General features: G+C 43.0%; 12 protein-coding genes across 17 annotated transcripts; 6 read left to right on the plus strand and 6 right to left on the minus strand.

The window, feature by feature from the left end:
• The first annotated feature begins 4,068 nt into the window (after positions 1-4,068).
• On the plus strand, positions 4,069-42,070 carry grk6 (G protein-coupled receptor kinase 6). The gene is made up of 16 exons (XM_084565184.1): positions 4,069-4,264; positions 8,939-9,034; positions 20,136-20,248; positions 21,919-21,996; positions 22,853-22,953; positions 25,931-26,023; positions 28,982-29,045; positions 31,728-31,868; positions 32,990-33,180; positions 33,278-33,315; positions 36,737-36,826; positions 36,952-37,160; positions 37,399-37,536; positions 38,810-38,947; positions 40,415-40,549; positions 41,562-42,070. The coding sequence occupies exons 1-16, from the start codon at positions 4,213-4,215 to the stop codon at positions 41,610-41,612; spliced, it is 1,728 nt and encodes a 575-aa protein (XP_084421310.1). The 5' UTR covers positions 4,069-4,212; the 3' UTR covers positions 41,613-42,070.
• Positions 42,071-57,800: 15,730 nt separating this feature from the next.
• Positions 57,801-67,752, plus strand: prr7 (proline rich 7 (synaptic); the record flags this gene model as incomplete). The annotated part of the gene is made up of 2 exons (XM_084564932.1): positions 57,801-58,140; positions 66,410-67,752. The coding sequence occupies 2 exons, from the start codon at positions 57,801-57,803 to the stop codon at positions 66,976-66,978; spliced, it is 909 nt and encodes a 302-aa protein (XP_084421058.1). The 3' UTR covers positions 66,979-67,752.
• A 12,212-nt stretch (positions 67,753-79,964) lies between these two features.
• dbn1 (drebrin 1) lies at positions 79,965-152,763 on the minus strand. Its single transcript, XM_084564918.1, has 14 exons — positions 152,644-152,763; positions 96,566-96,621; positions 95,511-95,623; positions 94,128-94,202; positions 92,553-92,696; positions 92,393-92,470; positions 91,341-91,492; positions 91,190-91,247; positions 90,760-90,816; positions 88,720-88,834; positions 83,515-83,646; positions 82,485-82,975; positions 82,312-82,411; positions 79,965-81,770 (listed from the first exon to the last, which is right to left on the minus strand). The coding sequence occupies exons 1-14, from the start codon at positions 152,724-152,726 to the stop codon at positions 81,715-81,717; spliced, it is 1,710 nt and encodes a 569-aa protein (XP_084421044.1). The 5' UTR covers positions 152,727-152,763; the 3' UTR covers positions 79,965-81,714.
• Positions 152,764-161,192: 8,429 nt separating this feature from the next.
• On the minus strand, positions 161,193-185,197 carry LOC311502711 (uncharacterized protein). The gene is made up of 12 exons (XM_084565052.1): positions 184,895-185,197; positions 176,003-176,155; positions 175,184-175,291; positions 172,736-172,931; positions 171,549-171,779; positions 171,013-171,119; positions 169,888-170,035; positions 168,944-168,996; positions 167,527-167,624; positions 167,263-167,449; positions 166,654-166,857; positions 161,193-165,384 (listed from the first exon to the last, which is right to left on the minus strand). Exons 1-12 carry the CDS (start codon positions 184,913-184,915, stop codon positions 164,242-164,244), a joined length of 2,649 nt encoding a protein of 882 aa, XP_084421178.1. The 5' UTR covers positions 184,916-185,197; the 3' UTR covers positions 161,193-164,241.
• Positions 185,198-188,545: 3,348 nt separating this feature from the next.
• On the minus strand, positions 188,546-201,906 carry LOC311502966 (hexokinase-2-like). The gene is made up of 11 exons (XM_084565442.1): positions 201,695-201,906; positions 197,931-198,047; positions 193,109-193,271; positions 192,764-192,912; positions 192,544-192,663; positions 192,301-192,396; positions 192,027-192,126; positions 191,267-191,450; positions 190,904-191,059; positions 190,586-190,819; positions 188,546-189,538 (listed from the first exon to the last, which is right to left on the minus strand). The coding sequence occupies exons 2-11, from the start codon at positions 198,045-198,047 to the stop codon at positions 189,331-189,333; spliced, it is 1,527 nt and encodes a 508-aa protein (XP_084421568.1). The 5' UTR covers positions 201,695-201,906; the 3' UTR covers positions 188,546-189,330.
• A 315-nt stretch (positions 201,907-202,221) lies between these two features.
• Positions 202,222-219,889, minus strand: uimc1 (ubiquitin interaction motif containing 1). 5 transcript variants are annotated; one of them, XM_084565440.1, is made up of 22 exons: positions 219,778-219,889; positions 219,479-219,547; positions 215,983-216,101; positions 215,822-215,900; positions 210,450-210,568; positions 209,439-209,568; positions 208,932-209,086; positions 208,183-208,821; positions 207,783-207,831; positions 207,578-207,672; positions 207,214-207,335; positions 206,446-206,704; positions 206,263-206,318; positions 205,680-205,861; positions 205,530-205,591; positions 205,344-205,446; positions 204,973-205,269; positions 204,555-204,627; positions 204,380-204,482; positions 204,247-204,295; positions 203,733-203,766; positions 202,222-203,457 (listed from the first exon to the last, which is right to left on the minus strand). In XM_084565440.1, the coding sequence occupies exons 2-22, from the start codon at positions 219,510-219,512 to the stop codon at positions 203,286-203,288; spliced, it is 2,931 nt and encodes a 976-aa protein (XP_084421566.1). In that variant the 5' UTR covers positions 219,513-219,547; positions 219,778-219,889; the 3' UTR covers positions 202,222-203,285. The 5 variants fall into 5 exon arrangements, with proteins under 5 accessions (XP_084421566.1, XP_084421564.1, XP_084421567.1 ...); XM_084565438.1 differs by having other exon boundaries at positions 219,470-219,547; XM_084565441.1 differs by having other exon boundaries at positions 219,848-219,886.
• A 1,770-nt stretch (positions 219,890-221,659) lies between these two features.
• LOC311502983 (histone H4) lies at positions 221,660-222,132 on the plus strand. The gene has a single exon (XM_084565465.1). The coding sequence runs from the start codon at positions 221,779-221,781 to the stop codon at positions 222,088-222,090; it is 312 nt and encodes a 103-aa protein (XP_084421591.1). The 5' UTR covers positions 221,660-221,778; the 3' UTR covers positions 222,091-222,132.
• A 2,579-nt stretch (positions 222,133-224,711) lies between these two features.
• Positions 224,712-227,570, plus strand: LOC311502428 (histone H1-like). Its single transcript, XM_084564643.1, has one exon. It carries the CDS (start codon positions 226,892-226,894, stop codon positions 227,498-227,500), a length of 609 nt encoding a protein of 202 aa, XP_084420769.1. The 5' UTR covers positions 224,712-226,891; the 3' UTR covers positions 227,501-227,570.
• Positions 227,571-229,273: 1,703 nt separating this feature from the next.
• Positions 229,274-229,811, plus strand: LOC311502048 (histone H3.2). The gene has a single exon (XM_084564161.1). It carries the CDS (start codon positions 229,353-229,355, stop codon positions 229,761-229,763), a length of 411 nt encoding a protein of 136 aa, XP_084420287.1. The 5' UTR covers positions 229,274-229,352; the 3' UTR covers positions 229,764-229,811.
• Positions 229,812-230,747: 936 nt separating this feature from the next.
• On the plus strand, positions 230,748-231,200 carry LOC311502798 (histone H2B-like; the record flags this gene model as incomplete). Its single annotated transcript, XM_084565185.1, has 1 exon — positions 230,748-231,200. One exon carries the CDS (start codon positions 230,748-230,750, stop codon positions 231,117-231,119), a length of 372 nt encoding a protein of 123 aa, XP_084421311.1. The 3' UTR covers positions 231,120-231,200.
• Positions 231,201-245,199: 13,999 nt separating this feature from the next.
• LOC311502234 (GTPase IMAP family member 8-like) lies at positions 245,200-260,069 on the minus strand. Its single transcript, XM_084564362.1, has 3 exons — positions 260,030-260,069; positions 247,697-248,267; positions 245,200-247,268 (listed from the first exon to the last, which is right to left on the minus strand). Exons 2-3 carry the CDS (start codon positions 248,247-248,249, stop codon positions 246,352-246,354), a joined length of 1,470 nt encoding a protein of 489 aa, XP_084420488.1. The 5' UTR covers positions 248,250-248,267; positions 260,030-260,069; the 3' UTR covers positions 245,200-246,351.
• Positions 260,070-264,562: 4,493 nt separating this feature from the next.
• Positions 264,563-269,501, minus strand: LOC311503015 (GTPase IMAP family member 7-like). 2 transcript variants are annotated; one of them, XM_084565499.1, is made up of 4 exons: positions 269,379-269,501; positions 268,293-268,340; positions 267,293-267,403; positions 264,563-266,929 (listed from the first exon to the last, which is right to left on the minus strand). In XM_084565499.1, the coding sequence occupies exons 1-4, from the start codon at positions 269,398-269,400 to the stop codon at positions 266,163-266,165; spliced, it is 948 nt and encodes a 315-aa protein (XP_084421625.1). In that variant the 5' UTR covers positions 269,401-269,501; the 3' UTR covers positions 264,563-266,162. The 2 variants fall into 2 exon arrangements, with proteins under 2 accessions (XP_084421625.1, XP_084421626.1); XM_084565500.1 differs by lacking the exons at positions 268,293-268,340; positions 269,379-269,501 and having other exon boundaries at positions 264,563-267,069; positions 267,293-267,383.
• Positions 269,502-283,551: the final 14,050 nt, after the last annotated feature.

Below are 283,551 nucleotides of genomic sequence, written 5' to 3' on the forward strand. Positions count from 1 at the left end.
TTAATCAGTTATTGATCGAGGTTAAAAATACACAATTAAATCTAGAGTATAGATAGATAGATACTTTATTGATCCCAAAGGAAATCAAGCATCCAGTAGCAGTAACATACATTGAACATACAATACAAAAACTATAGAAAAAATAGAAAGTGACTAGAAATAAAATGTTTTATACAACTATAAACTATGTTAAAAATATAAAGTGACCTGTTAAAAATATACAGTGACCAGTAGAGGTAGAAGTTTTTTTTATATATATATAAATATGAGAACTACAAATGGGCAGGACTGTGTGCAATTAAATTAGGATTAATAAACAGATTCTTGTCTTTAATAATTCACTGAGTATCCCAGTACATGGTCAGTGATGACATTCATTCATCTTCTGTTACCACATGTCCTGTGAAGGCCAATTTAGAATCACCAATGAACCTAACCAGCATGTCTTTGGACGGTGGGAGGAAGCTGGAGAACCTGGAGAGAACCCACGCAGACACAGGGAGAACATGCAAACTACACACAGAAAGAACCAGTCGGACTGGATTAGAACCCAGAACCTTCTGGTTGGGAGGTATCAGTGATGACCACCACACCACTGTACTGCCCTTGGTGATGACATTTAGTGATGAAATCAGACTTTTAAAATACCTAAACTACACAGTTTTCTCTCATTTTACACTATTTTACATTTAATTACAGGTTAATAAATTGACATTTAAGTAAATCTAGACCTGTATGATGTTGTGCCTGTACCTGAGGAGGTGCTACAGTTGCTGATTTTATCCTCTAGATGTCAGTATGAGTCAAAAAGTACTGCAGACGCACTTTGATCCAATTTCAGTTTGAGCCAGTTCAGAGACATATTTTCCAACTGATAAGTCAAAAAATTCAATAAAAGTTCAGAATTAGAATCCTGTGATTATAATTATACAGATTCAGAAGCAGTCACACAGTCCTGATCATCCACGGGCATCTGAGGAGGTTAAATGTGGTGGAGAACTGCTTCAGAGAAGCTTTGCCCAGGAGGCACATTCACTGGTGTTAATCAATAACTCTCTTCCTCCTATAGAAGCTGCTGTCATCAGTCTACAGGACAAAACAGTGAAAGTATTTCTTAATGCAACTTTAATGCACTGTGGTGCTGATTTCATTGATCTGTGCAGGGAAGTCCACTTTCCTCAGAGCAGGAGATGAAGCACATACAGCAGCAGCTCCAAAGTTAGAAAACAGTGAAGGTTTAAATGTTGAGCTTAAAGTAATAAACAGTTATATCTAAGACTGATAAACAGGCAAAAGGAAATGTTTAAATGGTAAATTAAACGTGATAAAAGGCTGGCTAAATGTAATTGTTTAAGTGATTAGATAGATGGATAGATAGCTAGCTAGATAGATAGATAGATAGCTAGATAGCTAGATAGATAGATAGATGCTTTATTAATCCCAAACAGCTAGCTAAAAGTAATAATTTAGATGGTCGGCTAAAATGAATAAACAGCTCGTAAAAGACAATAAACAGCTTAGCTGAATGTATACGGACAGATGAGATTGAGTGGTTTGATAAAAGTATTAAAACACTATCTGAAGGTAACTTCATGGTTAGCTAGAAGCACTATACAGCTAGCTAAAACTGAACAAACCAACAAACTGAAACTCAGCTGAAGCACAAGGACTTCCTTGGAACAGTGGCACAAGGCAGAGCCGGATTTGGGAGCCTGACAGCAACCTGATACGACCTGGCCAGCGGGAGGGAGGTGCAGGAAGAGGTGCAGGCTTCACTTGAGGAGGAGAAAACCATGAAGTGGGATGAAGTGGGAGCAGGCGATGGAGCTGAATGTCACCTGTAAGAACATCTGGACATGGAACCCCCAGAGAATCAGGTTCTTTATTCAAGGGGTCTACGACATCCTACCTAGCCCATCTAACCTGTGCACATGGGACAAAACAGAGACACCTGCATGTCCCCTGTGTTCCAAACCAGGGACACTAGAACACATCTAGACTCTAGGCGAGGGGGCGTATCGATGGAGGCATGATCAAGTCCTTAAATCCACTGCAATCAGCAAGAGGATGAAGGACAGCCGATACCGCCAAGCCACAGCCAAGGCCACTGACTTTGTCAAGGAAGGACAAAGGCCAGAGAGAACACTGAAAAGACTGTTGACCTAGAGAGGCAACATCACCCAGTCCACACTGAGACCTGACATCATCTTGGTCTCTGAGGCCACAAGACAACTGATCTTGATGGAGCTAACAGTGCCCTGGGAGGAGAGGATGGAGGAGGCTCAATAGAGAAAGAGGGACAAATACCAGGAGCTGGTGGAGCAGTGTCGGACCAATGGGTGGAGGACCAGGTGTCTGCGAGTGGAAGGGCAGCCACACCCTGAGCAAGGCCTACGGCACACTGGGCATAAGAGGTGCCAACCCAAGACGAGCCTTAAGCAACGTTGTGGAGGCAGCAGAGAAAGTATCTGGTTGGCTCTGGTTGAAGAGGGGACAGCACTCGGACACAGGCCGGGGTCTGATCAGCCTCGGTCAGGTCGCCTCCAGGAGGGTTTCTGTTGCAAGACCCGAAACACCCCATGAGTCCAGGAAAGAACAGTGATGATGTGTTCAAGGTCGTACATCAGAAGATGTTTCTGTAACCGTTAGTTTAGAGTAACTAAACGTAATACTTAAAATAGTTAGCTACAAGTTATAAACAGTTAACTAAACGTGATAAACAGTTAGCTAAAAGTTATAAACAGTTAGCTACAAGTTATAAACAGTTAGCTAGAAATTATAAACAGTTAACTTAACGTGATAAACAGTTAGCTAAAAGTTATAAACAGTTAGCCAAACGTTATAAACAGTTAGCTACAAGTTATAAACAGTCAGCTACAAGTTATAAACAGTTAGCTACAAGTTATAAACAGTTAGCTACAAGTGATAAACAGTTAGCTACAAGTGATAAACAGTTAGCTAAATATTATAAACAGTTAGCTAAATATTATAAAGTTAGCTAAAAGTGATAAACAGTTAGCTACAAGTGATAAACAGTTAGCTACAAGTGATAAACAGTTAGCTAAATATTATAAACAGTTAGCTACAAGTGATAAACAGTTAGCTAAATATTATAAACAGTTAGCTAAATATTATAAACAGTTAGCTAAAAGTGATAAACAGTTAGCTACAAGTGATAAACAGTTAGCTACAAGTTATAAACAGTTAGCTACAAGTTATAAGCAGTTAGCTACAAGTTATAAACAGTTAGCTAAATATTATAAACAGTTAGCTAAAATTATAAACAGTTAGCTAAAATTATAAACAGTTAGCTAAAAGTGATAAACAGTTAGCTACAAGTTATAAACAGCTAGCTTAAAGTAATAAACAGTTAGCTAAAAGTTATAAACAGCTAAAAATTATGATTTGAATAGTTAGTGTAAAGTGACAGTTTGCTAAAAGTAATAAAATGCTAGGTGAAAGATAGCTATCGAGCTAAACGTTGGTTTAAATAGTGATAAGTAGTAAAAAGCTTTTTATTACCTTTAACAAAACACTTAAATTGAACTGGTTTGCTAAATTACAGCTAAAAGTAATAACCAGCTAACATAGTTGGTCCTGGAGCGCTAGCTAACTATTCAGTTTTGATTTGAAACAAAGACAAACTAAAGTTGATTTAAATAGTTAGTAATACATAATACAAAGGTAGCTAAAAGTTTCAGTGGTTAGCTTAAAGTAAAATTTGAAATTAACTTTTACTCAGAGTCCTCGCAATTTCATTTTTTTTATGCTATGCTATGCTTATATGCTAGCTGCCATCGTTAGCATCCTTGGAGCTCATGGAAGGCTAGCCCTCGAGTGCTAACAACGACTGTTAAAATTATGAATTTGTTATGTTTATATCATTGTTTATTGGTTTAACTTTGTAGATTTTACATTGAGGCTATAGATGCTTTAGCTAGGCTACAGCTAGCTTAAAGAGGAGCAGCTTCAGGGCGGAGAGATGGAGGGAGAAGGTGGGGGAGGAGAAAGAGGAGGAGAAAGAGGAGAGGAGGGGTGCGGACTGTCACCGGGACAGGGCTGCACGAATTCACAAACGGAGGCTTGAATTTTGACTCCTTGGCCGGGCGGGTGGAAGAAGAGGTGGCGGACGGGTTTTAGAAGAAGGATAGCCCGGGGAGGGAACCAGGAGCTCGGTGTGCCGCTGCTGTCTCAACCCGACACGGCATCGACATGGAGTTGGAGAACATCGTGGCCAACACGGTGCTGCTCAAAGCACGGGAAGGTAAGGATGGAGATGGCGGTTTGACAGCTCCTGTCTCACGGTGTCTTACCCTCACAGCACCGGATAAAACGGCACAAAGAAGCCCGGGACCCGCGTGCAGCGGAGAGCTGCTCTACTTCCTCTTTAGTCGAATCTTTTCACGATTGCGAGCAGGATATTACCGTAAATGCCCGTTTGATAGTGACGCGCAGAACTCCATTCACAACTTGCGCAATTTAAAGTTTTCTGGCACATCTCCGACTTCACGTTGTTTGTGCAACCAGCCTGAGGACATTACTCAACTCTTTTGCAAACTATGAGCAATTCGGCATCAAAATTGTTCAAGTGAATTTCATTTAAACCAATTAAAATATGCACCTTCCCTGTTTAGGCTGCTCAGTGTACAAGCTGTCAGTAACTGTTAGAGCACGCTACCCGCCTTCACCTTAAGTCAAACTAGACATGAAGAAGCTTCACTGGAATAACTAATTATATTAGTGTAAACAACAACGAAGTAATTGCTGAACTGTGCACAAAATTGCATATTTTTAAAAGCGAGTCTGGTGTGGCGGTGAGGATTTACATAAAAAGAAGTATGAGGTCCGGAAGGGGTTGTGACTGCAGAGACACATCGGGTTTCCCATGCTGATGTTGCAGCATCGTCCTGTAGTTTGCGAAACAGGATGTTGAGGCAGAGCATCTGCGCTGCAGCGAGGCTTGTGCACCACAAAACTGATTCGGGTGTTTCTATTAAATTGGCCACAGCTATAAGGCAGTCAAACCCAGGAAGTTAACAGGCATCACAAAGTGAGCAGTACAGTGGAAAGCATCATCTGAGCTCTTTGTTATTCTCGGCGAAGGTTGTGGTGAGTCACCAGCAGCATTAATCCTGATGCCGTCTGCAGAGGGACACGAGAGAAGAGTCGTGATCCCGAGCTTATCTGGACGACTCCAGCCCTCTGTGCCAGCGCACCGCTACCCCCCAGCTGAAGTGCCCTTGAGAAAGGCAGCTCCAGTCAGGCCGTGACCTCCGACCTGTCTGCAGCCCAAACACAGAACGCATCAACATCCTTGAGTAAAGATTTAAGATTGGTGCACATAAGTAAACAAAGTAAAGGAGGAGCATTTGTCGTGATGAGCTCTACTCGTCTTTCAGTTCATCGTCATCGTTGACCAGTTTTCTCTCATTTATCTTCCAAGAAATAACTTTAAAGCTGCAGCACACAGAAGAAAATTCATAGTTTTAACATCTGTTGCTTCAGTTTTCCCATTTTCCAAAGCATGCCGTTAGATTTAAGCCCAAATTCTGCAGGTCATGGAAGCAATTAGACCCACGAGACTGGATTTCTCTTCTAAAACGAAGTCCCTTGTTTGGATTGTGTTTGGAGATGGTGTTAAAGTTTAAGAGAAACAGGCTTACAGCAACCGGGCAACACTGTAAACAACCAGGTTGATAGTGATGTTTACCTTTCTGTTACCTTTAATTAGATTTTAGTGATTTAGTAGAGCGCTGGTGAACAGGTCTAGTGCTGATACACCATGTTTTATTACCAAATTTAGCCGAATGTCCTGATTAATAGTTTGATAAGAACCAGAACCAGTTAAATAAGTCAAATAATTTCTAGCCTGATGTAATAAATAGTAAAACGTTGTTTAGATTTTTTGGGGCCGTGTTTCAGCTCATACACTCTGCATCGATTGGATAGTCGTCCAACCAGTCAGAGACATTTAGTTGGCCCAGCAGCTGGAGCATAGTCAGTTCCCAGCAGAGACGCTCCAGAACAACTTTATGGAACTTCCTTAGAAAGATCTGATCACATTTAATAAAATCCTCTGATCATGTAAGTACATGTCCTGTATTCTCACAAAACAACGAGATTAGTCAAAGTGTGACGGAGATCCAGAACATGACAGAAGTCTGAGAGCGCCGTCAGGCCTGAAAGATGATTGGATTTAAAACATATGACGACAAAGAAGAAATACCAAAAATCTCTGGAGCCAGTGACGACATGATGGATGCCTTCACACTACGAGAGACAAAAGCTACAACTCCGTCAATGTTGCCAGCAACTCAGAGTCTCTGTCAGAGTGTTGGTGACGGCAACGTGAAGTCTGTTGGGCGTTTTTTAAACGGGCAGTGACTCTAAATGTCTTTCAATGACTCTAAATGTCTTTCAGTGACTCTAAATGTCTTTCAGTGACTCTAAATATAAACATAGAATGTAGAAAGAAATGGACGCAGTTGTCAGTGGCAACTGTCAATCATCATGATGTCACACACCGTTTTTATAGCGTCAAATAACAAAAAGAAAACTTGGACATTGAACTAACATCAGCTTTATATTAACTACATCAAATGACAGAAACCAAACGTGAGTATTTGAGGTTTGACGCTGGTGTCATGTCGCGGCCTTCCTCTCTTTGAGAGTAAGTGTAAGCTTTGACCTACATTACCACTCTTGTCAGCGTGGGACGACGTTTCCACACTAGAAACCGATTAGACCCTAATGTTGGTCATTTTCTGTCTCACTCCTGTAGTCCCTTCGCTGTTTGTCTTGATTTACAATTTCACTAATGTGCTCAGCAGACATCGAGCATCTATCAGCTTATCTGCATCTCCGATATTATCGCCTCGTTTCCCGGACACAAGCACAAGCGTCTTGTTTGCAGTGTATCTATGACGATAATCGATTTTTTTGCTCGGATGCCTTGTATTATTTGAATTGCAAATCCTGAAGCGTGGCATGTGTCGAAGGCTGGACGCCTCAAGGCTGCTGCTGCTTCTGCTGCTATATTCACAACAACGCTGTGTTATCAGTAAATACCTCAGATTGGTCCTGCAGCGCTGGTCGTCCTCCTGAAGTCTCATAGCAGCTGATGTATTCTTGAAATCTAAAGGACTAATCTGACTATTGTCACCACTTTAATACTAATCCTTAATCTGTTGCCCCAGATGTTAGATTAGCCATTAAAACAACAAATCAACAATATTTCAGACGCTAATTGTCAAATAATTACTTTGTCTTCTGTAGATTTTTTTGTCTGTTGGACAAAACAAGACATCATCTTTGATGGCATGAAGCTTTCTGACATTTTTAGGACTAATCAAGACATTAATAATCAAAACTAACTCATTTATATCAGTTCATAACATCCATGGGTGGATGTTTTAAATGAAGTTGATGCCATTTCCTGTTGCAAATGTGTGACTTTATGGGAGCAAATAAAACACAAAACTGGAGACAATAAAAAGCCGATGTAAATCCCCAGTCCATTCTAAAGAAGGCTGTAATTAGCCTAGCTTAGCATAGTGCATGGGGAAAGTCATATTTAATGAATGGGTTTCTTAAAAAGACGAGCTGGTGATCCGATGGATACGGAGCCGTTCATTTCCTTCATCAGGTGACGGAGACAAAACAAAGCTAAGGGAAACAAGACGCAGAGGACTTGAAACTTGTTGATTTTAGATGATTTTCAGTATGAAGTGATCCTCGAGAGCGTCTCGCTGCCTCTCGTTGTAGTGAATGGACTTGCTCTGAATCGATTCACAGACGGCTGGAGCTTCTGAAAGAACAGGAACTTGCTCTGATTTCTCGTTTTTGCTTTGTTCTTTGTGCCGTTTGTTTGCAGCCTCTCATTCACCGCCGGCAGGTTTGACACCATTCAAACTCAGAAACACGTCAGAAATAAAAGATTCATCTTGTGACCAAATACATTTATTAACGTGGCCAAACAAACAGTCAGCCTACATTATAAACCACTGAATATATTTCACAGGATTATTGTCAACAGCTTTAAAGGAACATCTTCTGCCACTGGTTTCTGACAAGTTTGAGATTTTCCAACCAGGAATAAATGCATCAGGATCTGTTTGTCATCATGTCGGATCATTTGAAAGTTGTAAGGCTTGTGTTTGTTGTTGAAGGATCTTAATGTGGCGCCCTCCTTGCAGTTATCTGTTTTCATCAGGTGTGTTTCAACCAATACAAAATAAATAACTCAGCATGCAAGTCTGAACAAATCAGAACAAAGTCTGAGACGTTAGGTGATTAAGCCATTCTCCTTTAAAGGTCTTTTCTCGTCAATATCTTTCACAACAAATTTGATAGCAGACTCCAAACAGGTTGTTTCTCCGTCAGCAGCCATTTTGTTGTAAAGACGGCGCTCACAGTCTTCACACGTTGCTAGTCGAGATAGTGGCGGCCAGAGACATCACACCGAGCTTCAAAAGTTCAGGAAACATATGGAGGGGTTCCTCCATCTTCATCTACCCCCAAATGATTTGTTTGGTCCAACAGATCTTCACTGGGCCAGAATCATGTCCCACAAAATATATATTTTTGTCTTAAAAGTCAGCTTTTGCACAATGTGAACAGAAACCACTCGAGGAAGTAGTGGTGTGTGTTTATCACCCCACAATTTCTACCAGTTTCTCTTTATCTCCGTCCTTACTTTCTACTCCCTGCTGGTCGTATGCACAATTGCATCAAGCCACAACAAGCTGTGCAGTGAGGTGTACTTCCTGGCTTTCTGGAGGCCTCTCACACATGTTTTGTCTTGTTTCACACTTCAGACACCAAATGTGTTGCACGTGTGCTGTGGTTGTTCCAGTCGTAGTCTTTCCACCAGCAGAAATAAATCAAATCTAGTGATAACCACCGTCCTTAAACCAAACCCTTTCTTTGTCTCACACAGGAGGCGGAGGGAACAGAAAAGGAAAAAGCAAGAAATGGAAGCAGATGCTGCAGTTTCCACACATAAGTTTGTGTGAGGAGCTACGACAAAACACAGGTAAGATAACAGCGTCTGCCCACCGTCTCACAGAGCAGCTTCTGTTAACTCTTTCTGTTTGGTCAGTAAAGTTCTAGAGGAAAGTTTTACCCCTGAAACAGGTTGTAGGTTGTAATTTCCAGTTTAGTTTATTGGCATACCTGGCTGTACCAGGGGCATTCATCAGTATGTGTTCCTGTGAAACGTCATCATACTGTTCCAGTTCAAAGAACCATTTGACCAATAACAGTCCAGATACCTGGATGTGTTCTTGTCCAGCCTGTTTTAGCGACGACACATCGGCACAATGCATTTCAAGCACGCTGCTTTTCAGATTCCAGAATGACCATCCTCCTGTTCTCTAGTCCATACTTTAGAATAAAACCACAGTATCTCTTGCACGAACATCTGACTTTCATGCTTGGTAGTTTGGAATCGATAAAACCCCTTCCAGTACAAATATAGTCAAAAAACCATCTGACCAATAATGGTCCACAAGACAGGATGTCTTCTTCCCCTGGCCATTTCATCCAGGACCCATCAGAAGGTAACTTGTACAGACTGACTTGGTACAGCCAAGGACGAACAAATAATAACAACAAGAAGCCCGTTGACACAGCTTCCCTTCTAAAGTCAAAACTTTAAGTTTTTGTCTCAATGTTAATCCGTATAGATTGATTAAAGAGTTGGAACAAGCAGATGTTTGATAGAATAAGAGGATTTAAACAATCAAAGCTCTGTACAATACTTCCTAGCCTCCAAGCTAATGGTAGCGCCTCTTAGCTTCTTAGCCTCCCAGCTAACAGTAGCTCTTCCTAGCTTCCCATTTGACTGCTGAACACAGAGTACAGTTATTTCCTCTGTGGTGCAGATCGTATGTACCAGCTGGTTGTTGGCTTGACGTTTTAGTCATTCCTGGTCGTTCTGTTTGTTTGGTGTGTCTGAACTTTTAAAGAACAAAAAGCACAAACTGTTGTTTTTCCCTCAACCATATTTCATTTGAACATTTTTGATTATCAGCCGCTTTGGGTGAATACGTGACACTTATATTACCAAAATGTTTTTTCTTCTTGTCTTGTTGTTGTGTGACGAGGACAAGATCCAACACATATAACTTTTCTATTTTGATATTCTTTCCAATGCCTGCCACGAAGCAATTTCCCTTGTGGATGAATGAAGTTCATCTAAGTCTAACTCTAAGTTTACAACAACTCATCTCTCAAGTTCATACAAAAAAAAGAAAAGTAAATATTGCTTGCACCAGTTGTCTCTAGTTTACACACAAGTTTCTGTATCAGAGCATATTTTTATAACCTGCAGAAAACCAAATGTACAACACGTGAGTTTTATTTTAAAATCTCCTCGTTAAATAGCAGCAGATGACTCTTCTTCTTCTTCTTTAGAGGGAAAAATCCCCCGAAGACCGTGACATTAATGTATGAGTTACTAAGCATGACAGCTAAACGTACAGTGTGGCGCTGTGTTGTAGGTTTTTATTCAATCTCCTCATTGTTTCACACAGCGACAATGTTTTTATTGGGTGTCAGCAGCAGCAGCAGCAGCTCTAACTTTACAACCACTAAATGTCATGATGTGCTAACTTTCATGACCCTTGGCTGCTGGTACGGTGACCTGGAGGTTCAAAAGACTTAAGAAAACAAACCAAACGCAGAATGTACTGAAACATGATATGATATGACAGTACTTAATATTAAGTTTCACTCTGGGAAGTATGACTAATGTTGATTTTTCATTTCCTTTGTATACAGTAGAGGAGGTGGCCCACTAATAGCATACAGAAACTGACACCCGTTCATGCAGATCTCAGGCTATGTACACAAAAAAGGACAAACTGTATTCAGGACATCCCTGCAAAGAACATCCTATGCACGGTGAAGCATGGTGGTAACAGCATCATATTCAGCTGAAGAAAAACAGCCGCAAAACATGATGTGCACTACTTCAGGTTAATGTCAAAACACCTTTAAGAAACTCTACAAGTCCAGGGGCCTTTGTGACAGCTTTGTTTGTTTTTGGGGTTAATGATAGGAGAATAAATACTTTAGAGACGTGGACGGTACCAGGTTGAACTAATGTCAGCTTCTAAGGGATGACCAGCGGCATGATGCTGTCACCTCCATGCTTCACCACATCCATGGTGCTGCTGCTGCTCCATCTGGCATCACCTAACACTCCAAGTCAGGCTATCATCATGGTGAATATAGTGGAAGGAGTCAAAGTGGTGGACAGTGTTTCCTTCAGGTCAGCGTTTGGGGAACTATTTGTTTGTGTCACAAGTCAGTCTGCTGTTTTAGTCGCACCCATTGGTCGTCAAAGTAGAGATTAGTTCAACTTGGTATGTGGGAGTACTAGAAATGTAGTTTGGTCAGCCGTCATCACGTTGACTTACGGTGGTGGTATTTGGTAAAATTATTTGCACCTTGTCTCTTTTCAGAAACAGTTCTGGGTTATCTACATTTAATTCAAGGGTAACTAAACAAAGGCATCCTTCGTTGTGTGAACGTGGCAAACCCCATCTGCACAGGAAGTTGAGTTTCTGTTGGTGAACTACACTTTCCAAGATCAACAATGACCTTTCACACTCCACACATTAATTATCCATCCGCTTTGGATGTAATCCATTTGCAGCTAAAAATAAATGTAGTGCTGCTTGAATTCTGATACTCATCAACACTACAGGGAAATTTTTGTTGGGTTTCATCAATGTCTCGATAACATCTAAGAAAATACCCACTCATACGTGAATAAGCTTTGCTACGTTAGGCAGCTATGACCTGGCTAAGATTAGGTGCCAAATTTGTGGTTAAATACTAAAAAGGTCAAAAATGACTTGCAGCAGTAGACGTTTTTACATTTAAATAGAAACTGCAGTCTTTTTTCATAACCTCAAACACCTTCCTTTTGTTTCCTTATGCCAACAACAGGCTTCAAGATGTAAACTCTGCTCTGTGTTCTGTGCTTTGTTGGCCCACCGTCCACCCAGACCTCCTCCATATGAGATTAGTGGCACCAAATCCTGCACAGGAAGCAGTGCATATAAAGTTATTTCAAGTAAATAAGTTTTTCATTTTTCAACAAATTGAACGGCTCTAGAAATCCAGAAAACCAACTATTGTCCTTAAACTAATACCTGAAGCAATCATTCTTGTCTTTAATAATTGCTTTTGTGTTGGTGTTACTTTGGTTTTTACTTTTCCTCTTCACTTATCTCTCTATCTCTCTAGTTTGATATTAAAGATATTCTCAAGGGAAAACAAACGATGCACTCACAATATTCCACACTATCTTAGACTAAAAGCAAGACCTCGTCTGTCCTTAATCCTCCTGGTACCAAACTGATCATTTATCCGGTTCAGAAAACGCATGATGAGTCTGACTGCAAAAAGTTGCTCAAGTCGTATAGCACACAGGAAGCTGTGGCCTCTGCAGAAAGAGGAAGCTGATCGGTGTTTTTGCTGTTTCAAGCAGCACTATGGTTACTTTCACTTTAACAGGCTAGTTTACGACACAAGACAGAAGATCTCAGTGTTATATATTATCTGCACAGTAAATGGACGACAGATATAAATTTCTTTTTACTTGTTAAGGTTTAACCCTTTAACACTTAAGCCTCAAAATGTCCGCCTGGATTATTTTTTGATTATTTTGACTATAAAAAGGTCAGAATATGTCCTGTGAGTAACTGCTTCTGCCCGTTTTTCCTGAATACCTGTCAATTTACAATTTACTTCACGTTAGAAAAGGGGAATAACATACCGGGAGAGGTGCACGTGAAATGACCGTAATGACACCACATTGGTTGTAAAGAGCAATGTCTGAGCTTTCAGAAACCGTTGGAGTTTTTCAATAGCGCAAACCGTGACTTAACTACGGCCCCTAAAAGGCTAAAGTCATTTAAATACTGTCAACTTTAGAGATTGAGCAAGAGATAAGGATCAGTGTCTTACTTCAGTCTTGTGTTTTGGAGGTTTGATCTTGGGAATCACTTCTTGTTTGATAAGATTGGACGTAAACGTTTAAAATAAAAAATAAAAGTCCTGAACAGCAGTAGATTTCTGTAAATGAACAAAACATACTCCCAATCACACCATCTGGATTTCATTACGTGGCGCATTTCAAACGTGACAGAGAAAAAAAATACGTCTGGACAAAGTTTGAAAGTCCTACAACCAATCAGAGCAATAAAATATGTGACATTAAGCAAATAAGTATTTTGATTGTTGTTCGTCCTTAGTTATGTTCTTGTCAGTTTCTTTTACAACTGACTAAACAGTAGTGGGATCTAAACCTCTTTTTGTTGTTGACACGTTCAGCTCCACAGCGATCAGATAAAGTGTTTGTCTATGTCTCTGTTACTCCATCACCACATTAAGCCCGGCCCAAACAATTTCATTCTTTTAAATTGACATAAAATGTGTAAGTTGAGTGAATAAGGGCGTTGGTAGCAATGACAATGAGATAATCTTGTTTTTTTATTGTTGGGAAAGATATGAGAGCTCTTCCTTCAACAGGCCTCTGAATGTTTATCTAGGACCTTGCACATCAAAGAAGATTTTGTTAAATGCAGGAGTTTTCAGTAAAATAAAAGTGAGTTCCAGGATGTCCCTGGAGGTGGCTTTAATGCATTTTCTGTCTCAATAAGTCACTAGTATGAAAGACAGTAGCCACAGTATTTGGTATTTAATTGTGGGAATTCCCCGTGCAGAGACAAAGAGATGATTCTGTTTGCTCTGCCGAAGCATTCCAGTTGACAGAGATGGATTCGACCCGTCTCTGCTCCTCAGGCTGTTTTTTAAGCATTAAACATAACTAGGGTCATTTGTTTGTCTATTTGCGACTCATACTTACTCAAAACAGCTCTGGTGACCTTGTGAACTATGCACAGCTACTCTTTTGTGGATCCATCTTGACTAGCGCCGTTTCGTTTCCTGTGTTCGTGTGAAGAGAATTATTTATATCAAGCCAAGATATCTAAGAAAGATGGAAAGATTTCTATTACAACAGTTTTGTGGGCATAAAAAAGCCTCTGTCCACCACAGTTAGGGCCTGATGTTTCTATCGAGAGGTGGTGGAGACCAAAACTGGAGTTAAAACCAACTGAATATTAACTCAGTTTAATCAAACGCCTCTGTGCCTGTGTTCTTTTGACCACCATCGAACGGTTTGGCTTCCCCAGAAGGTTATCTATAGCAACATGTGACATCAGTGTGATGTGAAATATCATCATACACGTCATGTTATGTATTGGGGCTGATTATAGTATACGCTCATACATGACACGGAGGCCCAACAAAAACACAGGCAACATTATTAGGAGGAAATTATGACGTTCACAAGTTCAGAAATAAATCTGGGACTCATGGCTGCAGCATCTTATCCAGAGACCTCTTACTGTACGTTAAATGTTTAATTGTGATTGAGTAATTTCCATTGCACATTGAGAGATGAGATGGACAGGTTGGATTTTATTTTTATTTATTCATTTAGTTTTGCACAAAGACATTAAAACTTGAACATTTGTATGAGAGAGATGGAGTAGGCTACAAGAAGTAGGCATGTTATGGATGTAACCAAGGTTCTGTGAGTACTCTGGCCGTCAGGAAGCATCTACAAAAGGTTTATTATGTTCCAGATGAAAAATAAATTCTGCCTTTAAGCCTTTGACAAACAAGTTCATTAAGCTTAATTAGCACCAGGTACATCACTCTCTAGTTCTAAATCTGTGTTGGCAGTTTTGTTTGCCAGAAACAAAGAGTTGAGCAACTGTATGATGGAGACAGAGTAGGCTACACGAACTAGGAATGTTATGAATGTAACCATGGTTCTATGAATACCTCGGAGGTCATAAGAGTTTATTATGCTCTGGATAAAAGGATTTTAGTTGTTGAACGAAGACTGAAGAAGAAAAGATTTAAATGTCGACTGTTTTTATGTAAATGCTCTTCCTGCCAGTAGGGGGAGACAATCGTTCTGCACTGTAGCTTTAAGTTTACGCGACATTTATAGTTTGTGGTTGCTCTTGAGATTAACATTTGACAAACAAACTTACAATCTGTCAATAAAATATAAAATGTTAGCAACACAATATAAGTTTGTAAAATGAACTCCAAGCTCATGATACTGTGAGACATTCTGGATAAAGACTATAAACAGACATCGAAGCGTTAAATAAGTAAATGGGGAAAAAATGCCGTCGTAGCTGAGGTTTACTCTCATTTGACAGCCGGTCAACTCGCTGTCACCAGATGTTTTTGTAACTTTATTACGCTTTAATCAAAGTTATGTAGTGGTCTTATAAAATGGTCTAAAATAAGACAGAAATGAGTCCAGTGAGGTCAACAACAAGCACGAGGAACAGAATGTTTGATGATGTGTATTAGCTGTTATTCTCTGAAGTCAAATAACACTCACAGAAACATTGTGAAGTTTTTTAAGTAATCATATGAATCAACAGTTCATGTTGCAGGCTTCTCACATGATGAAATACGGTTCACATCTGTCGCTTCATTTTCCTAATTCCAACAGTTCCAGCAGAGCTGTTTTTTTCTTTCCATCATGCAAATGAGCTTTGATTTGAATGATTTCTGACAAACATATGAACAAAAACAAAAGAAGGAAGTTCAGACAACATACTGTATGTTTTGGAAAGCTGATCAGAAATATCACAAATGTAAAAAAACAAAAAAGTTTGAGGTCGAAAAAATAGTAAAAAGATTATAGGTGAGCTGTACAAAAGTAACCGTTTGCCATTTCTGATGAGCTTCAACTTTCAGTTACTGTCAGTTTACAGTAGTTTTTGTGGTAGAAAAAGATGAGTGGGAGGAAAGCTAGAGAAAGACAGTCAGGAAACAGTCCACTTCCTGGTTTGTGTCATACAGATTGTTGTCTCTTATCTAATTTCTTTTCATTTAACAGAGACAATACTAAACACAATATATGCATTATTTAATTGTTAAACCCGAAGAAGGAGACTAGCAGAGATGTGACAGCAACAAACCATGTCATGAGTTGGATTAACATTTAACACAAACAAAGAATTCTCTAAATGTTTACCTGAAGGAAACGCCGTCCACCATTTTGGTTCCTACCCCCATATCAACCATGCTGATGGTGGTGATTTGGGCATCAAGTGAACCCAGATGGAGCATCGGCCATTAGTGAAGAATAAAGTCCATACACTAGAAATATGATTCACTCCACCTGTGCTAAAGCCCCAGTTCCAGCTGAAGAAGCCCTGAAACAGGATGCTGCTGCCACCATGGATGTGGTGTTCTCTGTGCACCAAACACACTTTTAAACATTTGGGGTGGGAAATATACAAAAGAGATTCCTAGGAAACTGGAGCCTGGAACGTTCACTAGAAACCAACTATCAGCTGCCAAGAGACTAACACATACTCACATCTCATGTTTCATTTTCTGCCCATCATCTGTAATGACGTGCAAACTAAGTTTTTATAGTAACGGCCGTAAAAATATCTCTGTCTCTGCTCCTCATATCTGTTATCTCTAACTCAACAAGTTCTTTGTTGTTGTTAAAGAAGTTGCAGTAAGTTGCCAACGCGCTGCCGCCTGAAATGCACTTCAGAGAAAATACCCTCATGGCTTCGCTGTTGTTTTTTCTATTAACTGTCCTACTTAGTGCACCTCAGAGACACATGCAGGAAATCCCCCGCACATGTGCTTGTCCTCATTACAAATTACAAAATTAAAGCATCTGGAGTTTGGATGGGGCAACCATAACAGGCCATTAGAGAAACATGATCGTACAGTGTGAAGCGTTTTCGTGACTAGTTTCAGGGTTTGGCTGTTGTGGCTGCAGGAAACCTTTGTTGACAGAAGAGGAAAGAGGTGTATACAGTATGTTCTCCAGACCTGAGCCGCCAGTAGACTGAGGGAACCTAGTAACTACAGAGTATGGTGATATAAAGGGTGATGGTGTCGGTGCTCATACCCAGATGGACGCTAGAGGCACTAGTTGTAATAACTTAGTCCTGAATTGCTTCATGTTCAAACTTAAAGCTTTGTTAATCATTTTTAGCCACTAGCATTATCAACTTTATAAATGTAGAGTTGACAATAATTCATTGTAGGTTTGTCATTAAGAGCATTTGAATCAATATAAATGTCAAAATACCAACTTGTGCACTTTAATTACTTAATGATGCTGCTACCACCATGCTTCACCATGTTCTTTTTGCTCCAGATATACTACACCAGTATTTATATGGCACCGTTGTTGGTGGTACTTTTAAGTATTTTGAAGAAGAATATTTAGATAAGATTTTATTTGTCACATGCACAGTTATACACAGTACAATGCACAGTAAGGTGTATTTTTGAGAAAACCTGTATTAGTCCCGCAATGGGGAATTTGCAGTTTTGTACCTGCAGGCAGTAATAAATAAGGAATACAGTAAATTTATTCTTCTACTAATAATGTTTTAGTGTTCTGCTCGTTTCATGCATGATGATCAAATCACTTTATATGTGGACAAGGGTTCAGAGTCTCCTTCCGGGAGTTGTGGCAAAAAAAGAAGAGGAAAACTCTTAACATGCACCACAGCATCACTAAACGGACTTACAAGTGGAAACGAACCACTTCATTCTGCTTTATACTCTATAAATAAACGGACACAGTCAGACGTACGGAGGCCTTCATCTTCAAACCCGTGGCATCACCGGAGGCCTTCAGAGCAGGCAGGACGCCCAACAGTGACCTCTTTGTTTAGGTTCTTTGTGAAATAATGTACAGCATGTTCTGTACAGTCCTGGTGTCCCTTCATGTACACCACACCTCCAGAGATCTATTGAGAGAGTCCGCTGAGCCTCAACCAGATGATGATGATAAACTTGGGGATTTGGTATTTCATGCATGAGGAGTGGGTGTGGGACCAGTCAAGCAGCTTTATAACATGTAATGAAGCTAATTTTGGGGGAGGTCTCTGAATCTGTATAAAGCAGAAATGTTAATTAGAGTCATGGCCTTGAGTTTTGTTGCCGTCCACAGATTTCTCCATTGTTCTCCTTGGTTCTGCTTCTGATGACTCTGAGGGAGAACGTCAAAAGAAAACGAGATCGTTAGTAGAAGTAGAAGAACAAAAGAGAACGTAGCAGTGGAAGGATTAGTAGAGCAGAACGACTCGGAGATAAAACAGAGAGGCTCCAGCAGACTGATGAAACACGTCAATGCAACACTCATGTGAACACTGATCCTGAATAATGAACAATTACCGTAAATAAAAGATTAATATCACTGCAAAGATTCAACCGTCTGATTAAACAAGTAATAGGACCAGGTATCTCTACTGATGGTTGAGTCGTTTCAGCTTAGCATCAGTTTGTTTAGAGATATTTCTGTTTTGAACAGTTTTACTTAGTTATGACAGAGATTATCACCAACTATGATATTGACCAAATAATATTGTTGTTAGTTCCAGACGTTTGTGGTATCTCCTCGTTGTGATTCCTCTAGTTTCTCATATTTCACGTGTCTTTGCTTTGGTTCAGCTCTTCCTCGTCGTCATATGTTGTAGCGTGAAACCTGTCTAGCAACATTTCTAATGAGAGGATGCAGGAAACGATCGATCCGATAATTTTCTGATTTGATATCGGATCTTTCAAATCCAAAAAACACCCGTCCTGGACAGTCCAGTCTCACCTGTCCATCTCTAAGTCCCTGTGTCTCCACCTGGTCTTAATGTAAATGTGTCTCCACATGCGTCCCCAGCCAGCACTTGAGATCTGATCTCAGTTTGTGTGTCTGTAAATCAGCAGCGCCATCATGTGGTCAGTAGAATATTGTAGCAGCTGCTGTCTCTAATGGATCTCTACCTACCGCTGGATCAGAACCATCAACAGCTGCTGGTTGACTTGGAGACATGATCCAGATGTTGGAACCAGATGAAAAGACTCTCACATGTTAAGATCTGATTTATTTTAGAGACAAAGACTCAGATTAGACCTGAAACCTGGAAGCTTCTGTTCAGGTAATGATGTCACTGCTGAGACAGAAATAACGTCAGGTAATAAATGTAAATAAAGAAAAAACATTATTGAGAAAATATGAAGCTCCTCTTCCAAAGATCAGCCCTGTAGAGTAGGTGGTCTTTAATGTGACCCAGGACCCATTGTGTGTTCATACGTGTCCCAGACCACCTCCCCATGTGTTAACGTTCTCAGTCTTCTGTTGTTGAATGCAAATGAAAACATGAAATCTACCATCTTTGAGTCTGTGTCATTTAAAATTTGTTAAACAAATCAGTGACATTTTCTCTTAATGCTTCATTTAAACATCTCTTAGTGATGGATACATCAGTCAGATTAATGATCTGTTAACAGGTAGAGGTGACTCACCAAGGTTTACTTTCAGTAGAAACATATATCATCAGATTTAAAGTCAACTAGATCTGCAGATGTTAGTGTCACAGATTGTTTTACTATTTTAGACTTTCATGACGTTTCATTTTTACTGATTTATTTATAGATCTCCATAGTTCTGTCCTAACTAATGGTCCATGTTTACTGTTTCTACACGTGCTGTAAAGAAATAGTGTGCAGTGAAAAGTCGGCCAAGAGGAAGAAGATTGGTATCTCACAAAGGTTGATAGAGTTTGCAGACATGTTTGCCCTTCTCTGTCTTTCCCTTCTCACAACAATCGCTCCGTCCTCTGTGATCTCCATGAATCATATTTGTTTGTGCGTCAAGCCTCCTGAATCGCTTTGCATCCCCATGAGTCATGGATGCAAATCCATGTTTCCTTGGTGCTGTTGTTTTTCTTTTTTTTGTCCCAAAGCTCAGTTGGACAGGTGAACTCAAACAACCCCAACAGCAAATCTTCTCCTGTGTTTTACTTCTTCTTTTTATGTTGCCTAAATGAACAGTGCAGTATTTCCTGTGAATGATTTATTGAGATTTTTTAACGTCACATTTCTGAAGATCTTTGTGTTTCCAACATTAAACCAGCTCATTGTCCTCATAGCTCAGCGTAGTCACCATCAACAGACCTGTCGGACCTTTAAACAAACTAATTAATGAACCCATAGAGGAGTTACCTGTACCTTTTCTAACATCTGTTGTCTTTCTTTGTGTCTCTGTTCAGAGAAGGACTACTGCAGCCTCTGTGAGCGCCAGCCGATCGGACGGTTACTGTTCAGACAGTTCTGTGAGACCCGACCCGAGCTCAGACGCTGTGTCAAGTTCCTGGACGCGGTGGTAAGACGAAGCTTTCTCCTTGTTGTTGGAAGGTTCAGACTTGGTAGTAGAGGGTAAGGATGATATGAGCCCCCCCCCCCCCCCATGTGAAGGGCCCCTCACCACCTGTGAAACAGCTGTTTGAAGCTTTTTCGCGTCTCTTTGTGGCCGTCACTTTAAACAGAGATTCAACCATCGTCTGTGTATTTGTAGCTGACACTTGGTCTCTAGTGGATGTTTCATGTCCCATCTCAAAGGTTTTGTGAGTGAAACAGAACCTAAATATTATTGTTATGTGTAGCATGGTGGTAGCAGCATCATGTTTCAGAGCTTCTTCAGTTGAAACTGGGCATTTAGTGAAAGGTGGAGGGAGTTTATGGACGGAGCTAGCTCTTCTTCTGTTAGAAAATAAAATGCTGTCAGCAACAGCCGACCTTAGTAATCACAATCCAAAAAACAAAGTTGAAGGTTTTATGTTTGTAAAGATTATCACGGTGTATCCAAAAAACAACCAAAGGAAGCAAAGTAGTGGACGCTGTTTCTTTCAGGTAAATGTTTGGTGAACTACTTATTTGCATCATACGTCAATCAACTCGCTACCGTAACTAGCCTAGCTTAGCATAAAGCAGCAGGAACGTCAGGGCAGAATCATCTCTTAGCTACTAGCTCTGATTGTGGACATTGTAGTTTGTCCAGCTGAATGTCCAGGCTCCTGTATCTGAATGACAGGACGTCCCCATGTCGACTGAACTCTGTCCGATCAGACGAGGTTGGAGGTTCGTGAAGTTCACGTCCTTCTGCTCCGACACGACGCTCGACCGAACTTCTTTCAGTCCTCAAGCAAATACAACTCAAAGCAATTATGCTGTCTTTCACCCCACGACTGCTTCCCGTCTCCTCTCTCTAAGAACTCCAGCGAGAGGACGAGATGGAGAGCGAAAATGAGATTTGAACCGTCTGTGCTGTCACTTAGCATTACAGCGTAGAGGAAGCACTTTAGAGTTTTCCAGTCAGGCTCAGTTTACTGCAGCTCATTGAGAGGGAGGAGTGGATGCACAATCAGCTGATGTGCTACAGGGTGTGGATGAGGCCTCCAGAAACTCTTTCCTGGTTTCCTGGTTCTCTGAATGTGTTCTCCGTGAACAGATCAGCTGTAAATACTTCCTCCTGACAGTTTTAAATGCATCTCCACATCTGACCAGAAGTTATGGCTCTGTATGTTAATAATCATGTGGTCAGTAGAATATTGTAGCAGCTGCTGTCTCTAATGGATCTCTACCTACCGCTGGATCAGAACCATCAACAGCTGCTTGTCGTGTGTGTGTCATGGTACGAGGAGATGATCTAGATTTTGGAACAAGCTGTAACGTCACTCGTTCTCACTGAAAGCACAGCCAATAAATTATTATTTATTTCTTAATCTCTGGCCTCATGTTAGTTATTTTAGAGACAAAAACTGAACCCCAGTAGCTCTTCCTAGCTTCTCAGCTAACAGTAGCTCTTTGTGGTGTGTTCAATAGCAACTTTTTGGTCCAGATCAAGGAGACATGAGGCCGTAATCCCCTTTGTTTGGTCATGTCTCCATGTCTCTGTATTTCATATGTGTGAGATGTTTTATTTCATTTATTTGCACTAAAATCCGAAGCTGTTTCTGAAACTGACAGAAGTTGTTTTGTGTTATTCCCGTGCAGGCAGAGTACGAGGTGACGCCCGATGAGAAGAGGAGGGAATGTGGTCAGGAGCTCATTGACAAGTACTTCAACTCAAAGGTGCGTTCAAGGCTCAAAATTACATCAAAATGGGGCGGGGCCAGTGTGTAATAGGTTTACTGCACCAGGTATAGAGAAAAAAGCTAGTTTAGATCCTATGTGAAAGATGACAGCTGCACTTTAGGAAATGAACATGAAGGAGCATGTCAGCCTGTGAATATACACTAGTAAATCAGTGGTTAAATTAAAAAAAAAATAAAAACCAGTAAGAAGTATGTGAAAAGTGTATACGTAATGAATTTTACAGAAAACCGACTGGAATTCAACATTGATCACAACTAAACTTTTCCTAACGGTGCATTACGGGACATTAGGGGATTTGTATCCTGGACTTTTTTATTTAATAAAAGAGAAAAGCATACATGAAATAATTTAATATGCTTAACTTTTGTTTAAATGATAGATGGGTCCCTGATTAGGCTGTGTGTTAAAACCTAAATACCTCAGTAAGTTACTAAGTAAATAAAAAAAGAGAAACTAAGATAAAGTAAGATGAGATAATCTTTTATTTTATCCCACAATGGGAAAGAATAACGGACTTAAAAGCAAAAATGAAGAAAATAAACTATAATGCAAAACTTTACAGCATGTCCCTGAATGCACCACCCAGGACCACTTGTTAAAAAGCAGATAAGAAGTCAGAAATCTAAACCACTGATCACTGACATTGACATTCATGATCACATATATGTAATCCTTTGTAGAATTTCTGGTCAGGTTGAAGTTTCTCTCAGCGTTTGTTTCTTCACCTTCAAACACGTCTGAACAGGCGTCTCAAACTCCATTCGTCCACCTTTCCTCAGAAGTCACTGTCAGAGTTGAGTCACTGTGTTTATCGTTTTTATTTTGGGTGCAGTCAGAGGACCATGTGTCTGAGGTGGAAGAGGCCATGATGGCTCAGTGCACTGAGAGGCTGCAGCAGGAGGCCTGCAAGGAGCTTTTCAAGGACTGTACCAAGTAAGATCACGGGGGTGTTGACTGGATTTATATTGCTCTGTTGTTTTTAATAGCTCTTTTTTCTTTTTTTTCACAAAGGAGAACCTGTAACTGTGGAGGATCATAAATGTTTATATAAACATGTTCCCTTGTTCTTAGATTATATTAGATGAGCATGATCCATTTGGTTTCTACCGCAAATGCTGCCACATGTGACCAAGACTCTTCAAATTCATCTACAAATTCCAAATCACAAAATAAAAATATACTCTTGTTCAACTTTATCCAGATTTAAAGTGACAGCTGGGTTCTAGTGTACGTTCCAAGCTCTGGTTGCCCAGGTAACCCTGCCCAGGTTAGCTGTTGTCACTTGAGCTAGCACGCTAACACTAACTAACATGGTAACCAACTATGCATTGTTACCATGTTAGCATATGCTACTATAGTAGCTAGCATAGCTGTTAGTATCTGTAGGTTTCTTAACCAGCACCATATGATGTATATATGAGACAAAAACAATACAACACATCACCAGAGAACAACATCTCATGATGAAGCATGGTGGTAGCAGCATCATGCTTCATTGCTTCTTCAGTGAACGTGGAGCTAGTCATTGGTGGAGCTGCTCCCATTGGTTGTCAACGATGAGATTAGTTCCGCTTGGTACTGCACATAATCCAAAACACAAAGCTGAAACAAAGGCAAATGGATTTGTAGGATTTCTTGAAGATACTTCTCCACTCGTCCAAGTTCAAATCAAGTGTGTTGGCATTTTGTTTTTGAAGGTTCACGGTTACTCAGGTCATGAAATATCTCACTTCTGAGGAAGCTACTCCTCCAAGAAGCTCAACAAGTTGAGTTACCCTGGTTTCAGCTTTGTTGTTTGGGCTATCCCATGACCTGGGTGACTGAGAACCTTCACGTCATTACTACAACTCTCTGTAGCTCCAACACCAGCAGTTAAAATAGTTTACTAACTGAAATGAAAGCAGAACAACTGATGAAAGGCCGTCACGTTTGGAAACGTTTTGTTTTTATCAACCAGTGAACTTAGAAACCACTCACCAACCAACGCTCACATGATAATCCTCTAACACACGATGCACGTGAGGTGTAGTCAAACCAAAGCCACCGTAACAGATCTAATCAGAGGACATACCAGATGCTATCTTATTTTTTCCATACAGTCAAACATCCCTTTAAATAAAGGGTGTCAGTGTTCATAAATAACCATGCCCTCATTTCTGTTCTGTGATCACTTAAAAAGAAATCCAACAACCAACAATGCATCAAACTGGCCCATTGTTGACCTCAACGTCTCCCGTGTCTCTGGTTTGAGTTGAGTCACTGCAGCCAGTCGTTTGGTGATGAAGTCAGCATGTCTGCTTTCCTTTTCTTGTTGTTTGTTGTTGAAGGAAGTCAAATGTGTTGTTTGAGTCCAAGTCATGTGACTCAAGTCATGAGTCTCAAGTCTGTGCTGGGATTTGATTGGATGCGTCAAGAAGAGTCTGAATGCCTGAAGAGCTCGTCCTTCGAAGGTTTCATTGAGGATGTGTCTGGTGCTGACTTATGTCCCAGGATGCATTTCTCCATCAAACGTAGGCGTCAGTCGGTGGATAAGGGATTAATTTTAATCCGGATGATAGCAAATGTTTACCTGAAGTAAACACCGTCCACCACTTTGGTTCAGGATTAGTCGTCACCACATTCAGGGTCTCTGGTCAACACATTGATGGAGGAGGGTGAGATTTGCCCTTGGTTTGTCCTAACAGGCTGACCTTTGACTTTAGTTAAGTTAGCATGCAACCTGAGAGGACAGTTGTACCTGCAGACACTACTCAGGGTTGAAATAAACATTTGTCGTTGTCATTTTTGTCTTCAGGTTACATTTAAATGTCGTTAAATTAAGTTTAGCTGTACCTCATCTCATATCATTTTGAATTCAGCCATTCATATTGTTTTATTTTTATATTGGTGTGGATTTATTTAGAAACACAGTAAACCTGTTGGTTTAATTTTAACCCTTTCATCTGACGATTAAAATGAAGAGTCCTCGTGGTCTTACTGTTGTCTCTCTGCAGTCATTGTTAAAAGACTGTTAATCACAGATGTTTTAAACTTTTAAACCTCGTTCTTCTTTAATGACGATAACTGCAGAATAATGTGTTCAGTCAAGTTTTAACATTTTACTTTGACACTACACTACATTTGCTCTCCATTGTTTCCCACATGAGAAAGTTCAGATCGTGACGGCTGTTAATTACATTTGAAAATGACAGAACTAAATCATAATTAAAGCGAGACAACAAGGGATCCAGGCGAGATAAAAGGAAAGAAAGGCTTCAACAGGAAGGAAAGACAGTTGTTCTGATTAACTTCACGTTTCTCTGATAAGGAAGAGTGATTGGACAGAAACGCTCACAGATTGAGTAACATCCTCTAACAGCTCTGTTCGTTCTTGTTGCGAAGGCTGGAGGCTGCTCTGAGGTCAGGTTGTTCTTCAGCTCGTCCTGATCAATGGCCGTTTCCATGGAGACTGAATCAAATGATGTGATCAGATACATGTGTGTTGTAGGAGTTCATTCACTGTAGAAGATTATTGATGAAGAGGTTCTGATGAGGAGGAGCATCACGTCTGCTGGAAATAGAACAGGAGGAGGAGAATTAGGAGGAATAGGAGGAGAAGTAGAAGAAGAAAGAGGAGGAGGAAGCAGTAGGAGGTGAATAAAAATGAGGAGGAGCAGGAAGAGAAGAAGAACAAGAGTATAAGAATAAGAAGAAGGAGTAAAAGAAGGAGTATGTCCTCCTCCATGTTAGTGTCCATCCTGAATTGATTAGAAGACAACTGAGACGTCTCCAGCGTCCCCAGACGTCTCCATCTGATCCATCCGTCTGAGCTGATTGATCATCTGATGAACAACTAGAGTCGCTGTTTGTTCCGTTGGCGTCGTGTTGATTAGTGCGTCTGACTGACTGTTTTCTGTTGTGTCTCCTCCAGACTGATTCACGACTACCTGAGCGTGGCGCCCTTCGCTGACTACCTCGACAGCATGTACTACAACAGGTTCCTCCAGTGGAAGTGGTTGGAGAGGTAAAGTTTTAATCTCTTTCTGAACAGAACCTGTAACAACACGCTCCCTCTGAGCAGTTGCCTCATCACATCCTGTCCTCCCTGCCTTCAATCTCCTCAGGCTTCAAAACAATCTCCAGAAACAACGTCACGCTTTAACGGGACCTTGAAATTGTCCAACAAGAAGTTTTTCCTTTCCAGTTTCTGTAGAGTGTTTCTGAGCAGGATGTAGGCTAAAGGTTACAGCAGATAGGAACACCACTGATATAAACAACCAAAATAGACTAAACAGCATCTGGAGCAGCTGATTAAACTTTTTTACCTGGTTGCTCGCCAACTTTAAGAAGTACAACAGAATAGAGACTCCTTTATTGAACTGATCTAATACTGAAAATATTGTGCATTACATGTTTTGCAGTAAACTAAAACACTGAGGACTGAGAGGAGGACGTTTTCCATCGACTGATTATCTTTAATAAAAATGAAACACCAGTTGGAGTTTGTTAGAGGCACCTCAGCTCTCGTTTTATTTTCCCAAAGCCAAACTACTGAAGTATGTTCCACAGTTTCAGGTGCATCTCCACCTCCATCTGGACCAGAATATAATATAATATGAACCTTGGTTTTCATCTGACATCTGCTCCGGAGATTCTTCTTTGTGTCTGAACCAGAACGATGAGTCAACCTCTCACTGGGACGGTCCAGATACTGACACTGCTGTCTGGTTGTTTGGAGGTTGGAGAGCCGGTGGATCTTCTTTGTTGAGATGCTCGTGTTTAGCGGTTGTTTCTATCATAGACTGTCTCATTTTTACTGATGTGTACATCTGATTAGAGCTCTGCTTTAAGAATTAAACTGCCCCTCAATGCCTCAGCAGAGTCGACTCTTGTTTAGAAGTTGTCCTCCATGGCAGGACGTCCATCTTGTTAAGTTTCTGTTTTCTGTTGAGGTGCTGGTACACAGCGGTTGTGCTGCTGTTGGGAGCTCTTTCATTTTTACTAAAGCGTACTTCTTCTCTGGTCTCTTTTTAAAGAGTTCCCACAGTCCACAGGCTGTTAATTAAACCATTTTCCTTTATCTTTATTAATTATTTATTCTTAATACCTCTCGTAAAAAAGTGGGTGTTAAGATAACGTGACAGTACTTAAAACATATCCGGTCACACAGCTGGGCCGCCACGTTAGCATGCAAAGTCAAATCTGAAAAGACTGGTGCAGTTATATCAACTACTTTGCAAACACAACCACAAACAAATTTTCTAAAAGACAAAAAACGTCCCAAAGTTAGTTTCCTCGAAAATCCCAGCATCCTGATTCCTGGTGTGCAGCAGAGCCACGGTGTGGTGTGATGTGTTCCTGTCGTTGTTAATGCGTCCGTAGTACGTTGATGTGGGATAATTTATGGTTCCCTGGCTCCACTTTGAGAAGTCTGTGATAAACAATCTGTTTCTAGAAGAGCGTTTAAGATTCATGATTACACAGCTCATCAGCAATGAGCAGAACAGTCCATGTTTAGTGAGTAAAGAACATCAGCTGTGAATGAATGGAGTTGATGGTCATGATGGAGTCGACTGACAGCACAAGGAAAAGTTGTTCTCTGCTTACCAGATAAAAAATAGAGCTGCCATTGTTGGATTTCCAGGAACTGTGGAAGGTTGATGACCTTGAGTCTGTCCAGCGGGCTTAAGAAATGTTTTCTGTAATTAGTAATCCTTCAACAATACGAATAAAAGGTTTCCTTGACAGGAAAGGTTCAACACGAGCTTCCTAGCCTCCCAGCTAATAGTAGTTCCCACTAGCTTCCTAGCCTCCCAGCTAATAGTAGCTCCCTCTAGCTTCCTAGCCTCCCAGCTAATAGTAGTTCCCACTAGCTTCCTAGCCTCCCAGCTAATTGTAGCTCCCACTAGCTTCCTAGCCTCCCAGCTAGTAGTAGCTCCCACTAGTTTCCTAGCCTCCCAGCTAATAGTAGCTCCCTCTAGCGTCCTAGCCTCCCAGCTAATATTTTTTAGGCGACCTTTTTGGTCCAGACACACGAGAAGTGAGGAGGCGGTTGTTGTTAAGGCTGGTTTTGGTGTGTCTGGGACTTAAAGCTCACAGCTCAGTACAGTAGGTCATGTTTGTTTAGCTAATGTTGGTGTAGACGACAATAAAGGAGCCAAAATGTCTTCAACAAAGCCTCTGTGATGACAGGTTTTAGTTCCTGAATACGTCATATTCAAAGATATAAGATGAAGAAGATCCCTTTATTCATGTGATGCAGAAGAGCGTTAAGTTATTTCACCACGTCAGGTCTTTTCTTAAAAGCGTCTCACAGACAGGAACTAAAGCATTACTCAGGTTGGAAACTACAGACATGCAGTATTAGCCTGCAGACTAATGGGCTGATGCAGTAATGGCCGGTAGAAAGCAGCAGAGTACAGCCTGTCCAACTTCACTGGTCCTTATCTGATCAATCACTTTCACTGAGTGTCTCCTGCAGAATCAAACATGTCAATACAGAAGCAAACTATACGGCCTCATAAAGCTGAAACCTGAAGTCAGCTCTGCACTCTCACCGTTTCCATCTATGCATATGCACACAAAACAATGCTAATTATTGACCATTGTTAAAAACAAGCTCCTCGTTAGGCAGTAAGTGACTGGTTTAATGACTCAACACCCCAAGAGTCCATTTAATTCACCTGCTTGACTGAGCTGGGAGTGCTGATCCCAGGAGAGACCACAGTCAGGGCTCATAAATCCCTCCACGCACAGGAAGACGCTCTTCTAAACCAGTGTGCTGTTAAAACTGGACTTTATTGACTTTTGGTAGATGTGATTATTTTATTTCTGCACTGTTTCTTGTAGAAGACATACTGTAAAAAATAAAGATCAACCTTGTTTCACATGTAAACACACTGTAGATGTTGCTGTTATCTCAGAAATGACTTTAAATGTTGTTGCAGTTGGTTATTAACGAGTTTCTCTCTATATTCAACAGGCAACCGGTGACGAAAAACACATTCAGACAATACAGAGTCTTAGGAAAAGGTGGTTTTGGAGAGGTGAGTACTGATCGGCTGATTTAGATTATTTACATCAGATTTTTTGACTCGTTGTTCGTTATTGCTTTATTGTTTTTATGTGTTACGCTACATTCATGTGTTTTTACAGGATTTAAATTACGCAAGCCTTAATTTGCCCCGCCCACTGTCTTTGATAAAACGGCAGAGAAAGAGTACAGCCAGGCGTTCTTGATCTGATTGGTTGTAGGACTATCCAGTTACTTACTGTATCGGCTGAAACATGCCCAGTAATGAAATGTGAGATGTTGTGCTGTCAGACATGCATGTTAGAGTCCTGGGTCAATAATTCAGACTCCTTTCAGACTAACAGTTCTCAGCATCTTGGCTCAGTGTTGTCCAGAATCAGAGATCATCTAGGGTAGGATCCTGAGATGACATGGTGTGGCTGTGGTTTATAGCTTCACCCTCTGAGCAAACAATTTATAAAATAGCTTCTATTTATTTTTCTTCAAAGAAAAAGACGTGTTACTGAGGTCAGATGAGAACAAGCTCTTTTCTGAGGAACAAGCCTTAAAGACTTACGAGCAGCACAGAGGTGCAGTGTTTCTAACGGAGTCTTTGTTTTCTGAAGAGACGGTGGTGTCTAAATTCCATTACACGCCCCTGAATGGCGTCTCTGTGTTACATATTTGTCTAATAACAAGGGTCTTTTGATTCCATACTGATCTCATGGTGATAATTAATTAAATGTACCATCGTCAGGTCACGAGATAATGAGCGCCATGAAAATAAGTTAAGGTCAGCGTAAGCTTGGTTGGATGGATTTCATGCTAAAGACCAACGAGAAAACAAAACAGGTGAACTAAGACCTGATTATTAGAAAGAAGACGTTTACGTTCCTGATAAAAGCTGTGATACAAACTTTAATAACATTAAAGCTAAAGTCATAGAAACATGAGGAAGCTCTGTCGTTAGCTTATTGTGACTTTAGCTGGGTCATTAACTTATGTCTGTAATTGGCTATATAGTTAGCTTCCTATGGCTGTAGCTGTGCAGTTAGCTTCCTATGGCTGTAGCTATATAGTTAGCTTCCTATGGCTGTAGCTATACAGTTAGCTTCCTATGGCTGTAGCTGTGGCTGTAGCTGTGTAGTTAGCTTCCTATGGCTGTAGCTGTGTAGTTAGCTTCCTATGGCTGTAGCTGTGTAGTTAGCTTCCTATGGCTGTAGCTATACAGTTAGCTTCCTATGGCTGTAGCTGTATAGTTAGCTTCTTATGACTTTAGCTGTGTAGTTAGCTTCCTATGGCTGTAGCTGTATAGTTAGCTTCCTATGGCTGTAGCTATACAGTTAGCTTCCTATGGCTGTAGCTGTATTGATAGCTTCCTATGGCTGTAGCTATATAGTTAGCTTCCTATGGCTGTAGCTATATAGTTAGCTTCCTATGGCTGTAGCTATATAGTTAGCTTCCTATGGCTGTAGCTGTATAGTTAGCTTCTTATGACTTTAGCTGTGTAGTTAGCTTCCTATGGCTGTAGCTATACAGTTAGCTTCCTATGGCTGTAGCTGTATTGATAGCTTCCTATGGCTGTAGCTGTATAGTTAGCTTCCTATGGATGTAGCTATATAGTTAGCTTCCTATGGCTGTAGCTGTATTGATAGCTTCCTATGGATGTAGCTATATAGTTAGCTTCCTATGGCTGTAGCTATATAGTTAGCTTCCTATGGCTGTAGCTGTATTGATAGCTTCCTATGGCTGTAGCTGTATTGATAGCTTCCTATGGATGTAGCTATATAGTTAGCTTCCTATGGCTGTAGCTATATAGTTAGCTTCCTATGGCTGTAGCTATATAGTTAGCTTCCTATGGCTGTAGCTATATAGTTAGCTTCCTATGGCTGTAGCTGTGTAGTTAGCTTCCTATGGCTGTAGCTGTGTAGTTAGCATCTCTCTGTTGTTAGTGTCCTGTGACTGTAGTTTTCTGGTTTGGATTTGCTGTTAGCTTTCTTGGCTCTGTCTTTTTAAGTTATTGTGACGTTAGCTCTGTCGTTAGCATCTTTCAGTGACCACATTCCTAGTTAGTTTTCTATGACTTTAGCTGTAATCATTCCTTCTGTTCATTGTATTAACATCACAGCACCAATATAATTTAAACCTTATAATATATATAAAGTCCAGAGTTACAAACTACAGCTGAGACTTTCATGCAGGATCCATTATTTTCAGTGTTTTAACTTGACTTTTAGTCTCTCAACCAACTTTACAGGGGTGATAAAATATCAGCGTCCCTTTAATTCTCAGAGGACAGGGTGTTCTGTATATACTAGTATTACAGGAACTATTTAGCCCTCGGGGGGTTGGTTACAGTCTTCAGAGCTGTCACACAAATAAATGTTTTAATTTAGCATCATAACAAACAGCTGATATATTTCTTTCAGTAAATTGTTGTAAACATCACACTTGTCTGGTGGTTAATAAAAAAATAGTTTGGCCTGGAAAACACACGCACCATTTGGTTTTCTTTAAATATTTGAAGGAATGTAGTTTGTTATATTTTCCCTGATTTAGTCCTAAAAGTTTGATTATAACACAGAAGGAAACCAACGTGAACGGATCCTTTAATCGTAGCTTTCTGTGTTGTTTGCTGTTGTGATGCGATTTCACTTGCATCTTGTATTAAATATATGAATAAAAGTTTTCTTATTTCCTCCACCTGTGCTGCCAGGTGTGTGCATGTCAGGTACGGGCCACGGGGAAGATGTACGCCTGTAAGAAGCTGGAGAAGAAGAGGATAAAGAAGAGGAAAGGAGAGTCCATGGCCCTCAATGAGAAACAGATCCTGGAAAAAGTCAACAGCAGATTTGTGGTAAGATATTTAATGATACACGTATCAACCACAACATTATGACCACTGACAGGAGAAGTGAATAACATTTAAACCATCTTGTGACAGTTCAGTGTTCTGCTGGGAAACTTCTGGACCTGGCATTCATTGGTGTGGATGTTACTTAGACATGTAGCACCCACCTAGACCAGACCAGGCCCCCCCACCCCATAGCAATGACCCTCCTTGATGGCAGCAGCCATCCCCAGCAGGATGCAGCCTGACACAGACACACACACAAAAACACTTTAGGAACAACTAAAAAAAAAAACATGAAGAACAGCACAAGGTGTTGACCTGGCCTCCAGATTCACTAGATGTGTAGATTTCAGTGACTTTAGCTTCATGGTTAACTGTATTTGTTACTGTGGCAGTGAATTTAGCTTCCTTCCTGACAGTTAGCATGCAGCTAACCTGATGCTAATGAGCTCTACAGTTCCATAGCCAGACTGCTGCAGTGTCACTACACAGTCCTGTAGTTACTGCTGCTGTTTTACAGATAATACAGTAGATATAATATAATATTGTGCATGTTGGAGGTTAATATTATTGGATGTTCACAGTGTGAATGTTGTGATGGCGGCTGGCAGAGAGGAAATGTTCTGCCATCCATTCCTAGATAAAGATATTTTTAGATGAACGATGAGCTTCAGACAGCGTAACCACACAACCAGCAGCTGACTCCAGCCTTAAATTAATAAAAATAAATATACAAATAGACAAACAGACAAAATAAACACGGATTTATTCAGACCATTTTCAGCGGCGGATTAATTAAACAGTTCCTCTTCTTTCCTTAAAAAGGAAGTATTCCCTCCTGAGTTTTCTGCCCGTCTGCACCAGAGGGACTTGATGAGGGCAACAATTACAACTTGCAGTAATTAAAAGACAACACGGAGGTTTGTTCTGTCTCTGGTGTGGTTTGACTCTCTGCCAGATGGCCTTCCTTCGGCTTATTTGATTTGGACAGGCTCCCACGCCGGCAGAGTCCCTCAGGGTTCAGCTTCATCATCTTCTTACGTATCTCACTGGATCACTGTTAACGTCTTTTATTAATCAAAACAGATCATTGAAGTGAATGCGTGATGTGTGTGTGTGTCCAGGTGAGCTTAGCGTACGCCTACGAGACAAAGGACGCCCTGTGCCTCGTGTTGACCCTCATGAACGGTGGAGACCTGAAGTTTCACATCTACCACATGGGCGAGGCGGGCTTCAACGAGAGGAGGGCCATCTTCTACTCTGCAGAGATCTGCTGTGGTCTGGAGGACCTGCACCGGGAACGGATCGTCTACAGGTGAGTCGTCGTCTTCCAGGGACATCAAAGACAGACTGGTCAGCTCTTCATTTACGTTCTCTCTTCCTCCTCTTCCTCTTCCTCTTCTGTCACACAGGGACCTAAAGCCAGAAAACATCCTGCTGGACGACCACGGTGAGTCTGACCTTTGATTCCTTTAGACACAGACAGACATCATTACATTCTAGTTTAACAGTATCACACTACGTATTTAAATTTAAATTCAACGTGAGTAAATGCAAATAACACAGAGAGAACTTTTTATTGTGGAGACTGTGGTTTGTTTTCCTGTTCCTGGTTTCTAAACACCAGAAACTCTTTATTTCATGTCAGCGTTGGTCCTGTTATTAAATTAATGTTTCACAAAACACAATTGGTTTAAATGATAAACTTTCTCCTGATAGTTCTTAGTTTATTCCTAATAAACATGTCTTCAGATGTTTGAAGTTTCAAAGTAAAAGATCAATTCTCACAATAATAGTGGTATACACTCTCTGGCCACTTCATTAGGTACACCAGTGACCCTTAATTGTCTCTGAAGACTGCGCCCAGGGAGCAATATGGGGGTTAGATGCTCACTCAGGTTCACCTCAGCCATGGAGGCGAACCTGGGACCCCTCAGTCCCAAGCTGCACCTCTAACCTCTAACCACTGCTCCACAGCTCCCCTATACATTTCCCATACCAGGAGTTGAACCGGGGCCACCTGGGTGAAAACCAGGAATCCTCACCGCTAGACTTCCAAAAGTGTTCCTGCTCTAAATCTTCAGTATTTGTTTAAATAACGGTTCCACAGCTGTAAAGGAGTTGAGAGTGTTGTAGTCAACAGCTGTTTCAAGGATCAATAATAAACTAAGACACGTTTAAAGACCCTCAACCTCCCAGTTCTTCTTCTGGAAACTCTAGGAACCACAAGTCAGGCGGTTAATTGGCAGTTTAATTACAAAAACCATAAACTTCTTCATTTAAATTTTTAAAATGAATTATTCTTTTTTAAAAAACAATATTCTAACCATTTGTTTTGATGAGTGGGACGTTAAAACTACAAAACTGCTTAACATGTCTCTGCACAAAAGAACTTACACAAGTGTTTATGCACATTTACACAGATAATGTCTCATAATGGATTATAAATAAATAAATACTTCAGTCAGCAGACGAGGAACTGAAATGATTTATAAAAGACAGAATTGCCTTTTAATGAGCCACAGAGTTTAATAAAAGACTTTCTGAATATAATCCATTACTGTACGGCTGTGGTCACCAGATGGCGCTGTGACTCCAGCAGTGATCTGATCTGAGCTCAGTCACCAGTTAAACCTCATTTATATGAAGACGTTTAAATCCCTGATGAGAGAATAAAGTCCAGATGAGTCAGAGGTGTACCATCCAGTTAATCTGGATCAAACATAGACCTGCTATGTTTGATTCATGGAAACACATGATGGACTCTTTATCTATAAATCACAAGATAGAAAAACCTCCAGGCTTTTTATTTTCAGATGTTTGAGGCACATGACTCTTCTGTATGTATTTCATTACGTTTAATGTAATATAGATGATATGTTTCTTCCTTGTGAGACATCATCTGGAGGACATTAAGACAACTTAATTAGTAAATAATGCTAATGGAAAGGTTGCAAGCTAAGAGGACAGTCTTTTGCCTAAAAGTAGCTAGCTAGCAGTTAGCACATAGCATGTACGTCTGCTACACTCTCTCTGGTTGTAAATGTGACCAGAACAAGATGGCGGCTCACATTCTCTGCCATGTTTTAGCTAGTACCGTAGAGAAACTCTGTCCCGGGACCATGCGCCTACATGGAAAGACAAAACGTTGGTCAGTGGTCACGCCGGCGTTAGCATTTATGCAAGAGGCTAAAACGTTGTAATCGGTGTCTCTGAGCGTTGCTCTGTTTTGTTCTGGAGATGTTTGTTGACACCGTTGATGCCTGACGTTGACGCTAGTGGTGAGAGATCAACGAGCTACAACACATCTTCATTCACTGGACGTCCAACACCGGCAACTAGGTGGCATGCAACATGAAAGTTGAGCTTTTACAGTGTTGCATCAACCAGTTGTGTGTGGTTGATGCCTGAACCATGTTGATGACGTCACTGAGCGTTACACTCCAACAGCAACTCTGACCTTAACTTTTGTTGTTCAAACTGTCAACGCAACATTTGAGCTGGCCTCCGTCCCTGCATTGATCAATCAGCCAGTCATATGTTGCTCCACTCATCCCTGTGTTATATAAGAACTCAGTCAACGCCCGTTCCAAACAACCTCGTTGACATCACCAAGCGCTTCAGTAACAGTCAATCATTGACAATGTTGCTTGCAACGCTAACTCAGTTGGGGCTTTTGTTGCTCATACTGTGAATGTACTATAAGATGTACCTATGGTGACAATATTGCTAGCAATGCTGACTGAGTTGTAGCTTCTGTCTCTTGTATCATTAACGGTAAATAGAAAGCAGAGTAGTGCGCTGTAACCCGACTCATGGTGAGGTCACACTACGAGCAACAAAAGCTACAACTTGGTTGCAAGCAACATTGTCGCCAGTTTGCCAAACAGAGTGTAACTCAAGCTCTCAGCGACGTCATCGTCATGTTTATACAGTAACAGGTGAAGCGACACACGTACAACTGGTTTGAAACAAGCTCAGCCTTCATGTTCACGTCTCGTCCGTCGCCTAGCAACAAGTGTTGGACGTCTGCTTTTCACTGTGGCGTCCAATGAGAGCGTGTTGTAGTGTGTTGATGTGATACTGTAGACGTAGATAAACTTTATTGATCCACGAGGAAATGACTCGGTCACAGCAGCTTAGTCGCTCATAAAGAAACACTCTTAAGAACCACAAGAAAGATTAAATAAATAAAGATAGTACGATCAAAAAATGTTCAGAATTAACATGTGAACAAATGTATAAGACATAGAGACAGAAGAATATATATTATATCCATGTATACACGTCCTGTAGCGTTCAGTGTGGGAGTGGAGCTGGATCAATCTGTTGGAGAATGAGCTCCACTGTCCCTCTGTAGTCTGAGATGGATTGTCCATGATGGAGAGACGTTTGTCCACTGTCCTCCTGTCCCTCACTGAGACAAACGTCTCCAACTCACTGATCCATCTGCTGGTGCTGCTCCCCCAACAAACCACAGCAAAGTACAGTCTGGTAGAAAGTCTCCAGCAACTTGCTGCACACATTGAAAGACCCGATCTTCCTCAGGAACTAGAGTCTACTCAGGACCTTCTTGTCCACAGCATCACTGTTGTCCCTCCAGTCCAGTCAGCTGTTCATGTGGACTCTCAGGTACTTGTAGTGGTACTCATCGACAGCGTCAGCAAACACCCCAGAACAAAGCAGGAGGAGCTGGGGTGGAGGTGGGCTGGAAAGAGAGCAATAAAGTAAACCGGTTAAAGTTGAGTTGGGCTGTCTTGTTGATTAATTATCAGCTGATTACGCTCAGTTTCTTGTTTTTTCTTAGAGTCTGATCTGCTAATCACCTGGTCTCTGCTTCTCTGGTTTATTCTGTGTTTGTGTTTGTTCAGGTCACATCAGGATCTCAGACCTGGGTCTAGCGGTCCACATACCAGAGGGACAGACCATCAAGGGACGGGTGGGAACCGTGGGATACATGGGTAAGTATCTGAGCTGACCTCGAGTACTGCTTAAGGACTTATAGTTTGATCAAGGTGAAACGTGAAGTCAGCCATTAATCAGACGTCGTATAAGTTCTTAAACTGAACTGCTTCCCCTCCTGCAGCTCCAGAGGTGGTGAAGAATGAGCGCTACACCTTCACCCCCGACTGGTGGGCGCTGGGCTGCCTGCTGTACGAGATGATCGAGGGCCAGTCTCCTTTCCAGCAGAGGAAGAAAAAGATTAAGAGGGAGGAAGTGGAGCGGCTGGTGAGGGATGTGGAGGAGGAGTATTCCAGCAAGTTCTCTGAGGACGCCAAGGCCCTCTGCAAAATGGTGGGTTTATGTGCAGACGAGCAGCCAGATCCATTTGTCTCTGCTTTTATCCATCTGCTCATATTCTGTCTAATGGTACATTCCTCAGACCAAACCAGAATCTAAGTCCCTCATTTTCATCCAGTATACAACGTCCAGTGGAGTTTGAGTCTTTAAAAGAAGAAGAAATATGTCAGATGCTGCATTAGTTCTAGGTCACCGGTCAGATCTGATCAGGTCACTTGTTTTAACCCCTCAGCTGCTGGCCAAAGATCCCACGGAGAGGCTGGGCTGCCAGGGAGGTGGAGCCGCCGAGGTCAAAGCTCACCCCATCTTCTGCTCCATCAACTTCAAGCGTCTGGAGGCCGGCATGCTGCAGGCGCCCTTCATCCCCGATGTGAGTCCACGCTGAACGGGCACAGAGGGTTAAGCTGCAGATGCTGCAGACTAAGGAAAAGTTTTCAGTCAGCTTTATGGATGAAGTACTGTACACTACTGCTTAAAAGTATTTATACCTTTTAGAATTTACTACATTTCTGGATAAAAACGACTCAGATCATCAGTGGCTCTTGACTCTAGTCCTGGAAGTAGACGACACCATGAGACATGAAACAGAAATATTATATTATGTATTTGTTTATCTGAGATATCTGAGAGGTCCAGACCTACGTGGACCCTCGTTTCACACAACAGGTGATCCGTCGTCATTTGTTTTAAACAGAAATAAAGAACATTTTGAAGCACGCAGAAACGTTTAAGCAGCGCTGTAGAGTGTTGTTTACAATCACAGTTAAAAGAGTTTTACTCAGTTAATGTCAGTGTAGTTAGCAGCGTTAGTGATGCTACAGGTGTAACTACCACCTCCTACAGCCGCCTGAAACTCTACGTTCCTGCAGCCTCCTTCCAGTTTTGATAAAAACATCTAATAATTAATTTTCTATAACAGTAACCTGATGGTTTTTAAGTAAACTGTGTCCAAACATGAGGTCTATGAACTTAATGCTGCCTTCAAACAAGACGGTGTTTACTGGACCCACAGCGTCGTAAGTCGACATTATCAGCGACATGTGTTTGCTAACATTTGTAGAGATGGTGTTGGAGGATGATGAGTTAATATATTATAATATTGTTGATAATCCAAACACCTTCATCCTTACGTCTTTACGTTTCCCAGTCGTTAGCTTGCTCTGCCAAGCAGCGTTGTCCTTGAATGCTGATAGCAGGTGTGTTGAGATAGCCAGGTGTGTTGAGATAGCCAGGTGTAGCTAATGGAGCTAATAGCATCACTGTTAATGAACAGGTAGATGTGATGAATGACTTCCAGCTTTAAATACAGAGCTGCAGGTTCATCGCTCCTTCCTCCAGCACTTAGTTAATTAATCTGATTAATAGGGATGTCACTGAGGCTCAGACTGAGTAATGTGAGGAAATGAACCTGCACAGCTTCATATCTACACAGTGAGCTCTGTTATGCAGCAGATTACATCTAAACACAGATGTTGGTTTGGTTTGAGCCCTTTCTCCACTCATGAACTGAAGCTGACTTCAGGAAACTTGAGACTTACTTTGGAGGTATTTACTATCCTGTTGCTGCGGAACAGCCTCAGTTGTGATTTCTTGTCTTGTGAACATTTTGAAGTAGTGTTTTGTGTGTTTTTTATGTCTTTCAGCCCCAGGCCATCTACTGTAAAGATGTGCTGGACATCGAGCAGTTCTCCACGGTGAAAGGCGTCGAGCTGGAGCCGAAAGACGAGTCCTTCTACAGCAAAGTGTCCACAGGAAGCGTCTCTATTCCATGGCAGAATGAGGTCAGACACATGCAGCCGTGAACAAGACAGAGTTCAGACCTGTTAACATCCTGATCTGGTCTCTAGTGTCCAGGTTAAACAGGTCCAGGTGTGAACACTGATCTGGTCTCTAGTGTCCAGGTTAAACAGGTCCAGGTGTGAACACTGATCTGGTCTCTGGAGTCCAGGTTAAACAGGTCCAGGTGTGAACACTGATCTGGTCTCTAGAGTCCAGGTTAAACAGGTCCAGGTGTGAACACTGATCTGGTCTCTAGAGTCCAGGTTAAACAGGTCCAGGTGTGAACGCTGATCTGGTCTCTAGAGTCCAGGTTTAAAAGGTCCAGGTGTGAACACTGATCTGGTCTCTGGAGTCCAGGTTAAACAGGTCCAGGTGTGAACACTGATCTGGTCTCTAGAGTCCAGGTTAAACAGGTCCAGGTGTGAACACTGATCTGGTCTCTAGAGTCCAGGTTAAACAGGTCCAGGTGTGAACGCTGATCTGGTCTCTAGAGTCCAGGTTTAAAAGGTCCAGGTGTGAACACTGATCTGGTCTCTGGAGTCCAGGTTAAACAGGTCCAGGTGTGAACACTGATCTGGTCTCTAGTGTCCAGGTTAAACAGGTCCAGGCGTGAACACTGATCTGGTCTCTAGTGTCCAGGTTAATCAGGTCCAGGTGTGAACACTGATCTGGTCTCTAGTGTCCAGGTTAAACAGGTCCAGGTGTGAACGCTGATCTGGTCTCTAGAGTCCAGGTTTAAAAGGTCCAGGTGTGAACACTGATCTGGTCTCTGGAGTCCAGGTTAAACAGGTCCAGGTGTGAACACTGATCTGGTCTCTAGAGTCCAGGTTAAACAGGTCCAGGTGTGAACACTGATCTGGTCTCTAGTGTCCAGGTTAAACAGGTCCAGGTGTGAACACTGATCTGGTCTCTAGAGTCCAGGTTAAACAGGTCCAGGTGTGAACACTGATCTGGTCTCTGGAGTCCAGGTTTAAAAGGTCCAGGTGTGAACACTGATCTGGTCTCTGGAGTCCAGGTTAAACAGGTCCAGGTGTGAACACTGATCTGGTCTCTAGAGTCCAGGTTAAACAGGTCCAGGTGTGAACACTGATCTGGTCTCTAGTTAAACAGGTCCAGGTGTGAACACTGATCTGGTCTCTAGAGTCCAGGTTAAACAGGTCCAGGTGTGAACACTGATCTGGTCTCTAGCGTCACATGTGACCTCCTTCCTTTGGTAGTGTGAACACACAATGAGTCCTGGGTCACATTAAAGACCACCTACTCATTAGGGGCTGATATGAGACACAGAGACAGGTGGACAAGTGAGACCGGACTGTCCATGCTGGATGTTAATGTTAAAGGTCTGAACGAGACCACAGATTAGTTTTCAGTTCCATTAGCGTCATTTAACATTTCATAAGGATAAAACAATGTTTCTGTAAAGTTCTGGTGTTGACAGACGTCCTCGGTCTTGTCTTCATGTCCTGCAGATGATCGAGACAGAGTGTTTCGCAGAGCTGAATGTTTTCTACCAGGACGGGACGGTCCCTCCTGACCTGGACTGGAGAGGACAGCCGTCTCCTCCACCCAAACAGGGACTCCTGTACCGACTGTTCGGCAGACAGGTCAGTGGACTCCATCGCCAGACAAACATCGTCCCCCTGAAACCGGTGGAGCAGCCGTATCATTATGACCACTGACTAGGCAGCAAGTGGACATTATGTCCCCAAAGCAGGAAAAATAGGACAAGTGTAGGGATTTGAGATTTGACTTTTCTGTTCCAGCGATTTTTGTCACAGTGACAACACCTGGACACCAGGTACAGGGCAGAACAGCTGATTCCTTGATAATCCAGGGTTAGAAGGACGATAGCTGACGAAGATGAACTTCAAACTGATGATAAACCATCTGTAAAAGCTCAAGAGATCTCAGCTTATAAGATCTCTCCTGGAAAACCTTCAGCTGTAGAAAAGAAAGAGATGGACATGGAGCCATGACTTTCAGAAGGTGATGGAGGCAGAAGATCTCTGTCTGTTGTCACAGTTACACCACGGTGCAGCACCTTGGCATCAGGTTTTAGTGCAGAAGAGCATTTTCTTTGATGTTAGATGGTTTTGGTGCCGTTCCTGAACCAGAACCAGAGGAAGATCAGTCCAAGAGAGTTATCAAACTGGTGATGAACCTCGTTTAGTTCCTCAGCTGCCTCCACTCTGCTGCTACAAACACAGCAGTAGTTTTCCAGGACGGATGTGCAGCTCTTGGAGTCACAAGATCTCACAAACCTTCCTGGAAAACCTTCAGCTGTGGCTTATTATCTCAGTTACACGACGGTGCAGCATCAGGTTTAGTGCAGAACAATATGTTCTTTGATACTGGAGGGTTTTTATGACAACAGCTCTGCAGAAGAAGAGTTCTGATGACGTTCCTGAGTAAGAACATCTCCTGGAAGACGTTGGTCTTTAGAACCTGTTTTTCTGGCTTATTGCCCCAGTAACACGACGGTGCAGGGCGTCAGGTTTTAGCGTAGAACAACAATAACTGTGTTGATGAACAGTTCTGCTGTTCTTGAATGTGACGTTGATCTAACATAAACAAAGCGTTTCTCAGTGCCTCTCTACTCTGTGTCTCCCCCTACAGGACTGCTGTGGTAACTGCAGTGACAGTGACGAGGAGCCCACCAGGCTGTGACACACAAACCCACAAACACACATTTGTTTACAACTTTTGCACATTTGTATTTTTAAAGGTAGTACTATCTCTAAATGTCAGAATGTATATTTTCAGCATAGCCATGATGTTTAATGTTATTTAAAGGTGTGAAGTATCCGCCGTGGACGGGCGAGGGACACAAGACGGACTCTGGACTTTAACGTTGTTATTTGTTGTCACTGAACTGAAGCTGCAGCTGAAATGAGCAGCTTCAGTGGAATAAGCGCCTGCTGTAAGAAAAAAGAAAAGTGCCTTGCTCCGGGGCACTGTGGCGGTGGTTACTACGATTCGCTTTAAGCAGGAAGGTCAGAGACTTCCTGACCCATGAACTGTGACCACGTCCTCCGCCCTCCGATCTGCTGTGACCAACCTCACTGATCGTCTTTTTTAACTCTTTGATTCATTTGTTTGCTCGAACAAAACCACAAAGTCTGAAAGCTTGTCTTGTTTTTATTTTTAGATCAAGATTATTTTTAGGTTTTCTGATGGATTACTAGAGACAATCATTACATCTGTCAGGGTTTAAAACTAAACCAATCAGTCTTGATTTGAAAGGTCCGTTATAACCACTTCCTATTGAGCATGAACAGTCTCACATCCAGATTAGTCCACCAACCAGAGAGCACCGTCAGGATGTAAAAACTGTGACGACAGAGAAGAGCTGCAGGTAAAACACTGTGCTGCCATTAATCTCTGGAACCAGTGACTTCATTAGTTTGTTTATGAGTAAAATAGTTTTAAAACGTTTAAATGAATGAATCAGATGGAATCAGGACGTCGGTGCTCAGCCCTGACGTCTGTGGAGACGCCTTCAGTTACACCTGGCGGTCAAACTTTAAATTTACAGAAACTCTGAGAGCCTCATGTGGCCACATTTCCTTCTTGTACGTCCATAGAATGGGCCCTTGATTAAATGTTTTTAGTTATTTATTTATTTAAGCTATAACCATAGAAATTAAAATCAATCAGAAAGAATAAAACACCTTGAAACAAAAGACAAAAGTAGAAAATAATACAGCACTGCCTAATTAATACCTCAGGTTGTGGTTAAACATTTAAAGCTCTTAATGTGAATAGTTTTAATTTCAGCAGCTGTTTAATCAAGTTTAAAATAGATTTGATGTAAATATTTAAATTAACAAGCAGAATGAATATTTTAGTTGAGTTTAATAGAGTTGAATCAATCAGCCAATAGAAATATAGATTTGAATCTGATTTCAGAAAGAGACTTGGACCTGAACAAGACGGTGGATGTGTTTTCTCTCAGGGTTTCTGTCAACATGATCTTTTCTGTCCTGTGGTGGTCGGATGATTTCCAGACCGTCCAGGTTGGACCACTTCTCCTTCTGCCTGGTAGATTACTCACAGATCATCACATGATTAAACTCAGTCTGAAACTGAAAGGACGGGAGTCACCGAAGCCTCCGGGTCAAAACCACGGCCTCTGAGCTGATCAAGTGAAATACCTCTGAATGTACAAATATCTGTTGTTTATGTCGACTGATATTTGAGAAACAAACAGGAACCAAAGTCTGTAAAGAAATCTGAAAGAAATATGTTTGATCCATCAGAAACACTTTAAAGGGTTGTTTCATCCAGTTTATCTGACCCATCGGTGGCATTTATAAAAAAAACTAAGGCTACGCTAATATGCTAAGGCATGCTGGTAGCTAGGAAGCTAGCAGGAGCTACTGTTAGCTGGGAGGCTAGGAAGCTATCAGGAGCTACTGTTAGCTGGGAGGCTAGGAAGCTAGCAGGAGCTACAGACCATCGTACAGAGCAGAAGCTGTTCTGAGGGGATGAAGACGTCTAAATCTTCTGTGTGACCTTAAAGTTGATCATTTCCTTTTCTTCGTGTTTCTTCTCGTGCTCTGGTTCACAGTGACCTCTGTCTGGGATGAAGGTCACAAACACTCGGCACTGACCCAGGACCAGCAGTGTCCTAGCACTACAAGATAAAGTTTTTGTGTTAAGCTAAGCTAACCTGTCGCTAGCTTTAGCCTTTTCCCGTCTAGCTTTAAGACATTGCTATCAGAGGAAATGAAAGTGACCGGATGACTCCATGGTTTTGGTCAGTTTGCATGAATCAACCCTTTAATGTAGTTTCCAGCTGCAGGTAGATGCTGATCTGGTTCATATGAGTCTGATCTTTGGACCACGTTAACGTTCTCCATCTCTGCTGTAGCTGCACAACCTTCATGAATGAGTCACAAACAACTAAAATGATCCTTTAACTGATCAATAACTTTGTCAGAAAATATCAGAAAACTGTAAAGTAACGTCTAAATTGTCCTCTGGCACCGTGTAAAACCTGAATGTATGGATGAACCAGCTGTGACTGAACCTGAACCTGATTGACCCTTTCAGACTCGTTGGTTTCTGACTCTTGTTCATTGTTGAGGTTTCTTTGTGTAAAACTTAGTTTTTTTAAATCAAATCATTGAAACCAAACCATTTATCTACAGAAGATCAAAGATGCTACCCACGGTGCCTTTACGTGTTGAAGGTACTCCTCCGGCCTGTACTCGCCTCTTTTTATACATATACTGTGTGTACTGTGTGTAAAAGCCTGCTGCTGTACCAGCTTCACTTCCTGTCCGTGCTACTTTGTGTGTTTGTTGTCCATGAAGACGTGAAGACGACGGCTCTGACTGTCTCCGACCTCTGGACTCTGATTTAATAAAAGACTGAACGGTCAAAGGGGGTCAAAGATCAGCGGAGCTCGCCATGGACTCGGCGCTCGTCCTTTATGTTTCCTTGGCGATGAGGAACATTTCAGGGTATTTTTGTTCATTGTCCATCGTTATTTTCAGAAATATTAACTTTGTCCAGGCTGATTGCTAAAATAAAAATAAAAAAAGAACAGTTTTACCTTTTCTGTGTCTGATGCTAACCTCAGTTGTTTTCATGTTCTCTGTCAGACGACTAAACACCATCGTCCTCTTGTAGACGAGGTCTGAGATGATGTTTTCAGAAATGCTGCAGGTGGATGGAAGTGGTTTTCTTAGTCTGTTGCAGGAACAGTAAAACACTAACAGACTATGTCTCTTTAACATGGAGGTCTGTTCACTTCTGGAGCTAGCCTCTAGTGGACATTTTAGCACGTCCATGCTAGCTTCATTTTTCAGCCACTTGGTTTGGATTTTCCATTAAACTCTATAAACTGGTCCATATGTGATAGTTCAGCTGTATCTGTTTATGTCAAAGGATTCATAGCCTCCTAGCTAATGTTAGCTCCTCCTAGCCTCCTAGCCTCCCAGCTAATAGTTATTCATCCTAGCTTCTTAGCCTCCCAGCTAATGGTGAATAACCATTAGCTGGGAGGCTAAGGAGCTAGGATCCTAGCTTCTTAGCCTCCCAGCTAATGGTAGCTCCTCCTAGCCTCCTAGCCTCCCAGCTAATAGTTATTCATCCTAGCTTCTTAGCCTCCCAGCTAATGGTCGGTCTTCCTCGGTCGGTACCTCCAAAGAACCAAAAATGCCTCACTTAGACTCACTCAGTTCAAATATGAACAGTTTGTTCTCGGTCATAATGACTGCAGATTATTTCTGCAGCAGGTTTCCAGTCAGGGTTTCATTCTGTTGTCTAATCTGTTTCTAACCGGACGAATGTAATTACCTGTAATAATAAGTTGGGACTCCTGCAGTGACCGTGAATAATTAATCTTTTTATTTAAAGGTAAAGGGACAGACAACACATTAGCCATGTTAGCTTTTATTGCTAAATAATTTACATTCCCCATTCAGAGTTGATCTCGGGCAGAAACTAAGTTGAACATCAACTAATGTGTTCGGCTAACGCAGCGTTCATAGACAGAGATGCTAACGTTAGCCTCTGACAAGCAGCATCCTGAACATTAGTATAAACTTTTCTAGTCTGCCACAACGTTGTTTAGCATTTAGCCAATAGCATGTAAGCATAAGACCTTCAAATGAATGTCAGGACATCAGACAGAGATGCTAATGTTAGCCTAACTCTGACAAGCAGCAGCATCTTAAACATTAGTCCTTAATGTTTCTAATCTAAGACAACGTTGTTTAGCATGAAGCTATCATTAAACCTTCACTGATTAATAATAAAAACTGATCTGGATAGAAATGAAACACTAAAGCGTTCTGCTCAGTGTTATAGCTTCAGTTAATCACACAGGGAGACGTTAAAGCTCATAAAGAGAAATAAAAAAGAAGCAGCGTGCTCCGTCCTCTGGTTTTACCCTGTTGCCATGCCAACGCAAAGGAAGGATTTCAATGAAATGAAAATACCCTGGCGCCCACACAGAGCTGCTCACAGTATTCACTTCTTGTTTTAGCTGAGTTCTGAGGACGCCGTGAAGCTGGAGACGACCGCTCGCTGCTTTCATGATTGCAGCCACTTCCCTCCTTAAGTGGAGGATGAAGAGACGCCCCGTCCTCTCAGCCATCAGGTCGTGAGCCTCATATTAGAAGAACATCGGCCCCGAGGCTCAGTGGCGGCTTCGACAAGAGACTTCAGGGATTTTCCACAAATTAGTAACCGAAACACAAACTTGAAGCATTAAACCATCGTCAGTCTGTTCAGATTAAACCTTTCAGAGCAGCAGAGCTCATTATCTGATGTTGCTCTAACTGGAAGGTTGCAGCTGATTTATCAAAGAACAGTTTCTGCAACAAACCACCAGAGAAAAAGACCAAGAATCCCAAACCGTTATTCTAGATCCTGGAACCAGTGTGTGATGTCAGAGGTCAACACACCTGGGTCCTCTCCAGCTCTGGATTAAAGAGCTGCTGCTCCCCCCATAAGGGCCCAGATGAGGTGGTTGGTCCATGTGGTGAAGACGCCTCCTGGTCACCTCCTTTAACCCAGACCCTGTTCACACGTCACATTAATATCTGACCATCTGTTCTAACCAGAACTCTCTGACATGATCTTTGACCAGTGTTGACAAGGATCATTTGAAAATGTATTCCAGAAAACACAATACATGCCCTAAAGTGTAATTTGTGATGTGTTCTGAATACTTGGATTATTATTCATAGTATTCATAGGATATCTACTACTGTATCTACTATGATGCTATCTCAACTATTAAAAACTATTACTATACAGTATAAGAAAACGTATTTATAGTCAACAGCTGAATGAAGCTAGCTATCTTTGCTAGCTAGCTCTCATAAAGGTAATCTAGTTCATGTTACGTCTGGAGTCGTAAAAAACTAAAAACTAAACCTTCAAATAAAGTGAAGCATCAGCTAAATGTTGAGGGGAGGAACTGAGACGTCCTGACGCTAACAGAACCATCAGTCACGTCCCGTTAATCAGTGAATGAAACTGTGTCCCAGACGATAAAAGACAAGAAGCCATTCAGCGTCTCTGAACACAAACCCTCCTCTGTGAGTCTCTGTCACTTCTGGATCAGACGTCACACTATCACACTTCCTCCCACGCTAACATTTGTCAGAGTCGCTTTCAACTCGCCGTGGTCATTCACACGTGACCGGGTGACTCGATCCAACGCAAGAAGACCAGGGCCCGTAAAGATTCCTAGAGTCCTCTCAGAGAGCTCCTAGCTTAGCATAAACGTTCATGGCTAGGAGTCTTAGCTTAGCAGTGATTCCAGAACATTCTCAGAGAACTCTGAGCAAGGAATGGACAGAAACTCTGATCTTAGTGAGGAGGTGGTTGACTCCGTTGTGATTGGTTGATCCTAAAAGATAGATAAAAATACACTGTTGGTGATAATGGACCTAGAATGGAGCGTCACATCAATAGACTGTGGAATTATAAATAATATTATACATAAAAAGAAATAAATAGTAAACTATACTTTAAAATGATCCTACAAAATGTTTTATTCCTTCACCACCATGAACATATTTCAGCAGCTGAAGTCTTTTAATTTCATCTCATCTCAGCCTTAAAGACGTTGATCATGACGACTGTAGTGAGTTTATAGTTTTATTCCCAGTCTCTCATATAATCCAGCAGCTCACTGTGCAGCTCAGCGTGGGCGACTCCACCCGTCCGTAGAAACCACGTCAGCTGTAAAACCAGTTGAGGAGTTTCCATTACGAGCATCCGTCCACCTGCTGGGAGCCAGAAACAGCTCGGTCCATTTATAGCTCCTCCATCGCTCTGAAACAGTCTGTTACTACTGGGGCTCTGCTCTCAGCTGGAGGCCAGCGCCCCCCCATGTGTCTGCTGGGATGCTCCCATCATCAACACATTAATGTAGAGAGATGGTGTGTCATGTCACCAGACCTGAATAAAGAGATGTCTCTCCGTCAGAGGTCTGTATTTATGTTTATTAACTGAAGGTTGAATCATTACATTAATTATTGAGATATTATATAATAGACGTCAGATAAATAAGATAAAGATGAGAAATGATGCTGTATAAAGTCCCCAGTCTTTGTAAGGTAATTAGAATACTGAAAACATAACAAAAAAGAAAAAAGTTTTCATTTTAAGAAGAGTTATACATAAAGTTGCTGCGTTAGTATTTCCACCGTTCATAATGATATGGCACCCTGCTCCTCCTCCTCCTCCTCTGAATGAACAAGCATTTCAGTTGTGATCACTGAGCTTTGAGACGTGATTAAAAGTGTTTTACTTTCATACTGACTGAGACTTTTAACTTGTTTGTCTCTAATAACTGTGGACGTACCATGAACCCAGAGTGAAGAGCCAGGAAGCTGGTCTCTGGAACACGCTTGTCTTTTCTGAAGCTTTGATACGCCCACGACATTTCACCAAAAGGAAGAGAAGACCGAGAAAAAAACAGGCTTTTGTTTGAGAGTTCAAAAAGGAACTTGAAGGAGACTCGTGATTCTGAGACACTTGAACGCTGAGCAGCGAGGTCTCCCTGCCGAGGCAGGAACCAGGAACCAGGCCAACTGAAATGTCAACGTTAAAGGACGCCGGTCTGGAGGAGCTCCTCAGTCTGAATGAAAGGGATGAAAAGAAGGAAGCTTTATATAAAAATATGTTTGTGTCTGAAAGATTCAGGTCATGATATATGAACCTAAAAGTCACATGACTAGAGTCTGTTAACTCACCTGTAGTTAGAGGACGGTGTTTGTTAACAGGTGGACGTCACCTGATCATTTAAACGCCGTGAATCCAAACAGGACCAGTCCACATAAGTTGCAGGAAACTTTGTGCCAGCAACTTCCTGTAAACATAGCAGCAACATGTTTTACAGTGTCAGAGGATGCATCACATCAATGGAAGGTCCTGACAAACATAGAAACTCTGATCAGTGTGTGTCCTCAGACAAACACACTGAGACACGATGAAGACAACGGACTCAGTGTTCGCCTCAACAGCCTCCAGGAATGAACAGCTGGAGGACAGTCAGTCACAAGACAGTTCATCATCATCATCATCATCATCATCGTCATCATCATCGTCATCATCATCATCATCGTCATCATCATGACTTCAGGTTTCGTCACAACTGCTGCTCTGACTGAAGGAAAAACAGGACTGGAGCATTTCCCTCTACAACACTGAGAGATGCACTTCCTCTAACGGCCACAAGAGACGCTAAAAGAGTCACAGTAGCTCCGCTTAGCTTACTAGCATCCCAGCTAACAGTAGCTCTTACTAGCCTCTCAGCTAACAGTAGCTCTTCCTAGCCTCTCAGCTAACAGTAGCTCTTCCTAGCCTCCCAGCTAACAGTAGCTCTTACTAGCCTCTCAGCTAACAGTAGCTCTTACTAGCCTCCCAGCTAACAGTAGCTCTTACTAGCCTCCAAGCTAACAGTAGCTCTTACTAGCCTCCCAGCTAACAGTAGCTCTTTCTATCCTCCAAGCTAATCGTAGCTCTTCCTAGCCTCCCAGCTAACAGTAGCTCTTACTAGCCTCCCAGCTAACAGTAGCTCTTTCTATCCTCCAAGCTAATCGTAGCTCTTACTAGCCTCTCAGCTAACAGTAGCTCTTACTAGCCTCCCAGCTAACAGTAGCTCTCCCTGTTTGCTCTCAGAGTAACAACTGAAAGATATAAAATGAGGATGATACACAAAACACCTGCTCCAGAAAGATGGTAAGAGACTTAATTGAGACACAAAATGGCCTCAGAAATGACAAAAGGAGACAAATGACTAAAGGCAGGTGTTAAACAAACACCACGAAGACGAAACGACCCAAAAAGAGACAAAAGGCTGAGTACAGGACTGCTGCAGAGGCCTGCAAAGAGACTAAATGAAACTACAAACTGTAATTTGATTAATCAAACAAAGCAGCAGGAGGGGGACCGTGCAGACTCAGTCGGCTCCAACTGATTTGAATTCAGTCTAATGAAGATGTTTGAAAGTCAAATCAGTGTCAACATGACCAGAGCTTCTCGTTCAGTGAGGATCACGACTCATCTGTGTTCACATCTGGACTCAATGAATGAACGGAAGGTTTAACTCTAATTAAAGATGATTAATAAACAGAAGGTGGAAATATTTGTTGTAGTTTTTAAGTTGGTTTGACTGAACAAGGTAAACATGACACCTGCTGTACCTGGATAAACAATCCTCTGCTTTAGATGTTGGGAATCGATCAGTGCTGTCGAGTTGGACACGATTCAGTTTGGTCCAGATGTCAACCAGAGACTTTCTGGAGACACTTTAATCTCTGTAGAGAACAACTCACACAAGTGGAACCCAAAAACAATCAACAGGGGCCTGAGGAAGTTCAAATCAATGACTGATTTTTATTTACAGTATTTGTCTTATTTTGTTTCTACAGTTTGAATTGTGACACACTGTTAGCCATGTTAGCAATTAAGGCTAATTAGCATTTATTAAAACACCTTTTGTTCCTCATCTAACTTCTGCAAAGCTGGCTGCTCTCTGATTGGCTGCTGGCTCTAGCTGTGCTTTGCCACTCCCACTGTTTGTCAGTTGTATATTCTTATTGTTTGTTTCATTAGCTTTGTTTACTGAAAATTAGCATGTGATAGCAAGCTAACATGCTAAGCTAAGATGGTGAACTTGGTAAATGTTTTGCTGCCAAATCAAATCAAACTCGTGAGTTTGTGGTTACGGGAAGCTACAGGGAAGTGACGTACATAAAACGTATTCAACATTTAGCAAGCTAACGTATTTAGCATTTAACAAGCTAACGTATTTAGCATTTAACAAGCTAATGTATTTAGCATTTAACAAGCTAACAGTTTTATGAAGGAAATGTAAAAGTGTATCAAAGACAGACAGAGACTGTAAAATTAAAACAAAAAACGCTATTGACGCTATATAAATATAATTGAATTGAATTGAATGGTAGCTTCTCCTAGTCTTAGCTCCTAGCCTCACAGCTAACACTCTCCTAGCTTGTTAGCCTCACAGCTAACAGTAGCTCCTCCTAGCTTCCTAGCCTCCCAGCTAACAGTAGCTCCTCCTAGCTTCCTAGCCTCCCAGCTAACAGTAGCTCCTCCTAGCTTCCTAGCCTCACAGCTAACACTCTCCTAGCTTCTTAGCCTCCCAGCTAACAGTAGCTCCTCCTAGCTTCCTAGCCTCACAGCCAACACTCTCCTAGCTTCCTAGCCTCCCAGCTAACAGTAGTTTCCCTTTCAGATGATGGACACACTGCCACCTGCTGGTCTGGAGAGTTATTTCCTCTCTCACTGTAGTTGTCTCTTTAGTCTTTGTGACTTTTTAATCCAGACACAGGTGAGACCACGTCTTGGCTTCATTAAACATCAAAACACAAAAATAGATAACTGCAGATAAAACAAGAAAAACAATCATTCAGAAGTTCGTTTTTTTTCACATCTCCAAATAAAAAGGTGGAGCTACTGACTGACTGGTTACTGGAAGGTGTGTAGAGAATATGCACGATTCTCAGAGTCACGCACGTGTGTCCTTGGAAAACACGAACCAGACAGACAGAGGGACAGACAGAGAGACAGACAGAGGGACAGACAGAGAGACAGACAGGGGGACAGACAGACAGAGGGACAGACAGAGGGACAGAGGGACAGACAGAGAGACAGACAGAGGGACAGACAGACAGAGGGACAGACAGGGGGACAGACAGACAGAGGTTCAGAGAGACAGACAGAGGGACAGGCAGAGAGACAGACAGAGGGACAGAGAGACAGACAGAGGGACAGGCAGACAGACAGAGGTTCAGACAGACAGAGGGACAGACAAAGGGACAGAGAGACAGACAGAGGGACAGGCAGCGAGACAGGGGGACAGGCAGACAGACAGGGGGACAGACAGAGGTTCAGAGAGACAGGCAGAGAGAGGGACAGAGGGAGGACTGGGGGGGGGGCGGAGAGTCACGAAACGCTCGTTCTGCTGCTACACTGATGAGACAGGAGAGGAGGGACTGAATGAAGGAGAGGACAGAGAGGGAGGGAGGACAGAGAGAGAGAGAGGACAGAGAGAGAGAGAGAGGGAGGGAGGACAGAGAGAGAGGGAGGACAGAGAGAGAGAGAGAGGGAGGGAGGGAGGACAGAGAGAGAGAGAGGACAGAGAGAGAGAGAGAGGGAGGGAGGACAGAGAGAGAGGGAGGACAGAGAGAGAGAGAGGGAGGGAGGAGCCAGGCTGTCAAGGTGAACTGATAAAGCTCATTTTATTCTCCGAGACATCTGAAACACGACGCACGGAGGGAGAGAGAGAGAGAGAGGAGGATCATCTGTCTCCACGGACTCAGTCTCAGTCTCAGTCTCTCAGAGTCTCAGTCTCTCAGAGTCTCAGAGTCTCAGTCTCAGACTCATCTTCTAGGTTTCGTGTTTTATTTCCTCACATCACGAACAGAAACTTAAATGAGACGGAGTCACGAGACGGCTCAGGAACCAGAGGTGAGTTTATACCAACATCTGACTTATTATTGGTTTATTATTAGTATTATCATTATTATTATTATTATTAGTATTATTATTATTATTATTATTATTATCATTATTATTATTAGTATTATTATTATAGCTCGTGTGGTCCTGCTCACTCTCTTCATATTCTAGACCAACCCTCTTCTACTCTGTTGCATAATGTGGGAATCGATCAGTGCTGTCGAGTTGGACACGATTCAGTTTGGTCCAGATGTCAACCAGAGACTTTCTGGAGACACTTTAATGTCTGTAGAGAACAACTCACACAAGTGGAACCCAAAAACAATCAACAGGGGCCTGAGGAAGTTCAATGAGTAGTGATGAGCTTTACTTTAAATATTTATTTATTTAATCATGAGTTGACTCAGGTTTATCATTTTTATTTACAGTATTTGTCTTATTTTGTCTCTACAGTTTGAATCGTGACACACCGTTAGCCATGTTAGCAATTAGGGCTAATTAGCATTTATTTAAAACGCGTTTGTTCCTCATCTAACTTCTGGAAAGCATGTGACCTGAGGCGGCTCTCTGATTGGCTGCTGGCTCCAGCTGTGCTTTGCCACGCCCACTGTTTGTCAGGTTAGTGATAGCAAGCTAACATGCTAAGCTAAGATGGTGAACTTGGCACTTGGCCTTCAAATCAAACTCGGGAGTTCGTGGTTACAGGAAGTAACAGGGAAGTGACGTACATAAAACTTATTTAGCATTTAACAAGCTAACATGTTCATCCTCATCTGAGGAGAATTTAAATGTCTTTATCTGTTTGTTTCGTCCCTTATATCCTTAAAAATAAACGTAGGTTATAAATAAACTCCAGTGATAAACCATGGCTGCTGTTTTTATTACGTCATATTCGTTGGACCGCACTGTCACACAGTGAGTGACGTAGCGGGCCGCCGACAGGTATGATGGGAATGATTGACAGCTGCTACTCATCATCACCGTTAGCGATAATATTAAACTAAACAAACACAGGAACGGATCGAAAAGTTAAATCAGTGGAAAAAGAAAACGAAGGAAGAAAAAACGGTGAAAGGATAAAAGTAAGATATGTGTTGGTGATGTGGACTGGATAGGTGGAGGTGAGACGCTGCTAGCCAGCTAGCTAGCCCTGGATAAATGTTAGCTGGCTGGCTAGCTAGCCCTGGACAGATGTTAGCTAGCCCTGGACAGATGTTAGCTAGCCCTGGACAGATGTTAGCTAGCCCTGGATAAATGTTAGCTGGCTGGCTAGCTAGCCCTGGATAAATGTTAGCTAGCTGGCTAACTAGCCCTAGATAAATGTTAGCTAGCTGGCTAACTAGCCCTAGATAAATGTTAGCTAGCTGGCTAACTAGCCCTAGATAAATGTTAGCTGGCTGGCTAGCTAGCCCTGGATAAATGTTAGCTAACTAGCCCTGGATAAATGTTAGCTAGCTTTCTAGCATTTGTTCGTTATAAACTTTTAGTGTTTGCTTCATGAAAGTTAGCTAAAATAAAATGTCTCATGTGAGTGGACAGTCTGTCCTGACGTGGTCCTGACTGACTCCAGACCCTTTATTATTATTATCATTATTATTATTACAGGGAGGGGGTCATATATGCTGATCAGTGTGAGACTGATGTTAAATGAGCATTTTATTTTTAGTGTTGTAACGTTTTCATAGTTGCTCTTTAAAACAAATGTTGGTTTGTTGTATTTTCTTATTTAAAGTATAAACTCAAAATCTGTTTTATTTCTTGACGTATAGATGATTGTTGTTTCCCTTGTCTGATAGTTTAATAGTAGTAGATGTTTCATTTTACCTGTAGTGTGTTTTGCTCATGAGGTGTAGTAGATTGTGGCGTCTTAGTGGACCCTCTAAGGGTCAACAGTCTCTTCATTGTAGTTTAACACACTAGGGGCCCCAGACAGGATCTTGCTTAGGGCCCCTAGGAAGCTAGAAACGGCCCTGATAGACAGAGACTGTAAATATAAAACACAAAACAAAACTCTATACAGTTACAATAAATCCACCATTTCTGATAATGTTCTACTGACCAGATCGTGAACACCACAAGAGGGCGCTGTTCATGTGGCCTGATCTCACAAACAGTGATCGTAGTCGTTAGCTTTGCTGACGTTAGCATTTCAGCCTCTTTGGTCGTTCCTGCCGCTCCACTAGAGAAACGTCTGAGACCTTTAGATTTTATCTGACACCAACAAACTCAGTGGATCTGCTGATCATGAGGGATTGTGCTTTGAGTGGAAGGTGGCGACAGATCAGCTGCTCTCAGAGGAGACTGTGCTGTGACCTTGAACCAAACACTGGATCAGATCAACTGAACCTGGAAAACTTCACATTCTTTATCTGTGCTGAGGAAATACTAACACGCTCTCTGTCCATCAACAGCATCTTTTTGTTCATGTTATTGCTTTTTAATCACACTAACTAAAAGTCAGCCCCTACATGGTTAGGGTTAGGAGTCTTTCTGCATTTCTGTATATTTCTCTACAACTTTCAGTTGTCGCCTGCAACACTTTTAAAACCGAGCAGAGACACTAGAGTCACACAGAAGTACGATGACGGTGCAGCAGCTGTGCTTCAGGTTTGGTGCAGAACAGCCATTTATTTATGATTTATTTTTATTTTGAAGGCAGCTCTAGAGATGAACCTGAGACTGATGATGAGGATGTGAAGGAATGGTTCACAATCAATAATTCCTTGTTACTGCTACCAACACAGCAGGAGTCCTCGTGTTCTAGGACGTAGCTGCAGCTCGTAAAACCTTCACAAACTCTCCTGGAAAAGCTCTGCAGCAGAACCTGATGGTGCGGCAGCACCTGATGGTGCAGCAGAACCTGATGGTGCAGCACCTGGGTGTTAAGTTTAATGCAGAACTGCGTTACCAGGAGTTGATGAAGGCTCTAAAAGTCTTTAGTTGGTCCAGAACCAAAAGCGTCAGCTGGAGAACTCCTCATCTGATTCATCTTGCTGCAACATCGTTCTAACTTTCTCTAACTTTAATCTGAGAACACGTCTACTCCTCCTCCGCTGCCTCAGGTCTTGGAGCTCAAACCTCCCTCTGATGTTTAATGTGTAATTTCAGGTTGTACTTCAGATGAGAGCGATTAAAACATAAAAGAGCGTGAGTAGAGTTGTGAGTTGTGTTGTGCAGCTGTGTTGTTGAAGATGTGGGTGTGCAGCAGCGTACGTCTCCATGAAGCTCCTCGTTGATGGCTGCCTCCAGCGGGCTAGGTAGCGTGGGGGTAAACAAAAGCTCTGCTTCGTATCAGGACGGAAATATCAGCGGTTGTGCGACCTCACGCTGATGAATCACTTCTGCTGAACAGTTTTAAATTACAGGAGACACGGGGGGTGATTTGGAGGTGGGAGATAAAAAACTCCTCAGCTCTCCACTTGTGCTGTAAATGTAATTAGACTAAAGTACAGTTGTATGGTTGGTTTATTGGCAGCACAGAGGATGGATGTGTTGTTTCTGAAACTATACGTAGGTGAGAGTGATTCCTCAGGAGTGGACGGACAGACGGACCTCCTTTCTTTTTGTTCTTAGTCTTTCCTGATAGCAGCGTTAACAGCAGCAGCATTCAAGCCTCACAGCTCAGTGACAGTCAGCTGTCCTTGGTCTTCTTTGATCTTCAGAGCTTTGAGGTCAGTTTGGACGTTTGACTGAATGTAAAGACGGACTAACCCTCTGTGGAGTCACACATATCTACTGAGGTGAGCTCACTGTGGCGTCTCCATCTCACTGTCCTGCTGCAGGACCAATCCTGATCCACAAAGATGCAAACCAATAATCTCTAACTAGGATTTAAACTATAATAACCTCCCCACCGTCAGACAGACAGACAGATAACTCGTTCTCTATGAATTCATCTGTCAGCGTTGACTCCCCAGTCAGGAGCTCTGGGGGTCAGATCTGACCAGATGGAGGTCTGCAGACTAATTATTGTCTGTTTGGGGTCGCTGACATGAAACGATGCTCGGTCGTCTGTTCTCCACATTTAGAATCTGTCCTGGGGAATGACGTGTTGACATGTCCTTGTCATTGCTGCAGAAATATATGAAGTAAGTGATGAATATCCAGACTGTGTCCATGAAGACACTCTACAGGTGGGTGTTGGGTCCAGTCTGGGTTCAGGAGGCAGACACCGTCTCTACTTTCCTTTTTGATGAAGCTGATAGTTAGAGCTGGACTGAACCATCTCTTAGTGATGCTGGGAGGAGATCAGGGTGGATGGACGACTCAACAAACATTTCATCTCTGTGACTTTTCACCAGAAGACGATCTGATTAGATGAGATGCTTTAATAGTTTAGAGGTTTTAATTGGACCTTTCTGTCTCTTTCTCTTCCATCTCCTCTGTGGATGTTTTCTCCGTGAGCTGCTCTGTGAAGTGTGAAACCGATACTCACCCCCCCCCCCCTCCTCGAGGTCTCACTGTGTTGAAAACATTGTCTGAATTTGTCCTGACGACGGTCTTGTGTGTCTTTGTAGGTCAGCGTGAGGCTGAGGAGTCCCACCAGGATCTGAGGGGGAAGAATTCGTTGTCCCGGCGCTGTAGACGGACCCCCGACTCCCCCGGTCCTCCGTGGCCCCTGAAGGGACCAGCTGTTTGACTTCACGTGGACTGATGTGGGTTTTTTTTGGCGCTTCTGATTGGATGTCATCTCAGTTCATCCTCTTTATATTCTTACCCTCATCTCTTGAGCTTCAAATATCAGACGGTGATTAATTCTTCATCAGAAATGAGAAGAATGTTTTCATTCAGGGAGTTTGGAGGATTTAAACGGATGCTGACGGCGAACACGGTGGATGTTCATCTGGAGTCCTGAGGGATACGGTCCGTCCTGCAAACAGAAACCAGATCCAGATCTGTGAACATTCAGGAGATAACGAGACGAGCACCAATGTTTCTAGTCAGGATCTCAGTGAAGAACAAGGATTTAATAATAAAACTACCACGGCTACAGAACACAACAATCCTTCGGTCAAACCTCACAGAGGATCACTTTATTAATTAAGCAGACACACATTTTAATTGAAGATGATAAGACTGGAGCTGCACAATGTGACTGTTAAAAGCTTTGTCTGAATCTCTCTGGATTCAATGTTTTTTAATTTCCTCCAGCAGTTACAAGAATCCTTTGAACATTTTTATGTCCCAATCAAAGAGCTGCCATCTTCAATGAAATCAGTCTTGAAGGACGGTTTATTTCTTTAGATGTTTTTTTTTTCTCTCAGCTTTAATTGACAGAAGCTGAATCTGCTTTTATATATTTTCTAGTCCCAGTTCATCAGTTTGTCCTCAGATGTGTCACAGTTTTGGAGACGAATCCTAAACTTCGTTGACGTGACGTGACGCGGACCCCTTCCTGCCATGGTGATGTCCCAGGGCACCTACACCTTCCTGGCCTGTTTCGCCGGCTTCTGGTTGGTCTGGGCCGTCATCGTGATGCTCTGCTGTTTCTGTAGCTTCCTGCAGCGCCGGCTGAAGCGTCGCCGCGAGGAGAGGCTCAGGGAGCAATGCTTACGGGCCGTGGAGATGGAGCCGCTCAGCTGCCACCCGGCCGGATACCCGCCGCCTCCTCCACAACCTCCTCCACCTTCACAGCTGCCCCGGGAGCCGCCACAGTTCTGCCCAGCTCAGCCTCTGTCACCGCCCCTTCCTCTGCCGGTACCTCACCCCCTGCCCCAGGCTAACTGGGTCAGCATGCCAGGTGAGGGTCTTAGTACGGTTCATATTCTGTTGATTTCACTTCAGGTAGATTTTGGTCCATTTTGCTGATGGTGCTGAGGTGCTGCAGAAACTGTGCTGAACAAGAAGCAGAGGGTATGCAACTGTGTTAGATTTATTTTAGACTTCCAGCTTCCACCTCCCTCCCTCCGTACCTGCTGAGGCGTAGGCAACGACTGTGGAGGTCAAGCAGCGACGGGACGGAGGGTACGAATAAAGAAAGAGCAGAGGAAGGAGACGGTCAGAGGCTGAGAGCAGAGTCTGTTTGATCTGACGTAACTTTACTGATTAGATGATGTGAGAGTCGCTGGTATTTAGTCATAAATTAGAGCTGAGGATCATCATCAAGTGTTTTAGTAATAAATACTGTTGAATGAATGAGTTAAACTCCTCTTCCTCAGATCAGCCCTGTTGAGTAGGTGGTCTTTAATGTGACCCAGGACTCATTGTGTGTTCACACTACCAAAGGAAGGAGGTCACATGTGTCCCAGACCACCTCCACATGTGGACTGACACCAGATCAGTGTTCACACGTGGACCTGTTTAACCTGGACTCTAGACACCAGATCAGAGTTCACACCTGGACCTGTTCAACCTGGACTCTAGAGACCAGATCAGTGTTCACACCTGGTCCTGTTCAACCTGGACTCTAGAGACCAGATCAGCGTTCACACCTGGGCCTGTTTAACCTGGACTCTAGAGACCAGATCAGTGTTCACACCTGGACCTGTTTAACCTGGACTCTAGAGACCAGATCAGTGTTCACACCTGGACCTGTTTAACCTGGACTCTAGAGACCAGATCAGCGTTCACACCTGGACCTGTTTAACCTGGACTCTAGAGACCAGATCAGCGTTCACACCTGGACCTGTTTAACCTGGACTCTAGAGACCAGATCAGCGTTCACACCTGGACCTGTTTAACCTGGACTCTAGAGACCAGATCAGTGCTCAGTGTTTAAAGTAGATTATACTTTCTTCTCTTGTTGAAATAACTAAATTAATATGGTTAATGATTTATTTAGATGCAGACAGACGTTGCAGGTCACTGTGATTCACCTTAACCCTAGAAACCCACAGAGGAACGTTGTCCTGTCGTCCTCAGCTCCATTAAACTGTGCAGACATTGTGCTTTACGTCCCTGCAGACGTAGCTGTCACTCCACAAAATCACTTCCACCATCTGCAGCGTGAAGAGTAAAACTGAGCAGCATTAGCATAAACTAGAAGTTTTTGTCTTTTTAACAAAGTTTAGTTTGGTTGAAAACGGAGCCTAAAGTTTACTGAGCCACTTAAAAGTTTTGAGCTCTTTGTGAAAACGTCAGCGTTTTCTACACAAGTCCTGAAAGTAGACCGTTCCCCAGAACAGAACCACTTCCGTTCAGAGATGCTGGTTTGATTGGGTTCTCTTTGTCTACGTTCAGGAACTGTGTGAAAATCTGCTGAGAATGAAACAACGTTAGTGTAATCAGCAGCAACTGAAGGAAGAATAAGAAGGTCTGCACAGAGGAGAGGAGGGAAGAGGTTTCCTGAGAGAATCAGTAAAAGAGCAACAGCTGCTGTCAGAGATGGTTAACAAGCAGAGACAGACAAGCAACGGATGAAACAAAAGCTTCCTGGAGTCTTGGTGACAAAGCAGACTGATGAAGAGGTTTAGTATCCAAGCAGCAGCAGAGCTTAAAGACAAGCAGGTGCCGACCAGCTGAGCTCAACGGAGGACGGAGAACCGAGCCAGGAGACAGAAATAAACATGTTTACCGCCGGCTACTAAAACGCTTTAGCTCCTACAGCTCATTTATAAACTTCAGCTACATTAGAATTAGCTGGGAGCTAGGTGGAGCTAGCCAAGATGGAGACGACCAGAGACGCCACACTGAGCTTCAAAACGTCAGGAAACACGTGGGCGTCGTTCATCTTTAAACTTTACACCATAAAAAATCTAATCTTTACAAACTTATGGGACACGTCAGTAACTCCAGCCTTAGTTTGTCTTCAGAGACAGATTTGATTCATCAGCTGCTGTCGCTGACACCATGTGCTGCTCTGACAGACTTCTGGACCAAAGTCCTGACACCAACATGTTCACAGCTCTGATGAGTCTCTGGGTTCAGACGCCGACCTCCTCCGTCTGCAGCCACAGATGTCTGAACCAGAAGAGGATGTTAGTGTCGCCTCTCTGTCACCTTTCAGGACGTCAGCTGGGACGTCCTGGTCGGCTCAGAGGGAAGTGATTGTTCATGTGAGATAACCTTCATATAATCTAGAGTTCTAATCCTCTCTGAGTAAATGAAGATGCTGCTGGATGCTGAGGCAAACCTGAGAAAGAGATGTCTGATCAAACGCTGCGATAAGAACAAATTAAATTAGATGAAACGTACGACGAGGAGACACAGAACAGGATGAGCATTAGAGAGGAGGAGAGATAATGAAAGAGATAATGAGACAGGAGATGAAAAGAAGATGAGAACGAATGAGATCTGAAATTAGAAAAAAGAAAATGAAAGACTCCTCCTTGAACCATCATCTTATCGTGGTGGAGGAGTTTGAGTGTCCTAATGACCCTAGGAGCTATGCTGTCCGGGGCAATTTGCCCCTGGTAGGGTCTCCCAAGGCAGACTGGTCTTAGGCGAAGGGCCAGACAAAGAAAGGTTCAGATGACCTTTCAGGAAGAAGACCAAGAGGAGAACGTGTACCCGGCCCGGAGGGTTACCGGGGCCCCACCCTGGAGCCAGGCCTGGGGCTGGGGCTCGTGGGCGAGCGCCTGGTGTCCGGGCTTTCGCCCATGGGGTCCGGCCGGGCCCAGCCCGAACGGGAGACATGGGCTCACCTCCCTGTAGGCCCACCACCCGCAGGAGGAATATGAAGGGTCCGGTGCAATAGGGATCGGGCAGCAGACCAAGGCGGGGGCCTTGGCGGTCTGATCCTCGGTTATGGAAGCTGGCTTTCGGAACATGGAACGTCACCTCTCTGGCGGGGAAGGAACCGGAGCTTGTGGAAGAGGTTGAGCGCTATCGACTAGATATAGTCGGCCTCACCTCGACACATAGCATCGGCTCTGGAACCCAAGTCCTCGAGAGGGGTTGGACCCTCTTCTTTGCTGGAGTTGCTCCGGGTGAGAGGCGGAAGGCCGGGGTGGGCTTTTTGCTTGCCCCTGGACTATCGGCCTGTACGTTGGGGTTCTCCCGGGTGGACGAAAGGGTTGCTTCCCTGCGCCTTCGGGTCGGGGAACGGGTCCTGACTGCTGTCTGCGCATATGCGCCAAACAGCAGTTCAGAGTACCCGCCCTTTTTGGAGTCCCTAGGACGGACGTTGGATGGCGCCCCGACTGGGGACTCCATTGTCGTGCTGGGAGACTTCAACGCTCATGTGGGCAATGACAGCGTGACCTGGAGGGCCGTGATTGGGAGGAACGGCCTGCCTGATCTGAACCCGAGTGGTGTTCAGTTATTGGACTTCTGTGCGAGTCGCAGTTTGTCCATAACTAACACCATGTTCGAACATAAGGTTGTTCATCGGTGCTCTTGGCACCATGACGGCCTAGGTCGTAGGTCGATGATTGACTTTGTAGTCGTATCATCTGACCTGCGACCGTATGTTCTGGACACTCGGGTAAAGAGAGGAGCAGAGCTGTCAACTGATCACCACCTGGTGGTGAGTTGGACCAGATGGCAGGGGAAGACGCCTCGCAGACCTGGTAGGCCCAAACGAGTAGTGAGGGTCTGCTGGGAACGCCTGGTGGAGGAACCTGTCAACATGGTCTTCAACTCCCACCTCCGGCAGAGCTTCAACCGCGTCCCGGGGGTGGTGGGGGACATTGAGTCCGAATGGGCCATGTTCCGCTCCGCCATTGTGGAGGCGGCTGTTGCAAGATGCGGCTGCAAGGTCACTGGTGCTGGTCGCGGCGGTAACCCCCGAACCTGCTGGTGGACACCGGAGGTGAGGGGAGCCGTCAGGCTGAAGAAGGAGGCCTACAGGGCATGGTTGGTCTGTGGGTCTCCTGAAGCAGCTGACCGGTACCGGATGGCCAGGCGGTCTGCGGCGAGGGCAGTCGCTGAGGCAAAAACTCGGGCGTGGGAGGAGTTCGGTGAGGCTATGGAAGAAGACTATCGATCGGCTCCGAAGAGATTCTGGCAAACCGTCCGGCGCCTCAGGGGTGGTAGGCGGCAACACGTCCACACTGTTCTCAGTGGGGGTGGTGAGCTGCTGACATCAACTGGGGATATAGTCGGGCGGTGGAAGGAATACTTTGAGGAGCTCCTCAATCCCACCAACACGTATTCCATAGAGGAAACAGAGCCGGAGGGCCTGGGGTTGGACCATCCAATCTCTGGGGCAGAAGTCGCCGAGGTAGTAAAACAACTCCGCGGCGGTGGAGCTCCGGGAGCGGATGAGATCCGCCCTGGGTATCTCAAGGCTCTGGATGTTGTAGGGCTGTCTTGGTTGACACGCCTCTGCAACATTGCGTGGACATCGGGGGCAGTACCTCTGGAGTGGCAGACCGGGGTGGTGGTCCCCATTTTTAAAAAGGGGGACCAGAGGGTGTGTTCCAACTATAGGGGGATCACACTCCTCAGCCTCCCTGGCAAGGTCTATGCCAGGGTGCTGGAAAAGAGGGTCCGGTCGATGGTTGAACCTCAGATCGAGGAGGAACAATGCGGTTTTCGTCCCGGACGTGGAACCATGGACCAGCTCTTTACCCTCACTAGGGTGCTGGAGGGGAAATGGGAGTTTGCCCAACCAGTCCACATGTGTTTTGTGGATCTGGAGAAGGCTTACGACCGTGTCCCCAGGAGCATCCTGTGGGGGGTGCTCCGGGAGTATGGGGTGGATGGCTCCTTACTAAGGGCCATTCAGTCCCTGTACCAAAGGAGTGCGAGTTTGGTCCGTGTAGCCGGTAGTAAGTCGGACCTGTTCCCAGTGAGGGTTGGACTCCGCCAGGGCTGCCCTTTGTCACCGGTTCTGTTCATAACTTTTATGGACAGAATTTCTAGGCGCAGCCGGGTGGGGGAGGGTGTTGTGTTTGGTGATCGGAGGATCCCGTCCCTGCTTTTTGCGGATGACGTGGTCCTCTTAGCTTCATCGAACAACGACCTTCAGCTCCTGCTGGGGTGGTTCGCAGCCGAGTGTGAAGCGGCTGGGATGAGGATCAGCACCTCCAAGTCTGAGGCCATGGTCCTCAGTCGGAAAAGGGTGGATTGCCCACTCCGGGTCGGGGAGGAGGTCCTGCTTCAAGTGGAGGAGTTCAAGTATCTCGGGGTCTTGTTCACGAGTGAGGGTAAAAGGGAGCGAGAGATCGACAGGCGGATCGGAGCGGCATCTGCAGTGATGCGGATGCTTAACCGGTCGGTCGTGGTGAAGAGAGAGCTAAGCCGAAAGGTGAAGCTCTCAATTTACCGGTCGATCTACGTTCCAATCCTCACCTATGGTCATGAACTTTGGGTAATGACCGAAAGAACAAGATCACGAATACAAGCGGCCGAAATGAGTTTCCTTCGTAGGGTGGCCGGGCTCAGCCTTAGAGATAGGGTAAGGAGCTCGGACATACGGGAGGAGCTCAGAGTAGAACCGCTGCTCCTCCACGTCGAGAGGAGTCAGTTGAGGTGGCTAGGGCATCTGGTAAGGATGCCTCCCGGATGCCTCCCGGGAGAGGTGTTTCGGGCATGTCCCACCGGTAGGAGACCTCGAGGCCGACCCAGGACACGATGGAGGGATTATATCTCTCGTCTGGCCTGGGAACGCCTGGGGGTTCCTCCGGAGGAGCTGGCGGAAGTGGCTGGGGAGAGGGCTGTCTGGGCTTCCCTGCTGAAGCTGCTGCCCCCGCGACGCGGACCCGGATAAGCGGAAGACGACGAACGAACGAACGAAAATGAAAGAAAGCGAGATAAGAAAAGAGAATAGATCAGTACAGTGGAGAGGAAATACAAGGTGAGATAACTGAGATAAGAAGCAAGGATGAGCCATGATGACATGAAGATAGAGATGATAGAGATGTGGCCAAAAGAAAAAGAAAGAGATGATGAAAAGTTGACAGAGGATGTAGAAGAGACAGAAGATGTGAAATGAGAAGTAGATATGTGAGATCAGCGAAGGATGATGTGATGAGAGAGAAGTTGAAAGAAATGAAAAGGAAAGAAGAGTAATGATGTGAAATGAGACTGAGATGTTAGAGATGTGTCAACAAGAAGAACAGAGATGATGTTAGATGAGAAAAGAGATGAAGAGATGAAATCAGAGGAAGATATCTGAGACGTGGCTAAAAGACAAAGAGATAAAATGAGATGAGAGGAAAGAAGAGCGACGGGGTGATGTGATGAAGAGATAAAGAGATAAAGAGATAAAGAGATGATGAGAGATGAAGATGAAATGAGATGAAGATGATAAAAGGGACAGAGATGAGAGGAAAGAAGAGCGACGGGGTGACGGGGTGACGGGGTGACGTGATGAAGAGATGATGAGATGAAGAGATGAAGAGATAAAGAGATGAAGATGAAATGAGATGAAGATGATAAAAGGGACAGAGAAGAGAGGAGAGAAGAGGAGGTGAAATGAGATGATGATGTTAAACATTAAAGTCCTTTGTGTTCTATTCAGAATATTTTCAGTAAAGTCTTTGTCTTTCTCTCTCTCTGATGTCGATGTTGATGTTGATCAGCTGATGATGATACCATCCATAAATACATCCATCTCCATGGCAACGCTTCAACAAACAGCTTCTTTATATTCATTTATTATATAGTTTTATTTTCTTCTACTTGACTTTACTGTGGACGGTTACCGTCGGTTACCGTCCTGATGACAACGTCTGAAATATTTAGACTCAGAAAATACTGGAAATGTTTCCTGGACCATCTGGAGAAGAGAACTATCTCCTCCTCCTCCTCTTCCTCCTCCTCCTCCTCCTCCTCCTCCTACGAGGGGGGATGAGAGGAGGAGTGTTTACCTCCAACGCTGAATTGATTCAGTAGAAGAAGAAGTGTTTATGAAAGCCAAGTAGGTGGTGGAGTATTGCGTCATCCTGTACTCAGTGAAATGCATTCTGGGATACGTGACTGAGTCCATGGCTGTGTCTGAAATCACTCACTCATTCCCTGCTCCCTAAACAGGGAAATAAATGTAGTGGACTATATAGTGAGCTCAACACTTTCGGACACTTCTCTTGGCGCCGGTAATTACGTCATCGCTGTCGCACAATTAAAACGTACCACATTAACGTCTTCTCACATAATACTTGTCCATTTACTACTGCATTTTTATTAAATTAGAGTCTTTTGATTACTGTCCTGTACTTTTTATTTATTATTATTATTATTATTATTATTATTATTATTATTTATTTTTATCGCTAGCCACGATCGGTGCCGTAATGGCTGTGTACCCTCCAGTAAGTTTTTAAATAGTATTGCATATTAACAACCTGTTTTAAAACTCGGAATCAAACGTCAAACAGAAAAATACTTACATTTGTACACAGTTTCCCGTCCGTCTGCCATATTTAATTTACTTTCTGCGCCAAGAGAACTTCTGGCAATGCATGATGGGACATCTTGCTCCGGTTAGTGACCATCGGATGTTCACTACATTTCGCGGTGAATTGTGGGATACATGCAGTGCACTATATAGTGGACACTAAACATTCGGACACCACTACAAAATGGCGTGGTCACTATATAGTGGTTAGGGAGTGATTTCGGACACAGTCCACATGTACGTCCTCTGTCAAACATCAGCCTGTGACGACTGGACGCTGAGACGCTGAGTGTTGGTTTAGATCAGTCTTAGAGTTTAGACATGATACTGATAGAGTCAGAGCTGTCGGTCATTCATTCATTGATTCATTGATTGATTGATTCATTCATTCATTCATTCATTCATTCCTGCTCCACATAATAAACTCAGTGAATCATCACTGACACATTCAGTCTCTCTGTAATTGGATGAACTAGAATGAATGAGTGTAGACACAAACCAAGACACCTGCTCTGTACGACAGTCTGTAGCTCCTCCCATCCTCCTGACCTTCCAGCTGGTAGGAGGAGTTATCTACCTGCTCATTGTCTGTAGCTCCTCCCATCCTCCTGACCTTCCAGCTGGTAGGAGGAGTTATATCTACCTGGTCTTTGTCTTAGTCTTTGTCCTCACAGAGTTCCTCTCTCTTCCTATCCTGTTAGATTTCTTCATTTCTTCACCAGGTGATATTTTGGTGCCGTAGCAGGTAAAGTAGTTTTATTTTAACCCAAACCTGTTTTTCTTCCAGACACTGACATATTTGGGAAGCCGCCATGTTACGAGGAGGCCGTCCTGATGGAGGATCCTCCTCCTCCCTACAGCGAGGTCTTGTCAGACCCACGAGGAGGTACGTACCAGAAGTCCGGCCCGCCCCGAGCAGTACCACCACCACCAGCAGCAGCCCTGAGGGAAAGCTACGCTCCTCCTCCTCCTCCTCTTCCTCCGTCAGCGTTCACATTCGACATCAGCAAGCCTCCCGCTGCCACCGTCTTCCCTGATCGAGGGTACTCCTCCCTGATTCGTCTGCCCTCGTCTCAGCGCTGGGACTCGTTGGGACACCTCCTGTCCAACATGGATCTGAACCACAACAACATCACCCCGCCACAGGGGCGCTCGCTGCAGGCCGCCGCCGCCATGGCTACCATGCCCCGCAGAGAACCCAGGACTCATCACGACAGACTCGGACTTCATGGAGGGATACAGGGTTTCCAAGGAGGGTTGCAGGGGCTCCAGGGCGTCCATGGCCTGAGGGGTCTGGAGTCCGGCTGTGGGATGCCGACAGCCTTCCCCCTGCTGGGACGCAGCACTGCAGTCTAGACCTTGATCTTAGCGTCCAGCCAACGGAAACGTTGTTGAGCTGAAGAGTTTCTGATGAGGAGACAGACTTCCTGTCTCTAGGCCGTCTCTGTGGTTACCACGGTAACGCTGTAACGCTGTAACGCTGCTAGCAGCAGAGATTTCATTCCCTCCAGGCTGAACGAGGCTGGATTGATTCCTGGAGCAGATCTGTGGGCGACGGCGCCACTTCCCCCGCCGGGACGGTGGCGCTCAGCTCTGTGTGGGTGAAGGAGGACGTTACACTCTGTTTGAGACTAGTGTTGAGTCACTGAGGTGCTGGTGTCATGATGTCAGAGCTAAGTAGAGTCAGATCTCTTCTGAGGAGAGAGGAAGAGTCGTAACGAGGAAGAGGACGAGCAGCTGTCTCTCCAACCTTTCATCCTGACTCTTTGTTTCATTCATCCCTCAGCTCCTCTCCTCAGCAGCCCATTGGACCAGACTGCCGTTGCCATGGCTTCCAGGAACTGTCTGTTGCCCACGACGACCTCTCCTCTTTTATCTGCTTTGAGTTTTTGAACATTGTGTTCGAGGCTCGTCGTCGTCTCAAGGACTGGTGAGAGTTTACAGGAGGACAGACGTGACGCCATGTTGGAGCTTTGACTGAGTGAACTGTTCCTCTGGGACGTCCTGCTGTGTCGTCTCCTCTATTTTACATGTTCAAACTTCATATGATTCTTTAAAGATTTGTGACTAATTCCTTTTCTCATGTTAAATAAAAAACGTCTTCATCAGTAAAAAGAGGCGACGTCTCCGTTTGTTTATATCTGAGAAGAAACAAGGACAACTGGACTAGTTGTTGTCCATCTAGTAGGGACGTCCTGAGATGGAATGTCTTCAAGAAACAAAGGTCTCGGTTGATTCAACATTTTTTTTTGGGGGGGGGGGGGGTTCAGCCACATATCATTTGAATTATTCCTGCTTAGCATGTTATTATCTATGTGTTGTGTCTGGACGTTTGTCTCCTTCCTCCTGTCCTCTCTTCTCTTCTCTGTCTCTACCTGGTCGGCCTCAGGCAGATGGGTCCTCCATATGAGCTGGTCCTGGTTCTGGTTCTGGTCCTGGTTCTGGTCCTGGTCCTGGTTCTGTTCAAGGTTTTTCCTGCCACCGTCCTCTTCATGCTGCTCTGGGGTTCAGGCTGCTGGTTTAGTAAAAGCTTCTTGAGACGATTTATATTGTTATTGACGCTATAGAAATAAAACTGAATTAAACTGAACAGCCTTAACTTTGTTGGAAACATCTGAATAAAATAACATCACATTGTTTCAGTTGTTCCTTCAGATAAATGTTTAGGGAGTTCCCATTAGTCGCCTTCACAAAACTGAGTTTAGTTCATTTGGTTAGCGTCCACTAAGGACGAGTGATATGGACTAAAAAATGATCCCGATCATTTCTGGTATTTATCAGAGTAACGATATAAATGACGATAAATAAACACCAGGTCATTCTAATCTTTTTGACTATAAAGCATCGACATGTTTTATCTGAGTTGTTTTTTACCAGACTCTCTGGATGAAGTCGACGCTGCTTCTGCATCGTTGCTCATTTTCTGTCTTTCTTCATCTTCTGGTTTGTTCTTGTGTTTGAGGTGGAGGAACACATTAGTGGTGTTACTGTCCTTTTTATTTGTTAGCAAACCTTACATGTTGTAATTTGCTGCTCCACGCCAGACTTTTTAACTCCTTCATGCCTAGTGTTGTGAATTCGCGACACACTGTTTCTGTTCAGACTGCAGCCGAAATAACGCGTTATACTCTAATGTTGGTTTGTGCAGATTCAAAACATTCCCAGGAACCTTTTGCAGCACTAGTTTCTCGTAGGACCGGCTGGAGTGGTAAGAAAAAATACTAATATTTCATTTCTTTATATAATTGAAAAATCAATTCAGGCTTTAAGGGGTTAAAACCAGAGCAGATAATGGAGGCGGAGCCTCGTTCAGGAACGAGCTCCTCGCTGCCCGGAGTATCTGCTCCTCCTTCCGCTATGGTCACCTAACATCACGATTTCTTGAACATTTCACGTCTCTTTCTGTGTGGACAGACAGAGACAGAGACAAAGACAGAGACAAAGGCAGAGACAAAGACAGAGACAGAGACAAGAGGGACTCCCCAACTATATTTATCAGGAGGAAACATTTAAACTGTTTCCTCTCATTTGTACAAACAAACCCAACCTCTAATATAATGCAGCACTGCTACTGGTTTATTTTATATTTTCTTATAATAATAATAATTAATTATTCTTATTCAGATAAATGATCAGTGGACGTGACCTTTGCTTCTCTGAAGGAATCAACAGGTTGTGATCGTGTCCATCAGGAAGGTTTCTAATGAATCCTCTCCTCCATCTTTTATTTCCTCTCTTGCTGACTCTGTCTACTTTCTACCTTCTCATTGGTTCTTTTATTATTATTCTATTTTTTTTTTTATTTTTTTTTTGAACATTCTTTTTATTGAACATTTTCAAACATAAAGGCAGTCCAGTACAGTATACACAATTTATAATATGCAGCAGATCCAAAATACATTTACAGCAGCAATGACAGTCTAGGTTTCCAGGTACTCCAACACTTCATCAAACCTTGCTGTAAACACGTCATTCTGACCTTTTATCCAAAATCTTAGTCTTTCCAAAGAGATATAGTCGGAAATCAAAGACTTCCACATATGTATTGATGGAGATTCATCTCCTACCCATTTGTTCATAACGGCCTTTCGGCCCAACATAAGCAGGAAGTGTATAGTGTTCTTATGTGATCTTAGGGATTCAGGGACATAACCCAACAGACACAGCATTGGATTAGGCTGTAGTTGCCGCTTAATTATCACATTAATCTCATCACATACAGATTGCCAGAACCGTTGAATTTTCTCACATTCCCAGAGGCAGTGAAATCTTGTCCCTAACATAGTCTTGCATTTTGGGCAGTTTGGGGAGGCCCCTGCTGTATATTTACTATACATGTATGGAGATATAAACACATTGTGTAGAACATTATATTGCATTTCTCTGAATCTGTTGCATATGGATATTTTTGAGGGTAAAAGTAGAATTTCCTCCCATATTTCAATGTTTATTGTTGTTTCCAACTGGGTCTCCCATAATTTCCGTAGGAATGATAGTCTGTCTGTTTGCAACCCTTGCAATCTAGAATAAAATTTGGAGACAAAGTGACCTTTTTTCTGACAATCTAACAGAGTTGTCTCTAATAAATTAAAGTCATCTGGAGGATTAAGAGTATCCATTTTAGTGTGCACGTAATGTCTGACCTGGAGGTATTTGTAAAATTCTTTTGTTTGTAGTTTGTATGTAGTCTGTAACGATTCAAATGTTTTAAATTTTCCCCTATCCCAAAGGTCATGAATATGGTAAATTCCTGCTTCATTCCAGTTCTGAAAGTTGGATCCAGCACCCCCACTGGTCAATTCAGGATTGCCAGTCAATGTTGTTAAGCAACTCAATTTATTTTTAGTCCCAAATAATTTCCGTAACAGATTCCACGTACTACACACATTAGTGATTAAAAAATTGTCTTTCGCCATAATTGGTAATTCACTCCTGCGTTTATCAAGTAAGTTGACAGGAGAGTACGGTTTGGAGAAGGTTGCTTCAATTTCAAACCATGGCGGCTTCGGATTAGCAGTCGCCCATATTGAGATAATTCTGGCTTGCATTGAGGTTGTATACTTTGTAATGTTGGGGAGTCCCCATCCACCTTGCTCTTTTGGCAACTGTAAAATATCCAACTTAATTTTAGGCTTTCTGCCAGCCCATATAAAGTCAGAGAGAGCTTTATTTATATCTTTAATGTTGTTTCTCTTCAAAGATATGAAGAGCATTGATAACGGGTAAACAATTTTGGGGAGAATTACCATCTTGATAAGATTGACTCTGCCAAGGAAGGTCACAGGAAGCCTTTTCCAGCTCGACATCTTGTCTTTAATGTGTTTTACCATAGGGTTAACATTTTCAGCATAAAGTTGACTAATTTTAGGTGTTATCTTAACCCCCAGGTATATGAATCCATCTGGTGCCCAGCGGAAAGGTTTTACGAAATCAGGTTCACACTCATATGAAAAACCGATAGGCATTATTTCAGATTTTGTAAAATTAACCTTGTATCCAGAAATTTGACCAAACTCTATGACACAATTGATTAGCGCAGGTATTGAATTTTGTGGGTCTGTTAATGTCAGGAGGATATCATCTGCATACAGCAAAATTTTGTGTTGTGTTGTTCCTATCACAGTTCCTTTAATATTGGAGGTTTGTCGGACAGCAATTGCTAATGGCTCTATAGCTAAAGAAAACAACAGAGGTGATAATGGTGACCCCTGAGCTGTGCCTCTGTTAAGCTGGAACTGGGTAGAAATTAGACCATTTGTTAAAACTGAGGCATAGGGATTTTTATATAAAAGCTGTACCCATCGAACAAAATCTGATTTAAAGCCAAATCTTCCCAACACTTCAAACATGTATTTTCGCTCAATACGATCAAAGGCTTTTTCTGCATCCATCGTTACTATAGCACTTGGAGTTTGATGAAAGTTAAGATAATGAATAATGTTAATTAAGCGTCTTGTGTTGTTTGATGAAGTACGTCCTCCCATAAACCCTGTTTGGTCTGCATTGACTATATCAGTCACCACTTTTCCTAGTCGATTAGCCACAATTTTTGAAAGTATTTTAACATCCACGCCAAGTAGGCTAATGGGGCGATAAGAGGTACATAGTTCTGGATCCTTCCCTTTTTTGGGGATAACTATAATATGAGCTAAATACATAGTTTTTGGGAGTTCACCCTCTTCAAAGGATTTGTTGAACACACGTTGTAGTAGTTTGTTAATTTTGTTTTTCATCTTTTTATAAAACTGAGCACAGAATCCATCAGCCCCTGGACTTTTATCCGACTGTAGTGTGGAGATTGCTTTGTCAATTTCTGTTATTGTAACAGGTCCTTCCAGTAGTTTAGCTCGTTCATCTGTTAGCTGAGGCATCTGTAAGCCATCTAAAAAATTACTATTGGTAAGTGTATCATTGTCCAGTTCTGAGGTATACAACGTTTCATAAAATTTTTGAAAACATTCATTAATCTTTTTATTATTTGTTTGACGAATTTGGTCCTCATCAGATATTGCAGTAATAAATGCTTTTTGGGGAGAGTTTCTTGCAAGACGGGCTAAAAACTTATTGGGCTTATTTCCAAATTCAAACATTCTTTGTCTAGCAAACAGAATATCAGACTCAGCCTTCTTTGTTAATAAATTAGTCAGCCGTAGTCTCGTTTCTTTTAACTCTTTAAGTACCCCATCCGATTTGGATCTGCGAAAATCTTCCTCTAATTTTTTTATTTTATTTTCAATTCGTGATTGTTCCTGAGTGCGTTCTTTTTTCTTCTTGCTAGAGTATAATATAATCATGCCTCGCATGTAGGCTTTATACGCTTCCCACACCAGTCTTGGATCAGAGTCATTGCAATCATTTACTTCTAAATAGAGGTCTGTCTGTGTTTCCAAAAACTTGATAAAGTTATCGTCATGAAACAGTGATGCATTAATTTTCCAAGAGAACGATCGCTCTGCGGGCCTAAGAGGTTGCATTTCCAGAGTGACAGGAGCATGATCTGAGAGGGCAATGGATCCAATGTTAGACTGTTCTACTAAATGGGCTAGGTGTTCAGATATAAATATATAATCAATTCGGGAGAATGACAAGTGAGGTGGAGAATAAAATGTGTAATTTTTGTTATTAGGGTTCATGTATCTCCAACCATCTAACAAGTTCAGTATCTCAAGGAAATTTTGTAGTGCTCTGCCAGATTTTGACTGATCTTTATGAGGGGGGTCTTTATCTAAGGAGGGAGAGAGATAACAGTTAAAGTCACCTCCAATTATCATATTTGTACAGTCCATTTCAGCAATTTTGCTGAGTAGGAAGCCAAAGAACTCCTCGTCATAGACATTAGGGGCATAAACATTTCCTAACAATACTGATTCTCCATATAGCTCTCCTTTTACTAGAACTATCCTTCCATCTGTATCTTTGTAACTATCTTTAGCTATAAATGGCAACAATCGATGGACTAATATAATTGCACCCCTCTTGTTTGTAGAATAAGATGTAAAATATACCTGTCCGACCCACTCCCTGAGATATTTTTTGTGCTCCTCCTCATTCAAATGAGTTTCTTGGAGAAACGCAACCTGGACATTTTCCTTTTTAAGATGGTTTAAAACAGCTTTCCTTTTAACCACATTATTGGAGCCCTTGATGTTCCAGGTACAAAACTTAATATTCATAATAAAGTAACCTTATATGATGCTGCATAGTTACGCGTACTTTGTAAGATACTTTGGATATGCCTTTAATCTGAAATCCTGTCTGGGCCTGAAACAAAAAACACCAGAACGATCCAAGCAAAAACAAACTGAAGCTTGGATAATATCTACCTACCATGGCTAAAACAGAGCCAAGGAAAACAAAAAACATAAACCTTGTCATACTCTAGCTATACTAGTACAGCTCAGCTGAGGGAGCAAATGACACGCGTGTGAGAAGAATAAAAAAAAAGAAAAGAAGAGTATGTCCGGTCTCTCAATCTGGATTATGCGTTAACCATACTACCAGCATGTCAACGACTGTGTAATTAACAGTGATACATAGCAACTCAAGTAAACTGAGAAATACACATGTACATGTGTGTTAAATTAAGATGAACAGAAATTATCTTAGTATCATATAGTACTCACTGCCCATCATACGAGTCGTTCTCTATTCATTTGTAAAGAAGAGGCAGGTGATATACTTCCCTGATTACAGGTGGATTGATAGAGTCACTGGGCCGGGAGTGTCTTCACGTAGTCGTTGATTTCTTTCATTGTGGGAAGGGAGATCGGTTTTCCATTTGGAGGGAGAATCTTAATTACAGCTGGATACGCAAACGCGTATTTGATCCCCGCTTCCCGGAGCCTTCTGCGCGCGTCTGCAGACTGTTGTCTCCGCTTTACAATCTCCGCAGAAAAGTCCTGGTAAAAAGACACTACTTGACCATCCGTGGAAACTCTGCCCTTGCTTCTTGCCGCTCGTAAGATCCGCTGTCTGTCCGTGTAGTCGTGAAGCCTCACCAGGACAGCGCGAGGGCCCGGTCTGCCGGCGGATCCCGCCGGAGGTCCAACCCGGTGAGCCCGCTCTATTTTCAGCCGCTTCCCTTCCATGTCCATGTTCAAGACCTCTGGAATCCATTTCTCAAAAAACACGGGTGGATCCTTACCTTCAGTGCCTTCTTTCAGTCCTATAATTCTGACATTTTGTCGTCGACTCTGGTTTTCATAATTCTCAAGTTTTCCCATCGCTTTTTTCAACGCTGACTCCACCGCTTCGAGACGTGGTGTATTAGCCGCTGCATTATCCTCCAAGTCGGAGACTCGTTGTTCCACCGCCGCCAGTCTGTCTACTATTTTGTCTAGCTTTTCTGACATCTCTGTGACTGGTTTCAGGATATTAACGAGTGTAGAGTCCAACATCTCCTTAATATTACGCGTCACCTGCCCATACCTGTCAAGTTTTGGATTTAAAAATAAGGGAAATTTTCCGGAGCCCGCCGCAAGCAGTCCCACCACCCCAACCAAGCTCCAGTATCCCTTATATCAGGGGTGCCCACATTTTTCTGGCTTGCGAGCTACTTTTACAATGACCAAGTCAAAGTGATCTACCCGTATATACATATATATATATATATATTTTTTAATTGTCATATTAATAGTTGTTACAGTGTTAAAAGCTCTATCCATCTTTGTTTTTATTTTTATCAAGAAAAATTGGTGCACTGCACCTTTACAAAAATAGCGCTGTCTCTTTAAGAAAGACGGTAGTCTGGAGTTGTTGCGTGGCTGTGGATGTGTGCCTCTGAACTGAGGGCATGTTGCAACTATAAAGTAAAAATAAAGATGAAGCTTTGTCTTGCTGTTTGTTTTGGAGTTGCAATGGATGCATGTTTTAGACTAACATCAAAAAAATAAAATAAATAAATAATAATAATTCAATGGCACGCGATCTACCCGCACTACCATCGCGATCTACAGTACCTGTAGTATGCTACTGCAGGTGGCAGTTATCGCGAGGCTAGTGACAGAGCTCAGATTGGGAATATTTTTATTTTATTTTTTTTACTCGGCCCGGGGTATTATTATTTTTTAATAACGGATGTTAAAATACGGGAGATTTACGGGAAAATACTAATACGGGAGGACGGCGGGAAAGAAGGGTAAAATACGGGACTTTCCCGGCCAAAACGGGATACTTGACAGGTATGCACCTGCCGTACCACCACGTCATCGTTAGCGGGGTTGGAGAGCTCCTTTCTTGGCTCGGCACAGTCTAGCTCCTCGTCGTTAGCTAGCTCTGGCTCTGTGTCGTCGTCTGGGTTAGCTAGCGGTTCGTTAGCAGCCGACTTGTTCTTTTTCCGAGTCTCTCTCTTTTTGGGCATGGTAAAAAAGTTGTCTAGTGACATATTCACTGTCTCTGTATTGATTTAGTGATAATTCACCACAATTTAGCAACGGGTAACCTGAGAAATATTGTTTAAATTAAATCCAGTGAGGAGACCGACAACGAAGCGTCTATCCTCCTCGGTGCATCACGTGACCCCCATTATTATTCTATTTTTAATTCTCTTTATTCTCTGTTCTTCGTCACTGACGGTAGATTTCACGTCTCAGTCATTTCTCTCACAATACTCATTTCTTTTAATGTCAGACTGGATGACTTTAGCAGCAGTGAGATGATGATAATAATGAGTGTGTCTCTGAGTGTGTCCCCTGTCTCTGTGTGTCTTCTGTCTCTGAGTGTGTCCCCTGTCTCTGAGTGTGTCTCTGAGTGTCTCCTGTCTCTGAGTGTGTCTCTGAGTGTCTCCTGTCTCTGAGTGTCTCCTGTCTCTGAGTGTGTCTCTGAGTGTCTCCTGTCTCTGAGTGTCTCCTGTCTCTGAGTGTGTCTCTGAGTGTCTCCTGTCTCTGTGTGTGTCTCTGAGTGTCTCCTGTCTCTGAGTGTGTCTCTGAGTGTCTCCTGTCTCTGAGTGTGTCTCTGAGTGTCTCTTGTCTCTGAGTGTCTCCTGTCTCTGAGTGTCTCCTGTCTCTGAGTGTGTCTCTGAGTGTGTCTCTGAGTGTCTCCTGTCTCTGTGTGTCTCTGAGTGTGTCTCTGAGTGTGTCTCCTGTCTCTGAGTGTCTCCTGTCTCAGAGTGTGTCTCCTGTCTCTGTGTGTCTCTGAGTGTCTCCTGTCTCTGAGTGTGTCTCTGAGTGTGTCTCCTGTCTCTGAGTGTCTCCTGTCTCAGAGTGTGTCTCCTGGTAGTATCTGTGAGAGTATGCGTTGCCAGGCAACCCGTTCGTCCTTGTTTACACGTAGTAAGAACATCAGCCCGCCACTCAGCCCGTTGCCATGGTAACCTCTTTTCTTTCTTCCCCCATCGCTGCCTTCTGATTGGACGATCTTTTCCTGCAGCGTCAGGTTTCTCTGTTCACCTGAGGAGCTGCTGCTGCAGCCGGTCTGACCTCTGACCTCTGACCTTTGACCTCTGACCTCAGGCATCAAGGCGTGTGAGGCGGTGGGGGAGGAGCCAGATGTGATGACGTCTGACGTTCTTCTCAAACCTCTTTACTCCTGAAGGAACAAGAACCTCAGACCTCAGAGATTATGGCTCCGCCCCTTTCTGCCCCGTCAGGTGTGCAGAGTTTCCTGTTCTGTCCCTCGTCTGCCACGCCCCTTCTAAGCTCTGATTGGTCAGTGACTGATCGTTATTAATGACCTCATTAATTCAGTGAGAACTTTGTTTTGTTGAACGTTTAAACATTTAAACATTTAAACATTTCAACTCTTCTGGTTCTAGATTTAGTCTGAACAGACACGTTTATTGTTGAGGTGTTTGATGTGTTTTGATTTTATGATAAAGAGTTAGAAGGTTTTCTTTAAGGTTTCATTTTTAGAAAGAACTCAGTCTGTGTTTAGTTTAGTCTCCGTCCATCCTTAGAGCTGAGCTTTAAACCTGAACTAGAACTGATTCCATCTGGAGTACACAGAGTACACTGAGTACACAGAGTACACTGAGTACACTGAGTACCACAGAGTACACTTCACCCAAAACATATGATACAAAATGGGAATGGTAGAAACTAACATCTGTTTACACTGTACAACAAACACTATAGATGATTCCTTTCACGCCATCTGGCTCCGCCCACCAGTTCAGAAACTTTGGACAAACGTAATTAAAACACTTTCAATAACTACAGGTGGCAGTGTTCCAGCCTCCCCAGCTATCTGTCTGCTAGGAGACCTCTCTGCAGTTGAACCACCACTGAAGTATGAACAACCAACACTGATCGCTTTAACAGTCGCTAAAAAGACGATCCTCCTGAACTGGAAGGACAGAACAAAAACCACAGCATCTCAGTGGCTCCTCCTGTTATCTGACCACATCGAAACAGAAAAACAAATTAAACACAATCAGACTGACTCATTCTATACACACTGCTCACAACTCCAAAACATGTGCTTAGGGGTCTATAGTGTCCCGGATGTTCCCCCAAACCCCGCCAGCACCCCACATATGAATGACTGAGCCGTTTGTTGTTACTTCTGTTGGGTGGTTTTTTTTTTTTGTGTGTGTTTTTTTCCTAAACTGTTATTTATTAATTAATTTATTTATTAATTAATTTATTCCCCCTTTTTTTTTCTTTCTATTTAATAGATAAAGGTTCTGTATAATTCTTATCATGGAAGATATTATTCATCTTAATATAATTAAGCAAAACATAATGTAACAGATAGCACTGAATTCTTGTCACTCTCTCCACTCTTTGTTTAATAGTATTGCAATTTATTTATTTATTTATTTTATTTTTTATTTTTTCTCTTTCTTTCTTTTTCTTTTTAATTTTTTTTTATTTTTTTCTTTTATTTTTCTCTTCACCCACCCACACAACACAACACAACACGTACAACTAGCACAGTTTATTTTGTTCAATGTTCTACGTTGTTTTTGTCCTTGTCTTGTCAGCACCTTGCTTGTTTTTCTAAATTAAAAATAAATAAAAAATAAAAAATAATAAAAAAGCTGCTCCCTGGACTCTGACAGAACTGGACTCTGACAGAACTGGACTCTGACAGAACTGGACTCTGACAGAACTGGGTCCAGGTCCAGGATGTTTAAAGGTTGTGGAGGCTTGTTAGCAGCTCCACCATCACGGCTCAGTTTCTCTCTAGATCAACATGATCTGGAGACAAGGACCAGATTGTTCTGGTCTCCCTCCATTTATTCATCTGGAGACGTCTTGTTCTTCTCATAGAACTCAGTCTGATAGATTTATATTTATATTTATATTTATATTATTTATATTTATATTCCTGCTTGGTTTCTGATCTGGACGTTTCACTCGTATAGAAATAAACTGAGACTAAACTGAACTATTTCATCTTGTTTTTCATTCAACTAAAAATATAACAACCTTCTTTATTTTTACTGACAAACTAAATGTTCCTCAGTTTATTTAACACTGAGTTCATTTACATTAACAGACGTTAGTGAGTGGTTTCTAGATGTAGTCTGGTTTAGAGGCTTTAGAGGCTGATGGAGGTGGTGGGGGTGGTGGAGCTGATGGAGCTGGTGGAGGTGATGGAGCTGATGGAGCTGATTTAAGATCTGTTCTCGTCATCGTGTCGTTCTAATGATTCCAGAGAGGAGACGTTCTTGTTTGGATGAAATGACGTTGATGTTGTTGTTGGTTCTGATTCCAGGGACGGTTTAATAAATGACAGGAGGGTGGAGGTCATTAGAGGGTGGAGGGTCATTAGAGGGTGGAGGTCGTTAGAGGGAGGAGGGTCGTTAGAGGGTGGAGGGTCATTAGAGGGTGGAGGTCGTTAGAGGGAGGAGGTCATCAGAGGGTGGAGGGTCATTAAAGGGTGGAGGATCATTAGAGGGTGGAGGTCGTTAGAGGGAGGAGGTCATCAGAGGGTGGAGGGTCATTAAAGGGTGGAGGATCATTAGAGGGTGGAGGTCGTTAAAGGGTGGAGGATCATTAGAGGGTGGAGTAAAGAATTAGTCTTTTATTTGAGGATGATGAGAAAAGGTTTGTGTTTGTTAATTAGTGAACTGATGCAGCTCCGTCTGAGACCAATCAGGACTCATTAGACTGATTAGAGGAGGAGTCAACAACTCTTCAGGTGATTCCATCTGTCGGACTAACGAGCCTAACGAGCCTCTGACCTGGAGCCTCCAGCTTCTCTCTCTCTCTCTCAGCTTCTTGTTTAATATCAGAGACGACGTTAGAACCTAAATCTGCTCCAGTGTTTCAAGAAACAAAGCTGAGGTTTTTATTTTAAAGTTCAAAAACTAAAAGATTCAGAAAAGCAGTTCATTTATTTGATTTTATTCTCCTTCAGCTGCTGCGTCTTCACTCTGATGATTTATTTTGTTCTGTTTTAAAGGTGAGATGAGTTTGTTGTGATAAAGTTTAAACTAGAACTCAAGATAAAACAGTAAGTTACATTAGAAAACCTCTTTCTGTTTCAATGATTTAATTTAATTTGCTGCAGTGATGTTATTATCAGATAATTATCAGTGCTGCAGCAGCGCCATCTAGTGGTGGAGTAATGAACTTCACTCTGACTGGTAATAATAAATAATAAATAAAATAAATATAATAATAATACTGATAATAATAATAATAATAATAATAATAAATATAATAACAATAAATATAATAATAATAATAATACTACTACTACTACTAATAATAATAATAATACGTTTCTAAATTCATATGCAGCAATCAATCGTCAAATTAAATCAGGAAACAAATATAGAATTAATTAAAAAGTTAAGTTTGTTTAATGTAACAGATCTTATTTATTGATCTGATCGTCGTGTAAAGTCATTTTCTTTTGTCACAAACAAACACAGGATCAGCTGATCTTATTGCCTAGGTTTTATTTTCTACAGGGATGAACAGCAAAAAGACCAAAACACAGCTCGATGCTAAAAAACAACCAAAGAAGGTTCTGATAAATGAACTGGATTAAAAACAGAACGAAGAGGAGGAAATAAAGACAGAGGTCGGTTTTAAATTGGCACAAAACAGAAGCAGACGGAGAGGAAGCTGCTCAGAGACCCAGACGTCACCGTCACTCCTTCATTAACCTTCACTCGTTCATCCTTAGATTAACGGGATTAATACGGGAGGAGAGGTTACGTTTACACCTCCTCACCCACATGGAGAAGGAGGTGCAAAGGAAATGGATAGAGACAGGAGGAGGAGGAGGAGGAGATAAAAGGAGGATGAAGAAGAAGAAATATGATGATGGATGATGAGGAGAGGAGGAGGAGGAGGAGAAGAGGAAGGACAAAGAGGAGCAAGTAGGAAGAGAGAGGAGGAGAATTTATTCCTCAGGGAAATTTCTCCCTCAGCTTTTGGAGAAGTGTCTCCTCCTCCATGTCCTCCTCCAGTCCTGAATGTGTAAAGACGACCAAGATGTCCCCACGTCTCCACGTCTCCGTCCACACTGTTTCCATCTTGGTCCATCTAGTCTTTCTACCTCCATGCTTCTGTTCCTCACCTGATGATGTTTACTCCACCTGGAGCAGACGTATTTATTCCAGACCTCTACACCTGACTGCCTACATTTCCCATCATGCACCGTCTGTCCCTGTCCTTTAAACGTCTGCATGCTTCTAGTTTTCTGTGACTGATCCTGAACGTCTGGTTCTCCGTGCAGATTAAAACAAAGGCAAAGATAAAAACTAAAAGAATCAACAATAAAATGACTCGTAACCACCTCCTCTTCCTCTCCGACTCTGAAAACATTTTCTTATATTTTTAAATCCTCTACAGAAGAATAAGAATCGTACAAATTCACCGTTGGTCAGCTGAGAGTCAAACTCTCCTAGAAAACCTGGAAAAATATCTACAGCAGTATTCATCAGGGAGGAGGGAGGGGTGAGGGGTGAGGGGGTGAGGGAGGTCATCATCGCTGGGAGGAAGAAGAAGAAGAAGAAGAACTAAAAGTGCACTCAGATTGACAAGCTGTTTAATCTTGAATTCATTCTTAAAATCATACAAAAGGAGAGAAGGAGGTCAGAGAGGAGCCCCAGTTTGTCTGGATTCAGTTCAGATACGCCAGAATAAATTATCAGTGACGGTTAAATATGAGATTAAGTGACCTGCAGAGGTGAGTGTGTGTCGGGAGGAGGGAGGAGGGAGGAGGGAGGAGGAGGTAAAGGACAAACATGGCGGCTGTTATTAGTTGAACACGGTGTTATTGAAGCACTACGGACTAGGCTGCACACGCTGATGTGCAGGGTGAGCGCTACGCAATCAATCATGTACACAACAGAATCAAATAAAAAAATCAAATGGCCCGCTCCCCGCCCGTACATCTGCATAGCAAAATAAAACAAAATAAAAAAGAAAAGAAGAAACAAATAAATAAAAATAACAGAGACATAAATGAGAAGAGCCTTCAAACCGTGGTTACGTGGTCTGTTAGTCTGTGGCTACTGATTCTCTAAAAGATAAGACAGAAGTAGTTTTGATGCAAGACTTGTTGTTATTATTACTTTTTTTGTTTGTTTAGTTTTTTTTTTGTTTTTTTTTAGAAAAGGAATCGTTTTTCTTCATGAAGCGCACTTCCTACTTCCTCCTGGTCCTGGGACCTGATTGGCCGCTGGGTCGGTTAGTCGTCGTCCTCGTCGACCACGGGGTCCGTGTCCCAGCACGTGATGTCAATCTCTGAACAAACACACAAAACATTCATTCATTTAATTATTGAAAACCAGACGTCAGCATCCAAGATGGCCGCTCCACGTACGTCTGATGCTACGACCACGAATGAATCAAGAGATAACTGTCCATCAATAGAGCAAAGAGCTAACGGGATTAGCTTCATCTGAAGAAACATTATCAAGATGTTTCACAATAAAAGCACAGAAGGAAAAGGAGAGACACTCATGAGCTTTTAATTTGTAGCATCTGTACAGGAAGGAGAATTAGGGACCAAAAACAAAGGAGGAGAAAAAGAAGGAGGAGAAGGAGGAGAAGATGAATAAGGAGGACGTGCAAAAGGACACAAGGAAGGAGAAGGATACGATAGGATGAGGAAGAGGAGGAGAAGAAGAAGAGGGAGGAGGAGAAGGAAGGAGAAGGAGGTAGAACTAGATCTTTCCACTCGTTCAGATGAAATCATTAACAACGATCATTTAGTCCGACATTAAAACATCTGGACCAGAGTTCAACATGTGAACTAATCTGGGTTTGATTCTCAGTAACTCACCTGGTGGCTTGTTATAAAAGACCGGTGCAGGTTTAGCTGAGGACTCCTCTGATTGGCCAAATTCCTCCTCCTGTGATTGGCTGAAATAACCTTCACTGGCCTGAAACAGGAAGGAAACGTTGACGACAACGATCAGAGGAATCTGTGAACAACGTCAGCGTCACTGATCTCACCTGAGTCCCTTCTTTCAGCAGCGTCTCCCCGTTGGTCATCAGCAGCTGTCCGTCATCCAGCTCCGCCCCCTTCTCAGACGCATGCTGCAGTGCATGCTGGTAGCTGAGGGTCATCTGGTCGGAGCCGGTCACGTCCACCAGGCTGGTGGGGTCGTCCTCGGCGCCGGGGCCCGAGCAGAACGTCCCGTCTATCATCTCGTCGAAGCTGAGGAGAGGCTGGGGCCGGCTGGCGGCGGCGGTGGGCGGGGCGTCAGCACAGGGGGCGTCTCCCATCAGGTCCACCAGACTGGAGGACTGGGAGGTCTGGGCGGGGTTGGCGGGAGGGGCGGAGCTGCTGTCCCACAGGTCCACCAGGCTGTCTGACCCGGGCTGCCACGGCGAGAAGCCAGAGGAGTCACGGGTCTGAGGGGCCACGCTCTGCACCGGCTTGGAGGGCGCCGACTCCTGGACCGGAGGCTTCTGCTCCGAGTTTGGAACCGAGACGTCTGCTCCTGAAGGTCAGAGAGACGGGACAGAGGATTATCAGGTGTAACTGAGTCCACCTGAGAGTCTGACGGAGCCTCCTGATTGGTTATTACGACCCCTCCAGCTCCTCAGTCTCTACTTCCTGATCAGCTGCTGCTTTGACTCGTTGCTGACTCTATTTATTATCCAGACGTGTCGACCTTTAACTTATTGTGGTTCAAGGTGTGGACTGATAGACTGGTGGCCCCTACACACCTCATCACACAGGTAACCCTCAGGTTAGACAGACCAGGGTCAATGGTTGGTGCTACCTGTAGTTTTAGACACTTAGACCTTTTTGTTTGTTGTTTTCAGTTTGGAGACGTTTGTTTTATTATTTATGTGTCACACATGGTCCAGTCCGTCTCCTGTTTCTGCTTCAAGCTGATTTCTCAGTTTCCTTTTATACTTAAATAAATTCTGTTAACAGTTTTCTCTACTTCATCAGTTGTCCCGTGTTCGTCCCTAATGTCCCCTGGACCTCCTGAGGACACTTGTCCCTGCTGTGTTGTCTTTAAAGTCTCACCCCACTCGTCTCTGTCGTCCTCCTCCTCTCTGCTCAGGTCCTCTTTGATGGGCGTGGTCACTATTTTAGGGATGGGCGTCACGGCGGCCATGTTGCGCTCTGTGCTCGCTTCGTCGTCGTCATCGTCCGTTCCTACGGCGACAGAGTTCAGATGTGTTGGAGCAGATTATTAATGATTACTGACGTTTAACGTTTATCACAGCAGCTTCAGGCGCTGGAGCTTCAGATACGACGGCTACGACACCACAGGAGAATAAACTGGTCTCAGATGTTTGACGACTTCATGCTCGTCAGTCGGACCAAGAGTTCATCAACACGATGAGCCACAGATGAATTCAACCAATCAACGACTTCACTTAGAAGAGAAACACATCTCAACTTCATTTGTCATGTGACTGAAAAACAAACCGTTTTAAAGGAAGACTTGGAGCTGTCTTTCTCCTCCGTCCAACAAGACATGCACTAAGACACAGAGAAGATCATAAAGGTGGTCCTCTGCTTTTAAATCAGGTTCTCAGGTTTCTGCCTCAGCCCTGCCATGAAAACATTCAAAGAAACAGAAATATTCTACTGGTGTATTAGTTTATTCACTAAAATGAGCCAATATTACATATCAGAGAGGTGCTCCTCTACGATTAAACCAGAGTCCATGTGTTCAGAAGTGTCTTCATCAATGTAATGAGACTCAGGTGTGGTTCAGTTCCTGGTTTAGTTTCAATAAATCAGGGATTTGTCTCAGTCTGATCTTCACAACACATGTTTGTGGACAAAGGAGCTTTCTGAGGAGCTCAGAGAAAGAGTTGTTGTTGCTTATCAGGCTGGAAAAGGTTCCAGAACCATCTCTAAAGAGTTTGGAACCCACAAATAATCCACAGTCAGACAGATTGAAGACGACTGTTCCCCTCCACAGGAGTGGTCCACCAACAAAGATCACTCCATAATAGTCTGAGAGGTCCCAGAGGAGCCCAGGGGAACTTCTAAGCAGCTAAAGGCCTCTCTCTCATTGGCTGATGTTAATGTTGATGAATCCACTGAACAACCATGGTGTGATGGACAAAGACACTGCTCTCCAAGAAGAACATTTCTAAACATCATGTGGACAAGACAGAAGACTATTGGGACAATGTTTAGTGGACAGATGAGACCAAAGTAGAATAGTTTGGTTTAAATGAGATGAACCAACACTGCATCATTCCAGCATCAGAACCTCATCCCTCCATCAAACATGGGGGTGCTAATGTCCTGGTTTGGGCCTGTTCTGCTGCATCTGGACCAGGACGGCTTGTCCTCATTGATGGACCAATGAATTCTGAATTCTACCAGTGAACTCTAAAAGAAAATGTCAGGACATCTGTCCATGAGCTGAATGTGAAGAGAAACTGGGTCATGCAGCAAGACAACAAGAACCAAGAACACAAGTGGTTCTACAAAAGAACGGTTAAAGAAGAACAAGATGAATGTTTAGGAACGGCCAAGTCAAAGTCCTGACCTTAATCCAATAGAAATGTTGTGGAAGGACCTGAAGCAAGCAGTTGATGTGAGGAAACCCACCAACATCTCAGAACTGAAGTGGTTCTGTTCTGAGGAATGGGCTAAAATTCCTCCAAGCTGCTGTAGACCACTGATCAGCAGTTACCAGAAACATTTAGTGACAAGGAGGTCACAGCAGATACTGGACACAAGGAGGACATGATATGTAATATTGGCTCACTTTACTGTGTTTGGGTTCTAGTTTGATCTGCTGATGTTTTGACTCATTTGTGTAGAAACCTCATCAGTCCTGTATCTTCCTGATCATCTGAATATTTTCCTTCTAAATCTGTAGAAGGCAGAAACCTCCCAGCCGTCACTGAGGATCCGTGTGCTTCTATATTTATGAGACTTGATGAGATAAAAACCTCGTTGCTGGGTTTGACTGTGAACATGTAACAGACAGTTGGTTGTCGTTGAACTAAACCACCTTTATGTCCTTTAACCTGAACGTCCACAGACGTCAGAGGAAAAGATCAACGTTCAGTCCAACAAACGGCGGCCGACGGACGGCTCGACAACATCACACTCACACGTTGGTCAGTCGGTCGGATTAAAGGCAGCGGGAGTTTGTTATAGGAGAGAGTGATTCAGTCCAGGATCAGAGACATGAAATCAAGAGGAAGAGGAAGAAGAAGAAGCAGTGAGACTCTGTAGTTAAGGATCTTTATCCCTGAGAGGAGTGAAATAAGTTTACTGTTAAAACAAAAAGAACATCGTCATCATCATCATCATCATCATCATCATCATCATCATCAGACTGGACAACATCAACATCTAGAAGATGAAGACTGGACGGAGACTGGACATCTATCACACACTGACACAGCTTCAAGGTTTAAAGTGTTTGATGAGGCTGAGCTCAGTCCACTAAGATGTTCTTTCATTTAATCATCTAATCATTGTTCAATAATCACATTAATGTTTGTTTTAGTTTGTTTTTCTCTCTTCCTAATATCCTTGACTTAGTTCTGAGCGTCTGCTGCTGAGTCTTATAACTGTACTGATGAAACTACACTGAGACCAAGCGTCAGCTTTCAGGACCAGGACAACTGCCTTCAAGTCCCAGCATGCATTTCTACATCAAGGATGAACAGCAGCAGATGTGGCGTGATGAGCAACTCCTCCAGCAACTGGTTGTTGTTGATTATGGAATCAATCTATTGGTTGTCAGCATTTACATCAAGGTAGGAGGAAATCAGAGATAAAATAAAATAAGATGAGATAAGACGTTAGAGTAAGATAAGAAAAGTGTCTTATTTCTGTAGAAAAATATAAAACTGTTCTACCATGAGATGATAAATATGATACGATGTTAGGCTGAGATTAGAAACTGTGTTTAGAATCATTCCAGAGATATAATAATAATAATATAATAGTGAAATAAGAACGCTGCAGCAGATGTTTCTGAGACTGGAGGATTATTTTCTGGGACTATTTTCATTCTTGGTTGTAGAAGGTGTTAATATTGTTAACGAACTAAAACTAAGATCTGATGAAGAACTGAGACGAGAATAAGATGTTATTTGAGCATCAGTTTTTATAAAACGTGTGTCTCTGTCATGTTGACTTTAGCCTACAAAGCTAGCTAGCTAGCTAGCTGCTACAAGGCCTGTAGCTACAGATCAGATCATCTATAGAAACCTCACACCGTTATTGGTGCAGCCTCCATCACAGTAACTAAGCTAAATATGAAATTAAATAAGTCTCATCTAAGAACTTAGCACCTTGTGCAGACTTTTTATTTAAACAGTAGAGTTTAACAAACTAAAATAATCCATAATTATACATTTCTGAGACTGAATCCTTCTTGTGTCTGTTTCCTCTTTTATCTGTAACGTCTGATCAAACCAGGACATCAGCTGATACCTGCTGAGACCAGTGTTGATCCAGACTGTTTCCTGTGTTGGAGCCGTTCTATATTTTAATGTTATCTTTAGTTTAATCACTGTGTTCATGTATTTACATGGAGTTCCAGGGTTTTACCCAGAGGGAGCACCAGCGTGGAGGAGGAGGAGGAGGAGGAGGAGGAGGAGGAGGAGGATACAGCTACAGGAGTCAACCAGGATCTGAACGGCTGCAGTGTGAATTCATGGGTTTGTGACGGAGCTGTAACATGTTCATCTGTGACTGAACATAAATGTGTCTTATTTTAGTTGGTTTAGTTTTCTTTAAGTCACTCCAACCTGCTGCATCTATGAGCTTCATTAAATCTAAACACAGAAACATTCTGGTTTGTATTTTGTCTAAAGACGACGTATAAAACTGTTCCCAGAATAAATGTTGTTAGTTATAGTTTGACTGAATGTAATAGTTAAAGTTAACTCAATGAACACAAGAACCTTTCATCTATTCTAAAGAATAAAATGACTGAATGTGACTGAGAGCAGATCACAGATGGTTCAAACTGAACACTGATGAGAAGAAGAGGAGTCAGACTCTGATCATGACCAGGTCGTAGAGACGCTCGGTGTCTAACTGATGACGTATGGTTGATTCTGGAGGACGGACTGACGGAGCTTCTTCTTCTTCTGCTCTTTATTCTGTGCTGTACCTACCGGCTGCAGCGGGGGGCTGCGTCCGTGCATGAGGTGGGGGAGTCGGACTGCTGGGACTGTGCTGCTGCCTCAAGAAAGGGCTGTCCAAACGGCCTGGGGGGGCGGGGAGGGGGTCGACACACAACCAAACACCAAGGACACACAAAGAACAAGAAGCGACGCAACCACCACAGAGATGACACAGAGAAACAGAGAGGGGGGAGGACGGAGACAGGGTGGGAAACCCATGAAGAAGAGGAGGAGACAGAAAACAAATCACACCATGTGGAGAAAGAGGAGAGATGAAGTAAAGGTGAACAAACAAAGAGCAGAGATGAAAGGAGAAAAGAGGAAAAATAAAGACAGAGAGAGAGAAGGAGAGATAGTTAGTGAGGTTTAAAACTCTGCAGACAGCCAGACAGCATGCAGTTAGACAGAGATGAGGAGCAGACGGTGACTCTGTCTGAAACAGGAACTGATCAAACCAAGTTCACTGTCTACATCTGTATGTTGTTCCTCTAATGATCAGATCAGATCAGACTGAAGCTGGAGAACCTGGAGAGAACCCACGCAGACACAGGGAGAACATGCAGACTACACACAGAAAGGAACCAGTCGGCCACTTACACATTTGATCTCTTAATATTAATTAGTCTCCATGGAAACAGGCTGTAGAGAAGCTAATGCAGGTTTCAACCCTGTACTGATCTCCTTCTCTCCAAAAACAACAGCGTCATTGTTCGTTCAGGTTCAGATGAGACGATGGAATTAGATCCAGGAAATAAAGTTTGAGTCGATCTAAGTCTGTTTTTAACGAGGACCGTGATAAAAACATCACCTCTTCATGACAAACTGACCAACAACCAACAACATCCAACAATGAGAAGAACAATAATAAGAGGATTCAGTAGATCTGATCCTCGTGACTAAAAACCTCTGAAATATTTAAAGTCTCCAGAAGCAGCAGCTCAGGAGGAAGAAGTGATGAATGTTAGATCTGACAGATTAGAACTCAGACGTCTTCACGTTACTGATGAATTCAGACCAAAACTATGAAACCTCAAGAAGAAAAGAAAAGACTCTAAGTGTTGATGAAACAAAGAGTCTGAAGACAGTAGTTCAGTTTTAAGGTGTTTACCGCTGCGGTGGATGGAGACAGGTGAAGTGTCCACACTGATGGTCATGGCTCTCTCCTTCTGCTTGAAGAACTCTCGAGGGTTTCCTGATCGCTGGGCGATGATGGCCTTGGCCTCCTGCAAACACCAACAAGCTCATCATATAGAAGACATAGAACAGATATAGAACAGACATAGAACAGATATAGAACAGGTGTAGAACAGGTGTAGAACAGGTGTAGAACAGACATAGAACAGATATAGAACAGGTATAGAACAGGTGTAGAACAGACATAGAACAGATATAGAACAGATATAGAACAGGTATAGAACAGGTGTAGAACAGACATAGAACAGATATAGAACAGATATAGAACAGACATAGAACAGATATAGAACAGGCTGGAGACTGGTCATATGGAGCAGGTTTGTCTGATTCTAATCACAACAATCAACAAATAAAACTTTATTTTTTAACTTTATCCTACATGATAATACAGGATCAGCACTGTTCATGGTTCTGAAACAGAACGTTAGTATCAGGTCTGAACAGGGTTCAGAATGGGTTTTATTTTTATGTCGAGTTACTTCAAAGATGACATCAGACTATTAGTGTTAGTTCAAAACTTTCCCCAGGACGAGTTACAGTCCAGAAACTGAAAGCTTCAGACTACGAGAGATCAGACAACCAATCACTGTAGACGCATTAACTGGGTTACGTGTGTGATCCCTCAGACCACATTAGAGGTTAAGTTTTGTATTTTCTTAATAATGAACCTTCATTGTGTCATGACATGTTGGGGTGCAACAGACAGCACTGTTCATGGTTCTGAAACATCAGTGGATAGTCATCCATTGTTTTGATACAACAGCTGTTTGAACAGTAGGACACATGTTAGTACCAGGTCTACACAGAGTCTAAAACGTGTTAAATATCAGTGGATCTATTGGTTTTATCCTTTAGCTGATTAGATAAAGTTCTCATGTCTGATGTGTCAGATAAATGTTCCTTAGGAATTCATATAAAAAATATTATGATCAGACTGATCTACCTGAATCACAGGTGTACCAATAAATAAACAATACATGTGCTATCAGCTAGAGACAGTTATAAAGAGAGACTATAGTTAATTAAGTTCTCCATGTTGGGACACACACATAACAAACAGCACCGTTCATGGTTCTGAAACACCAGCAGACAGCTGTTGTATCAAAACAGTAGATCAGTATTCGCACATTATTTTACTGCGACTCAACTTAAGATGCTTTTTAATGTCACGTCTGAAACGTTTCTTTAGAATCAAAATCTGTTTTATAGTTTTATAATTTAGTGTGTAGCATATAGCATATAGCATATAGTATATAGTGTATAGTATATAGTATATAGCATATAGTATATAGTTTATAGTATATAGTATATAGCATATAGCATATAGTATATAGTATATAGTGTATAGTGTATAGTCTATAGTGTATAGTATATAGTATATAGCATATAGTATATAGTATATAGTGTATAGTATATAGTCTATAGTGTATAGTATATAGTTTATAGTATATAGTATATAGCATATAGTATATAGTGTATAGTATATAGTCTATAGTGTATAGTATATAGTTTATAGTTTATAGTGTATAGTGTATAGCATATAGTATATAGTATATAGTGTATAGTATATAGTATATAGTTTATAGTATATAGTATATAGCATATAGCATATAGTATATAGTGTATAGTGTATAGTATATAGTTTATAGTATATAGCATATAGCATATAGTATATAGTTTATAGTGTATAGTATATAGTATATAGTATATAGTTTAGCTTTATAGTTCATCAGGTTCCACAGTTTCCATCATATCACCACGTTATTGAGACATAACAAACAGCACCGTTCATGGCTCTGAAACAACAGTAGATATTGATACAAGTTTAACTTTAAAATCTACATTTTCTTGAACATTTTAGATTTTTCTTCCAGACTTTCTTCACACTGAACACATTATTCAGCTGATATCACTCTTTGTTCCTCTGAAGCATCGTCAGCTGTTATTTACTGACCTCCACCTCAGACTCCTTCTTGTCCAGGTTGAGGTCCTCGAGGCTCAGCTCTGCTGCCTGGTGGAGACACAAAGCAAATCATTTACAGGTTCATATAAATCACGTCATTCCTGAATAAAGAGTTTACATGTAAGTAAGGGGAGTCAGTATGAGTTCCACCAGCAGGAGGAGACAGAGACTGTGTTTGTTTCTGAATCATGAGCTGCAGACACATGAGGAATTAAAATGAGGAATCATTTCAGCTGAAGTTCTTTTTATTTCCTGGTTTGTTCATTAAACATCATATTTCCTGTCGACCAGACATTCTGTATCAGCAGAACACCAACTTATAAATTATTTCTAGGGTTAATGTGACGTCGTCATGGTGATAAGACAGGAAAGCTGTGTTTTGACAGACTGCAGAAATAACACCAGGCTGGCTGACACTCACCATGGCGGTCTGACTCCGCAACCTCTCCTTGGCCTCCTCTTCCTCCAGCATCTTCTTCCTGTTCACACACACACACACATTAAATCTTAATTATCTAAACCATTACTGAGTCCAGTCATCGTTTGCCTCCTCAGGTGTTTTCGTTGCCCACCTGTGCTCCTCGATCTGCTGCTCCCTCTCCCGGTACCTCTTCTCTCGGTTCTCCTGCTCCTTCCTCTCCAGCTCCATTCGCTCCTCCTCGTAGCGCTGCCGCTCCTCTGCCGCCTTCTTCTTCTCCTCCTCCTTCCTCAACTCCTCCTCACGCTGGAGGACAAAGACAAACAGAAGGGAGGCGAAGAATGAGGAGGAGCTGCAGCTGATATCCAGAAAAACCTTGTGATCTGATTGGCTTCAGGTCCAGGTGTGAACTATAAACCATGTGGAGGTGATCTGGGACAACCAGCAGCTGTTGATGGTTCTGATCCAGCGGTAGGTAGAGATCCATTAGAGACAGCAGCTGCTACAATATTCTACTGACCACATGATTCATTCCTTCCTTTCCAGTGTGGAAAGGCTGCAGATAATCCAGAATGTCACCATTCCTCTTCTGCAGATCAGACTTTTAATGATCTATTTATTTCTATTTATGCTGCAGTACATTTGATCTCTACATCTTTCTGGAACAGAGGACGGAGAATCTAGAGGACGGCCTGCAGCTCGCTGTCGTCCTGTGTTTGGTCTGAACGAGCCGACAGCGACGTCTGACTTGGTTTCACACTTCAGCTCCAACTGCTAACGCTAGGTTAGCTTAGCTTCACTCTGTTAATGTTGTGTTATTTGATAAATCAGCTCTGTGGCTGCTGGTAGCTGGACTTATGCTAAGCTAACCTGCTGCTGGCTGGTGTAGAGGTCTGGAATAAATCCATCCTCTCTGCTCCACCTGGAATAATCATCAGGTGAGGAGTTACCAGGAGTCTTCTAAGACTCTACACATTCAGGACATGGAGGAGGACATGGAGGAGGACATGGAGGACATGGAGGAGGACATGGAGGAGGAGGAGATACTAGTTCTTCCTCTTTCTCCTCCTCCTCCTATTCTATTCCCAGTAGATGCTCCTCTTCATCACTAAACTTCTACAGTGATCACTTATATATCTGATGACATCATTGATCTTGATTTAACAGTCTCCTCCTCCTCCTCCTCCTCCTCCTCTTCACTCTTACCTTGGCCTGCTCCCAGAACTCCTCTCTATTGATTTTCTTCATCTCCACCTCTGCGTTGGTCTTCTCGTAGACCGTCCCCTGCGTCAGAGGAGACAGGTTTTATGGGTGAGACCATCATCAAAACATTCTCAGGAGTAAATGTGGACATGTGTCTTCGTACCACGTCTCCGTGTTCTTCTTCTTTGGTCTTCAGGCGGCTCAGGACGGGGCTCGCCACCGCCACCGTGCCGTTGGTCAGCCGCTGCCCGATGGCCGACGGGTCGATGTCGTCCAGACTGCTGGCGTTGACGATGACCTCCACCCCCTGAAGACAGAGAGACAGAGAGACACATGGAGACCTGGAAATAAACCCTGTCCTGCTCTTTGGCTTCTTTCTGTTGTTTTTATCAGCTGTTAGTAGAGCTTAGTGTGTCATGTGTGTCATGGTTGTGTCCTGTTCTGAACCGTCACAGCCGTCAGGATTTGATCAATGATCAGTAGATGTCCTCTGAAGGACGGATTCTGGTGGAGGGATGATTTCTTGCTGTTTCTAACAAACCGTTTGTAGAGTTTATCTTTGGTCTTGGTGGATATTAGCTTTAGTTTGAGTCAGTCAACGTAGCTTCTTGTCTTGTTTCCTTCAGTTTCTTCTTGTTTTTAACTCTCTTAGTCTATTTCTTGCACAGTTGAACCTTTTCTGTCCTGCTTTTGTCCAGTTTTTTTGCTATTTTTGGCTAACATTTGGTCTGGAGTAGCACCTGACCCTAACCGAACAGTAACCTTAACTCTGGGGTGCACAAATGAATAAAGCACTGTCTCTCCTTTAATCTTTTATCAGTGAATCCAGAAACACCTGCTCAGCTGGGCCAGGTGTCCAGGTGTGAATGACACACACACACACACAGGGATTACTTTAATAAGAGACGCCGTCAAACACACTTGTTCCTCTTTGATCCTCAGGTTTAAATGTGCAGGAGAACATTCAGGAAGAAACTAAAACCAACCTCAACCAGAGCAAGACCTGGAATGACACGACTACACCTCACTGATCCACAATCACTGCAGCTTCAACTGGAATAAAGAGATTTACTCTGACATGGCATCATGTCCTGTAGCCTGGTGATACCAGACTCTGCTCTGTTTGAGTCTGGTAACATCTGGCTTTCATTATGAGGCCTGTTTCAACCCATACTGAGAAATAAATACCTCTGCATCCTCCAATCAACACTTTTGGCTCAGTTCAGATAGATTTGTCCTGTTTTAGCTCATTTTTTGCATAGTTTAGCATGATTTGTCCTATTCTTGTCATGTTTATGTGTTTTAGGATTTTTTAGGCTTTTCTTTCCTGGTTTTGTCCATTTTTGTGCCTTTTGTGACAGAGTTTGGTTTTAGGATGTTTGTACACAGTTCAGACAGTTGTGACCAGTTTTCTATGTGTTTTAGTCCATTGTTTAGCCTTTTCTTTCCTGGTTTGTCCTGGTTTTGAGATGTTTTTGGCTCAGGTTTGTCCTGGTTTGTCCTGGTTGTGGACGTTCCTAGCCTGTTCTTTGGTATAGAGTAGTCTGGTTTGGCCCACCATATATTCTTATCAGAATATGAGTCTTGTAACACAACATCTAGATTTCATTATGGGCCGTGTTTCAAGTGATACAGAGAAAAAATACCATCAACTGGATATTCCTCCAACCAATCAGAGCTATTTAGAAGAAATCTAACTGAAGTGGATTTTATTTTGATGGTGTTGAAGTGGTCTGACCTGGAAGAAGTCTGCGATGGTGGCGACGTGGCTGGCACAGGCACACTTCCTGGCATCTGCCACGTCCTCTCCGACCTGAAAGAGAGAGAGACAGACTTTAATCCTAGTGACCAGATTGCGGAGGACAGTTTCCTACTCGCATCAGGGTCTTTGTTTTGCGGTGCTCGCGCTCGGTCATTGAAACAGTTGTTGTATTGTAACAGGCTGTATGGGATTCAGTAATCACAGCTCATTCAGAGCAGCACAATGCAAACGCAGCGAGCAGCAATTACAGAGGAAAACGGCCTCATTTCATCTGAATTCAGGGCAATTTATCTCCCAATAACATCAGCTCATCTGTCTGTGCGCCAGCGTCAGATGTGGAGAGAAAGAAGGAACAAGAGGAATGTAAGTTGAATACTAGTAATTATTGTAATAGAGTTTAATTAGGAACTTTTGTCACGTTTTAGATGGTTTAACTCAGATCAACTCTGTTTTAGTGTTTTTAAAAAGAAAGAGCAAGAGGAATATAACTTATGAAGTTTTATCAGGTTTTAGTGGTTTAGTCTGTTTTATGTTCTCTGGTCTGTTTTTGGCACAGTTTGGCCTGGTTTGGCCCGGTTTGGCCCGGTTTGGCCCAGTCTGGTGCTGTTACCATTGCTCTGCAGTATAATGATGGAATCTTGTGGCTCTGCACTGAGTCTCATTTAACCCAAATGTTTTCATGTTTGTCTCTCTCTGCTGCATTAATTACCACATCTCCTTTTTCCATTTGCTTCAGCAGCTCTGGAGAAAATAAACGCTCAGACCCAGGCAGTGGTTCAACATCGTATCTGGAGGACAGGGTTCTTTAATCAGCCTCTCTCTCTCTTTCTACCTCCCTGTGGACTCTGTCATTACGCTCTAACTCAGGGCGACCGTCACCTTCAGAAAGAACAACAATCATCTCAAGGCTCTCACAAGGATCCAGACTCTGGTCACATGATCTTAACACACTTAGCTGGAGACAAAGATGAGCTCAACATCACAAATGAAGGAATGATTATCTGATCTTCTAACAACCTCCTGAACCTTAAGTATCTGCTGGAATAAATCCATCCTCTCTGCTCCACCTTCTTCTGTTTCCAGTAGATTTGCTCCTCATCATCAGAACCTCTTCACTGATTCTACAGCGATGATGAAACATCTGATCAGATCATTTTGATCTGGTCTCCATGGCAACAGTTCATCTCCTGATCTCAGGCATTGATCAGGTTGATCAGAGACTGAGATAATAACTTCCTGGTCGTTCACTTCCCAAAAAAACGGCTTGATTAGAAATGTTCTCTGAACCTGAATGACTCAGTAAAGGACAGTTTGTCCCCCCTGTCCCCCCCATCCCCCCCGTCCCCCCCGTCGACTCACCCAGTTAATGAGGATGTATCGTGGCAGAGCGGCGGTGGGCTCCTTCAGGCTGCAGAAGCCGTACATCACCCGGCCGTTGTCAAAGGTCAGCGTGATCTCTGCCAGGCCGCCTCCTACACCACAGAAGAAGAGGTTTGATTATGACCGCAGCGTCAAACGCCTCTGATTCACTGTGATTCAGAAAGGAGTCAGAGCCCTTCACTGATCGCACACGTTGTGTTATAAAACATCTGAAACTAAATCAAGTGTCCAAAAGCATCGTCACATCTGAACACCTCCTGTACCTTTAGATCACAGAGGCAGAAACGTGACCTGGTAACTGAACACTGCACCAACACGAGTCCACAACAGAGAAACACAAACCAGTGAGAGACTGGCAAACACTAAACAAAAGAGGTAACAACTGTGGACCACTGGGACAAATCATACTGAACTGTGACAGGACAAATCTAGTCATGAAAATGCTCAAATTAGACAAAAGTGTTTTAAACTGTGTAAAAACACAAAAATTAAAAAAAGACAAAACGAGTCTAAACTGTCACAAACAAAACAGACAAGAACATGAAACTGAAACAGACCGAGCAGGATAAAAACTGGTAGAAGATGAAACCATGTTCAGATATATAATGATGGAGGACAGAGACAGAGGACGTGACCCGGTACCGTCCACATGTCCATCAGTTAGAACGTCCTCCTCCTACCTCACTCCTCTGGGTCCAAATTCTTCTTCTAAACATTTTATTTCTTCTCATCCAGTCATGTTGAATCAGTTTTAACGTGTACACTTGCTGACTGACTCCACTCACAACACAAACCCAGTCTCATCATTAATCTGAAACGATCACGCAGAGCATCATTAACAGCTCTAATAACAGATCCATCTCTCCGATGGCTCGCTTGTTTTTACCCCAGAGCAGCAGAACCTGCAGAGCTCATCAGATTTACAACAAAACGTTCACAGGCGGCCGGAAATGATAAAAGCAGTTTGTCACAGCTGGAGGATGAAACGATGAAATGATGAAATGATGAAACGATGAAACGAGAGAGAGCTTTACCTCCAGACGCTGCCAGTGTCAAGTCATTACTGTCGTCCTCATACGTGTACAAGGCCCTGTTATAACACACAGAGAAGAAGAAGAAGAGAGAGAGTTAATTAGACATTAAATCAAGAAGAAGCTTCTCTTTTATTTATCAGATGAGTCCATCACAGAGTCAGGGCATTAAAGCTTTTAAGCTCAGAGAGCTCCCATGTTAAACACTCATGATACCACTCTAGGAACCAGAGTCCAGCCTGGAGCACAGAGTGAGGAGGTGTCTGTCACTGCTTTAAAATAAATCTGATGCATACGTTCAGCCGCCTCTGACCTCTGACCTCTGACCTCTCAGGTTAAATGAAGGTGACAGAGATTACAGCTTAGCCTGCATCTCCAGATTGAAACGGTTTGTTAGAACATGTTTTAACAGGAGGTCAATAAATCCCATAATCTGTGGGTCAGAGTCAACTTAGTCCAACAACACAACACAACACAACACAACACAACACAACACAACACAGCCTCCACCAAGCTGCCTCACAAGACCAACCTACTTTATAAAAGACAAGCACATCCTCTGATGGAAACAAACTAACCTCACAACTTCACCAACAAATAGTCTGAAGAGGAAAGTGTTCTCTCTCTCTCTCTGGGTGAGGAGGTATTTTCTCTGTATTGGTTGAAACACGCCCCGTAATGAAATCCAGATGGACTGATACCAGACTCTGGCTACGACAGGGAAGAAACCCTCCAACCAACCAAGTGTGTGAAGTAAAGAATGATGACACAGAGTAACCTGTGCTACAGGATGAGAGCAGGACAAACCAGACTAAACTAACTGTGCTAATAATGTAATGTAAACAGGAGCAGCAGGCTGGACCGGGTCAAGTGTTGTAGGACTATCCAACAATATCTAACAAGAGCAGATCTGGAGGACTCCAAGTCCCATCATGCTTTGCTGACCTCCCACTGGTTGAAACCCAACACACCTCGACCAGGACGTCCCATAGACGTCCAGATCTGACCTTTAAAATAATTAGAGAGATGACATTTAACTGTTTAAAGATAATCTGAGGCTGAAGTGAGAAATCAAACTCAGCAGCAGATACTGAAGTGGATCTTTCTACATATTAAAATCCTGCTGGGATTAGACTGTTAGAGAAATTACCCTTTAATCTATCAGGAGATTAGAACCTGGAGAGCAGATTATTGGAGATTATTATGATGATGGAGTCTGACATGTAAATGCATACATGTCATTTATTATTATGACATTTAATATTTTCTTTTAACTCATCTTTAGATTCATATTCATTATAATAATATGACGAATATGTAAAGAAAACATTAACAGGGCTCTATAGATTATAGTCTTATTATTATATTATTATTATTATGTTTAAATGGTAACAACAAAAGAGAAAGCCTAATGTTTCATGGCCATAATTTAATTAATTTCATTGTTTATTTAATTGATTTAGTTCTATCTGTTCTATGCTGACATTTTACATTTTTTATAAATTGTTTTCATTTTAATTTATAATGTTTTCTTTTCATAAATAATGTATTTGCTTTAATTTATTTATTGTTTTCTTAATTTATTTATTTAATTATTATTCATTTATTTATTTGTACATTTATTTCTCATGTGTTGCCTCAAACAACCTGAAATAAATAAATACAAGTAGAACTTTAGTAGAATTAGTGTGTTATTAGTGTGTTGTGTCAGTGTAGTGTGTTGTTGTAGTGTGTAGTGTGTGTAGTGTGTGTAGTGTGTGTGTGTAGTGTGTGTAGTGTGTGTAGGGGATTACCAGTCTTCCTCCTCCTAATGATCTCATGCTGTTTCAGCCTGAAGCTTTACTCTGACCAGTCTGACTTTCTGCTGACCTCAGCTTCCCTCTGTCCTCTCATTCTGTCCAGTCACTCCTCCCTCTCTCTCTCTCTCTCTCTCTCTCTCTCTCTCTGTTCATCACATTAACAAAATGTCTGACTTTCCAATCAGCTGTTCATCCTCTCTGTTTTTTCCCTGACTCAGATAATATCAGGACAGAAGTGAAACGCTGGTCGACTGTAAACACTTTAAACTCATAATAATGACAATATGAAGTTAAACTAAACTAAAGTTCCTCCTGCTGTCAGACGCTCTGGACGGTGGTGATTTATTCAGGTTATACATAAGCTCATTGGTTTCTGTTCAGCGTTCTATTAGTTGACATTGTTGCTGTTTTTTTGTCCTTGATGTCAGTGAATGCACCATGGTCGAGCTGAGAGCCTCATGTTGTTGGAGTCAGACTGACGGTGTTTATGGTGTTGACGTGGTCAACAACCAACATAATCCTCCGTAGCCTCTTCAGTGTGAGACGCTACGATATGTGTTCAGGTCAAGAACATAGATTTAATTGTTTTCTACTGTGTTTTTATGAGTGACGTCATCAGAGACTAGTTGACGTCGACTCGACTTTCACCACATGAAGCAGTTTGAAACATCTTGATTGACCAGGCAGATATTTGCTGGAGTATCATCAGATCCCAAATAAATAGTGGGCGGGGCTACGAGGCTGGAACTGGCTTTACTGTTGAGCAGGTGGAGGTCGTCCAGCTCTATAAACAGTCTACGGTTGTAATTCTGGTCAAACACACTTTAACTGACAATGCTTCGTTTTCCCACAGGCTGTAAACATCACACTCTTCTATCTGGCTCTATGCTGACGACCACCACCTTTACTGATACTACTACAGGTACAAGGTCCTGGAGGCAGAAACAAACACAGAAAAGTCAGGAAATAAGAAGATGACAGATAAAAAAGGAAACATCATGAGAACGAAATGCCGGAAGTGATTAAGGTTGAGAGAGAGAGAGAGAATAAGGCCTATAAATAATTCTCTTTAAGGCAGACAGCTGTTTATTATTCATATAAAGTCCTCGTGACCTAGAAACAAGCCAGAGTGTGTGAGCACAGCTGAGCCTGAACGAGGAGGAAGATGAGAGGAAAACAGACAAAAGAGGAGGATACAGGAAGAAGAAACTGGAGGAGGAACGAGACACTGAAGAGGCCTCAGCTAATCAACTAATCAGATTCAGAGCATCTTCATCTGTGAGCATCCAATCAGTGTCGAGCTCTTATCTCATTTAGATTTAAATTGAAGCATGAAGGACAAGTCGTCCTTTCTCATTTCACATATTTTTTGTTTTTAAACTCAGCCAAAACCTCAGTCCAGTTAAACCTTAGTCCAGTTAAACCTTAGTCCAGTTAAACCTCTGCCCAGCAGGTTGCTTAGAAAATAATAATTTTCACCATCATGGTCACAATAATAAAAAACGCATAAAAGAAAGCATTATTTGTTTGTTGTTTGTTTGTTGTATAAAAAGCGAATTAAGCTGCAGTCTAAGAGTCCACCGTTTTGTGGACCCTTCCATCCACCCAGACCTCCTCCCTTTGCTGACTCTGAGGACTAGATCATTATGTGCTACACTGAGGGTTGTTTGGAGCCTCATGGTCCGTATGGACTCACCAAACCAACATCAAAAAGCTACCATCGACACAGGCCAAGTTTGACGTTGCCTCACATCTTTTTGAGCTACTGCTAGCTGGTAAGTTAGGAAGCAAGGAGGAGCTACTATTAGCTGGAAGGATAGGAAGCTAGGAGGAGCTACTGTTAGCTGGAAGGCTAGGAAGCTAGGAGGAGCTACTGTTAGCTGGAAGGCTAGGAAGCTAGGAGGAGCTACTGCTAGCTGGTAAGCTAGGGAGAGCTACTATTAGCTGGAAGGCTAGGGAGCTAGGAGGAGCTACTGTTAGCTGGAAGGCTAGGAAGCTAGGAGGAGCTACTGCTAGCTGGAAGGCTAGGAAGCTAGGAGGAGCTACTGTTAGCTGGAGGCTAGGAAGCTAGGAGGAGCTACTGCTAGCTGGAAGGCTAGGAAGCTAGGAGGAGCTACTGTTAGCCAGGAGGCTAGGAAGCTAGGAAGAGCTACTGTTAGCCAGGAGGCTAGGAAGCTAGGAGGAGCTACTGTTAGCCAGGAGGCTAGGAAGCTAGGAGTAGCTACTATTAGTGAACAAGCTAGGACGCCTATGAATAATAATGCGTGGCCTTCACTGTCATCAACCCAAAATAAAACGTGTACAGTATTACAGGATATAAATGAATAATGTGTGTGAGCCTTTGATGTGCAGAAGAATCCCTGCAGCGCTTTGAGCTGGAGGCGGATCAACAGCGTCTCTCTGATCTGCTCTTCAGTGTGGTGAGTGGAGTTTATGAACTGAACACTGATTATATAACACACTTTCATCACGTTTACATCTGTAGAGCTACAGCCTGGTGTCTAAAACACTCCTTCATCTGACTGGGTTATAAAAGACAATCTAAAACATCATCATAATCCCTCTAAGCTTTCTGTCACCTTCATACTTTATCCGTTGTCCCTCATAACAGTCGGGGGCTGACCAGCTTTAAGCTACAGCAGTGGCTACGTCCTAGTTACCTTAGGTAGCACAGCAGTGTGTCCAGCTGGTAGTTCAATCATAATAAGTTAGGTTCTGTCAGGGAAATACTCATTTTTGCTTTGGGCCCTCTGCATATTTAACACCCTTCTTCTTTTTCATCTGTCACATGTTGTTAAAACAACACTAGCAGTTATTTCAGGCTGACGCGTGATTAGCGCTGCGTCAGGCCCAAACGTCTGGCACATCGTCATCAGGACCGACGGGAAAGTAATGGAGCACAGAACAGAATCAGAGAGGAAGAATGGTGGAGACGTCTCATTTAACAGACAACAAACGTCTTTGACGACACGAACCAGCATCAGGAGCAGGAAACAAACCCTCAGTTCTTATTAGGACCTTCCATTGACAGAAACCCTGACCTAAACCCTGACCCAAACCCTGACCCAAACCCTGACCCAAACCCTGACCCAAACCCTGACCCAAACCCTGACCTAAACCCTGACCCAAACCCTGACCCAAACCCTGACCCAAACCCTGACCTAAACCCTGACCCAAACCCTGACCTAACTGTAGCCTCAACCCTACAACCAAGTCTTAACAGAATCAGTGATGTTAACAATATCAGATGCCTGTGAGTGGCGTTTATTAAATCAGTTTTAAGCTCTAGAGCTAAAGCGCGCTTGTGAACTGGATTGGTTGCCATGACAACCCGACAAAAATTGGCCTAATGCTGCAATTTGTGGAGTTCAGAGCAGAAACAAGAAAACTACCCAGGACCAGACAATAAAGCTGCCGTAGATGGTTACAGGTCCAGCCTGGACAGTTAGCTCGTAGGCTAAGAAGCTAGGAGGAGGTACTAAGGCTACTATTAGCTTCCTGTTAGAAAAAATATCTGACAGATGAGCAAAACATTAAGTCAACTCAGCAGTTAAGTGATCACATCTCCAGATTAACGTTTCCCTATTAATCAGTTTTTCAGTTTTGCACCTCTGTGAAGTTCGTCTTATTGTAAATAGAAACATAAAAGGAATTTAAATAGAGACCGTCTGTGTTTTATTAAAGAAAACGCTGGAGGGAAAAGACAAATATGTGCGGTCAGAGAGGCTGTAAACTGACAAAGAGCCGTGAAGACAAAAGCAGACAGACATGGAGCGTTGTGGGACGGGACGGAGAAAACTATGATTAAATACGCCGGCCTCGGCTGTTAGTCCTGTGGTCGGATGACACGGCATGAGTTATTGAGAGAGAAACTACATGGTGACTTAATGTGAAAAAAACGAGGCAGACAGGCATGAGGATGTTGAATTATGGGTAGAATTTCAGGGGGGGAGGGAGTGAGGCATTAGGGAACAGCCGTGACTTGTATTACTGTCGGTCTGGGAATGTAGAAATCTGCATGTTGACCCGATGAGTAAGACGAGGCCAAGATGGAAAACAAGACGAGTGAGGCTGTTCTTCACATGGCACCGTTATCAGACGGACAAATAATGAGACTGAAATAAACAGGAGGCTAATGGAGCTGTGAGTCCTCCACCTGCTGTACATCAGAGACATGGACATGTAGCTATGAGGAGCGAAGAAGAGCTACTGTTAGCTGAGAGGCTAGGAAGCTAAGAAAAGCTACTGAGAGGCTAGGAAGCTAAGAAGAGCTACTGTTAGCTGAGAGGCTAGGAAGCTAGGAAGAGCTACTGTTAGCTGAGAGGCTAGGAAGCTAGGAGGAGCTACTGTTAGCTGAGAGGCTAGGAAGCTAAGAAGCGCTACTGTTAGCTGAGAGGCTAGGAAGCTAAGAAAAGCTACTGAGAGGCTAGGAAGCTAAGAAGAGCTACTGTTAGCTGAGAGGCTAGGAAGCTAAGAGGAGCTACTGTTAGCTGAGAGGCTAGGAAGCTAAGAAGAGCTACTGTTAGCTGAGAGGCTAGGAAGCTAAGAGGAGCTACTGTTAGCTGAGAGGCTAAGAAAACACATTTAAAGGTAAATATAATTTGTAAACTATGTCTGGGTAACATAACATAAGACATAAGATGTGCATCAGTGTTCTGTATCCAGTTCTTGTTTCAGGAACATTATTTCAAAGACAATTATATTCAGTGGAGTGAAATCCATTCAGATGGACCGCAGCCAGAACATGTATAATTCAAACATTTTCTTTCCTGCACTAAAGGTTAACCAGCGATCACATCTACATCCCACTCTGAAAACAGATGTGGCCTAAATCCTCAAACAGGATCCAAAAAATATTCTGCACCAGCATCTGTGTTCCTCATGTGTCTTAAATTATTGCTGAAAACTTTGACTGTACGGTAGTTTTATCATCTAAACCAGAGCGGCCTGGAGATTTATCCTGAAACACATCATGTTCTACGTCAGGAATGATCTCACCAAACCAGCAGCTGCTGAGGAGGTAAATTACTGAGGGAACATTTTCCGGGAGTAAAGCAGCAGGCTTAGTGTCTGTCTCCATGTTTGGCAGAGGACTGTTGAGACTGGCATCTGATTTTTAAAAGGAAATCTGTCGACATCAGCAGTTGTTTTGTTTTTAGAGGCAGGAGGACATGAATGAGAGCAGCAGTGGAAATATCTACTGGTGTTTCTTCTATAAATGGAAATCAAACCACCAAAAACAATGTGCTCCTACGTAGCTGATAATCCTCTGAGGACGTAACAGAGACACCGTCCATCTTTACACAGTCAGTGCTGGTCATCTGTGAAGTGGACAACTTACAAGCTCTGACTTCAATAAATGAATGAGACAGAAACTATCCCAACACCCAGCATGTCTGAGACGTGTCCATCACTTTTAAACGTTTCATCCACAGCCCTGCTGAGGCTTCCTGTGTCAGATCAGTGAAGATGGCTTGTGTCTTTTCTCATCATCAGAAAGGTTTCAAACATGAAGTAAACACAAGCAGAAGCCGTCCAGCACGTTCCTCTACCACCTCAGACAGAAATGAATTTAGTTTGTCCTGGAAGTCGTCAGACGCTGCTGGAGACAGAGCGGCAGTAGAAGGACAGCAGAGTCAAAAACCAGCCTCAGCCGTGGCCCAGTGTGTCACAGAGGCTTAGTCAGCAGGATGGTTTATTATGTTTTAGGACACATCTCGTCCTGGGTCCTTCCACACTCGTCCTAATCAGCTCTCCAGGGACCAGGGTTCAGGACTCAGAGAGGACTGGTTGACTCAGCAGGACAGACAACTACACACCTCGCTCTACTCATTCTGTCCTCTGCACTGAAAATGTAAAAGTGCCTCGGGGAGAAGTGAAGACACCAGTCCATTAGTGTCCCAGAGAAAACACCTGACAGGTGACTTCACATTCTCTGTTTAAGATTCAGCTCTGGGTCCAAACACTGAGAGTCTGTCTCTGTAAATGTGAGACATTCAGGGATGGATGTGGACACAGGGACCAAGGCAGGACAGACGATGAGGTGGAGAAAGATGGAGGAGATGGAAAAGACACAATACACAAGTGTTAATGGTACCAAGGTGAACTGAGACGACCAATGGGAGCGACTGATAGAGTCTGACTGACGTATGACTCAAACACACTGATCACCAAACACTATCTGGTTCATAGCAACAAAAAAGAGTCACGACAGCTTAGTAACACCTTCATCAGATAAAACGGTTCAAAGAGGATTTTTAAAAATCTGAATATGAATGGTCAAATAATCAAACTATGTGGTGATGAAAAACCAGCTGTGAAACAGGAATGATAAGAGACGAGGTGGAGCTAAACAACTTTAGACTTTTAAACATAATCATTTATTAGTGCTCCTCTCAGGTTGTATGCAATCTAAACTAAAAACAAAGGCCAGCCTACAAGACCAAACTGAGGGCACCAATCCACCTATCACCATGATGATAGCGGCGTTTCCTAGGAAACCAGAGCATGGGACCTCCCATAGCAACCAAAGTTCCCCACGAAGATATAAAAGAGTTTTAACAACCAGGACATCTCAACCTGATGAATGTTTGATTCTAAAGCAGCTGCAGTTGATCTGTTCATACACCAGCGATAGTCTTCCTCTTGTTTCAAATGGTTTTCTACAGGACTCTATGTCTCTACATCAAGCTTTGGAAAGTTCTCACCATTAGAAGCAACAGTTTGTCACGTTGAAGCCTTAAAAATCAGTATTTAAGGCCAGAGGTACTTTGATAAATGAAGTTTATAGTCAGAGTTTCCATAATCTCTAAATTAGTTTTAGTTTAGCGTCATGTGGCTCAGCGTGGAGCCCACAGCAGCATTCACAGTCCTGCTCAGAGCGCTGGCCTGGTTACAATGGACTTCCTGTGGCCGTGGAGCCACCGTCGCCTTTGCACCAATCAGATGTTGGCGCTGACCGACACGGCGTCCAGCACAATGTTGGGCGGTCGCCATGAGAGCAGCAGAGGAGTGTAAACAGGAGAGAAAACACAGAATGTTTGCTGGACCCCGAAGGTCCGCCAAGATAACGGAGGAAAACAAACCTCAGACGTTTCCTCTGAGCTGATAGATGAACATGAACTAAACGTTTGGTCCACATTTAAGAAGTTTGACCATTCACTTCCACAAATACTCTAACACTTTAACACTGTCAAGACTTTAAGGACTAAAGTATTGTACTTGTTTTTCTTTCCTAGTTTCTGTTGAGTAAAACAAAGACACCAGCTCTATGAAATAACTCTGTATCATCAGAGTCTCTTTTAAATCATCTGTCTTCTCTGACTAAAATGTGGATGATGTCCTCAGAGTGTCCCTTGTCCTTCAGGTGCAGGTGGACACAGGTGGACGTCTGAGTCTTGATCTAAACTAGAGCTGGTTCTCCTGGTGAGTGATGAAACGTCTGGTCTTAGTTTTTCAGATGAACCTGGATGTCTCTAAGACGTGAAGGTCAGTCTGGATGTTCTGACCTTTGACGTTGTTCTGGAGAATATTCTGGACGTATGTGTCATCGTTTTAGACTGTTAATATTAATAATAACATATATTTGCATAAAGCAGCATCTTTATCTCCTCCATGTTGATGGAAAAACTTAAAAGGATTCGTTTAAGGTTGATTTAGAACAGATTAATTAATCTAATAACTGTGAGTTAACTCTGGACGATCAATCCAGTGATTAAACACAGTTAAATATTTTAATCAGTGTGCAGCCTCAGTGGAAAAACATTCATTTCATTGATTTATAATTTCTGGCATCAAGAAACGTTGTGGTAAAATAATCTGCAGCGTGTTAATGGATGAACACGTCATCTGTGTAGGGAAATTACTTTCTAATAAACTTTGACTAAAGGATGTGACACACAGGAGTTAGAGCTCTGTGGTCAGTTAATAACAGTTTATATCGTTAATGAAGATGAACGTCTGTGTTTGTTGTTCAAACGTTTAAAACAGCTGAAAGGATGAATGCTGTCAGCTGTCAGACTAGATGTGATCAGTAAAGGTTGATCAACATGACACGACTAAGAAGGATAATATTAACTGAGACTAATAAACATTTAGAATCAATCTGGTTTATAATCATATTATTTAATGACCGTATTTATTTAATGAGCGCTGCTTTAGCTTCAGGAGGACGACTTTTATTTGTGCATTGATTCCTGTTCATTCAGACGCTGCAGGCTCATCTGGTTTGGTGTAGTAGCCTTGAACAGAGGCAGCGTCTGTGTAGTAGAGGCTTAAAACAAAAAGAGAGCTTTGAAAGGACGACACACACACACACACACACACACACAGGCCTGAGCTGTGGTCGGTGTGTGACGGAGGCTCGCTGTGGGCCGTCTGCCAGCCCGGCCTTTCATCCTCCATCTCTCTTTGTATACATCCTCTCTGTCTCTCTACGTCTCCATCTCCTGCTCAAACTCTCCCTCTCTCTCTCTCTCTCGTCGTCTAATTTCCGGTGTGAATGTGAGGACAGGCGGACGGCGGCGAGCCAAATTGACCAACACATCACAACATCATCCATCTGCACGGAGAGCAGCCGCCTCGCGCTGATGCTGAATGTAAAGTAGGTCATGATGGAACGTTGACACGCTGCAGCCGGACGCTAAACGAATCTGAACCACGGATGAAAACACGGTTATGTCACGAGACGACGGTTATTTATAGGAAAGTAAAACAGGAACAGTTTACTGCATATGTTTTTAGTTTTGTCAGCGTTGCTCCAACTAAAGTAAAATATCTCAGCTACTACTGGATGGATCGTGGTGGACGGTTGTCCTAACGTTCCCTCAGATTAACTGCAGGTGTTCAATGTTCCAGCGTTTATTTCTACATTAATCTGTGACTTCCTGTTCGCTCCCTGCTGCTGGTGGAATGACATCATGCTACCGCTAGCTCTGCAGCTAGCTCCACACTGGGTTTGAGAGAAGGAACTCTATTTTCCTTCCAGTAGATGTTCTTGGATGCCTGACAACACGTGAAGGGCTCCGTCATTAAACGTATGTTTGTACGTTCCTGCTCCACTGTTTGATTTGTTCTGTTTGCTAGAACCAAACGTCTGGCGTCTCGTGGGAAATCTCTGTGCAGAATGAGACACAAATGGAGATTTAAGAGCAAAGAGAGTGAGCGCTCTGTCCGAACAAAGACGGGTGAGAAGAGGACATGTAGGACATGTAGGACATGTAGGACATGTAGGACACGTAGGACATGTAGGACATGTAGGACACGTAGGACATGTAGGCGGTTTAACACTAAAACCTGTAGATTTATTTTTACAGCTGTGTCCATGTTTTTATTTTCTGCTGAGGAGAACATCTGATCTGATGATTATCCAGAACCTGCCTGACGATCTTCACACTTTTAAAGTTTCCTCATAACAGCGTGGTGAAGGTTGTCGGTGCGTACATGCTAACCGCTAATTGTTATTACATCTGACTTTTCAAATTTCATGGTACATTAATATTTTAATATATCTTGTAGATAATTAAAAGGCACAGCGTCTGAATACGTCTGAATCTAAATCTCTTCCTTTGAGTGGAAACACGTCTGAACACTGACTGGTTTGTTGGGTTTGTTGCCCCGTTGGAGCAACTTTTAGATCTCAGCAACTTGTTTAGTTTAATGTTAAATAAAAAGATGAACAGTGAATGTGTCTCCATGGGACTCTAGTTGTTCCTCTAATGATCAGATCAGACTGATGGAGGAGGAGAGGTGGTGGTGGTAACCATGGTAACCTTCACTCTTCATCATCAGGTGAGGAGTTACCAGGAGAGACTGAACCAAGATGGAATCCATGTGGACAGAGACGATGGAGACGTGGAGACATCTTGGTTGTCTTCTGAGAGTCTACACATTCAGGACAGGAGGAGGACATGGAGGAGGAGGACATGGAGGAGGAGGAGGACATACATGTTTAACTTGTCCTTCTTGTCTTCCACTTCCTCTTTCCTCGTCTCCCCTTCCTTCCTTCCTCTCCTCCATCTTCCTCTTCTCCTCCTCTTTCCACTATTGCTCCTCTTCCTTATTCTTTCTCCTCCTTTTTCTACTTCTTCTCCTCGTCCTCCTCACTCTCTTTCTTCTTCTCCTCGTCTTCTTCTTCCTCCTCCTCCCTCTCTCCTCTTTCCTTTCTCGTTCTTTTTGTTTCTTCCTCCTGTTCTATTTCCAGTAGATGCTCCTCTTCATCATTAAACTTCTAACACTGATTGATGTAAACACTATCTGATACTATATCCGATCACATCATTTGATTCCGTCTCCATGGTAACTGTAATTCTTGTCCTCTAATTAGACCTCATGTCTGGGTCCTGGTCCAACGAGCTACTGAGAGGATGAAGAACATGGAGGATGAATACCTCTGCTGCTGCAGGACAGATGTGTTCCACTGATCTGAGCTGTAACACATGAGGATCAGTTTCTGGTAGTTCCCCCCGAAGGTCCTCCCAGATCAGGGTTTTGAAACTCAGCCCCCACTGAAGGGGGCAGGTCTGGGGAAACTGTAGAGCTTTGTGTCGGCTAAACAGACGGAGGAATGGGTCGGCTCCTGACGTTAACAGATTCAGTTAAATTAACTGTGTGATGGAGCACCGGTCCTCCAGTATAACCAGGACCAGGACCAGGACCAGTATTAGTATTAGTGTTATGACCAGGACCAGAACTCATGTTGGGATATGGGTCAAGACCAGGACCGTATAACATGATGACTTGTATCAGTACTTCTGTGGTTTGAGATGGAACCAGAGCAGACTCTTTCTTCTCTTTCTCTCTCCGTCAGACAGCAGGAGGACGCGGCTAGCTGTCGTCTCTCCAGACCGTTGTCCTGACGAGACGGTGGAAAGCTGTAATTAAACAAGGTCTCTGACATCCTGCCACCTGCTTCACCCACTCTCCAATTACTGAGCTCAGCTGGAGGTTCAGCCTCTCTGCCTCCAGGTGCTGCTGCTACGTTCTGTTCATCCTGGATGTGACGGTGTCAGTATGTTCAACCACCACGGCTCCAGACCTGGCTACTGGATCAGATCAGGATCAGGACCAGGACCAGGACCCAAGACCCAAGACCCAAGACCAGAACCAGGCCCAGGACCCAGGACCAGGACCCAGGACCCAGGACCAGGACCAGGACCAGGACCAGGAACAGAACCAGGGCCAGAACCAGGACTCAGACCCAGACCAGGGCCAGGGCCAGAGCCAGAACCAGAACCAGAACCGGGCCCAGAACCAGGCCCTGAACCACAACCAGAACCGGGCCCAGAACCAGGCCCAGAACCAGGCCCAGAACCAGGCCCAGAACCAGAACCAGAACCAGAGCCAGAACCTGAACCAGAACCACAACCAGAACCAGGCCCAGAACCAGGCCCAGAACCAGGCCCAGGACCCAGGACCAAGACCAGAACCAGGGCCAGAACCAGAACCAGAACCAGAACCAGAACCAGACCCAGACCAGGGCCAGAACCAGAACCAGAACCAGAACCAGACCCAGACCAGGACCAATCCAGGCATACTTTGTATACTGATGAACCTTTTCTGGACTAAGTCTTCTGCTGAGTTCTAAAGGTGTCAGTCAGACCAGTCTCAGTGATAAATGTCATCTGTGCTATGAAGCTAATAATCTAACATCTATGATTAGCTTCATGTTCGTGTCTAACTTGTTCTAACAAACTGAACACAGACGTAACATGATGGAGAGTCTGGTTCTGTGTTATATAACCTGCTGCATCAGACTGATCTCGTTACGATGCTAAAAGACGGAAGCAGGAAGCTGCTGAAGCTGCTGAAGCTGCTGAAGCTTAGACGACAGACAGAAGGTTTACAGGAGGATAATACACCAGCTGCTTTTAAATAAAACAGGAAAGTGTTTAGAGAAACAGATTCTCTCTGATCCTGATCCACTTCAACCTGAAGTCAACAAACTGGATCCAGAGTCTGATGAACGTTCTCATGAAAATATGAAACGTCATCGTGTTATTGTTGAACATTATTTAAATCTGTGGAGACCAGAAAACATCAGAGGCAGCGAAACGATCTGATGACGTAGAGGAGGAACTCAGAGGTAACGCCTACTGCCACAGGAGGAGAGATGGAGGAGAGATGGAGGAGTGATGGAGGAGAGATGGAGGAGGAGAGATGGAGGAGAGATGGAGGAGAGATGGAGGAGGAGAGATGGAGGAGAGATGGAGGAGAGATGGAGGAGTGATGGAGAGATGGAGGAGAGATGGAGGAGGAGAGATGGAGGAGAGATGGAGGAGGAGTGGAGGAGGAGAGATGGAGGAGAGATGGAGGAGGAGTGGAGGAGGAGAGATGGAGGAGGAGTGGAGGAGGAGAGATGGAGGAGGAGTGGAGGAGGAGAGATGGAGGAGAGATGGAGGAGGAGTGATGGAGGAGTGATGGAGAGATGGAGGAGAGATGGAGAGATGGAGGAGAGATGGAGGAGGAGAGATGGAGGAGAGATGGAGGAGGAGTGGAGGAGGAGAGATGGAGGAGGAGTGGAGGAGGAGAGATGGAGGAGAGATGGAGGAGGAGTGATGGAGGAGTGATGGAGGAGGAGAGATGGAGAGATGGAGGAGGAGAGATGGAGGAGGAGAGATGGAGAGATGGAGGAGGAGAGATGGAGGAGGAGAGATGGAGGAGAGATGGAGGAGAGATGGAGGAGGAGTGATGGAGGAGAGATGGAGGAGAGATGGAGGAGAGATGGAGGAGGAGTGATGGAGGAGAGATGGAGGAGAGATGGAGGAGGAGAGATGGAGGAGGAGTGGAGGAGGAGAGATGGAGGAGGAGAGATGGAGAGATGGAGGAGGAGAGATGGAGGAGGAGAGATGGAGAGATGGAGGAGGAGAGATGGAGGAGGAGAGATGGAGGAGAGATGGAGGAGAGATGGAGGAGGAGTGATGGAGGAGAGATGGAGGAGAGATGGAGGAGGAGTGATGGAGGAGAGATGGAGGAGAGATGGAGGAGAGATGGAGGAGGAGTGGAGGAGGAGAGATGGAGGAGGAGAGATGGAGAGATGGAGGAGGAGAGATGGAGGAGAGATGGAGGAGGAGTGATGGATGAGTGATGGAGGAGAGATGGAGGAGAGATGGAGGAGGAGTGATGGAGGAGAGATGGAGGAGAGATGGAGGAGAGATGGAGGAGAGATGGAGGAGGAGAGATGGAGGAGGAGAGATGGAGAGATGGAGGAGGAGAGATGGAGGAGAGATGGAGGAGAGATGGAGGAGAGATGGAGGAGGAGTGGAGGAGGAGAGATGGAGGAGGAGAGATGGAGAGATGGAGGAGGAGAGATGGAGGAGAGATGGAGGAGGAGTGATGGAGGAGAGATGGAGGAGAGATGGAGGAGAGTTGGAGGAGGAGTGATGGAGGAGAGATGGAGGAGAGATGGAGGAGGAGTGATGGAGGAGAGATGGAGGAGAGATGGAGGAGAGATGGAGGAGAGATGGAGGAGGAGTGATGGAGGAGGAGAGATGGAGGAGAGATGGAGGAGGAGAGATGGAGGAGGAGAGATGGAGGAGAGATGGAGGAGTGATGGAGGAGGAGTGGATATAAAAGCTCTCCTCTTGTATAAAGCCTTTAACTCCAGGACCCATGCTGGACTCTGGACTCTGGACTCTGGACTCTGAGGTTCTTTTATTGTCCAGGTCTGAACCAACCAGACACTGAAGCACAGCTGAGTCTGGCAGCGACAGAAAAGCTTCACGTGGAGTCATGAAGTTCAGACTGAATGTTTTCACACCTTAAACAAAGTGAACGATTCTACAGCTCTGCTATTCTTAGATCTGTTCTAGTTTGTCCTGAGGGAGGAGAACGTTTAAACTACATCAGTGGTAAAGTTCAGAGTTTAATCACCTCAGGTCAGCGAGGCTCAGAGTCCGTTTGGTAATTAGACTCTAAAAGATCCAGAGTTTCACTTTTACTTCCAAAACCAGACACCAGATAAACTCACAGTTCATCAGTACTGTCATGTTGGACGGTTACTGCTGTTACCATGTGACATGTGTTAGCGTAGCTTCCTGAGAACACAGCTCCATCTAAAACAGGATCAACTTCCACTTTGTTAAACGCATCGATCCAGCAGCTCAGCCAGAACGATCAACAACAACTAATCTACCTGAGAGCCTTTCAGATCACACTAAGCTCCAACATTAGACAAACTGATTTATAAACAACTACGTCTCTTTAAAGGGACTGAACTTTAACTGAGCTTCAGAAAAACCCAAATAACTATGATGGCATCCTTTTAGAAAGAAGACAGAAGAAACACCTTTAACTACTATTTATTATATCTGTCATTTATAATTACTTTTACAAAGTGAATATTGATCATGTGTATCTTTGTTGATGACGTTTGGTCACTACTGGATGTTCACGGCTCTGGTTTCCTATAAAATGATAAGTTTGGTGCAAAAACCAAACGTTCACCTGACACATCATCATCATCATCATCATCATCATCATCTACTCTTAGAACATCATCACTGTTCATGGTCTGTCCTATAAACAACACGTCTCTGCTTCCTCCCATTGGTCAAAGTGAAGCTAGACCTCTGGGGTACGGGTGACGCCATCTTGTCTGAGTCACGTTATCAATGATCCGCCCATACTGACCCTGGACTATATGAGACCATTTCACAAGGAGGTTACAGACGATCAATCCTGATGATGTCACTTCCTGTTTTTATATTATAAAACTGCTAGCTTCTTTAATCATCTTTAATCATCTTTAATCATCCTAACAGAGCTAAAAGAAAACATAGGAAGCTACATTTCCTATAGCCTCTTTCTTTGCTGTCACATAAAGACTTCCCTGCCGTCTCCGTCTGCCTCAGCTGTCGTTTCTCTTCTTTAAACTGTTTAAATTTACACATTGAAGCAGGCGGATGACATTTCCCGCCTCAGGAGTGTTATCGACTTTTAACCTGGTTATCTTTGTTTGTGGCTCGACTTTAACGCCTGGAACTGACCGCCGCCGCCACCGCTACCGCTAGCTCTGAGCAGAGGACATCTGATCCCTGGACTCTCAACGAAAGGGACATTTGATTAAGAGGACGGACGCTGGAGACAAATACAAGGCCAGAACAAAATATATCAACTATTAAAGTATTCTGATAGATAGATAGATGGATAGATAGATAGATGTGCCATATAAAAGGACAGGACAATATTACATAAAATATCTGGAATATAAAAGTCTCCGTGGTGACGGTAACTCTAATACAGAACTGTAAGAGATGTGAAGTGTGAATTAAAAGGTCAGAGGCTCACAGCTGACTCACAAACATCTCAGCAGGTAACATCGATCATGCAGCAACAACACATATAATACCATAAATGGTACTAACATCTGTTTTCTATGTGTTACACTGTTATTTTCATATTTTTAAATGTGTGCATGTTCGATTCTGAGCCCAACTTATATACTGTAGAGGTATATATACTGTACAGTGTTTGAATGTGATTTATTAGCATGTGTCCAGCAGCAGCTAACGGGGCATCAGAATAAATTTAAAGTTATAAATAAGTAGAGATCTGTAATAAGTGACTTTTAGCTGCGCTCACAGCACGTTTGAGTGATGGGCTAATTAATTGTGACAACCTGCAGTTACAACCTGAAGCTACAGGAGAACAAGACGTTGATAAACCTCTGCTAATCAGAAAATCCCAAACTGACTGACCCTAAATACACTCTCCTCCTCTCACTATCATATTTCATCAGTTAACCCAGAGTGTATTTAAACTCTGTCCAAACATTTTCCAACCAGCTCCTCAGCCTCAGCTGGAGGGTCGACCACATGAACATGCGGATGTTTGAATAAAAGTTTCTTACCTGAACGGATCAAACAGCGTCACAGGCAGAGAGCAGACATGAAACGAGAAGACAGAGACACAACATTAGTCCATTTAATTCATGTTGACATTAGAGTTTATATTATACGTTCATATTATATAGACTCATGGAGACTTTTAAAATAAATCAAACAATGTCAGTTTGAGGCAACAAAACTCTTAAATTCCAAACATTTTGAATGAAGTCTGGTCAATGAAACAAGATTTTAATGGAATGTTTTGGTGTCTGGCTGCAGTATAGGTCATAAGCTCCACCCCCTCCATGTTAGTGGGCGGGACTTGGACCAAACTAAAACACTAAAATACACGTCAAATGAATTTTATCAAGGATGGTTTCTGTTGTTTTAGGTCATTAATATGATGTTGATGAATGTTCAAGCGTCATGTTTTTCTGTTAACTTTCGTTTTAGTTATTGGACGGTATATATAAGTGTGGGCGGGGCATCAATATCACGGCTCCACGTGGCTCCGCCCTCAGACCGTACTGATCAGACTCTGGAGCCAAACTCACAAGATGGCGCCGCCCGTATCCCCGGGAACATAGAGTCAGTTTGACCAATGAGAGGAAGTGGAGACCATATTTATGTACAGACTATGCTCTCAGCTCTCAGAAGTTAAAGACAAACATCAAAGAACTAAGAAATCTTATTTACTGAGAGTCAATAATAACTGGATACGGAGGAACGGATGACTCTGCTACTCTGAGAGGAACACAGACACTCTGACTTGTCTTTGTCGAGCAGCCAAGAAGCATTAATGTGCACTTTAAGAAAGAAAGCAGCAGCACTGGCACCGACTCCCAGAGTAAATGTGGGTGGATCATTTAGCAACAGAGCTGCTGAGTGGGAGGAACCTCTCCTACATTACAGTATCTGTCTTAAATCAGCTTTGTTCTGCTTCTTCACGCAGCACAACAAATGTACTGGAGGGTCACATTAGCCCGTTTCCTTTCTGAACATTAACTCATTACTAACTTATTACTGAAGCATCCAGTGAAATATGAAGGTATACAAACAATGTCACAAAGAATAATATTAACATTTGGCTTTTATTCAGTAATTATTGATTTATTTGGTAAAATGATAGAACAGTTGTAAACACGTTTATTTCTGCTGTCAAGTTTTAACGTCAGCCTCAGTTCCTATTCAGTCCTGAGACGTAAACAGTGAATGGCAGTAACTGTGGTGATTCCTTAACTTTCTCTCTGGAGATGGAGAGTCCAAAACAGAAGACACTATTCTAGTTAATCAGCTGACCGACCCAGCTGGCAGTCGTTAATATTCAAACGTGAGTTTGCTAACACTCTAACCCTCCTCTGGTGAACATGGTAACCATTATAACTGCTAAAGACCACTATGTTAGCATGCTAATGTTAGTTCTAACCCACTTTATTATTTTAGTTTGTAACATAAAGGTACAAATAATGCAATACATCTGGAGCTACATGCTAACGTCAATGAGCAACAACAGTTAAGATTCCCTGACCCCAGACTGAGGACTGTGACACAGTCTGGTGGTCTGTGATTGGCTGGTGTCAGGCCGTCTGAGAGCGTCCTGGTCCTGGTTTCTGAGGCGTGTCCTGCACTGTTGACAATAGTTGAAACTTATCATCATTTTGGTGAGGTAAACTCATTTGTTGTCAAACCAACAGTAATCTGTGTTTGTATTTGAAGGATGGACCGTTGCTGAAAGGGATGAGACGAGCTCTGTACGATGACTTATTAGCTTTAGGCTAGGACTAGCAATGAAGAACCAGAAAGGAAGTTGATGATGCTAGTTTGATATTTAGCTAGTCCAAGCAGGAAGGCCTAGGACTAGCTAAATATAATTCATCTCTTCCAGCTGACTCCTGCCACCTCCTGGGATGGAGACTCATTTCCTTCTCCACTAGCTCGTCACTAGCTCGTCACTAGCTTGTATAATCTTTTGGCCTCTTGGCTGCGGATCAGCTGACGTGAGGCAACGTCACAGTCAACCTTGGTTGGCGGTCAGCTCAGTTGATATTTGTTTGGCACGTCCAGGTCTGTTTGGTCATAATCTGCTGCTACAGATCTATTTTGACTAGACTGTGTTTAGACTGTGGCTCATCTCATCCAGGAGGATCAACATGCTTGATTTCATCAACATTCACCACCACGTCCATTAACACCTCTGAGCTGCCATATGTAGACCTGACGCGCCAACGGAGACAGACTCGGAGGCATCTGCCTTCACACAACCTGTCACATCATTGTTCCACTGCACCGAGGAAAGAGAACCCAAGCAAACTAAAGTGAGGCATGTTTAGCTTCAGTATAAGGAGCTGAAGAAATAATTCATCCTGCTGTGGGAAGGAAAAACCCCGTGTATTCCCTCAGCAGGGCAGAGTACAGTAGATTAGAGCAGAGAGGGTTGGTGGCCAGAAAAGGAGAATGTGTGTCGAGATGCTTTTAGCTGGAGCACAAAGAATGAGTCAGACAAACCTGCTGGGACATCGACGTCTGCAGACACAGATACAAGGAGAAAGGGATGGGGGGGGGGATGTTTTCTATCACGGAACAAAACCCATTAAACTCCTCTAACTCATTCCTGCCCCACAGCATCACCAGCTAATAGAAAAAGAAGTATTTTTGTCTTATTGTAGATTAGAGGCCGTCATTAGACAGCGTGGCCGAGCTCCATGCCAGAACGCCACATGGGGTCACAACATGCTGTTTTCCCTGCAGACAGATGGCCGCTCTCTGTTCCTCACTGAGGACAGAGGGCCGGAGCAGTAATTGTTGACAGCGAGGAGGAGGAAGGCCGGCCGATGGCCTGGATCCTGCGCCGCCTGCAGACGGCATGTAGTTGTTCATGACTGTACCTGGTGTTAACAGCCAGAGCAGGAAGGGAAGCTGCATCAGGAGATCATCCAGGTCTATGACTGCTGGTTCAATCTGCAGAGACTGTGAGGCCTCAGTGAGAACCACCACACCCCCGAGCCAATACAAAATATAAAACTGATCCTGAAACGAAAGTACAACTAAAAGATCCTGTTTCCTCTAGACGGGATTTCCCAACGTTTCCAAGCCGAGTGCAGATACGACTACTGAGCTTCTCACAGTTTTTATATAGAGGAGTTTAAGAGACGTTAGAATCACAAACACATGTTCAGAGTCTTCATCGTGTTTCCTGCTACTGATGAACATGTCAAGAGTTGAAAGTACAAGATGATCAGATGTCAATAAAAACCTAGAGCCTGTAACGACTGTGTGTTTAACACGTCGTGTTTCCAGTATCTCCTGATCTGAGCTGCTGTTTCCTGCTCGGTCACGAGGGATGGGTGTGATTCATCACGCATCAGAAGCTCTCTGATTGAATCAGAGTGACATATTTATATGAAGGGCATGAAATGGGAACACGGGTAGAATCCATCCATCTATACGCTTCAAGGTCTAATGTAAGCAGCCGCCATGTTTCATATGAACAGAGAACTGAGCTGTGTGACCCGACAGTAACGCTGATGGTGGAGATCTCCTCCAGATCTCAGAGATCTACCACATCTGAAAACATCTCTGATGCTGCTCATCATCATCATCATCTTCTCAGAGCGGCAGCAGAGGTCAAAGGTCAGAGAGAAACAGGCCAGGACGAAGCCTGAAGCCTGAAGAGGTGAACACACAAGAAGAGATGAGTAACCAGAGTCAACCAGAGGCCATGAATGAGGAGAACAAACCTGGAGCATCATCTTCAAAAAACATGAGAAAAGATGTTTTTACATCAAAGGTCTCAGTTCCAGGTCAACGGAGAGATCAAACCATCAAACGCTACCAGGACCCAGAACAGAAAGCATCAGATCTTTGTGGAAGTTATTGTTCCTCTGGGGAAGTAGTTCCTGATAGAAACTAACAAATGATCTCCAACACAAACCTCAGTACAAGTCGACCTTAAATGAACCAAACAGAAGAGTCCGACTGAAAAACGAAGCAAACGAGACTGAAACAGTTTGTCTGACTCTAATAAATCATTTAACGCACGCTACGAGCATTTATTGGATGAGTTCAGTCCAACATGTGAGACAGGACTCTGTAAAGTGAATCATTTAACCTCAGTGATTTGTTTTTCTCGCTCTCAGCCTCCAGTCCTCTCAGATCCGATCGAAAACTCAACAGAAACATTATCAATCCCTGAGGGGGAACCGGAGCCATTACTGCGTCAAATCAAACCACCAGAGTTTGTCCTTGAGAACCAATCAGCTGGAGTCTCTCTGAGCAGCAGGTAACTTCTGATTTTATCTCACTCATAAAACAGACTGGAGGTAAAATATCATAAATAGACTGATTGCATAGAACACGTCACAATGTTTGTTATGAAAAGGCCTGAATATGAAGAGTGAGGAAATTATTGAGAGACGCAAAAATAACCCGTAACACCCAGGAACAACAGGTCCAGCAGCGAATAACTAGAACACATAGTTAAAAACCAAACAGCATGGAAAAAAACAACAAAACAAAAGTGTAGAACAATAAAACTGTAATGGACAGAGTTTGTCTTGGAGTTTGTAACTGACAGTTGTTAGCATCACAGCGTGAAAGTTCAACCTGCTACGATTACACAGATTGAATCTGAACTTCTGTTCTAAGAAAGATTCAAATTACCTCCACTTTTTAAAACCTGATGTTTGTGCTCTTGATTTTTTAGACCATTGAGATTTAGTATTATTTAAAGTTGGTCAAAACCTGAATAAACGACTCCAGACGTAACGTGAACTAGATAAACTTTATAAGAGCTAGCAGCTAGCTAGCTAGCACAGTTACATTGAAATACAACAGTTTACTATAAATTAGATTTATAGTAACCCCCCCCCCCAAAAAAAAAAAAAGAATAAAAAAACAAAAAAGCCAGGCTTTCATTCATTTGTTTTGTGGGTTCTTCATGAATGGAGACCACGTCTCAGAGTTTGTTGAGGTAAACTCTGCTGCAGGCCGAGCCAACTCACAGATGTAATGAGCCTCCAGACGAGTGAGATTAACACACATCTTCAGATCAGATGCTTTAGCAGAGAGCTCCTGTCCGTTAATCCCTCCAATCTGTGATTCCACTCTGATAATTAGATTAACGCAGCGATGCTTCGCACTCTCAACAAAACGACAGAGGAAGCAAAGAGCTGGAACATCAACGAGGACCGAGGACCAGAGAATCACTCCACCTTTAGTTTAGAGCTATTGAGATATTTTTACTTAAAACTAAAAGTAGTTTGTGGTATTTCCAATATATTTAGCCTCTAGTTTCACATAGTTCATATCACTACACCCTCTGGTTTAGATCACAAAGATAAAATCTGCCAAAATATTAATGAGACCAAATACAAAGTCATAAAAAAATGTTATTAACTTTTCAATTAAAGCTAATTGACTTTCTTGGTTTTATGTTTGCTAGCTAGCTTCATGATGCTAATAAATAGCACTCCTAGTGGTCAATAAACTAAAATAATTATTACGTGTATTTCAAAAATCAGTGAGTGGATTTCATTTAATGTAGATATTACCCTGGAACTGACAAACCCTAACGGTGCTGTCACCATGTGAATATTTTACATTGTTGAAAACAAGAGTTTAAATAAAAACTTAAAGCTCTGGAAAGAAAAAGACTAAACGCAAAACATTTATTTATTTGTAGAAGCTCCAGAGACGAGCCTCATCAGTCAGCCTCACGCCTTCCAGACAAAATAAAATGTCATCGTGGCTTTAGACGTCACTTTACTTTTAGCAGAATTTCAGGTTTGTTTGTTTTTTTAAACCGCCAATCGACACTGATGAGCCAAAACATTATGACTTGACAACACACCAGCAGATCATAGCTATGCTAGTGACAGTCCTGCAGCATCCAGACGTCAATAAGCACAACTATTACCAGGGTTGAGATATTTCAGCTCATTCATTGTTTTCAACAGTTTAACAGCGTCTATGTCGACTAAAAACGTTTCAGGCTGTAATTTTAATCATTCCAGTCGTTTTCAGTGTCACCATCACGACCGTTATAACCTGGATTAGCACCTTTGCCTCTCAGTGGGAGTCTGACAGAAATAGACCGACTCTCTGTTTAGAGGGATTTACTGCAGCTCTGCACGGTTTCCTGCTTCACTTGGCTTCATGTGTCCAGATGAGAACGACACCACGAAGATAGGACTTTATTTATTCTACTGATGCATCTACAGATACAAAGTAGAAGAACCACAAACATGCTCCTAAAATACTAAAGTACTAACATACCCTCCATGTTCCTCTCAGGTAGGACCACAGAAGAAGAAAACTCAAAATGCTCAGAGTGTAAAGTTCAGTCTCAGAGACGCTACGCCTCCATCCTGATCAATGACCGTGATCAGAGATGAGCCGTTACCATGGAGACGGAATCAAATGATATGATCAGATATATGTGTTTACATGAAAACATCAAGTCTACTGATGAGGAGGAGCATCACATCTACGGGAAGGAGGAGGAGGAGGAGAATAAATGGGATGAGGATGTAGAGGGAGGAGGAGGAGGAGGGAGAGAAGGTTGATGAACAAGGAGGAGGAGGAGTAAATGGAGTGAAGAGGAAGAGAATCAGGAGGAGGAAGAGAATAAAAGGGAGGTGGATGTAGAGGGAGGAGAAGGAGGAGGAGCAGATGATGACGATGTTTACTCCACGTGGAGCAATCATTAGATTAAACCTTAGATTTTTATGGACCCATCCATCCACCTCCACCTCCTCCAGTCATGTCATCTAGAGACCGTTGGACGAACTACATCGTCTTCGTCATCGTTCATGATCACGTCCCGTCTTTGTCCCTCTGGACCTGGTCTACAGATACAGATAAAAGACCAGGACTCTTCTGGTCTGTTCCTCCTCATCCATTTAGCGTCCTGCAGGATTTATTTTTAGCCGGCGGTGGATATCTATAGCCTCCGTCACTGAAGCTGCTGCCGCTCCTTCACCTTCTCTATAATTCACATCTACATTTACATCTGAGCTGTTTCACTCACTGAGCTTTTCACTGCTGCAAAAGGCAAACGCTGCTAGGGTTTTTATTGCTCATAAAAAAGCAGCAATTTGAACGGAAGCAGAGCTGCAGCAAACCGACACAGGTCCCCTGATATCTGAGTGGTTACGTGGGCGGGAAGAGAAGCAGAAATAAGAGAAACCAGGACTCTGTACTGTAAGATAGGAGATAGGAGGTTATTAGAGCAAGCTGAGTTTCAAGTGTTTATGTAATGTCATGAAAAAGGAGAGAAAATATTAGATAAACACCACCAGGATGGAATTATTCAGCTTTCTGACTAAGGTCCACACAAAAACACACTGGAAAGCAAATCCCTGCGGCCACCTTTTAAAACCTAGTGGAAGGTAGCTGATGAAAGAGAGAAGACGAGGGATGATTTATGAAAACTGAGCTAGTTTATGACTCAAATATAAAACAAAATGATTTAGGTTTGAGAACATGAAGAACTCAGGTACAGAAATGAAACCTGATGAAATTAAGAGAAAAAACAAATTGAGACGTGAAGTTGGTGAAGTTGAACAAATGTCAACTTGACTGACATGTGGCTCAAGCAAAGATCTCCACAGAAGAAGAGCTAGCTCCGTCCATAAACTAGAACACTCATGGTTCTCCCTCCACCTTCATTAAAGCTCCAGCTGAAACATGATGCTGCCACCGCCGTGCTTCACCGTGGGTATGGGGCTCTATCCATGTGTTGTTTTGTTGTTGCACCAAAAATACCAACAATAATTTTTACGTTCTCCTGGTTTCACTCAGAAACATCTGCAGACGGGAAATATACAAGAGGGTAACCATGACAACCAGAGCCTTGAACGTCCACTAGAGACCAACAGACAGCTACAGAGACAGACGACCACACAAGATATAGATCTAATCAAACCATGGTTCAGTTGCACCAAAACCTACGTACTTGATTAAAACATTTTCACAGTTTCGTGTCATTTTAAAGTTAGTTTAACTATAAAAATCAGTGTGAAGACTCGTTCACATGTGATAATGCTGCCGTGACCGTCTTCTGTCTCCTGGTTTCATTCTTTCCACTAGATTTAGCAAACGCTGCAGGAACTTTCTCCCAAAAGTGGAGAAATAAAGTTGATAATTCTAGGCTCAGTGTTTGCTTTGGACCTTTCTGTGAAACCTCAGAGTCAGTCTGGACTCTTATTGACACTATGTAAATAAAATCTAATTCTTCCACACCAAACTGGGAGCAGAGTGTCCGTAAAACATTGCATTAGATTTCAATACTACAGTTCCCAGAAGTCTTGGGACCCATTAGTGCAAAACGTTCAACGGTCAGAAAGCTTCATTACACAATCATCAATCATCCAAAATCTAATATCTGAAAATCTTCCATAACATTCAACCACAGTCAGACAAACTCTGATCCAATGTTCTTACAGCAACGCCCTCATGTTGATTTCCTTCCTTAATTTCTGTTTGATTAAAATAAATCAAGCTTGTAAAAACCTGGATGAGAAACACTGTTGAGTCCTTTTCTCCTAATTTCTGTTGCTCAGACGCTCCTAGTATCAGATGTTAGAGTCAACACTTCAAGTCTATTTCAGTCCTCCCTCTGCTTGATACTCAACACCCCAGTAATCAACTGTCCGTCCCTAAAAACCACCAAGAACCTCGTGGTCTTAGTCCAAAAAATAAAATGTTTTCTGAAATGAATGACATCCTGATAAATGTTGATTATAGCTGAACTTTAAGATGCTGCTGATATCTCATCAGGCGCTAGTGTGAGTGTCTTTGCAGGAAATCAGTGGCACAGACTGTACCAGAGTGAGCTAGCTTCATATTTTATATAATAGCATTTTGCTGTGTTAGGCTCCAGCTCCACGCTCTGCCAACGTGAAAAAGACCAGAACATAATCTGTGCTGCAAACAAGATGAGGAGATGAAACCAACATCAATAGAAGAGGCAGAAAGAAGCACGACAACTCTGCTTCAATTTAAAAAGCACTTTTCATAATGTGATTTAATTTATTTATGTCGTTTCCTCTGATTTTACAGCAACTCTGCAGCTAAAGGAAGAGGTCAGACTCTGAGAGGAGCTAACATTAGCTGGGAGGCTATTAGCTGAGATATGCTGGAAAAACTACAGTTGATCACAAACGTCCTGACAGACACAAGAAAGAAACGTCAGCCAATGGCTAGCTAGCCCAATGTGCTAAAATATATGTATTTATAAGTTTATGTTTATCAACCGGATGTCTTCCAGGTGTTCTCACAGCATTTATTTACTGTTTGAGTTTCAGTGGAAGAATCAATCTGAAAATCTCTAGGCTAGCTTTAGCCTAGCTTTGCCCAAACGCAGAAAAGATAAACTAAATAAAGTGTCAGACTATTTTAAAAACCAGAACACAGAAGTTAGTCGACAGTAATTTTACAAATGAATCAATCAAGGTTCAGTCATTCAGTTACTGATCCTGACTTACATCATCCCAGTCAAACACTCATTCAGCTAATAATTTCTGATTTCTAGAAATATAATTTGAGTCCAGACAGGAGGAACCGTTTATAGTGATAGATCTGAAGGTCGCTGTTATTGATTTAGGTTTTGGCTTCGTCGTCTGAGCTGGAGGACAGAGTGGTGAAACGTCTTGGTCCAAACAGCCTGAGCTCCTGAGTCAGAGTCCTCACAGTCCCAGTCACACATCCGTCTGCTTTATCTCGTCAAGTCAAGACCTGTTGGACATTTGGTGTCACCGTCATTGCTGCTGCAGACGAGGAAGCGACGCTGACCACAGACAGTGCAGCAGATTCTGGGCTCTGACTCTTGGCTCTGAATGCAGACTGTTTCACCAAAGATGTTTTATTCCTCTGTTCAGTTTCAAGAGCTACTATTAGCTGTGAGTCTCGGAAGACTGGAAGAGCTACTGTTAGCTGTGAGGCCAGGAAGAGCTACTGTTAGCTGTGAGGCTAGGACGAGCTATTATTAGCTGTGAGGCCAGGAAGAGCTAATGTTAGCTGTGAGGCCAGGAAGAGCTACTGTTAGCTGTGAGGCTAGGACGAGTTACTATTAGCTGTGAGGCCAGGAAGAGCTAATGTTAGCTGTGAGGCTAGGACGAGCTACTATTAGCTGTGAGGCTAGGACGAGCTACTGTTAGCTGTGAGGCTAGGACGAGCTACTGTTAGCTGTGAGGCTAGGAAGAGCTACTATTAGCTGTGAGGCTAAGAAGCTAGGTATAATTTACATTCATCTTAAAATCTTGCGATAACTCACGCAACACTTTATTTTAGCCACTCTGACACCGTTTACACTCTTGCTACGTTCAAGCTAGCCGTCATGGCTATATCAGGCCAAGCCTCTGCACTTATCACTGTTAGCAAGCAGCATCGTTATGTGTTGTAACTTTTGCAAACTTTAACCCTTGATATAATTTAAACAGGTTTAATTTAAACAGGTGAGTTTAAATGATGTATTCTCCAGACTATGGTCTATAAAAGTTCCTCCGGTACAGTTGTCTTAAATTAAATTAGCTTATAACTTCCTGTACCAGACAAATATGTTCATTTCTGTTGCAAAGTTTCTAACATGGAGGTCTCTTTGTTAGAGCCAGCATCTAGTGGCCATTAATGGAACTGCAGTTTTATGCCACTTTGACGCGTGGTACCAACCAAATCCTTTTTTTCCATTCACAATCTAACTATGTATATGCACTATTCAGATTTAAGAGTCTGTGTTGGATTTCTAAAAGAGAAAGCGACCGATTTATTATTCAGAGGAAAGACGACACAGCTTTTGTTAGCCGTTATAGATGAGCCTGGTTCCTTACGGTGTTGCACTACTTAGCTTAGCCTCGATCCTGTCCTGGCTGTGTAATGTTGTCAGGCGTAAGGAGCGAGCGGCTGCAGGGTTAGCTGTTCCCCGTCAGCGCCCAGATGGTCTGAGAAGGATGTGTGAAACGTCAACGGAGGACGAAACAAATACAGAAGAATATCATCAGTCCTCCATCTGAACTTCATCCCAAACTGACATGTTGCTCTGCTCCCAAACAACAACTCAGTTAACAGGATTCAAATACAAGATCTATATGGAATCAAATATTAAGATGTGAAGGGAGGAGGCACATCGAGCCGCTATCAGGCTCAAATAGCTGCAAGGTATCGAGCGTCAGGGTTGATTTATTGGAAGCAAACAGCCGGAGAGCGCTAAACCCCCGACTGTGAGGAGCAGCAGGCGGAAGAAGATGTCTTCCTCTGCACAACACGAAGACAGAGACAAGAGCAGCTGTTTTCTGTTTTGGAAAAGGCTGTAAAATTTATTCAGCGTGAATATGAACAGAAACATCAACGCAGAAAAACATTTTCACTCTCGTTTGAAGTAGAAACTGAAAAAATCCACCACCAGAGGATTCATAGATGTTAGCGCTCTTATCTGGTGAACGTTAGGGTCGTGTCTCGTACAAGGACACCTCAGACCTCCCACCTCAGGGACTGAACCGTCAACCCTGGAATAAGTGGATAATCCTCCACATCGTCTCCTTTACGTCCCTTAGGAGGAGTCAAAGCTCCAGAGGACGCTGATGTCTAATTCAACGTTTTGTTGCGTTTAAAAAAAAAAAAAAAGACATTTTTTTCCACATTCATTCAAAAAAGCCTCTAATTATGATGCTATCCCAGCTATTAAAAACTATTTATACGGTATAAGACTCATCAGATAAGATCATGGGTTTTCTATCAGTCAGTCTTTAAATTACTGTAATAACATGAATATTAGGTTCAGGTCCAAACAAGCAGCAGACTGTGTAGTTCATCTACAGGAAACTAAACACAAGCTGTGGAGACGTGGTATTCTATGGACACGTGTGTGAAAGGTTAAATAACTATCAGTGAATAAAACGTATTTATAGTAAACAGCTGATTTTCAATCTAACTGTGCTAGCTTAATACTGTTCATTGGAAAAAGGAAACAGGATCCAATCACAGGTGAGTATCTGATGGTCAACACCTACAGATGGTTTGAACTCCAACTCACCACGCGTCTTTTAGAACTAAAGAACTGGATGAAAGATCTTAATGGAGCTCTACAAGTCCAGATGCTGACGGTCCAGATTAGTTTTTTATGTACGTTCAGTCTCGTTATCTGTTTTAGACGTGTGTAGAGTGTAGTTTGTGAGGTTTTAGGGGTTAGTCATCATGAGCAGGAAACAAATCTGATGAGAAGAGTGAAATCAAAACAGTAAACTTGTAAAGAGGAACTCTGTCAGGACATCTGATCACTTCAGCTCGTTTAAATAAAACAACATGGTCACCTAAAATGAAATAACTGAAGTTCAGAAATATCCACATGGACTTGGTCTTGTCTTCTACATGTCATCAGGGTAGAAGGCATCGTTTCCAGTGAATACCTTGTAAATCAGGTAGAAACATGGAAACTATCAAAACCTGGACCTGACTTAATGAAAATATATAAAAAGAATAAATTCAGCTTTATGCTGGATGAAAACGTTAAACCACAGCTCAGCAAACACGGCACTTAATCTGTGGATTTGGATGGAAATAAGTGGAGCAGAAATGACAGAGTGGAGTGCTGCAATGCTTGTATCCAGGCAGACCTAGAAAACCTGTGAGGGAACTACCCACAATGCCCCTGTGGACTCGCATTAGCTGCCACACTCCAATAAGACGGAGTGCTTAACTCAGCAAACTGCAGGCAGAGCTGCTATCACTCATGGTCGGCTCTTGGCTCACTCGCTTGGTTTTTCCAGTATTTTCCGACTCTCTGTGTCTCTGAGAGCGTTAGTGATTTGTTTGGGATCATAAAGACTATGAGCATCGACAAGATTCAGTTTGAAGTGTTTGTTAGGGTTAGTGTGAACATGAACTTAGGGTTAGTGTGAACATGAACATGAACATGTGTTTAAGTCACAAACAACCGTAAACAGAAATACTGGTTTAAATGTTACTTAATAATAAATAAATAAGTAACACAAAACTACAAGAAGACATCTATCCATCCATCCATCATCCATCCATCCATCCATCCATCATCCATCTTTGTCGTCTAGTTATCTTGACTTATATCAGTGATAACAGACAGTCCAAGGTATTCCAGACATTTCTCTCCACAGCAGCGTTTGAAGGATCCTGAGATGTTTCTGAGTTAAATGAGAAACCTCCAGCGACTTCTGAGTCCACAACAGTGTCTACTCTGACTGGTAAACATCCAACCCTCCCGAATCACCTCATCTGGTCGTTTACGAAGGAAAATCCAAGATCCTCAGACTTATCTCAAAGCCTGACCCATCCTGGAGTAAACGCCTCTGTTTGTCTGATTGTATTACTTTCCTCAAACATCTAAAACAGTAATAAGTTTAACTCATTCATTCAACCACTATTAGAAAGGATCATTTGAATAATAGGTGGCTTATACTTCTGCGTTAAGTTGACACTGTAGCTATGGCGACAACACAGACCCTACACAGACCCTAACGCTTGACGTTCACCTCCCTAGAAATATAAGTACTGTCACAGACCAAGAGCTGTGATTGGTCCACTTCACAGCTTGTTCTAAAATGTGCATCATCAAGTTAGATTTACTTTAAAGACAAGGACGTAGCTTTAGTGACACAGCTTTGGTTTTTGGTGAACCAAACCTTTAATGACGTGGTCTTAGATGACATAACTGATGAAACTTGTAACTGACTTTGATTATAATGACAAAGCATTGACTCTGATTATTGACTTAAAAGTACTCTGGTGATTGGGATATGTCCTTATTTCACAGGAAACTTGAGCCACCACTCCTCGTCACATGTGTGTCCAACAATCAAAGTTGCAGCTAATCCCTAACACCTGTTTGGTTTTGTTGTTTCCTGGCAGTACGTTGTGTTTCTTTCAGAGCCGTTGGTGTAATTGGTTGGTATTGGCAGCAAACAAACTCAGAGAATATAGAGAGGGAAACAAAGTGATGGTTCACCATATGCACCATGATGACTGATCTAAACACCAGATGGAAGGAAGTGGTTAGGTTGTACTCCATGACTGGAGGTCTGTGTCTTTTATTAAAAGAAGATATAATATCAGTACTGACAGACCAGAACACACCAGCGCTGCAGAAGGTTTTTAATTTGAACTTCAGCTCTAAAGTGAATTTGAAGAACTTCAGGCTCATAATAAAAACTGCAACAGATCCATGTCAAATGTGTGTCGAGGCTGATGATGCTGATGAAATGATTAAAATATCAGCATAAACCCAAACTACTGTAGAAGATTATTCTTTACGTGTACGTTTAATGAGGAAACTTTATGTAAAACAGTTTCAGTGGATAATCCTGACGTCTTTTATTGAGCTTTGAGGTGTAAAGTCCCAGAAGCACTTGGTTCCACTTCCCAGGTAAAACCATTTTTGACTAAATATGTGTGATACATGAGTGACGTTAAATCAGTAGTAAAGTTTGGATGCCCTAATGATTCAACTCCTGTTGATAAATAGGCGTCTGTTAGCATTTAGCGATAGCATTAATGGAGGCAGAAGTGCATTTTAAAGCTGCTTCAATAATATGCATTAAATGAAATGTACAGTAATGTGAAAAGAGCTGTTTCAGTGGAAAATCCTGACTTCATCTCTGCTCAGTGAATCGTTCTAACGTTATTCAACTCTCAGCTTGATGTGCAGCAAAGAGTAGAAAGATGATGTTAGCAACGAGCTAGGGAACGTAACTTAGCAAATACTGGATAACAATCTGTTAGCGTCTTGTTCTGCTGCCCCCTTGTGGCCAAAGAACTCTAATAATACTCCTTTAAAGTACAGATCACTTAAAAGAAACCAACTTAATGTCTCTCTGGAAATACAGTAAAAATACTTCATTTGTTTAGAAGAAGGATTAAAGGACGTCAAGTTGTCGCCGACTATTCTGGCTCCAGTTTTTGGCGTCACCTCAGACCATCACATCAGATCTGACCGTGGTCCTAGTAATGACTTCTACTTTTCAGTCAGTCGTTCCCACCGTCCTCTGGGGCTCAGAGCTGAAGCCTTCGCTCCCCGCTGGGACGGGACATGTTCAGCCAAATCCTTCACTGCTGCAGACACGCTCCTGACATCCAAATCCCTGTTTAATACAGAGACATGACGGCCTAATGGAGAAGGTGAGGGAGGGGGGAGACAAGAGACCCCCCCCCCCCCCCCCCCAAACAAACCAAAACTAAACTAAACAAACACCAAGCCTTTAGCAGGACACCTGAACGACCCCTTCAACATTAAACCACTGCAGACGAAGCTACGGCCACACTGAGGACGTGTCTTAGTGTACCAGTACACAGTATACTACTATACTGTAGATTAGTATACTGTGTACTAGTATACTGCTTAAAGTTTCTTGATTCTCGACTCAACTGCGACTAAATCCACTCAGTCTGAATAAAGGAGCTGAATACAACAACTAACCATCACATTTACATCCACTCAGTCTGGGAGCAGACTCAGGATGTTTGCTGAGTAAAAACCACATTTAAAAAACTAATAAATATCAATAAAGAGGAGAACATCTACTATTAGCTCGGGGGCTAGTAGGGACGTCCTGATGGTATCTGGGGCGAATCCAGGAATTTTTAAAAATAAATATCTTTCTAATATTGTTCTGGAACAGACGTGTTTAGAGATGAAACACGATGGACAGAGATGAACAACAAAGATCCAGCCTGAATATAAGAAGGTTTAATGTTAAAAGGCATCTAAGAGTCGGTGCAGCTGAATCCACTCAGACAGAAACACATCACACTCGCCTCCAGGTGGACGCTGACTTCATACACACATTTAAACCGTCCTCCTGAGTCTGTGTGTTTCCCTCTTCCACCTGAGGCCTCACAATACGCTCTTCATTCTACTGAGAGATAAAGAAAGTCTCAGCCTACGGGTATGAAACAACACAAGACCCATGTGGTCCAATCAGCTCAGAGCTGCTTCAGCTCGTTGAGTCTCTGGATGCAGAGGATCAGCTGTGAACGTCAGGGCCACGTTACCATGATCAAACACGTGTTAAATGATCGACAAGAGAAACACCAGCTTCACAAACGTTTACGGAGCAATCTGAACACGTGTCAAATAACATTTAGCAGTCTGAACAAATATTATTTTATTGCAAAATCACAAATCTGATGGTTCAGCTTCACAAAGATCCTCATTTTCTCCTTCAAAGGCTTCCTGTGCTCATATCTAGATGGTCAGAGTCTGGAGACTCTTTATGTGTCACCAGGAAACTGGGAAATCTGGGCCTTAGGTGGAGTCACACATATCAACCCTGTAGGTAACATCCATCTTTACTGATATAACTCATCACTACTTCTTTACCAACACTGAACTCAACAGATATGAATATAATAAGCCACTGATAGGAGATGGACTTATTCGGAGGCGGAGCAACTTTCCGTGGTCAGGTCTGACAGCTGATTGGATCTAACAGGTCTGAGGTCAGAGCAGAAGCAACGACACAAGAAACCGCTTCATGGAATAAAAGGACGACTGTAAACATTCAGATAATCACCATCAAACACTCACTGCACTTAATCGCTCTCAAATAATAACATGACTTAGTTAACTGCTCCTGCTAATCACTGACGGAGGTTTTAATAGTACGACCACATGCAGACATAGAGGGGGATGGAGAAAGAGAGAGAGATGAATATTTATGAGTCTGATGAGAAACAAAGGAAGGAGAACAGACTGAACCCACCAGAGACCTGGGAGGAAAAGATGGTTTAGCTTTGTGTCCCTGAGTTCATCTATAAGAGCAGAGGAATGACTCTGTATGTTTCTGAGGAGACACATGGAGACAGAAAAGATGATCTTGGTTCATCTTGTTCTTCTTCCTCCATGTCTCTGTCTCTCCTGATGTTTATTCCAGGTGGAGCAGAGAGGATGGATTTATTCCAGACCTCTCCACCTGATCCATCAGTCTGATGTGATGGAGGAGGTTTTATTCTGATTACTGATCAAATGTTTGCTCCTCTTCAGGACTCCCACTCAGCTCTCTGGACTGAATCATGCTTTTAGAGACTGACCTGCTGCCTCCTCGCTACAACTGACCCACAAAACACAATTTAAATCACTACTATATGAAATGTATTCTCCCTAAAATAGCAGCGCCACGGTTTCTCAGAGAAAATATCAGTTCCTCCATAAACTCTGGTTTCATTTCTTCAGTCTGTTAAAGTCATTAAAGGAAGTATCGCCTACGTATGAAACATGCAGCTCCATAAGTCACTCGACGTGTTGCATAAATCCCTCGATGAGCCTCAACATGAGCTCAGCGCTGGAGGGTGGGGGGAGGAGGAGGAGGTGGAGGAGGTGGAGGGAGGTGGAGGAGGTGGGGGAGGTGGAGGGAGGTGGAGGGGTGGCAGCATGAGTTGATTTCAGCAGATTATTGCACATTTTCCACCTGGAGTTCATTTATAGACACGTCAAGTCAGAGGGAGGCTTCATCTGATGAAACCTGATACCAGGAAGACAGAAATGGAGCAAATATAATTATGGAGAAAACAAAGAGGAGAGGAGGAGGAGGAGGAAGAGGAGGAGGTAGAGGAGGAGGAGGAGGAGGAGGAGGAGGAAGAGGAGGAGGAGGTAGAGGAGGAGGAACAGGAGACTGGAGTCTGAAGCCTTTACACCTGGATGCTTCATGAAGGGCTGAAACAAACTGAATAATGCTGCTATAATGCTCCATCCCTCATCCATCCATCCATCCCCATCCATCCCTCATCCATCCATCCCTCATCCATCCATCATCCATCCATCCATACTCAGTTCACCCTGTCATCTCCAGCTATAACCAGGTTCTTATCTCTGCAGTCCGTCAGTGATCAGCAGGAGGAAGAACTTTCTGGAACAGCTCTGCAGTAATTGTTACCACAGCTCAGTCAGCAGGCTGCATGCACTTCCAGGAATTAGATGGATTCAACCACGATACAGCAGCATCTATTGGGGGGGGGTGGGGGTGTGACTCTGGGCTGGGGTAACTCTGCCCATGTAAGGCCACGTCTCTGCTTCGTCTCTGATTAAACACACAGGAGCAATTTTGTGGTGAAAACCTCGAACAAGAGCAGAGAGAGAAACGTCCCTGTGGACCGAACGCTGCTCGTTTATCAAGTTCTTCACATTCCAGCTGTTTCTACGCTGCGTTGACTCATTCATTACAGAGAACAGATTAAACTGATCTAAACCGGTCAAATACTCAACTTCAGCTTTATATTAAAGACCAAAGAATATGACAACAACTGAATGTTTCTTACTAACCTGCTTTGACAATAAAAACTAAAGGATTGTTTTAATCAGTGCTGATACTGGATGAAAGTCTTGTTCATGACTAAACTCATTCATTCATCCTCCAGTTAAACAGTTCTACCATCATGAACATTGTAGAATAAATATAGATGAAGATATCTCCTCTACATGTTGTTTATACGTCTAACTCCCCAGGACCAGGAGTCATGGAGGTACGTTACTATCAGTGAGTGGCTAACCTTCAGTGACACCACCATTAACTGATGGAGGCAGAGGCTAACGTAAGACATGAATGCACCAGGCTCAGATTCAGTCAGGTACGTCACCATGTGGTGCACAGTTATGGAGAATCATGAGGTTTAAAAGGATCACAGACGGTAACTGTCAACTGAAATGTGTTGTCAGCTGTTTTTGGATTTGATGACATCTTGACACATAAGAAGAAACGTTGACATGCTGACTGTGAAGTCTGAGGTTTGGCTTTGTGTTTTATCTGTTAGCTGAGGCTAGCTCCAGCTCCAGCTAGGTGATGCTAAGAGGAGCTTCTGTCTTTTCAACCACATGTAATTTTCAAACTGGATGAGAAATGAGTAAACCTCAGAGTCAGGAGTCATGGCTGATGGAGGAACAGTACAGAGTCCAAACATCGGTAAACTCTGGCTGCAAAGCGTCTCCACATCTGTTTGGTTTTGTCTCATCCACATGTGGAAGAAATAAAAGCTGCAGGCTGAGCCGGTCGAGGCTTGTCTCTGTGAATAATCCACAGCTGTGACTGCTCGTCCACTTCCACAAACTAATTTAAGAGTTTTCATCAACTCTCTGAGGCCACTTAGTAGCCGGCAGCTGGGAGAGTCGGGCCGGGTCGACAGCGCTTCCACAGCTGGACGGTTTAACGTCTGAGATCTGAGACTTAATGTGGCGGAAAATTTGAAAGAAAATCAAGAGTGTTCCAGGAAAGTCTTTACAACAGAAACATACTGGAAAGGATTACACAACAAGTCAAGATAAGGAAGTTAAAATAAAGCACAGTGTTAGATGGCAGTACTGGTTCTGGTTTCCTAGGTAACGCTCTGGCATGTTTCTCACCCCAAACGTTTCAAACCATCAGAAGATAAAGATATTGCTGCCAACACATCACAGAAGAACACCGTATCCACGGTGAAGCACGGTGGTAGCAGCATCATGTTTCAGGGCTTATTCAGCTGGAGGGAGCATATATCTGGTGGATGGGCGGAGCTAGCAACACCACCGACAGCGTCATCGCTGCTCCATCACCAAGAAATTTAAGGGGATCCAATTTGGAAAAAGTACAAAAACCTGAACCATTATTAAAGGAGTCCTAGAACACATTTTTTGACCATTAGGAATTGATCTTTGAGCCTAAATAATGGCATATGTAAATTTGTGGGGCTGAAAACGCCCCAGGAGCACTGCTAGAGAGCCTAATACAAGGTCATAAATAAGCCCTGCAATGAAACAGTTTGTTTTTCCCGCCCACTCAGCAAGTTCATGAATAATGAAATGAGCTGCGTGCTGATTGGCCAGTTTACCCAAAGGCTGATTGGCCCACATATCCTGAAAGCTGATTGGCCTAATCCACCGGGCTGAAGCCGGAGCCAAAGCCATCGATAGCTAACCGAACTACGTTTACTGCTGAGAAAGAAATTAGTCGAATTCGTCGGCGTTAGCAAACGCTATGCCAATTAGCAACACTAATTCTGCCCTGTATTTTTCGAGTTTTCAATCCATATAATGACAACAGGTGATCGATTGCATTGCCACAAATGGTCCACAAACGGGGAAAAAACAGGGAAAAACATATCCTTAACCATAACCGGCCATTTGTCATACAGAGAGGGGATAACACGCAGCAAAGAGCCACAGGTCGGACTCGAACCCTAGGCTGCTGCAGCAAGGACTCAGCCTCGGCACATGGGTCGCCAGCTCTACCCACTGAGCTATCCCGGCGACACAGCCGGCTTGATACTGTCCGAGGTTGGAGAAACACTCCGGGGTGAAGTGGGCAGAACAAACTACCAACCTCGGGTTGAAGCTCTGTGGAACGCGGTTGTAAATGAACATCAACCATTCCCGCTGACAGTTGAGTTCTTGGGGAAGTCTGTGTAGAGTCTTGACCTGCCCCAAACATCCTGGAACATTACACGCATAGTCCGACATACCGTATCCCTCTTGTCAGAAACTGCGGTTAGCTGTCGCTGGGACTAGCTAGCTAACGCCTCCGCCCTTACAGTGGGCTGGAACATGCAAATGAGAGAGGGTGTATCCAAAAGGGCTGGGCGCCTATTACGTAATATCGGAGCTCTGTTCAGATTTGCCCATTTCAACACGGCCGTTTCTAGTTTTGAATTTGCATACGAAAGCAGGCTGGAGAAGGCGGTGAAGTTTTTGGTTTGGTCCTTAGACACCACTCGGAGCCTAAATTCAACAGGAACAACGTAAATGTGGTTTTGAATTCTAGGACTCCTTTAAATAACTAAAACTAGTCTTCATTAAACAGGAACATTCATCAAGAATAAATCCCTTTAAAATGGAGGAGATACAACATGTGAACTGTTCATTTAGTCGACCAGAAGAAGATATCCCAGCAGGCTTTACTGTAATCCTCAGCCGTCACCGTCTCATATTCACATCTTAAATAACTCTAACTGGACCAGCTCCACGCAGACAACACTCCTCATGTACAGACAATAAATTCCCCCCGACTGCTCTCCAGCTTCTGGCCCAGGCTGGAGGCGTCTGAGTCCCTCTGGACACAACGAACTGAACATCACAAAGACCTCCAGCCAGACCAGAGAATCCCAATCTAATCTTCACAGACAGGGGTGAAAGGTTTTAGAAGATTTTCAGAGCGAGCCTGGCAGAGAGATTTGACCATTTAAAGCCTCCCAGCCAAATCCAAGGGCCCCTGAACGCCTCGCCAAAACACTGGAGGCTTGGTAAACTTTAAACTCTTATTTGGAAGTCGTTTAAAAAAAAAAAGAAAAAAAAGAAAAATAAGAAAGGGACAAAATTCAGTTCACTGCTGCAGTGGATTGAAGACCAAGGGTAAGTCTGAATCTAAAAATATCTCCGTCACATCCGTCAGTTCAGATTTGACAGTTATGACTCACACTCACATTTTTATTTCAGATGGTCTCAGACGAGCTGTGAGAGATTTACAGTTTATAGTTTGACCTTAATTAGCGCCATGAGAAGCACCAATAAACTACAAGACAGACAAAGACGACGTAAATATGTCACCTCACTGGAGTATGTTCTACATGAGCATAAACTATCAGTCAGGACTAAGTCAGCCAAGGAAACAAACAAGACAGATGAGGAGGAAAATAAGGAGGAGGAGGAGAATAAGAGGATGAAGGAAGAGGTGGAGGAGACAAAGAAGAAGCAGGAGGAAGAGGAGGAAGAGGAGAAGAAGAAGCAGGTTTCCATCCATCCCTCCTCTACATCTGAGCTGATGAGAGGTTAAACACAGACAGTTTAAATCTACTTCTACTTCCAGTGTAAACACGTTTCTGATTCTGATTCACATCATCTCAAACCAGACGTCTGATTCTGAGCGGTCGTGACAAACTGAAGACATTTCTGGGTGCGTGCAAAATAAGCTCATTTTAAAGTTTCCTGTTGCTGCAGCTCCTCATGCTCCTCTCTCTCTCTCTAAGTCTGATTTGGCTTCAGTATTTACACCCTCCACCCTCCACCCCCCCTCCATGACCTCTTTATCTCCCAGTTTCAGTTTCTATCCCTCCCCAAATCCTCATCAGCTCTCTCTAAATCTCCCCTCCTCCCTTCCACACCGCCGCTTCTGCTCAAAGGGAACATTCCTGTTTTTTATCCAGTCGTGGACGTCAGCTTTTATTCCTGGGAGATAAAGGTTTTCAGATTTAGAGACATTTCTTTTATGATACAACAAACTCTGCAGACAGATGATGTTTAGGATAATTTCTGGTTCTACAGTGACCCTGAAATATGTTGACACGTCCATTCCTTGTTGTCTCCACTGCCAGGAATGTCACAAAGGGACAGAGGAAGTCTGAATCTGAATGTCAATCCATGACTGCTATATCAACAGAGAAGATCCTGAAGGTCAAAAACCCAAAAGTAAAAGGTGTAGGAACTAAACAGAGCCAACACATGTAGTGGCCTCCACAGCAGCACCAGTCCAGTCCATGGCTGAGGAGCCTTGAACACATTGAAGCTAACCTGTGAACAGACCCTACCGGTCCAAACATGATCCTCTAACCACTCATCCTGATAAAACTTGGGCTCGTCCGGGATTTAAACCCGGGACCTCTCGCACCCAAAGCAAGAATCATACCCCTAGACCAACAAGCCACACCAGAGACCAACGAGCCACGCCACAGACCAGGTCTAGGGCTCCTTAGAGAACCGTTAACTGATGATCTAGGTTCTAGTCATGTGACAGTGTTCATATTTAAACCTCCACCATTTTCACATCTCAGCCAACTTTGATTGGCCCAGCAGCTAGCTTTGCATTTGTTTTTAATATAAGCTGCACTAGTGTAATGATTCTGTGTGGTGAACTCACTGAACAACAGATCTAATATTTAGTGGTTGAGGGCTGGAAACCCAATCAGCTGTGTCTGGTAATACATCATGGAGTGATTATCACAGACCGATCACATGTCTGTAGCATGAAGGAAAGGTTTAAACCAGCAGCTAGCTAATGTTAGCTTAGCTTAATATAAAGACTGGTGGACACAGCTAAAGCTTCATATTTACACGTTTCCAGGTTTTATTGACGTCCTCTAATTTAAAGTGTGAGATGTTTCCTGTAAATCTTTTATTTTAAAGCCTGTCGACGGAGCTGAACTCTCTGGGCCTTGATGCCACTTGGTCTCTAGTGCTATTGAATAAAAAGCCATCAGACCTGAAGGCGCTGCCGCCGGTCTAAGCTCCAGCTGGATTCAGATTGGAAGTCAATGTGGTTTAGTCCTTCATGTGACCTCTGCACCCAGTATGACGTCTTTTTAAATCAGTTAACCTTTGACTTAAGGGATGTTCCCATCTGTCGCTTAGAGATGATAATAAATCAATCAAAGGTCATTTATTATCTGATACTGGGTCTGTGTCTCAGCTTTAATTTTAGGCTTTTGTTGTCGCCTCCTCCTCCTCCTCCTCCTCCTCCTCCTCCTCCTGTTTCTCACACACAACATCTTTTTTTAAGTCATTTGTCCACACTCCTGCTTTATTTTTGTCTCTTGTCTCGACATTTGAGATGTCGGAAACATGAATCTATGTCTTTGGAAACAAACACAAATAAATGTTGGTTTCCTCCTGTCAGACTAAATCTGAAGACGCTGAAATACTCAGTTAATCCTGTTTAGTAATGGATGGATGGATGATGGATGGATGGACGGATGGTTGGTCGGTCTAGGGGTATGAGCATACAAGAGGTACTGGGTTTAAATCCTGGACAGGCCCAGCTTTTGGTGTGAGTAGTGCTTAGAACAGCAGCTTTGGAACCAGAAGGTTCCTGGTTTGCAGCCAACAATGAGCTGAAGGCCCTTCAGCCATGGACTGAACTGTTCTCCTGGTGCAGAGAAAGAGTTTCCTCATGATGGATCAATAAAAAGAAAATTATACTAGTTTAGAACTAAAAAAACCTTGATATGAGATGAAACAGCTTCAAGAAACTCTACAATCCCATCTGTCATTATTCAATAAGATCAGGATCAGATTGGGGGGGGGCATCACTGATGATAACAGAGGAAGTAGAACACCCTGAAGAAAAGGTTCAAAGGTCAATACCATGAAATCAAACTAGACTTGAAACCACCTGATGAGGAAATACTGCTCCTGGAATATTATTATTTAGATTTTAACAAACACTGAACAGTGTTGTCATGGTGTTTTTCATCCTATTCTGATTTAATTATTGGTGTCTTTGTGAACGTGGTGTGGTACAAATCAACCAGAGGACACAACTGCCAACATCTGGTGAATTAACTGAAACAGATCCAGACACACTTGAATGCTTTAGTCTTTTCCAGCTTGTTTTCATCCTTTCATTCACAGACTCTCAAGGCTGAAGGAGCGTCACACTCTTCAGAATCAATTAAACCACCTCAATAATCACAGCTTTCTCTCAGAGTCATCCAATGATTTCCTCCTTTCTCGCTGTCAGTCAGTCTGAGACGTAACGTCCATCATCATCATGGTCTGAAGATGACTGACGCCCGACTCTGCTCTGGATATTTAGACGAGACAGTCTCTCAGGTTTATCTAAAGAAATGAATCTAACAGCTGAACAGGACTGAGAGAAGCTCGGAGCTGAACCAGAAGTTAGAAGATTTAATTGAGCAAATATATTTACGTGCCAAACAGTGCAGGCATGTGTGTGTTGTACTACGCTTGGCAAATGTTCTGGTTAACGTCAACAGCCTGTTCGTCTATATCTGACTCTGTGTTGTGATGTATTTTTAACTGAGCAAAGAGACATTTCCAGACTGAATACACACAATGAAAACACTCACTGCTGGTGTTTAATCTTCACATAGTCGTGTTACAAGGCAAATGTTGAATCTGTGAATCCAGCAGAGGGAAGACAAAGATCTCTGAAACAAAACTCAATGAAACTTATCTTAAGCTACATTTATTATCCTGCCTTAAACACAACGACGCAGACAACGTCTACTGGGACTGGTCTGAAGCTAATGTTCAGAAGATTCAGCTTCCTACGAACCATCAACTCTTCTCTCTTTTCTGCTGCAGTGATTTCAGTGACTGTTGTTTGACGTTTAGCTTCAACTCAGTTTAAGTGGCTATCGTTAGCATTAGCATAAATGAAGTTTAAATGATTAAACGAATTGAAGAGACGGGTTCAGAAAGATCTCAGGAAACTAAACAAACTTTAACTAGTTTGGCCCCAGACAGAACAGAAAGTCAAAGTTTGTGCCGACATCATTCTGATTTCTGCTGCTAGCTGCTAGCTGCTAGTTGCTAGCTGCTAGCTATAGTCAGTTTGTCGTCAACATCCTCATAAGTCATATCTTTGATAACAGGGCTGAGTTTTTTGTTTTTTAAAAACAATATTTCAATTCGATACCAACAAATAAAATCCTCTGATCTAAATCTAATCCCAACAGAAGCAGCCCTAGTTCATAAACTCTGAGTGGAACAGAGATAACTAGCTGTCACTAAACTATAATGTGTATCACTGACAAGAATGTCACAGCAACATGACGCAATATTTATATTTATCCTGATAAAACTTCATCTAAAACAGTCATGTCCTTGTTAGAGTGTAAAAATGAACACCACCCACCACAGAAGCACCACCGCTACGCATGAACTTCTCAACAAAGAAGATTATTTGGACCTTCAACCAACCAGAAAGCAGTGTCATTATTTGGACTCTTCCTGAGTCATTGTGTTTCAGACAAGAACTAAACAAAGGATTATTTTTACTATTAGCATCTTAAGCTAATGCTAGCATGGCAGCGGTGCTCTCCACCACATTACAAGTTGTCAGTAGTTTGTTTCTGCACATAGAGGCCTGTAAAACATTAACATTATGATCTACGCTGATACGTAAATTGGTGCACCCACATTTCATCTAAATTTAGTTCAGCGATGTGGTAAAACACGTCATCTGAGCAGCGTGGTGTTGAATTAGTTTACAACAAAATGACTCTGGTTGGTTGGAGGACTATGCAGTTAATGCAGGTATTTATATTCTGTACAAACTGATGTTCTGATAAGAACTGAGTCTAATTTCAGAGTAGATTAAAATAGTTGTTTCAGGAGGATATCATTTAAAAGCTTGTGTAGCTGCTAGAATCTTAGAAATGCTCTGTTTACTAGTTAGACACCTGCTCTGTGTCCAGATCTCTGAGGAGCAGTGATTGTCTCTGCAGAACCGATAAAGAATCTCTTTCACATTTTATATTTCTGACTGATTTCACGCTGCAGGAAACAGCGAGTTCTGCAACTCTGGCTGGAATTTAAATGTGTGAAAGCGAAGCTAAAAATAATCTCAGCTGACTGACTTCTCTTTTCTGGTCAATTTAATCTCCCTCTGCTTCTTCTTCTTTCCCTGCTGCTACCACGACGGCGAGGGCAGAGTGCAAGAGATTCAGAGAGAGGTGAAAGAAAACCAAAAAAGCTTGGAGGTCACAAACTGTCAGCTGCTCTTGTAACGCAGCGCTCCCTCGTTGAACTCCAAACCTTTGAGAGCAGCAGCGAAGCCACAGCCGAACTCTCGCCCGACCATCTTTCATTTTTCTTCAATGACGCTGCATTTTCTGAAGTGGACTGCTCATTTAACAAAGTGCTGGCTTCTGCCTCAACAGTCTGTAACATCAAGTCATATCCAGTTATTTTCTACAGAATCTGGGTCCTCTACTTCCACAGAAAAGACAAAGCTAACTAATTATTAAGAAATCAGTCGTTACCATTAAGGTCTAAAGTGTATATTCTGAAGTTTGCAGCTGCTGGCTGGACAAATCCATCTGTAATGTTCATTTTTTAAATAATTATTTAGATTTAACTGATTGAATTAAACTGTATTTCCACAAAAATAGATGAACCACTAATCAAACTAATAACTGGAAGCCTTTTCACACTGAACATAAAGACATGAACATACCACTGACCAGTTCTGCTTTCTCTCTTTTCAATATTAAAGGTGCGTTCTGAAGTTTTCACCACTAGGGGTGCTATGGAGCAGCATGCAATTCCACAGTGCAGAACGACATAGCTAGCTAGCAAATATAAAACCAACAACAGTCAATTAAGTATAATTAAACTAGAACAAAATGTTTCTGCATAAAAATGTAAATGTTCTGTTTTTGTCTCATTTCTTTGTCTGATTAATGTCTCCATGTTCTCTTGACATATAACCCACATCCCTGATGATGATGCAGATATTTTATCAGATTGTTTTCAGTCATAATCTGATCTTTGTGAGGGTGTCTAAAATAACACAATAACAACGTGGTCAGTCAGTCGTACTTGGTTCTGAAACATCAGTAGATTGTTCGTGTAATATTATCACTAGTGAATATTATCAGATGTGTTATCCTGATGGATGTGACTGAGCAAGAAGCCTCCACTCGTATTCCTACAGTTAATCTGTGATTATTTCAGAGCTCCCTGCTGAACCAGACATTTTGTCTCCGTGTGAATAAAGAGAATCTGAGCTCACCACGATATAACCAGGACAATGTTAGGACTGTATATAAAATGAATCTGCTACTACAAATGTGAGGGTGTTTAGTGAAGTTGTGTGTAGAGCAGAGCTCACAAAATAAAGAAATAAAACCTAAATCAATAATATGAAGAGAGATTTTGGAGATGGAGAAGAGAGCAGACAGGGACACAAACCAAACGCTGAGAGAGAACAATGCAGCTCAGAAAACCTCACAACATCCAGATGCATTCCCCACTGAGACCAGAGACCAGTTTAATCTGGTTCCTTCCACTCATCATCTCAAATGTCTCCATAAAGTAGAAGAAGCAGCCTCCATCCAGGGTCACAGCTGTCTGGGATCAGTCCGAGTCTCCACATGGTCAGAGCACATTAAAGAATAAATGATCATCTTTAATTATTGGATTTCTCTTAGTTTCCAGAAGAAGAAGAAACAGACGAGTGTGGTGATTATGCTGTGAGCCTCCTCTACATGTCACCTGACTGAAACGATCAAATTCAAGAGACAAGACTTCTTCACACCAGCAGGAATCAGGGAAGCTGTTTTTTCTTGTCTTACAACAGTAACTTCTCCCTCCAAGTGTCTGCTGTGGAAAATAATCTCTTCAGTGTCAGATTATCCCCGTAAGGCCTGAAGCATGTCTGCTTTTGATTTGCTGGCTTCATTGTTTGGACGGCAGCCTAACGTCACCCCGTTCATCCCTCATCATGACGCTGACCTTGGCCTGACACGGCCGCCGTCCAACCAGCAACCTCACATTTCTCTGAGACACTTACTGAAGGTCATGACCCCATTATGATGCTCGTCTGTGAGTCAGCGGCCAGAAGAGACGATGGGAGAACGAAGAGCAAGAAAGAAGGCAGAGCTGAAGAAGGAGGAAATACCAGCACACCATCAGGAGGTGAAGCTGGGTCTGAAGACTGGTGACGTAGCAACGAAGGTGGGCTAATGGCCTCGGAAAAAAAGGCTATTTTGATGGATCGCCTGAAGAGAAAAGCAGCGTAAGTGATGTCTGATCACTAGTAATGAGACATTCTGTCCTCGTAGCCGTTAACTAATTAAATCTAAACAAGAATTAACTGCAGCAAACGGCACGGTGGAGAAATTATAGTTCAGGTCTAATCTGAGTCTTTGTCTCTAAAACAAATCAGATCTTAACATGTGAGAGTCTTTCCATCTTGTTCCAACATCTGGATCATGTCTCCAAGTCAACCAGCAGCTGTTGATGGTTCTGATCCAGCGGTAGGTAGAGATCCATTAGAGACAGCAGCTGTGACCACATGATGATGTTGGTGTTCATCTGATCCAGTCTCAGGTGCTGGTTGGGGACGCTACTTTCTAAATGTGCGTCATTGGCTGTAAATGTATTTAGAGCATTGACTCCTGAAGATTCATCTCCCTGCAGCTGACAGAAATCTTTTTTTTGTTCTTGTTGACAGAACGTAGACGTTCTCTCTTAGTTTCATTTCTGTGGAGTTCTCTGGGAGCTTTGTTCCCTGAGGTGCTGTTTCTACCAGGGTGATGCTGCTGCTGTGTCTAGGAGCCAGGAAACAAAAGTCTGAGTGCAGTCAACACCACAGACGACAAGAGAGACTGTAAGTACACAGTAAACCCCCCGTACAGAGGAGGGGATGCACCACATACCTGCAGACACGCTCTCATACACCTCTGCATCAGCTCCTGTTTCATAACACTCTTATATAAAAGAGGACGGTGCAGCGGCGCTACAGGCTTCCTCTATTTTGGACTCAAAGGTCAGTGTAGTTAAGAGCCCTCGCTATAGGTCCCTGTTGACAATTTACACGTTGAACTGAATGACTCACACTGATTTTACTTCATCTGCTGAAAACAACCCATGAAGTTTAAGGCCTCAACATTCCTCCTCCTCTCTGTCATGTATCTGGACTTATTCCAGCGCAGCAGCATCATCTCAAACCAACGGCACCATTAATGAATTCACAGCTGGATGAGCTGAGAACATAAACTACCTCTAGAAACTAAGACACGGCTAAAACTGTGACGATTTATCAAACAGAGAGAAAGAAGGAAAACATTTACATCAGAACAGATTTGACCAATCAACCTGTCAGACATTTATAAATATGATGTTTAAACTGCAGCTTGGACTGAAGACATTTAAGACTCAAGAGTTCTAGATTTAAAAAAGCAAATAAGTTCAATAAATCTGTTATTGTCTGGTCCTGTGTAGTGAAGGATATAGAGATGATGATGATGATGATGATGATGATGATGATGATGTCATACTGTGGTTTCTTAAACAGACGATAACAGTTAAATCCTGTTCGTCTGTATGTTGCTCTACTGACCCTGTTCTTCATGAATCAGACGGTAGATTAATAAATCAATGAAATACCTGCTGAGGGTTCAGGGTTCAGGAGGTCAGAGGTCAAACCTGGACACGTCTGATTGGTCTGAGCCTACTTCCTGATGGAGGATCTGTCACTAGAAACATGAGCTGACAGGAAGAAGCCTCCATCTGAGAGAGTTAATGAGAGCAGCCGGACGCTCACGTCTTCAGCATCTTTACTACAGAACAGATCAAGACTAATGTTCTTACAGTTTACTAGTTAAAGGTTTCTGGTGCTTGTTTGCAGAAGGAAGATGTTTCCTTAACTGTTCTCCACCTTTCTTCTTTGAATAACACTCAGAGCACCATCTTTGTGAAGCTAACAGACATAAAACCATAAAACCTCTTAACGTTTCTTTCCGTTTATAAAGGTTCAGGTTGTAACGTGATCCTGTAGCTGGTTCTGATGTTAACCTCAGCTTTAGTCGGCTGTGACTCTCCGGACCTGGTTCAGTTATGATGGAGAGAAACTCACATTCCTCCTCATCCTGTCATCCAGTGAAGCAGTGAGGAGTGTAGAAACCTTTTTCCTTTGATGGTGTAGAACAGAACACCATGAGCCCGTGGCTGTTTTGTTTTTCCTTTGACCTCCTCAGCGCTGCGTTGTGTAGACGACCTTGAGTCCAGACCTCAGTGTGAACACAAAGCTCGCCCAGGGCTGATAAACAAACTGTATTAATAAAATATTAGAACGGCCGAATAAATGTGAGCCGAGGAGAGGCCGACTACAGCGTCTGAGTTAACAGAGCTCAGAGGGTTTTCTGGCTCTCAGCTCGTCTTACCACCATTTTCTTCTTTTGTTAGAGGTGATTTGTCAGGTAATGGCTTCCTCAAACAGCTGGAGGGGGTCAAGGGGTCATATGATAGCAGCCTGCGGCCAATCAGAGGCCACGGATCACTTTGCATTCCTGAACGTCTGCAGATTGTTTGATATTGGATAACCCTGATTCTCTGGCTGCCCTTTTTATCAGTCATCTCTACTGTCGTCTAACGTCTCAGGTTCAACAGTTCTGTTCTCTTTTGCTTCAGGGACTGGACTTTTTTATCCAACTGCCCTTTTATTTTAGTAGCACTGGAGGAGAGACAGACATCAGTACTCATTTATCACGTCTGCCTGAGTTTTTACTAGATTTTGAAACTTCACAGTTTTTCTCTCTAATCTCAAACGTGCACACACTACAAGTCCTTCCATTATCCAGTCCAGCTACAAGCTGATTACACAACCACCAACCAAGAAGAACTGACTTCATTTATCAGTTTAACAGCTGTCTAAAGTAGCATGCTAGCTAACATTAGCTAAGACAGTTAGCATTTTTACTGTTACTTGGAAACAACTCACATCTCTGACTGGTTACTGAGGGTTTTTCTCTCTAATCTCAAACTTGATCTCAAACACTAGAAGATAGCCCTGCCAGATCAGGAAGTAAAACACAAACCATTTCCTGTATTTACTCCTCAGAATGTCCACAGTCCACATGAGAGGGAAAATCTAAAACTAAACTCTGAGAACATCGTCTGACCTGAAAGCTGACTGGATTTAAAAGGTCTGAGGACAGAGACGAGCTGGACGAAGACACATGGACGAAGAGACACTGCTGCAATGAACATAAAGACATGACAATACTATTAAGTTTTGTTTTCTCTCTTTTTTATATTAAAGGAGCGTTCTGGAGTTTTTGTCCACTGGGGGTGCTATTGAGTATCATTTATTTATTATTATTATTCCACTCACTGACAGCTGATGGCAGCAAAGTGAAGAATAACAAAGCCAGCTAGCAAATATAAAACCAATAAAAGTCAATAAACGTTAAATGAAGTAAGACAAAATGTTTCTGCATAAAAATCACAAATTTATTCTGGCTCATTTTTTGTCTGATTAATATTTTCATGGTCTTACGTATCTCTGAGACGTTAAGAATGAAAATAAAGCACGTCAGTGAAGATATTCTTGCAGATTTCTGTACTTTTGAGCTTTGCTGCGGTTTCTAAAATAACGTCACAGTGAAAACATATGAAAGATGTGAAACTAGAGAGAAAACAAAAACACAAGTCTCTGACACTATGAGGCAGTCATCATCTCCAAAGTCATTCCACACTAAAACAAGACAGATTTTGGGCAGTGGGCTGCCGTCTAGGTGTTTGGAGTCCTCATCAGGATCCTTGTTCCCGTTCTGAGCCAAGATGGAGCTTCATCCTTCTACATCTGGATCCACCTCTTGTTATCGCTTCACTTTCAGCCACTCACGACTGACGTTTCTACGCTCTCTGCCAGCGATGCAGAAAGTTCTGAGTGTGAGCAGAGGGAGGACGAGCTGAGACAAGGCTCACAGGGGACGAGTACTACGAGAGGACATCGTGTAATTAACCATCAGACGTCTACAGCTGTGAGTTCTGCTACGAAGAGGTGAACAAGATGAAGAAGAACATGATAAACTAAACACTCTTCATGATCAATCAGTCCACTCATCCACTCATCGGTTTCCTTCATCATTTGGTCTCACCAAGAGTATCTGGAGATAAATAATCAGCCTCATGTTTGAAAAGCTTCAGTATTTTTTCTTGGACAGACGTCGACTCTGAATCAAATTAGTTCCACATTAACTTTCCTCCACAGACTGTAGTAAAAGTAGACGCCATGACAGCTCCTCAAACGTGAAGCCCAAAGCCAGTAGAGCTCCCCCTGGTGGCTGGTTGCATTATAGTCCATAAGCTCCGCCCCCTCCATGTTAGTGGATGGGTCAAACTGTTGTTTAAGTTATGTACAGAAGTAATTCCTGTTGAAGCAGCCATTTTCTATCAGCTCACTAGCTTTGTCATCTTTGGTAGAATTGTTTCCATCATTAAGAATAAATCCAGACCTGTTTGATCCTGAGACATAACGTTTATCTTTAAATGTCCCTCCCAGATACATAGACAGTAGGCAGATGGGGTGTGGGGTGGAGGGTGGAGGGGTGTGTGGGGGGTATCCCGTGTTGTTTGGGGTCAGTCGTGTTTGGAAGTCTTTGCCTTTTGTTCAAACCTCGTCAAGTGTGAAAAACGAGGGCAGGCCTGAGGCCCCCGGCATCATCCCTCATCAGACTGAACCAGCAAACATCTGAACGCTAACCTTTGACTGACTGAATGACTACTGACTGACTACTGACTGACTGACTGACTGACTGAATGAATGAATGACTGAATGAATGACTGAATGAATGAATGACTGACTGACTGACTGACTGACTACTGACTACTGACTGAATGAATGACTGAATGAATGAATGACTGAATGACTGACTGACTACTGACTGAATGAATGACTGAATGAATGACTACTGACTACTGACTGACTACTGACTGACTGACTACTGACTACTGACTGACTGACTGAATGACTGACTGACTACTGACTGACTACTGACTGACTGACTACTGACTACTGACTGACTGACTGAATGAATGAATGACTGAATGAATGACTACTGACTGACTGACTACTGACTACTGACTGACTACTGACTGACTGACTGACTGACTGACTGAATGAATGACTACTGACTGACTGACTGACTGACTGACTACTGACTGACTGACTGAATGAATGACTGAATGAATGACTACTGACTACTGACTGACTACTGACTGACTGACTACTGACTACTGACTACTGACTGACTGACTGAATGACTGACTGACTGACTACTGACTGACTACTGACTGACTGACTACTGACTACTGACTGACTGACTGAATGAATGAATGACTGAATGAATGACTACTGACTGACTGACTACTGACTACTGACTGACTACTGACTGACTACTGACTGACTGACTGACTGACTGACTGAATGAATGACTACTGACTGACTGACTGACTGACTGACTGACTACTGACTGTCTGACTGAATGAATGACTGAATGAATGACTACTGACTGACTACTGACTGACTACTGACTGACTGACTACTGACTGACTACTGACTGACTGACTACTGACTGACTGACTGACTGACTGAATGAATGACTGAATGAATGACTACTGACTGACTGACTACTGACTGACTACTGACTGACTGACTGACTACTGACTGACTACTGACTGACTGAATACTAACTGACTACTGACTGACTGACTACTGACTGACTACTGACTGAATGACTGACTGAATGACTGACTGACTGACTGACTGACTACTTACTGACTGAATGACTGACTGAATGACTGACTGACTGACTGACTACTGACTACTGACTGACTGACTGACTGACTGACTGACTGACTGACTACTGACTGACTGACTGACTGAATCACTGACTGAATGACTGACTACTAACTGACTGACTGACTGACTGACTGACTGAATGACTGACTACTAACTACTGACTACTGACTGACTTAATGACTGACTGACTACTGACTGACTGACTACTGACAGACTACTGACTGACTGAATGACTGACTACTAACTACTAACTACTGACTGGCTGACTGACTGACTGACTGACTACTTACTGACTGAATGACTGACTGACTGACTGACTGACTACTTACTGACTGAATGACTGAATGACTGACTGAATGACTGACTACTAACTGACGACTGACTGACTGACTGACTGACTGACTGACTACTGACTGACTGACTGAATGACTGACTACTAACTGACTACTGACTGACTGACTGACTGACTGACTACTGACTGACTGACTACTGACAGACTACTGACTGACTGAATGACTGACTACTAACTACTGACTACTGACTACTGACTGACTGACTGACTACTGACTGACTGACTACTGACAGACTACTGACTGACTGAATGACTGACTACTAACTACTAACTACTGACTGACTACTGACAGACTACTGACTGACTGAATGACTGACTACTGACTGACTACTGACTGACTGAATGACTGACTGACTGACTACTAACTACTGACTGACTGACTGACTACTGACTACTGACTGACTGACTACTGACTACTAACTACTGACTGACTGACTGACTACTGACTGACTGACTGACTACTGACTGACTACTGACTACTGACTGACTGACTACTGACTGACTGAATGACTGACTACTGACTGACTACTGACTGACTGACTACTAACTACTGACTACTGACTGACTGACTGACTGACTGACTACTGACTGGCTGACTGACTACTGACTGGCTGACTGACTGCTTGCCACCCCTCACAGCTCCACACATGACACCAGACCTGATTTACACTTCAACACTTTGGTGAAGACGTGTGAAGGAAAAAGCCTCATTTCCTGTCGGATTAACAGCTCAACAAGAGAGTTCAGACTGTCAGGACACACACATCCTGGAAGAACGATGGAAACCAGTCCTGGGTCTGAATAATAAATAAAACCAACCAAACAGAAACCTGTAGCATCGGTAGTCCTTTCAGAAATCAAAAAACATTACCATAAGAACCTAGAACCACCACTAGTTCTGGAGAGGTTCTGACCCAGTCAACTAGAGTTTGTTTCTTGTCATAATGTCAAATCCTTCCACTTGAACATTTTCCCTCCTGATGCTTCCAACATCAACTTTGAGGATAAAATGTTCAACTTGCTGCCTGATACATCCACCACCAACTGACAGGAGCCACGGCAACAAGACAATCAGTGTCAGTGGTCATAATGTTACGGCTGATTATCTTCACTGGACAAATCATTGATGTTGTGCTGAAGGTCCAGACCACTCAGACACAAGGTTCATCTCTGGATCATCCATAATTTAATTAACTGATGGTCAGAGAAACGCTGAGTCAAAGCAGAAGAAGAGTCAGAGCTGATCCAGAATAATGAGCAGCAGAACTAACCCACTAACACTAACCCCACTAACACTAACACTAACACTAACCCACTAACACTAACCCCACTAACACTAACCCCACTAACCCCACTAACACTAACACTAACCCACTAACCCCACTAACACTAACACTAACCCCACTAACACTAAGGCCCTGTCCACACGCAAACGCCAAAAGGAAAACGATCTTTTTTTTCTCCGTTTTTGACGTCATCGTTTCAAGAAATATCCTGTCCACACGTATCCGTTTTAGCTCGACCTGAAACGCTACTTCATATTCCAGGCCTATAGGTGGCGCTGTTTCAGTTTCAGAAATTCACCCAAAACGGAGAAGAAGAGACGGAGCATGCGCACAAATCTCGAGCGCTGTTTACAAATCTCCTTTTTTTGCTCAGCGTGGTGGCACAGGAGCATGATATTTAGCCCTAGTAGCCCTAATAGGCTCAATATCTTCTCCAGCAGGTAAACTAGCATGTAGTCCGCCATTGTTGTTGATGTTGTTATGAGACGTCTCGCGGGAGGTGGAAGGCTGCTGGGGGGGGGCGAATACGATGACGTCATCGTATTCGTTTTAGGCGTCTACACAGAAACGCTAGAGGTGCGTTTTCAAATTTCTCCACCCTGGGACCCGTTTTCAGAAAAGTGCGTTTTAGGGCTATGCGTTTACGGGATACGTGTGGACGCTCGGCCAAAACGATGAAAAAAACCTCAGATTTTGCGTTTGCGTGTGGACAGGGCCTAACACTAACCCCACTAACCCCCCTAACCCACTAACACTAACCCCCCTAACCCCCCTAACACTAACATTAACCCACTAACACTAACCCCACTAACAAACTAACACTAACCCCACTAACACTAACCCCCTAACACTAACACTAACACTAACCCCCTAACACTAACACTAACCCCACTAACACTAACACTAACCCCACTAACACTAACACTAACCCCACTAACACTAACATTAACCCACTAACACTAACCCCACTAACACTAACACTAACCCCACTAACACTAACACTAACCCACTAACACTAACCCAGGTTCATGTTTAACGGTTTAGACGGCGACTACTCTAACCCAGAGATAACCTGAGCTCCATGCTTCTTTGGCTGGTTTCACTGAAGCTGCAGCAGCGACCACCAAGGACGTCAGGTTAAACTTTAACTGGAGTCAAATATTAAAAGAAACTTGTGAAACTAAATCAACATTTTCAATCAGTTCCTCTTTTCACTTTCTGTCCGAACCAAAACAACAGGAGAAGGAGGAAGGAGCGACACAAACACCGAAACTACTCTGATGGAAAACATTCAGAAAGAATACTGTCAAGGATTCAACTTCCCACTCACCAGCCAAAACATTAGGTACACCAATGCATCCTAATAAAGAGTCCTGCACTAACTCTGGTCAAGTTTACGTTGTGTCTGAACTGATCATGTTTCAGTTCTGGTCACTAACAAATGACATCACGTCTAATGATCTTGCTCCATTTAATCACCAGAGTGTGATATTATTTAATATTATTTATAAAGTTCACTGTGTCAGTCATGTGACAGAAGCTTCTCTGTTAATGTTTCTTTGTTCTGTGATATTAAAATGAACTTTGTGTTGATTTGACTCTAGGAAGTAAAATATATATAAGTCAAAATATTAGGTACACTAGTGAATGTATTCTAATCTAAATCCTCCTTCATTAGTGTTATAACGTTCACTGACGTCAGTAAAGATGTAAATCACTGGAGCTGCTGTTAAACTGGATTAAGAACAACGTTGGTTTAGAACTAATGATCTGGAGAAAGTTAACTTTACATTTAATTTATATTTAAATCAACAATTAAAGTTCTATTAACTTCTCTGTATAAACACTGATGAAGCAGCAACGACTACTTTATCTCACTTTGACTAAAAGATGTTAAAATGAAATCAATGTTTTTATTTATTTGTCTTTAATTTACTTTGAGATTCAGATTCAGAGGTTTAGTTTTATACTGGTGTACCTAATGAAGTGGCCAGTAGGTGTATACACAGCTGTAAATAATCTGTTTCTGTTTCTACTTCAGCATCATGAACCCTCTAGTAAAATGGACTGGTGTACCTAATGAAGTGGCCAGGGCTCAATCAGATCCATGGACTTTTTTAATCCTTACATTTCTCTACTTCTCTGTGAGGAGAGGCCACAAAGGGTGATGATGGAAACCCCCCTCCTCTTCCTCCTCCTCCTCCTCCTCTCCCTCCCCCTCTCCCCCCCTCCTCCTCCCCCCCCCAGCCATCGGCCTCGCCCCTCTCCTCTTCAGGGGCTCATCAGTGTCTCCGGCCCGGGCCCATCAAGCCTCAAAATGCCGCTGTAGGGCCTAACAGTGAAGCCTGGACCAGGTCCCAGGTGTCTCTGGGGGGGCCTCGGTCTCCCCAGGACCCGCGTGGACCCGAGGGACGGAAACAAAGCGCAGTTATTTGTCCCGGTGCGCACGGACTCTGCGGACCTGCTGCTCCCTGACCGGACACCTCCTCCAACAAACCGCTCCACTCTCACTGGTGCACTGACTCCTTCAACTCCTCTGTGCTGCTGCTCCGAGCTGAAAGATCCGCGGAGTTCACAGGATGATGGAGGAGGAGGAGGAGGAGGAGGAGGTGGTGGTGGTGGTGGTTGGTGGTGCGCGGTGTGCGCTCCCGGGTCCTTGCGCATCCTCAGCGCGCACCAAGCCCGGACAACAAAAAACCCCCAAATGGAGCCGAGAGAGAGGAGGAAAGGCAGGTAGGAGGAACAGGAGGAAGAGGAGGACGAGGAGGACGAGGAGGTGCAGGACTCACCAGTCGGTGTCCGAGGTCTCGTCGATGACGTCTTGGTACGCGGTCAGCAGGGCCAGCCGGTTCTTCCCGAGGTTCACAGACATGGTTCCGTCCCTGCGAGCATCCAGACCGCTGCTGATGGAGAGAGACGCGGAATGAGAGCAGGAGGAGGACGGAGAGGAGGAGGAGGAGGAGGAAGAGGAGGAGGAGGAGGAGGAGGCTCTGACTGGTGGAGACAAAGAGGACAGCCTGGTGTCTGACGGGTCCTAGCGCCCGAGGAGTCAGTGACTGCTTCACTGAGATCAGCTGATGTTCAAGGGTTTTATTCTAAACTAGTTTCTATCTTTATATATTATATTAAATCAATCTGAACATTTTACAATAAAATATTCTCTCTTCATAAATTTAGTTTAAAGGATAAAAATGTAAACGTTAAGAAAGACTCGTCCACGTCCAACGAGTAGAGACAAACAGGACGTCCTGTCATGTCCTGGAGTAAAACTGTCCAAAATGTAAAGAATGATTTTAACTAAAAGAAAACCTTGATCAATACAGGAACATTAGCTAGAGCTGTGGCCATATCATTAGGTACACTAGTAGAACAGTCCTGCTCTGAATGTTCAGTTTAGTTTCTGACAGATGTTGATTCAACTGTTGAACCAACACGTGTTCCTAATGTTTTGACGGTTTAGACTAAATAACAGAAACACTTTAATGTTTAACAGCAGCTCATCCTCTAAAACGATCCTCCAGGTGAATCAGCACCTTTACAGCCACGGATCAATGACTTCAGTTTAACATCTCCTCCTCCTCCTCATCTCCTCCTTCATCCTCCTTGTTGGTCACCATGGAAACGGTCATTGATCAGGTTTAAACCACATTGATCCATATCTCTGTCTCTGATCTGTTTTATCTTTCTAGGACTGTTTTCTTTCTTCCTCTCTCTCTCTCGTCTGTGGCGGCGGTGCCCGGTTGTCCCGGTTGTCCCGGTAACCCCGTCGGCTTCACAGTGGAGTTGAACCCCACGCCAGGCCCGACCCGACCCGACGGCGGCTGGCAGCGAGCCCACATACCTTCCCTCCTCTGTCAGAGCTCCACACTGAGGAGAATGGAGGGGGGGGGGGGGTCAGTCCCCTTTTATTTAGCCTGTAGCTGTTTACGCTCTAAGAGCTCTGTGAATATCTTAGTAAATATATATTATATATATTATATAGGTCACTTAATCCAACTGAGGGAAAAGACGACAATGAACCAGTGAACCTCTAAACAGAGTCTGGCTCTTTGTGGAGCTGAATTACTAAACATCAGATATTAACACAGTTACTGAAAGTAGACGGAGAGAAGCAAAGACACGGAACAGGAACAGAACGCTGCTGAAATAGTTTACTGACTAAAATGAGCCAATATTACATATCAGAGAGGAGCTCCTCTAGGATCCAATCAGAGTCCATGTGTTCAGAAGTGTTTCCATCAATGTGATGAGACTCAGGTGTGGTTCAGGTCCTGGTTTAGTTTCAGTCAATCAGGGATTTGTCTCAGTCTGATCTTCACGTTTGTGGAAGTGATGGCGCTCAGATAGCGGCCTAAATATACTAAATATACTAAATATATTAAATATACTAAATATACTAAATAAGTAATGAATAATAATAATAGTAATAATAATAATAATAAGCGGCACTGTACTCAACTTTTCAACCATTTTACTACAGTATAAGGTATAAACTCTGTAGGTAATAATAGGCTGGTTTAATATAGTGAATATTCATGTTTAATTATCAGTAAATATATAAACAATATTCTTAATGTAACCTTTAAAACTAGCATTAACTGTTAGAAAGTCTTTCATTTAAAGGTGTGTCTGTTTTTAGTCAGTCTAGTCCATAACAGTCCTAAACTTTAATAACGTGTCAAAGGGTTTAGTTCTAACATCTTATTTAAAACTGAAGCAGCTCGACTCTGGCGACCCCTGTGGTGACATGCTGTAACTGCAGGTGAGTTTTTTAAACCTCACTTTCCAGAAAACCAATCAGCAACCAGCCTCTGTGACATCATGAGTCAACTGATACTTAGCCCCGCCTACTGCCTCCTGAAGAAAGATAAGTGTCCAATGATGACACAGCTAATACGCTAAGTGCATGACTCTACTCTGGCGGGTGACGACGCCCATTTGTCTTTAATTCTGTAAATCAAGACCTTTTATCGTCTCAGTCTGAAGCAGCTGCGTTAAAACCAAACAGACGTCTCTTCTCTGCTGCTGCTGTGATAAAGACCGAGTCCAAACCAGACTGAACCGACACTAAACTGCCTCTTTTCTTAACGGAGGCTCTGACTGGACAAATTAGCCTGTCAGCGCTGAAAGGTGGAGATTACACCGACTCTGCTCCAGCTTCAGCCAGGAATAAATTACACTTTAGAAAATCAGAGTGTTTTAATCCTCCGAGCGTCATCGAAGAGCAGCTTTAGGAATCAGACCACATGACTTTTAAATTCTGTTTTTCCAAGTTTTCTTCTGACGGGAGAACAAAGAAATGAGTTCTCAGCTGAAGAAGATTTTTCTCCAAGATGACACGTTTATTAAACTAAAGAGCATTTAAATGAAGAATTATATTCAGCAGCAGCCACAATTATCACCTTCTTATAACGATAACAATCCTATATTCACTCTCTTTTAGCTCTGGTTTGGTCTCCACCAGGAGTCCGTCTGCTGGTGAGTCTGTGGTGAGGAGAAGATCGTGTTCTGAAAACAATCGTCCTTTCTTTTGGAGAGCTAAACACAGAGTAACACGTAATGTTGAAACTTTGAAATTAATTAGTTGGAAATGTGTGACGAAGTGTTTTAGGGTAGCAACAGATTCAGAGATGTTGCCTGATGTCATTAGTCATGAATGGAGAAAATAAAACAGGCTGTGGTACGAGGCTGTAAACGTCATGAACTGACAGCACTTGGTTCACTGCTTGTTTGGTTCATTCATTCATTCATCTTCTATACCCGTTTAGTCCTGTTAAGGGTCACAGGGGGTCTGCTGGAGCCTATCCCAGCTGTCATCGGGCGAGAGGCAGGGGTACACCCTGGACAGGTCTCCAGTCCATCGCAGGGCTGCTTGTTTGGTTTTAAAGATAAAACTGATCGTGTTCATTTCAAATGCTGAACTTTAAAATAGTCTAAAATTTCCAGTGCAACATAAACGTTGTTGATCTCTAACCACAGTAGGACAATCAATGTGTTCTCAGATATCACCTTTAAAAAGCTTTAATTTGTCAATTTAAACACAACTTTCATAATTTGACCTGTTTTAATGCAGCTGGTTAAAACTGTGATTCTGATTCTGATTCCTGTTTTAATGTGGAAACTAAATAAATAGGTATTGGTTTTATTTGTGGTAGTAAAAGAAAACGAAGGAGTCCACTGTCTGCTTCTTTTTGTTTCCTAGCTTCAGCCTCCTTCACCGTGGCAGAGGGGTATTCATTGATTTATTGATCAGCTTCTATACTGGGATGTCTCTGAAGGAGGAGGAAGACAGGAGGACAGATGGAGGACAAAACAAAAGGAAAGACAAAGCTCCATTTCCCTTTCATCACTTCCTGGATCGTGAACGACAGACAAATTAAAAGCTCTCTCTCCTGAAGCCGGCGTCCTCAGAGATGCTCTCAGAGTTAAGCCTGGTTTAAACAGCAGAGGTTATTGGTTTAATTCCTCTTTTGCCATTTTGTCACACAGAGATCAGCTCCACCCTCCAACGTCTCATTTCATTCAGAATGAATGTTTCTGTCCAAGAACAGATGTGGGCGGCGAATGTGGAGCCAGATTAGAGAAATAAAAACCAAACTGGGGATTAAATCTGAACACAGTGAATCTGAGAGAGTGTCTCTGTAAGTGGATTTTATTCTGAACAGACAAAGAGGGGTGACTTCAAAAGAAAATATTAATGAGTCTCACAGGGTTACACGTCTGCCTGTGGAGGAAAAACCCAGCTCACATACCAGACCGATGAGACAGAGGCCTGTGGTGAGTTCTGTAATCCAAAACCGGGTCAGGGCCGGACCGACTGACACCAAATAATAAATAAATAATACGGTTATACTGAGGCTGGATTGATCTTTACAATCCAAAACTATGAAGCTCTCAGCTCCTCTCAGATATTTAAGGCCACAGTGTGGAACGTCTGTCTCCCCCTTCTGGTAGAAACAGTAATTACACAAACATCAGTGAGACGTGTGGAACCAACGCCCTTCACTGAACTACGCCCAACTTTGAGGAACAGTGGTTGAAAGTTGTTCCTTTGCCTCCATCTATTGGGCTTATAGTGGTACTAATACCACACAGTCATCTAGTAGTGACAGTTAGCTTAGCATTGATACGTAGCATGCCTTGGTGACTGGTTCCCCTGGGGAGTTCCATGTGTGAACAACATGGAGGAAATCTCCATCTTCTTCTGGATTGTATAATGATCTCAATGGTAGAATGTGATGATGTCCAGGAGAAATAAAATGTCCAAAGGTTGAATTGTGTGTACGTTGCCTCCTGTAGTGGAATCAGGAGGATTTTGTAGCCAGATTCACTTTCAAGAGGTAAGAACCCAACGTGGAACACTTTGGGTTCTTTGGTTCTCCACATGTCCAGATGGAGAGTGGGCCTGGTTCTATTGTTACTAGAACCTTTGTGGTATTTCTCTAAACTCTTGGTCCAGTTCTAGTCAAGGGGTTGCTGAATGAGTTCAGAATGATATCATTGCTATCAGGGTGTTTTCTACTCTCTGATCTAGAAGATGTTTTAGTTGATCACTAATTAATCAGACACAATGTTACTGACACTGAGAATCCGTTCTCTGCAGACTGGGTCAAATAAAGACATAAACAATAATATTAACTGATGTAAAATTAGTTGGAAATATTAATAAAAGTTGTTGTATTTTGTGTTTAGTTTGTTTAGTTTCTCTGTGTCTCCAGAGGTTAAACCTGCAGGACTTTCCTTTGACGTCCTCTGAAACCAGGTCTAACCAGGTTTCCCCCCCCCACCAGCGTTATTATTCTGCAGGAGTCTGGCCCCCACAGCGTTATAAAAACAAGAACACACTCTGAGAGTCGGTAACAATGCTCCTGCAGCAGAGTGAGGAATGTGTTCATTTCCTCTTTGGTGTGAATGTTTACTCTCTGGACGTCTGAAAGTCCTGCAGCGAAGGAATGTGTTCATGTGTCAGACGCTGAGGAAAGCTCATCATGTAAATCAAAGTTCTTGGTGAAGACGTGGTTTATGGCCAGAAAAAAACACAACAACAAACAGTAACTCAAGAATATTGTTCCCTTTGTTTTAGCTAAAACAGGAGCAGCAGGAACATTTAACAGAGAAGGAACGAGAGTGGGACTGTACAGACCAAACTCCACTTCTGTGCCACTCTATTAGGTACACCAGTGAATGCATTCTGATCTAAATCCTCCTCCATGACTGTTATAATGTTCAGTTATGATGAAGCAGCGCCATAAAGGAGGTAATTCAACTGGATGGAGGCTGTAGTTTAGTTTGTGATGCTGAACATGAGTGAGTTCAATAACACTAGACACTACAGCCTCCAGCATGAAAACACAGTGTCATCAATAACTCTCTCTGTTATATAAACTAATGCTGAGGATTTAATACAGGACTGAATGTGTTCACCAGTGTACCTAATGAAATGGCCATTAAGTGTATACTGACACACACCTTAAAAGCAGCATCATCTTAGCAGCCCTATTGATCATGGGTTTCTTTTAGTTTACAATCATTCTCTGCAGTTCTTCCTGTTTTATTGTTAAAATCTGTCTTTTACTTTGAAACTACAAACATTTCATGACATCACATAACCAGGAAATCCTGTTTGCCTCATTTTCCATGAACATGTGACAAGAAACAGGTCCTCCATCATCTGAGGTCACTGACAATTAACACGTGTTTAAGATTAAATAACAATGATCTGGGGTTAGTTTCATTTCTATATTTTAAACCTAATGTATAAAGGGTTACGTTTTTATGCAAAATGCTAAAATAAATATTAATAAAAAACATTTATTTTATTCATATCTATTCTTCCAGACATGATAAAGAACGGATCTGACATTGATTCATCTTTCCACAACAGTTTTAAATAACTGACATGATCATAAAAGCATTTTAATGTTTAACATGTTTAATAATTTAACAGTGATGTGTGGTCACAGGCCTTTGTCTCCATCTAGTGTTCAGTCTCAGGAATCACAGGAAGGTCAAAGTTCATAGTTTTATCTCAGTGAAATAATAAAAAGACACATTTCACCGTTTTCATTTAACTGATTCATAATAAAATATTAAAGTTGTCATTTAAGTTATTGTTTCTGTCTAAATATTAGTATTTTCTTTGTTATCGCCATTAACAGTAAAACAACATAACTATATACTGACATTCATCACTATCTTTATCAAAGTAATGACTTTTACAAATCATATATTTCATAGATTTATATTTTAAACTAGTTATCCCGATTCGTCAAAATGTTTTTTATTTTTATTTTACAGTTACATCCATGACCAGCAGGGGGCGACCTGAGATAGTGAGTCGCAGCTTTTAATAAGCAGCTAGCATTAGCAAACATGCTAATGCTAATACTCAGGAGCATCATATGGTTAGCTACCTTGAAGCTATCATGGTTAGCTACCTTGAAGCTATCATGGTTAGCTACCTTGAAGCTATCACTTCGTAGTTTAAACGTTTAAAGCTCTTTACTCACCGCTTGGTTTTCTGTCTTCGAGGCTCCTCGGTCGATCACTGACATTTAAATGAACTAACGATCTGTGTTTGACTGACAGGCGACGTGCACAGACATGGTGGCGAGGACACGCCCTCTTCCTCTCAGTGACCGAAGGCGGACCAATGAGGCAGACCGGACTCAGCAGTGACTCACTATCGCCCCCTGACGTAGAAACTGGTACTACAAGACGGGACAGGCTAGCAGGTTAGCATGCTAACTTCAGGGGACATCTCTACAACATAATAGATTCTTTTTTTTCTGTCACATTTTGATGATAAATGTAATTATTTAGAGTTTTAAAATAAAAGTAACATATTACACATTTAAGGTCTTAAACCCCTAAGTTTTCTTTCTCATGTCTTTATTATTAAAACATTTATTTTATATTAAAGCTGTTCATTTATTTTATTATTCTCGTTGTTCTCTGATTTAAAGAATCTCAATTTTATTTATAAATTTTAATCTTTTCTCTTAAAATTAATGATTTATTCCAGATTATTGCCACTAATCTGAATGTTTTCATCAGGATGAACGTCTTCTATGATTTTATTCTGTTAATACTGAAGCTGTTTTTAGTTTAAATCAGGATTTTAAAATTAGAAGAAGCCAATGTCATAAAACCAATGCATAGGATTAATATTCTTTATACTAGTAATATTAAAGTTTTTCTGTATAGATCATGAATTTTAAAACTAGAATTAGTCAAAATAAAACCTTCTGTAATTAACTTGATCCAGATTATTTTAATCCAGACTCATTTGCTTCAGGACACTTGAAGCTGCTGAATATAATCCCGTCATAGTTCAGTGTTTCCACAAAGAAAAGTCACTCAGGTTTTATTGACCGATTACTTTTATTATAAATATACAGTGTTAAAATGGAATGGTACCCGACACTGAAACAAAAAGTGGAGTTTGTGCTGCAGATCACCAAATCAACCGAGCATCAACCAACAGGAATTAATAACAGATTCCTGTTCAAGTCCGACAGTTAAAGAACAGATGGTGAAACGGCATTCTTCTGTCTAACAGCTGATCTGGGTTCAGTTCAAGGAGAGAAAATAAAGATAAAATGACACAAACATGATTAAAAATGAGATCAGATGTGACGGAGACATTCATCAGTGTGTAACATCCAAGAGTTTGATAAAGGCGTCACATGCAGCATTTTAACATCAACAACATCAGGAGGAACCTTTAACCTCTCTGGTCTGGTCTCAAGAACAAGAAGAACATAATTATTGGTTGTGGTTCTATTGGTGTTTACTTTTTCTTTATCAGCTGCATTTATTTGATCATTGAAGATGATATCTGTCATTTTTTTAAAATTAAACTAGAAGAAAATAAAATGGTTTCAGCTTCAGTTGTAAATCTGATTCATTTCCTTTTTTTCTGTTTAGTTCATTAAGATCTTCTTTGGGCTGCAGCTGCTCACCATTCTGACATTTGACAGATGATAAAATATTGTTTATTTGAGAAATGTATCTACAGATTAATGGACAATAATCATTTATTGAGGTACTTGACATTTTGAAGCCGTTCTGTCTGAAGATGCTACGAGACCAGACCAGAGGTGTTAAAATGTGACATGTGGCGCCTTTAATTTGATCATTTAACCTCATGAACGTCCCATCTGGCCTCGGTGGGCCACCAGGTGTCCCTGTTGTCCTGTAGGTCCAGTTTGCTCCGATGGTTTGGATCAGAGCGAGCGTCTTTTGCCTCTTTAAAACCCAACAACCTCCCCCATCGTGGAACCGAGCGGCTTCAACAACACGAGCCACCGTTCAAGTCAATGACACGAAGGCCTAATGAGTTCATTTAACTTTCATTAACTTTACAAATATCAAGTCCAAATTCATCAGGCACTTAACTTTAAGTACTTTACATAAATGAGCAGTGCCGTTCAAGACTGATGCTGGAGTAGTGTGCAAAACACTGGATATAAGAAATCTGTTGAACATGCATAACAAAATGTAAACATTTTAAAAAATTCAAAGAAAAAAAAAAAGAAATTATACCTAAAGAAACTTTTACAAACTAAGCTTAAATAACCAAATAAAGAAGGAAACTATTCAACTCTCATACAGGTCTAACAAGCTGCTCAGCCCTAAACTAGAAGCTCTGTCCTCCTTTAAACTCAGCCACATGTCTTTATCTACTAGAAGACACGCAGCAAACAAAACATATAGAAACTAAAGACGTAAAGAAACCTGGTCCAGTGGAGATGTGGTCTGACTGGGAAGCTCCCATAGTGGGTGTCAGGGCCAAGGTGGGCTTCAAGGGAAGACGTCTGAATCATTCACAGAGAGAGGGACAGAAGTTTGAATGAAATAATAATGAATAATAATGAAGTTTTTCCTCTTTTAATATTAAACATTTCAGTGACTTCTACTGAATCTTTTAAGTATTGCTCATGTTTGCTAATGCTAATGCTAATGCTAACGCTTGTATTCTGCTTTTTATGATTTGAAACCATGGGCTGTTGGTGGAACCAAACTTAGCATCAAGTGTTACATTAAAGAACACACCAATGCTAATCACAGCACAGGTCTGTCCTCATGGAGGGTCATTGAGTCATCTCTAGAAGTTGAAAGAAGCCGTGTAGATAAACTTCTGTCTCTTTGTCCATTTGAATGATCAGCTCTAAAATAAAAGACGTGCAGTTAATGGAATATATTGTCCGTACAAACTCGTCCCTCTGAAGGACACCGAGGCCCCGACTGTCCCAATAAATAAACTTTACTGATGGATGAAGCAGAGTGAGACACTAGTTATATACAGTAGTTAAGTGACATATATTACTGCACTGATCAACATGAGCGCTGCAGTAAAGATTCTGTTCATGAGCATTTTCCTGTCGAGTGAAGTGAGATCCTGAAAGAACTGAGAGAAGTTCTGGAGGAAAGCTTTGGTGCTTGGGCCCGGCTACAACCTACTGAGTATATATACCGTACTGTATATATATATATATATATATATATACTGTATATATACACGTCACCTCTACTCATTCATTCACAACCAGTTCTGCCTCACATGAAGCCAACAGTCAAAAAATAAAAATGAAAGGCAAATATTTTCAAGAGAAGTTTTTTCTTTTAAAATATTTTTCTTAAAATTCTCTGGAGACGTTGATCAGCTGTTCACCTCCGTCAGGATTTACAGCTGTATGAAAAACAACATGTATGGCTACAGAGCTACAGAACTAAGAATAAACAGCACCAGTTCAGTTTCGGCATCGTAGTCGTTTCCACTACTGAGGAAAAATAATACAAAATAAAACATGGCAGATTTTAAACATGGAAAAGCAAACGTGTACAGTCACTGTGCAAATCTGAACCAACGTCTGTGGCAGAGAAACAGAAATAAAGGCGCTAAGGGATACCTTGACGTTTTAATCCTGTCAGTGTGGTGAGCCGCGGGTTAGAATCCTCCGTCTGTAGCAGATGTAAACGCAGCTCAACACATTAACAGTCAGAACTGAATCAGATCTGTTTTAGTTGAACAGACACACTGCTGAGACGGATCAGCTACGACCAGGAAGTGGTTAGCCTAGCATAGCACGATGACTGACAGGTGTAAACAGCTAACCTGGCTAAACATATTTCAGCCCATTTGTTTAAGTTCATATTTCTTTACACATTTTTTGTACAGATTAAACAAAGCAGGTGTATTTTGTTTCCTTTAATATGAAGCTAGGTTAGCTGCATCCAGTCTTCGTGCTAAGCTAACCAGAGGCAGCGATATGACGCTGCAAATGAAGCTGGTTTTAACAACATGGAGTCCACAATGTGCTGTAAGCTGGATGAGCAACATGTCTGCGTCTCAGAGAAGCTTCCAGACTAAAGCTCATTAACTTCATTAACTTCAGTAACCGTGGTGGCAGCTGACTGATATGAGATCTGCTCACAGTGAGGTCTGAGTGGAGGCTTTATAACGCTGGTGGTGAAGAGACGAACGAGGCCTCTAACAGATCTAGTGTGGTAAAGCTAATCACATTTAATGGATGTGAATGATCCTAACACGTTTCTTTGAGTGGAAATGCAGGAACAGATAAAAGCAGGTGGAAATAAAAACAGAACCTGAGGTAGACTGAATGTTCATGAATGAACCTGAGGGGCAGTAGTGATGAAGAGAAGCGGCTGTTACAGACAGATTCCTTTAGATTTAATCCCAAATTAAAACATGATTTTATTTCCTAGTCCAACATCAAGGTATCTCTTTGCACGGATGAGTTCGAGGCCGACGATGAAGCAGGTCGCCGCCGGCCGTTTAAGGCACGTATGTGTAAGAAGGTTTATATAATCTGAGCTAACGAGCAGGACTAATAGAAAGGCTTCACTTAACGAGCTATAACGTGAAGACGGAAGAGAAGCTTCTCACCGGGAGCTCCAGATAACATCTAAACACTTTATCAGAAAATAACTCTAATCTCTCTACAGACGTAGAGGAACAATTTAAAAAGGAAACTACCAAACTACAGTACAGTCTAGAAGCTAATCATGACATCTTGATGCATAGCATCACCCATAGATGTTCTGTTGATGTGAGTCCTGTGGATCTTATTCAACATTTAACATTGAATAGTGGAGGAGTTGCTAGTGTTATGGAGGCAGTGTTTGTTTCTCCTGTTTCTGCTTTTTACCTTGAAGAGGAACTGATCTGTGATTGTCATGAGTCTGTGGAAATAACAGGAGATAAAAGTTTAAATGTTCCCCCTGCTAACCCACTGAGATCTGGCGTCCAGAACCGGCGCCGGTCCCGTGGATACAACTCCACCAAAAAAACAAAAAGAAGCCTCTATGGCGGTGAGAGCGACCGGAGCAGAGCCAGAACCAGTTAGAGGGCCCGGTTCTCTTCAGCTCTGCGGGGCCAGGATTCTCTCTGTTTCACATTGATCCTTTTCCACCGCCACCATCGCCGCCGCCGCCTCGTCTTCCTCGTTCACTTCCTTCTTCACCTCCGCCGCTCCTTCTCCGTTCTCGGCCTCGGATCCCGACGACGGCAGAAACTTCCCAAACCTCATTCCGTTCAGATCCTCCTCCAGTTTGACTTGGAAGGGGGGCAGCCCGAGTAGGAAGGCCCTGATCCTGCTGGGGGAGCTCAGGTCTGCGGGTTCCTCCTGGTTCTTGGTCTCCGTGTCCTGTCCCCCTCCATCGCTCCCTCCCCCCAGACTGAAGTCGTCGTCTGCCGGCTCTGTGAAGCCGACTCTGGATCTCTTGGATGACGGCTGCTCCGTGTTCCCGTTGACGGCGGCCCGGCTCGGCTCCGGCCCGTCAGCGCTGGGTCTCTTGGCCGGGAAGCGCTTGCTGAGGTTGAGGGGCAGCGCCTGCTCGGGGGGAGGTGTGATGGGGGAGCAGGGTGGCTTGACGCTCAGGTCCTGGGACAGAGCCTCAGACAGTCGTCGGGTGAAGGTCTGCAGCTGAGACGAGTCCAGGCGGCGGGCCCTCATCAGCTGACACACCTGGACGCTGCAGTCGAGGTTCAAAGGCAGGACGCGGAGCGGCGGCAGAGGGGGGCGGCCCCTGGCGTCCCGGCCGCCTCCTCTCTGGCCCCCCTCGTCCACGCTACACCCAGAGCAGCGGTTGTGGAGCTGGTGCTGGTGCTGGTGGGGAGGCTGAGGCTGGAGCTGATCCACTCCGCTGGGATGAGGCGTGTCTGGGCTGGAGCTCTTGGGCTGCAGGGTGAAGACGGTGGGATGGTGCTGGGTCGGGTCTTGAGGGGTCAGCGCCGGGCTCTCGGGGCCCCTCTGGAGGCTCACGCGGCTCCTGAAGACGTCCAGGGGACACACACCTTTGATGGGGCTGAAGCCGCCTAGAGAACCTCCGACGAAGTGGCGAGGCAGAGTGGAGAAGAGGACGCCGGGGGCAGGAGCTGCAGACTCCCCCAGCTCTGACTTCAGCTCCTTGGGTTTGGGCTGGAAGGGCAGGAAGGGGGTGGACATGGGGGACAGGTCAGGGGTGAGGGGCATGTTGATGGGCAGGATGGCCGGCTGGATGGGCTGAAGGAAGAGAAGAAGAAAGGAGGTCATTGGAGTTAACTGATGAGATGTGATTAATGAGTTGATGCTGGTTTCACGTCACAGGGAGAGAAACATAAAAGCTTCCACCTCAGGAACTTCCTCTGGGGAACAGGAACTTTAGTGTGGTCCATCTCTGCAGGACACAGACGCTGTGACCTACGTACGTAGCCTACGTCGGTACGATCCATTTCTACCTCATCGTCTGGTCTCTGTAACACCTCCACCCAGACACTAGAGGGCGCTGTGTCTATTTTACCAGTCAGGTTCATTTTTGTTTCTACTTCCTGCTTCACTTTCAACAATGGAGACTGAAAAGATGAGTCACACAAACGTCTGTGTCTCTGAAGCTCCTCAGTTAATCTGTCTGATTCTTCACTGAACTAAAACAATCAATTAGAAAACTGGAGATGGAGAATCAGCTGGAAACACACTGAGGACCAATCACAGCTCTAGTGGACGGGGGTGAACGTCAGGCTACGACGCTAGGGTCTGGGGTCTGGGTCTGGGGTCTGGGGTCTGGTCTGGGGTCTGGGTCTGGGTCTGGGGTCTGGGGTCTGGTCTGGGGTCTAGGCTGGGGTCTGGGGTCTGGGGTCTGGGGTCTGGTCTGGGGTCTAGGCTGGGATCTGGGGTCTGGGGTCTAGGGTCTAGGCTGGGATCTGGGGTCTGGGGTCTGGGGTCTAGACACCTTAACCACACATTACATTTCCACCAGAGCAGAGTCTGAAACCAGAGAGAGGGTAAAACCTTCTGAAGTTCCAAGAACTTTGTTATTTCATTAACGAAGGACAATGAATAAAAAATATGATAAATAACATGAACATGTGTCTCTAAGATGAAATGTTGAGGAATTAAAACTAATAACTGATCCAGAGCTAGCTAGCTAGCTGCTACTAGCCCTGTAGCTACAGATGAGGAGCATCACGTAGCGTCACTAAGCTAACTATGAACTTTAGTAGTTATGACCAGAACAGACGTCGTATAAATGTCGTAATAACTAAATATCATAGCTAACATCAGGAAAACAATGAGTTTCATGATCAGGAGTTTAACCAGTTTCAGAAAGAACAGAGAGACTCTAGAACAACTTTCTGCCACAAAAGACATTTAAAGCTAGAGGTCAGATGTTGTGGTAAAAACTGAAATGAATGAATACTGAATAAAGTCAGGTTCTACTGAGCCCCCCCTCCCCTGGTCCTGGTCCTGGTCCTGGTCCTGGTTCTGGTTCTGTGTGTGATGAGCTGGAGTTACCCTGTGTGTGCTGCTGGGCATCGGTCCTCCTCGTCCTTTAGCTGGAAGCAGAGGACTCTGCTGTGGAGACTCTGCTGCTGCTTTAGCTTTAGCCTGTTGCTGAGCTAGCAGCTTGGCCTGGGCGATCAGCGTGGCCTTGTTACGAGTTCCTGGCGGTCGGCCTCGGCCTCGCTTCACCAACACGGAGCTGTTTGGGTTCAGGATCTGAAGACGGACCAGAACAGATTCTACGTGTGGAAATATTCATAACGTCCTGAACACATTATCCTGGTTCTGATCATCTGATATGAAGCTGTTTTAGTAAATGAGTAATCTGACTTCTCAGACACTTGGTGGACTGAGAACAACTACTGACTTTCAGAAGTACATTTTTAAAGTTTAAAACATTTAGTCGACAAAAAGTGAAACTACAAAAAAAGATGAATTCTCTGTTTCAGGAAGTTGATTAACATCTGTCTTTGTAGAGAATCCTCTGAGTTGAACACTACAACACCAGCTCTTAAGTCTTAACTGTGATTCAGTTAATTATGGAGGAGCTTTAATTTAACTATTGTGTTGGTGACTGAATCGTTTTTAATAAATTAAAGTGATTCTCTTTTTATCACTTACAGTCGGAGAGGGAGGAGCAGGACTGGTGACCTTCTTTTCCCTGGCTCTGGGTCCTGGTTTTCGGCCTCTCTGAAGGGGTCTCCTTCCTCTAATCCCTCTGGGCTTTGGAGGCAGAGGGGATTCTGGGATTTTGAACTCTGGTCCTCCTCCTCCTGCTCTGAGGTGTTCTTCGTAGGGAAGCATCAGCCTGGAACAGACAGAGTTTGAGGAGGTTTAGAGCGTTGACATTAACGTATTAATTCATATTCACTGATGTCCTCTGACCTCTCGTAGTGTCTCCTGGTACAGGTGGCAGCGCTGGTGCTGCCCGGACATCCTCCCAACTCGTTATAAACCACTTTCCACATACGGTCAGTTGTCACCTGTGAACATTGATCAGCTATAACCATTGTCTTTATTTCTATCATTAAATATGGCATGTACATACCCTGACACATGAAATGAGCCAATATTACATATCAGACAGGTCCACCTCCGGGTTAGTATCGAGGCCAAATTAGGATCCATGTGTTCAGAGAAAGAGTTGTTGTTGCTCATCAGGCTGGAAAAGGTTCCAGAACCATCTCTAAAGAGTTTGGAACCCACAAATAATCCACAGTCAGACAGATTGAAGACGACTGTTCCCCTCCACAGGAGTGGTCCACCAACAAAGATCACTCCATAATAGTCTGAGAGGTCCCAGAGGAGCCCAGGGGAACTTCTAAGCAGCTAAAGGCCTCTCTCTCATTGGCTGATGTTAATGTTGATGAATCCACTGAACAACCATGGTGTGATGGACAAAGACACTGCTCTCCAAGAAGAACATTTCTAAACATCATGTGGACAAGACAGAAGACTATTGGGACAATGTTTAGTGGACAGATGAGACCAAAGTAGAATAGTTTGGTTTAAATGGAGATGAACCAACACTGCATCATTCCAGCATCAGAACCTCATCCCTCCATCAAACACGGGGGTGCTAATGTCCTGGTTTGGGCCTGTTCTGCTGCATCTGGACCAGGACGGCTTGTCCTCATTGATGGACCAATGAATTCTGAATTCTACCAGTGAACTCTAAAAGAAAATGTCAGGACATCTGTCCATGAGCTGAATGTGAAGAGAAACTGGGTCATGCAGCAAGACAACGAGAACCAAGAACACAAGTGGTTCTACAAAAGAACGGTTAAAGAAGAACAAGATGAATGTTTAGGAACGGCCAAGTCAAAGTCCTGACCTTAATCCAATAGAAATGTTGTGGAAGGACCTGAAGCAAGCAGTTGATGTGAGGAAACCCACCAACATCTCAGAACTGAAGTGGTTCTGTTCTGAGGAATGGGCTAAAATTCCTCCAAGCTGCTGTAGACCACTGATCAGCAGTTACCAGAAACATTTAGTTACAAGGAGGTCACAGCAGAGACTGGACACAAGGAGGACATGATATGTAATATTGGCTCACTTTAGTCTACTTTCAGGACCTGTTGATGTTTTAAGTCGTTTTTATGCAGAAATGTAGAAAATGATCAAGGACACAGAAACCTTTAAGAGGCTCTGGTAGTGAAGTTGGTCTTTGATCAGTGACGTTATAATAAAGGAACAGTCTGGTTGTTTGTTTCTTGTCTACATGAGGACGTTGTCTGATCGTAGGGTTAATCTTAAACATACTTTCTCTAAAGCTGTGACACAATCTTAACATGTGACTCACCTTCTTGTAGCCTCCGAGCCGTTTGACCACCGAGTACATGAGGAAGAGGTCGACTGAGGACGGCAGGTTCAGGTCAGACATGTGAACACATGAAGCAGATTAAATGTAAATGAGAGAATAGAAACCAGTGGTTTGTTTCTAACTACAAGATTTGACTAAACACATGAAACAGTTAATGCTTCACTTTATTCAGTCTCACTTGTAAAAACCAAATAAACAAAACCTGCACAGAAATATAACTACGAGTCTGAAATAAAGGAAATATATGATTTTTATTATTTCTGTCTTCAAAGATAATTCTTCTTGGATGTTTATGTGTTGGAGCATTTGACTCTTTAAGAGTTTTGTTCCTTTATCAGTTTAATAATCTATTATAACTCAAAGTTAATGTTTAATTCTAAAAGTCACAACTACTGTTATTGATTTAAACTGTTCTGTTCACTTTTAGTAAATTAAAGTAAGTGAGACCTGTGTTAAGGTTTGAAGTTACATTAACACATTAAGTCGTTCTTTCACATTTATCTTATTAAGATTATACATTTATTTAATTTTTATAATTCCAGTATATTCAACCTTATTTTAGGAATATTAAATATTATAGCATAAGATGCTAAGAATAATAATAAGATACGAATATTAAGGAAACAGTTATTAAATCTTTCCTTTCTAGTGTCTTTAGATATGTTGTGTGTAACATATAACAACATTTAACCTTATTTAAAAGGCCATGATGTTAACACATCCTGAATATAATCACACACATATGATAATAATTCTCATTTATTTTCCTCTTATCAACACAAATCTACTAGTTTTTAGTCTAAAAACAATCGTCTGGAGAAATCTGTGGGTTTCTTTGAGGCGAGATCATTTAGCTTATTTTAGGTAATAATGTCCCACATGTCTGTCCTCATCTTTGAGAGGACAGACCCAGAAGGACTCACTCTTCTTGAAGCCCAGGTTGGGGACTTTGTGGATGGGGGAGCCGTGGCGGTCCATGAAGGCGTACAGCTGATCCAGGAACAGCTGCTCTTCAGGGTCGGGGAGCCAGCCGCCCTCACAGCCCACCTCCACGCTGCCCATCACGTTCTCCTGAGAACACACACGTTCTAAATCATCAGCTCATTTCTGAGGCTGGTGATACTGCAGATGTAAATCTAGACTTTAGTCTAGTTCGACCTGAACACCTCTGGTCAGTCATAATAACTTCAGAGGTCATCTACGGTCTCAATCAGCCATGTCTGTAATTTGCCATATTTCTCATAACTCAGGTGAGTGCTCCAGGTGATACCTGGTCATTAACAGATTCTAATCCAACACCTCCCCCCCCACCAGACTGAAGGATGAAACGTCTTCAAGAAACTCTAGGACTCTATTTGTCCAGGTTTGGTTTTTATTTGTGGTTTTGTTCTAATAGCAGTAGTCGTATAAAACGGTAGGAACATGACGATCAGGGCTGTTAATGTCACATGTGACACAGACGACTACTTCTCTATTATTACACATTACAGGAGGTCCCATGAGGTCCTGCTCCTGTATGAAGAGGACTTTAGTTTTACTTTATGAATTAGAAACAAGTTCTATTTGCACAGGGTCAGAGTGACAGACTCACATGAAACAGTCTGACTGTATTTAAACCGTCTCATCACATCATGTTTAATCTATTTATTATTATTAATCTGCAAAGATAATTTCTAAAAGACCAGACGTCCTCAGGTAACAGTGACTCTGTGTGAATAGATGGTTTGATTTGATCAGATTTCTATTTATTTCTGTCGTGTTCAATGATCTCACTCTGCAGCATTTTAATAGAATAAATAATTAGAACAATAAATAAGTCACAGGGAGAATAAACTGTGTCAGGGTTTGGTCTTGATCAAACTTGAATATGTTCAGACTGAAACGTTGAGCCGACGACATGAAGATCAGATCAGGACCCACATTCTGCCTCAGGAAGAGATCTGATCTTTTAACACACACTGAGCAGGACGTCCGTTTACTTTAGGTCGGTTTTTAACTGAATGAATACGTCACATTTACATAAATCAGTTTTCTACATGAAGACAAACCTTCATCCTCTCAATCCAGGACTCTGATTGGCCGGAGGTCGGGGAGTCTCTGCTGTCGCGGCCTCTCCTCTTGCGAGGCCGTCCTCTGAGACTGAGAGAAGGACATCCTGCAGAAACCACATCATTAGATTTAAAACCAGAAAACTTTCTCTTCATGTTTCCTCATCGTGTGAAATCTGTAGGAGGAGGAGTTACTGTCAGTTACTGTCAGTTACTGTCAGTTACTGTCAGTCACTGTCAGCTGGGAGGCCAGACATGAGGAGCAGGGACTGAGGTCTGGGTTAAAAACATGAAGGTTTGATTGACAGTGACGTGGGCCAATCACGTAGCTTCCTGTGAGTCAGAACAGCCAATCAGATAAAAACTGTGTGTAGAGTTCTGCTGGATCAAACTACTGAGAGGACCATGACTCTGTCTGCAGGAAAACAGGAAGCTCTTCAAGGAGGAAGTGTTGAGTGTCGTTTCCAGAAGTCTGAGGTTTTAATTTTATAAAGAAATAAAATCATTCCTGTGACACATGAACTTGATGAACTCACTGAACTGCCAGGAGAAGCTGGCGCTGCTCTCCAGCGTCGGGTGGCTGAAGGTGTCCCTGCAGTACATGACCCGGGTGGTGGGCAGCACCTTGACCCCGCCCAGGGCCAGCAGGTGGGGGTCCTGCAGCCCCGGCCACTTGGCTCCGCCCTGGATGCGTCTCTGCAGGGAGCGGAAGCGGCAGTACTGCGGGTAGCTGAGCACTTTGACGCCGTGCCGCTCCAACACGCCGTCTGCAGGGAGGAAAGACACGAGATCAGTAACAGCCAGGATTCATCTGAGGAAGACTCCCAGAGAGGATCTGCAGCTGAAGATGGAGCTTCAGCATCTCTAAGTATCACACGAGTTATCTGAAAAACACAAACCTGAAGATTTAAAATGCTTAACTAGACATTTCTGTAACTTTTAGCTTCTTCTTCCTTGGCTTCATAGCCTCCCTATTAGCTAAGAGGCTAGGAAGCTAGTGGGAGCTACTGTTAGCTGGGAGGCTAGGGTGCTAGTGGGAGCTAGCCCAGGAATCATTCTCCCATTTCCTACGTCTGAATGATGAGCTACAGTGATTTTTTTTGTCGTATCCCTGAATGAACGTTTTTATTTCTTCATTAAACACGTTCTCTGCTGCTACTCTCACGGTTCTTAACAAACATTTACCTGCTTTCTCTCAGACTGATGAGCTGATGTTGAACATAAAAACAGATCAGATACTTCACATGAACACTCAGGAGGAAGTCCTTATTTCCTGTATTGCATGAAGCTGTAACTACATTTAGCATTAACACACATCACGTCACCATGGCAACATAAAATGACTGAGCTAATGAGAATTTGTTTCTGTTTTCTTTTAGTAGATGTGCTGTGGAAAGTTTAGCAGCTCATGTTCAGATATTTAACAGATTCACTCTCTTCACTCTTATAATTCAGTTTAAACAGTTTAAACAGTTTCAGTTCCAGCTTTCTCCAGCTACAGCTGATCTCTAACTGGCTGCTGAAGTGACCATCGTTGAAACACTTCCTCCACAGACTTTACTTTCCAAGCTGCTCAGAAAGACTGGCTTTTAGGCTTTTATTCTGAAAAACGTACAGGAAGTGGCCACTACAACAACAGAAGCTGTTTGTGTTTAATCTGTTAGTGGAGCACATTAATAATCTGGTACCAGTACTTCAGCAGCTTCCAGTCAGTGTCTCTTACTTTCAGTTTTGTCTCTGAGCGGCTCGCTGCTCTTCTCCGGCGTGTTGTCGCTGATGAGCTGAGGTTTGTGGAGGCCGTTGGTCATGCACGCCGCCGGCTTCGTGCTGCTCGTCCAACCGGCCGGCTCTGCACACGACCATTGCACCAGGTCCTCCACCCGCACCACCATCTTCCTCGACACCGCCAGAACCTCATCCTATCAAACACAGGAGGGTAAACCAACAAATAAAAAACCTGCTCAACGGCAGAAACACTGAGCTGTTAACAGAAGAAAACGTCTCAACTGGTTCGTTCAGCTCTGGACATTTATGTGAGACAACCTGCAAACACTGAAGATGAGACAGAGTCTGTCTGCTGAAACCTGACAGAGAACGAATGAGTGTTAACTAAACCTCTTTAAAATGATTCTGTTTACACGTCTGTCCTCCAGTATCGTTAGTAGACATTTTAGCCTTTGTCCTTGAACTAAAGCTCTACTTCTTGTTTACTGTGTCAGTAACCTTTCTGATATGAAACGTGGTGTTTAAGTTCTCGCTGCTCAGCAACAGATGATGTTTAACTTCATGTAACATGTGATGAACGCTTGAAAATGAAAGAGGAAGTTCAGGAGAGACTGAAATGTTTTCATGATTCACAGCTTCTGTGTTCAGCTGGGACATGAGGTAGGTAACAGATCAGACTGATGGAGCAGGTGGAGAGCTCTGCTGTAATCTGGAATAAATCCATGTGGACAGAGACGACGGAGACGTGGAGACATCTGGGTCGTCTTCTAAGACTCTACACATTCAGGACTGGAGGAGGACATAGAGGAGACAATCCTCCATGTCGTAATAGTTCTTCTTCCTCCTCTTTGTTCAACTCCTTCCTTATTCCTCTTCTTCTTCTCTTGTTCTGTTTCCAGTAGATGTGATGCTCCTCTTCATCAGTAAACTTCTTCAGTGACTGATGTTTTCATGTAAACTCATATATATCTGTTCACATCCTCTGTTCTGGTCTCCATGGAAACGGTTCACGTCTGATCAGGTTGTTGTCTTTGTCTTGTCACGTGTCTTCACTGTTAGACTCTATTTACCGTTATGTGTCGTTCTACGTGTAAATGTTTTAGTGAAGCTGGTTTTCAAAGCTGAGACACAAACATCTCATTTAACTGAAGAGCTGCTCCTGAACCAGGACGTTTGCTGCAGGACAGTTAATCTAATCTGCTCTGTTGTGTTCTTTAACTCCACCCTGACCCATCTGAACTTTTACTCTTCACTGCTGCAGCTTCATAACAGACATAATATTAATCATGTTCTGATGCAGTTCACAGTAAAGTAACACTCATCCAGCTCATTAGCTGACTCTGAACTAAGCATCCGACGGGTTTGATGAGTTATCACACGTCTCCACCGTAGAGGACAGAGTTTATATCCTGCAGAGCTCAACAATGAACTCACTCTGTCTTGATACAGAGGCTCAGTCAGAATAACAAATATAGACAGATATGTTGAATGACACAATGAGGAAGAGAAAGAAAGAAAGAAAAGGAACAAAAGAAAAATATAATTTAGTCTAGATTTGACGTTTTCCTGCTGCCTCCGTCCAGAAATAAATGAATATTTCTCTCCTGATCATGAAGTTCAATTCAATCCTATTCAATTCAATTTTATTTATATAGCATCAATAACAATACAAATCGTCTCAAGGCGCTTTACAAAAACTTTACAAAGTTTCTGTTCCTCTCAGAATATAAAACGCTGCTTTCAGTAGACTCTTATTAAATGATAATTTCTACGTCTCCACCAGGAAAAATAAACCTCAGTCAGTCTGGAGCTGTGGAAAGTTTGGTTTGAGGCAAGTCATAGGTTTTAAATTTGGCTAAATGTTTTTCATGTGAACCACGTTAAACACAAACTCTCTAATCCTCCTCTTCATCTGACGGCAGCGTTCAGCGTTCATTCAGCAGATCATCAAATAGAGTTAAAGTCGTTAGACGCTGGTGTTTACGAGTTTAGATTCCAGGAGGCAGGAATTATGATTTATTATTACTAGTTATTTATTCTTATCTGTACTTAACCTGATCAATACACTGGATGTAAAGGTACCAACACTAAATACTGTTAAATGAGATGACATGTCAGTAAATATGAACTGATGAGGAGACTGAGCAGAAAGAAGTGTAATGTCTCTCTGGTGTAGTTTGGGTTTGGACAGAAAGGAAGGAAGTAAAAACAGCATGAAGAAAAAAGAAAGAACGAAAGAAAAGAGAAAGGAAGAAAAAACAAAACAAATAAAGAAATATGGAGTAAAAACTAAAGACAAAGAAAGAATGACAAGAGACAGAATGAATAAAAAACGAAGGAGCTGTGACAGATAAAACCATCTGAGAACACATTTAGATAAATAACCTGATTATTTTCCTCAGACTGAAACAGAGCTAAAGACTAAAGGTAGACAGACTGGACCCACCTCTCCGTGCTCCCTGGTCCGTCCCTTGGGAGTGTCCTCAGGCAGGAAGTAGAGTCTGGCGCTGGCCAGCAGGTGGCGCCGGGTCTGGTCCTCCCACAGTAAAGTCACCTGCACATGAAGAAGAAGAAGAAGAAGAAGAAGAAGAAGTCTGTGAACTGTGACATTTATTTGTCAGACTGTAACTGATCTTAACTTTAAGGTCAACAACCGATGGAGCAATGAACAGGAAACACTGTCCACCATTTTGGTTCCTTCCATCAAATACACCATGATGATAGAGGGCTTGGAGCGTCAGGTGAAGTCAGATGGAGCGACTCTAAGTCTCACCATGGATGTGATGGGGGGGGACCATGGCCTGGATGACTGGGAATCTTTATTTTGTCTTTTCTTTTTATTAAATGAGATGCTTTACATGTGTGGGTGCTATCTAACATTTGACAGTAATAATAATAAATGATCTGTAGCCAGCTTCGTTCATGCTCAGCTGTTCTCTAGCTCTAGCTCAATCTACATGTTCAATTCAATTCAATTCAATTTTATTTATATAGCGTCAATAACAATACAAATCGTCTCAAGACGCTTTACAAAGAGAGCAGGAACCTACAGATGGAGCCAGAGGGAGAAACGCTACTGAGCATGTGCACAACAACAGGAAGGTTAAACCTTTTATCAGGTGAGATATTTTCATTATGAGTCCTTCAACATGCTAACATGCTAACATGCTAACAGAAGGAGGTCACATGTGTCCCAGATGTCTCTGTCCAGGACAGATGTGAATGTCCCTCCTCCTTAACTAGTCCCCTCTACCACGTATCTCACCTCAGCGATGCACACAGGGTCCTGCGGCCCACAGCGGATGAAGTAAAACTCCCCGAGCTTCCAGACCTGGACGGGGCCGTCGGGTTGAGCCCTGCTGCTCACCGACTTGTAGAAGGCGTAGCTGCCCCGCTGGCAGGAGGGAGCACCCAACCACTGAGAGGACGGAGGACATGGACATGGACATGGACAAACATTTAGTCAGAGGCAGAAGGAAAGGACCAGGCATGTTAGGGTTAGAAAAACATCTTAGATGAAGATTTAAAATAGTTAATTAATTGTCTAAACTAAATATATTTTAGGTTACTTTCACATTTCCTCTACAGCAGCAGAAGACAGACAAGGATTGTCTCTAGGACTGTCTCTAAGATTGTCTCCAGGATTGTCTCTAGGACTGTCTCCAGGACTGTCCCTAGGACTGTCTCTAGGATTGTCTCTAGGACTGTCTCCAGGACTGTCCCTAGGATTGTCTCCAGGACTGTCTCTAGGACTGTCCCTAGGATTGTCTCCAGGACTGTCCCTAGGACTGTCTCGAGGACTGTCTCTAGGACTGTCCCTAGGATTGTCTCCAGGACTGTCTCCAGGGCTGTCTCCAGGACTGTCCCCAGGACTGTCCCCAGGACTGTCTCCAGGACTGTCTCTAGGATTGTCTCTAGGATTCTTCTTTATAAAAATAAAAATTAAAAGTCTTGACTGTAACCTCTCTATATTTTCCAGGGCGTGTTCAAGCCATAAATTTTTACAAACTCCACCTCTGAGGACAGTTGCCCCGTCTTGCAGGGAGGCAGCAGGATACTGTCATATATTAAACAACCTGGAGACACAGCGTTAACAATTAACTCTTCTACGGCGCCGACAAAGAAATCACAAATAAAACAAAAAACAGAAAATAAAATAGGACACGTGAAAGACTGAGGATGTTAGTTTCTGTTTCTGAACATGAAAACTAGAGAAATTAAAAATAAACTTATATTAAATGTTTGTTTATTAAATTAAAACATGTTTAGCAGCTAAAGGGTGAATTAATAGACAGTATGGAGGAGCTGCTCCACGGCTCCACAACGTCCTCATAAAGTCATCAGCTGTAGTTAATCATTCAGTCTCTAGAACATAGACGATCCAACGTCTGAACTGTAACTAGAGCAACTTTAAACTGTCTGTGGAGACGTGGTTTCACTTTCTGAGCATTTAAAGGATCATTATGATTGTCTCTGAGTGTCTCCGTCCCGTCTCCGTCCTGTCTCCGTCCCGTCTCCGTCCTGTCTCTCTGACTCATGCTAACTTTGATTTCTGTGTTTATTTTAAAATCACATTCATTCACTAAAAATGAAACCAGTTGTCTCAACTCATTTCCTCGTGTCTCAACACAGAAGGTGCACCGTAAAAATAATGACGTGTTACTCAAACCACCAAAGTATGATTCTACCGTCCATCTCTAAGTTGAGTTAGTTTCCAATGACATGGCTCTGAACGGTCTGAGGATCATCTGATTAATACAGATGTAGTCATTTATTTTAGGGAAAACCATAAACCAAAACCACGTCAACACGTCCGCTTCTGTTTTAGTGGCGGTTAGTGTCAGAGCTGAGAGAAAACCAAAGAAGAAGAAGACGACTACTACTACTACAACTACTACTACTACTACTACTACTACTACTACTACTACTTCTTCTGTTTTAGCGGTGGTTAGCGTCAGAGCTGAGAGAAAACCAAAGAAGAAGAAGAACACTACTACTACTACTACTACTACTACTACTACTGTTTTAGCGGTGGTTAGAGTCAGAGCTGACAGAAAACCAAAGAAGAAGAAGAACACCACTACTACTACTACTACTACTACTACTACTACTACTACTACTACTACTACTGTTTTAGCGGTGGTTAGCGTCAGAGCTGACAGAAAACCAAAGAAGAAGAAGACGACTACTACTACTACTACTACTACTACTTCTGTTTTAGCGGTGGTTAGCGTCAGAGCTGACATGAAACCAAAGAACATACTACTAATTCTTCATCAGTTTAAAGTTGTTAATCCTTCACAGTGAACATAGAACCAGAGAACCGTTGTCTGGCGTCTCCATCGTTCTGAGCTCAGGTTAATAAACAGCAGTAACACTCAGCTGCAGCAGCATTAATATAACACAGATCTTATTAACTGTGTACTCACTTTAGTTAAAACACAAGTGGCAGCTTTAATTGTGTATTAATTAACTGGTTTCTGTAAGAGCAGGATCCAAAATGGCCACTGTGCTTCAGGATAAAATATAGATATAATACGTCTTTATTTAATCTACAGCACTGTGAGCCTGTAAAGCAGCCAGCGGTTCCTTACTTCTGTGTGGTTCTACGGTGGAACAATAAATCAAAGGTTCTTACGTCTGCATCAGTACCTGGGACTTTCCTGTCATCTTTCAGGACGTGACTCAAATGATAAATCTCTACCGCTGTCAGGAGGACGCTGGGCGGCCATTTTGGATCCTGGACCACAGTTTCATTCAGCAGAGTGTGTGTTGATGTGGTCCACAGAGAACCACAAAGCCCCAGAGGGACAGGAAGCTAAACATCCTCGACATGAACCAGTGCTTCTGATTAAAAATATTTACAGATTATGTTCAACAAGAATCTGTCATTTTATTATATGTTATAACAGACATGTGTAATTTAAAGGCTTTAAATATCACAGTGAGGCTGTTTTTGTATAAATAAACTCACACACGGTGCTAACTAACGTACTCGCTGGTCTACAAAGACAAAGTCTAGAAATAATGGAAAACATCCATCACAGCTTCCTACATCCATAAACAGCAGCCGACAGACGTCTCAGATGTTCCAGCTCAGTCAAACACCTACATGTGAGACAGCTGACAAGACTCAACGATTAGTTATTAAATGATTCTCTGACAGCTGCTCTAATACTTTCATTTCTCAGTTTACATCATTTAACAGATAACAGAATGAATGGAGACATCTAATAATCTAATATCTGAAAAACCAACAACGTGTTCATCCGTTTCACTTCTTCCTCCTGAAGACATAAATCCTGAAGCACCAGGAAGAAGCACACATGCTGTTTAATGTGGAGCGCAGAGCGACATGACGGGTCTCGTTTTTACAGCTCTGACTAAACACAAAGCAGAAAACGCTGCAGCAGCCATGAAAACGCTGCCGTTAGTCTGAATCTGGATCCATCTCTGTGATCTCTGCTCAGAGCTACAAGCCACGACAACAACACAAAGACTCGCCATGAAACACGAGACGGAGACACAGAGACACACTGAACCAAGGCTCACGTTAGTCCAACCATACAACATAAATAAGGCACAGATATTTAGTTTAAAGCTGCAGCAGTTAGATAATTAATTCACTTCAGCGTTTAAATCATCATTTAAGATATTAATCAAGTTATCACACGTCTGATATAATAAACTGATGTTTTGGGACAAGACAGGAATCAAAGCAGTCAGGGGAGAATTTGTCTAAAACTCATTTCTTAATGTTTATCAGAGCTGATGATCTTCATGTTGATTAATATCTAAATTATTCACTGATGAATTCATTCATCTCTCCGTCTATAAGTTTAATGTTTAAACACTTTTATTACAGTTTAGTTTCACTGTCCTGTTCTTTATACTGTACACATATACAGTCAGTGGCCATTTCATTAGGTACACTAGTGAATACAGTCCTGCATTAAACCTTCAGTATTAGCTTCAACAAACACAGAGAGAGCTGTTGAATTAACTGTGTTTTCACAAGGCTGTTAAATTAATTATATTAAATATCTAATAATTTGATGAGTGAGTGTATTTGATGTTAAAACCAGTGAGAAGGACACAAACGTCCATAAGTTCATTTTAATATCACAGGACAAAGAAAAGCATCAAATATTATTTATTTGTCATTAAATCTGATCAAACATTAACTGACTTAAAACTTAGAAGCTGAACTAATAAACAGTTATTACAGACCAGACTGTTATAACATGATGCATCAGTGAGTTTATATTCTGCTTTATTTTATTGTTTCCCTGTTTGAATATAACCATGTGTGTTTACATGTGCATCAGTTAACAGAATATTCCTCTACAGTCTGAATCAGTTGCTGCTGATTGTCTGAATAATTTCTGCCGTCTGTAAATATTCACCAACAAACACGACACACGACTGAATCTAAATCATCTTCCTGCAGCGGAGGAGTCTCCCTGCGACAACCAGTCGTTCCTGTCGGTCTAGTAGCTGCTGGGACGTTTAGACGCAGCCCTTCACTTCCCTTTCTCTGCCGAAACGCACAATATTCTTAAAGTCTCAGAGCTGTGTTGATCAAGCACAACCCCCGCCCCGCCCAGCACAACCTCCCCCACTACCCATAACCCACCTCACCGCAGGCAGCCCCCCCCACCCTGCTGCAGCTCTGCAGACCAGCTGCAGCAGGGCTCCGATCAATTTTTAGAATAAATGTCAGTTATCAGCCGCTGCAGCCTAAAAACAGAGGCTCTCTGTGCTCATGCTAATGTTTAATCACTTTAACCAGGTCCTCACGTTTCATCAGAGTGACTAGAAACACAGAAACACATGAAGATCAATATTAGAGCCGGGTCAGTATTAATGATCGATCTGATTCTTTATCAGCTCATGATCAGCTGTTTAATGATCTGTACATGAACAATAATATGATTAATAAATCTACACATGAATAAGAAACACACTGAGAACAAACAGTCAAACCTTCAGGAGCTGATAAAGAACATTTAAAGACGTTTGACACATTTATTCACATTTTAACCACAAACTTAAATTTATATTTACTATTCACACAGTTTAAAGTTCTTCTTCTGTTTTTAGAAACGAGCTCAGCGGCTGCAGACGCTGTCACTCAGGAGCTACATGCTAACACGGTTAGCATACAGTTTTATCATGTGTCACTCTCATTGATCCGTGTATTACATCTAAAACTATAAATGAATAACACATCATATTCTTCTACAGGCCTTAAACCAGCCTGAACCAGTTTCATGTTCACGTTTCCCCATTTTCACCACAACATGGAAATAAATCTTTAAATACAACTTATATTTACTGCATTAGCTTTAGACACTAGCTTAGCGGCTGCACACATCAGAAGCTATTTGTGTTGTTCACTAATAAAGAAAGCTTTTAAAACCTGATGTTTGTGCTCTTGATTGTTTAGACCACGGAGATTTATAATTATTTAAAGAGAGTTGGTTAAAACCTGAAGGAAACGACTCCAGACGTGAACTAGACAGACTTTATAAGAGCTAGCAGCTAGCTAGCTAGCATAGTTAGATGTAAACTCAACAGTTTACTATAAATTATTACTCTTCACTGAAACATCTTGGTTTCTGTTCATGGTCTCCTCATCTGTCTCAAATAATCAATGTTAAAAACACACGAGCAGAATAATTAATGACACAGAAACATTATTTATTTATTTTATCATCTTGTGCAGAAAGTTTAACTAATAATAGTTGATCTCACATGTGAGAGAAACCTGATCATTAAAATGGTCGCCTGTTTATTTTATATCAAGTTATATTTTTATATTTTCAGTCTCTACTTGTTTAACACACTACAACTAATTCCTGACGTATTTTCTAATCGTCATCATTTCAGAGTTAAATACAGGAGAGTTTAATGAGCAGTGAAAACATATTTAACATCATTATATAACTAACTTATTGTAAATACAGCATCATAAACATACTATTATTGACTATAACAGTGTCGTATAAACGTCTGTTTCTTCCTGGACTTTGTTTTGGACCCAGTGGAGAAACAGCTTGATTATAACTTTATATTAACATTAAACCGTCCTGACATTTAGCTCCACAGACAGAAACATTATGAATATATTTAAAGAAACAGACTTTAAAGTTTAGAAAAATGAGTCAAATAAAGTCTGTCTGGTACTATGAACACATCACTGGTCATTAGAGCAATGATAATATAATATGATATGATATGATATGATATAATATTATAGATTTATTAAAGGAACAATAAAGTGACATGTGTCCATGTAATGGTCAACAGCAGAATTAGTTAGTTAGAATATTTGTAGTTTTGTTTTGGGTCCAAACCTCATTCATCTTATTCTGATAGAAGACAGAGATAAACAGAGATAATGTAGAGATAATGTAGAGATAATGTTAGCAGATATTAGAGAAGCTGGATGATCTTTAAAGGTATTACGCTCCAACAATCATGAACTGATCTGTTTCTGTTTGTCAACACATCGATTCATTCTCCAACTTTTAAAGACTTCAGAACAATACAGAACAGTGACACAGTCATTTTGGCCTAAACATGTCTGATAATCAACTAATCAATAAATATATTGACCTCTAATGTTCTATAACAAAGAGATATATGAAAAATAAGACATGAAAACTATTTAGTCGACATCTTAACAATCTTACTTAGAAATGTTCTTCTGATCAACAACTTGCTTTGTTTCCAACAACTGATCAAAATTCTTCAACTTTTAACTTTTCAAAAACTTTAGAGCAGAAAACAACAAGAAACACAACTAACATCTGATTCCAGCCTACGGTCTGACAGACAAGCTCAACTGATCAATAAATCTATTTATAACCTTTTAAAGAAATATGTGCAGAACTATTGATGAAAAGTGACACAGCAAAAAAACAAAACTTTTTCCTAAAAACGTTTGAGAATCAAAATAACTCCTGAATTATTCTATGTCCATAAACTTATCAATAAATCTATTAATCTGTAACTTTAACAAGACAATCAATGAGAAATTAGTTAGTTATTAGTTAACTAACTAATTATCTCACATTTCAACATCACACAGATTTTATTTTTGACGACAGTCGACTGATCAGTGGATCCATTAAGATCTAACTCCACCAGAAATTCACCATAAAAGTGATAAACAAACTATTTGACATCTTGTGCAGACTATTTATCTTAGAAATGTTTAATCTAAATGATCACCAACTTGATTTGTGTCTGATAAATAAATCCTTGAAGACTTAAAGACAGAAAACGAAGCTGATCAGCTGCTAATCAATAAAAGCTTCAGCTCATGTCTGACTGAAGAGTTTAACTGAAAACTGTCTGATAATTAACTGATTAATGACTTTATAGAACAAGGCTTTAAATGAAACGTGATGCAAACAAACTAAACAAGCAGAACAATCTATGAAACACAAACCAGAAACTAATATTAACTGTTCATCTCACATTTCATCTTCTTTTGGTCTAAAACGTCTGATCATCAACTGATCAATGAATCCATTGCTCTCTGACTTTAAACACACCAACATGTGACCATCTTGTGCAGCTGAGTTTTGCTTAGAGATGTTAAATTAATGATCAGAATGATCACTAGTTCATTTAGTCTCCATCAACTAGTCAATAAATCCACAAGCTCTAAAAACTTTCTGCAGACATTTGATCAGATCAACGATGCAGTAAACCAAACTGCTGCTGTTAGTCTAAAACATATTATCATCCAGTTTATCTGTGTTACATGAACATGACAGAGCTCCAGTCTAGTTGTCTTTATATATGTGTGTGTGTGTGTGTGTGTGTGTGTGGGCCTGAGGGAGGAACAGCTGAAGCAGCGTTGCTCCAGACTAGTGGCAGCCTGCAGAATAAGGAGCCATATAATATATAATGAGAGCAGAGAGAGGCAGCCCCTCTGTCTAAAATGTGAACACACACACAAGAATTTAAGATGGAAACCCTTAATCTGCACCAAGCCTGCGTCAGTTCTCGTGATATTTCTGAGAATAATGCAGTGGAGCAGGAAGAAGAAGGGAGAGGACACAAATAAATAAATAAAATAATCATAATAAATAAATAAATACTAATAATAAAATGTATCCTGCCCTTTCACAGTAAATAAATAAAATGCGAACAGTATTGACCTTGGCTATATCCTGTTATTCAAGTTGAGGGTGGAAAAAAAACAAAAGACAAAAAAACTCCCAATGCTGCAATAAATTAATATTTAAACAAAGACTGTGGAGAAACACACAAGCTCGTCCTCAAACACATGTGGGCGAAGATTTAATCCAAATAAATGAGTTTGACTCCGAGATTACAAAAATGTAAAAAAAAAAAAAACACATCTATGTTGAAAGAAACTGAACATTTGTCCCAAAATGTTCGTTAAACTGAGTCAAAGCAGAGGAGACAAAATGTCGGAGGATTATTTGATAATAATATGAATCTGCTTCCTATTAAACCGAGCTGCTCCACCTCGTCTGTGGCGACAAATATTAAATATCGAGAAATTTAATCTTCAAAAATGGAGCCTGAGGTCGGAGGCTCGGCTAACAGCTAGCTGCTCCTCTTTTATCTTTCTCTAGATTCTTTCTTTTTTTTTTTGGACGAGCTTTAAAAGTTTGGTGACATTTTTCCGGCAGTAAACGAGCAGATATCTTTATTTTTATTCGGGTGGTGCTGCTGTGGGTGGGGGTTGGTAGCCGGGAGGAGACGACTTGTCGACACGACACACAAAGAAATTAATCATTAACACTGAGAAAATATCAGAAATATTAAAACCGGGATTTAACGTGTGTTTCCCCCGGTACGAGGCGAGGCGACGACTCGGTGCCAGCGACGACCGTTCGCCCCAGAAAAACACAAATAGCAGCCGGTTATTTTCCACCTCTGGAGAGGAGGGGGTGGAAGGAGGAAGAAAAAGTTGAATAAAGTTGTAATTGCAGTCAACTCTCCGTGATATGGAAAAACAATACCGACCAGAGAAAATGAAATAAAAACTGAATTCTGGCTCCGATTGGCGGCGACGAGCGGTTGAAATATTCCGCCGTCAACAGGTTATAAAACGCCGCATAGAAGCGACACAGACGGTGATTTATTTAGTAAATTATATCAACATTACCTGTATTGCATTGTGCTCCATTGCAGTCCTGCATTCCCTCTCTCTCTCCCTCCCTCTCTCTCTCTCTCTCTACTCGGAGGCCCCTCTCCGGTTACACCACCGGGACTCACCGACTCACAAACAAACGCACCGGATTATCAGACTAAACTATTTCTTTTTATTTTATTTTTGTGTGTTTGTGTGTCAGGGTGGAAGTGGGACAGGATCTAGGTGTGGCCAAAGTTTGCCACAGAGTAAAACTTAATGTTAAAGTCACAGAATGAGGAGTTGGAGCATCTTTAGCTCCGGTGACGTCGTGACGTACTTCCGCTTGAAACGGAATACGCAGGGGGCGGGGCTTAGACGAAATCACAATATCAACTACAACACTTAAAACTTTTGGCAAATACACTTCCTGCTTTTATTAAACAGTAAATAATAAGAACAAGTGTTTATGTTTCAGAAGAAGTCCTCCGTGTAAATAAAACTTATAAAATATGATAATAATTTAAGGTGCAGTGGCATCTGTCTACTGTTTTACTTCCGTATTTATCTAAATGTTTTGTTGCCTTGACATGGGTCCGTCTGAACGGCGCCATCTTGTGGTATTCACCATCTTGTCCAGAGAACTTTTCAGTTGAGTTGTAGAATATTATTTCATTTATTATAGTTCAGTCAAATATTTTTTGTCTTCATCATTTTATAAAATTTCAGAATATAAAAAAATAATAATATTGATAATCCCAGTGGCCTCATCCTTTCAGTTTACCTTCTTGTATTAAGTTAGGCACTCATTAGCTTGCTAACCTGTTAGCCTCTGTGGCTCCTAGACATGTTCCCATGATGGCTGATGTTACTTAAACATCAAACCTTTTATTTGACTTCCCACAAGCTCACAGGGCACATTTAAAAGATGAGTAAAGGATGTTTCTCAAAGTTCAGTGTGGTGTCTATGACTGTCGCCATCTTGGCTAACGGCACCTAGCTCAACACCACCTAGCTCCCAGCTAATTAAAAAAGGTAAAAGGTTCAATCTGGTTCATTTCCACCAGGTGTAAACTAACAAAATGAATCTGCCTGGTGAATGTATTAGAGCTGGTGTCCCAGTGGTCACTTGTATCTCTGCACCAAAGAAAATATCTTGTGGCTCTGTGGGCGGGGCCAAAAGAGTGAAACTCTAATGAGCATGTGCAGTGGGTCCTCAATGTAGAACCAAACCAGGAAGCAGTGTTTTAGATTTATTTATTTTGCATTATTTTTATCTTTATTGGATATTTACAGTAGAGACAGAGATTAAAAAGTAGAGCAACGACATGTGTTAAAGACTCAGACAAACCTTCAGCTGATGTTGGGGACTCTTTGTCCTCAGTCTCTGTGTCAGTGAGTGAAATGTTCAGATTAATGGAGTCTGCATGAAGGATTTATTTAATACAAGCAACAGGCAAAGTCCAGCAGCAGCAGAAGTAGAACATCAATGAGAAGAGAAGGTGTTACACAGAGGTGTCTCCAGCTTTGGTAGAGTTGTAGTTGTTTATTCTGTCTCCTGGATGGTTGTAGACGTCATGTCCTGGTCATGGAGCTGTAACTGACTGACAATGGGACATTTTAAAGATGGACATTTGAAGATAGTGTTGACTCTGTTGACTCGAGACACTGGAGGTCTCCCAGACTGCCACTTAGAACTGTCCTAAATCATTTAATTCTTCAGAAACTCCTCTACTCTCCTCTCTTATCATATGTGCAGATTCTTTTTATTTCTTTCTATATTTCTATATTTCCTATAATTAAACCAGCTGTAATATTCTTTGGTCTGACATTAGGTCGTCAGATCTGGATCAAATGTCATGATCAACAGCCTCCAGGGGCCGATTTAACAGGACAACGTGATCCTCCAGCAGGACGACAGCATCAGGCTGCTGTTACCAGCTGCAGCCAGCAGGGGGAGGACGCACGTGTCTCTTTAAAATGTCCACAAGGCCCCAGCCCTAGACCCAGGACCAAGACCAGGATCAGACCCAGCCCTAGACCCAGGACCAGGACCAGGACCAGGACCAGACCCAGCCCTAGACCCAGGACCAGGACCAGGACCAAACCCAGCCCTAGACCCAGGACCAGGACCAGGACCAGGACCAAACCCAGCCCAAAAGGAGCAAAGTCAGCAGTTATTAAAGACTGGAAACTAACAGTGATAGGGTGTATGCACACACTGGCCAGTTCATTAGGTACATGTAGAAGCTGCAGATATTAAACAAATGTTCTTCAGAGACAGAAAGTCAAAGTTTCCCCAAAGATTTTCAGTTTGTTAACTGACTGTAACTATATTTATTTTTCAAGCCACAGTATGACGAGGTTCCTTCATTCTTCATTCAAGATGAGAAGCTGAACCATTTAGATGTTCTAATACGCTGCCACATGTTTTACTAAAGATTATTTATACAGATAATTAATATCTAAATTATTAATGCAAACATTTAAATACTTTAAACACTGCTGTATGTTGTGTTTACATTGTGACACTGATGTACACTCACTGGCCGTATCATTAGGTACACTAGTAGAACAGTCTGCACTAACTGTTCAGCTTTAGTTTCTAATAACTGAGAGATGTTGATTCAACTATTGAACCAACACGTGTTCCTAATATTTTGACGTTGTAGTCAGTGGGTTAGACTAAATAACAGAAACACTTTAATGTTTGATTCAATCCAGTTTAACAGCACCACAAACCACATCCTCTGAAATGATCCTCCAGGTGAATCATCACATTTATGACTCAACATTAACTGAACATTAGAACAGTCAAGAAGGAGGATTTACATTAGAACGCATTCACTAGTGTCCCTAATGAACTGGCAAATGAGTATATACTTTAACAATGCAAATGAAGGAGTGATTTCTACAGGATGATGACAACTGTTCTGCAGATGAAGGTTAGTAGGAGGATGAGGAGGAGGAGAAGCTGTTCATGAATCAGATCATTTAAAAAGCAGAACAAGAGAATGAAAATCTGTCCAGTCAGCGTCTGACGAAGAAGAAGAAGAAGAAGAAGAAGAAGAAGAAGAAGAAGAAGAAGAAGAAGAAGTAATTCAGACCAAAGACAAATCTCATCTAGTTCCTCTGCTACATGAGGATCAGCAGCTGTTGAAGACAACATATCTCACAAACTGTAAAAAGAAAAGAGAAGAGAAGCTGATGGAAGCTCTAAAAGTCTGAAAAACTCCTCATATGTTCATCCACAGGAGAAACGTTGTGATCAGTGATTATTGTGAATGCATTTTAAATACTTTCTCGGTTCTTCGTCCTAATGAACAGTTTTAAAAGTCCTTGTGCTCATAGAAGTGAGGTGGTGGTTATCATCTGTCGGCGACGTCACCAGATTTAGTAGAAGGTCCTGAAGCGAGGCTGATTTTAGCTGCTGGAACTCGTCTCTGAAGGACAGAAGGAGCTCGACTGAGAGCTGATGAGTTTCTGTTGTGGAAGAGACTGAAGCATCTGAAAGCAGACTGTCTGACTGTACGGTTCATTAAGGAATGAACGACGCTAACTGTTGTGTTGTGAAGCAGCAGCAGCAGCAGCCGGAGAAGCTGTCGACTTTCACACCCAGATTACGAGCTGTGTGGCAGGAAGAGGAAGAGGCTGCAGCAGGAGGTGTAAAAAGCTGCAGGCTTCAGTTTGTCCTCTGTAGGTCAATCAGAGCTGCATGTCTCAGCATTTACTGTAGTAGGAGACGCTCCTCCGTCCTTCACGCTCCACTCCTTCTGTTCTTAATCTGTGGAGTTCTCTTCTTATTCATAGTGGTTTCTTCATAGCAGTTAAGATTATCTTGTTGATGTCTAATCCCAGCACGTTCCTCCCCAGCCACAACCTGAGCTCTGGTCTCAGAGAAACACCAACATCACTGAGGATGAGACAGAAAACTCTAACAGCTGTTGGTCTTTCCAGGTAAAAGACATGAAGGAGACGTTACCAGCTGTTTACATCTTTTAATTATGAGTTAGTAAGTCATCACGGTTTCCTTTGTGTGTTTAAGGTTTATTAATTCTACAGTGTTTACATGCACAGCTGATAATGTTGGACCTGGATCAGGGATTAGATTCTGAAACCAGATGTAAACACTCTTTACATCAGAAACAGACGTGGATCAAAACCTTCTAACGTCCTGTTGTGTTAAATAGAAATAAAACATTAATACAGACAATGATGGAAACCAGGCTTCATTCATTTATTTGTCTTCTCTGCTGCAGTGGATGAACTTTGAGACTTAATGAGATGAAATATAATCATAAATACATTATGTTATGTTTTTGTTTGCACATGTACAGGCTACACAGCAGCATATAAAGTCATTCAGATGTTGTCTGCATAGTTTGAATTTTTAGCTGGGATGAAAAATGAATCAGGTTTAATAAAAAAACAAAACAAGAGAGAAATTCAGCTGATGTTGTTGTTGCTTCTTATTAATCCTCCTCCTCTTCCTCCTCCTCCTCCTCCTCGTCCTCCTCGTCTCCCTCGCTGTCCTCTAACAGCCGGGACTGGAGAGCCAGCCGCTGCGCCACCGCCGTTACCATAGCAGCACCCTTCCCGCTGCCGTCCTCCGAGACAAGGAAGGAGATGTCACACCTGGGGGCGAGGAGGCGCACCGCTGCCTGTAGCTCGTCGCTGAAGCTAGAGGGAGGAGAGAGGAGACAGATATGAACGAGGTCCTCCTCTAAAACCTGACAGAAGTGTTTCAGCTGATGCAGCAACGCTCTGGACCTGAACTAGTCTGTTGTCGCTAGGAGGTCTCTGGTTGTTGATAAACTTGTTGATAATGTAGACATTTACAGTAGTTGTTATTGATAGGTCATTGTGCTGTGATGTTACTGGTCCGTCCCACTGGACATGAACCAACAGGAGCGCTTGGTCTAAGTCCTGCAGGTTGACAGGTGGAGCCTCCATCCCACAAACTCTGGATTCAGCTGAGATCTGGTTGAATGTGGAGGCAACACCTTGAACTGGTTGTTGTTCCTGAACTGCTTCAAGAGAACCCTGTCTCCATGAGAGGGTGGTGGAGTAGGGAGAAGCTACGAGTCCAAGTAACGTCCACGTGGATGGAAGACCCTGAGGTCTCCCAGCAGGTCACACCACCTCCACCAGCTGGTCTCCACCAGGACATGATCCAGGACAAGATCCATCAGACCAGAACCAGAACCACCGTCTTCCTCCAGGTCTCCATGGTCCAGTTCTGGTCTTTCATCAGAGGTCAGAGGTCATCATGGACACCCTGACTGGTCTGAGATCCACTGAGTTCTGATTCCTCTCTATCAGAACCAGCATCAACTTCCATTGAGCACACAGCTCCATGACCCTGTTCTCCTCCTTCCTTGGACCACTGTTGACCTCCTCCTCCTCCTCCTCCTCCTCCTCCTCCTCCTCCTCCTCCTCAGGAGAATCAACAATACTCAACAATACACCTGTTAACGGTACCGGTACCTACTTCCTATAGAACCTAGGACCACCACTAGTTCTGGAGTCATGTCACAGTTTGGTTCGGACACTTGTTAACAGTTTGGTTCTTGTTAAAGTCAGATCCTTCCACTTGAACATTTTCCTGCTTCTTTCATCAACTCAGAGGATAAAATGTTCAGCTTACATCCGCCCACTGACAGGACCATGACCACCACATAATCACACTTATTCATCAGTTATTCATTTTCCTATTTTCTGACTTACTTTGGGTGCTTTCTGTAGACCGTCCCGTCCACCCCCACCGTGGTCTTCAGATGGCTCAGCCCTTTGTTGACACGGATGCGGTTGACTAAGGTCGCCAGGGCGGCGGCGCAGAGGCGGGCGGAGCGTGAGGAGATGGTGTCGCAGACCAGACGCACCACGCAGGCGTCGACCGGCTCCCAGTCCAGACCCAATGAGGTCAGAATCGTCTGGGCCTTTTCCAGACCGTTGTCAGGCCTGAACCAGAGACCAGCATGGAGGTTTTAATGAAACTCAATGATCAAATAATTGATTTTAAAAGTGAAATAAAGGTCCACTCACTCCTCAATCCATGAGATGAACTTGGTCTCAAACTTGTCCGGGGTGAGCAGTGCGTCAGACGTCTTTCCTTTAAAAAGTATCTTGTCCTCCGTCAGCTTCACCAGCACCAGCCGAACAATTTCGCCCAGATACATCCCGCTGATCATCTTCTCAAAGCTGCAGGAGGACACAGATCAGTGCTGCTGCCTCTTAGTGCCCAAACATTTACTGACACAAAACAATGGTCTCAGATCAGACTGTAGAAAAGTGGACGCCATGACGGCTCCTCTAAAGTGAAGCCAAAGAAAGTAGAGCTCCCCCTGGTGGCTGGTCGATCGATCAATGAATCGTTATTAAAAACAGAATTCTTTTTGAACGACTTACGTGTGGACGCCGGGGTTGATGGACGTCTTGTCCACCTCCACGTCAAACTCCGTCAGGATGTCCTTCAGGGAGCCGTCGTCCCCGAAGCCGCCCCACTCCGTGTTGATGCACATTCTCCCGTCCTCGCCCTCCACACGCTTGACGTTCTTCATCTCCTCCATGTAGCAGGCGTTGGTTCCCGTACCTGCAGGAGGGAATTCAAAAGGTCTGAGGTCAGTCACTAAAGAGCTCGATACCTCCTGGTAGGAGGAGGAAGAGGAGGAGGAGGAAGAGGAGGAGGAGGAGGAGGAGGAGGAAGAGGAGGAGGAGGAGGGGGAGGAAGAGGAGGAGGAGGGGGAGACCAAAGTCACATGTGTGGATTCATCAGTGGATGATTGTGTTTGACTCATTTTAGTTTTGAGGTTGTTTTTGAGTCTTTTCTGTTGTGTTACTGTTGTGTTACATTTGTTGTGTCTTTATGGACATCTTGTTCTTTTATGAGTCTTTTCTTTAATTGTTTTGTCCCTGTAGTCATTTCTTTGTCTCTCTGTGGTTGTTTGGGTAAAGACAGTTTGAGTCTTTGCAGCAGTTTTTGTTTTTCTGGTTGATTTAGTCTCTTGAGGTTTTAGTTACTGTTTAGCTTCTTTGTTGTGTTGTTGGTTGTTTAGTCTCTTTATGATCATTTCTTAAAACATTTTTGTCTTTGTGTGTGTTTCTTTTCATCCCTCCATAGCTGTATTTGTGTCTTGGTCTCTTCTTATTTATTCGTGTGCGTAGTTACCGATAATCATTCCGATCTCACAGCTCTGGTCTCTGTATCCACAGCTCATCATCGTACCCACTGTGTCATTCACCATGGCAACTGAGCCGATATCATAGTCCTGCAGAGAGACAGAGACAGAGACAGAGACAGACAGGTAAGTTCATGTCTCTCCTATTTATAATCTGCTTTATGACACTCACATATTATACTTTATTCATCTGAGCAGAAAATTAAAAGAATAACCTCCAAATCAATAACAACAATTAGACAATTAAGAATGTGTGAGACCGACCCCTCTCCTCTTAACGGCCTCTTTCAGCAGCTTCACCACATCTTGTCCCTCCACCCCGGAGCAGTTGAAGCCTTTGGTCCAGCGGATCAGGATGCTCTGGGGACAAAAATAAGACACAGTTTTACATGAAAGACTAAAACGTTAAAGTCCACAACAACCAGTGTGTTGGTGAGTCCTGACAACATTTCTCTGATTTAACGAGTAGCTTCCAGACTTCTGATCGGTCTGCTGGTGTTTTCTGACCTTGTCGATTTCTTTCTGCTCACAGGGGAAGGAGAAGGTGAAGCCCAGAGGAAGAGTTTGTCCCTTCAGGCTCTGAGAGTCGATGAAATCACTAAGACAGGCGGCGATGTGGTCGAACAGCTGGACAAAGACAGAGAGACATTTACTTTTACATCTCCAGGACTCCTGCACACAGAGCTCATAACGTCGACCGTTTCTTGACTGTTTTCCTTGGAGTCACCTGTTCTCCGGTTCCAAGCATGATTTCCTGTGGGATGGCGCAGATCTGACTGTCCATCTTCAGGACTCTCTGCTCCTCCTCCACCACACGGACGTGAAGCACTCGGAAGTTTGTTCCTCCCAGATCCAAGGCCAGGAAGTCGCCTTTCTCTGCAGGAAGTTTGGGAAACTGTCAACTCATTTATAAAAGTGGCTTTGTGCTTTAGGACGAGTCTGTGTGATACATCCTTTAGTTGTCTTTTAATTCATCAGAGCTTGATTCAGTCCTGGAAGCTACAATACTGGGAACTGATCGTGCTCCAATCAGATCATTAGGGGCGGAGCTTCATGTGGTGGCGTTTCTTACCCGTCCCGTCCGGCGTGGCCCTGACGAACGTGGGCAGCATCTTGACGGGCGCCCTGTGATGCGAGTGTTTTCCCAAACCTCGGATCAGATCCTTCTTCAGCCGAGCAGAAACCTGCTGCAGCTTCTCCAGAGACAGACGGAAAGGCTCCAGGTACGTCTCCACCTGCAGAGACATCAGCCTCAACATTATGACCACCACTGACAGGTTATCTGGTCACTGTGGCTCCTGTCACTGGGTGGATGTATCAGACAGCAAGCTGAACAGTTTATCCTCAGAGTTGTTGTTGGAAGCAGGAAAAATGTTCAAGTGGAAAGATCTGACAAGAGGAAGAAGAGGTGGAGGAAGAGGAGGAAGAAGGAGGAGGAAGAAGAGGTCAACATATCCAGCTGGACTAAACTTTATCATAATCACTGACTTCTATTTTAATATTTCCTCATTAATCTTATTAAATTATTCCAATAGTTTATTCTTTTCATGTCTTGTCTGTCTCTCAGCTGTGGTGCTTCTGTCAGTGTAGCTTAGCATTAGCATATTTCATCATCATGTTGCTGGGCCTTCACAATTAAAACTGAAACACATTGTAATGACGCTGTTCCTTTAACCAATCACATTTCTAGTTGGTATTCTTAGTCCTTCTCTGTGTCCTACGGTAGCGTCAGCGTTTTACCGTCCTCTGATTGGACGGTCAGAGAGCCGCTCCGTTTTAAGCTAAGCTAGCGGTTCATGTTCATCTGTTGCTAGCTGCACAACGTTAACGTTCTGATAGCTACTTGTTGAAGCCACCATGGAGGAAGGAGGAGAGGCTATCCATCTGGTTGCAGATCTTCTTAGAAAGACATATTCGTGGAGGCCTTTGAAGGAAAAGCTGGATATTGTGAGGAAAGGCCGCCCAACCCTGGAGCTAGCTAGCCTGACCCAGGTCAGCAACTATGAGCGCTACCCTTGGTTGACAGGCTCTGAGGAGAACTCTGAATAGTTTCTAAAGTTCAGGTGATAAAATGAATTATATTTACATCTGTTATGTATATTTCTGTCATTTTATTGGGTCGACATTGATGCTTCTGCTGGATTTGACGTATGTGGCGCTGGTGGCTGCAGAGAGTGAGAGGAGACTTTATGAATTGTTCTAAGTGAGTTTCTGTCTTTAGTAATGACATTCATCTCTCTATATGAGAAAAAGTCCAGACAGGTCCAGACCTCAACAGGTTTTACTAAAAGCAAACATTTAATCCATGAAATAAACTCTCCTTGTTTAACCACAAGATGGCGGCATTTCCTCACACACTGCTGTTCCTGCAGATTAGCTTTAGCTCAGTAACAGTATTTAAGGAGGCATCAGACTTAAAATCACAGAACACAAAGCAGGATGGATGATCTAAGTCATGATACTGGTTCAGAGGGATAAAACCTAGAGGAGAACATGCTGACCTGCAGATTCTTGAGCTAACTCCTTATCTTTTAAAGACAGATACTAGCGAGAGGCACGACGCTGAACAAGAATGCAGGAGGGAGTCATCATGACGTGGATGAGTAAATAAAGTAATTTACTACTGGAGCAGTTAATCCCATTAAAACTGATAAATAATAAGGACAAAGAGGTGAGAAGGATAACAAATAATTTGCTGGAAGGTCAGATTTAGATCCACACATTTTATACCATGTTTGATCTGAAGACAGATTACAGCTTCCTGCAGTTTACAGTCAGTAGAAATAACCATGTGTATGAGCAGGAAGAGGGCTGGCTGGTACTGGTCATGTAATGATCCTCTGGAGATGGAAGCAACAATTCATTTTTTCTCTTCCTGTTTTCCTGTTTCCTTAAAAGCTGGAAAAACACAGCACGGATTTCTGTCATGTTCAGGTTGTGGTGTACAGGTGTGGTTTACTGAACTACACAGCTACACAGCTAAAGTCATAAGAAGCTAACTACAGAGGTAAAGTTATTTAAAAAAAGGAAGAGTTATTCAGTTAGTTATTCAAACAAGGAACGCTAACTACACAATTTAAAAGAGTAGCATGGTTAGCTACACAGCCATCATTCCCCCAACTTCATACACAACTTCAAGATTAAAGTTAAAGAAACAAAGCTAACTACACAGTTAAAGTCATACAGAAATGTTAACTACCACAGCTAAAGAGAACGCTAACTATAAAGCTTGAGTCACAGATCAAAGCTAACTGCACCATGTGTAGAAAGAAGCTAGTTACATGTTTCACCCCACACACAGAAAGTCCTCAGCTAAACATATTAAAGGGAAGCTAACTGGAGAAAGCTAAAACTATACAAACAAAGCTAACAACAGCTCAAGTTATACAAAGACCGCTAACCATTAAGCTAATGTCATAAAGAGAACAACACAGCTGAAGTCAACCCTAACTTAACAAAGAAGCTAATCAAACAGCTAAAATGTGCTACCTTCAGTCAAAGCTAAGATGGTATTAGCTGGCTTTACCTAAAGTTTAATATTTATGACATTTTTGTTATTTAGTTTAACATAAACGAATACGTTAGCAGCTAAATAAGAGAAAAAAGTCAGTTACACTCTTGCTGGATGAGGTAGATAGCTTAGCTTAGCTTAGCTGCCATCTCATGTTTTCATTTCTTGAGACTTGGTGATCAGTTAGTTTTAAATCACACGCTGTATTAACTTCTAACTGAATGTATTATATTTAGTTTTGTGTCTAATAATTCAAACATGAAAGCTATGACAACAATAACCAAACTAAAGTCAATATTCTTACACTGGTTGAAATGGATGTGAAAGCAGAGAGAACAATGTTGGTGGAATGAAGGTAAACTGAGGTTTATTTATTAGACACTTGTTTTCAGTGTTTAACTGTGTTTCATTAATGGATTTTATTCAGCGTAATAAATGAATGAATCAGAATAAATAACTGATATTTGTAAAAGCAAAGCGTTTGCAGCCGTGAAACCTTTGGTTATAAATCTACATGAACATGTCTGGATATGACCCCAGGCTCAGACAAACCTACACTCCTCCTTTGTCTCTGACTGACTCCTTCAGGAGTTCAGTAATTTTCCAGAGGCGTGTTTCTCTCAGTGTCTTTTATTCCCCCCCTTTATTTCTTCATCTCTTGTCTCTACACGCTGCTGTTGCTTCATCAGAGGAGGTGAGGCCGACTTCATTCCTCTATCATGACGCTGTGGTCATGCTTTATCACCACAATCAACAATGAAATCATGATTTACCACAAGTAAAGGAAAGATAAGATGGAAAAATAAACTCTGATTTAGTTTCATTATACTTTATTATGACAGCTGGGTTAGGCTCCAGCTGACCCCGCGACCTTTTACAGGAATAAACGGGTATAGAAGATGAATGAATGAATGAATTATACTTTATTATCAGTATCAGATACATGTGGTCAGTTACATTTTTTATTTTTTATATTTGACTTTAAATGAGAAAGGAACTAATTGGAGGGGGCGTGGCTTATGTTATTACCCATAGTGCATCTGGCCACCAGGGAGCAATCCAGAGGTGGAGAGGATCTTAAATGAGCTGAACTCTACTGCTGCCGTCCAGAAGACTCAACTGAGACTTTACTTTCTCAGGACGACCCAGAAAACTGCTGCAGTCTGTCTACTTCTACCGCTGTTTCATAGAAAGCATCTTACCCCCCCCCCACACACACAAAATCAGTCACTTTAGACTACATGTCATGAGTGGGTGTGTGTGTATGGGTGTGTGTATGGGTGTGTGTTGTGCCGTCCACATGAAATGACAATAACATGACTCTGGTTCTGATTCGTCCACCTTGATGTTGACGTTTCTCTTTGTTTTGGTTCAAAGAAGAACAAGAACATTATGATGACGTTCAGATTTAATCAAGTCTCCTTTTAAAAAGATTAGAGAACAAAAATGAAATTAATCTGATGTTTAGTTCTGGGTCTCAGCTCTTACTGAAACAGTACAAATTAGGATTAGCAGTTACTTTTATCCCACGGGTCAGATTAGACAGTCTGGACCGGTTCTGGCCCCCAGGCTGTTTGACACCCCCGTCCCATAGTTCATTCTATACTGTTGTAAACCTGGAGGAAGGTCTTGTAACGATCATCATCAGCATCATTCCTGAGTTTCAGAGAAATGAATCAGGAAGTGAGGATGTTCAATTTGAGGCCGAAAACAAGAAGTTGTTTCTTATAAAATCTGGACACAGAGTCATGATTGCTTTATAAATCTGGAACAGAATGTGACTGTGTCGTATTAATCAGAGCAGTGTCACCGTAGCTTCATAATAGAGGAATCTGTTCCTTTATTACGCTTTAACTTCCTGAAACCTGCTCTGACACATCAGGTCAAAGGTTCAGTCAAAGGCTTTGGTTTTTCTCAGGATGTGTGTGACTGTTAGCCACGCTAGCAGATAAAACATATCTCTACAAATACAGATGCTAATGTCCCTCAGAGGATTAATCATGGAGACTTTGATGGTCAGTTAATATTTCTTCTAACAACACAAGCAGGTTCAAATATGAACAAAACCTGGTTCAACGTTCACATTTAGGGACTTCTTAATCTGCACCAAACACTTTAGTTTAAAAGTAAAAACATTCCCATCAAATTCAGATGTGTTGTATTTGCTATGCTAAGTGCTAATTAGCTAATTAGGCTAATGTCTTTTATTGTCAGATATGTCCAGTAGAATATGTCAGAAATACACATTTATGTTTAAGTTCAGGAAAGAACCATGACAGGAAGAATGTTAGCATAGCATACACTGAATGTTAGCATAGCATACACTGAATGTTAGCATAGCACACACTGAATGTTAGCATTGCTCAGTGTAATTAGCAGGTACCTTAATGAGCGTGTCCGGAGGGATTCCGTCCAGGTGAAGGGTCGAGGTGTCTCCACTCAGTCTGGGTTTCTTGGAGACCTGAGCGACGTTCTGGCCGTTAGCCTCCGTGTTGTTCATCTGATCAGAAGAAATTAAAGCTTGTTAAGGTTTGACGTCATGTTGAGCTCAAACTAGTCATTAGTTCTGTGTTAAGAGACTTTATTTCTACTTTTAAGGTGTAATTTATATTTTAACATCATGTTACGGTTAGCCACGTTAGCTTTTAGCACCGTTAGTTGGTTAGAGCTCAACAAATACTCATCACACTGCTACTACATTTGGTACAGAGATAGTTTCTCGTCTTTAGATGAATCCCTGACAGTTTGGTGACTCTCTGACTTTTCCTTTTAGCGCCACCAGCAGGTCAAACTGTGAACTATCCTGTGAACCATCTCAACCGATACCGACATAAAAACCAGTAGAAAAGTTTCACTTTCTAAACCTTTTATTTGACAGAGTTTAGTGCACATCCAGCTTTTCCTCTAGCGCCACCAACAGGTTAATTTATTATATTAATGGATGGACGTGAGTGATTCCTCTTGTAACTGGTAATTTGTTAAATATTCAGGTTAGTATTTTATTTAATGACCAAAAAGCTGCAAAACTAAAGACGTTCCACTTCCAGCTAACAGAAGCTAATAAAGTATGTAGCACAAAGACAGGCTGTTATAAACACACAGTTAGTCTTTAACAGAAGATTTTTAATATGTGAAGATGGTGAAGATACACCATGTTGTTGTTAGCATATTGTTAGCATATTGTTAGCATGCTACAAGCAAAGCCTGACAGAGCTGCTAACGTGTCTGATGAGTTATTTTTAAAAGCATAAACATGAACTAAAGAAGTTATAAGTTTCCTACAAAGCAGTTTCCTCCTGATCATGAGGGTTTTCAACAGGAAGGAAAAGTGAAAGGGGAACAAGCATTTCACCACTTCCACCAGCTGGTCCTGAGACGGGCTCTGTGGAATTAGAACCCTGCCATAAATCGTGCGCGTGCAATGAGACTCGCGCGAGCGCAAATCAAACATCCGCGCGCGCATTTTTCCCCCCTGAGCGCTTTTCCAAGCACTCGCGAGCTATTTTGTATCCAAAACTTTCCCCTGCTCGCTCGCGAAACTCTCCTCTCCTCGCGCGGAAAACTGTCCCCTGCTCGCGCGCGAGTAATTTCTTTTATTGGGCGTTTTTGTCAGTGAGGGGGACGGGCCTGGGGGCATGCCTGGGGGGCATCAGAGAATGTCTAATAAGGGGAGAACTTCCACTCTCACTGAACTTCCGGCTTCTGAACTGGTTGCAGTTCCACTCTGGTTCCATATGAGGGCGCTCTCAGGACGAGTGCAGAATGAATGGCGGTCTATGGAGCAGTACCCCTCAAAATCCACTTTTCTCAGGATATAATTTTTTGTGCAGTAATTTGAATATTGTATTTGAAAGGAGATGCAAAGAAATTACACACTGCTGGGTGTTAGATTTTTTAGAGTCACTTATTTGCTTTAAAAAGTATTTTAAAATGTCGATGACGTCATACACATCGTACGACCAGATACTGCTTTACGGCAATCCTTCAGTCACTGCTTTGGTGCTTTAGCGCTCTGCACTTTCTTTTCTCTCGAGGCATGGACAACACAGCTGACACGGGTAAATAATCGTGCTAGAAGAGTTTCTGTTTCGTTGTTTTAAAAGACCGGCCCGAAAAAAAAAAAACTTGGGCGAAAAAGTCTGCCTTAACATTCTGGTCCCGCTTCGGATGCCACGATGCCGTCAAGCGGGATCTGGTCGTAATCAGTCCTTCACTGACCAATCAGCGTTCATTAGCACAATGCTAGCGTGTTATGGGCAACAACAACTCAACCTGTAAGAAAACGAAAGGACATAAGTTCTCGTTCATTCAACTTTTGACCTATAACCCATGTTGAACTTGCAAAACCTACAATCAAATCTGAGATTTCTCAACGACAATCGGGTGAAAGAGACACATTTAGCCGTTTAGCTCCATAGAGTCCCATTCATGTTGCACTCATGGCGATCGCCCCCAGTGGAAATCTGGTGGAACTGCAACCAACATTCGTTACAATGGGACTTAATAGAGAGTGGCAAGGCTCTCCGTAGACGGGCTCTGGGGGCATTGTATCTCCAAATATAATTGGTTGAGCCTATTGGCCAGTTGAACAGCAGGGTACGGCAACACTACTAGGACAAACGGGACAAACCACACTTATTCACACTCCAGAACAGAAGGTGGCGGTAATGCACCAAAAAGCTGGTTGCCGAACCGCCATTCAGGTAACGTCAAAGACAGTAGTATCAGATAACTTCTTAGTTAACGTTATTATCATCAAGAGCTATGGCTGTGGAAACGCCTCACGTAAGAGATATTTTGTTACCCTTATATTTTAGAATATGAACAAAACAGTTTTACCAAAATAAAAAATGTCGTTGTGCAACAGAATCCAAGTTACAAAAAATGATCAGCATTTTATCAGATTAATGTCGACGATGGAGGGAAGGAAAGACAGCACTCAGTCAAACATACTGAAGTTCATTGCTCTGTGTGACATTTTGCAAACTTTCAAGTCAAGACACCAATGCGCGCGCGGATGTTTGATTTGCGCTCGCGGATGTTTGATTTGCGCTCGCGCACGATTTATGGCAGGGTTCTAATTCCATATGGCTCAAATACAAACAACCCTACGAGCTGTGACCTGAACACGTCGACACATTTCTTCACAGGAAACAAATAAAGATATTCTAGAGTCAAATGTGCTTCTTTTCTTTTCCAGCGTCGTAATGAAACCAAACGGTTGAAAGCTCAGCTCATAGCCACTGCTATGAATTAAACTTCATTTTTTTCATTAAAGCTGCACAACTTCTTATTTCTTCTCAACCAATAGAGTACGAGCAGCTTTTCCTCCGTTCAGCTCGTTTTGTATTTTTCCAGCCTCCAACCTGCTCCAGCGCCGGTTTAAATCCCTCCCAGAGCCACGGTGAACTCTTCAGTTTGATTTTTTTCCATCTCCCACATTTCTTCAGCTCACTGGGAGGTTTAACTTTCATGTGGAGCTTTAAGCCCCATTTAAAGGCAGAATTAAAGACTGAAAATTCAGTTTGTTTATTTGCTGCCAGACTTTATTTTTCCTGCTAGTTTTGTACTTTTGCAAAGTTTACAATCAGATGGATTTGTTTAATTCTCATCAGCTGGTTTAGGACTTTAGTGGCGACTCTAACGTCCAAACTGAAGCAACAAAGTCACAAAAGTCTGGATTTTTCAAATGATATAAGAAGAAAAAGAAGTGAACTCACGCTGCTGAAACACTCACTCATCTCTCAGCTGCTGCATACATGGAGGCTCAGACACACCTTTTTAGGTTTCACCTGACCGGTAACGCAACCTAAAATATGTCTTTTGCCTCAGCTCTTAAGTTTTGTCTTCAAGCGTTATCACACAGAAAGCTTCATCCATAACCTGAGGCAGCTCTGAACAGTTTAACTCATGTTTTAGGAAGCTGCTCTGAGCTGGAGGAAGCAACAAAGACCAAAAATGTTCTGTTACTTCTCCCAGAAAGGTGTGATCTGGAGCTCTCCTGTGGTTCTTACAGAAAGGTTTGACTTTGTGGAATAATCAGGATAGGGACGATAAAACTCCAGAAGGCTTTCAGCCAGAAACATCTTCATCAAAACACTCAAACAGTTTATGATCCGTGTAAGAAAGAGGAAAAGAAAAACTCACTTTTGCGTTGTGTGCTGCGTAGCTGCGACTGACAGGAGTCAACTTCCTTAATGAATGAGAGAAGGAGACGAGCTGAGTTTAGAAGCAGGTCGACACCCACTTCATGAAGAAAGGCAGCGCTGATGTCACAACATCAGGACACGCCGTCCTCGTCCTCTGGTCGTTGTCTCAAGCTTCCTGGATGGAGGAGGATCAGTTTACTAAAGGTTTACTCTTCTGTAGTTTGTGTGAGAAAGTGATTGAGAGGACACCATGAAGAGAAGGAGCGGCGTTTTTCTTTTTTCATAATTTCACAGAAATATTCAAAATCTTAATTTAACCATCTGGTTTGAACAGTCTGGTTAATTCTTCATGTAGATTATTAGTTAATCCCTCAGACTGGTTGGAGGAGTGCGTGTTATTAATGTTTTCCTTCATAAAGAGCTTCCTCTAACATTGCTTTACAGTTTGTCGTTATTAAATGTTAGCATTTCATATTAGCGTTAGCTTCAGGAGGCTCAGAGGAGATGAGAGAAGAAACAGAAGTGTACAGTATATTGATTTTATTATCAACAAACCCCATTTAAAGACCAAAACCAACAATGTGCCGTGGAGCTTTTGACAGAATGAACAAAACACATGTTTTTAAACACAAACAAAAAGCTAAGATGAATAAATACACAGGAAACAGTGCGTTTGTCAGGGACTATATTCAACAGTGGATGAATCCGTGTGGTGAGATGTCAGCAGCAGGACGGTGCATGTGGCTGATGTCTCTGATCTGTGGTTGGTTGGTTTGTCTCTATCAGACTTAACGTCCTGTCACGTAGAAAACACTGGCCAGGATGGTGCAACTGAACATTGCTAGAGTCTTACAAAACAGGAGGTTGCACATTGCTGCGTTGCTTCAAAGTCTTTCAGTGGAAACTCAGACCTCAGACCTCAGACTGACCGTTTGAGTGAACTGCAGGTGTGTGACGACAGGATTCATGAGGAGAGAGAGAGGGAGCGGAGATAGAACGGTACGATACTGGACATGAAGACGAAGAGACGGACTGAGCAGCGTCTGGACCCATCTGACATTTATGTGCCGTTAAATGCTAATTAATTATTAAGTTTAAGTGCTAATTAACTATTCGTCTAAATTCACACTGTTCTGTCTGCTCTGTCCATCAGCATCACATCGTTCTTGTAGCGTAATGCAAAACTAGGGGCCGCCACTAGGGGCCGTCACTAGGGGCCACCGCTAGGGGGCGTCACTAGGGGCCACCGCTAGGGGGCGTCACTAGGGGCCGCCACTAGGGGCCGCCACTAGGGGACGCCACTAGGGGGCGTCACTAGGGGACGCCACTAGGGGGCGTCACTAGGGGACACCACTAGGGGGCGTCACTAGGGGCCGCCACTAGGGGCCGCCACTAGGGGGCGTCACTAGGGGCCGCCGCTAGGGGCCACCACTAGGGGGCGTCACTAGGGGCCACCACTAGGGGCGGCCAGTAGTGACTAGGAACCCAAAGGACCGTTTATAAAATGAGGAAACGTTTCAGGTCTATGTTTTAAGGCTTTGGTTTCCAGTCTTCAGTCGCTCTCCAGCAGCTCCTCCTCCTCGTCATCCTCATCTTCGTCTCCGGCTCATCTTCTTGGTTCTCTGCTGTTTCTTGAAGTCGATAAGGCAGTCGGTGGCCTCGGAGATCGGAGTGAAGGATCGGATGGGAGAGTTGCTGATCTTCAACACTGACACATCATCATCATCATCATCATCATCATCGTTCAGATCGATGACTTCACTGAAAGTAACAGAAAGAAAAAATGAATCAAAGAGAGATAAAGGTCTAAACACCAAACTGACGTCAACAAAGGCCGACTGTCCTATCTCCTCTCATCTCCTTTATCTGGACCAGAGACCAGAGACCACTGGACCAGAGACCACTGGACCACAGACCAGAGACCAGAGACCACTGGACCAGAGACCAGAGACCACTGGACCAGAGACCAGAGACCACTGGACCAGAGACCAGAGACCAGAGTCAATGAGCAGCTGCTACGTTCTTCTAGGTCTTACCTCGACTGGACTTTGGATGCAGACGGTCCAGCTTCTATAAAACACAACAACATGAAGGTGAGCAGAGATTCTGAGCCTGCTTCTGAGAGAATACCAGTGTTAGCCTCAATGTTGCTAAGCTAACATGTGCATGGCTAGGAGGCTAGGAAGCTAGGAAGCTAGGAGGAGCTACTGATTGTTTTATGTCATGCTATTTTAGAACAAGCCGTCTACTTCCAGAGTTTCCTGTAGCTCACATAATATTTCCTCCACAGTCTGACCATAAGACATTTCTGGCATCAGCAGCGACTAATCAATAAATCAGAACTTGTGAAGAGGTTCAGCTTTGATCGACTGTTGAAGTTTAAAAACTTTCATCCAACAAAGAAAACTAATCATGAAATCCAGACTGAGCAGCAGAAAACAGCCGTTTGACTAAAATCTGATTTAGAGTTTCATGTTGACTCACCTTCAGCAGCAACAACAACAACAACAACAACAACAATAATAATAGTAATGTAATACTCTGACTCACCTGAGTGCCTGCTCTCCGTTTGATCCAGGGCCGACAGCAGATTTCCCTTCTGATGATCAGAAATACAGAAAAACTTTATTTATACCGTCAACAGCTTCCTTTATTTCAAAATAAAAGTCAGAGTTAATCTTACTGCTGCAAACTTCAGCGGCTGATGTCTGATGCAGAGCTCGGTGTGTCGGCTGTACTCTCTCAGAGGAACGTCTCTCTGACAGACGTAACACTTCTCCTGGTTCCTTTCCATCAAATTAAAACGTCAGAAAACTTAAACGTTTAATAAATGTGACGACTCCTGAATAAATACTTACTTGGCAGAGTCGCTGGTCTCTGGGGCCGTCACCTCTGACCTCTTTGTCCTCTTGGTCCACGGCTTCAGAGACACTAAAAAGAGGAGAGGAAGGTTTGAAAGCACTGAAACGACCTGAAGGTTAAACTGTTAAATGGTGGTTTACAATCCTAAAACTTGTTTTAAATATAAAGTTTGATGAGACAGAAAATGATTCATGTTGGTGTAGCTGGTCTAGACCAGTATCCATGGTTCCACCCTGGACCTCCTTCAGCTGTGAGGACACGTTGTCTGTGTCTGGTTAAACCTCTTGTTTTCCACTGAACGTATTAACTTAGTATAAACAGCAGCAGGTTATATCAGAGTATCAACATTAAATAATCACACATACAGATTCTGGTTTGGTCGAGTTTCTCCATGTAAAACAAAGTGTGCGTTACCATGGGAACAGCTGACGTCCGGCCTCCTGTCGTCCACGTCTCCGTCGCAGTACGCAGCGTGAACCTCGATCTCGTTGGCGGGGAACGAGGTCTGGCAGATGGGACAGTCAACGGAGGTCTCTGGGCCACGAGGGCCGGCCGGATCCAGCTCAGGTGACGCCGACCGCTGAAGACCTCTGTCCTTTACCTCCTCCACATCTGGATTCACATCTGGTCCCGTCCTGTCCACCTTCACCTCGTCCTCTCTCTGTGTCTGTCCTCCAGGACGGACGCTGCCGACGGTTCCCTCCATCTCTCCTTTGAAAATAGTTTGAAACAGTCAGAAATAAATCAGAACATAGACTTTAGGAGTAAACCGAAGGTCCTGGTACCGTCCACCTCCATGTCTTCCTCGTGCTCCTGCGACTCGTCCCCGGCCGGAGAATCGTCTCGGATCATCTGGACGTCACAGAGTTCAGGACTTTGAGACGGAGGCTGTGGAGAGACCAGATCAACGTGAGCTTTCAGAGTTTGTGTTTCTTGAACATAGTTTTAACCTCCTGACATTAAACCCTGACCTCTGGTCGTCTCTCAGCGTCTATGATCACGTCCTGGGTGCTGTCGTCACTCAGTTGTGTCTCTAGTGTCAAGAAGAAGAAGATGAAGATGAAGATGAACACAGGAGTAATAACAGTCGTCTTAAATCACTCCCTAAAAACAAACCAGACCTGGACAAACCACGCAGTCGTCAGCGTCCACCTGTCCTTCATCCCCTTCAGTCTTCTCTTCCTCTTCATTGTTCTTCTTCTCTGTTTGCTCCTCTTCATCCTTCGTTTCCTCCTCCTCCTCCTCAGCTGGAAGCGAATCAGCTGATTCAAACTGTTTTTTGCCTCTCAGTCTGAGGCCTCGTCTGAAAACACAACACAGTCATGGTCTCCATCGTGTCTCAGTGTGGACACCTAGTGGACAAACTACGCTCCTTTAACTTAGCGCTCTGCAGAAATAAAGAAAAGGCACCAAACTAAAAAACTAAACCTGACGAGATAAGAGGAAACTGATCATCTGAATAAACCCGAGGGTTGATCCTCTGAGACCATGAACGCTGACTGGACACCAGCTAGATCAGAGGAGGACGGATCAATGTGACCAGACATGAGGCGTTTCCATGGAGACTGAATCAAACGATGTGATCAGATAGATGTGTTTACATCTAAACATCAGTCACTGTAGACGTTTACTGAGGAGGAGGAGGAGGAGGAGGAGGAGGAGGAAGGAGGGAGGAGGAGGAGGAGGAGGAGGAGGAGGTGTTACCTTCGAGGAGCGTGATGTGGAGGTGAATCAGAGGGCGACTCAGGTGAAGGAGATTTCTAAGAGAACAAATATGTCACATTAGTTAGAAGAAGAACACCTGAGAGTATTAATAACTAGTAGCTGAAGATAAACAACATCAGCTGAGTAACCAGGACACACTCAGTATATTTTAGATAGATGTACCTCTGGCTGTGGCAGGACGGCCTCCCCCCACTCAGCCTTCCTCAGCAGACTCCTCTGAGCCTGTTTCAGACTCTTCTCGTAGACCTCCATCTGAGCCAGGATCACCTGGGTGTACCTGTCGGGGTCGAGGCCTCGAGGGCAGAAGGGAACCCCCCAGTAGTAGTGAACCGTCTGCCGGCCTGCAGGCTCCCCGGCCGGGGGAGACGTCCTGCTGACCTCCTCCTGGAGCTCCTGCTCCGTGGTGGAAGGACGCCGGCGGCTGGTGGACGTGATAGAAGAAGAAGAAGGGAGAAGGAGAAGAAGAAGAAGAAGAAGAAGGAGAAGGAGAAGGAGAAGAAGAAGAAGAAGCAGAAGAAGAAGCAGAAGAGTCAGGCTGATACTGATGAATGTTGTTAGTGGGGGGGTCTTGAGGGGAGGGGCCTCTGTGGATCAGGTAGAAAGGAGCCAGCTGAGGTGGTTCAGATCATTCAGTGAGGATTTACTGTTCATGTCTAGCTGGGAGGTAGACCCTGAGGTAGACCCAGAGGTAGACCCAGAGGTAGATCCTGAGGTAGACCCAGAGGTAGACCCAGAGGTAGACCCAGAACTCACTGGAGGATCATTTCTTTCCTGTGGTCTGGGAACACCTCAGGACGCCCCAGGACGAACAGAGCCGTGTCACTAATGAGAGAGATGTCTGGACTTTCTTTCTTAGCCTGTCGCCACCGTGACCTGACCAACATGGATGCATCTTAGCTGAGGTGAGGCCGTTCATGTCCTGTGACTGACCTGTGGTTCAGCCCGGTCGGTTCTGGAGAAGCTGCAGCCTCGTGGTCTAGGGAGGCCGCCTGGCCCCCCGCCCCACGAACAGGTGCCTCCTCTGGGAAGACCGGACTGGGAGAGCTGACCGGCTGAGAGAGGACGAGTGATGAAGACAGAAGGACAGAGATCAAATAAAAACACTGAAGCTGCTGTAACACGACGTCTTCTATGTTATTTTCCAACTTAAAAAACCTCCTGAATATTTGATCTCATACTAAAGAACAGACGTCGTTTAATATTTCAGGTGATCATTTATAAGAGCAGCTCAGTGTCTTTGGGGCAGTAAGGCGTCATTAATATTGTTCCCTCAGATTAAAGTTAATATACAAACCGTGACGTCTTCGTCTGACCAGACCAGCTTCATGTCGCTGCTCAGCTCCGTCTGAGAGGAGCTCCAGACTTTGTTGAATCTCTTCTTTGGTTTGTCTGCATCACGTAAAAACCAGAGTCAAACACATGAACACGACTCAAACTGTTGGTGAAGATGAAGATGAAGATGAAGCAGACAGAAACAAGTGGAGTGTTTGAGGTTTCACCTGATTCAGACGACCTGATGGAGTTCAACCCACCGTCAGCCCTCGTGTCCTACAGTCGGAAGAAAATGAATTTATAGACGTAAACATTTTGAACTGATGAGATGATGTGTATTTAGGAACAAGCTGTAAAGTCTGACTGAAAGCACATTATTCTTTATTGACTAAATATTCTGAGGCACATCTTATCCACTGTAGAGGTTATAGTGGACAGACTAATCCACTGCATCTCTTCTATGTGTCATGAATTAGGGAGATGATGTATATTTGGAAGCAGATGTAAAGTCATCAGTGATAAACCGACACCTTACAGCTATGAAACCCTCCTGAACCAAAATGGCGCTTTGCTAACAGACAGACAGGTGTCGTCAGGTGAGGCTGGTTCAGTGACTCCTGGACTCACCTCCCTGCTGTCTGATGGACTCTCTTCACCATCTGAAGCTCGTCGCTCTGCAGCCGGAGGAATCAGGTTCCTGTCAAACCGTGGGCTTTCAGGATGGCCGTGACTCTGCTCAGTGTGTCCTGGAGTATCAGGGATTATTTTTAATTGATCTGAGGGAAGCAGGTTCTTAGGAAGACCGGGGCTTCTTGGGAATACGGGGCTCTTGTGCCGTGAGGACGAGGCCCTCACAGAGGGAGTTAAACTCTCCTGAGAAGAGAACATGAACCCTGAGTTCTCGTGGGGTTTGCAGGCACTTGGAGACGCCTCATGCTGAGTATTCCTCCCATACACTGGACTTTTAACATACTCTGGACTCGGCTCCGTCTCTCCGTCGTCTCCCTGATCGGCCTCTGAGAAGACAGGACTTTTAGGACAGGCCGTGAGGTTACTTCCTGGGAACGTTGGGCTGTCGGGCCGAGCAGACTTTTGAGTAGAGGTGCTACTGTCCTGAGAGCAGAAGACAAACCCTGAGTTTCTGCAGGAGTCCAGAAGGTTCTGGTTCAGCCGGCTGACGAGGACCTCGGCTCTGCAGCCGGTCAAAGGGAAGACGGGAGATTTACGGAGCTCACAGTCGTCGATCTGAGTCGAGTCGGAGCTCTGCTTCACCAAAGAAACAGATCACAACAAAAATCACACAAAGCAGCAAATATCCTCTCCTCTGGTAAACAAGTCATCAACTCCAGAACAAGAATGAATAAAAGCAGACAAACCTGCGGCGAGTCCAGAGACTCAAAGTGGTTCTGTGAATCCTGAGATGAGGTTTTCTGAGTCTGGGACAAGTCTGGCATCTCCAGCAGAGGACTCCCTGCTTTCCTTCTCCGCTTCTTACTCCTGCTGTCGTCATCTGCAGCTCCAGAGTTTGTGTCTGGCAGTTCAACACATTTACAACCGTCAGACTCTCCTCTCCACACGACATTAACTTTGACAGAAAGACTCAGGAAGGAGGTCCAGAGTTCCTCCATGTAAACACCAACACTGGTTCATCCCACTGTCAGTGAAGATCATTAATGAGCAGATCTGAGGTCAGGTGATGCTGAATTTGCACTGAGATGCTGGAACAAACTGTTTACCTGATATCGTTTCCTGTTGACTACGTATTTTATTTATTATGTAGTTGTGTGTTTGTTTTTACTGATTCTGGATCATGAGTGGAACGTGTTTAAGCCCTCGGCCCAACGAGACAAATAAAGACACCTTGACCTTAAGAGTTGACTCACCTGATCCCAGGTCTGTCTTTGACCTGCAGTCGTCTTCGGAGGCGGCAGACGCTCGAATCCCATTCGGGTACGAGAGTTTACGTCGAGAGCAAATCCTGAGAGATTCACTCTGAGACGTCTGGTCGACCATCTAGGACAGAAAAACCACAAAGTGCTGCTGTGATTCACCAGATCCTGAATCTATTCAATGATCATCTCTGTTTTGTTTTGCAGGTGATGGTCTTGGAAGAGGTTGTGGCTAATTTAAAAGGTAACAGCTTTAGAGGGAGGCTACGTCAGTATCAAGAAATAAATGTTTAAACCCTTAAACAGTCTGTAAAGTTATTATTCAAACACTAGAAGCACTAATAAATGATGCTTCTACTTCCTTCTTCTTCTATTAACATCTACTGTGGGCTATCATTTGCTCTGATTCAGGAAGTAATTGATAAAACTCAATCTGACGCTCTCAACACAATGAGGTGGCAAATGTTTTTTTGTGTGGTTCACTGGACAGTAGTTAGAGGGAAGCAGCTGCTTCCATCCATCATGATGTCATACTTTTTAAATCCAATCAGTTTCCAGGCTTGGTGGAGGACGTCCTGTTCTCTATCAGAACTGATCCAGGTATTTCTAAAATCATCAGATCAGTGTCATGGCAGCGTTGGACGACCAGAACATTTCTGGAGCAGAGAACACAAGGTACCAGCTACCCTCTCCACACTACATTAACTTTGACTGAAAGATTTATTGGACCAACAGACTTTAAGAAGACACAGGAGACCAACTCTAGGACATTTAGGACCAGAGAGGGACTCAGATCAGCTGATACTAGATATTTAAAGGTTGCTATGGTAACAGGGGACAAAAAAAAACCTTAATGTGAAAGCACTCTCTCAGCTTTCTAGAACATTTTAAACAGTTTGTTTATGAATGTTTTTAAACTCTTCACTAACTGAAGCTATGAGTCAGAACCCAGAACCAGAACTAGAACCAGAACCAGAGTGGTCCTCTAACAACCTCCACACTCACGCTCTCCTGGATGGCCTTCATCACCGCCTCCTCCTCTTCTCGTCGTCTGAGAGCAGACACACTGGCTTCCTGTTCGCTCAGACGCAGAGCCAAGTCCATCATCTCGTCCTCCGTCATCACTGAAGACGACACAGAGACAGACAGCTTCCAGGTTAACAACCAGCTCTAACGCTGTAACTACAGACGTCACTAACAGACAGCTTCCAGGTTAACAACCAGCTCTAACGCTGTAACTACAGACGTCACTAACACAGACAGCTTCCAGGTTAACAACCAGCTCTAACACTGTAACTACAGACGTCACTAACAGACAGCTTCCAGGTGAACAACCAGCTCTAACGCTGTAACTACAGACGTCACTAACACAGACAGCTTCCAGGTGAACAACCAGCTCTAACACTGTAACTACAGACGTCACTAACAGACAGCTTCCAGGTTAACAACCAGCTCTAACACTGTAACTACAGACGTCACTAACAGACAGCTTCCAGGTTAACAACCAGCTCTAACACTGTAACTACAGACGTCACTAACAGACAGCTTCCAGGTGAACAACCAGCTCTAACACTGTAACTACAGACGTCACTAACAGACAGCTTCCAGGTTAACAACCAGCTCTAACACTGTAACTACAGACGTCACTAACAGACAGCTTCCAGGTGAACAACCAGCTCTAACACTGTAACTACAGACGTCACTAACAGACAGCTTCCAGGTGAACAACCAGCTCTAACGCTGTAACTACAGACGTCACTAACAGACAGCTTCCAGGTTAACAAGCAGCTCTAACACTGTAACTACAGACGTCACTAACAGACAGCTTCCAGGTTAACAACCAGCTCTAACACTGTAACTACAGACGTCACTAACACAGACAGCTTCCAGGTTAACAACCAGCTCTAACACTGTAACTACAGACGTCACTAACAGACAGCTTCCAGGTTAACAACCAGCTCTAACACTGTAACTACAGACGTCACTAACACAGACAGCTTCCAGGTGAACAACCAGCTCTAACACTGTAACTACAGACGTCACTAACACAGACAGCTTCCAGGTTAACAACCAGCTCTAACGCTGTAACTACAGACGTCACTAACAGACAGCTTCCAGGTTAACAACCAGCTCTAACGCTGTAACTACAGACGTCACTAACAGACAGCTTCCAGGTTAACAACCAGCTCTAACACTGTAACTACAGACGTCACTAACACAGACAGCTTCCAGGTTAACAACCAGCTCTAACACTGTAACTACAGACGTCACTAACAGACAGCTTCCAGGTTAACAACCAGCTCTAACACTGTAACTACAGACGTCACTAACAGAAAGCTTCCAGGTTAACAACCAGCTCTAACACTGTAACTACAGACGTCACTAACAGACAGCTTCCAGGTTAACAACCAGCTCTAACACTGTAACTACAGACGTCACTAACAGACAGCTTCCAGGTTAACAAGCAGCTCTAACACTGTAACTACAGACGTCACTAACACAGACAGCTTCCAGGTTAACAACCAGCTCTAACACTGTAACTACAGACGTCACTAACAGACAGCTTCCAGGTTAACAACCAGCTCTAACACTGTAACTACAGACGTCACTAACACAGACAGCTTCCAGGTTAACAACCAGCTCTAACACTGTAACTACAGACGTCACTAACAGACAGCTTCCAGGTTAACAACCAGCTCTAACACTGTAACTACAGACGTCACTAACAGACAGCTTCCAGGTTAACAACCAGCTCTAACACTGTAACTACAGACGTCACTAACACAGACAGCTTCCAGGTGAACAACCAGCTCTAACACTGTAACTACAGACGTCACTAACAGACAGCTTCCAGGTTAACAACCAGCTCTAACACTGTAACTACAGACGTCACTAACAGACAGCTTCCAGGTGAACAACCAGCTCTAACGCTGTAACTACAGACGTCACTAACAGACAGCTTCCAGGTTAACAAGCAGCTCTAACACTGTAACTACAGACGTCACTAACAGACAGCTTCCAGGTTAACAACCAGCTCTAACACTGTAACTACAGACGTCACTAACACAGACAGCTTCCAGGTTAACAACCAGCTCTAACACTGTAACTACAGACGTCACTAACAGACAGCTTCCAGGTTAACAAGCAGCTCTAACGCTGTAACTACAGACGTCACTAACAGACAGCTTCCAGGTTAACAACCAGCTCTAACACTGTAACTACAGACGTCACTAACAGACAGCTTCCAGGTTAACAACCAGCTCTAACGCTGTAACTACAGACGTCACTAACAGACAGCTTCCAGGTTAACAACCAGCTCTAACACTGTAACTACAGACGTCACTAACAGACAGCTTCCAGGTTAACAACCAGCTCTAACACTGTAACTACAGACGTCACTAACACAGACAGCTTCCAGGTTAACAACCAGCTCTAACACTGTAACTACAGACGTCACTAACAGACAGCTTCCAGGTTAACAACCAGCTCTAACACTGTAACTACAGACGTCACTAACACAGACAGCTTCCAGGTGAACAACCAGCTCTAACACTGTAACTACAGACGTCACTAACACAGACAGCTTCCAGGTTAACAACCAGCTCTAACGCTGTAACTACAGACGTCACTAACAGACAGCTTCCAGGTTAACAACCAGCTCTAACGCTGTAACTACAGACGTCACTAACAGACAGCTTCCAGGTTAACAACCAGCTCTAACACTGTAACTACAGACGTCACTAACACAGACAGCTTCCAGGTTAACAACCAGCTCTAACACTGTAACTACAGACGTCACTAACACAGACAGCTTCCAGGTTAACAACCAGCTCTAACACTGTAACTACAGACGTCACTAACACAGACAGCTTCCAGGTTAACAACCAGCTCTAACACTGTAACTACAGATGTCACTAACAGACAGCTTCCAGGTTAACAACCATCTCTAACGCTGTAACTACAGACGTCACTAACAGACAGCTTCCAGGTTAACAACCAGCTCTAACGCTGTAACTACAGACGTCACTAACAGACAGCTTCCAGGTTAACAACCAGCTCTAACACTGTAACTACAGACGTCACTAACAGACAGCTTCCAGGTTAACAACCAGCTCTAACACTGTAACTACAGACGTCACTAACAGACAGCTTCCAGGTTAACAACCAGCTCTAACACTGTAACTACAGACGTCACTAACAGACAGCTTCCAGGTTAACAACCAGCTCTAACACTGTAACTACAGACGTCACTAACACAGACAGCTTCCAGGTTAACAACCAGCTCTAACACTGTAACTACAGACGTCACTAACAGACAGCTTCCAGGTTAACAACCATCTCTAACGCTGTAACTACAGACGTCACTAACAGACAGCTTCCAGGTTAACAACCAGCTCTAACACTGTAACTACAGACGTCACTAACAGACAGCTTCCAGGTTAACAACCAGCTCTAACACTGTAACTACAGACGTCACTAACAGACAGCTTCCAGGTTAACAACCAGCTCTAACACTGTAACTACAGACGTCACTAACAGACAGCTTCCAGGTTAACAACCAGCTCTAACACTGTAACTACAGACGTCACTAACAGACAGCTTCCAGGTTAACAACCAGCTCTAACACTGTAACTACAGACGTCACTAACAGACAGCTTCCAGGTTAACAACCAGCTCTAACACTGTAACTACAGACGTCACTAACAGACAGCTTCCAGGTTAACAACCAGCTCTAACACTGTAACTACAGACGTCACTAACACAGACAGCTTCCAGGTTAACAACCAGCTCTAACACTGTAACTACAGACGTCACTAACAGACAGCTTCCAGGTTAACAACCAGCTCTAACGCTGTAACTACAGACGTCACTAACAGACAGCTTCCAGGTTAACAACCAGCTCTAACACTGTAACTACAGACGTCACTAACAGACAGCTTCCAGGTTAACAACCAGCTCTAACACTGTAACTACAGACGTCACTAACAGACAGCTTCCAGGTTAACAACCAGCTCTAACACTGTAACTACAGACGTCACTAACAGACAGCTTCCAGGTTAACAACCAGCTCTAACGCTGTAACTACAGACGTCACTAACACAGACAGCTTCCAGGTTAACAACCAGCTCTAACGCTGTAACTACAGACGTCACTAACAGACAGCTTCCAGGTTAACAACCAGCTCTAACACTGTAACTACAGACGTCACTAACACAGACAGCTTCCAGGTTAACAACCAGCTCTAACACTGTAACTACAGACGTCACTAACAGACAGCTTCCAGGTTAACAACCAGCTCTAACGCTGTAACTACAGACGTCACTAACAGACAGCTTCCAGGTTAACAACCAGCTCTAACACTGTAACTACAGACGTCACTAACAGACAGCTTCCAGGTTAACAACCAGCTCTAACACTGTAACTACAGACGTCACTAACAGACAGCTTCCAGGTTAACAACCAGCTCTAACACTGTAACTACAGACGTCACTAACACAGACAGCTTCCAGGTTAACAACCAGCTCTAACACTGTAACTACAGACGTCACTAACAGACAGCTTCCAGGTTAACAACCAGCTCTAACGCTGTAACTACAGACGTCACTAACAGACAGCTTCCAGGTTAACAACCAGCTCTAACACTGTAACTACAGACGTCACTAACAGACAGCTTCCAGGTTAACAACCAGCTCTAACACTGTAACTACAGACGTCACTAACAGACAGCTTCCAGGTTAACAACCAGCTCTAACACTGTAACTACAGACGTCACTAACACAGACAGCTTCCAGGTTAACAACCAGCTCTAACACTGTAACTACAGACGTCACTAACAGACAGCTTCCAGGTTAACAACCAGCTCTAACACTGTAACTACAGACGTCACTAACAGACAGCTTCCAGGTGAACAACCAGCTCTAACACTGTAACTACAGACGTCACTAACACAGACAGCTTCCAGGTTAACAACCAGCTCTAACGCTGTAACTACAGACGTCACTAACAGACAGCTTCCAGGTTAACAACCAGCTCTGACACTGTAACTACAGACGTCACTAACAGACAGCTTCCAGGTTAACAACCAGCTCTAACACTGTAACTACAGACGTCACTAACACAGACAGCTTCCAGGTTAACAACCAGCTCTAACACTGTAACTACAGACGTCACTAACACAGACAGCTTCCAGGTTAACAACCAGCTCTAACACTGTAACTACAGACGTCACTAACACAGACAGCTTCCAGGTTAACAACCAGCTCTAACGCTGTAACTACAGACGTCACTAACAGACAGCTTCCAGGTTAACAACCAGCTCTAACACTGTAACTACAGACGTCACTAACTCAGAGACACTGGAGTAAAAGCTCATGGACCTTTGGGTTTGTCTTCTCTCCCCCTCCTTCGTTTGTCTCTCGCTGATGACACAGACAGAAGAGATAAAGAGAACTCCTCCTGAAGAACAAAAAGCAGGAAAAGATATTATTAAAACCCGTCAATCATAAATGATTCATTTCCTCCTGATACCTTCACAGACCTTACTGTCCGTGTCGTCGTCCTCCTGAGTGTCTTCGTCTGTCTGTTGGCTCTCGGAGACGATGTCGTTGACTCCTTGCTTCCTCAGAGCCATCCCGCTTTGCTCCAGAGCGACTTCATCTGAACGAGACGCAAAAAACACAAACTCAAAACTCTAGTTTATTTAAAATGTGTTGCTGGTGTAATTTCTAATTCATCGCTGCCGTCGTTCATCAGACATTTGAGTTCTGGAGACGAAGGAAGGAACTCTGATGAGGAAACGAGGACCAAGAGTCAAACCTGCTGCAGAGGACACGTTCATCACCAGAAGAGACGTCCCAGGCTTTTAAACATGTCCAGACCAGTCTCCAGCCAAGACTGACCTGCTGCTGTTATTGGTTTATAGGTGTGTTATAAACCAGAACCACGTCCTAGAGTTGGTCTCCTGTGTCTTCCTAAAGTCTGTCCTTGTCTTCCTTGTCTTCTCCTAGAGTTGGTCTCCTGTAGCTTCCTAAAGTCTGTCCTTGTCTTCCTTGTCTTCTCCTAGAGTTGGTCTCCTGTGTCTTCCTAAAGTCTGTCCTTGTCTTCCTTGTCTTCTCCTGGAGTTGGTCTCCTGTAGCTTCCTAAAGTCTGTCCTTGTCTTCCTTGTCTTCTCCTAGAGTTGGTCTCCTGTAGCTTCCTAAAGTCTGTCCTCGTCTTCCTTGTCTTCTCCTAGAGTTGGTCTCCTGTGTCTTCCTAAAGTCTGTCCTTGTCTTCCTTGTCTTCTCCTAGAGGTGGTCTCCTGTAGCTTCCTAAAGTCTGTCCTTGTCTTCCTTGTCTTCTCCTTGAGTTGGTCTCCTGTAGCTTCCTAAAATCTGTCCTTGTCTTCCTTGTCTTCTCCTAGAGTTGGTCTCCTGTGTCTTCCTAAAGTCTGTCCTTGTCTTCCTTGTCTTCTCCTTGAGTTGGTCTCCTGTAGCTTCCTAAAATCTGTCCTTGTCTTCCTTGTCTTCTCCTAGAGTTGGTCTCCTGTGTCTTCCTAAAGTCTGTCCTTGTCTTCCTTGTCTTCTCCTAGAGTTGGTCTCCTGTAGCTTCCTAAAGTCTGTCCTTGTCTTCCTTGTCTTCTCCTAGAGTTGGTCTCCTGTAGCTTCCTAAAGTCTGTCCTCGTCTTCCTTGTCTTCTCCTAGAGTTGGTCTCCTGTGTCTTCCTAAAGTCTGTCCTCGTCTTCCTTGTCTTCTCCTAGAGGTGGTCTCCTGTAGCTTCCTAAAGTCTGTCCTTGTCTTCCTTGTCTTCTCCTTGAGTTGGTCTCCTGTAGCTTCCTAAAATCTGTCCTTGTCTTCCTTGTCTTCTCCTAGAGTTGGTCTCCTGTGTCTTCCTAAAGTCTGTCCTTGTCTTCCTTGTCTTCTCCTTGAGTTGGTCTCCTGTAGCTTCCTAAAATCTGTCCTTGTCTTCCTTGTCTTCTCCTAGAGTTGGTCTCCTGTAGCTTCCTAAAGTCTGTCCTTGTCTTCCTTGTCTTCTCCTAGAGTTGGTCTCCTGTAGCTTCCTAAAGTCTGTCCTTGTCTTCCTTGTCTTCTCCTAGAGTTGGTCTCCTGTAGCTTCCTAAAGTCTGTCCTTGTCTTCCTTGTCTTCTCCTTGAGTTGGTCTCCTGTAGCTTCCTAAAATCTGTCCTTGTCTTCCTTGTCTTCTCCTTGAGTTGGTCTCCTGTAGCTTCCTAAAATCTGTCCTTGTCTTCCTTGTCTTCTCCTAGAGTTGGTCTCCTGTAGCTTCCTAAAATCTGTCCTTGTCTTCTCCTAGAGTTGGTCTCCTGTAGCTTCCTAAAGTCTGTCCTTGTCTTCCTTGTCTTCTCCTAGAGGTGGTCTCCTGTAGCTTCCTAAAGTCTGTCCTTGTCTTCCTTGTCTTCTCCTAGAGTTGGTCTCCTGTAGCGTCCTAAAGTCTGTCCTTGTCTTCCTTGTCTTCTCCTAGAGTTGGTCTCCTGTGTCTTCCTAAAGTCTGTCCTTGTCTTCCTTGTCTTCTCCTAGAGTTGGTCTCCTGTGTCTTCCTAAAGTCTGTCCTTGTCTTCCTTGTCTTCTCCTGGAGTTGGTCTCCTGTAGGTTCCTAAAGTCTGTCCTTGTCTTCCTTGTCTTCTCCTAGAGTTGGTCTCCTGTAGCTTCCTAAAGTCTGTCCTTGTCTTCCTTGTCTTCTCCTAGAGTTGGTCTCCTGTAGCTTCCTAAAGTCTGTCCTTGTCTTCCTTGTCTTCTCCTAGAGTTGGTCTCCTGTAGCTTCCTAAAGTCTGTCCTTGTCTTCCTTGTCTTCTCCTAGAGTTGGTCTCCTGTAGCTTCCTAAAGTCTGTCCTTGTCTTCCTTGTCTTCTCCTAGAGTTGGTCTCCTGTAGCTTCCTAAAGTCTGTCCTTGTCTTCCTTGTCTTCTCCTAGAGTTGGTCTCCTGTAGCTTCCTAAAGTCTGTCATTGTCTTCCTTGTCTTCTCCTAGAGTTGGTCTCCTGTAGCTTCCTAAAGTCTGTCCTTGTCTTCCTTGTCTTCTCCTAGAGTTGGTCTCCTGTGTCTTCCTAAAGTCTGTCCTTGTCTTCCTTGTCTTCTCCTAGAGTTGGTCTCCTGTGTCTTCCTAAAGTCTGTCCTTGTCTTCCTTGTCTTCTCCTAGAGTTGGTCTCCTGTGTCTTCCTAAAGTCTGTCCTTGTCTTCCTTGTCTTCTCCTAGAGTGGACTGGATTCAGTCCAATAAATCTTTCAGTCAAAGTTAATGTAGTGTGGAGAGGGTAGCTGGTACCTTGTGTTCTCTACTCCAGAAATGTTCTGGTCATCCAACGCTGCCATAAACTCCCTAACCCTCTCTGGAAGATGTTTCTCCTTGACGCTGTCTCCAGGAAACTTTTCTCTTCTTTTAAACGTTCAGTGTTTGTTGTTGTTGTTTGGGTGCAGCCTTTGACTGAGTGGACTCCATGGATTCTGTTTAGATGATCAACTACTACCACCTCACCACACATCTGACTAACAGCTGACTGACTCTTCTTCTCTGATTTTTGTCAACTATCATTAAAACACAGGAAGAAGTTCTGAGTCTACAAGGACGTCCTTTTGGTTCATGACAGACCTAAAATAATGAACTACTAAAGGTCAGGCTTCCATTAAAGCAGATCATTGATTCTCTGCTTCAATCTGAGCAGCTTTATATAGAAAATAAACATGTTTAAAGTTTATCAGTTCAAAATGAGCAAGTGTTTATCTTTCAGAGGTGTCTTGACGTGCAGCTACGTAGGACACGGTCTCGTCTTCCTGTGAACACCTGCCTCATTTATAATGTTGCTCCTCATTCTCTCAGATAACTTCACATCAGTCTGAAAGTCAACTCTCAGTGCTGAAGATTCAGAAGATTAGTTTGTAAAAACGTTGGTCTGTTGGTCATAAACTACAACATATAGTAAGAAGACTGTAAGATAAATTAAACAGAACAATGTAAACGCATTTAAGCACACAGATGCTTCATTATGTTTAAATAATGATCATTATATTTAAATAATGATCATCCTGTGAGAGCTTTAACCTGATTTACTGGATGATGGAGATCGCCGTCTTCTTCCTCTCATCTGCTCCCGGCTGTGGACATCAAACTATCTGAACTCTGAGTAAAAGTAAAAAAATAAAAATAAATAAGCAAATCTACAGATTAATTAATCAAATATTAAATATTCGCTAGCAGCAAAGATCAGTTAAGAGTTGACGTTAGCTAAAACAACGCGAGAACATCCGTTAACATGAAAACAAACTGACGGCACTAGACGCTCAAAACCGAGAATAAAGTTCGTATGTTCGGTTTTTTGTGTTTAAAAATGAGAACGAAACAACCGCTACCTGCTTAATTCCTTAGAAATATACAGATAACAACAACTCGAGGAGGAATATTCCGTTTAGAAACACTCACAGGTCAGCTCGCTTCACTTTCGCGGCGCCATGTTTGTTTCTGTACGTACGATCACGTGACTATTACGTAGCGCCAGTTTCATGCTGCCTTCACGTGCAACAATTTTACGTTGGACGTCAGGAAGTCGTGTTACAGTCGGAGCTGCCATGATGAGACACGTTTACAACAATCAAAGAATAAATTAAACTCCATGAGAGGAAAGTTTCTCTTGAGAAATCTGTAAATGAACCAAAAGAGACCAAAATTATTCCAAAAATAGTTACGGATCTTTACCTTGCTTTAGTATTCAGTAGAAACGACGATAATAAGTTAAACAGAAAACCACTAGGGGTGTAATATACGTTTGGCCACTACGACTCTGTGGCGCTGTTCTGCCTGTTATTTTTTTGAGAGCTGGTCAATGATTGAAGAACAAGAAGCTGGAGCTGTACAGTTACAGTCAGTGGCTGTTACACTGTAATGTCAAAAATATGACAGGGATTAAATATTTATTGTAACATATTCTCTTTTTAAACATATATATATTTGTTTTAAGTGGAAAATGTGAGATAAAATCCCTAAACTGATATGATTACTAAAAGAGAAACACATGACATCATGTAACTCATGCCCTTAAAAATCTACAGGTTTATAATTAACAGGTGACTCAGGTTCATGTTGATGTCATGTTTTTATTTGTTTTCATGAGAACATATCTGACTGTGTGATGACTGAAGTATAAGTACACTACTACATTCAAAGTGTCAGTATTTATGAATTTGATATAAACTATAGACTTTACATTTGCACCAAATCGGCTCCCCACTATCTTTGCTCATTCACCTCTGCTCACATGAGGACGGGGCAGAGCTTTGTTTTGATGGACGTGTCATGTGGCCTATGTGAAAGCAGAGAGGGGACAGACGCTGTGACTGACTGAGTAAGACAGCAGACAGCGGTGAGGACGAGGACGAGCACATAGAGTTATGAGTGACCCCCTGCATGAAGCATCTGGCTGAAATGTAAAGACACTGGAAAAGGCAGAGCAGAGTGTCTTCACTGCTAAATGACAATAACATTAAGAGCAGGTTCCACCACAAATCATCCCACAGTACCACTGGAGGAGAAAGGACGAGTTAGTCCTGTGTCTAGTATTCACCCTGGTGTGTCTGTTATAATACACAACTGATATGAAAGAGAGTGAGCATCATGGGAGGAAAGGGTGAACAAGGCCACATCAGTTTGTCTGACAGCTGGACTGTTGGAGTTTTATTAAAATATTAAACAAAAGAAAGAACGTATTTAACGTAATATTAAGCTATAAACGATGCTAAATAAAGAACTGTTCAGGAGCTGAAAGAGCCGGCTCTCAGAACTGAGCACTGGACATCTGATATTTGTCTCAGGGGAAATTTGAACGTCCAGGTTCTCCAGCTTCCTCCCACCGTCCAAAGACATGCTGGTTAGGTTCATTGGTGATTCTAAATTGGCCGTAGGTGTGAGTGTCTCTCTGTGTTAGCCCTGAGATAGACTGGAGACCTGTCCAGGGTGGACCCCCCCTCTAGACCAATGACAGCTGGGATAGACTGGAGACCTGTCCAGGGTGGACCCCCCCCCCCCCCCCCCCCCCCCCAGACCAATGACAGCTGGGATAGGCCCCGCCCCCCATGACCCTTCACAGGGTTAGAGGTTACAGAAGATGAAGAACCAGCCTTTTGGGGAACGTAAAATTAATAATTAGATGGGAGGAGTCTCAAGAGAAGCTTTAATCCTATTGGCTGTCCACTATACTAACGAGGAGACGCTGAGTCACGGGTCTCTCAAATCTGGCTCCGCCCCCACAACTCTACCACTCTGCTCTCTATTACGTCCGCAGTTCATATTCATATTCTGAGTCTCTGTCGCTTAGACTCATATTCATCTTTGAATCTGTCAGAGAGTAAATCATCACGATGAGTGGAAGAGGCAAAGGAGGTAAAGGACTCGGTAAAGGAGGCGCCAAGCGTCACCGTAAAGTTCTCCGTGATAACATCCAGGGAATCACCAAGCCCGCTATCCGCCGTCTGGCTCGCCGAGGCGGTGTGAAGCGTATCTCCGGTCTGATCTACGAGGAGACCCGCGGTGTCCTCAAGGTCTTCCTGGAGAACGTGATCCGGGACGCTGTCACCTACACCGAGCACGCCAAGAGGAAGACGGTGACCGCCATGGACGTGGTCTACGCCCTCAAGAGACAGGGCCGCACTCTGTACGGCTTCGGAGGTTAAACACGACCAGACCTTCACTAACACAACGGCTCTTTTAAGAGCCACCCACTGCTACTCAGAGATCAATCATTTATCTGCTGCTGTAACTGAAACATCAGTCTATTGACATCACTGTAGAATATCCCTATACTGATAACTGGCACCAGACATTCATCCATTTAATCACACAGCTGTAAAGATTGCACCAAAGCTTTTGATGAAATGTGGTGAAATAATTAATTGTAGTGTTCACATGAATCAGTAAGACACTGTAACGAAGGATCTACAGTATGTGCATCATGAAATGTTTTAAGATAATACTTGTGTTATTGTGCTGTCAACATTGTATGTTTTAGATAGAAATACAAAAATATATTTACAAGATCATTTCAGCTGAGTTAGTCTTTAGTCTTTCTCTTCTTATCACCTCCAGAGAGAAGACCCTTTCACACCTCTCTCTGGGGTAATAATGTCAAAGTGCTGCCACACATAAGATCTAGCTCTTTTTCAGATTCAGAAAACTTTATTTGTCCCTGGGGGACAATTAAAGGCACAGTGAGCAGCTTAAGGTGCAAGTACAAACATTTAAGGTGCAAAAAATAGCAACAGAACAAGATACAAAGTATTTACAAGTTACCCTGCCATAAATGTAATGACTATCTAAATATCCATGGAGAATGTAAACAGTAGTTACAGGGAATTTTACAAGTTATAGCTGAGGTAGAATGGGTAATAAATAAACCAAGAGTCTATGGTATGTGAGTATTGGGGGGGGGGGTGGCTGTACTATGGCTGTGTGTGGGGAGGTGGAGGATGATGGCTTTGGGGACGAAGGTGTCTTTTCTCCTCTGAGTTCTGCAGCGGAGACGTCGTGCAGCCCCCCCATCAAACCTGTGGATGAATTTGGACTTTGGTATGGTGTGAGAAAATACAGAGTGCACATGCACAAAGACAATGCTGGTAATTTCCTCCAAATCCCCAACTCCATCTCTATGGGTCCATACAATGGTTGAATCATTTACCCCGGACAAGTGGCAAAATGCTTTATTTGCCAGTCTATGGATCATCAAGTCAGAGACTGCCGACTGTGAAATGCTGTGGAGGCTTCGGCCACAAAGCAAAGGTCTGTGAAGGAGAGAGTGAGTCCTCTCTATGTGGAAACAAGGGTCACACATTCTTCACCTGCCCACAGTCATACTCCAATAAAACCAAAAGAAGTACAACCATCACCCAGGCTGATAACGCAGCCCAAATCACTGAACACCTGCCCTCTACTACTCCACCTTCTCAAGATGATCCTGTCCAGCCTCAGACTGTTGACAATCAAACACCAGATCAGCCTCCTCCTCAGTCCCAGACCGTACACCAGCCACTCTCCCATCGTGAGATTCAGGATCGAACACCAGATGTTCCTCCACCTACCAGGAATACAGCGACCACGACTCCTTCCCTTCTCACTCTGAGAGTAGTGATGATGATGATGGTGATAAGAGCCGGAGAAAAGAAGATAACAGCGGCAGTGAAGCATCAGAGCAGTACGAGAGCGCCAGTGACAGTGAGGAATTCAGCACCTCCATCCTCCCTGAGCCTCCATCCACCAGCTCCCCCCCCAGCGGTGAAGTAGTGAGCCCCTGGTCCTCCTCCAGTCTCCCCCCATCTGTCCCAGAGGAGCTCTCACCTGGTGCTCCGTAGTGAGAGGTTTACAGTCTAGCAGGCTGAGACAAAAGAAAGTGGACTTCCTCATGAACACAGACTTTGATATATTGTTTTTACAAGAGCTGCGTCTCAAAACCCACAAAGACTCTGAAGATGTTCGTCGTCTGTGGCATGAAGGACAACGTGAAATCTCCATTGGGGAGAACAGCTCTGATGGTGTTGGTGTCTTTTTCAACAGTTTTTCAATCAAATCATTGGCATGCATCAAGCAGAGAAAACATCTGAGGAGACTGTAGAAACTACTAAAACTGGGTTAAGAACTGTCCAACGCATTATTAAAAACTGGAAGGATAGTGGAGAAGCATCGTCTTCAGGGAAGAAATGTGGTCGGAAAAAAATCCTGATTGATGGCAGGGAACTTAAAAGGGATTTTTTTTTAAAATGCTTCTTTTGAGTGGTAACACTTTTTATTGTTTATATTATGTGTAATACCTCATTGGGAGAGCTCAGTTTGTTGTGTAGAGGTCAGTGTTGTCGTACAGGGGAACTCTTCTCTTTCACCTGGGACCGCTCCACAGAGGACGCCATCTCCTCTGCACGCCATCGGAGCCTGGAGCATCTGGAGAAACACACATGTGCGGATGCTGTTTCTGGACTTCAGCTCCACGTTCAACACCATCATCCCACAGCACCTGATCAACAAACTGCATCTCTGTCGGGACTTCACTTCCTCCCATCTCGGACATTGCTAAGAGACGCTGTCTGTCTGTCTAAGACATCACTCGTCCAGAACCAAGCCTCGATACAAGATTCATAAAAGACTTCCTGGATTTCTTGACACACAGCCCGGCGCCTCAGCACAGGACGTCCCAACACTAGAATAAAGGGAAAAAAGAAAAATATTTTAAAGTAGAATGTATGAAATGTTGCATATATGAATACATACAATATACTAGAATAGATCTATATATAAATATATGTAGATACACTATATTACCAAAAGTATTCGCTCACCCATTCAAATGATCAGAATCAGGTGTTCTAATCACTTGGCCTGGCCCCAGGTGTATAAATTCAAGCACTCAGGCATGCAGACTGTGAAACAAGACATTTGTGAAAGAATGGGCCGCTCTCAGGAGCTCAGTGAATTCCAGCGTGGAACTGTCATAGGATGCCACTTGTGCAACAAATCCAGTCGTGAAATTTCCTCGCTCCTAAATATTCCACAGTCAACTGTCAGCTCTATTATAACAAAATGGAAGCGTTTGGGAAAAACAGCAACTCAGCCACGAAGTGGTAGGCCACGTAAAGTGACGGAGAGGGGTCAGCGGATGCTGAAGCGCATAGTGCAAAGAGGTCGCCGACTTTCTGCACAGTCAATTGCTACAGAGCTACAAACTTCATGTGACCTTCAGATTAGCCCAAGTACAGTACGCAGAGAGCTTCATGGAATGGGTTTCCATGGCCGAGCAGCTGCAGCCAAGCCACACATCACCAAGTGCAATGCAAGGCGTCGGATGCAATGGTGTAAAGCACGCCGCCACTGGCCTCTAGAGCAGTGGAGACGCGTTCTCTGGAGTGATGAATCACGCTTTTCCATCTGGCAATCTGATGGACGAGTCTGGGTTTGGAGGTTGCCAGGAGAACGGTACATTTCAGATTGCATTGTGCCAACTGTGAAATTTGGTGGAGGAGGAATTATGGTATGGGGTTGTTTTTCAGGAGCTGGGCTTGGCCCCTTAGTTCCAGTGAAAGGAACATTGAATGCTTCAGGATACCAAAACATTTTGGACAATTCCATGCTCCCAACCTTGTGGGAACAGTTTGGAGCGGGCCCCTTCCTCTTCCAACATGACTGTGCACCAGTGCACAAAGCAAGGTCCATAAAGACGTGGATGACAGAGTCTGGTGTGGATGAACTTGACTGGCCTGCACAGAGTCCTGACCTGAACCCGATAGAACACCTTTGGGATGAATTAGAGCGGAGACTGAGAGCCAGGCCTTCTCGACCAACATCAGTGTGTGACCTCACCAATGCGCTTTTGGAAGAATGGTCAAAAATTCCTATAAACACTCTCCTCAACCTTGTGGACAGTCTTCCCAGAAGAGTTGAAGCTGTAATAGCTGCAAAAGGTGGACCGACATCATATTGAATTCTATGAGTTAGGAATGGGATGGCACTTCAGTTCATAGAATGAGTAAAGGCAGGTGAGCGAATACTTTTGGTAATATAGTGTATGTGGTAATGTAATGTATAAATATACTATACAGTATAAAATGTGTAAATATACAATATCTAGTGTAAATTATGGGCATTAGCTAGATGTATGAATGTATAGATAAACATGTTATAAACAGGATTACCTCGTGTTATTATCTCAGAACAGAAGCAGCTGGTTTTAAATGAAAAGAATATAAACTGGTGTATATGTATGTACTGCTGCTGAGTGATCTCTGCTGCTGCACAGCATCCAGACAGGAAGTGATCAGACAAACAGAGAACATGTAATAAACATGTTCTCTGTTTGTCTGTGACTTCTTGATAGAGATAAAAGCCTCTGATTGTCATGATCAGTGAGTTACTGAGTGTTTCCAGCTTCGTTTAGTGGAGAAGGGAAGTCTGTTCCAGCGGATCATCTGGGACATAGATCCGCCCGGAGCAGCGCTAGCGTCCGTGTGTTTACTTCCTCTGAAAAGTGGCTCCATTCAAACGAAGCAGAACCCAGCAGAGCCGCTGTTGGACCTTGGTTCCGTCCCCAGATGTCTCTGCTAACCTCAGCATCTCTGATCCACTGAATCCGAACCGCTTTGACACGTTTTTGGAGACGAAACGTGGAGAAAAGTCGCTGCGACTCGCACAAAGTCACCGTGAATCCAAGAGGTTTGAAGGCTGCTGGGATTCACTGGAGGAGTCCAGGAAGACAAACATGAGCTCAGCGTGGAGGGACGCGGGTGTCCTCCCCGCTCTGGTTCAACTTGTGAGTGTAAACTTTAGTTTTGTGTGTTTTTTGTGTCCAAGAAGTGTAAGAGAAAACACAAGTGTGGCCGCAGGAGAGGCGGCAGCAGCGCGGCGCTGCGTGTTGCTTCTCCACGGTTCTCATGGCCGTTATAAGTCCCGCCTCCTGCCTCGAGCTCGGACACGTTCAGACGAACACCGACACTCAACATGGCAGAGGAAGCTCCAGCAGCTGCGCCCGCTAAGGCTCCGGCGAAAGCCCCGAAGAAGAAGAGCGCTCCCAAGGCGAAGAAGGATGGACCCAGCCTCCCGAAGCTCATCGTGGCCGCCGTGGCCGAGTCCAAGGAGCGGAAGGGAATGTCTCTGGCGGCGCTCAAGAAGGTGCTGGCCGGGAAAGGCGTCGATGTGACCAAAGCCAACAAGCGCATCAACACCACCGTCACCAAGCTCGTCACCAAGGGCACCCTGGCTCAGACTAAAGGCACCGGGGCCTCCGGTTCCTTCAAGCTCGCCAAGAAGGAGCCCAAAGCTGCCGCCAAGCCCGCGGCGAAGAAGGTGGTGAAGAAGAAGGCAGCCGCGAAAGTCAAGAAGCCCGCTGCCGTCAAGAAGACCGCTGCCGTAAAGAAGGCTGCAGTAAAGAAGACTGCCGTCAAGAAGTCGCCCAAGAAGAAGGCAGCGGCCAAGAAACCCGCTGCCGTCAAGAAGGTGGCGAAGAAGAGCCCCAAGAAGGCCGCCGCTAAGAAGCCGAAGGCGGCCAAGAAGACTCCAGTCAAGAAAGCTCCAGCCAAGAAGACTGCAGCCAAGAAGGCCAAGAAGTAAACCTCTCTTCAGGGAACCTACCAACAAACAAAGGCTCTTTTAAGAGCCACCACATCCTCCAGTAAAGAGCTCTCTGCCTCACACACCATTCAGATATTATTTATATATTCAAGTATATATGTTTTTATACTTTTACAGAGTGTATATTTATATTTTACTAATTAATAGGTTGTGTATATAATATGTATTTATCATTCTCTGCTGCTAACATGCATACCTTTGTTTTTGTTTTTATATAAAATAACTATTGATTCCAATCTGTCTATTGTCTGTTCTATTTACACAGTTTACTGTCTCATTCTACTCTGAAATGAAATGAAGCCATGGAACAAATAACAACGTTAAACAGAAAACAAATCATGGAATCATTTCAGAAACCAAATGTATTCTAAACTTTCCACTCATCAAAGAAGCCAGCGTTGGCAGAAATAACATGTGGACACACTTGACTCTTTATTCTAAAATAGAAATCAAATAAGTTCTTCCCAGTTCTGTCACAGAAGTTCCCATAAATGTTTGGCACTTGAAGTCTGCTTTGCTTTCACTCTTCTGTCCAGTTCATCCCAAACCAGTACGATAGGGTTTAAGTCTGGAGACTGAGTCCACCACTCCATGTTTTCAAGCTTACCATCTTGTTCTTTTTTTCCTCAGGTAGTTCTGTCATAGCTTGGACTTAAATTTTGGGTCATTATCTTGCTGTAGGATGAAGCCCTGACCAATTAGGCGTATACTAGAGGGCACTGTGTGGTGCTGCAGAATACTGTGGTAGCCATTTTGTTTCAGAGTGCCGGTCACTCTGTACAAGTCACTGACCCTGGATCCAGCAGAACAGCCCCAGACCATCAGGCTTCCTCCTCCATGTTTGACAGTTGATGTCACACACTGTGGAACCGATTCATCAGTCCGTTAACACCTTCTTCCAGGTTTCAGTAGTCCATTTGCAGTGTTTCATGGCCCTGGCAAGCCTCTTATTTTTTATTCTGACGTCTTAGCAGTGGCTTTCTTCCTGCAACTTCACCTGCCAGACCTGCAACTCAAAGTCTTCTCTTCACAGCTGAAACTGACAGTTGCTTACTACGACCACTATTAATCTGGTCTTAAAGCTGTTATGCTGTGAGTCGCCTATCAAACTCATCCTCTGATCTTGTGGCTTTCTGAGGGTCTTTTGATGGTGAAGGAAACTGTACTCACTGACACCTTTTCTTTCTTAGCAATTTCTCTGTTGGGATGACCAACATTTTTAAGTGTTATGATGGTCTGTGTCTCTTCTGTTGTTTCAGCTTCAACTAACTGCCATTTAAAAGTTCTTTTTAAAACCAGACATCTGTTGTGTATTATATGTAGAGCTCCAGTCATCCAGATGGACTTTGTGTACACAGGATTTTCAAAATAAAACCTCAAGATAATTATCCTAGTAGGTGTGAATATACCTGGTAACTGTTCATCTAAAATAATGTAGAGACAGTTAATTTAAATGTCAATGAAAACACAGTAAATATGAGTTATAATGTTTTAATGTTTAATGTCTCCTCAGTCTTCATTCAAGTCAAAACACTGAAACAGAACATTCTGAATAATTGATTAAATGAAAATACAAATGTCTGAAATTATGTTTTAAACTAATCAATCCTTATTAGTTATAAATAAGAATGCAGAAAAGTTTATGAACTTTTATTTGCATCCATTGGTGACGTTTTATTTTTGAATGTGTTTTATCCAATAGTTGAGCAGCTGCTGCTCACGTGCATGCCTCGTGTGGACCAATCAGCGTTGAGCTGCCTCAGACAGCCTCTTTATAAAGCCGCCGTTGGCGCTCTCTCATCGTTGTCTCTGAGACAGTTGATAAAGAACCATGGCTAGAACCAAGCAGACCGCCCGTAAATCTACCGGAGGCAAAGCCCCCAGGAAGCAGCTGGCCACCAAGGCTGCCCGTAAGAGCGCCCCGGCTACCGGCGGCGTGAAGAAGCCTCACCGTTACAGGCCCGGTACCGTGGCTCTGAGGGAGATCCGTCGCTACCAGAAATCCACCGAGCTGCTGATCCGCAAGCTTCCCTTCCAGCGCCTGGTCAGGGAGATCGCTCAGGACTTCAAGACCGACCTGCGCTTCCAGAGCTCCGCCGTCATGGCTCTGCAGGAGGCCAGCGAGGCTTACCTGGTCGGTCTGTTCGAGGACACCAACCTGTGCGCCATCCACGCCAAGAGAGTCACCATCATGCCCAAAGACATCCAGCTGGCCCGGCGCATCCGCGGAGAGAGAGCTTAGACTCAGACACCGCTCACTGCAACACAACGGCTCTTTTAAGAGCCACCGACCTCAACTCAGACAGCAACATGTCCAGCAACATGTCCGACTCTCAGTATGTTCAATACAACAAATATACTATTAACTACCACCCAAACATGAACCTCATCCTCACTGGATTAGTTTCAACAAAGTGCTCATTTTGCTGTTTACACATGTGGGAGTGTATGCTGACAATACTGTGAATATTATCATAAACACTTATAATGTATATAGTAGTTCCTTATTATAGGGCCCATATGTACATGTTTTATAGAATAACAGTAAAGCTCAGTTTAATCTCAAACCTTTTACCAGAGTGTTCTTAGAGCAGAGCTTTGTGACTGATTGAGGTTCTGTTTAGTTTCATAATGTGATCAAAGACTAAACATCAGGAGGATTCATTGTTGGAACAAGAGTTTCCTCAGCAGCAAAGATGTTCATGGTTCAGCTTCACCAACACATTGGAGTTTTACCCACAGATTAACAACCTGCTGCTCTTATTAAATTGTTCCTTATTACATCTTTAAACAAGCTGCCTTTTAAACATGCGTAAATAACAAAATGTCGTTTACATTTGTTTTGATGTTTCAGTTAATAAATATGTATATAGTCCCCTGTATAATAAAAACATCCTAACTCTGCTGAATGAATGTGAAGCTTCACTGAAAATGATCATCTGGTAAAAGTTCTTCGTTCATATGTTAAATTATATCATGATGACGTTTGAACCAAAGGATTAACTGACATTAAAGAAATCATCGATATGATTAAATGACTGGGACGTTGTAAAGTTTTCAGGTTTCAAACTGCAGGAATACAGGTTAAGTTGCGCATGCTCAGTGTCACTCGGAAAACAACCAATGGTGTTCGAGCAACAGCACAGTGTAATTTACATGTAGTGGATATAAACAGAGCTCCGTGTGCGTTCAGGCTTCATCCTCTGAGGAAGTAGAAGACGTCATCATGCCTGATCCAGTCAAAGCGCCCAAGAAGGGCTCCAAGAAAGCCGTGACCAAGACCGCTGCTAAAGGCGGCAAGAAGAGGAGAAAGTCCAGGAAGGAGAGCTACGCCATCTACGTCTACAAGGTGCTCAAGCAGGTCCACCCCGACACCGGCATCTCCTCCAAGGCCATGAGCATCATGAACTCGTTCGTCAGCGACATCTTCGAGCGGATCGCCGGTGAGTCCTCCCGTCTGGCTCACTACAACAAGCGCTCCACCATCACCTCCAGGGAGATCCAGACCGCCGTCCGCCTGCTGCTGCCCGGGGAGCTGGCTAAGCACGCCGTGTCTGAGGGCACCAAGGCCGTCACCAAGTACACCAGCTCCAAGTAGACTGCTGCTCTGACACCATCAACACAACGGCTCTTTTAAGAGCCACACACTACAACTGGAGGAGCAACAATTCTTTATCGACTATTAGTGTTATAATCTGACAAGGAAGGATCAGATGAAAATAAGACTCACTGGCTTCGACTCAAATCAACTTAGATCAACTGAATTACTTGATAACTTATTCTGCAGCTCATGTTGAACAAACAATATTTCATAAATCTAAAGATTTACATATATTTTTTTTTAGTTACTGAATCAGATGTACCATTCACTTACCACTAGTGATGCTCAATCAAGACTTCAAAAATGTTCATTACTTGAAGCTTCAATGACACAGTGCTCTATTAGTCTAAAAGTGGATCTGGGTGCGCACATCCAAATGAAAGAGTTAAGGTGCTACACAAAAAAGGGACATGTATTGAAAAAATGGTCTGCACACTGTGTATGCTCCAAGTGCTATTTATTTATTTTAAACATGCAACGTTTCGATCCTATGGGATCTTCATCAGGCAATGAGGGAAATGGTTAGGATGACTTATATCACGTGACCCCCCACAGGGCACCTGTCTAGAAAAAAAGAGAGTGCACCACGTGAGGTGACAATTGGCATAACATGTGCCCAAAGGCACTGGCTTACATGCATCAAACCACAAGAACGATCAGAATTAGGTGTGTATCACAAATAGCAAACAATTAAAAGAAACAATCAAAAGAAGTTTTGGATAGTACACATTGATATATATATAAGTACATTACAAGCAAATTAATATATAAACTTTTGAATGTAGAGAGTGAGCAATCAAAGGAAAGGCCTAAGGTCAAACTCCATATTGAGGCCCTTAGGAGACAGTGTGTTTAGCATATATATATACATATATATATATATTTATATATATATATAAAATGCCTCCCTCCTAAGGAGAAGATTGTCAATGTCTCCTCCACATCTGGGGGTGGAAACATGTTCAATACCAATGTACACTATATTACCAAAAGTATTCGCTCACCCATTCAAATGATCAGAATCAGGTGTTCTAATCACTTGGCCTGGCCCCAGGTGTATAAATTCAAGCACTCAGGCATGCAGACTGTGAAACAAGACATTTGTGAAAGAATGGGCCGCTCTCAGGAGCTCAGTGAATTCCAGCGTGGAACTGTCATAGGATGCCACTTGTGCAACAAATCCAGTCGTGAAATTTCCTCGCTCCTAAATATTCCACAGTCAACTGTCAGCTCTATTATAACAAAATGGAAGCGTTTGGGAAAAACAGCAACTCAGCCACGAAGTGGTAGGCCACGTAAAGTGACGGAGAGGGGTCAGCGGATGCTGAAGCGCATAGTGCAAAGAGGTCGCCGACTTTCTGCACAGTCAATTGCTACAGAGCTACAAACTTCATGTGACCTTCAGATTAGCCCAAGTACAGTACGCAGAGAGCTTCATGGAATGGGTTTCCATGGCCGAGCAGCTGCAGCCAAGCCACACATCACCAAGTGCAATGCAAGGCGTCGGATGCAATGGTGTAAAGCACGCCGCCACTGGCCTCTAGAGCAGTGGAGACGCGTTCTCTGGAGTGATGAATCACGCTTTACCATCTGGCAATCTGATGGACGAGTCTGGGTTTGGAGGTTGCCAGGAGAACGGTACATTTCAGATTGCATTGTGCCAACTGTGAAATTTGGTGGAGGAGGAATTATGGTATGGGGTTGTTTTTCAGGAGCTGGGCTTGGCCCCTTAGTTCCAGTGAAAGGAACATTGAATGCTTCAGGATACCAAAACATTTTGGACAATTCCATGCTCCCAACCTTGTGGGAACAGTTTGGAGCGGGCCCCTTCCTCTTCCAACATGACTGTGCACCAGTGCACAAAGCAAGGTCCATAAAGACGTGGATGACAGAGTCTGGTGTGGATGAACTTGACTGGCCTGCACAGAGTCCTGACCTGAACCCGATAGAACACCTTTGGGATGAATTAGAGCGGAGACTGAGAGCCAGGCCTTCTCGACCAACATCAGTGTGTGACCTCACCAATGCGCTTTTGGAAGAATGGTCAAAAATTCCTATAAACACTCTCCTCAACCTTGTGGACAGTCTTCCCAGAAGAGTTGAAGCTGTAATAGCTGCAAAAGGTGGACCGACATCATATTGAATTCTATGAGTTAGGAATGGGATGGCACTTCAGTTCATAGAATGAGTAAAGGCAGGTGAGCGAATACTTTTGGTAATATAGTGTATCTTAGGGTAGACAGATTATGTTTAAAAGCATTTTAAAGTGGCTGTTCATTTTTCTAGACAGGTGCCCTGTGGGAGGTCACGTGATATAAGTCATCCTAACCATTTCCCTCATTGCCTGATGAAGATCCCATAGGATCGAAACGTTGCCTGTTTAAAATAAATAAATAAATTGCACTTGGAGCATACACAGTGTGCAGACCATTTTTTCAATACAGTGCTCTATTAGCACATTTATTGGACAATGAAATGTACAATCAAGATGTCTTACTGGTTCATGCTTGTGTGGGACTTGATTTGTCATGCACATTCCTCTTTGACTACACAACATATAACAATAAAATGCATAAAACGGAATCAATGGGAATCAAACCCTTGCTTCACTAATGCAAGACTTGTTTTTTCAACATACCACTAGCCCCTTTCTATATACACACTATGAACCTTCACTAATTTACACCAATGTTTGTTTCAGCGCTAACATCAACTGTTTTCATTTTCTCTTGGTATCATTGTTTAGTAGTGTTAGAGAATGCAACTCTGTCAAACCAAATCACTCTTGACTCATTACTCTCATAAATAATCTCATCTCATCTCTCCCAAAGAGCCGAGACAACCAAACCAGTGACAGGGTTTCTGAATGAAGCAGTGAAATGATTCATAAGTCATAAAACGTGATTTCACCGAACCAAAACTATATTTGCACTTCTGACTCAGAGTCTGCGTGAGAGTTAGAAAAATAGGACTGTATAGCAAATGTATGTTTGATTGCTCTAGACTACTGTATGGTTTCAAGTGGATAAAATAATAATAAAAATCATAATGATAAGGATACTAGTTATTGAAGACCATGTTTCTGGCATGTCAGATTGTAACCCTATATACTCTTCACGTATATTTTGTAATGAACCATTTAAATGGTGCCGTTTATGTATCTATGTCTATCTAAGAATCTAGTGTTATCTAACTATGTAACTAATTTATCTATTTCTCTCTGTATCTTACTATCTATCTACAATGATTCTCCATAAAATATACAACACTACTAACTCTCAAAGCAACTAACACCAACAACAGCAACAAACTAGTCACGTGACCGTGGTTTGATATAATCGCTCCATGAGCTACCACACATGTGTCGGAGCCTCAGTGAGGACCATCACTAGTTACCGCTCTTTACTGTACTACATGATTCTTATACTTTGAGAATAAATGTTTATGTATCAAATATTACAACAGGTGTTATGTGTTGTTTCAGTGATTATATTATAGAAATCAGATCTATGTAAAATTATTTTCAGATTCAGACGTGTTGACATGTTTACAGTTTTTCTCAGTTGCTAAAACACTAAAATCCATTGGCTGAAGAAAGTTCTCAGTTGCTTGAACTCATTAAGCTAACTGTTCAGTCTGTTGTCAATACCTTAAACCCTTTCACATGGTTTAGCAAAACTCTAAACACATTCTCATTCTTAAAACACATTCTGCACTCTAAGGCCCTGTCCACACGTAAACGCAAATACGCCAAAACGGAGGTTTTTTTAATCGTTTTGGCCTTTCGTCCAGACGTATCCTGTAAACGCATAGCCCTAAAACGCACTTTTCTGAAAACGGGTCCCAGGGTGGAGAAATTTGAAAACGCAGCTCTAGCGTTTCCTTGTGGACACAGAAAAACGAAAACGATGACGTCATCGTATGCGTCCCCCCCCCCGAGCAGCCTTCCATCTCCCGTGAGCGAGACGTCTCATAACAACATCAACAACAATGGCGGACTACATGCTAGTTTTCCTGCTGGAGAAGATATTGAGCCTATTAGGGTTACCAGGGCAAAATATCATGCTCCTGTACCCACCACGCTGAGCAAAAAAGGCGATTTGTAAACAGCGCTCAAGATTTGTGCGCATGCTCCGCCTCTTCCTCTCCATTTTTGGTGAATTTCTGAAACCGAAACAGCGCCACCTATAGGCCTGGAATAGGAAGTAGCGTTTTCGGTCGTGCTGAAACGGACCTGTGTGGACGCGGATATTTCTTGAAACGATGACGTCGAAAACGGAGAGAAAAAAGATCGTTTTCGTACGTGTGGACAGGGCCTAATGCACATGTCATCCATACTGGTAAACACAAGTGGCAACAATTACATATAAAGAGAGCAGAAATGTCATTGATTGAACACAGTCAAAATTGATTTCACTTGTTTCAAATGATGTGACAACCAATATAAGCCAGTTCAGAGAGCAAACAGGTTGTTGAAGGTGGGAATGAGAAAGTGTGAGAATGGACAGAAGAATTTATGTGAGAGGACGAGGACGAGTGCGTATGCGAGGTGGGGGACGAGGAGAAAGAGGAGGAGGGCAAGAAAGAGAAAGAGGAGGACGAAGAGGAAGAGGAAGACAAAGAGTGGAAATATCCGATGAAATTCGAGCAACAATCATAGACCATGTTGTTGGCTGTATATGGTACAATAAACAAATTGTATGGCCCTGAACATTGTGCTTTCCATTTGTTTTCAGTACTGACTGCTCAATAGATTTCGACTGGTTACAGGTTCATATCATCAAAGAACAAGAATTACAGTATCACAGAGATAAAGTTTTTGAGATGCAGGGTACAGCACTGTAAAAATAAGGGTACAAGAAGGAGGAAGAACAAAAAAAAATGCAAAGAGCAAAACAGTAATTTCTGATCAATTTTGAGCTTTTTGTATAATGACAGAAACATATGAAATTTGTTTTGAGATTAAAAATGTACTTCTCCCTGAGAACTATATGTTTTGAACAATGTGTTTTCTATTTTTTGGTGTATTGTTTACTGACTGCTTGATAGTGTATGTCATTTTGAGCAATTTGTTTATTATTTGAGAGCAGTGTTTGATTTTGAGCACAGGTAAAACTGTTTTGAGGCCAAAGTTTCATTTTGCAAGAGGAGTCAGAAGTTTTGTAAATCGTGCTTGAAGCTGAGGTTTTGTGTTTAAGGTTTTGAGAAAATGGAGCAAGGTTTCAGAAATTGTGTTTTAGCAATTGAGAAAAACTGTAATAGTTTTAAACCTCTCTCCTCTATACCTGCCATTTGTGTCCAGCTCACTTTCTCCTTTTTTATATCTCAAACACATCACTCTTTGGTAGAGTCACAGAGGACACCGTTCTGAGGTCAGAGGTCGAATACATCCAAACATAGTTTATAGATCTCGTCTGTCGGACCGTCAGGACCTGGAGATTTATCTACGTTTACTTGATTACAGTTTTTTCTGATGGCTTAAACACTTACATTGATTCTTATAGCACCATTTCTAAAACTATTAATATTTATCACAAAACCTTTCACCGAGTTTGCAAAACTGAAAGCACAAACGCTGCTTTGCACTTAGTTTGCAATTTCGTAACAAACACTTTGTGTATGTGTAAATATAATTTACTGCACAGCACTCTTTTTGCAAAACTGTAAACACTGCTCACTGCTTTACACTCAATTTCCAGATGATCTACACACTCCTGTCAAAACTATACATATTTATGGCTATTATTTACACAATTTTGCCAACTGTCAGGCCACATTGTCACATGTGAAAACTATTATCTATAATTATTTGACTTTGCAATCAGCCTGAGCACTATAAATAAGCCACAGGTAAGCCTTTTGTGTGGAGAACAATGGAAGGAGAAAGAAGAGTAAGAGGAGTGAGAGTAAGAGGAGGGCGAGGAAGAGGACGTGGAGGTGAAGAAGCAGGAGGACGAGGACGTGGACAAGGAAATGAATTTGGAGGAAGAGGAGGAGGAGGTGCAGAAGCAAGAGGGAGAGGAGGACAGCAAGGACGCGGAGGAGCACTTAGAGGAAGAGGACAACGAGGTGTGCTTAGAGGAAGAGGACGAGGAGGTGTGCTTAGAGGAAGAGGACGAGGAGGTGCAGAAGCACAAGGAGAAAGAGGAGAGGAAGGGCAAGGAGTACGAGTAAGAAATAGAATCACTGATGTCATCAGAGCTACAATAGTGGACCATGTCATAAACCATGGCATGAGCCTAAGGGAAGCTGGCCAACGGGTTCAACCCAACCTGAGCCGCTACACTGTAGCAGGCATCATAAGAACATTTCGAAATGAGAATCGGTTAGTACAGTATCTTCTTCATACTAAGTTTTACATTATGTATACTGTAATACAGTAGTGTCATATTCTTTTGAGAAACAATACTGTACATTTACTGTAAAAATACTGATATTGTTACTTTGTAGAATTGTTAGACGACCTGTAGCTGGGGGCAGAAGAAGACTATTCACGGCTGAACAAGAGACCTACATAGTGAATATGGTGTTGGCAAACAACTCAATAAGGCTACGAGAAATACAGCAGCACATACTAGAGGATGACACAACATTCGAGGACATAAATAATGTGAGCATCTCTGCATTATCTCGCTTACTGGCACGCAACCAAATAAAGATGAAGCAGATCTATAGGGTCCCATTTCAAAGAAACAGTGAACGTGTAAAACAACTGCGGTATGAATTTGTGCAGGTAAGCTTATCATTGGTACTGAATCTGGAAGTGCATACTGTGTGCTGTGCATGGGCCTGCTGTGCTGCATTTGTTTTGTCTTTTCCAGAGAGTGATGGAGCTAGAGGCAGATGCCATGGGTCATGAGCTGATTTTTGTGGATGAGGCAGGCTTTAACCTCAGCAAAACAAGAAGACGGGGAAGGAACATTATTGGACAACGTGCCATAATCAATGTCCCAGGACAGCGTGGTGGAAACATTACCATGTGTGCAACCATCAGCCAAAACGGTGTTGTTCACCATCATGCAAATCTGGGCCCATACAACACTGCACACATTCTTACATTCCTGGACACCCTGCATGAAATATTCACTCTCATTCAGAGACCAGAGCAGACCAGGTATGTCGTCATATGGGACAATGTTAGTTTCCATCACGCTGTTCTGGTCCGCAACTGGTTTATCGATCACCCGCTCTTCATTGCGGTCTACCTCCCCCCTTACTCTCCATTCCTGAATCCAATTGAAGAGTTCTTCTCTTCTTGGCGCTGGAAGGTCTATGACCGTCGCCCCCATCAGCGCATAGCCCTTCTAGAGGCAATGGAGGAGGCATGCGTAGACATTGACCAGGTATCATGTCAGGCCTGGATACGACACTCGAGGAGATATTATCCCCGCTGCCTAGCAATGGAAGACATTGCATGTGATGTTGATGAAATTTTGTGGCCAGACCCCGTAAGAAGACAAGACTGATTTTTTTTTTCCTCAGTGATATTCTCCATTATATGTTTTTTTTTGTGCCTTGACTTGAAAAACACACTTTGTGTTTACGTATTTTGATGTGTGTAAATAAATATCCATACACTTTGACCCCTGTGTGTTACTGTATAAGGTACTGAAAACCGATATGCCCTGCACACAGGATAAGCAAAAGCCAAATGAGTTTTTCATTGTTACTGCCAGTGTGCAGTGGCTGCTTTGTGTGCTTACTGATATTATGGCTTGTGTGCACCATCGGATACAAAAATACTATTTTTGAAAGAGTGTGAACAGTTTAGCAAAAAGTGTTTATGCAATTAGTGCAAAAACGTGCTTTTGCAAGTAATCTAATGTGTTTTGCTATTTGGGTGAAAGGTTTTGTGATTTGTGTGTAGAGTTTTGCAAAAAAAGCCAAAAGTTTAAAAAATTGCATCTAAGCTATCAGAAAAAACTGTAATGGCTGAGATGACCTCGTCACTCTTCTTGGGAATTACAGTTCTCACTTGCACGGCCTTCGAGTATAATTATTTCATGTTTCATATCCTGACTGTGTTTACATGCAGTGTGTCAAGAATAATTCAAAGAACTTTTACAACTATTGAAAATAAAAGATGTCCGCTAATCTGTTTTTGAATCACAGATGGCTGTTTTCTTAGATAGCTGTATGAACCTGTACCTATATTCAGGTATGCCCCTAGAAGAATCAACCTTTACAGTCACATTAAAATAAGAATAAAGAGTTTAATGTCATCCTCTCTGAGTCTGACCTTCCACCATCATCAGAAAGCTTCTCATCAGCCTCTCTCTGGCTCTGCTGGGACTGATCCTGGTGTTTCTGCTCGACTCCTATCTGTCCTCCTGGGCTCTGGACGGCCTGTGTGTGTCCGTGGTGTACATGCTGCACTACTTCCTCCTGCCGTCGTTCACCTGGATGGGACTGGAGGGCGTTAACATGTACTTTGCCCTCGTCAAAGTGTTCAACGTCTAACATGCCCCTGTACATCATCAAGTTTTGTTCTCTGGGATGGGGTGAATTCTCAGACATTAATGGGGCACTTTGAACACTCATACCGTATTTTCCGCACTATAAGGCGCACTTAAAAGCCTTTAATATTCTCAAAAAACGACAGTGCGCCTTATAATCCGGAGCGCCTTATGGATTCATTCTGGTTGTGCTTACTGACCTCGAAGCGATTTTGTGTCGTACACGGCGCTCACGGCGCTCAAAGCCGCACCGCTTGCAGCATTACGGCTACCGTAGTCAGAAGAGCAGAAGTCCCGCCCCTCGACTTCCGGGTCATGGGACCTATCTTTCGAAAAAATATGAACGGCAGTCTATGGAGAGATCATAATTATTTTTTGGTCCCGATCGAATTGTGGCATGAATTTCACATATGATGTGTGTGAATTTAAAAGATAATTTTTCACGTCAAGAGATAAATTATTTGACGTAAATAAGCTGAACAACATTAGGTTTTGTATGAGATCGCTTAGTGAACTACATCTCTCGTCTTGAACAATGTACGTAACTAGAGAACTACGGCTGTGTCGAGAGCTGTAGTTACACGAAGGGAGTTTTGGTCGGTTCTGTACACGCCCACTGCGCAAAGACACGTTCAAATAACGTCTTTTCAACGTCGTTTTTGCACGTCGAAGTTTGGTCCTCTGAAGGTGCAGACTGTTAAGCCGAATTTATGCTTCCGCGTTGACACAGTGCGTCCGTGCGTACGGACCTATTGCGGACCTATTGCGTCCTTGCGGACCCCCGTGCGTCCTACGCAAGGTCCAGACGCGCACCTCCCAAAAATCCTCGACGCGCGTCGAGGCGACGCAACAGCAACGCAGCAGCAACGCAGCGGCATTGGCTGTGATTGGTCCGCTAACTACATCCGCTGGAGACCGCTTTTCCGGTTTCCACTCATAAACACCGCCATTTTTAAAAAGTCTTCAGTTTACAATGGATAACATGGAAGAGCGTCTGGCGGAGGAGGTTCGCAAGCACCCGAACCTGTACGAAGTCTCCTCTCGCAACTACAAGGACCACCAGATGGCCGTCAACTCCTGGGAGCAGGTCGCTCGAAACCTCGGGTTGTCGGTGCTGGAATGCAAGACGAAGTGGAAGAATGTGAGGGACCGGTTTGTCCGTGTCCGAAAATCGATGTCGGCATGCAGCGGCGATGCAGGGGGGAAGAAATTCCCTCTTGTTTATCATATGCTGTCCTGGTTGAGCCCGCACATCAAACACCGGGCCACTTCATCGAATTTTCCTGCCAAGGTAAATATTTGTCTGGTCAACCTTTGTTTGGGCTAGCTAGCACACTAGCAGTCTCGTCAGAGTGCAAAACATAGCCTGTTGTGTTCACGGTGTGATAAATGATTGGCAACAACATATATATAACTTTTGCCTTCATGGCTGTAAACTGTTTTTTTTACTCGCTAGTAATCCGTAGGTAATCAAAAGCATTGTTACGTGACCATACAATGTCTGGTCAGCCTTTGTTTGGGCTTGCTAGCACACTAGCAGTCTCATCAAACCCCATCCTATTGTGTTCACCTTCTGTTTTTGTTGCACATTGTTTGAGTAGTATTCAGCTTTCAAGTTAATAGAATCCATACCATTTTCAAAAACGTCTAGCAGTAGACCAATTGTAATAGTATTGTTATGTGACCATACGATGTCTGGTCAGCCTTTGTTTGGGCTTACTAACACACTAGCAGTCTCATCAGAGTGCAAAACAGTGTTGTGTTCACAGTGTGTTGTGCTTCGACTGATTGGCAATACAATAATATTGTAAAACTGTATGTAACTTTTATCTTTGTTCTCTCTTTACCACAGGCCTCACCCACCCCCACAGAATCCAGTCTGTCTCCGTGTCCTTTGTTGGAGTCTCCCCCATCGGCTGAGCCATCACCATTATCGTCTGAGCCTACCCCATCATCATCGCCTGAACCTCCCCCATCAACATCATCTGTCTCCCTGCCACCACAAGAACACTCAGAAGAACTAGTGTCTCCCCAGCTCCCCTGTCCACCAGCTGGGCCACCCCCAGGCTCCCCCGGTCAGTCTCAACTGCCCCGGCCATCCCTGGGCTCCCCAGGTCAGTCTCCACTGTCCCGGGTGGGCCAAAAGAGGAAAAAGAAGGACAATGATGATTACATCAACCAGCGGTCGGCTGAGCTGGAGCAGCTCAAGAAGAGAAGAGCTGAAATGGAGGAAAGGATGGCAGCATCCTCAGATGAGCTGTCACGGTTCGGCCTGGTCTTGGTGGACATGCTGCGGAGGGTGGCGCCCCAGCTCAGGTCTGGGTGTATGGACAGTCTTTACATGTTGGTACGAGAAGAAATTAAAAAGACCGACGCTGCAGCAGAGTCACAGCCTTAATTTGAACATTTCGCAGGAGTGAACTCACTGCTATTATCACTGCACTGCTCTTTTGCACTTGTATATAGCTCATTGTGTTTGTATTTAATTTCATATTTTTGCACCTTGTTTTTTAACATGACTTGTTACACTTTAACTGTTTAAGTAAACTTTTCAAACTATCACTTTTATTGTTTGCACCTTGTCATTTCTGCTCAAAGACATAAAACACCAAGTTCTGAAAAATTGTGGATGTTTATAAGCATCACCGTTTTACTTTTAGTACTTTAACTTGACTTTATACACAGTTTAACGGTTTAACTAAACTTTTAATACTTTAACTTTTGTTGTTTGCACCGTGCCACTTTTGCACAAAGAAATCAAACACCAAGTTCTGAAAAATTGTGGATGTTTATTTACACAAGTTCAACACATACAATCATCACTGTTTCACTTCTAGTACTTGACTTTCACAGCATCACTGTTCAAGTGTCCCACGTGAGACAATGTCAGCCTGCCATGGCACAGCTCCTTCTTGCGACAGAAAGAATCTTGTCAAGGCCTCCCGTACACCCAATGCAGCTGGACCAGAACGGCGACTGGTCATCTCTTGACGAGTTACGGGTGTCAGGTTTGAATCTCCATCCACCTCCCTGCGCCACTCACCAGGCTGTACAGTTCCGGCAGATTCTGTGTCTGTAAATTGGGGTGGTGCATAGCGGCGTTCTGGTACATTCGCTGCGTCTGTGTAGGACAGGTAGTTGTGAAGAACAACACACGCCTTGGTGACATCCACAGCCTTGTCAGGTCGGAACTCAATCGCCCGGCCCAGAATTCGCCACCGTGCTGCCATGATCCCAAAGGCGTTTTCAATGACCCGTCTGGCTCTGGAGAGGCGGTAATTGAAGGTCTTCTTTTCTATTCCCAATAGTCTCCCTATTAAAACAAATATTGCAAGTTAGGGACATGATTGTACCACAGTTACAAATATTTGACTATACACGAAAAGAGAAAATACAGCACACTCGCATACATGAGATGTTATGGTTTTAAAGGACAATGTAAAGTGTGTGGAGTATAGTCTGTTACATACCTCCATAGGGGCGCATGATATTGTTGTGCAGAGGGAAAGCAGCATCAGCGACGATCAGGTGCGGGGCCTTGGTCATGGTGCCAGGAAATACAGCTGGCGGGGGGAGATTCAGTTTTTCTTTGAGCAACATTTCTCCAAATGTGCTGCGCTGGAAAATACCACCATCGCTCTCCCGTCCGTACCCTCCAACGTCCACCATGGTGAAGCGATATCTTGCATCACAAGTAGCCATGAGCACGATGGAGTGAGCTCCTTTGTAATTGAAGTAATCACTCCCGGCATTCGGCGGTGCCTTGATCGTGACATGCTTTCCATCTAAACTCCCAACACAATTTGGAAAGTTCCAGAGGTGCCAAAAATCACCAGCAATCGCTTCCCACTGGCTAGTAGTAGGACAGGGCAGGAATTCTGGCTGCAATGCCTCCCACAACGCTTTGCAAACTTCGGACAGAATGCCAGACACCGTGCAGGAAGCTAGTTTGTAGCTTGCCGCTACAGCCTGTTGGCTTCCACCCGAAGCCAAAACCCTCAGCGTCACGGCCAGTCTTTCAGCGGCATCCACGGGCATGCTATGTGTGCTCTGATGGTGTATGAAGGGCTGGACACGCCGAAGTAGGTCGTCAAACCTTTCCGCCGACATTCGGAAATATCTGAAGTGCGTCTCTGGGTCCAGATCTCGCATTGGTCGGACAAGAGTCACATATTCGCCGGTCCTCTGCCTGGGTACGTTCAAAGGGCGTACAGACCACCTCCGCTGTTGTCTCCTTTGTCTCCTTTGTCGTGCCCTAATTTGCAATATAAGAATTTCTTCCTCTGCTTCAATAATTTGGAGCTCCAACGCCAGTCTCTCTGTCTCGGTGTCCATCGTTCACTGTGACCACGACAAAAGCCGGAAGGTAAATCTACAAGGCGAGATACGTCACAAGAGTCTCGGTCGGTCGGTCACAAAAAACCATAGCGCCCTCTACCGGTGTGGCATGCATTTCGACACGTAAACCCCACGCAGAACCATCACGGTCTCACACTGCGTCCAAGCAACTGCTTGGCCATTGCGTGACCATTGCGTGATCACTACGCGGAAGCATAATCCAGGCATAAGCGCGACTTGCAACTCGGGAGTGACGTCACATCCGTGTCGGAAAACAAGTTACAGCGGGTTTTTGCGTTCTGTTTACGAGAGGTCGGAGAAAAGATGGACGCCTCCAGGAAAGTCGCTGTTGCGCTAGCTCTGAAAGAGTACAGCTACAATCAAAGTTTGTGGTTCATCAGTGTAGTTCAATGTGCTTGGTTGCACTAGGCAGTTTGGACGCTTCGTAACATTTATAGTGTTTATCTCGTTTACAGTGCAACCACGGCGGATTTCACATGTTCATTACATATTACACAAACATATTTCACAGTTTGATATCTGAATATTCCGTTTTGATTAACGTTAACGATAGGCTACTGCTCCGCTTTCTGCTCAAGACTCGGCATTGTTGTCATAGCAACATGGAGCGTCTCTAGCCAATTTAAACTGCACAAGCTACAGAATAACTTATTAAGCGGTATTTAGCTGTAGCGACATGCCTATTGGGTAACCGTATACACTGCTATGTGTACGACTTCTACATTTGGTTACAACAAAGACAAAAGTGCTTAAACTAGTAGAAAACCACAAAGTTTACTACGTGTGATGCTCGTGGTAGCCATCTTGGAAACTGAACTCGGGGTCCTCTGAGCCTCGACGAGTTGACGACTTGTATATACGACCTCGGGGGGCGTTCTATTTGCAACTTCCGGTTCGTAACTCCGGAAACCGACTCGGAAACCGAGTTCGGTGGACAAATAGAACGCCCCATAATAGCTTCTCTTCACAGAAATCCCAGTCAACTTGGAGCTGGTGTACCTCAGACACAGTGCAACAAGTCAGTAATCAGTGATCTACACTAGTGGTGTGCGATACCGCTAGATTTGGCGTCGATCCTTTTTAATAATTAAGGTGGATGTATCATCAATCTGAATGAATTTTCATGACATTTAATTGGTTTTGTGATTTTCCTTTTGGATTATTAATGATTAATCAATCATTTAAAATCTAGTACAGAATATGGGCAAAGTTTAAGTGAATAGAAAATACTTTATTATCAGAATTAAAGTTTTTGTTCAGAAACAACAGAAAATGAACACTTGAGGGCAAATGAAAACAAATTATTTTACAGAGTGTTCAGAAAAACAACATGGCTGTGGCTCAGTAGGTAGAGCGGGTTGTCCATCAACCAGAGGGTTACTGGTTTGATACCCTGGAATGTGCCACATGCTTAAGTGTCCTTGAGCAAAACACTGAACCTCCAGTTGCTCCCAGTGTGAGGCACTGGTGTGTGAATGTGTTTGTGAGAGAGCGAATGGGTAGATGTGTCTGTGACTGTAAAGCACTTTGAGTACCAGAAGGCTCTATATAAAAGCAAGGCCGTTCCGTTCACCATTATAAACTGAATCTCTCCCTTCATTGAACTTCTTTCTGGATTTTTCTCTTAAATAAACAAAGTGTACAAAATGATCAGTCCACAACAAATATTATAAAAATGTCAAACAAATGATTGTGTTCTAGTAGCATGTATGTTTAGGAAGTACAATACAAAACTAAGACAACATTTGTCTCCTTTAGTTCTTCTCTTCTTTTCGGGGGTCTGTCGGGGCCAGGGGCCGGGGGATTTTTCTCCTTCTCTCTCCGTTTCTGTAGCTCTGCGTTTTCTTGTCCATGATTTTTCATCTGCTTTTACAAGTTTGTTGTGTTACCACTGTATCTTCCAGCCTTTTTCCAAATAGTCCAACTTGCTGTCGCTCCTCTTCCTCTCTGCCGTTCTCCTGCTCCGTCTCTGTGCTGTGTGTAATGCTCTGCTGCTGGCCGGGCCTGGCAGGTAGTGGTGGGCGGAGCTTGGTTACCTGGCGCCGCTGAGTCACGTGACGACAACAAACACAGGAGAGGAGGAGGAGGAGCAGAGTGAGCCTGCTCTGCTCTGGGACAGCAGCAGCATTTAGACAAACACAGTCAGGTTACAGCCTCTTTAATGAAACAAGAGAGAAACTGAAACTGAAGGATCCATCTCATTACACTGGTATCGATATTATCGATCCGCCCACCACGAATATACACTGTACTGCAAGTTGAGTGCATTTCTACCTGTAGAAGGTGTGTATGAGCCTGAACACAGGACAACTTTCTGTGCTTGTCCGGCTGCTGAATCACGTGTACAAGAAAAAGTATTTCAGACCAGTCATAGCTGTTACCTTACGTGTTGCCACGATGGGTAGTTACAGTCTTTAGAGCTTGTCTGCGATCCAGGCAAAAGCATCACCTACTGCACCTCCTATAACACTTCCTACTGAGCCTCCTACAGCACTTCCTACTGGCCCTGCTACTGCACCTGCTACTGCACCTACTGCTGCACCTACTGTTGAACTTACTACACGTCCTACTACATATCCTGCTACACGTGTTCCTACACGTCTTACAAATGAATCTCTTCCTGGACTTCCTCCTGCACCTAATGGTGCCGTCCCAACTCTTTCATCTGTCTGATCTGACAGGTTCCTCTCCTCTCTAATGAAGGTCTCAACCATCCTGAACATGTCACAGGTGTAATGTTCTCCTCCATTATCTGTGACCATCTCATCTATTTTACTCAGTAACTCTCTAACCTGTTTTCTGTTTCTTCTCCTAGTGTTCTCAAACACACAGTATCTGCCACCACACATGGAGACCAGATCAGACATACATTTGTTAGCTTTGATTTTGTCATCTATTGGTCGACCTCTCAGTTGATCTCCACCAGTAAGAAGTACCATGGTGTACTTAGAAGCATCACTACCAAACACTGTATTCAGTATCTCAAACATCTTCATGTCTCCTTTAGAGACTCTGCCTGTTCTGACCACAATAACAAAGCCATGTGGTCCTGGACTGGCCTCTACTATCATTCTACTGATAGCCTGACACATCTGTTCAGGAGTCAGATCTTCTTCAGTGAATCCTGGAGTGTCGACCACTGTGACCCGTCGACCCTCCACTGTAGCTGACTCAGAGACAGTCTCTGTAGTGACTGGATCAAAGTCACAGTCTGATTTAAACTTCTCCGATCCCAGGATGGTGTTTCCTGATGAACTCTTCCCTCCTCCAGGTCGACCAAGAAGAACGATCCTCCTCTCCTCCAGAATGACTGGTTCAACAGCTCGAACAGCTGGAAGACAGAACACATGCAGATAAAAATGTAGTTTGTGTTTTAATTTTAGTTTCAAACTGCTGCAACACAAGAAGAAAGTCAGTGAAACTATTGAGAACAACAATAAAACAAAGAGGACCTGTTGAAAAGTTACAATGGCTGCAGTGAACATCTGGACTACAACAGATAAACACACGTAGTGGACATGGAGGGTTCTCAGTTCAAATGCAGCAGCTGGATGGGAGTCATTCATGTGGATGATGTTCAGTCTGAGCGTTAATGAAGAGGAATCCTCAGAGTAGAGGATCATTATCTGCTCCTCTCAACTTTAAATATAGTTAGATCATGATGATGAGAAACAAGAAACAATACCTCCAACCTGTCCATCCTTTCAGCTGTGAGAGCTACACTATTAAACACTCATAGAGAATAAGACAGTTACTCACTTGGTCTAAGGAACTCAGCCTTCAGCAGCAGATTTCTGACTTGTTCCTTGTCTCCATCATTATTGTTGAAGAGATGATACGCTCCTGCAAACTTCATCACTACATCTGGAAGATAACCTTCATTCTCCCCAAAGATAAAATCCGTCAGTGACATGCCCTTTAAGGCATCTCCACCTGTGAAGAGCAGGTAACTCTTCCTCAGACCCAGACGTCCAAGGACTCTCACTGCTGCCTCCAAAGCTTCTTGTTCTTCTTTAGTCAACCGACCAATTCTGATCACCACCAGGAACAGAACAGGTCTGTTGGACTGCAGGATGTTCTCACAGTAGGATTTAATTTCCTGCTCTGTGTCCTCTTTGTTTAATATTCCTGGAGTGTCGACCACTCTGATCTGTTTCCCAAACACTCGTCCTGTTGCCTCAGTGATGTCTTCAGTCACTGGTCTGAAGGAAAGCTTTGACACAAATGCTGTCCGTCCTAAAATAGTGTTTCCTGAAGCACTTTTACCAGCTCCTGATTTCCCAAGGAGGACAATGGAGAGATCTGGGTCCATGTCTGAGAAACCGTAGACCTGCAGGAAGAGACGACAGGTAATTATAAAAGTTTTTATTGGAGTTATTTCAGCTCAGTGCAGCTCTCATGAGGTTCTCTGGATTCACTGAGTCCAACATCAGCTGGTGATCAGCTGTTTCTGTTCCCTCAGGTTTACCTCTGACTACCAGCAGCTGCATGTATTGGAAGAAACATGATGCTGAGAGTGAGCAGTGGTTCAACATGAAACTATAAATGGTAATGGCTACTGTTTGTCAGACACATTATTCACAAACATCTGTTAGTAGTTTCAAATAGATAGATAGACGGACGGACGGACAGATAGATAGATAGATAAAATAATACACATCAACCCTAAATGTCTTCACTCACCCCTCTATACAGACCAAAAGAAAAACAATAGGGTTCTTTTTTCCCTTTGTTTCAGAAAGTCAGAATGAGCAATTCATCAATTACACGACATAAAACACCTCCACCTCCCCAAATAGAAATATATTTGTTTAAGTCTGACACCATCTTATAATACGCAAACTCTATCTTCAGACGTGCAGCCACCAGACTTCTGAACATCAGTTCAGCATCCACAGACCCTGTCTCCATCTTATTTCTCCTGGTGAGCCAGATGCTCATCTTCGCTTGACGCAACAAAACATTCACCAGACAAATAGTCCTTCGTTGTGCTGCAGAGTATCTGGGACCAAAAATAAACAGTTCGTCTCCAAAAATGTGTCCCAAATCACCCACCCACCGCCCTAACAAAGAGAAGAGAGGAGCTAGTCTAGAACATCTGAGCCAGAGATGTTGTAACGTTTCCTCAGCCTGACAAAAACTACACTGATTTCCTGTTCTACGGTCTATGTGTGCCACATGTCTGTTTGTGGCCACGGCCCCATGCACCACCCTCCACTGGAGATCCGCAATGCGTTTCTCTATGGGAGGTTTGTACAGGGACCTCCAGCTACCTCTGGGAGATGAACCTGGCGCCAACACATCAACCCACCTCGACTCTCGGACACTGGCCAACATCGCTCTGTTGAGAACCTTCACAGACACAGCATACAGGCTCTTTTTTGATGCCTCAGAGAAGTTCGGTAGTTCAGGTGTTCTGAAAGATAGCAGAACCCCGTCCTCTTCCTCCTGCTCCTCCACTGCAGCACGAATGGACAACTCAGGAAACGTGGTCTGGTGATCCTCTGCAGACTCTGCCCCTAGTGCTCTCCTTAAAGAACCTGGAAGTGTGTTTATGACCTCCTCCAGCAGTTTGTCCATGAAACGCAGAGACTTTATACCAGTATCTTGACACAGCCGAGCAGCAGTTTTCCATTGACCCGCTGACCTCAGTCCTGCCAGCTTCGTCAGCCCAGTTGTTGTAAAGATCCTCTGAACACTGACAGAACTGAGACACCTGCTCTGTATGGCCAGGTTATAGAACAGAGGTTCTTCACCAACAGTCCCATACAACTGAGAGCCGTCGTTTAAAACTGTTCTCCAGGTATGGAGAACCGACTGGTAAAACCTGGAAGTCTGTGATATGTCCACACCATCCAGATCCAGAAGAAACAAGTGCTTATCATAAGCCAGGGTCTTTACTCTACGCAGCAACGACGATGCTGTTTCAGTCCAGGGTTGCTGCGTTCGGTAGAGCAAACGCTGTGCGGTCTGAAGCCGAAATGCAGTTATGCGACTCTTGATGTCAATCAATCCCTGACCCCCCTCTGACACAGGTAGAAACAGCACAGCCGATCTAATCCAGTGATATCCATCCCAGAAGAAATCCACCAGTCTTTTCTGTATCTGTGTAATGAGATCGTCTGGAGGAACTACAACAGTGACACGATGCCAGAGCATAGACGCAACCAGATTGTTGGCAACCAAAGTCCTCCCCCTGTAGGACAACTGGGGCTGGACCCATTTCCATCTAGACAATCGGGCACTCATTTTCTCAACTAGACCCTCCCAATTTCTTTTCTGAAATTTCTCATTGCCTAGAAACACACCTAAGATCCCTTCTGTGCTCCACTGCAGCCCAGCTGGTAAAGTTGGCTGCTCTTTATTGCTCCACTCTCCCAGTAGAAGTCCCTCACATTTTGACCAGTTGACCCTAGCAGAAGAAGCTTGTTCATATAATTTTAGTTTCTGTTCAAGAATCTGAATATCATTTTGTCCATTTATAAAAACTGTGATGTCATCAGCATATGCTGACAAACTAACTGTATTTATTGTGCTGTCTGCCAAGTTTAACCCTGACAGACTCTGCCTGAGCTTATGTAGGAGAGGCTCTATAGCTAGAGCATATAGCATCCCAGATAACGGACATCCCTGCCTGATTCCTCTCTGAACAGATACTGGTCTGCTAAGTCCACCCCCCCCCCCACCTTTAACAGTACTGTGGCTCTTGAATACATTAACTCAATCCATGAAATAAAACTTTTTCCAAACCCAAATGTTTTAAGTGTTTTAAACAAATAATTATGATCAACTCGGTCGAAGGCCTTTTCCTGATCAAGAGAAAACAAACCCACATCTAGTTCCTGTAATTGTGATAAATCAACAATGTCTCTAAGTAAAAACAGATTATCCATTATTGTCCTTTCAGGGACACAGTATGTTTGGCTGGCATGTACAACCATGTGCAGACACTCTTTAAGTCTATTCGACAGACATTTTGCCAAGATTTTATAGTCTGTGCACAGAAGTGAAACGGGTCGCTAGTTCTGTAGGAGGCCCAAATCTCCTTTCTTTGGCAGCAAAGTCAGGACTGCCCTCGTACAGCTCGCTGGTAAGGTCCCAGAGTCCAAACATCCTTGAAAAACTTCCATAAAGTCTTTACCCAGTAACGTCCAGAATGTTTTGTAGAACTCTGTAGGAAGTCCATCAATACCAGGGGACCGACCACAGCTGAGCTGTTTCACTGCTGCAGACAGTTCATCAAGGGAAATGATGGACCCCAGTGAGGTTGCATATGCTTCCTCTAACCGAGGCAGTCCCCCCAGTATCTCATCCACACAGTCAGAGTCACAAACATCAGCACTGAACAGGCTGCTGTAGAAGTCCGTGGCCAGCTTCCTCATCTCTGATGGCTCCGCGGTCACAGACCCATTAGGACGCTTGAGATGTAACATCTGGTTGTGTTTCTTGACCTTCCTTTCCAACTTAAAAAAGAAACGGGTAGGTGCATCTATGTCTCTGATAGACAAGATTCTAGATTTAATCAGAGCACCTTTTGCTCTTTCATGTAGAAAGCTACTTAAAGCTGCCCTCCTTTTCTCCCGAGTTGCATTATTGTTATCTGAGCCACTAATTATGCCATCTTCCATTAAACTGATTTCCTTCTCCAACAGTTCAAAATGATCCCTTTCTGTTGCTCTTGTGTGTGATGTATACTGCTGATAAAATATTCTAATCTGAGTTTTCCCTACCTCCCACCATTGACCTAAATTTTCAAAACCTGGTTTTCTGCGTCTCCATTGATCCCAAAAATCAGAGAAAGACTGACAGAAGGTCTCGTCATTAATCAGTCTGATGTTAAAACGCCAATAAGGAGATCTTTGGGGATGCACCATTAAAGAAAAATGAACGGTTACTAAATGATGATCTGGAAAACCAACAGGTGATATGGTGGCTGCAGTTAACCTATTGCTGTATGTTTTATTAACATAGAACCTGTCCAGTCTGGCTGCACTAACCCTGCCCTCAGTGACTTTCACCCAAGAATACTGTCTGCTAGTTGGATGGAGTTTCCTCCAAACATCCACAAGATCGTTTTCCAGAATTACAGAGAAGCTGATGATGGATGAGGCTCTCCTGCATTCCTATCAACTGAATAGTTGATATTCCCCGTACGGGCCATGACTTCTTTTTACGGGGCAGCCGTGGCCTACTGGTTAGCGCTTTGGGCTTGTGACCGGAGGGTTGCCGGTTCGAACCCCTGACCGGTAGAAAGCGGCTGAAGTGCCCTTGAGCAAGGCACCTAACCCCTCACTGCTCCCCGAGTGCCGCTGTAGCATGGCAGCTCACTGCTCCGGGTTAGTGTGTGCTTCACCTCACTGTGTGCTTTGTGTGTTCACTAATTCACGGATGGGATAAATGCAGAGACCAAATTCCTTGTATACACAAGTATACTTGGCCGAGAGACCTTAATCTTAATCTTAATAGTTAGTGGTGCAATTGCAGTCTCCTCCCACCACTACTACTGAACTGCTGCTGAACTGTTTTAATGTGTCATTGAGTTTATGAAGAAGGTCTATACGGTCGACAGCAGAGGTGTAAGCATATACATTAACAAACACAAATGGTGTTTCTCTGATTGTTGCTTGTATGACTTGTATCCTGCCCTGCTCTACATCAGAAACTACAACATGTGATAAAACAATGTGCTGAGAAAACAGGACAGCTACACCTGCACTCAGATTAGAGCCGTGGCTCAGGAAACAAGATCCCCCCCACCATAAGCCCCAGTCTGTCTCATCTGCTTGAACAGTGTGTGTTTCCTGTAGGAATAACACATCAATCTTTTTTTGAGTTGCAACCTCAGATATTAAAGCCAACTTATGTCTGTCCCTCCCTCCATTAATGTTTAGAGATCCTATTTTTAGGTCCTGCATAGAGATGTTAGAAAGAGGAAACATACAAGCTGAAGCCATCAGAGAGCAGTAAAGAAGAAAAGAAGCCACCCTGTGATGATGCATTGTCTTTCTATTTCTTGGCTTTTTTAACAGTTTTTCCTCTCTGTATTTTTCTCAGGATGGCGAGATGTTTATCAAGACGGTACCTTTTCTTTTCATCCAGGAGGTCATGGCTAACCCGTCTCTTTAACATACTGACAGATTGAATGAATTTGTTTGTGTCCCCAAAATAATCGCTCACTTTAACTGATTTGTTAAATGTTTCATCCAGAAACCCATTTATTTCCTCTAAAGAGTAGAGATCAGCCTTTTTGTTTGAAACATCACTGATGGATGCTGTGTCTGACTCAGACTCATATTCCCTGTCCTCTCCTTCACATGAAATCTGACTACAGACTTCACCCTGTCCTGTAACACTGGTGGAAGCTCTGTCCTCAGCGGTTTCTACTGACATTGACTCACTCAAGTTCTCTATAGTCACAGAGGCCTGCTGCTTCTCCAGCTGACTCGGTTCCTGTCTCTCATCCGCACCACTAGTTACCTCTGCTACAACACTACAACCCGCTACTGCAGCCTCCTCACCGGGCGCAGGGCCTGCAGGGCCGGGCTCGGCTATCTCAGACCCGGGAGCAGCAGAGCCACCAGCTTCGTCCACTAAATGAGGGTCTGTCTGCTGTTTATGCGGACATGCGGCTCGAATGTGTCCCACATCTCCACACTCAAAACATTTCATGTGTCCTGAGCTGGCGTACACCATATATGACCCGTCTCCGTGTTTAACTCTAAATGACACATCCAGAGTCTGTGCAGGTGATTCCAAGAACATGAACACCTGCCGCCTCAGAGACTGAACATGCTTCAGTTTGGGATTAAAGTCTATATTAATATTTTAATACCACCAGAGAAATTCAATTCAATTTTCAATTCAATTTTATTTATATAGCGTCAATAACAATACAAATCGTCTCAAGACGCTTTACAAAACCAGACCTGAAACCCCCAGAGCAGCCTGAAGGCAACGGTGGCAGGAAAAACTCCCTTTTAACAGGAAGAAACCTTGAACAGAACCAGAACCAGAACCAGCTCATATGGAGGGACCCATCTGCCTAAGGCCAGCCGGGTACAGACAGAAGAAAGAGAGAAGAGAACAGCAAGATAAACATCCATCTGTCATAGATACTCATATCTGACTAAAGTGTACATGTGTAATCTGAAAGAGAAAGAGTTTTGTGTGGGCGTTTTCAGTTTTGCAGTCACAGTCCTGTCAGACCCATGTCATCAAGCTTACCGCTGTCTTTTTGTCACACAGTATCAATAAGATGCAGAAAAAAATAGGCAGGAGGCAATTGACACCTTTTTCTAGAGAAATCCTGTAAGTGAAGTTGAAAGCTGAAAGCTGAAAGTTAAACAACAGTAGCCTATTTCAGTTAAATATTGTTTGCATATATTTCATGACATTACTTTTCAGTGTTCACTGAGGTTTGCTAGTGCCACAGCTGTAACTGTCTGAGCCTATTCCTTTACCAGTGCACCCTTGTGTATGTTATGGGTGGTGCTTATTTCCATCCCAGGTGCACGTGTGTGTCTGGTGTGTTTATATCAAAGTCACAGTTTCATTTCAGACGTTTTGATCAGGGTGTATGTGAGGATGTGGCCAGGAGTGAGGAAGACAGAGATGAAGCTTTTTAGTGCAAACCATTGGCCCATAGCCTGTTATGAAAGGAACTACTGGAGCGCTGGTTAAACCCAAATTACACAAAAATAACTTATTAAAGGTGCAGTAGGCAAGTTTTATAAAACTAACTTTCTGTCATATTTGCTGAAACTGACCCTATGTTCAAGTATAATTGCATAAAGCAGGTCATTTAAAAAAAAAATCGGCTCCCCTGGCCCCACCTAGAGCCTGTAGCGCGATTTGCAAGACATCCACCGCTCCACATCCAGATGCACCAATCAGGTCCAGGGGTGTATCTAACAGAGTGTCAATCACTGCTCATGGACACGCATTTCATAGCGCCCTCCCCTCCCTCCACCACCTCGCACCACTTGACCGTGGGCGTGTAGAAGGAGCCGGGACGTAATCCTCGTCTGAGGCCTGTGCCTCAGCTTCACTCTCAAACGTCTAACCACATCAACAGGTAGCGGTCATATATCTACCACATAGCAAACTGATAAATCTAAACTGTGGAATAAAACGCCACAATGAATGCTTCTAACTGTTACTGATAGCAAACATCACCGATGGAGGCTACTTTCAGAAACATCCTAACCTTGGTTTTGTCCTAAAGTTGACTATTGCTAAATATTTTGACCTAAAATTATTTAGCAATAACGAAGGATATTATAAAAACTATTTTGTTGTTGTTACGTCTGTGTGTTCCATGCTAGTTTGTTTACTCGCTCTCTCTCGGTTCTCTGCTCGTGCACAGTATTCCAGGGCCAGTATGCACGCGCTCTATCGTGCACAGCTCTCCCTTGTGGGGGGAGGGGCTTGGGAGACCGTTTTGGGCTTTAGCGGAAAGTGGGGAGGGACTGAGAAGTTGTCGATGTTCAGATTTTTTGGCTAAGTCCTGGATCTTCGCAATCCTGCCTACTGCACCTTTAAGTTGAAATCATTTGCTGACAGCTTGGTACCCCCCATTTCAAAAATCCCATCTGCACCCCTGCCGGTGTGTGGGTTAGCATCGCTAACGGAGGAAGCTAGCTAACTTAGCGAACTTAGAGAGCTTCCTCCGGTGCTGGGTCCATCTTCAGCAGCAGCTGGTTTTAAAAATCCGGTGAGCTTTGGGATGCTCTTTAGGAGCTCCTTTTCGCGCATCTCCTCAATAAGTGTTTTTCTTTTCTGGGCACCACTCTCAAACGTCCTCGCCGACATTTTCCACTTAATGTCACTCAATCACAGAGGGACACACCCCAAAACTAGTTATAGACATTCTGATAGGCTATAGGCCATAGGCTATGGGGCCACGTGGGTCACTCCTAATTTGGATCAATCAGCAGCCACTTAACGTGCAATTAGAGTGACAGAAAACCTGACAAGTAATAAAACAATATGACCTTTTCAGCTCATCATGAACCTGAAACCACAACAACTCTCCCTCCTTGTTTCTCCTACAGCTCATCTACTCAGACGTCCTCTCTCTTTTCTGTGTTCAACATTTAACGATTGTTTGACCTGCTCTGGTAGCTGACGTCACCCTGCACCAGCAATCACTACACCACCATATTGACAGGAAACTGCGCTTTCAAATTACTATTTGGTTGACAACTGCAACAACTACTAACTTGTCCTTGTAGCAGTTCCATCCAGAAATGGTCGAGTGTCAGCAGGAAGCCCAGACAGCTTCTCCCCAGCTACTTCCACCAGGAAGGAGGAACCCCCAGGCGTTCCCAGGACAGACGAGAGATATATAATAGGCTCGTTCGAGATGTCTGCGCCTGTCTGAGCCTTAGGTGCATACGTCAACGTGATCTTACGCCGACTGTAGGGGTGGAGCATAAAACGGCTGCAGACAAGTCGGACACGGTCAACTTCGTGTAAACAATGGCGGATCTCGCTGTGTTTGCGTTCGTTGTTGCCGAGGAAATAGAAGCTTTGGAGTTACCGGAATTTATACCCGTGTTACAACAAGCATGCTGCATGCAAAGGATTGTGAATAGCAGCAAATCTACTGAATAAGGATTAAGTAGCATAGTGCTTTGGTCTCCAATCTTGGCGAAAATTAACTGCTGATTAGGCTACTTATTTGAATATTTACTTTTACACCCAAAGTCGTTTAGCACCTGTAACTCAACCATGAAACGAATTCACACAAAGATATTGAGATGGAGATTAAATGCCATTTGTTTTCATTTTTGGACAGACAGGTGTGAAGAAGAACCCCAAAAACCTACTAACCGTTAACAAGATTTGAACTACGGACGACCGATCGCCAGACTGACGTGTTACTAGGCTTGGGTATCGAGAATCGAGAATCGATTGGAACCGGGACTAGCTTAGCGATTTTCCCGGAATCGTTCAAAAGTTTAATTTTCGATTCCTAGTTTCGATTCCCAGTCCGCCGACCGGAAGAAGAAACCGCTGAACACCAACGAAGAAGCGTCCACCGGAAGTGTTGGCTTAACCGAATGTCTATGGTCGAACGTGGATAGCGTGCGTCGGAGGTCGAAAGTGTGGCTTCACTTTTCTAAACAGAACGAAATCTCGGAAAAATGCAACATTTGCGACAAGATTGTTTCGTGCATAGGAGGGTGCACGTCGAACATGATAAAGCACCTCCGAATTCATGGAGTAGAAATAAATGTGTGCCCCGTCTTTGACGCGCTGCGCCGACCGTCCTCCGCTGCCTCCGCTGGCCTCCGCCGGCCTCTGCCTACCGTCCTCCGCTGCCTCCGCCAACCGTCCTCCGCAGCGGAGGTTAGTAAAACAATACATATACATTAAATAATATGTCTTAAAAAACAATACATATACATTAAATACTATGTCTTGCGCCAACATTGAGGCAGCTAACAAATTAGCCCACGTATAGAGGTCATAAAAAGGAAAAAGATCATAGAATTAAAATTGATGGAGAAGGTCAGACTATTTCCTTCAGAAAGACCGTTGGCTAGCTAGTGTAGAATGTAATAAACTAGGTAGAGAGAGAGTCTCACGTTGACAACGCAACAGCGTGTCGTTTATTCATTCCTACTTTAACGATATCAAAACAAACATGGCGCTGCCCATGATAACAACAAACCAGCAGCGTGTTCTTAAAGAGACAGCGTCCCTAAAGCACGGAACGAGGTGAATTATGTCCATAGTGTCCACTACACTAGCTCATTTAAAATATCCTAAACTTTTTTTGACCCTGCCTCTTAAAAGAATCGAAATCGAGAATCGTTAGGAACCGGAATCGAAACAAGGAATCGGAATCGGAATCGGAATCGTTCAAATTCAAACGATACCCAACCCTACGTGTTACCCACTAAACCAATTTAGGATGATACTGAAGAAGCAGTACTACGATATAAGTAAAGGATAATGGACGACACTTCTACAAATTGAATGCACGCATTCTAGATGGTAAAACGGCCCGACGCGAAGCCTTAGAATGTAACCTGCGTTGTGTTGAACCTGCGTGATTCAGCTCTGCACACGCCCGGACTCGAACCAGCAGCACCTCGGATCGGGAGGCGAGCGTGCTGACAGTTGAGCCAATAGCCCAGGCTATTTTTATTTTCGGATAGTCTAATGGAGTGAAGTCCATTATCCCGCTTATTCTACTGTTACCAACATGTTAAAAATGCCTTTTTACTGTTTAATCGAAGAAATGAACACTGCATTGAACTGCAGTCAGATGTACAACGTTTTCAGTAGGCCAGCCTACCATTGTTGCAGAAATCACATATAAGAAGGTATCCCTTCGATTTCTGTTCATTTTCGCATATTCCAACATAACGAAGCGAGAAACGTCAAAATCGTCATGAGGAGATTCCTCCTAAACTGCCCAATCACGTCTTTGAACTGATGTCACGAGGGCGGGTTTCCGGTCGTGCAGTTCGTGGAAAGCAACTGCAAGATCTGTCTGCAGGCGAAGACTCCCGCGATATTTTAAGGTCATGTGACATGGTGACGTGGTGGTAAGTCCCTCCCCGACTGACTCAAGTCGGACAGGATTTCTAACCAGTATCAGAGCCCGTCTACGGAGAGCCTTCCCACTCTCTATTAAGTCCCATTGTAACGAATTTTGGTTGCAGTTCCACCAGATTTCCACTGGGGGCGATCGCCATGAGTGCAACATGAATGGGACTCTATGGAGCTAAACGGCTAAATGTGTCTCTTTCACCCGATTGTCGTTGAGAAATCTCAGATTTGATTGTAGGTTTTGCAAGTTCAACATGGGTTATAGGTCAAAAGTTGAATGAACGAGAACTTATGTCCTTTCGTTTTCTTACAGGTTGAGTTGTTGTTGCCCATAACACGCTAGCATTGTGCTAATGAACGCTGATTGGTCAGTGAAGGACTGATTACGACCAGATCCCGCTTGACGGCATCGTGGCATCCGAAGCGGGACCAGAATGTTAAGACGGACTTTTTCGCCCAAGTTTTTTTTTTTTCGGCCCCGTCTTTTAAAACAACGAAACAGAAACTCTTCTAGCACGATTATTTACCCGTGTCAGCTGTGTTGTCCATGCCTCGAGAGAAAAGAAAGTGCAGAGCGCGACAGCACCAAAGCAGTGACTGAAGGATTGCCGTAAAGCAGTATCTGGTCGTACGATGTGTATGACGTCATTGACATTTTAAAATACTTTTTAAAGCAAAATAAGTGACTCTAAAAAATCTAACACCCAGCAGTGTGTCATTTCTTTGCATCTCCTTTCAAATTCAATATTCAAATTACTGCACAAAAAATTATATCCTGAGAAAAGTGGATTTTGAGGGGTACTGCTCCATAGACCGCCATTCATTCTGCACTCGTCCTGAGAGCGCCCTCATATGGAACCAGAGTGGAACTGCAACCAGTTCAGAACCCGGAAGTTCACTGAGAGTGGAACTTCTCCCCATATTAGACATTAGGCATGTTCGACTTCATGCAGATCTACGGAAGCGTATTGCTGCCACACTGTAGAAAAAAAAAAGGCTCAATATTATGTAATTACATGAAAGTATCTTGTTATAACATGAAAATATCATTATCATGAAATAACGTGATAATTTCATGTAATAACGTGATACTTATCATGTTAAAACGTGAAAATTATCATGTTATAACAAGATACTTTCATGTAATTACATAATATTGAGCCTTTTTTTTTCTACAGTGTGGCAGCAGTACGCTTCCGTACAGATCTGTGCAGATCTGACTTGACGTGATGCATGCTGGGTTGTTCTGCTCATAGACCTCGAATATGATTGGTTAAAATGAACTTGTTGCACCCAGCATGCATCACGTCAAGTCAGATCTGCATGAAGTCGAACGCGCCTAATCCCTCCATCGTGTCCTGGGTCGGCCCAGAAGTTTCCTACCGGTGGGACATGCCCGAAACACCTCTCCTGTGCTTCCTTACCAGATACCCTAGCTATACTACACAGGCTGTATACGTTAATTTATAAATGTATAAACAAACATAATCGAGGCTTTATGCTGTAAATACGTAGAACCAAACTCACCGTAACATCGTGGCGACGTCCAACTTCTTCCTCAGTCTGTTGCAGTTTCGGTTTGTCAGGTTCAGACTGCGCAACCGCAAAACTGAGCCAATCACAGACCGTCTTCACAATAAAAGCACAGAGAGTCTGAGCTGTGGCTCTTATTCTGGAGTCTGGTGAAGCATGATCGGTGTGTTTGTTCACTAACTGTGAGACAACCTGAGACAGCCACAGCTTATCTCTAGAGTCTGTGTCTAACAACGACGATGTCATGTTTGTCTTCTGCTGTCTGACCTCACTTGACTTTTATTTTGAAAGGCAAAGCGGAAGTTGTATACTGTTGAAGGCCGAAAAGATCGTTTCCGCTTTTATACACTTCAGACTGCAGCAGATTATAAAACGACAGTTTAAAAACAGCAGCCATTTTATTTATTACTTGTAATAATCCCAGTTAATATTATAATTAATAACTTTCTGGCATCATTCAGGGAGGTTTTCTGACAACACAGTGACGACACATAGTTATGATGTGATTCAGTTGATTTATTTAGCTCGCATAGCCTGGAAAGATAGTTTAACAACTTATAAAAAAGCTCTCAGTAGTATTAGAACAGCATATTATTCATCATTAATAGAAGAAAACAAGAACAACCCCAGATTTCTTTTCAGCACTGTAGCCAGGCTGACAAAGAGCCACAGCTCTGTTGAGCCATCTATTCCTTTAGCCCTCAGTAGTAATGACTTCATGAGCTTCTTTACTAATAAAATTGTCGGCATTAGAGAAAATATTCAAGGCATCCTTCCAACAGCTGTTAAAGATGCAAGTACAGCGACATTAGAAACTTTTGTAAGACCTTATCAACATCTGGAATCCTTCTCCCCAGTAGATCTTCCTGAGCTCTCTTCAACAATTACAGCATCTAAACCATCAACCTGTCTTCTAGATCCAATCCCAACTAAATTGCTCAAAGAAGTTTTTCCATTAATTAACACCTCCATATTGAACCAGATAAATTTATCTTTATTAACAGGATATGTGCCTCAGTCTTTTAAGATTGCTGTAATTAAGCCCTTACTCAAGAAAGGAACTCTAGATCCAGATGTTTTAGCCAACTATAGACCAATCTCCAACCTTCCTTTTATTTCCAAAATTCTAGAAAAAGTTGTTGCTAATCAGTTGTGTGACCACTTAAACAAGAATGGTCTGAAGAGTTTCAGTCAGGTTTTAGAGTTCATCATAGTACAGAAACAGCTTTGGTTAAAGTTACCAATGATCTCCTCATGACTTCAGACAGTGGACTTGTCTCTATACTTGTTCTGCTAGATCTTAGTGCTGCATTTGACTCTATTGATCATAATATTTTACTACAGAGACTTGAAAGTGAGGTCAAGATTAAAGGAACTGCATTAGACTGGTTTGAATCCTATCTGTCTGACAGATTCCAGTTTGTTCATGTCAATAATGATTCCTCTACTTATACAAAAGTAAGTTATGGAGTTCCTCAGGGTTCTGTGCTAGGACCAATACTCTTCACGTTATACATGTTGCCATTAGGCAAGATTATTAGAAAACATGGCATAAACTTTCATTGCTATGCAGACGACACCCAGCTATATTTATCTATGAAACCAGATGAAACTAATCAGTTGGTTAAACTCCAAGCATGCCTTAAAGACATAAAGGCTTGGATGACCTGTAATTTCCTACTCTTAAACTCAGACAAAACAGAAGTTATTGTATTCGGTCCTAAGCATCTCAGAGATTCATTATCTAATCACATGGTGTCTTTGGATGGCATTACCTTGGCCTCCAGTACTACTGTAAAAAACCTTGGTGTTATATTTGATGAGGATATGTCCTTTAAATGTCACATAAAGCAAGTGACCAGGACTGCCTTCTTTCACCTGCGTAATATCGTCAACATCAGGAACATCCTGTCTCAGAGTGATGCTGAAAAACTAGTTCATGCATTTGTGTCGTCCAGACTGGATTACTGTAATTCATTACTGTCTGGCTCCAAATAGCTCTTTAAAAAGCCTCCAGTTGATTCAAAATGCCGCAGCAAGAGCATTGACAGGAATTAGCAAGAGAGATCATATTACTCCAGTTTTAGCTTCTCTTCACTGGCTCCCTTTAAAGTCTAGAATAGAATTTAAAATCCTCCTCCTTACATACAAGGCCCTTAAAGGCCTAGCTCCATCGTATCTTAAAGACCTTATTGTACCATATCATCCCAGCAGATCACTTCGGTCTGAAAGTGCAGGCCTACTTGTGGTTCCTAGAATTTCAAAAAGTAGAATGGGAGGTAGAGCTTTCAGCTATCAGGCTCCTCTCCTGTGGAACCAGCTCCCAGTTTGGGTTCGGGAGGCAGACACTCTCTCTATTTTTAAGGTCAGGCTTAAGACTTTCCTTTTTGATCAGGCTTATAGTTAGGGCTGGACTAAACCATCCCTTAGTTATGCTGCTATAGGCCTAGGCTGCTGGGGGACGATGCACCAAACACATGTCCTCCTTCTTTCTTCTCTCTCCTCTCTCGCATCCTCCACTTTCTTTTCTCTGGCACAGAGCTCTTGCCCTCTAATTTCCTATATACTACTAGTCATACAATTCTGTGCTATTACTATGTAGAATGTTTACTGCTGTGTGTGTCCCCCCCCCCCTCTTCCCCCCTCTTCTTGTGAGTATCTCTGGCCTGGAGTGGTGTGTTTCCTGTGGAGCTCTATACTACATCTGTTGTCGTGGTCTCATCAGCCTGCCCAGTCTTCATGGAATCCTGCAGTTATCCACTCCTACCTGAATGAACAATTCTCCAACCTGCCTATGATTCCTCTTACATTTTCAAACTGTCATGTAACATCATCAGTTTGTATCATAAGATTCCACATGTACACTTTAGTCAGATATGTGTATCTATGACAGATGTATGTTTATCTTGCTGTTCTCTTCTCTCTTTCTTCTGTCTGTACCCGGCTGGCCTTAGGCAGATGGTCCCTCCATATGAGCTGGGTTCTGCTCGAGGTTTCTTCCTGTTAAAAGGGAGTTTTTCCTGCCACCGTTGCCTTTGGGCTTGCTCTGGGGGTTTCAGGCCGGGTTTTTGTAAAGCGTCTTGAGACGATTTGTATTGTTATTGACGCTATATAAATAAAATTGAATTGAATTGAATTGAATTTAAAAGAGTCCTAGAACACATTTTTTGACCATTAGGAATTGATCTTTGAGCCTAAATAATGGCATATGTAAATTTGTGGGGCTTTTCACGCCCACTCAGCAAGTTCATGAATAATGAAATGAGCTGCGTGCTGATTGGCCAGTTTACCCAAAGGCTGATTGGCCCACATATCCTGAAAGCTGATTGGCCTAATCCACCGGGCTGAAGCTAGAGCCAAAGCCATCGATAGCTAACCGAACTACGTTTACTGCTGAGAAAGAAATTAGTCGAATTCGTCGGCGTTAGCAAACGCTATGCCAATTAGCAACACTAATTCTGCCCTGTATTTTTCGAGCCGGGCAAACTTTCAATCCATATAATGACAACAGGTGATCGATTGCATTGCCACAAATGGTCCACAAACGGGGAAAAAACAGGGAAAAACATATCCTTAACCATAACCGGCCATTTGTCATACAAACTAGTCACAAAAACGCAAGACGTCAAACTGATAGCCGTAGAGATAGCTAGCCAAATCATATACAGATAGCTACTATGGCTAATAGCTGATACATTAGTCATTAACGACACACAAAACACACGAAATCCTAGCGTGATACTTACGGATGTCTGCTGTGGTGTCAAAATCGTTGACACTGATCCTGGGTTTAATTTCAGGCGCTGTGCAAAGCCGGCTTGATACTTTTTATTTTTTTGTTAAATATATTTTTTGGGGGCTTTTTGTTGCCTTTATGATAGAGACAGCTGAAGATAGACAGGAAAGGGGGGCAAAGAGCCACAGGTCGGACTCGAACCCTAGGCTGCTGCAGCAAGGACTCAGCCTCGGCACATGGGTCACCAGCTCTACCCACTGAGCTATCCCGGCGACACAGCCGGCTTGATACTGTCCGAGGTTGGAGAAACACTCCGGGGTGAAGTGGGCAGAACAAACTACCAACCTCGGGTTGAAGCTCTGTGGAACGCGGTTGTAAATGAACATCAACCATTCCCGCTGACAGTTGAGTTCTTGGGGAAGTCTGTGTAGAGTCTTGACCTGCCCCAAACATCCTGGAACATTACACGCATAGTCCGACATACCGTATCCCTCTTGTCAGAAACTGCGGTTAGCTGTCGCTGGGGCTAGCTAGCTAACGCCTCCGCCCTTACAGTGGGCTGGAACATGCAAATGAGAGAGGGTGTATCCAAAAGGGCTGGGCGCCTATTACGTAATATCGGAGCTCTGTTCAGATTTGCCCATTTCAACACGGCCGTTTCTAGTTTTGAATTTGCATACGAAAGCAGGCTGGAGAAGACGGTGAAGTTTTTGGTGTGGTCCTTAGACACCACTCGGAGCCTAAATTCAACATGAACAACGTAAATGTGGTTTTGAATTCTAGGACCCCTTTAACAATCAGATATGAAGGAAAACAAATAAAGCATTTACAGTCAGACATGTCTGCACACTGAACACAACAATTTAAAGATCAATCTTTACAGTGCTCCAAAAACACATTTTGTTAAATATATACTAACTCTTCATTTCAAAACAGAACACATCTTTCTCTACACACACTAACTTTATACCAAAACACTGGAAATATGACTCAAAATCAAATTATTCTGTCAAAGAATAAGACTTGTTTTCACTTCACAAGGTACATGCAGTCAATCAAAGTACAACACGTTTTAAAATACTGGCTATTGTTGAGATTACAAAAACTGCATAGACTTTTATGTTTCAGTTTTACAGGTATTTACATGCAAAACATGCAATCCACCGTTTTTACACTAAATTTCTTGGTTGGGAACTGTATGTCCACATGTATTGTTCACATTCAAAAGCATTCCAGTTTTTCCTTTACTGTTTACTACAGGAGGTACAGTAGAAATACTGTTTACAGTATGATAGAACAGAAAAAGTTTTACAGTATTGCTTACAGTACAGCAACAAAATATCCATGAAACACACAAGAGCATTCAGTACAACAGCAAAAAGCCCAGATAAAAAGGGGGGGAACTAAAATAAGCACAAAATGACTGTATCTAATCTCTGATCTTCAGGGTTAGGCCACATGTTTTCATCAACATCGATAATCTGATATTATCCAAGGTGATGCACCTGGGATAAAACCGCTTGGTTATGTCGGATCCACCCTTGGCAATCATCATCTGTGATGTCCCTGCAGCCAGCATCCATGGCTTCAAGGAGGGACATCTGGTCATGTGGCTGACGGTCATAAACCTTCCGCCTCCATGCAGAAAAGAACTCCTCTATGGGGTTGAGGAACGGTGAATAGGGTGGAAGGAAGAGACGTACCAGTCTTGGGTGGTGTTGTTATTGCTTGCGCTTGTTAGCGACTGAAAAAAACTGTATTATCAGCAGAGACATATTGTTTTGAACTGATATCATTGCAGAAGCAGAGGTTTTTATACTGTATCTAAGGTTTGGAATGTTGTTTTGCTATTGTGGGATGCTGTGTGTTAACATTCGTAAATAATACAAAAACAATCCATAATTTTGTTGGGAGGTACAACTGGTCTGTTAAGAAAATGTAAGCATTGTGGAAATGTGTTCACTGACTGCATATTGGGTGAAAACAACATCAAAGGTGTGAATGGTATGGCCACAAAAGGCCGATGCTGTGCTAATTGTGTTTAGAGTTTTGAAAATGTGACCACTGATTGGACAATCAGTGGTCACATTTTCTAACTTCTTGTTAGCGACTGAAAAAAACTGTAATACTTAAATCTAACTTAGGTCTAAATGAGATCTCATCAAACATTCACTCCAAGAAGAGCCACTGCACTTGCTGGAAACATGCTGGATTAGTATGGTGTCAATAGAAAAGAAATTAACTATGTGAAATGAGTTATTACTCAGCCACACTCAGTCCAGGGAACATGTGAGTATTTGAAGCTGAAAGTGACGTTCCCTCCTGGTAGGACCGGTCAGTCATTCTGTCTGGACTCTGGTTCAGATCAACAGACCTCAACAGCTGCTCAGGTCAGTTCAGCTTCAGGGTCTGATGGAACTTACTGCAGATTTCTTCAAAGGAGTCATCTTTGGTCGTCTGCTCTACAACCTGACGGACTCCACTCTCTAAAGCATGATAGAACCTCCTTAACTCCTTCAGCTCAGACTGCAGTCGTTCCTCCACCTGCAGTCGCTCCTGCTGAGCTTCACTCAACTTCTTCTCGTACTTTGACTCCACAGCTTTTACTTCCTCCTCCAGTTTCTTCTTGTAGAACTCTTGCAGCTCCAACTCTCTCTGATCCAACATCTGCACCACCTCCTGGTAGGTGTAGTTGGAGTAGAACTGGCCTCCGCTTGCATCCACCATCTTCTCCACCTTCTCCAGCAGATCTAGGACCTGACTCCGATCATTGGCTTTGAGGTTGTTGAAGACATGGTGTCTGTTTTCCACCTTCTTCAGGACAGAACCCAGCTCAGGTCCAGCCTCCTTCAACACCCGATCGAAGTCTGACCCCACTTCGTCTCCATGAGTGAAGAGGATGATGGTGTACCTCCAGGCGTCACTTCCAAAGATCTCCTCCACCTTCTTTACAGCCTCTCTTTCTTCTGCTCCCCAGGTCCCCAGCTTGACGACCAGCAGGATGGCGTGGGGCCCCGGGGCCGACATGTTGATGCATTTGGAGATCTCTCTCTTTACCTTGTGTTCAGGAAGAGAGGTGTCGAAGAGGCCGGGAGTGTCGACGACAGACACTGTCCTGCTGAACAGCTCCTCCTGCTGCTTGCAGCACTCTTTACTCACTGAGGAGAGAAAACACATCAGACCGACTCAGTAGACCACACCACACACCAGATAGACAAAGTTCTTCATCCACTGGTTTCCACTCATCTTTAGAGTAGAGAAGTTAACTCAGTGGAAGCTCCAGCAGCTGGAGATGAACCTGAAGAAGTCTCAGTGATGAACATGCAGAGATGAGTCTATCATGTTTAATGTAGATCATGAAACTAACGTTACACTAGATGATAACAGTAGTTAATTAATCAGGCTTTACACAGAGACAAGCAGGAACACATGAGGTACAGCACAGACATCAGTCCTGATCATCATCAGCAGTCTTTCTGTGTGACAGCTTCTTCTTTGTGAGGTTAAATCTTACGTGTTACCTGAGGACAAGCTGACGGCTGCTATGAAGGCGTCTCTTCCCAGGATGGTGTTTCCACTGGAGCTCTTTCCTGCTCCAGTCTTCCCAACAAGAACCAGTCTGAGGTCTGACACTAAAACACAGAGAATGATGACAGAGAGCTGTTGTGGTTGATTTAAACGTGTTAACTGGAGCCACACATTACATATTAGTTCCCTGAGAGAACCTGAGGCATCCGTCTATTCTTCAGAATAAAGTTAAATAATAAAATAATCATGACTTTGGGACTTTGTGTTACTTACTAGCTTTTGTTATATTTATGTATGGTTGAATGCCTGTACATTGCTGCTGCAACATAGAAATTTCCCAGTTTGGGATTAATAAAGAAACTATCTATCTACTTTAGCTGTTTACCCAAAATATATTAAAGCTACAGTTGTATCATGAGTATGTTCTTACAGTACAAACTGGAGGAAAGATGAAATAATTACAATAATTTTTTATTCACACTTTTATCTTTTCATGGACTCGTCTGTGAAGCAGCTAAGAGGTTTGGATTGATTCCAAGTGTGACATTTAGAAACAGTATATGTGAACACATGCCATGTCTTCAAAGGAGTGGACACATTAACAGTTTGGTTCATTCTGAGAAAACGTCTACAGATGATCTCAGGATCATTTCCATGGTAAAGAAAAATCCTTCACAACATCCAGCCAGGTAAGGGACACTTAACTAGAGGTAGTCATGTCATTATCCAAGTCTACAATAAAGAGACTGATACAGCACTTTAATATTACACTTGTGGAACTGTGTGTTTGATATAGCCTGGAAGCTAGACAATGTTCGCCGCCCACAAAACTGCAGTCAGTTGCTCCATTTATTTACAGCATGTGCTCAAATATTTTTATATTTATGGATGAAAAATGCCCCATAATGAAATCCAAAGGGTGGAGCCAGACTCAGATCTTATTAAAGTATTTAATATGCATAAATAAATATGGATATATGGGAGGTTTCAGACCTGTTGGTGGTAAGTCCATGCTGTTTCTTTTTCTTGTCCTTCCTGGTTCTGTTCAGAGAGAGACACAAGAAGCTGTTAAAAAGTATTTTACTCAGCATTTCAGTAAATCCTTCTTATTGTGAAGAACTTTGGACTGCAGCTACTACTCTGATTCTGCAATGTTCAGACGGATTCAAACAGGTTTCACCACCCCTTCATCACACAGCCTCAATGCTGTCTGCACCCCTTCCACACACCTGGTTCATTTTTGCTGCTAATGTCCAGAACACAGTGCATGGAGGTTTCCACGTGTTTGGATCTTCAGAGATAATCTGAAGACTCTACACTGAAGTCTGATGTTTACATCAGTATAAAAAGATTTAAGGGTCAAAAGTATTTGGACACTTGTTATCTCTGAGAGGGACAAACAAATTGACAAAGAGGAAAAAGGTTTTAAAGTGTCTGTGAAGGTTCTCAGTCCCATGGTATATGCAAAAAGCGTTTAGGAAACTGGAGTTTAGAAAAAACTCAAAACTCTCCAACTGATAGGTGGACTACAGACAGACAGCTACCAACTATTCTACCCATTCTACCTCAGCTATAACTTGTAAATACATGTTCCCTGTAACTACTGTTTACTGTTACATTTACACATTAGTCACTTTACTTCTACAGTCTGTTTACATTCTCCATGGACATCTTGGATGGTTATAACATCTATGACATGGTAACGTGTATATACTTTGTATTTGTTCTATTTTTGTTTTTTGAGAACATGCTAACTCCACACAGAGAGGCCCCAGTCTACCCATGGATTAGAACCCGGAAGCTGTGATCAGCAGCACGCCACTGTTCCACCCGCTGTAATTAATTTTCTTTAAGTGAAATGTGCTGTTTCTAATCTTCATCAGAACAACAAACAAAACTTTTTAGTTTCCTTCTCTTTCTCTTTTCAGCTTCACTTGGATTCTGACATTTAAATGTTTCATGACTTTCTAACTACGACATGTTGTCGCTGCTGATTTGAAAGTGAAAGTAAAGAAATCCAGACACAAACACACTCACAGCTGTTCACACAGTCAGTTAAAAGCTACTTCAGTCACTCACTAAATGGTGAAGTCGATGCCATCTCCGAGAATCCACTTCTTCTGGTAAAACTTCAACTTCTCGATCAAAATATAAATGTCCGTGAACAGACGATCAACCACTGACTGAAAGTAAAGATAGAACAGAACCAGCGAGTTTCCGCTCCTCCTTTCACAATAAAGCTCAGGGTTCATTAAGACACATTTCAGTGAGTTTCAAGAGGTTTCTGTTGAGACCGAGGACAATCTGTAATGAGAGCTCTCCATCATAAAGACCGGTTCGAAGACACCTCTTCCTCCATACACACTGTTCTATAGAATGAAGGGCTCTTATTTTGAAAGGGTCATCCTCATTAATGTGTTCAACTTGATGACGCATGTCTCCAGGAAGCTGCAGGGTGTGGTGAGTTTCTTGTCGTCTACATGTCTCAGTTCATTGGTCTCATTTTGATCATAGGACGTCAACACTCTGTTTCTTATGTTCGTCTTTATTATGTGAACACGGATCAGGGCTCGTTAGTGATGCAGTGCTACGCAATGCAAACTATTGACCCTCATAGCAAAGCTATGGGAGTCAATAGTTTGCAGTGCGAAGCACTGCAAACTATTGTTCTTCACTACGTTTTTCTTCTTATTAGTGATGCAGTGCTACGCAATGCAAACTATTGACCCCCCTCATAGCAAAGCTATGGGGGTCAATAGTTTGCAGTGCGAAGCACTGCAAACTATTGTTCTTCACTACGTTTTTCTTCTTATTATTATTAGTGATGCAGTGCTACGCAATGCAAACTATTGACCCTCATAGCAAAGCTATGGGAGTCAATAGTTTGCAGTGCGAAGCACTGCAAACTATTGTTCTTCACTACGTTTTTCTTCTTATTATTATTATTATTATTATTATTATTAAACTTTTTCCTACGCATTTTCGAAACCTTTCAACTCAAATACCGTTCGTCGCACACAGACACAAAATACATCAAAACGTGCGTCTCGATCGGACTCGGTGTGCTTCTATACAGTTCTTTCAAACAAGATTTTTTCGCGACGTAGTCGCGAAAAAACTGCGACAAATTTCCCTATTGAAATGAATGGAGAAGCCCGAAAAAAAAAAAAATTCAACAGACATTTTCAACAATGAACTGCTCTGGCATACTTTAACCGAGAGACTTCATTTAAACTTTAAAACGTAGGTACTCTTGCCTTCTCTTCAGAGATTCACTTCACTTAGCGACAACTTTTACCGTTTTTAAACTATGAAGCCTCAGAGTTGTGTAGGTTTTTACTCAAATTTCAGGGTTTATAATGGGTGTGTATTGCGCGGAATGTTTGTGCTAGAGTGGATGACATCATCAGCTAGAGTGAGGAGGGGAGAAGAAAGTTAGTCAAAAAACTGCACAGAAACTGCTCCCGTGGCCACAAATTTCACACGACAGACATAATTTATACATAGAAACGTAGGAAAATGTGTCTTCTCACTCAAATTCGTCTGCTAAAGCTGTAAGTCTTATAGTTTTGGCGTCAGACACAAAGATGCGCCAGCAACACCCACCCACAGCTCCATAGACTGCCATGTTAAAAAGGCAGGGAAATTTCTGGAGGAAAGCAGACGTAACCTTTCTTTGAATCGCTTTGAATAGGTCACATTTCTTCATTTTACCTACAAATTACACATCTAGACGTTCAGGAAAGCCTCAAGATGCCCAAAGTTAAGTCGGTTCAATGATTGGAAATACGGTTTGGCCACAAGTCCTTCCTGTTCGAGGCGATTTTTCAGCATTTTCTCTCTCTTTCCCCGTCTTCCAACTGACATTCTAACAGGAGCAGTTGACCCTGGTAGCCATGACAACCAGACCCCAACCAGCTTACACACGTTCACACACGCAGCTGCTGGGGACGAGAGGCGGGAAAAGAGCATTCAGTGGAAAACATGATCTGCCAAAACATTAAAACCCCCCAAACCATTACTGCAGTACTGTAGGGGGCCAGAACCTGACATTATGACCTTTTCCTTTATTTTAAACACAAATTATATCTGGCTGCTTTGCTGAAACTCCTGACACAACATCCCTGACCCGTTTCCTTCATCTTATTAGGTCAGTGAAAAGCTAAACTGCTAACAGACGCTAACGACTAGCCGCCCAGTGATTTAGCCGACGACTAGCCTTCCAGCATAGCTCATGTATGTTAGCAAGCTAGCGGAGCTAACGGAGCTAGCTAGCCGCTAGCTTAACGCCGCGGACTCAACCGCGGAGTTAGCCTCGAGCTAACCGCTAACTAACCGCTAGCTAACCGGGATTTAACCGCGGACCCGCGGGAGTTAAACACGAATTAGCCGCGGCAGTTCGCCGTGAGCTAACGCGGAGGCTAGTGGGGTTAGCCGCCGGCTAATTCGCCGCCTTGCTAGCGGGTGCTTATCACAGTAATAATGTTGAAGTTTTACAATTTAAAGGGAAGATATTTTTAAATTAAACTGTGTCAAACTGAAAAATATATTATTCCACCACATAAAGTAGGAAACATTTATGACTTGCAACAACATTAATGACAGTATATATATATAATTGGAGTAATTTAATATAATATGATGTTTTTAATTAAATAAATAATGAGCTGTTGAACACTCATAAGAGTTATATTAAGTATGTTACATAACATTATTTGACATGTCTATTTGTCTGCCTATAGTTTTCCTCCAGCTGATCCAGACAGACTGCAGTGACGTCCAACATGAGACAAAGAGCTGGACTCGCAGGACAATTTGAAGGTCTTCACTTCATCGCTGATTCCTTGTTACAGCCTGGATGTGTTAAGTTTAATATTATTGTTTATCTAACTGTAAGACTGTGCCGTAAACTGTTAAACTATTGCTCAGGTAGGAGTAATGAGTTTTATTGTTAAAATTATTACGATTAACGATCAATTGTTACGATTTGCTCGTTCTTTGTCTGGGGATCCTAGTGAGATCCCTCCCACTCTCTTCCTTATGTGATGCTGGCTTTCAGGTGGAGCTGGGAGGGCTCTGCTGCCTGTACCTGCCCTTCAGTTTGTAGAAGGGCGTAAAGGACGACCCTTCTCAGTGTCTCTCTCTCTCAGCCAGGCCTACTGCATCCTCCTCATCCTGTTTGGTTTGTTGTACCCTGCATGACATCAAACTCACACCCATCCAGTCAGAAGGAACCAGGCCTTAAATGACTATTTGAGTTGTGCTTTTTGTTATAGCTGCTGCTCATGGTAGTAAAGACATGCTACTTAGTAAAGACATTCGCGACTTAAGTCGTGAATACTTTCATACCTGTCTTGACCTGACCATTACTTTTTGTAGTCAAACATGAAATTATTTGCAACGTAAGTCGCAAATATTTTCACCAGGATTATATTATGACTATATGAACAGGTGATCATTAAAGCATCATAGCATCTTAGTATAATTGCATTGTAGCATCTTAGCATCGTAGCAACATAGTATCTTAGCATCATAGCATTGTAGTAGCATCTTGGCATAGTAGCATCATCATAGCATCGTAGCATCGTACTATCACAGCAATATAGCATGGTATCGCAGACTGCTGCGGCCACTGCATCACTCTCGCGATTTCCCGCAGGGGAATTGTCTAGTTATTATTATTATTATTAAACTTTTTCCTACGCATTTTCGAAACCTTTCAACTCAAATACCGTTCGTCGCACACAGACACAAAATACATCAAAACGTGCGTCTCGATCGGACTCGGTGTGCTTCTATACAGTTCTTTCAAACAAGATTTTTTCGCGACGTAGTCGCGAAAAAACTGCGACAAATTTCCCTATTGAAATGAATGGAGAAGCCCGAAAAAAAAAAAAATTCAACAGACATTTTCAACAATGAACTGCTCTGGCATACTTTAACCGAGAGACTTCATTTAAACTTTAAAACGTAGGTACTCTTGCCTTCTCTTCAGAGATTCACTTCACTTAGCGACAACTTTTACCGTTTTTAAACTATGAAGCCTCAGAGTTGTGTAGGTTTTTACTCAAATTTCAGGGTTTATAATGGGTGTGTATTGCGCGGAATGTTTGTGCTAGAGTGGATGACATCATCAGCTAGAGTGAGGAGGGGAGAAGAAAGTTAGTCAAAAAACTGCACAGAAACTGCTCCCGTGGCCACAAATTTCACACGACAGACATAATTTATACATAGAAACGTAGGAAAATGTGTCTTCTCACTCAAATTCGTCTGCTAAAGCTGTAAGTCTTATAGTTTTGGCGTCAGACACAAAGATGCGCCAGCAACACCCACCCACAGCTCCATAGACTGCCATGTTAAAAAGGCAGGGAAATTTCTGGAGGAAAGCAGACGTAACCTTTCTTTGAATCGCTTTGAATAGGTCACATTTCTTCATTTTACCTACAAATTACACATCTAGACGTTCAGGAAAGCCTCAAGATGCCCAAAGTTAAGTCGGTTCAATGATTGGAAATACGGTTTGGCCACAAGTCCTTGGCCACAGCATTTTCTCTCTCTTTCCCCGTCTTCCAACTGACATTCTAACAGGAGCAGTTGACCCTGGTAGCCATGACAACCAGACCCCAACCAGCTTACACACGTTCACACACGCAGCTGCTGGGGACGAGAGGCGGGAAAAGAGCTCTCAGTGGAAAACATGATCTGCCAAAACATTAAAACCCCCCAAACCATCGCTGTCTCCCTTGGTGCTTTCACACAGCTGCTGGGCCTCTTAGCTATAGCTCTTCTCATTGACTGAATGACAATTTCTCAGTCATGTTTGACCTTTTCCTTTATTTTAAACACAAATTATATCTGGCTGCTTTGCTGAAACTCCTGACACAACATCCCTGACCCGTTTCCTTCATCTTATTAGGTCAGTGAATAGCTTAACTGCTAACAGACGCTAACGACTAGCCGCCCAGTGATTTAGCCGACGACTAGCCTTCCAGCATAGCGCATGTATGTTAGCAAGCTAGCGGAGCTAACGGAGCTAGCTAGCCGCTACCTTAACGCCGCGGACTCAACCGCGGAGTTAGCCTCGAGCTAACCGCTAGCTAACCGCTAGCTAACCGGGATTTAACCGCGGACCCGCGGGAGTTAAACACGAATTAGCCGCGGCAGTTAGCCGTGAGCTAACGCGGAGGCTAGTGGGGTTAGCCGCCGGCTAATTCGCCGCGTTGCAAGCCGGGGGCTTATCACAGTAATAATGTTGAAGTTTTACAAATTAAAGGGAAGATATTTTTAAATTAAACTGTGTCAAACTGAAAAATATATTATTCCACCACATAAAGTAGGAAACATTTATGGCTTGCAACAACATTAATGACAGTATATATATAATTGGAGTAATTTAATATAATATGATGTTTTTAATTAAATAAATAATGAGCTGTTGAACACTCATAAGAGTTATATTAAGTATGTTACATAACATTATTTGACATGTCTATTTGTCTGCCTATAGTTTTCCTCCAGCTGATCCAGACAGACTGCAGTGACGTCCAACATGAGACAAAGAGCTGGACTCGCAGGACAATTTGAAGGTCTTCACTTCATCGCTGATTCCTTGTTACAGCCTGGATGTGTTAAGTTTAATATTATTGTATTTCTAACTGTAAGACTGTGCCGTAAACTGTTAAACTATTGCTCAGGTAGGAGTAATGAGTTTTATTGTTAAAATTATTATGATTAACGATCAATTGTTACGATTTGCTCGTTCTTTGTCTGGGGATCCTAGTGAGATCCCTCCCACTCTCTTCCTCATTTGATGCTGGCTTTCAGGTGGAGCTGGGAGGGGTCTGCTGCCTGTACCTGCCCTTCAGTTTGTAGAAGGGCGTAAAGGACGACCCTTCTCAGTGTCTCTCTCTCTCAGCCAGGCCTACTGCATCCTCCTCATCCTGTTTGGTTTGTTGTACCCTGCATGACATCAAACTCACACCCATCCAGTCAGAAGGAACCAGGCCTTAAATGACTATTTGAGTTGTGCTTTTTGTTATAGCTGCTGCTCATGGTAGTAAAGACATGCTACTTAGTAAAGACATTCGCGACGTAAGTCGCGAATACTTTCATACCTGTCTTGACCTGACCATTACTTTTTGTTGTCAAACATGGATTATATTATGACTATATGAACAGGTGATCATTAAAGCATCATAGCATGGTAGCATCATGGTAGCATCATTAAAGCATCTTAGCATCATAGCATTGTAGCATCATTAAAGCATCTTAGCATTGTAGTATCTTAGCATCATAGCATCTTAGTATAAGGAAAACACACACTTTATGACAACTACAGATGTTTAACATGTGTCTGCTTTGTTATTAGCTTGTTGCTTACATTTACTTATAACATTTGAAAGACATTTCAATTTTTTTGCATTGTCTTTGATAGGATTAAAGGGTTCCTGTGCTTCGACAGCTGAGAGTGATCATCGTTGATTCATCGCCCTCAACCATCGCAGAGCAGTATCGCCACCTCACCCACACACATACATTCACCACACCTTCATCTACACAGATTTAATTTAAGTATAACATATTACATTAATTTGTCTTAGATTAGATTATTTTACATTAGGTAGTTAGAGTTTAGGTAAAGGTTAGGGTTTAGGTTAGTTTGATAGGTTTGATAGCCTGTTAAGCTTTGAAAAGTATTTTGTCTTGTTTTTTTTTTCTGTCTATTTTTTGTCAGCAGGATGCCTAGGAAGTCCAGACGTTCCATGGCGGTGAAGCAGCGCTGGAGGAGGCTCGACCTGGAGGAGCTGAGGTCCACCCCTTCCCCCCTGGAGGTATTTACACAGTAGATAAGCTTCTGTGCCACAATGACATCTGTCTGCGTGAAAATGGCTCTAGAAATGTTACATCTATTGTTTTCTCCTTAACTGCTGAGTTCTGTATGTGTTTGGTCTTAATGTTTCATCAGACGTCCCCCCCGGCCGGAGAGGAGCCTTCCCACCGACCCTGCTCTCAAGCTCGTCCCCCCGTTCGTGCTCGTGAGTATCTCTCAATGATCAATAAATTAATTCATTCATTCAGCATTGTAGCATCTTGGCATAGTAGCATCATCGTAGCATCGTAGCATCGTACTATCACAGCAATATAGCATGGTATCGCAGACTGCTGCGGCCACTGCATCACTCTCGCGATTTCCCGCAGGGGAATTGTCTAGTTATTAGTGATGCAGTGCTACGCAATGCAAACTATTGACCCCCTCATAGCAAAGCTATGGGGGCCAATAGTTTGCAGTGCGAAGCACTGCAAACTATTGTTCTTCACTACGTTTTTTCTTTTTATTATTATTATTATTAAACTTTTTCCTACGCATTTTCGAAACTTTTCAACTCAAATACCGTTCGTCGCACACAGGTCAAAATACATCAAAACGTGCGTCTCGATCGGACTCGGTGTGCTTCTATACAGTTCTTTCAAACAAGATTTTTTCGCGACGTAGTCGCGAAAAAACTGCGACAAATTTCCCAATTGAAATGAATGGAGAAGCCCGAAAAAAATAAAAATTCAACAGACATTTTCAACAATGAACTGCTCTGGCATACTTTAACCGAGAGACTTCATTTAAACTTTAAAACGTAGGTACTCTTGCCTTCTCTTCAGAGATTCACTTCACTTGTCGACAACTTTTACCGTTTTTAAACTATGAAGCCTCAGAGTTGTGTAGGTTTTTACTCAAATTTCAGGGTTTATAATGGGTGTGTATTGCGCGGAATGTTTGTGCTAGAGTGGATGACATCATCAGCTAGAGTGAGGAGGGGAGAAGAAAGTTAGTCAAAAAACTGCACAGAAACTGCTCCCGTGGCCACAAATTTCACACGACAGACATAATTTATACATAGAAACGTAGGAAAATGTGTCTTCTCACTCAAATTCGTCTGCTAAAGCTGTAAGTCTTATAGTTTTGGCGTCAGACACAAAGATGCGCCAGCAACACCCACCCACAGCTCCATAGACTGCCATGTTAAAAAGGCAGAGAAATTTCTGGAGGAAAGCAGACGTAACCTTTCTTTGAATCGCTTTAATAGGTCACATTTCTTCATTTTACCCACAAACTGCATATGTAGACGTTCAGGAAAGCCTCAAGATGCCCAAAGTTAAGTCGGTTCAATGATTGGAAATACGGTTTGGCCACAAGTCCTTTCTGTTCGAGGCGATTTTTCAGCATTTTCTCTCTCTCTCCCCGTCTTCCAACTGACATTCGAACAGGAGCAGTTGACCCTGGTAGCCATGACAACCAGACCCCAACCAGCTTACACACGTTCACACACGCAGCTGCTGGGGACGAGAGGCGGGAAAAGAGCTCTCAGTGGAAAACATGATCTGCCAAAACATTAAAACCCCCCAAACCATTACTGCAGTACTGTAGGGGGCCAGAACCTGACATTATGACCTTTTCCTTTATTTTAAACACAAATTATATCTGGCTGCTTTGCTGAAACTCCTGACACAACATCCCTGACCCGTTTCCTTCATCTTATTAGGTCAGTGAATAGCTAAACTGCTAACAGACGCTAACGACTAGCCGCCCAGTGATTTAGCCGACGACTAGCCTTCCAGCATAGCTCATGTATGTTAGCAAGCTAGCGGTGCTAACGGAGCTAGCTAGCCGCTACCTTAACGCCGCGGACTCAACCGCGGAGTTAGCCTCGAGCTAACCGCTAGCTAACCGCTAGCTAACCGGGATTTAACCGCGGACCCGCGGGAGTTAAACACGAATTAGCCGCGGCAGTTCGCCGTGAGCTAACGCGGAGGCTAGTGGGGTTAGCCGCCGGCTAATTCGCCGCCTTGCTAGCGGGTGCTTATCACAGTAATAATGTTGAAGTTTTACAATTTAAAGTTAAGATATTTTTAAATTAAACTGTGTCAAACTGAAAAATATATTATTCCACCACATAAAGTAGGAAACATTTATGGCTTGCAACAACATTAATGACAGTATATATATAATTGGAGTAATTTAATATAATATGATGTTTTTAATTAAATAAATAATGAGCTGTTGAACACTCATAAGAGTTATATTAAGCATGTTACATAACATTATTTGACATGTCTGTTTGTCTGCCTATAGTTTTCCTCCAGCTGATCCAGACAGACTGCAGTGACGTCCAACATGAGACAAAGAGCTGGACTCGCAGGACAATTTGAAGGTCTTCACTTCATCGCTGATTCCTTGTTACAGCCTGGATGTGTTAAGTTTAATATTATTGTTTTTCTAACTGTAAGACTGTGCCGTAAACTGTTCAACTATTGCTCAGGTAGGAGTAATGAGTTTTATTGTTAAAATTATTATGATTAACGATCAATTGTTACGATTTGCTCGTTCTTTGTCTGGGGATCCTAGTGAGATCCCTCCCACTCTCTTCCTCATTTGATGCTGGCTTTCAGGTGGAGCTGGGAGGGCTCTGCTGCCTGTACCTGCCCTTCAGTTTGTAGAAGGGCGTAAAGGACGACCCTTCTCAGTGTCTCTCTCTCTCAGCCAGGCCTACTGCATCCTCCTCATCCTGTTTGGTTTGTTGTACCCTGCATGACATCAAACTCACACCCATCCAGTCAGAAGGAACCAGGCCTTAAATGACTATTTGAGTTGTGCTTTTTGTTATAGCTGCTGCTCATGGTAGTAAAGACATGCTACTTAGTAAAGACATTTGCGACGCAAGTCGCGAATACTTTCATACCTGTCTTGACGTGACCATTACTTTTTGTAGTCAAACATGAAATTATTTGCAACGTAAGTCGCAAATATTTTCACCAGGATTATATTATGACTATATGAACAGGTGATCATTAAAGCATCATAGCATCTTGGTATAATTGCATTGTAGCATCTTAGCATCGTAGCAACATAGTATCTTAGCTTTGTAGCATCTTAGTATCATAGCATCTTAGTATCTTAGCATCATAGCATTGTAGTAGCATCTTGGCATAGTAGCATCATCGTAGCATCGTAGCATCGTACTTTCACAGCAATATAGCATGGTATCGCAGACTGCTGCGGCCACTGCATCACTCTCGCGATTTCCCGCAGGGGAATTGTCTAGTTATTAGTGATGCAGTGCTACGCAATGCAAACTATTGACCCTCATAGCAAAGCTATGGGAGTCAATAGTTTGCAGTGCGAAGCACTGCAAACTATTGTTCTTCACTACGTTTTTTCTTCTTATTATTAAACTTTTTCCACACCCGATTTTTCGAAACTTTTCAACTCAAATACCGTTCGTCGCACACAGACACAAAATACATCAAAACGTGCGTCTCGATCGGACTCGGTGTGCTTCTATACAGTTCTTTCAAACAAGATTTTTTTGCGACGTAGTCGCGAAAAAAACGCGATAAATTTCCCATTGAAATGAATGGAGAAGCCCGAAAAAAGCGGCAACATTCCAAAATTTACAGCTTGGCTTTGTCGAGTGATTACTCGGCCATGCTTTGTAGTAGAAACTTGCTTGGAAGTTTGTACGAGGCACGGGAAGTGTATCTTTCTCTTCCTGAAAACGGCGTTTCGATACCTTTTACGGTTTGGTCAGGGTCGCAGTTTACGTTTTGGTGAAATTTGGGGAAAAAAATTAAAAATCAGCGTTTATAATGGGGCTCTATGGGCCCACTCTGACTGACACTCTAACTTCAGAGTTTCGGTGATATTCTGAAAAAAAAAGGTTCAATCTCACGTGGTGGCCACAGATTTTGAGGTACAGAGATAAAAAATACGTAAAAACGTAGGGATTTTTGTTGGCTTTCAGATGGTGTGGGTTTTATTTGTGTGAGACGTACGGTTTGGGCTGCAGGCTCCTCCGAGCGAGGAGTGCGCCGACCAGTTTTCGAATTTTTCCCCATGTGTGTGTATGTGGAAAGCGAGAGCGATTTTTCGACGATTTTTCACGTCGCATACTTTTTTTCTAAAACGACTACGGCCACAATTTTCGCAGTAGGCGCGTGGGAACAACACTAAATTGTAGAAAACCCTCGGCTGACGCTCACGATGTGTTCGTTTTCCCGATAGGACTTGTAGTTTTTGATTTATGAGCATTTGTTCGGAGGGCAAATCCTAGTTTGCACTTTCCCTCTGACTCAGGCAGAGGTGAGAGAGAGAAGGAGACTTCAGCGTCAGTTGACCCTGGTAGCCATGACAACCAGACCCCAACCAGCTTACACACGCAGCAGGAGGGGACGAGAGGCGGGAAAAGAGCTCTCAGTGGAAAACATGATCTGCCAAAACATTAAAACCCCCCAAACCACCCCTGTCTCCCTTGGTGCTTTCACACAGCTGCTGGGCCTCTTAGCTATAGCTCTTCTCATTGACTGACTGACAATTTCTCAGTCATGTTTGACCTTTTCCTTTATTTTAAACACAAATTATATCTGGCTGCTTTGCTGAAACTCCTGACACAACATCCCTGACCCGTTTCCTTCATCTTATTAGGTCAGTGAATAGCTTAACTGCTAACAGACGCTAACGACTAGCCGCCCAGTGATTTAGCCGACGACTAGCCTTCCAGCATAGCGCATGTATGTTAGCAAGCTAGCGGAGCTAACGGAGCTAGCTAGCCGCTACCTTAACGCCGCGGACTCAACCGCGGAGTTAGCCTCGAGCTAACCGCTAGCTAACCGCTAGCTAACCGGGATTTAACCGCGGACCCGCGGGAGTTAAACACGAATTAGCCGCGGCAGTTAGCCGTGAGCTAACGCGGAGGCTAGTGGGGTTAGCCGCCGGCTAATTCGCTGCGTTGCAAGCCGGGGGCTTATCACAGTAATAATGTTGAAGTTTTACAATTTAAAGGGAAGATATTTTTAAATTAAACTGTGTCAAACTGAAAAATATATTATTCCACCACATAAAGTAGGAAACATTTATGGCTTGCAACAACATTAATGACAGTATATATATATAATTGGAGTAATTTAATATAATATGATGTTTTTTATTAAATAAATAATGAGCTGTTGAACACTCATAAGAGTTATATTAAGTATGTTACATAACATTATTTGACATGTCTATTTGTCTGCCTATAGTTTTCCTCCAGCTGATCCAGACAGACTGCAGTGACGTCCAACATGAGACAAAGAGCTGGACTCGCAGGACAATTTGAAGGTCTTCACTTCATCGCTGATTCCTTGTTACAGCCTGGATGTGTTAAGTTTAATATTATTGTTTATCTAACTGTAAGACTGTGCCGTAAACTGTTCAACTATTGCTCAGGTAGGAGCAATGAGTTTTATTGTTAAAATTATTATGATTAACGATCAGTTGTTACGATTTGCTCGTTCTTTGTCTGGGGATCCTAGTGGGGACGCCCCTCTTAAAGGTGGGGGTGTGACGATCCCTCCCACTCTCTTCCTTATTTGATGCTGGCTTTCAGGTGGAGCTGGGAGGGGTCTGCTGCCTGTACCTGCCCTTCAGTTTGTAGAAGGGCGTAAAGGACGACCCTTCTCAGTGTCTCTCTCTCTCAGCCAGGCCTACTGCATCCTCCTCATCCTGTTTGGTTTGTTGTACCCTGCATGACATCAAACTCACACCCATCCAGTCAGTAGGAACCAGGCCTTAAATGACTATTTGAATGCTATGATTCTAAGATGCTACAATGCTATGATGCTAAGATGCTTTAATGATGCTACCATGCTATGATGCTTTAATGATGCTACAATGCTATGATGCTAAGATGCTTTAATGATGCTACAATGCTATGATGCTAAGATGCTTTAATGATGCTACCATGCTATCATAGCATGGTAGCATGATAGCATGGTAGCAAATTGGCTCAGCAGCTTCTGTTAAAACACTTTGAACTTTATTATCTCCATGATGGTTGATTGCACACACACACATCATATATCAAAACGTGCGTCTTGACCAGACCGTTGCTTCTTGTATTCAAACATGAAATTGTTCGCGACGTAAGTCGCGAACAATTTCACCAGGATTATATCATGACTATATGAACAGGCCAATAATGAAATAATTGGCGACGTTAGTCAAATAAACAGATAAACAGATAAACAGGTGAACAAGGAAAGTATTGAACATAGACAAGCAGTCTACCTGTCTTGACGTGACCATTACTTTTTGTAGTCAAACATGAAATTATTTTGCGACGTAAGTCGCAAATAATTTCACCAGGATTATAATATGACTATATGAACAGGTGAAAAATGAAATGATTGGCGACATTAGTCGCCAATCATTTCATCATGACTAGATAAACAGGTGAACAAGGAAAGTATTGAATATATACAAGTATGAAAGTATATGAAAGTATACTTTCATCAGGATTATATCATGACGAGATAAACGGATGAACAAGGAAAGTATTTGCGAGGTCAGTTGTAAATAATTTCATGAGGATGTCATCAAACTAGATAGCCAGGAAAAAAAGGAAATCATCAGGATTATATCATGACTATATGAACAGGTGAAAATGAAATGATTGGCGACGTTAGTCACGTTAGACGTTAGTTCACCTGACTCGATAAACGGATGAACAAGGAAAGTATTTGCGAGGTCAGTTGTAAATAATTTCATGAGGATTTCATCTTTAATAGACTATAGATAGACATCTTTAATATTCCCCTGCGGGAATTCGCGAGAGTGATGCAGTGGCCGCAGCAGTCTGTGATATGATATGATGCTATGATATAACGAAGATGATATGATGATATGATGCTACAATAATCCTTTGCATTAATGATATAATTTAAAAAAAAGGATAGTATGAGTTAAAATAAATAGTATATATACTTATATATATATACACTAAATATGTATATATATATATTTACATACATACATTTACACACACACACACACATCTATCTATAACAGCATCATAGCGTAGCTCAGGAATCTAACCTGTGTCCATGAGAGAGACAGAGAGATCGTGAACGCGCATATGTGTGTGCGTGTCTGTGAATCTGTGAAGCCCGCGAAAAATTCATCCATCTGATTGGACAGTAGCAATGACGTGTTCACGGGGAGGACTCTGATTGGTCAGGTCCGTTACTACGGAGTTAAATACCCTCGTCTGAATCTGCTCCTCCCCTTTCTTCTCGGCAGAGGTAAGTGTACGTTTCATTCCTCTTTAGATAACAAATATTTTATTAAATTGTTAAAGAAAAGTGATATTATTGAAGCTAGATATTGTTCTGTCGTTATTCTGTAAATGTATTTAATTATTTATGTTCGGTGTGTTTATATTAAAGA

Source organism: Chelon labrosus (genome assembly GCF_963514085.1).
Source record: "Chelon labrosus genome assembly, chromosome: 17".
Lineage (NCBI taxonomy): Eukaryota > Metazoa > Chordata > Actinopteri > Mugiliformes > Mugilidae > Chelon > Chelon labrosus.

Coding starts and splice junctions, on each gene's coding strand:
- LOC311502048 (XM_084564161.1), top strand. CDS start 229,353: ATGGCTAGAACCAAGCAGACCGCCCGTAAATCTACCGGAGGCAAAGCC.
- LOC311502428 (XM_084564643.1), top strand. CDS start 226,892: ATGGCAGAGGAAGCTCCAGCAGCTGCGCCCGCTAAGGCTCCGGCGAAA.
- LOC311502711 (XM_084565052.1), bottom strand. CDS start 184,915: ATGGAGCACAATGCAATACAG. Junction 170,036..171,012: donor CCTGGATTGAGAGGATGAAG/GTTTGTCTTCAT, acceptor GTGTGTTCTCAG/GAGAACGTGATGGGCAGCGT. Junction 168,997..169,887: donor CAACCTGGGCTTCAAGAAGA/GTGAGTCCTTCT, acceptor TGCCGTCCTCAG/TCGACCTCTTCCTCATGTAC.
- LOC311503015 (XM_084565499.1), bottom strand. CDS start 269,400: ATGGCATCGACTTCACCATTTA. Junction 268,341..269,378: donor GGCATCGACTTCACCATTTA/GTGAGTGACTGA, acceptor CTCTCTGAACAG/AACCAGGAAGGACAAGAAAA. Junction 267,404..268,292: donor CATGGACTTACCACCAACAG/GTCTGAAACCTC, acceptor TCTGTGTTTTAG/TGTCAGACCTCAGACTGGTT.
- LOC311502234 (XM_084564362.1), bottom strand. CDS start 248,249: ATGGACCCAGATCTCTCCATTGTCCTCCTTGGGAAATCAGGAGCTGGT. Junction 247,269..247,696: donor GGCTGAGTTCCTTAGACCAA/GTGAGTAACTGT, acceptor TCTGTCTTCCAG/CTGTTCGAGCTGTTGAACCA.
- LOC311502966 (XM_084565442.1), bottom strand. CDS start 198,047: ATGAACAACACGGAGGCTAACGGCCAGAACGTCGCTCAGGTCTCCAAG. Junction 192,397..192,543: donor AGCAGAAAGAAATCGACAAG/GTCAGAAAACAC, acceptor TTTTGTCCCCAG/AGCATCCTGATCCGCTGGAC. Junction 191,060..191,266: donor ATCAACCCCGGCGTCCACAC/GTAAGTCGTTCA, acceptor GTCCTCCTGCAG/CTTTGAGAAGATGATCAGCG.
- dbn1 (XM_084564918.1), bottom strand. CDS start 152,726: ATGTCTGTGAACCTCGGGAAGAACCGGCTGGCCCTGCTGACCGCGTAC. Junction 95,624..96,565: donor GACACTGGCAGCGTCTGGAG/GTAAAGCTCTCT, acceptor TCTGTGGTGTAG/GAGGCGGCCTGGCAGAGATC. Junction 82,412..82,484: donor TGCTGAAAGAAGGGACTCAG/GTGAGATCAGTG, acceptor TTCCTGTTTCAG/GCCAGTGAAGGTTATTTCAG.
- grk6 (XM_084565184.1), top strand. CDS start 4,213: ATGGAGTTGGAGAACATCGTGGCCAACACGGTGCTGCTCAAAGCACGG. Junction 37,537..38,809: donor AGGCGCCCTTCATCCCCGAT/GTGAGTCCACGC, acceptor TATGTCTTTCAG/CCCCAGGCCATCTACTGTAA. Junction 38,948..40,414: donor CTATTCCATGGCAGAATGAG/GTCAGACACATG, acceptor CATGTCCTGCAG/ATGATCGAGACAGAGTGTTT.
- uimc1 (XM_084565438.1), bottom strand. CDS start 219,512: ATGAGAGGAAGAAGACGGCGATCTCCATCATCCAGTAAATCAG. Junction 209,569..210,449: donor TGAAGGCCATCCAGGAGAGC/GTGAGTGTGGAG, acceptor TTTCTGTCCTAG/ATGGTCGACCAGACGTCTCA. Junction 203,458..203,732: donor GCATCCAAAGTCCAGTCGAG/GTAAGACCTAGA, acceptor TGTTACTTTCAG/TGAAGTCATCGATCTGAACG.
- LOC311502983 (XM_084565465.1), top strand. CDS start 221,779: ATGAGTGGAAGAGGCAAAGGAGGTAAAGGACTCGGTAAAGGAGGCGCC.